General features: G+C 41.5%; 8 protein-coding genes and 3 long non-coding RNA genes across 15 annotated transcripts; 5 read left to right on the top strand and 6 right to left on the bottom strand.

The window, feature by feature from the left end:
- The first annotated feature begins 4,805 nt into the window (after window positions 1–4,805).
- On the top strand, window positions 4,806–10,242 carry LOC124132082 (oncoprotein-induced transcript 3 protein-like). Its single transcript, XM_046495715.2, has 5 exons — window positions 4,806–4,939; window positions 6,108–6,314; window positions 6,803–6,967; window positions 8,528–8,725; window positions 9,671–10,242. The coding sequence occupies exons 1-5, from the start codon at window positions 4,861–4,863 to the stop codon at window positions 9,739–9,741; spliced, it is 720 nt and encodes a 239-aa protein (XP_046351671.2). The 5' UTR covers window positions 4,806–4,860; the 3' UTR covers window positions 9,742–10,242.
- A 5,047-nt stretch (window positions 10,243–15,289) lies between these two features.
- On the bottom strand, window positions 15,290–25,781 carry LOC124131954. The gene is made up of 6 exons (XR_007221067.1): window positions 25,625–25,781; window positions 20,812–21,012; window positions 20,294–20,457; window positions 19,777–19,908; window positions 19,426–19,518; window positions 15,290–16,638 (listed from the first exon to the last, which is right to left on the bottom strand). It is a non-coding gene; the product is annotated as an uncharacterized LOC124131954 (long non-coding RNA).
- Window positions 25,782–29,044: 3,263 nt separating this feature from the next.
- LOC125379989 lies at window positions 29,045–33,107 on the top strand. The gene is made up of 3 exons (XR_007220981.1): window positions 29,045–29,148; window positions 31,023–31,031; window positions 32,862–33,107. It is a non-coding gene; the product is annotated as an uncharacterized LOC125379989 (long non-coding RNA).
- A 5,052-nt stretch (window positions 33,108–38,159) lies between these two features.
- Window positions 38,160–100,881, top strand: LOC124131955 (serine-rich adhesin for platelets-like). Its single transcript, XM_048396440.1, has 18 exons — window positions 38,160–38,539; window positions 40,741–40,749; window positions 42,142–45,990; window positions 60,640–60,896; window positions 61,314–61,400; window positions 63,394–63,732; window positions 69,429–69,520; window positions 75,799–75,862; window positions 76,311–76,499; window positions 77,798–78,039; window positions 89,571–89,847; window positions 90,902–91,039; window positions 92,335–92,527; window positions 94,533–94,723; window positions 96,548–96,802; window positions 98,597–98,705; window positions 99,299–99,410; window positions 100,037–100,881. The coding sequence occupies exons 1-18, from the start codon at window positions 38,512–38,514 to the stop codon at window positions 100,077–100,079; spliced, it is 6,474 nt and encodes a 2,157-aa protein (XP_048252397.1). The 5' UTR covers window positions 38,160–38,511; the 3' UTR covers window positions 100,080–100,881.
- A 5,550-nt stretch (window positions 100,882–106,431) lies between these two features.
- Window positions 106,432–143,100, bottom strand: LOC124131920 (neurogenic locus notch homolog protein 2-like). 2 transcript variants are annotated; one of them, XM_046495452.2, is made up of 18 exons: window positions 142,913–143,099; window positions 137,992–138,063; window positions 137,015–137,090; window positions 136,487–136,551; window positions 134,118–134,601; window positions 132,328–132,362; window positions 130,524–130,637; window positions 129,921–130,034; window positions 129,410–129,523; window positions 126,860–126,973; window positions 126,231–126,344; window positions 123,991–124,104; window positions 122,152–122,265; window positions 120,243–120,356; window positions 109,757–109,870; window positions 109,112–109,225; window positions 108,119–108,232; window positions 106,432–107,095 (listed from the first exon to the last, which is right to left on the bottom strand). In XM_046495452.2, the coding sequence occupies exons 1-18, from the start codon at window positions 142,962–142,964 to the stop codon at window positions 106,521–106,523; spliced, it is 2,613 nt and encodes an 870-aa protein (XP_046351408.2). In that variant the 5' UTR covers window positions 142,965–143,099; the 3' UTR covers window positions 106,432–106,520. The 2 variants fall into 2 exon arrangements, with proteins under 2 accessions (XP_046351408.2, XP_048251895.1); XM_048395938.1 differs by lacking the exon at window positions 120,243–120,356 and having other exon boundaries at window positions 142,913–143,100.
- Window positions 143,101–155,933: 12,833 nt separating this feature from the next.
- On the bottom strand, window positions 155,934–165,470 carry LOC124132083. The gene is made up of 7 exons (XM_046495717.2): window positions 165,337–165,470; window positions 165,050–165,112; window positions 162,448–162,574; window positions 160,866–160,990; window positions 159,387–159,524; window positions 156,737–156,780; window positions 155,934–156,018 (listed from the first exon to the last, which is right to left on the bottom strand). The coding sequence occupies exons 2-7, from the start codon at window positions 165,096–165,098 to the stop codon at window positions 155,995–155,997; spliced, it is 507 nt and encodes a 168-aa protein (XP_046351673.2). The 5' UTR covers window positions 165,099–165,112; window positions 165,337–165,470; the 3' UTR covers window positions 155,934–155,994.
- Window positions 165,471–173,468: 7,998 nt separating this feature from the next.
- LOC124131921 lies at window positions 173,469–213,556 on the top strand. The gene is made up of 22 exons (XM_048395877.1): window positions 173,469–173,592; window positions 174,151–174,207; window positions 174,762–174,914; window positions 175,590–175,649; window positions 177,087–177,296; window positions 189,671–190,507; window positions 191,077–191,103; window positions 192,860–193,104; window positions 194,004–194,090; window positions 195,257–195,583; window positions 199,175–199,260; window positions 200,024–200,087; window positions 200,922–201,110; window positions 201,568–201,809; window positions 202,511–202,790; window positions 203,604–203,735; window positions 204,267–204,450; window positions 205,171–205,361; window positions 207,082–207,333; window positions 208,076–208,187; window positions 209,833–209,959; window positions 213,137–213,556. The coding sequence occupies exons 1-22, from the start codon at window positions 173,547–173,549 to the stop codon at window positions 213,237–213,239; spliced, it is 4,011 nt and encodes a 1,336-aa protein (XP_048251834.1). The 5' UTR covers window positions 173,469–173,546; the 3' UTR covers window positions 213,240–213,556.
- Window positions 213,557–218,886: 5,330 nt separating this feature from the next.
- LOC124132084 lies at window positions 218,887–225,383 on the bottom strand. The gene is made up of 5 exons (XM_046495718.2): window positions 224,816–225,383; window positions 224,392–224,518; window positions 223,533–223,667; window positions 220,866–220,988; window positions 218,887–220,059 (listed from the first exon to the last, which is right to left on the bottom strand). The coding sequence occupies exons 1-5, from the start codon at window positions 224,916–224,918 to the stop codon at window positions 219,909–219,911; spliced, it is 639 nt and encodes a 212-aa protein (XP_046351674.1). The 5' UTR covers window positions 224,919–225,383; the 3' UTR covers window positions 218,887–219,908.
- A 2,452-nt stretch (window positions 225,384–227,835) lies between these two features.
- Window positions 227,836–243,388, bottom strand: LOC124131956 (immune-associated nucleotide-binding protein 9-like). Of its 4 annotated transcripts, none has more exons than XM_046495499.2 (3): window positions 243,259–243,388; window positions 232,408–232,497; window positions 227,836–229,212 (listed from the first exon to the last, which is right to left on the bottom strand). In XM_046495499.2, the coding sequence occupies exons 2-3, from the start codon at window positions 232,489–232,491 to the stop codon at window positions 228,337–228,339; spliced, it is 960 nt and encodes a 319-aa protein (XP_046351455.2). In that variant the 5' UTR covers window positions 232,492–232,497; window positions 243,259–243,388; the 3' UTR covers window positions 227,836–228,336. The 4 variants fall into 4 exon arrangements, with proteins under 4 accessions (XP_046351455.2, XP_046351454.2, XP_046351453.2 ...); XM_046495498.2 differs by having other exon boundaries at window positions 243,171–243,365; XM_046495497.2 differs by having other exon boundaries at window positions 243,017–243,365.
- Window positions 243,389–247,908: 4,520 nt separating this feature from the next.
- LOC125380117 (prothoracicostatic peptide-like) lies at window positions 247,909–258,479 on the top strand. The gene is made up of 2 exons (XM_048396442.1): window positions 247,909–248,979; window positions 255,990–258,479. The coding sequence occupies exons 1-2, from the start codon at window positions 248,529–248,531 to the stop codon at window positions 256,154–256,156; spliced, it is 618 nt and encodes a 205-aa protein (XP_048252399.1). The 5' UTR covers window positions 247,909–248,528; the 3' UTR covers window positions 256,157–258,479.
- Window positions 258,480–267,061: 8,582 nt separating this feature from the next.
- LOC124131958 lies at window positions 267,062–269,203 on the bottom strand. The gene is made up of 2 exons (XR_006860746.2): window positions 268,429–269,203; window positions 267,062–267,243 (listed from the first exon to the last, which is right to left on the bottom strand). It is a non-coding gene; the product is annotated as an uncharacterized LOC124131958 (long non-coding RNA).
- Window positions 269,204–288,358: the final 19,155 nt, after the last annotated feature.

The following is a 288,358-nucleotide window of genomic DNA, read 5'->3' on the forward strand; positions in this document are numbered from 1 at the left end:
ATTCGCTATTTAGGTGATCCTCTCTTAGAGTTTATGTCACAGATAGACATATCTGTATCCCTATAGATACCGACTACACACAATGAGTGCACACACTGCGCTGGTTTGGATGATACCAATCTAACCTTGTTTCTGTGTAAAGTAATCATTATGTATGCTGAACACATCAGTTCATCGTCACTACAACAAAGTTAACCTCACACCCTCCATATCAAAATAGACTCGTCCAGTATGAAAGGCGACGGACCCATCTCTTTTTTATATCTTTGTTAACAGGTTATTAACAACCATTTAAAACAATGGACAACATCGGACAATACTTACACGTATACGTTAACACCAAAGGTTATGATCTAAGCTAAGTTCTTAATGAAATTGTAAGTGAGTGAGTGAGTTGGGTTAAACGCCGCTTTTAACAGTATTCCAGTCATATCAAGGCGTGTCAGCTTAATGTGGGAGGAAAGCCCGAAGTGATGCAGGTCTCAGACATTTACCACTTCGGTGAAACCCACGAGTACGGGTATGGTGCTGACACCTAGAAACATAATCGGGGCGAACCGGGATTCGAACCCACAATCATAGGTTTCTAGCGTGTCCAAGGGACGCAACTCTGCACAGCGAATCGCGGCGCCTTAGACGACAGGGACACCCGTGCCCCCTAATGAAATTGTAAGTGTTGCAACAAATAGTAATTCATACATACATACAACTGTTTACAAGTTTATAGCAGATTTTCAAACTTCATCCAAGTGTAAACTATCGGTTAAACCCTCAGTTTTCTGATATTTGTTTACAAGCTTTACTTCAGAATCGACAAATGTGTTTTCATGCGAAATAATTGCCTTATTATTATTTACCCTTGATGTAACACTATGATTGATGACATTGTATGATAACCTACCACAGCAAAATTCAGTCTCCAAGGTATAGCAATCCTCAGGACATCCCGCGAGGCATTCACACCAGGATGGAGTGGCAATTGTTGGTCCAGAGATAATGTAGCGTCCAGGAATTCGGGGGACAAGCTCCTGTCGTCAGGATAGTCCACAAGAGATTCTCCAGACATCTTGACAACAAGTTACAATACAGTATTTGTAATCAGATTGACCCCTAACAGTTTTCCGTATATGACAAGATATATATAACTTCCATCCTGTTGTCATGGATACCAAAATGTATTTCACACCATCAACATTAAATTTTTTCAACCATGAATGGTATTAATCCTTTGCCGTCGCTTGGAGTTGATAAGGCAATGCATCACCCAGTTTGCGAATCTTACAAGACGTCTGTAATTATTGTATCCGTGTATTGTATAACTCATTAAGTTATTATCACCCCACCAATGTGTACTTATCCTGTTGAATTGGCTTCCTGTCGTATTGGCTTCTTCATCATCTGTTCTCTGTCCATCATGTTGCTACAGTATAATCCTTCTGTTGTCATCACTTAACCTACTCATGTTAATCTCCCTCCACCTACTATATATATTCTGTACCATGTTCATTATTCAGCCGGGGGCACGGGTGGCCCAGTCGTCTAAGGCGCCGAGATTCGCTGTGCAGAGTTGCGTCCCTTCGGCACGCCAGAAACCGATGATTGTGGGTTCGAATCCCGGTTCGCCCCGATTATGTTTCTAGGTTTGTCAGCACCATACCCGTGCTCTTGGGTTTCACCGAAGTGGTAAACGTCTGAGACCTGCATCACTTCGGGCTTTCCTCCCACATTAAGCTGACACGCCGCGATATGACTGGAATACTGTTAAAAGCGGCGTTAAACCCAACTCACTCACTCACTCATTATTCAGCCATGCTTGACAACGGATAAGAATCTATACCGAAACATCGTCATTACAGTAATAAAAAAAAATTGTTATTCATAAATTGTGTCAACTTCAAAGTAATGCCCATCAAACAATTAATATGGGACATGTGGATGTTGTTTTGCAACAATAGAATTTTGATACCTTCTGGCCTTCTTTAAGACAGGCCTTGGATTTCCTAGTTGGTAAGGTCTCAGCTTCTCTGAAATTAACAGTGCCATTTTGGCCTTATTAAAATTATGAAGACAGCAGAATTGACAAATCAATAGCGTGGACAGCACCCCGCAGTCACAAGATTTATGAGAGAAATTTTCACTTTGAGGCCTTCCTTACGTCGGATTAATGTAACGTGGGACGTGACTTTCTCAGAGGTGTTAATGAATATGTATCCTTCTTTTAATGAAGCTAGTAACTTTGTTGCTACTTCTTTCAGGACTGAATTCAGGTGAGGTGAGGTGAAATGGGGTTTAACGTCGCGTCCAAGATTATTGCACTTATATAGCGACGTGCATGCACGTGTATGTGTGTGGCTGCTTGTACTAGTCCGGACTGATGCCGATTTATGGTGCTAGCACACTGAGATACCATGCCGCAGTTAAACATGAATGCCCCACTCAGACAAAGTATACTGACTCCGAGCCGAGCTTGTTTTAGCCCCTTAATGACGAGCGCCATCTTTTAACGTCTTTTGGTATGACGCGGCTGGGGATCGAACCCCGAACCTTCCGCTCTCCGGGCGGACGCTCTACCACTAGACCACGGAGGCGGTCCGACTGAATTCAGTCAATCCATTTAACTGACAGTAGAAATATTGACATTTCTAATACACGGGTCAAGATTTGGGGATTTTAAAAAATATCTTAGTGCCGGATATCAACAGGAAGAACGTTTCAGAGGTATCCAGACAAAGTGAGTGAGTGATTTGTGTTTAACGCCCTTTGTAACATTATTCCAGTTATATCGCGTCGTGTCAGCTTAATGTGGGAGTAAAGCGCTAAGCGATGCAGGCCTAAGGCGTTTACCACCTCGGTGAAACCCACGAGCACGGGCATGGTGCTGACAAACCTAGAAACATTATCGGGTCGAACCGGGATTCGAACCCATAATCATAGGTTTCTGGCGTGCCGAAGGGACGCAAGTCTGCACAGCGAATTGCGGCGCCTTAGACGACTGGGCCAAACATGCCCCTATAATGTCATGTACATACACTGACAAGTAAAAAGATCATTGAACCAAAACTGGTAAAAAATGTTCACACTGATACCTTTTGTTCTGCTTGAATCGTCCGACTTTGTCTGATTTTTGTTCCACGAAGGAAAGGACTGGAGAAGCTGCGTTTGAGTTTGTCCATGGTTCCCGGTTCGTATTAAGACGAGGTTGTCTGTGATTCAATGTGAACGCGTGTCCACTAAGGGGAAGAGATGCAAATCTGATTTAATATTTTGACGAGTGATCAATCAATGGGTATCTTACGTTACCAGGAAGCGGGGAAAGCGCGACATCTGGTTGCTAATCAACACAAGTCAAAGTAGAGTATTTTCGAACCTGGCACTTCCTGGTTGAGAGACAACGTGTGACTGACGTATCAAATGTGTGGATTTCAAAGTAGAATAGGCACACACATCCTGTATATTCAACTGCGCTTAATTGAATTTAGAACCGAATGCGCAGCATGAGGTTTCAAATGTTAAATTTAGTTTACATTAAAAAAGCTCTCCATCTTTATCAAAGTCTTGAGCAACACTTAAAATGGATAATTCGAATGCGCCTAAAAATGTTTTTTTTTATGTAAAAGAAATTAAATACAGTTCATACCAATACCATACCAGCCAATTAAATTATGATTAGAACAGAATGAGCATTATTGGAGATAAGAGTTACTGTGGTGGCCATGAGAAAACTTGTTTTAATGTCAACAGTATGATCTGTTAACAGACGAGGTGAACTGGGGTTTCACGTCACGTTCAACATTAGTGCACTTATATAGTGTACTAGTGCGGACTAATGCCGATTTAATAGTCCTAGCCCGCTGAGATGCCGCAGTTTAACATAAATACATCACTCAAACACAGTATACTGACTCCGAGCCGACCAGTCCTTGTTTTAGCCCCTAATGCCGAGCGTCAGACAGGGTAACAACAAGTACCATCTTTCAACGTCTTTTGGTATGACGCGGCCGGGGATCGAACCCCGGACCTTCCGCTCTCCGGGCGGATGCTCTACCACTAGACCACGGAGGCAGGCGCGTTGTTGACGAGTTTGTGAAACATAGTTGTGGACAAGCCTCCGTTGGATATTAAATTAGTTTTGTATGGCATGACTAAAACTCGAATGCTGGTCAATTGATTTCTATCCAACACAAATAGACCATACTTTGTAATTATATACGTCTAACAATATATATTCTATTCTGCTTCTCTACCTCTGCCTATTCGCAATACTGTAATGGGATGATGTAAATATTAAGGAGATGGTGTTCTAAGTTTTACTATTGTGAATAGTATATGTTTAAAATAAAAAAAATACTTTCACCAATGTTCCTGTGGTGAATCTGTATCGCCATCCACTCCGGCTACACCCCGTTTAGCGTCGTGTTGGTAACCGAGAATGTTTGTTTGTTTGTTGTTTAACGCCGTACTCAGCAATATTACAGCTATATTACGGCGGTCCGTAAATAAACAGAGAATGTTCAACAGATATATAATGGTTATATCTTCAAGCTGTTACGAAGGAACTGTTAATAATGCTGAATTCTATTACAAAACAACAAACTTGATAAAGCAATTTTCCTGACGACTTCAGCCGTATGTCTAGGTACGATGTTGATACGTGTTCCCTTTTCTGCACCCAACCATGTCATAATGTATGCCTCGTGTAATAGGTTGGTTACGAATTGGCTGTTTGAGTAATTTGATACATGTCTTCTCTGGCAGTTTACCAAACACCTTTGTTGAGAGTCACCAGCATGACAGGGCGTCGTGATCTGATGCTGTGCGACGTGAAGGGAGTTGTTGTGTTTGCGTCATACAGATCCCCCCATGATGGGGTGGTACGCTTTTGCAATCAACATGGCAACGAAACTCATTGTCACTCTTGTCATGATGACGCCACTCACAGGTGAGTAAACTCGGTTGTTAGCATCCATTTTCTATTTTTCATTTTTCGCTTTGATAGTAAAAGTTACAGGTGAGCGACGTTTGTTTGTTCATTCTATACACCTTCCCTTCTCCAGAGGGCACGGGTGGCCCAGTCGTCTAATGCGCCGCTAATCGCTGTGCAGAGTTGCGTCCCTTGGGCACGCCAGAAACCTATGATTGTGGGTTCGAATCCCGGTTCGCCCCGATTAGGTTTCTAGGTTTGTTAGCAAAATACCCGTGCTCGTGGGTTTCATCGAAGTGGTAAACGTCTGAGACCTGCATCACTTCGGATTCTCCCACATTAAGCTGACACGCCGTGATGTAACTGGAATACTGTTAAAAGCGGCGTTAAACCCAACTCACTCACTTACTCCCATCTCCAGCCTCACTCTCGCATGAATGACGATCAAATCATGGCTAATTTGTATAAGGTGCTTAATCCGACCAATGGGATCGTTTGGTCAGACTCGCTGACTTGCTTGATGCATGTCATCGTATCCCAACTTCGTAGATCGATGCTCATGATGGTCAATCACTGGATTGTCTGTTCCAGATTATTTACAGACCTCCGCCATATACGTGGAATATTGCTGAGAGCGGCTAAACAGCAAACCAAACATGACTTGTCATCTACATCTTGAAATGGATTCGTTGTGTAATAACGTCATTAATATCCAACTATAATGTCACCAAAACCTGCCAAACATGTCACCAAAACCTGCCAAACATGTCACCAATACCTGCCAAACATGTCACCAATACCTGCCAAACATGTCACCAATACCTGCCAAACATGTCACCAAAACCTGCCAAACATGTCACCAAAACCTGCCAAACTTGTCACCAATACCTGCCAAACATGTCATCAATACCTGCCAAACATGTCACCAATACCTGCCAAACATGTCACCAAAACCTGCCAAACATATCACCAAAACCTGCCAAACATCATAAATACCTGCCAAACATGTCACAAATACACCATAATAGGAAACGGTAATCGACTTTTGGCAATGCAACCAAACCAATGAAGGTGGTTTGGGCTTAAATCCGACAGATATAAAGAAACGTTAACCACAACCCTACCCTAGCCATGCATGCCATGCCCATGTAACAGATCGATATTGAGATGTATTCATTTCCATCAGCTGCAACTCCCGACCCCTGCACCGACCACAAGTACATCTACGACAAGGGAGGTCGCAGTCCCAAATGTCCCTATCAGCCAGTGGAGTGTGACCGCTACATCACCGAGAACTGGTACAAGGTGGTCAACTATCATGGAGCTCTGGAGATGCCAACATCGCACGTGGACATCAACAGCTGCGGCGCCAACTACCCCGGCTGGCTGAATGGTATGTTGTGTGATTTATGAAACATGATTCTTCAGCACTGAGGTCTACAAAGCCTTTTTGATTTTTGGTTTGGTTTGTTGTTTAACGCCGCACTCAGCAATATTCCAGCTATATGACGGCGGTCTGTAAATAATCGAGCCTGGACCAGACAATCCAGTGATTGACATAAATGAACTACCGCGATAATATAGCGTGCTATCCGATTGAGCAGGCAGAATAGATCACAAGTAGCCTATACTTGTCGTGGGATTCACGCATGTAGATGAGATCAGGTTATGTGACTTTCCTGGTTGTATGTTATCCGTCTCGCCTCTGGGAAGTTCTTATCAACCACTGGCTTGTCTGTCCCGGACCCGATATTGATACACTGATGCGATACTGCTTGTACATTGCTGACTCGACGTAAAACAAGAAACGACAAGGTAAAATTAGGTTGTGTTATTCATAACACAATAAGCTTCCGCCATGTATCACGTCATCTGTTACAGGGACACACCCATCCGTCCGTGACGGCGTTGTGCATAGATCCGTGTGCGTCAGCGGCTACAACGACTCTTGCATGAAGCGTGTGATAATCCAGGTGAAGAACTGTGGACACTTCTATGTGTACTACCTTGTGAAGATGGACGGTTGTTCGGAGAGATACTGCTTTGGTAAGTTGCAATACTCACAGTGTTAGGATCCCATGCAGTTTTGTAAACTCCCAAATACCTAAAAGAGCTATTCTTGCACGTTGGCATGACCTTTGTTGGTCGACAGCCTTGTTATGGAAATTAAGAACTCTACCAACATCTCCAGGAAAGTAGGGGCGGTCGGGTAGCCTAGTGGTTAAAGCGTTCGCTCTTCACGCCGAAGACCCGGGTTCGATTCCCCATATGGGTACAATGTGTGAAACCCATTTCTGGCGTCCCCCGCCGTGATATTGCTTGAATATTGCTAAAAGCGGCGTAAAACCGAATTCACTCACTCACCAGGAAAGTGTGATAAGTTCGATAACACAATCACGTATCAATCACGATGTACTTCTTAACCCAGAATAAAACCTAGAAATGGCGAAGTGAAATTTGCAAAAATGTTAGGTGGTATAAACCTTATTAAAAAGAATTTTCCTATTATCTGTATGAAAAGGTACTACGTTCCTGGAACATATCATATATGATCTATTTAAAGTTTATCTGTCATCAAGGACACGCAAATTCGCATGTATATGGTACTAGTCAAAATAAGGAATTGCATCAGACGTCATTTTTGTCACTGATGCGTCCACTTTGGAAATGTCCTCCACATGTCTACCATAAAATACTTTGAAAGCTTTCCCTGATGCAATGAATGTCACAACCTTAATCAACAACTTTAAGGCATTAAACGTATGAAATCTATGTAATCTTCAGCATGTAGTTTAAGTAATTAAATTAGTGGAAGAGAATTGGCTATTTGACCGTTATTGAAGGATATCAGCTTAACTTTAACTACTAGTGTTTGAACAAATTCCCTTGTTTTGACTTTGCTATTCTCAGCGGATATTTCGATTCATATATCAAAAGAAACAGATTACCCAGGAGAGCACAACCGATGCCTTTGACCGCTTTTCCTAATGCACTGAATGTTGTAACCTGGATCAAACAACTTCGTAGCCAGAGTTGTATGATGCTGTTTGAAATCTTCGTAGAAAGAGCATACTCGATTTGACCTTGAAATGTAGACAACAAGGGCTGGAGCTGCTGGAGTATTGCTCGACATATTGGGAAAGTTGACTATTGGAAAGTCTTATAATTTAGTCTTGTGGATGTACATATGTTGTCTGAACATGCTTGCCTTGGGGATAAAGACAATACATTCATCATGAATGTGAGTGAGTGAGTGAGTTTTTTTAACAGTATTCCAGTTATATCGCGGCGTGTCAGCTTAATGTGGGAGGAAAGCCCGAAGTGATGCAGGTCTCAGACGTTTACCACTTCGGTGAAACCCCCGAGCACGGGTATGGTGCTGACAAACCTAGAAACATAATTGGGGCGAACCGGGATTCGAACCCACAATCATAGGTTTCTGGCGTGCCCAAGGGACGCAACTCTGCACAGCGAATCTCGGCGCCTTAGACGACTGGGCCACCCGTGCCCCCACATTCATCATAAACAGTTTGATTAAGATTATGCAGTAGTTATGAGGGAGGCGTTCTGTCAGAACCATTTCCAACAAAAACACTCTGCTCACAGGTATAGATGGCATCTGTCCCCGGACTGAAGCAGAAAGAGAGCAAGGGGAGACAACCTGTCTACATAACGAGCAAGGGGAGACTACCTGGCTAGATAAAGAGCTAGGAGGGACACCTTTGCCAGATACAAAGAAGAGGAAGGCAAATGTGGACGTGGATGTTGATGGACCTATTCCTTCAAGCGCAAACTTTGAAAAAGGTACACATATTAAACACACAGAGGTATGTATGAAGACACAAATACAAATACATCCCGAACAACGAACACACCAACAAGCGCACCACCACAACCCGCCCTCCCCTCGCAGTAGCATATTTCGTATGTTCAAGATACTGGGAATGTTGCTTAAGTAAACACTTAAATCAATAGGACCGCCCCCGTGGTCTAGTGGTAGAGCGTCCGCCCGGAGAGCGGAAGGTCCGGGGTTTGATCCCCGGCCGCGTCATACAAAAAGACGTTGAAAGATGGTACTTGTTGTTACCCTGTCTGGCGCTCGGCATTAAGGGGCTAAACAAGGACTGGTCGGCTCGGAGTCAGTATACTGTGTCTGAGTGGGGTATTTATCTTTAACTGCGGCATGGTATCTCAGTGTGCTAGTACAAGCAGCCACACACACACGTGCAAGCACGTCGCTGTATAAGTGCAGTAATCTTGGACGCGACGTTAAACCCAATTTAACCTCACCTCACCTCACCTCACCTTAGATCAATAGTGCATTTGGATAAAGTATTGCTGTGTCATGCCAAATACCTAGGTTAGATTACGCAAATGGTACAATGTGTGAAGCATGCCCCATCACCATGACATGGCTGGAATATTGCTGAAAGTGGCGTAAAACCATACTCACTCCGTGGTGCGGGTTATTATTGATCTTCAGCAACCCATGCGACTGACTGGATCGGGTGGTCAGGTTCGCTTACCTGGTTGATGCATGTCATCGTATCCCGTTGCGCGAATCAATGCTCATGTTATCAATCACTCGATTATTTACAGACCGCCGTCATATAGCTGGAATATTGCTGAGTGCTGAGTATAAAAAACAAAACAAACAAACACTCACAACCTGTAAATGTGTAGTATGTTGAAAAATGTATTTTCTATGAAACAAATTTAATCATAGTGTAATTTGCTTAATTTTCACAGGTGATACATGGACTGTTGCGGTTTTGATGTCGTGCCTAAGAGTACTGATCTCATCGTTGGAAACATTCTAACATTGTCTGTTTGTTGTTTAACGCTGCAGTCAGCAATATTCCAGCTACATGATGGCGGCCTGTAATTAATCGAGTCTGGATCAGACAATCCAGTGACATCTAACATTGTCCTTTACATGCATCAATATGTAACTGCTGACTGCATTTTTCTCTTTGATAACTAAATAGATGTCAAGACACTGTTGTCTTCCTGTAAATAACTTAAGTCGCTCGAGACACAAATGTTGCGTGGCGAGATGATATCCGGTGTATTGTTTATATACTAAAATATATAACTGCGTCAGATGGAAACACAATCTGAAAGTGATATACTATTTTAAATCCTTTTCACTTTTTAAACAACAATGCAAAAACAAACTCACTAAATGCAAGATACATTATTCTTTAGATAGGGTGTCAGCGTGGCCAATACGGTAACTTGTCAAAGCGAAAGCCATACAGACTGCTAGAATATATAAATATTTGTCAGCAATGTTTGTTACACGAGTTTATTCAGTAAAAGAAAAAAGAAAATGTCTCCTACTCTAAACGGTGCATGTATGTAGAAACATTAACTCTAAAATGTTTTGTGTGTTACGGTCATTAATATTGTGATAAGGTCTTTTTGGTTGTGGCAGTGGATAACATGCACTTTTTTGTTTTGATATTACAAAAGTTCTTTTTTTGTATTTTGGGTTTATTTCAAACCATAATGTTTGTAATTTACACCTGTTGAACGAACACTTGGGGTATAATAAAAATGGTCCAACTTTAACAGCAGCTCTCCGATTCATTGAGCAAGGAAGACCAGTAGGCTCATGCATGTATGAGTGAGTGAGTGAGTATGGGTTTACGCCGCTTTTAGCAATATTCCAGCAATATCGCGGCGGGGGACACCAGAAATGGGCTTCACACATTGTACCCATGTCGGGATTCGAACCCGGGTTTTCGGTGTGACGAGCGAACGCTTTAACCACTAGGCTACCCGACCGCCCCTCATGCATGTATGAGCTAGAAGATAGTTTTTCCTTGAGCCAGAGCACGGTTTCAGGATTTCCTGTGTTTGTTTGCTTGTTGTTTAACGCCGCACTCAGCAATATACCAACTATATTGCTACGGTATGTAGATAATTGAGTCTGGACCAGACAATCCAGTGTTGGACATCATGAGCATCGATCCACGCAATGGGGATATGATGACATGCATCAACCAAGTCAGCGAGCCTGACCACCCGATCCCGTTTGTCGCCTCTTACGACATGCATAGTCACCTTTTACGGCAAGCATTGGTTGCTGAAGACCTATTCTACCCCGGATCTTCACGGGTGATTTTCTGTATGTATTGGTGGATTGTCTGACGTTGCCTAATAAATTCTCTCGAACATTCATTCCTTTGCTTAATTTCTTCCATAAAACGAGCTTATTCCCCGGAGACCACGCGCAGTGCCAGTTGTACATTGCGGCACGCTTTGTTTGGTTGTTGTTTAACGCCACACTCAGCAATATGCCAGCTATATGACTGCGATCTGTAAAAATTCGAGTCTGGCCCAGACAACTAAGTGGTTGACATCTTGAGCAATTATGATACAATGACGTGCATCAACCAAACCAGCGAGCCCGACCACCCGATCCCGTCAGTCATCTTTTATAAAAAGCATGGGTGACTGAAGACCAATTCTAACCCGGATCTCCACGGGGGAGAAGCGTGGTGTGACTGAAGACCAATTCTAACCCGGATCTTCACGGGGGACAAGCGTGGTGTGACTGAAAACCAATTCTAACCCGGATCTCCACGAGGGACAAGCGTGGTGTGACTGAAAACCAATTCTAACCCGGATCTCCACGAGGAACAAGCGTGGTGTGACTGAAAACCAATTCTAACCCGGATCTCCACGAGGGACAAGCGTTGTGTGACTGAAGACCAATTCTAACCCGGATCTCCACGGGGGACAAACATTGGGTGATTAAGACCAATTCTAACCCGGATCTCCACTGGGGACAAGCGTGGTGTGACCGAAGACCAATTCTCACCCGGATCTCCACGGGGGACAAGCATGGATTGATGAAGACCAATTCTTACCCGGATCTTCACGGGGGACAAGCATGGGTTGATGAAGACCAGTTCTAGCCCGGATCTCCACGGGGGACAAGCGTGGTGTGACCGAAGACCAATTCTCACCCGGATCTCCACGAGGGACAAGCGTGGTGTGACTGAAGACCAATTCTCACCCGGATCTCCATGGGGGAAAAGCTTGGTGTGACTGGAAACCAATTCTAACCCGGATCTCCACTGGGGACAAGCGTCGGGTGATGAAGACCAATTCTAACCCGGATCTTCACGGGGGACAAGCGCGGGGTCATGAAGACCAATTGTAACCCGGATCTCCACAGGGGACAAGCGTTGGCTGATGAAGACAAATTCTAACCCGGATCTCCACGAGGGGACAAACATGGATTGATGAAGACCAATTCTAACCCGGATCTCCACGGGGGACAAGCATGGATTGATGAAGACCAATTCTAACCCGGATCTCCATGGGGGACAAACATGGATTGATGAAGGCCAATTCTAACCCGGATCTCCACAGGGGACAAACATGGATTGATGGAGACCAATTCTAACCCGGATCTCCACGGTGGACAAGCGTGGGGTGATGAAGACAAATTCTAACCCGGATCTTTACAGGGGACAAACATGGATTGATGAAGACAAATTCTAACCCGGATCTCCACAGGGGACAAGCATGGATTGATGAAGACAAATTCTAACCCGGATCTCCACGGTGGACAAGCGTGGGGTGATGAAGACAAATTCTAACCCGGATTTCCACGGGGGACAAGCATAGATTGATGAAGACCAATTCTAACCCGGATCTCCACGGGGGACAAACATGGATTGATGAAGACCAATTCTAACCCGGATCTCCACAGGGGACAAACATGGATTGATGGAGACCAATTCTAACCCGGATCTCCACGGTGGACAAGCGTGGGGTGATGAAGACAAATTCTAACCCGGATCTTTACAGGGGACAAACATGGATTGATGAAGACAAATTCTAACCCGGATCTCCACAGGGGACAAGCATGGATTGATGAAGACAAATTCTAACCCGGATCTCCACGGTGGACAAGCGTGGGGTGATGAAGACCAATTCAAAACCGGATCTCCACGGGGGACAGGCATGGGTTGATGAAGACCAATTCTAACCCGGATCTCCACGGGGGACAAGCGTGGGGTGATGAAGACAAATTCTAACCCGGATTTCCACGGGGGACAAGCATAGATTGATGAAGACCAATTCTAACCCGGATCTCCACGGGGGACAAACATGGATTGATGAAGACCAATTCTAACCCGGATCTCCACAGGGGACAAACATGGATTGATAAAGACCAATTCTAACCCGGATCTCCACGGTGGACAAGCGTGGGGTGATGAACACCAATTCAAACCCGGATCTCCACGGGGGACAAGCATTGGTTGATGAAGACCAATTCTAACCCGGATCTCCACGGGGGACAAGCGTGGGGTGATGAAGACCAATTCTAACCCGGATCTCCACGGGGGACAAGCATGGGTTGATGAAGACCAATTCTAACCCGGATCTCCACGGGGGACAAGCGTGGGGTGATGAAGACCAATTCAAACCCGGATCTCCACGGGGGACAAGCGTGGGGTGATGAAGACCAATTCAAACCCGGATGTCCATGGGGGACAAGCATAGATTGATGAAGACCAATTCTAACCCGGATCTCCACGGGGGACAAGCGTGGGGTGATGAAGACCAATTCTAACCCAGATCTCCACGGGGATGTGACAGTTCATGACAAAACTGAGAGCAGCTGTCATATTAAGTTTACCGAGAAAAATAATATATACTCAACCGCAAAAGAAACGCAAGTTGTACATAAAATGCGGATACCGTTATGACAATAAAAGACATGTAGATAATAAAAAGAAACCTTACTGGCCGCACATCGCCGAGGAATCCCGTTCCATGCCAACACGAAAATGGCTTCCAGTTCCTGAAGTGGATGTGGCTGCCCTTACAGCCTGAAGAGCAATCTCCCAATCTCGTCTAAGACATGCTCAAATGGCGCCATTGCCGGTGATAAAGGGCATCACGGGAATGTTTTTCACTCTGAGGAAGTCCATAGAGACCCGTGCTGTATGGGGACGAGCGTTGTCCTGCTGAAAGACCTTGAGTTGAGGTTGACCCAGAAAGAGAAGTCTGATGTGATTACGAAGAACATATTCCCTGTACACAACAGCAGTTTCACGCTGACGGAACACGGGGCCCTGTGATGATAACTGAAGCTGTCGGTCACGCAGATATGTTACCCCGGATGTAACGGTCATGCGCTGGAGTAAACCCTCAGCCTTCCAGAACGAGGCCGGTCTTGCACACTGCCTGTCTGTTGATACCTTGCGACCAATCTGGTGATGGTAGACACATGACAACCAGAGTGCCTCTCCACTGCTGTTGACATTAATCCGGCCTGTAGTATCCCCATGGCAACGCCTCTCTGGAGTTCAGTTAATCGAACCATGTTTCCTGTCCTTTTGCAAAGTCGAGTGTGAGATGCTTAGTGTTTTTTTATATAGTGGACAAGGGGAAAATGCACGCATATTTGAATGTGATTTGCGCAAAAACGTGCAAAAAGCGTCAAACGAGACGATGCGACCGCTCAAAATGTTGTAAAATAGTGAACAGGGTTTCTTCAACGCTTCTCTTAACGTTTGTATACTTTTCCTTTTCACAAATTAATATTTTGTGCATTTCACGACAAAAAAAATGACTTGAGTTTCTTTTCGGTTGAGAAAATGTGGACAGTCGGGTTTGCTCACTGACACAGACATTTGGGAATAAGACAAGAAGTAAGCATTCCCATAGGCACCAGTGGTGCTCTCCTAGCTGATCTGTTTTTTTATATTAGAATACATATGAATCGAAATATCTGATTAGAATGGCAAAGTCAAAACAAGGGAATTCGATCCAATAACTTAAGCTTCAGATGTATCGATGAGCTGATGTCCTTCAATAACGGTTAAATAGCCAGTTCTCTTTCTTTGATTTACCTACTTGAACTACATGCTGAAGATTTCAAAGATATCATGCAATTCATGCTTAAAAGTTGTTGATCAAGATTACAACATTCAAGGCCCCAGCAAAGCTTTCAGACAGGTTTATGTTAAACATGTTGAGGACATATCCAAACTTAACCTTCAGTGACTTATACCATATGTTCACGTATTTTGTTCAGGTAAACAATTGACCTGCCTGTGTATGTGTTTGTGATGGGTGGCACCGGAGGGGCAAATGTCTACCCATACATTCGTTGAGGCTACTTAGAAAATCAAAAGCTTTTAATTACGTTTCAGAATAATAATTTGCCTCAATGTTATGTGTATTAAATAATTACTACATAAAGAATTTGCATTTCCAGAAACATTTTATGGTGTTGTAATTTGTGAAATTTGATATTGTTACATTTCAGTGCCGATTTACCCAATGTAATTGCTTTATCTACTAACGGAAGTCAGGTGAAATAAAGAAACTGCAAAGTCAGAGTTTGAATTATATGTATTAAACTGTTTATCAATTACAGTCACAATATCACAATAGTAACCAGACACAGGTGAAAATACAATAACGAAAACGACATTCCAACATATACATACAAGGGGAGATAAATCATGTCAGGATACAAGCACATGGAACATGATAATACATATGTCATATGAATAAGTTGCAAAACGACACAAATCTAACCTTGTCACTTTATAATGTGACGCTTACACGATATACGGCTTTCCATTGGACGATAATCGGTCACCTGGCGCGAAGCTGACGTCCATAAGTGTATCTACAACACATTTTGACGTTCATTCGTATTTTACGAGACTGTATTCTCGAAATGACGTGTTCACTGGCGGACTGCCTCCACATTCCTGAGGAAACCATTGGGAATTCCCTTGCATGAATGCATGAATAAATGCAACAGCGTTCTTTCTAATTTAGACTCTATAATTTTGAACATAGCATTTTACCATACATGGCGATATTTCAGAGAGTTTAATTGTATGCCCATTCAAGAATATCCGCGCCACGATCCATCCTAGTGAACAAAACGAAGAATATCACATCAAAACTATGGACTCGATTGCTGTCCAGACTGACAAGTAACCGCAAACAGCATACTTTAAATTTACCTCAGTACTAGTATCTATTTGACACATCTTTATACATGTAGTCTCCTTTCACTGATCGGCCTGTTGATCAATGAAGACTAATATTTTGTAATCGCCACAGGTTCATGAACAACTTCGGAAATCTCTCCCGTTACGTTTATCGTGTCGGCCATTTTGACTTTCTGTATATGATGTAAATGTCTTACGACGCGCCGCCACCATGACTGACTTATTGAGATTGTTCTTTAGAGACATTTTCATCATAAATAATAATATTTTTTGAATTTATTTGTTGTAACCAAACCACAATAGATGTTCAAGAAGAATCCATCCCCCGACTTATACAATAGTGATATAAAAAATTATATTTACTTTCATTTTGTGTGAGTTTATTGGTGTATGAACCTTCATAGAGTGAGGGCCGGGCATTGCATAAACGTCATCGCAAGCTCCGACGTTCATACAGTGTGGCCCTCATCTTATGAAGGTTCATGCCTTGAACTCTAAGTGAAAGTCAATTCTTAAATAGTCAAAGAATACATATGTTTATCTTTAACCGTCTCGATATTTACACAATAAAGTTCTCTATCATGTCTTACACATGTATGAACAGAGATTTCTACAATGAAACGACCAACTAAGTACGCATATTTTAGGGGGGCAATGCTGTTTTTTCAGCCGGCTTCGTAAGATCGAGGACCGAGACCCGAGGACGCGTCGAATCTAGACCAAAAGAAATCAGGTTATTATAACAATTTTACCACATTTATATATTCTTGTAAAAAGTAGGAGATCATGAAATATAAATGTTAATACCAATTATTATAAAGAAGACAAGTGTTGATGATAGTGAGTATGGATTTACGCCGCTTTTAGCAATATTCCAGCAATATCACGGCGGGGAACACTAGAAATGGGCTTCACACATTGTACCCATGTCGGGAATCGAACCCGGGTCTTCGGCATGACGAGCGGACGCTTTAACCACTAGGCTACCCGACTGCCCCTGTTGATGATAAACATCCCGTGAAAGAACGTTCATGTCTGAAACACTTAACAACAAAACACTTCCTATCGTGTGCACGTTCCGCAAGCAGTAGAACTACACTAGTGCGTAGGGTGTCTTTCTGGATTTTGACACCTTCAAAGAAGGTCGATGTGTCTCTGTGGACCATTATTTCTCTCAATTGTACTGATTCTGCGTATCATACAGTTGTGATTCACTTGAGTTAATTTCTGTTTTAGTGAATGAACGAGCGATGCGGCGTCTGCAACGCGCGGATCGTCTACTTGCGATTGACATGCCTAATTCTGACAGATGTCAAGGTGCAGTGACCAATACGTTCAATGTTTCACAGTGTGTGATTAGCGGACTATGGAACAGGTACTAACAAACCAGAAATGTTGATGATCGACCCCGTTCAGGGCGTCCCAGGTCAACGACAAGAGTACATGATTGATTGATCCGAAACTAGGATCTACAAATTCGAGCTCAAACGGCGAATCAAATTGTGGAAAACTTTTATCAGGATACTATAGTAAGTACGGGTCAGACGATTAGAATCGCCTATCGCGATGCTCGACGGCCACATGTTGTGTGACCCCTCACAAATCGTCATATTGTGAATAGATCGCAATGGCGTACGCAACGTCGAGACTGGAGTAATCGTCGCTGGTCGCTTTCAGATGAGTCCCCATTCAATTTGCACTTTCATGATAGGCGTGGTCGTGTCTGGCAACGTCGAAATGAACGTCAAGCCAATGTTAACGTGACACCTCGGGGGATCGGATATGGTGTGAGGTTGCAGCACTGTAATTGAGCGAACCCCACAGGCACTGGACAGTACTATGCCGGCGCATACCGCCACCGTTGTTGTCCCGTTTGCAAGGTGTACTGGTCGACGTTTTGTCTTTCTGTATAACAACGCCTGTGCTGACCGTGTACGAATCGTCAATTCTCGGGAGACGTATGCGTCAACGTCATAGATTGCAAACCACGTTGTCTGAACTTGGCCAGGCGGTGAAAGAGGGGTAGGACAGACTTCCTCAAACTATCAGAGCGAGTGTCATACGCTGTATGCCTCGTCAAGTGAAAGAATGTTTTACGCACTACTAATAAAAAACGTCAACATTGAAATTTCCCATCGTACCCCTAGCGTCCTTCAAGATCGTTGGCTGTCATGACATCTACTACTTCATTACTGGTTGTAATGTATTTAATGCGTTCATGCATTGATAGCAACTAATATCTCTTACAAGATTGGAAATTTTACGTTAGTTCCGAATACACCCTACTTTCGTATAAGTTATGAAAGAAGTGGATTTTTGTTCATATGCCAACAACAGTTTAATATTATGTTTTGAATTGATAAAGTTTATAGACTGATCAAATAATAGAACCACATACAATCTGTTGCTTCCAAATGACGTTTATTAAACGGAATCAAATACAGCCTAGTACGCATGCAACTATATTTATCATATAATGGAGAGTGTCTGCGATCCGATATACCTTGTTATACAATCGATAAGTAAGAAAATGTTATTATCAAGCCAGACCTCCTTTTATTAATCTCACTAAACCGACGTGACGAGTACTGGGATTCAAAACGTTGAGGTAGTTTCTTGATGTGTGAGTGCTCATGTTAACAAATATGTCTGCAGATCAGTTGGCGCTATATCATATATTGGTCGGTTGACCAAGGAGTTACTTTTCCTTTGGTGAATGAGTGAGTGAGTGAGTTGGGTTTAACGCCGCTTTTAACCGTATTCCAGTTATATCACAGCGTGTCATCTTAATGTGGGAGGAAAGCCCGAAGTGATGCAGGTCTCAGACGTTTACCACTTCGGTGAAACCCTCGAGCACGGGTATGGAGATGAACAAACCAAGAAACATAATCGGGGCGAACCGGTTTCTGGCGTGCCCAAGGGACGCAACTCTGCACAGCGAATCGCGGCGCCTTAGACGACTGGACCACCCTTGCTCCCTTTGGTGAATGAAAACACGTCTTTAACTTTGATTGTTTTCAGAATGGCACTACATGAAAATTTGTGTTTTCGAATAAAAACATAATCATAATACCATTCCCCTTATAAGCTATTTATGATACTGGAACACACTATTAAGCTCCAAATATTATTCGTATTTCGCGAAAGTAATTACATTCACTTACAACGATTTGAGAGATTCTTTGACAGTCTGTATTAATTGTTCTTGTTTGTTTTAAATGTCAGAAAAGTACATAGACACGTTTATCAGCCGGCGTGGACATTTTTTTGTGAAGACATTTTATATATGAATACTGGCTATTTAATTCAATACCAATGTTGACCTTTTTTCGGATCTGTAAAATATATATACTCCAAACACATGCTTAATATCTGAACGTGCTGCTTCCAACAGATTGCTGCTTGAATTCAACATAATCAGTTACCTTTGTATGCGTGTCATTATTTAAAGACAGACGTAAAATTACCAATGTCTCAATTGCTTGATCTAAGAATACTCACTGTAATATAGCTTTAATAGGAAACACAACACCGCTGCTGCCCCCAATGTTGCCAGACAGATCGTCAATGTGCGGTAGATCTCCGAGGTGCACTCTTAAAGAAAAATATGTCAAATTCAACATAGGAGAAATTCTTACGTTGAATAACGAGGCTTTTGTTATCAGTTTAGAAACGTGTTCAGATAAAAGGTATGATACTCCTTTCATCCTTTTACAAAGGTAAAGATGGAACGAAACTGATGAAATAATATGCTACACAACTGATATTATACATAAAGTATCAATATTTATTTATGACAGAACAATATTATTTAAGCAATTATATTTATAATTTTCATGCATTAGTAATTACCACAATAATTATTGACAGTTCTAGGGGTAAGTGTGGGTTGGGCAGTAGTTGGTGCTGCTGTAGTAGGTGCTGCTGTAGTTGGTGCTGCTGTAGTTGGTGCTACTGTGGTAGTTGGACAATCGCCATCTGTACCTGCAACACATGATGTCATTCATTGGAAATAATGAATACAATACCTGAAGATATATATGTTGTATTAGTTCATGTCATGTATCTGACTTTGAAAAGTCGATTATGTTAAAGTTTTGATTCATAATCGTCAACTTAAAAGTAGAATTAATCAAACAACAATACGATCATTGTCGTACCGAGTATTAATATCGACAGTTAGATGTACATGGAACCCGTTCTCATGTTCAGACCAGGTGTGGTTATAATGAGTGAATAAGCGATATGTTGGTGAACGTTGAGACGTGTTACTTTGTTGAAACTTTGTTAAGCACGGGTATTCCCAAACGTTCTAAAAGTTGTATCTTTCAACTAACCAGCTCCTTGCCGGTGTATGATTTCAACTTACCAAAGCAGTATCTCTCAGAACAGCCGTCCATCTTCTTTAGGTAGTATACATAGAAATGACTACAGTTTTCCACCTGGATTGTAATTTGCTTTTTGCAGGGTTCATTGTAGAAACTGACACAAACTGCATGTTCCTAATACAGTCAGCGTCGGACGGAAGGGTTCCTGAGTATAAAGTGTAAAAAACAATCAATGTCACATATTAATATTTCTATTATATGCTTCATTTGTCTTTCTTAATTAAAATGTGTATAAAGGTACTCTACCTAAAAACCAACCAATCAGACTTCGTTTATACCATTTTTTCATTTTACAATGGTGATGAGGATTTACAATAAGCCAAAGGATAATCCATTCTTGAATGGTGATATTCAGACAGTTGACTGGACAAAGTAAAGCACAAGAGAGAATGGAGACAATGGGGCTCGGTTATGACAAGGCATCGCCTCCAACCTTCATCAAAAAGGCTTTGTAGACTTCAGTGCTGAAGAATCATGTTTCATAAATCACACAACATACCATTCAGCCAGCCTGGGTAGTTGGCGCCGCAGCTGTTGATGTCCACGTGCGATTTTGGCATCTCCAGAGCTCCATAGTAATTGACCACCTTGTACCAGTTCTCGGTGATGTAGCGGTCACACTCCTCTGGCTGATAGGGACATTTCGGACTGCTACCTCCCTTGTCGTAGATGTACTTGTGGTCGGTGCAGGGGTCGGGTGCTGAGTGGAGTGGAAATCAGGGCCTTGATTTATTTGCAGGTTTACTGGCCATTGCTTTATTTATCAGTGGCATCTGTAAATTCCTGTTAGGATCATGTTTTATTTCAGTGAAAATATAAAACATTAACTCCAGAGGACAACCAGTCTCGATAATCCGACGAAACAGATTCCAGTTAGTATTAAAGGCAAAACATGTGAAGGGATCAGTGATGACACCATTAATGCCTCGTCTATTGACCTTTTTCACACTTCGCTACTTCCGGTTTGAAAGCGAGGCTTGGAGAGCAGAAGGTGAAGGCTGGATAGCACATGAAACACATGGAGATGTCAACAAGGCACGCAATCGGGACAAACTGTGACAATTTAACCATCCCGGTACATTTATCGTAAGTATTGAACATTATTCTTATTGACAAACTATTCTACTGTTATTTGGTCTCCTTACCAATATAAATTTGAGTCTGGCCGTTCTGTTGTGATTTCAATTTAAAATATCCATGACCACCTGGTAACTCCTAGTGCCGTTTATGGTAGCTGAACAGACTTAATACAAATGCTACTGAAATCTTGTAAAGAATAATTCATTGTTTACACACCATTAAGCCAAACTATTTATTGTGAGTTTAAAGAACTTTGCGGGTTGTATTTGAAGTCGAAAAATTGACCTTTTGACCATATCTAGATATATGTCAGAAACTAACTAAATTGATATGTTGATATAGGCTAATGTATCAAATTGTAACCTACTGAGAATTTACAATCGTAACAAATCAGAAGTTTGCATCAGTTGTGTATTTGATGTAAATTGTAATGGACTCAAACGTATTCCAATAAAATATTAGACCTCTAGATCTACTTGTGCTGTTGTGATTGTGAACAGTTGTTATTTTGATTGTCAATGTTGACAGATTAGATAGCATGAGGTGTAATATTTCAACTGAATTATTACATAAAGGGTGTGTAAATATTTAAAGTAAAGTACAGTTTGATCTGAAACTTTGGTAACAATTAATATTTCTACCAAAATGATATTTACTTTACTGTACCAATTTAATCATGTCATGAAATGAACAAAAACCCACCTAATTAATGTCCAGTAAATGTTCAATCTACATGTGATCTTTATATAATTTACAGAAACAGATAACTCTTTAACAGTTTGTATTCAAATATTTCAAATGCATAAATTGATATTGACATTACTAAAAACTTAAAGTATAAAAAGAATTATTTTTAATTCCCATGCGTATTGCAATCATAACTCATTTATTCCCTTTGTTTAATTGTGAAACCCATCTGGTTTTATGTCCACAGATATGTTTTGAAACTTTTAAAACAAAAAGATTTCTTTTGTGCAAGCAATTGCCATGTATTATTGATTATTAATCATATCAATTTATATATAAAAATATAGTTGTGCCTACTGTGTCATTTTTCAATAATTATATTGTTATGATGTAATATTTTACTATTGTTAACAATCTTAAGAACTTTAGTTTTTTTCAATCAAGTCAAGTGGTGTGATCATTTTGATATTTTTTTATAATTCAATCAAAACGAGAAAAATAAAAAAATATAAATACATAGAAGAAATATGTTTTCCTTGTCAAATAACGATGATAGCATGAATTTATCTCATGCTCCTTGTATAGCATGCTCCTTGTGAAAATTCATTCCATTCACGTCGAATGTACCTTATATGATGATTTTAGGGAGACAATACTGACAGCTATCGATAATCTTGGAGGACAAAAAACTCTACATAGTATTCTTTTTGGTGATCCAAACTTAGATGTTTTCCTGAATACAAAAATATTCTTGTCTGTACACAAATTTATAGAAACAACTAACAGATTCAGTAGCTAGCATATTATTGTTTCCAAACTGTTAATCATTAATAATGTTAAATCTATATTCAACACTAAAATGTATAATATTAGGATATGTATGAGATGCACACTGTCTTCACTTTCCAGCACATTGTACATATCCTTCATATGAGCACTGTATATATATTGCACACTATGTTTCCACAATGTGAAGCTTCAACTGTAAATTGTTCATTTTCATAATGTAATATTATGTATAACTGTATATAGGGAGAAGGCGGTAATAAGTGCTGCCCTTTGTCTTTTTGGACAATAAAATATATTTAATAATATTTCATCTTGTGATCTGACAAAGTTAATATTTTCAAGTCAAGATATCAACTTTAGTAAACCACATGAAGAGATAAACATCGCATTTGACAAAATAAATTCAAGTCTTATATTTTCTTTGTGATCTTCATGACCTTACTCAGAAAACCATAGTGTCAATGAGGCAGACTGACTGTAGGTGTGACAAAACGTGATAGTTCACCTGATTTTAATAAAAATCTTATTTATTTCACTCTAGCGATAGTATGTTTTCAGCATGGTCAGTCTAAATAAAGTATTTCATGATTAAAAACATACCGGTAATACAAATATCAAAACGTGTTTCATTAAAACAAGAGTGAATTTCTGTGTGACATTGATATACAGAGCTGTAGTACACTGTCATTAAATTGATGCATCTGTTGAGTTTACTGTTTACACAGAATATACTGTTTGAGTTTTCAACATATCAGATGAATTGATGCCTTCAAGATTGGTCTAAAGTAGCATGTAATGTTACACACTGTGATTAATTTTCCTTAAACTTCTCTATTTCAGAAGAATTTTGTTTTCTAAATAAGCAATATTATGAGAGAAGGTGAATATGCATTGTTTATGAAAAATGTTATTGAAGTAGGAATATTATTACAATGTTATTGAATTATTCATTTCAGGCCAGCGAGTCAACACAATGAAGTACTAGTATCCGGGTGATGTCTGGAGGAGCTTTCTGCTGACAGTAACACAATGGTTACAATGTGCGTCCTGTCAAAGGACGAGGAAGTGAAAAGCCATATTCATTCAATCAACAAATGTGCTTCCTGTCACACTTAAATAGGACGAGGAAGTGAAAAGCCTTATTCACTCACAAATCAACATGGCCAATATTTATCGGACACTGAAAAAGCACATTGTACCATTTGTTTACAAGCAAGAAAATTATTTTCTCCTGGTATTTAATTAGGTGCTTTTGACTGACAAAGACACCCAGTCCATGTTAAGTTTTGAAAACTTATATTGTGAGAAATAAAGATATGAAAATTTCGGTTTGTTTTTCTTTGTTAAATATGAGAAATCCAGATTGTTCCATCAACATATTTTGTACCGATACATATATTTTATCTTGGCTTGATTACCAATTGAAGTTGATTCCTTTTGTTATTTTATCTGTACTCGTATCTGATCAAGACATTTTCAAACTATTCAGGATAAATGTATTAGTAGCTTCCTTTTGATATACAATTACCTATCATCATACAGGATTAGGTGAGGGTGTTCAAGAAGTTCATGCATTATTTATGTTTATCAATTTTTAGTTTCCTTTTAACTTATTTTAAACAGTTCACACATTATTACTTTTGTCGTGCACGGTGCAATCTCAATCGGCAATAATCAGTTAAGTAAGTGATGTTTGAAGAACAAGTAAAGTATCATCTGTCATTGTACACACTGAATAGAGTTATGGCCCCTTCTGAATATTTATTTTGACACGAATTATTTTCATAATTAACATTGTAATATGTTAAAATGAAAATCATAGCAGAAAAAGTGTCTTTTGTCAACTGGACTCATGGCAAAACGATAGTGCGTTGTGCAGCAAACACCACTATGAAACGTGAAATAAACATGATCTCAATCTTGATCTAGGGTTCGCCAAGCCACGCATTGACTGAGCAATTTTGCAAAAGTACACTGACGTGTTTCATGTCATGCGGTTTATTTACGATACAAAACTTCTGTCATTGAATGTACTGTCACACTGTACCTATATGCCGATGAGGTTATGATAAAACAATCTATTTCTGAAATACGTATCTCGAAATGCACCTTTCGATTCACTTCCGGGATCCTGACAGCAAAATGCTTATTCCAGTGTATTACAGGCATATTTTAGTTGGACCTTATGATTTAATGTATTAGATACAGAGGATACCATTTTTTGTTTGTTTGAAATGTCCATCAGTGAAATGCACAACATGCTTTCTGTTCCCTATGAGCTGATGCGACTCTCACTGCGTGGAGCTATGCTCTCCAAGCCTCGTTTTCGATCCAAGATGGCGAAAGTGTGAAAAAGGTCAATAGGAAGAAGGCTCGTGCAGAATTATTAAATAGACTCCATGCAAGTATAATTGCCTTTATGTACACTGTGTAAAAGAGCTTAGCAATACCAATGGCATCGATCAGCTCACACGTGTGTATAGTTAACCTGTTCCGGATAATCGAGTCTGGTAATACTCTTTGTGTTGACGTTACAAATTTAGGTTGCTAATGTTTATGTATGCTAATATACTTTTCAAGGTAACATTATACGCCATATCATGAATGTTCATAACATCACTCACTTACATTTTAATTACCAGTCTGAATTCTTAACACATGGATGAATCTAATAATGGAATGTATTTTTCTTGAACAATCGTTTTCACACTTTTATCTTGAGATAACTACTTTATACACGCCGTGGTAACACTCACCTACAGCATCAGCCAGTAACAGGAGGCTGAAACCCAGGAGCCACATGCTCACAGCAGTTGGGCAGAAAATGTCCGTCCAAACAACTGAAACAGATAACAAAGGGCTCAGTTGCACCTGCAACCTGCCGTGGTGTGCTGCTTAACACTGTTGTCTCTTATCCACCAATGCGAGACATGGCGAACAATACAATTGCAGTCTGCATGCAAGGGACATATTGATTACCTGTCGCAGGCAGCAATAGCTTTACGTGGGGCAACGTGCATAGTCGGTATTTCATATCACTGCTTCACTAGTTAAAAGACCAATGTTTTGGAACAGCCATCGTATGGCTAATCTGGCTGGAATCTATCTTATTTCCTTACACAGGGCTTTGTGTGCATACATCTGTAATGAGAGGTATATTTTACCTCGAGACAGGAAAAGAATTGCATAACAGATGACCCGTGGAGCTATATTTAAATGGTCAGACATGTTGAGGGAGAATAACATTGTCTGGATGTGCAACTCAATCCCAACTCTAATTTTCAACACATATTGATTCCATGCCAACAACAACACAATATTGATAACCTGTCACCCAGTGCCTAAATGTTCATAAGACAGCAATAGATTCATGTGGAACACAATAACCAGTCGTTATGTCTTCAATGACTGATGCGTTCTTGATTTTATATCGAATTGTTTACATTGGGCTCTGCGCGTACATATTTGTGATGCCTGTGAAATGTATATCTCGCGGGGAGACATATGTGTAGTATTGAATTACAGATTACTCACCCATAAAAATCTAAAGGGTCAGACATGTTGTTGGATATAAACATTACCTGGATGTGCATAAAGAGAAGACGATCAATCAAATACAACTGAAAGGTGCATCAATCATTGATTCCATGTAGGAGATATGTGAGAAGATATGTGGGATCTCTATTGGATGTTTGAAATACAAACCCCCACTGAGGTTAAGGCAAACCTTTTCTTCACTAAAATAGTTTACCTACAGTGCTTTATTGTTTCCATATTTTTAATGTCTATACAAGCTGGTATTAATCACACTGATCCCGTGACAATCCCTTTTGAAAACCATCGTAGTTAAAAAACACATAGAAAACATCATTAGTGGTCACATATATCCTATATCAGAGAAGTGCGCAAAGAATATACATTGCATGTTTTGTTCCTTCATGAGGTGTTTTGTTCGTCCCTACATTTGTATACCACAGCGAGTTATATGTATACGTGTAGCAAGGAGGGCCTGATGAGAATGATTCCAGTATATGGACAATTTTCTTGACCTGTCTAAATTCTAAACCTGTCAGTTCAGAAGTCCTTGGGTTTTAGCCCTTTTGACCTTGTCTTTGCCAATACTGTTCATGGAACTTTAAAGCACTTAAAGGACCATTGGCTTAATGATAGGTCTGAAGTGAGTTTGTTTGCCGATGTCTCATCATTTCGGACTGGGCATTCTAAAGGTTGTGAAGTTGCTAGCGATAACTTGAAGGATTCCCAGGGAAAAATGATGGTACATTGTGCCAAAAAAATCTCAAGAGAGAAATTTTAGTCCTACCAATCCCTGGTCAACCATTACATGCTAGGTACCACAATCCTCATGTTATTGACAGAACAAGTCAAGGATACAAAGTTTGTTGTACAATCACCAGGCCATCGTAAAACGACATCTTTGTCATGTCAACATGATTAGAAAGTATCACGAGAGAAATGACAATGTACCTACTCAGTTTCTCCTGTAGATATTGTATCAGATTGTGATACTGATAAGTCCTAAGCTAAACAAATCTGAAGTTTAAGCTTTAACTCACTTGGATGCTAAGTTAGGTCATTTGTTATCTGAGCAAAAAGGCTCAAATGACAGAGTTAATTCAAGAGTTTGACAACGTGTTAACGGATGTACCTGTCCCTACAGACTTAGTGTGTCATGATGATATAAGGGTAACGCTATTTATCAGGGCATAACATTTGCAGAAGCTCGAGGTCTTCCATTAACTGCCCGACGGAGGACCGAGGGCTTCTGCAAATGATAATGCCCTGAAAAATAGCGTTACCGTTATTAAACCTAAAATGGATGGAATTTGTTATCAAATAAAAAGAAACAACCATATCAGTTTTGAAATAGCTACTGCAATCAACACGAATATAATGTCACTGATCCACTTTTACAAAAATGGAAGACTCATAGAACAAACCGGATGACGTCACTATTGAACGTGGCGTCACCTATTCCTATCCTATGACGACACCTAACAACGGGCGTGATAATGGCCGGTCGTCAAGCAATATGAGGGCATTATCAAGTTACAGTGGCCCGCTCATATTTGATAACATGCGGGCGGTTTAATGATAATTCTATCCATTTTAGCTATAGTGTAGATGTTGGTGATGCTGACCCTGTGAAACAAATCCCTACCGCATGGATCCAATCAAGCTTGAAGCTCTGAAGAAGGTAATTTAATGGACAATGACATTATTGAACCATGTCAAAATGTCTGGAGTTCACATATCATTCTTGTGCCGAATCCTGATGGTAGTTACAGATGTTGTACTGACATGTAACGTGTGAACGCTGTTTCTAAAACTGAATCTTACCCAAGACCAAGAATCGGTGACTCCATTGACAGAATTGGTCAAGCCAAATAGGTAAATAAGTTTGACCTGTTGAAGGGGAATTGGCAAGCTGGTATCAACTTTGGTTCCTCTAGATGGACTTTTTCACTACAAAGTAATGTCTCATCAATGACATTTCAGCCAATCCTGTGGGTTTCGAAGCCTGCGTTGATGATATATCATCAACAATTCAATGGAGTATGACGAACACCTGAAGAGGATCCGTGCATTTTTCGAGGGACTCACTGAAGCCACGGAGACCATTGATTAGTGAAAAGTGTATTTGCACAGGCACATGCAAATTTTGAAGGTCATCGAACAGGCACAGCCTGTATAAGCAAAGGTGGAAAAGGAACTTATGAAGTTATTATTATCACTGATTTTGGCTATCACCACTGTTTTTGTATTTGATGCTGACCACTGCTATTATAACACATATTATATTGTGCCATTGGAAATTGTACTTTGACTTGTAAACCTAGTTAATTTTGTAATATAATTGGATACCATTTGTTGTTCGTTTGTTGGTTTCACAGGTAGTACTAGATGTGAATGACTGAGTCTGATTATGGAAACATCATCATACATTGACTGGAAACAATGGGTATCTTTCTCCATAGCACCTGATTACAACGAGACGTAACTCTGACATATCATTTACATTACGAATCATTGGTACACTAACACACGCACCACCTCATAACAATCTTTGTTGTGATGATTTCACTGCTGGCGAATAGAATGCACTATGTTCAGGTAGACACGTGTGTAAATGTGATCTGGCAGTTGAAAAGCACTGCTGTCACGCACAGTTTTATAGTTGACAGACTTTAATCAGACATGTCGACTGGACGTTATCTCGTTCTTTTACTGCTTCTCAGCTGTAACATCATACCCTGTGACAGTAAGTAATTAAAATATCTACAGTTGTATTTGTTTCACGGATATACACGTAATTATCTGTCCCTCAGTTTGTTTTAAACCTCAGAGCTTATTTCGGGGTCAGGAATATATCATTCTAGCAGGTAGGGAAAAGAAAGTAGATTCAAACTATTGTTTCATGGTCTTGGTGATATACTTTATTTCCTCGATCACAAGCTGTATCTCGAACAGAATAACTGGAAATACTGTATTGTATTTTGACTATTATACACATTGTAACACATTGTCCCTACTAAACAGAATCATTTCATGCAACGTTTAGAGAACTTTGAGAGAACTTTTATATGTTCTATAATTGGCTGTAGTGAGTTATCCAGTGAGTGGTTATCATTTTACACCGCGTCTAGTAATAGTCCAACAATATCGCGGAGGGAGACAGAAAAGGGCTCAACACATTGTACCCTAGTGGGGAATAGAACCCAGGTGTACGGCGTGACGCACGAACTCTTCTCTTAAGTCTGGCATGAGATTCAAAACAATAATAGATAAAGCACGAGGTCCTCATACACCTTGTTGAGTACTAACAGCAATATACATTGTTATGGTAGCATTTAGAGCCAAGTTATCTAAATAAACAAAATAGAAATATCAATCCGGCCATCTGATATTCTAGAGGGTGTGAATGGTGACAATTATGTTTGCAGGAGAGCCTTATAAAAATAGATTTGGCATTAGGTCTTGAGCGTCATCCACCATTCTTTGTTAGGGCAATTTTAACAGAATCCCATATCACACAAACTGAAAGTCAGAACAATTTAAACTAATTTGGATAGTGTTTGCTTCTACTCAAATTAGACATTACAGTAAACTACGGTTATAACGAACTCAATGGGACTACTAATTTTATTTCGTGATAACCGTAGTTCGTTATAAGCATAGATACAGCATAACTGCAGCAAATAGTCGGGACCAAAAAAGTAAGTTCGTTATATCCGTCAGTTCGTTATAAGCGTGTTCGTTATAACCGTAGTTTACTGTATGTATGGGAAATAATGTATGCACATGGGAAGGCAATATCCTGGACACAACGTGCCTCCATATTTCTGTGACGATGTAAAGAGTATGAAATTAAAAGATCATAAAGCAGTGGAAGGTTTCAGTTCATGTGGTTGATTGCTGTACAGTGGTGTTTTGCTGGACATGTTGCTAACGTCAAACTATAACTTTTTTTGATGTAGGTAAGCCTTTCTATCTAATAAGTCACATGGATTAAAGATTTTCAATCTGTCCTTATCTATTTTAACAAAATGCCACTGTACCATTTGGTTGATATTTATGCAAAGTTTCATGAAGGAATGAATGTGCACGTTTCAAATACAAACTGAGTTTACAACACACAGCTAACCTCTCAGTTAGAGTTTTTCCATGATAAAATGTCATTAATAAAGTCTCCCCATGCGACCGTGTAGGGGAAACATACCTATGACCATATTTCTGTTTCCGTCGGAGCAGAAAATTACAGTACCTTCTAAATGTACTTATCTAATCTCTTCCTAATTACAAATAGTAAGAAATGCTCACTTGTTCATATTTTACATTTGCATTCTCGTTACATTAATTTAACATTGATCAAGATCAAAAGAAATATATTTTCAAGAAAGGTATCATATATCGTATTTAATGCAAATACTGTTCAAGCTCTTACTGTTCAGTATTAACTTATTGTGATTTCTGTTGTATGAACAGAAATGAAATGTTGTTTGATTCCATAACATTATCAGTGTACGTATGCTGCTTCTTTATCCTGCAAAAAGCTAAAATGTACAACACTTTGCAGGGATTCTGTAATGTCCTTATGTTATTGCTGTCATTTCCCGTTTCTACTTTCTTTTTCAGCTTTTAGTGGTAAGAAATATTTTACTTATCATGCTTGATCGTTATCTACAGTTGCATTCCAATCAAATTCCATTAACATTTGTGAGTAAAATGAAGATAAAAATAAATTATCTTCAAGAAAGAAATCTTTTATTACATTTAATTCAATGCAGGTTTGTGTGCTACCTAGTAATATCCCAGTGCATTGATCTACGCAAATGGGATACGATGACATCCATTGACTAAGTCAACAAACCTGACCACCCGACCCCGATAGTCACCTCTTGCGTCACCTCGAACTTTCTCCCAATGTATGGTAAAACGCTAAGTTCAGGATTAAAGGGCCTAAATGATGAGAAACGATGCTCCTGTTTTTATTCGTGCTCGGGAATTCCCAGGGGTTTCCCCACGAATGTGCGAGTAAAGTGTCAGTGTGTAAGTCATTTCAAGAATACAGTCTCGTGAAAAACGTATATACGACAGAGTGTGTCGTTCGTACATGTATAAACTTCAGTTTCGCGGTCATGTGATCGACCTCTCGTCCAATGGAAAAGCCGTATTTCGTGTAAACTTTACATTTAAAACTTATAATTTAAGACAACCTTTATCACATTTAATGCCAATACAATTCAATTCAAGTTCGTGTATTGCCTCAGTGATATTATCAACGACCCCTTCTTGTAATCATGGCGTTACCTTTCTGTGATGTCATAATGACGCGGATCTACTCTACGAATATAAATGAAATTCAGGAAACGATAGAAAGCTTGCGGTTTGAACATTATTTCTGTATCAGTTATCGGTATCACATATGATCCATGGTCTTTAGCCCATTTCCAGACTTAGTCAAGGCCTTATAGTGACATATGTCAAACTGAAAGTCATTGTAAACTGTGTAACCATTAACGGCTTGATTGACACACTTGAAAGAGGCGAATTTGCAGGCACACAACGTATGCTTTACATAACTTGCTTCAATTGTTTATTGTTTCTTTTGATGGACTGAACTGGATGCATGGGTGGTCGGATTTTCTCTTGCTTGTCCTAAAAGTGACGTATGTCCAATATTTTGCAATTACTAACTCATTCAAGATAATAACGATATTATGCGGAAACGGTTAAAGCTTCTAATTGTTATCCTTTTGTCTCTCACATTTCACATGTTTGTTTAATGAATTTGGGTCAGGAGCATGAGTTAGGGCTCCTGTTGTGCAAATTGATCATGCGTATTATTTTTTTAAACCACTATTCGTACAGTTCACTCTGAGTGAGTGAGTGAGTTGTGTTTAATGTTTTTGACATTATTCCAGTCATATCACGGCGTGTCAGCTAAATGTGGGAGGAAAGCCCGAAGTGATGTCAACCACTTCGGTGAAACCCACGAGCACGGGTTTGGTGCTGACAAACCTAGAAACATAATCGGGACGAACCGGGATGCGAACCCACAATCATAGGTTTTTGGCGTGCCTAAGGGACGCAACTCTTCAAAGTGAATTGCGGCGCCTAAGACGACTGGGCCACCCGTGCCCTCATTACACTCTGATAATTTGCATGACAACCATAGTGCATCGAACGCAACTGACCTGGAAAGATGTTTCATAAGACTCGAACAACTATCAGCTTGAATTACCATTAGTTGGAACATTTTCAAATCAATAAGTTGTGCGTTGCTGCTGTAATGCATGTCACAGTAGCTGTAACACCAAAATGACCACTCTTACGAGAATGAATGGAGTAATCAAAATGAATTATACTCCAAATAATATACTAGTGTCATGAGATAATGTAACAAATGCACACTTAAGAAATTGAATCCTTACTTTGGGATTAAAAATCCGACTAATATTTTGTTATCGGCAGTAGCGTTGACCACAGGAACAGGATCAAAAACTGGCACAAGCACAGGCTCGAACACTGGCACAAGCACGGGCTCCAGCACTGGCACAAGCACAGGCTCGAACACTGGCACAAGCACAGGCTCGAACACTGGCACAAGCACAGGCTGGAACACTGGCACAAGCACGGGCTCCAGCACTGGCACAAGCACAGGCTCGAACACTGGCACAAGCACAGGCTGGAACACTGGCACAAGCACAGGCTCGAACACTGGCACAAGCACAGGCTCCAGCACTGGCACAAGCACAGGCTCGAACACTGGCACAAGCACAGGCTGGAACACTGGCACAAGCACAGGCTCGAACACTGGCACAAGCACAGGATCAAACACTGGCACAAGCACAGGCTCGGACACTGGCACAAGCACAGGCTCGAACACTGGCACAAGCACAGGCTGGAACACTGGCACAAGCACGGGCTCCAGCACTGGCACAAGCACAGGCTCGAACACTGGCACAAGCACAGGCTGGAACACTGGCACAAGCACAGGCTCGAACACTGGCACAAGCACAGGCTCCAGCACTGGCACAAGCACAGGCTCGAACACTGGCACAAGCACAGGCTGGAACACTGGCACAAGCACAGGCTCGAACACTGGCACAAGCACAGGATCAAACACTGGCACAAGCACAGGCTCGGACACTGGCACAAGCACAGGCTTGAACACTGGCACAAGCACAGGCTGGAACACTGGCACAAGCACAGGATCAAACACTGGCACAAGCACAGGATCAAACACTGGCACAAGCACAGGCTTGAACACTGGCACAAGCACAGGCTCGACCACTGGCTCAAGCACAGGCTGGAACACTGGCACAAGCACACGCTCGAACACTGGCACAAGCACAGGCTCGAACACTGGCACAAGCACAGGCTTGAACACTGGCACAAGCACAGGATCAAACACTGGCACAAGCACAGGCTCGAACACTGGCACAAGCACAGGCTGGACCACTGGCTCAAGCACAGGCTCGAACACTGGCACAAGCACAGGCTCGAACACTGGCACAGGAACTGGCTGGAGCACTGGCACAGGCATTGAAACATCGATGAGCCCAACTTTGACCACAACTTCAGGTACATATGCATTATTATTCATTGTAAGGCCCACGTTTACGAATAATGGATTGTGTGACTGTTTTCCGTTATTGCTAGAGCTGTGCACATGGGATGAACAGTTACTTATTATAAACACTGAGATACTAGCACTTGTCTGGCCAGGATTTTCATAAAGTGAACACAATCTGCTGGAGCAGCAATGTTTTATCGATTTACACATCTCATATTGTCTGTGCATCGCCTTTTGATAGTGCTGCACTTATGACAAAGGAGTACAGCCTAATAATTGTAGTATAATTGAAACAAACACTCAAGTATGCACATCTGTTTTTATGCCTAATACTTCTGGATACAGAACTGCCTTCGCTCATAGTGAATGTGCGAAACATACGTAGGTGCTTGTGAAACTCTATTTATTGTAATTCTTCAATGTGCGTAGCTGCAAAGCAATGCTTCATACAAACCTCTTGAAAACTTGTATCTCAATATAATACGATAAAACTCTGTTAATTATCATAGTAAATACGACTAAACATTTCCATAATCATAAGAAATATCTACTGAATGAAGAGTCCTTTGTACAACTCTGATTATATCATAAGAATATGCCTATGAATCACTAATCAAATAGTGATTATACCATGTGTTCGCGAGAATGTGAGGGTATCCTGCACCACAAATGGCACCCGTCAGAAACACATGAATAGATAAGTCAATCGTTCACCTGGAAAACACAGTAACATATGGTACAAGTCAGAATAGGGAATAGCATCAGACATAACTTTAGTCACCCATGCGTCAACGTTGGACATGTCCTCCAGATGTCTATCATAAAACTTCATGTCGCATGGGGGCGGTCGGGTAGCCTAGTGGTTAAATCGTTCGCTCGTCACGCCGTGATATTGTCGGAGTATTGCTCAAAGCGGCGTAAAGCCATACTCACTCACTCACTCATGTCGCATGACGCTATTTGAAATATTCGTAGAAAGATCATGCTCGAATATACCTCAAAATCTCTCAAATGGAGATACTCAATGCTGTAGCTGCTCTAATATTGCTCGACATTGGAAAGTTGACTATTTGAATGTTGAAGTCATCCCTTTTCTCATTCAGATTTGTAGAGAGTTGTTTTGTCTATCTGAATCTTTATGCATTGATCGGAACATGAAACAGATGAGGCGGACTCTTTTATGTCTGGTTCAGATGGGTTAATCAGTGGAGGGGACTTGGCTATTTGACCGTTATTGAGTCAATCAGAGCATATACTTAATATACAAAAGAAAAGTTATTTGTTTGTGAAATGCACAAAATAATAAATTGTGAAAAGAAATGTAAACATAGGTTACGGGAATCATTACAAAAACATTGCTCACTGTTTACATCATTCAGTTTGAGCACAATGCAGACGTATCGATTCGTTTAACGTTTCTCATGCAAAAATGCGTGCATTTCCCCCTCGTCCATCATATATAAGACAGTCATATGCATGCGCTAATCACATGCAAAAATGCGTGCATTTCCCCCTTGTCCATCATATATAAGACAGTCATATGCATGCGCCAAACACATGGAAAAAAAGCGTGCATTTCCCCCTTGTCCATCATATATAAGCCAGTCATATGCATGCGCCAAACACATGCAAAACTGCGTGCATTTCCCCCTTGTCTATCATATATAAGCCAGTCATATGCATGCGCCAATCACATGCAAAAATGCGTGCTTTTCCCCCTTGTCCATCATATATAAGCCAGTCACATGCATGCACCAATCATGTGCAATAATGCGTGCATTTCCCCCTTGTCCATTAACATTTGTGAGTAAAATGAAGATAAAAAGAATGTATCTTCAAGAAAGAAATCCTTTATTACATTTAATTCAATGCAGGTTCATGTGCTACCTAGAAATAATCTAGTAGTATGACGGCGGTCTGTAAATAATCGAGTCTGGACTAGACAATCCAGTGCATTTATCTACGCAAGTGGGATACGACGACATGCATTGACTAAGTCAACGAACCTGACCACCCGACCCCGATAGTCACCTCTTGCGCCAAGCATAGCACCTCTTACGATAAGTTCCCGAAGACCAAACTTTACGAGGATCTTCATGGGATCTTACCTAGGTGATAATCTAAATGCAGCCGCATTGTAATTACCTAATTTTGATGTCACAATGCGTATGAATAGAAATGGAATTCGGGAAAATATTATAGGCTTGTTTCAATTTGAATGTACTTGAATAACATCAATATCAGTGTACAAATGCTGCCTCTCCGTGCAAAAAAGATCAATTGTATAACATTATACAGTGATTATGTGGGAGATGAGGACCCCTTATATTATATATATCATATAACATTGTTGTTTTTCTATTTTAGATCGTTTGGGTAAACATCTTACTTTTTCATCCTTGTTCATATTTTACATTTGCATTTCTAACAACTTCCATTAACACTATTGAGCGTGAGCTGAATATTAAAATAATCTATCTTCAGGGAAGAAAGTTTTTATCAAATTTAATGCCAATACAATCCAATGCAAGTTCGTGTCTTCCTTCGGTGATATTATAAACGACCCCTTCTTGTAATCATGGCGTTACCTTTCTGTGATGTCATAATGACGCGGATCTTCTCTACGAATATAAATGAAATTCAGGAAACGATAGAAAGCTTGTGGTTTGAACATTATTTCTGTATCAGTTATCGGTATCACATATGATCCATGGTCTTTAGCCCATTTCCAGACTTAGTCAAGGCCTTATAGTGACATATGTCAAACTGAAAGTCATTGTAAACTGTGTAACCATTAACGGCTTGATTGACACACTTGAAAGAGGCGAATTTTCAGGCACACAACGTATGCTTTGAATAACTTGCTTCAATTGTTTATTGTTTCTTTTGATGGACTGAACTGGATGCATGGGTGGTCGGATTTTCTCTTGCTTGTCCTAAAAGTGACGTATGTCCAATATTTTGCAATTACTAACTCATTCAAGATAATAACGATATTATGCGGAAACGGTTAAAGCTTCTAATTGTTATCCTTTTGTCTCTCACATTTCACGTGTTTGTTTAATGAATTTGGGTCAGGAGCATGAGTTAGGGCTCCTGTTGTGCAAATTCATCAGGCATAATATTGTTTTAAACCACTATTCGTACATTTCACTCTGAGTGAGTGAGTGAGTGAGTTGTGTTTAACGCCGTTTTTGACATTATTCCAGTTATATCACGGCGTGTCAGCTAAATGTGGGAGGAAAGCCCGAAGTGATGCAGGTCTCTGATGTTAACCACTTCGGTGAAACCCACGAGCACGGGTTTGGTGCTGACAAACCTAGAAACATAATCGGGACGAACCGGGATGCGAACCCACAATCATAGGTTTTTGGCGTGCCTAAGGGACGCAACTCTTCAAAGTGAATTGCGGCGCCTAAGACGACTGGGCCACCCGTGCCCTCATTACACTCTGATAATTTGCATGACAACCATAGTGCATCGAACGCAACTGACCTAGAAAGATGTTTCATAAGACTCGAACAACTATCAGCTTGAATTACCATTAGTTGGAACATTTTCAAATCAATAAGTTGTGCGTTGCTGCTGTAATGCATGTCACAGTAGCTGTAACACCAAAATGACCACTCTTACGAGAATGAATGGAGTAATCAAAATGAATTATACTCCAAATAATATACTAGTGTCATGAGATAATGTAACAAATGCACACTTGAGAAATTGAATCCTTACTTTGGGATTAAAAATCCGACTAATATTTTGTTATCGGCAGTAGCGTTGACCACAGGAACAGGATCAAAAACTGGCACAAGCACAGGCTCGAACACTGGCACAAGCACGGGCTCCAGCACTGGCACAAGCACAGGCTCGAACACTGGCACAAGCACAGGCTCGAACACTGGCACAAGCACAGGCTGGAACACTGGCACAAGCACGGGCTCCAGCACTGGCACAAGCACAGGCTCGAACACTGGCACAAGCACAGGCTGGAACACTGGCACAAGCACAGGCTCGAACACTGGCACAAGCACGGGCTCCAGCACTGGCACAAGCACAGGCTCGAACACTGGCACAAGCACAGGCTCGAACACTGGCACAAGCACAGGATCAAACACTGGCACAAGCACAGGCTCGGACACTGGCACAAGCACAGGCTTGAACACTGGCACAAGCACAGGCTGGAACACTGGCACAAGCACAGGATCAAACACTGGCACAAGCACAGGCTCGGACACTGGCACAAGCACAGGCTCGAACACTGGCACAAGCACAGGCTCGACCACTGGCTCAAGCACAGGCTGGAACACTGGCACAAGCACACGCTCGAACACTGGCACAAGCACAGGCTGGAACACTGGCACAAGCACAGGCTTGAACACTGGCACAAGCACGGGATCAAACACTGGCACAAGCACAGGCTCGAACACTGGCACAAGCACAGGCTGGACCACTGGCTCAAGCACAGGCTCGAACACTGGCACAAGCACAGGCTCGAACACTGGCACAGGAACTGGCTGGAGCACTGGCACAGGCATTGAAACATCGATGAGCCCAACTTTGACCACAACTTCAGGTACATATGCATTATTATTCATTGTAAGGCCCACGTTTACGAATAATGGATTGTGTGACTGTTTTCCGTTATTGCTAGAGCTGTGCACATGGGATGAACAGTTACTTATTATAAACACTGAGATACTAGCACTTGTCTGGCCAGGATTTTCATAAAGTGAACACAATCTGCTGGAGCAGCAATGTTTTATCGATTTACACATCTCATATTGTCTGTGCATCGCCTTTTGATAGTGCTGCACTTATGACAAAGGAGTACAGCCTAATAATTGTAGTATAATTGAAACAAACACTCAAGTATGCACATCTGTTTTTATGCCTAATACGTCTGGATACAGAACTGCCTTCGCTCATTGTGAATGTGCGAAACATACGTAGGTGCTTGTGAAACTCTATTTATTGTAATTCTTCAATGTGCGTAGCTGCAAAGCAATGCTTCATACAAACCTCTTGAAAACTTGTATCTCAATATAATACGATAAAACTCTGTTAATTATCATAGTAAATACGACTAAACATTTCCATAATCATAAGAAATATCTACTGAATGAAGAGTCCTTTGTACAACTCTGATTATATCATAAGAATATGCCTATGAATCACTAATCAAATAGTGATTATACCATGTGTTCGCGAGAATGTGAGGGTATCCTGCACCACAAATGGCACCCGTCAGAAACACATGAATAGATAAGTCAATCGTTCACCTGGAAAACACAGTAACATATGGTACAAGTCAGAATAGGGAATAGCATCAGACATAACTTTAGTCACCCATGCGTCAACGTTGGACATGTCCTCCAGATGTCTATCATAAAACTTCATGTCGCATGGGGGCGGTCGGGTAGCCTAGTGGTTAAATCGTTCGCTCGTCACGCCGTGATATTGTCGGAGTATTGCTCAAAGCGGCGTAAAGCCATACTCACTCACTCACTCATGTCGCATGACGCTATTTGAAATATTCGTAGAAAGATCATGCTCGAATATACCTCAAAATCTCTCAAATGGAGATACTCAATGCTGTAGCTGCTCTAATATTGCTCGACATTGGAAAGTTGACTATTTGAATGTTGAAGTCATCCCTTTTCTCATTCAGATTTGTAGAGAGTTGTTTTGTCTATCTGAATCTTTATGCATTGATCGGAACATGAAACAGATGAGGCGGACTCTTTTATGTCTGGTTCAGGTGGGTTAATCAGTGGAGGGGACTTGGCTATTTGACCAATGCAGACGTATCGATTCGTTTAACGTTTCTCATGCAAAAATGCGTGCATTTCCCCCTCGTCCATCATATATAAGACAGTCATATGCATGCGCTAATCACATGCAAAAATGCGTGCATTTCCCCCTTGTCCATCATATATAAGACAGTCATATGCATGCGCCAAACACATGGAAAAAAAGCGTGCATTTCCCCCTTGTCCATCATATATAAGCCAGTCATATGCATGCGCCAAACACATGCAAAACTGCGTGCATTTCCCCCTTGTCTATCATATATAAGCCAGTCATATGCATGCGCCAATCACATGCAAAAATGCGTGCTTTTCCCCCTTGTCCATCATATATAAGCCAGTCACATGCATGCACCAATCATGTGCAATAATGCGTGCATTTCCCCCTTGTCCATTAACATTTGTGAGTAAAATGAAGATAAAAAGAATGTATCTTCAAGAAAGAAATCCTTTATTACATTTAATTCAATGCATGTTCATGTGCTACCTAGAAATAATCTAGTAGTATGACGGCGGTCTGTAAATAATCGAGTCTGGACTAGACAATCCAGTGCATTTATCTACGCAAGTGGGATACGACGACATGCATTGACTAAGTCAACGAACCTGACCACCCGACCCCGATAGTCACCTCTTGTGCCAAGCATAGCACCTCTTACGATAAGTTCCCGAAGACCAAACTTTACGAGGATCTTCATGGGATCTTACCTAGGTGATAATCTAAATGCAGCCGCATTGTAATTACCTAATTTTGATATCACAATGCGTATGAATAGAAATGGAATTCGGGAAAATATTATAGGCTTGTTTCAATTTGAATGTACTTGAATAACATCAATATCAGTGTACAAATGCTGCCTCTCCGTGCAAAAAAGATCAATTGTATAACATTATACAGTGATTATGTGGGAGATGAGGACCCCTTATATTATATATATCATATAACATTGTTGTTTTTCTATTTTAGATCGTTTGGGTAAACATCTTACTTTTTCATCCTTGTTCATATTTTAAATTTGCATTTCTAACAACTTCCATTAACACTATTGAGCGTGAGCTGAATATTAAAATAATCTATCTTCAGGGAAGAAAGTTTTTATCAAATTTAATGCCAATACAATCCAATGCAAGTTCGTGTCTTCCTTCGGTGATATTATAAACGACCCCTTCTTGTAATCATGGCGTTACCTTTCTGTGATGTCATAATGACGCGGATCTTCTCTACGAATATAAATGAAATTCAGGAAACGATAGAAAGCTTGCGGTTTGAACATTATTTCTGTATCAGTTATCGGTATCACATATGATCCATGGTCTTTAGCCCATTTCCAGACTTAGTCAAGGCCTTATAGTGACATATGTCAAACTGAAAGTCATTGTAAACTGTGTAACCATTAACGGCTTGATTGACACACTTGAAAGAGGCGAATTTGCAGGCACACAACGTATGCTTTGAATAACTTGCTTCAATTGTTTATTGTTTCTTTTGATGGACTGAACTGGATGCATGGGTGGTCGGATTTTCTCTTGCTTGTCCTAAAAGTGACGTATGTCCAATATTTTGCAATTACTAACTCATTCAAGATAATAACGATATTATGCGGAAACGGTTAAAGCTTCTAATTGTTATCCTTTTGTCTCTCAAATTTCACGTGTTTGTTTAATGAATTTGGGTCAGGAGCATGAGTTAGGGCTCCTGTTGTGCAAATTCATCAGGCATAATATTGTTTTAAACCACTATTCGTACATTTCACTCTGAGTGAGTGAGTGAGTTGTGTTTAACGCCGTTTTTGACATTATTCCAGTTATATCACGGCGTGTCAGCTAAATGTGGGAGGAAAGCCCGAAGTGATGCAGGTCTCTGATGTTAACCACTTCGGTGAAACCCACGAGCACGGGTTTGGTGCTGACAAACCTAGAAACATAATCGGGACGAACCGGGATGCGAACCCACAATCATAGGTTTCTGGCGTGCCTAAGGGACGCAACTCTTCAAAGTGAATTGCGGCGCCTAAGACGACTGGGCCACCCGTGCCCTCATTACACTCTGATAATTTGCATGACAACCATAGTGCATCGAACGCAACTGACCTGGAAAGATGTTTCATAAGACTCGAACAACTATCAGCTTGAATTACCATTAGTTGGAACATTTTCAAATCAATAAGTTGTGCGTTGCTGCTGTAATGCATGTCACAGTAGCTGTAACACCAAAATGACCACTCTTACGAGAATGAATGGAGTAATCAAAATGAATTATACTCCAAATAATATACTAGTGTCATGAGATAATGTAACAAATGCACACTTAAGAAATTGAATCCTTACTTTGGGATTAAAAATCCGACTAATATTTTGTTATCAGCAGTAGCGTTGACCACAGGAACAGGATCAAAAACTGGCACAAGCACAGGCTCGAACACTGGCACAAGCACGGGCTCCAGCACTGGCACAAGCACAGGCTCGAACACTGGCACAAGCACAGGCTCAAACACTGGCACAAGCACAGGCTTGAACACTGGCACAAGCACAGGATCAAACACTGGCACAAGCACAGGCTCGACCACTGGCACAAGCACAGGCTCGACCACTGGCTCAACCACAGGCTGGAACACTGGCACAGGCACAGGCTCGACCACTGGCTCAAGCATAGGCTCGACCACTGGCTCAAGCACAGGCTCGAACACTGGCACAAGCACAGGCTCGACCACTGGCTCAACCACAGGCTGGAACACTGACACAAGCACAGGCTTGAACACTAGCACAAGCACAGGCTCGACCACTGGCTCAAGCACAGGCTTGAACACTGGCACAAGCACAGGCTCGAACACTGGCACAAGCACAGGCTCGAACACTGGCTCAAGCACAGGCTCGAACACTGGCACAAGCATAGGCTCGACCACTGGCTCAAGCACAGGCTCGAACACTGGCACAAGCACAGTCTCGAACACTGGCAAAAGCACGGGCTGGAGCACTGGTACAAGCACAGGCTCGAACACTGGCACAAGCAGAGGATCAAACAATGGCACAAGCACAGGCTGGAACACTGGCACAAGCACAGGCTTGAACACTGGCACAAGCACGGGATCAAACACTAGCACAAGCACAGGCTTGAACACTGGCACAAGTACAAGCTCAACCACTGGCTCAAGCACAGGCTGGAACACTGGCACAAGCACAGGCTGGAACACTGGCACAAGCACAGGCTCGACCACTGCCTCAAGCACAGGCTGGAACACTGACACAAGCACAGGCTCGAACACTGGCACAAGCACAGGCTCAACCACTGGCTCAGGCACAGGCTGGAACACTGGCACAAGCACAGGCTCCATCACTGGCACAAGCACAGGCTCGAACACTGGCACAAGCACAGGCTCAACCACTGGCTCCAGCAAAGGCTCGAACACTAGCACAAGCACAGGCTGGAACACTGGCACAAGCACAGGCTCGAACACTGGCACAAGCACAGGCTCGTCCACTGGCTCAAGCACAGGATCAAACACTGGCTCAAGCACAGGATCAAACACTGGCACAAGCACAGGCTCGGACACTAGCACAAGCACAGGCTCGACCACTGGCTCCAGCACAGGCTGGAACACTGGCACAAGCACAGGCTCAAAGACTGGCACAAGCACAGGCTCGAACACTGGCTCAAGCACAGGCTCGAACACTGGCACAAGCACAGGCTCGACCACTGGCTCAAGCATAGGCTGGAACACTGGCACAAGCACAGGCTCGAACACTGGCACAAGCACGGGCTCCAGCACTGGTACAAGCACAGACTCGAACACTGGCACAAGCAGAGGATCAAACAATGGCACAAGCACAGGCTCGAACACTGGCACAAGCACGGGATCAAACACTGGCACAAGCACAGGCTTGAACACTGGCACAAGCACAAGCTCAACCACTGGCTCAAGCACAGGCTGGGACACTGGCACAAGCACAGGCTCGAACACTGGCACAAGCACAGGCTCGATCACTGGCACAAGCACAGGCTCGAACACTAGCACAAGCACAGACTCAACCACTGGCACAAGCACAGGCTCGACCACTGGCACAAGCACAGGATCAAACACTGGCACAAGCAGAGGCTTGAACACTGGCATAAGCACAGGCTTGAACACTGGCACAAGCACAGGTTCGAACACTGGAACAAGAACAGGCTCGACCACTGGCTCAAGCACAGGATCAAACACTGGCACAAGCACAGGCTCGAACACTAGCACAAGCACAGGCTCGACCACTGGCTCAAGCCCAGGGTGGAACACTGGCACAAGCACAGGCTCGAACACTGGCACAAGCACAGGCTCGACCACTGGCACAAGCACAGGCTCGATCACTGGCACAAGCACAGGCTCGAACAGTGGCACAAGCACAGGATCAAACACTGGCACAAGCAGAGGCTCGACCACTGGCTCAAGCACAGGCTTGAACACTGGCACAAGCACAGGCTCGAACACTAGGACAAGCACAGGCTCGACCACTGGCTCCAGCACAGGCTCGAACACTGGTACAAGCACAGGCTCAAAGACTGGCACAAGCACAGGCTCGAACACTGGCACAAGCACAGGCAAGAGCACTGGCTCAAGCACAGGTTCGAACACTGGAACAAGAACAGGCTCGACCACTGGCTCAAGCACAGGATCAAACACTGGCACAAGCAGAGGCTCGACCACTGGCTCAAGCACAGGCTGGAACACTGGCACAAGCACAGGCTCGAACACTAGGACAAGCACAGGCTCGACCACTGGCTCCAGCACAGGCTGGAACACTGGCACAAGCACAGGCTGGAACACTGGCACAAGCACAGGCTCGAACACTGGCACAAGCACAGGCTCGACCACTGGCTCAAGCACAGGCTGGAACACTGGCACAAGCACAGGCTCGAACACTGGCACAAGCACGGGCTGGAGCACTGGTACAAGCGCAGGCCCGAACACTGGCACAAGCAGAGGATCAAACAATGGCACAAGCACAGGCTCGAACACTGGCACAAGCACAGGCTTGAACACTGGCACAAGCACGGGATCAAACACTGGCACAAGCACAGGCTTGAACACTGGCAGAAGCACAATCTCAACCCCTGGCTCAAGCACAGGCTGGAACACTGGCACAAGCAGAGGCTGGAACACTGGCACAAGGGGAGGCTCGATCACTGGCACAAGCACAGGCTCGAACACTAGCACAAGCACAGGCTGGAACACTGGCACAAGCACAGGCTCGAACACTGGAACAAGACCAGGCTCGATCACTGGCTCAAGCACAGGATCAAACACTGGCACAAGCACAGGCTCTACCACTGGCACAAGCACAGGCTTGAACACTGGCACAAGCACAGGCTCGACCACTGGCTCAAGCACAGGCTGGAACACTGGCACAAGCACAGGCTGGAACACTGGCACAAGCACGGGCTGGAGCACTGGTACAAGCACAGGCTCGAACGCGGGCACAAGCAGAGGATCAAACATTGGCACAAGCACAGGCTCTACCACGGGCACAAGCACAGGCTTGAACACTGGCACAAGCACAAGCTCAACCACTGGCTCAAGCACAGGCTGGAACACTGGCACAAGCACAGGCTCAAACAATGGCACAAGCACAGGCTCGATCACTGGCACAAGCACAGGCTCGAACACAAGCACAAGCACAGGCTGGAACACTGGCACAAGCACAGGCTCGAACACAAGCACAAGCACAGGCTCGACCACTGGCTCAAGCCCAGTCTGGAACACTGGCACAAGCACAGGCTCGACCACTGGCTCAAGCCCAGGCTGGAACACTGGCACAAGCACAGGCTCGAACACTGACACAAGCAGAGGATCAAACATTGGCACAAGCACAGGCTCGAACACTGACACAAGCAGAGGATCAAACATTGGCACAAGCACAGGCTCGAACACTGGCACAAGCACAGGCTTGAACACTGGCACAAGCACGGGATCAAACACTGGCACAAGCACAGGATCAAACACTGGCACAAGCACAGGCTCGAACACTGGCACAAGCACAGGCTCGACCACTGGCACAAGCACAGGCTTGAACACTGGCACAAGCACGGGATCCAACACTGGCACAAGCACAGGCTCGACCACTGGCTCAAGCACAGGCTCGATCACTGGCACAAGCACAGGCTCGAACACTGGCACAGGAACAAGCTGGAGCACTGGCACAGGCATTGAAACATCGATGAGCCCAACTTTGACCACAACTTCAGGTACATATGCATTATTATTCATAGTAAGGCCCACGTTTACGAATAATGGATTGTGTGACTGTTTTCCGTTATTGCTAGAGCTGTGCACATGGGATGAACAGTTACTTATTATAAACACTGACATACTAGCACTTGTCTGGTTAAAGCGTTCGCTCGTCACGCCGTGATATTGCCGGAATATTGCTAAAAGCGGCGTAAAGCCATACTCGCTCACTCCCTCACTTACTCATGTCGCATGACGCTATTTGAAATATTCGTAGAAAGGTCATGCTCGAATATACCTCAACATTTCTGAAATGGAGATACTAAACGCTGTAGCTGCTCTAATATTGCTCGACATTGGAAAGTTGACTATTTGAAGGTTGAAGTCATCCCTCTTCTCATTCAGATTTGTAGAGAGTTGTTTTGTCTATCTAAATCTTTATGCATTGATTGGAACATGAAACAGATGAGGCGGACTCTTTTATGTCTGGTTCAGGTGGGTTAATCAGTGGAGGGGACTTGGCCATTTGGCCGTTATTGAATGAATCAGAGCATATACTTAATAAAGGAAAGAAAAGTTATCTGTTTGTGAAATGCACAAAATAATAAATTGTGAAAAGAAATGTAAACATAGGTTAAGGAAAGCATTACAAAAACACTGCTCACTGTTTACATCATTCAGTTTGAGCACAACGCAGACGTATCGATTCGTTTAACGTTTCTCATGCAAAACTGTGTGTATTACCCCCTTGTCCATCATATATACTGAGTCAATTTAAAAACTTCACATTTTAAAAAGTAATCCCATATATGATATACAACGGACAAATGTATCAGAGAAGGTAATTTTTAATCATTCATGTCCAAAGAAGGATCTTAAGTCCCAAGCACGAGAATCTGATTGCACACAAGTTCAAGAGCATGTATGGCCACTATGTGCGTTGACAACTGCCACACAACGCCTCCGCATGGACCTTGTGATGCTTGTGAACACATGATTGGGAAGACGACGCCATTGTTGCTGCAAAATGGTGCCAAGATCTTGCAAATTCTGTGGTTAGTTCTGGAGAGTGCGCAGACTTCTGCCAAGATAATCCCAGACGTGTTGGATGGGATTGAGGTCGGGAGACCTTTACGGCCAGTCCATGACGTTGACTCCCGCATTCTGAAGGAAATTCCTTGTCAAAATTCCTGTGTGGGGTCTGGCATTGTCGTGTTTGAAGATCAAACCGGGTCCATGTGCTGCCAAAAAAGGCAGAAGTTCTGGTGCCAGTACCTGGTCGCGGTAAGCAGCAGCGTTGAGGTTGCCACGGCTGACTAGAAGTCTGGAACGTGCATTGCCACAGAAAGCACCCGACACCATGACACTTCCGCCTCGAAATCTGTCAACTTCCTCTACACAACACTGGGCGTAACGTTCATGACGGCGCTTCCACACTCTCGCTCTACCATCAGCAAATCGAAGATTAAATCGGGATTCAACACTGAAGACGACTTGATTCCAATTCCTCCGAGTCCATCGTAAGTGTCGCTGTGCCCACAATTGACATTGATGTCTGTGTAATTGAGTCAGAATCGGCCCGCAGTATGGCCGTCGTGCTTGAAGGTGAGTAGTTCTCAGACCGTTTAGAACAGTTTGCGCACTCAGTCTACCCCTAAACAGTTCATTTCTGGTTGATATATCCGTCATAAATCGGTTACGGAGGTGACGTAAGACAATCTGACGATCCTCTGCATGTGACGTCATACGTGGTCGACCTGGCCGCGGGCGATCAGCGGTGGTACCCGTTTGCTGTAGACGCGTCTGTAAATCATCAACAGTCCGTCGACTACAACCCATCGTCCTTGGGACTTAAGCTACGGACGTTCCCGTCTGCAACATGCCGATGATACGTTCACGTTGCACATTTGAAAGGCGTGGCATGACAAATGGCCGTAAAGATTTTTGTTTTCTTGTGTTTTTTGCTGTTGTTTTTTTAATGACTGCTAACAAGTATGGCTGAAAACACGTGCGGTATTATGGCCACGTGACCAGTTGCACGTGAAAAACCACTTTTGCCACTTTAGTGCTGTGCACATGATTTTGATTGATTCACCTGCACAAAAACGGGTGTAATCTGAAGACAATACATGGCCATTACTGTTTAAATACACAATAATGCGCTAATCACATGCAAAGATGCGTGCATTTCCCCCTTGTCCATCATATATACTCAACAACAAAAGATCCTCTGACACCAATATTTTAGTGTATTTTTCAAACAAGTAAAGTTTGGTTTTCAATATTGTAGTACATGTATGGAATCAAGTCACAAAATCGCAGCTGCTACAGAAAAGCATGCATTCCATGCAAAAGTTGACATTTCACAACCCAAGAATGGTTATAAAAACGTGTGCGTTAACGGGATTCCATATGCATTGTTTAGCATCGTGCTGACAACAACCACTCAGAAAAACAACAAAATTACGCAATTATTCAACATTACGAAATGCCACGCCTGTCCGAAAATTAGCGTCTGCGAGCCATTGGTATGCTTGAAGCATGATCGAGTCAACGTGATGTTGCAAGACAACTTAACATCCACAGAAGCACCATTTGGTGTTTATGGCAACGTTGGCAACAGACGAATGCAGTCAGGGATCATACTCGGAGTGACAGGTCACGCGTAACCAATAATCCACAAGACAACTGGATTCGAACAACACACCTACAAAATCGATTCAAGCCAGCAACAGTGACTGCAAGGAGCATCCCTAGCCTTCGACGAATATCTTCACAAACCGTATGTCGTCGCAGGGTTTGTCGCCAGAAGACCCGCCAGACGTCCCATTTTGACAGGAAACCACCGCCAAACACGTCTACAGTGGTGCAGACAGCGTCAACGCTGGACGGCCATGCAGTGGTGACAAGATCTATTCACTGACGAGTCTTGCTTTCACCTCAGCCACAGCGATGGACGGATTCGAGTGTACCGACGTCGAGGTGAACGTTATGTCAATCATTGTGTCATGGAAGAAGATCGGTTTGGGGGCATCAGCATTATGGTAAGGGTTGGGAATGAAATGTTTATGAAACTGTTAGGGACATGTTCTATGGTGACCAGAATCGGAACAATTTAAGCTATTTCATCATTAAAACAACCGACGATGAAAGTAAAATATATCATTACAAAAATCATACACGACCCACTACTTCCGGGCCACAACTGTCTCATTGCTATCACACAATGGCTTTGAATCCGAGAAATCTTGAAATTGACAGGACAAACCATGCAGATCCTTGATGGGAGTAACTGTGATGGAGTTCTGCCACATCCACGTTCGGGGTGGAGAGGCGTTTATTTTGATGTTATTATTTACTGGGGGTAATTGCTAACTAACAAATAAGACTTACAAATGCAAATAAATAGTAGAATGTTAATTCATAAAGTTTGTTGTAGCAATATATTCGTTGAGCATTTTTAAAACTATTTCTATATAAGTCATCCCTTTAATGGAAATGGCATGTTCGATTTCCAAGAAATTACTTCTCTCACGGATTTCCAAGAAATGACTGAAGTGAGTCTAAACAGTGCACACAAGGTTGCGATGAAATTAAAACATCTATCTTTTGACTAAGTTTGTGGGGTATTTTGTCAACTTCTTTTTGAGAAACTATATGTTTTGAACACTTATTTTGAACTACTCAGGACTATGGGATTTTTAATCTTGAAAATTTAGTAATATTTGTTGCATATATAGCTAGCTACCTGTGACCACTTTTCGGAATGTTCTAGGATTGTGGACCTTTGTACCCTGTGTTGTTACGCGTTGCAAGAAAACCCGTAAGCTAAAGCGCTCAGTTCCAAATTAAAATAAGAGGAGTCTACTCTACAGTGGGACTACATCAAATTTCAAAACACAGTAGGTTTATCTCCTAAATATACAGCATAGTCCTTCATACATGGATAAAACCATGACTGTATCGAGCACACGAGCAACGTTCTGCGCCATCGCGTAAGAGGGCATGAAATCAGCTCAGTCGATTATTGTCCGTGGGTTGTCTTTAACATTCCAAAGTTGTAAACATAGTTATCTACTGCAAAACTGTTGGCTTTCTTCTCACATTTGCTACCCTCTAGTGTAAACATGTTCTCGTTAAGCAGTAAAGATCGTTTAGTGACAGTTAACGTTGTAATTCAAAACTATTTTGAGTACGAGTAACCTGACATCAACAATTGATGTAATTCGTACGTCCTGTTTTGATTCTTTAGAAATGAGCTTCTACGTTTGTGCAACCAGTTGACAGATTTAAACATGTTGCCTTCTTTATGCTCAAGGGACTAATGGCGGCTTTTGTGCAAAAAATACTATTGTTGGGGCTCTTTATAGCTTCTACAATGACAGGTTTTACCCACATGGAGTATCAAATATGCATTTGGAGACGAAACAGATTTTCTAGGTATGCTTCATGGGTAAAGTTGTATGACGTGATATGTTACTTACAGTTTGCTAAGGATCACAACTTTAAACGCAAGTTGGGTGCATCTGTTGAAATAGCCAAATACAATATTGCACGAAGACGTTCAAATGAATTAAATTCCGATGTCACATTCCACACTATGCCAACAATCGACATTTGAGCAATAATCAGTAAGATCGTCCGTCAAAATCTGACCATCACTGAAACGTCAAAATATCACGAAAACAAATTCATTGTACAACAAAAATCAAATCCCAGTAGCGCGTATGTGATCGGGGTGATGCGACCACAGCCTGGCACAGTCGTCTCATGCTCCCAATAAGAGTCTGGATGGCTTCGAAGGGAAAATGGTCCATTCTTTGTAAGAGCTTTGCCAAGTTACTGTAGATACGCCGGGAGGACAGGGCGTCGTGAGAGGGCGATCTGCAGCTCGTTCCTCATGTTTTCGATAGGATTGAGGTCTGGTCTCCTGCTCTAACTAGTCATCAACGACCCTGACACGGTGAGATCGTGCGTTATCTTCAATCAGGAGGAAGTCGGGTCCAATTCCACCAGCATGCTGTCTCATGCAGAATGCAAGTACACACCTGTCTTCGTGTCCCGCTGAAGGACGTGGAGATCAGTTCTTCAAGTTCTACTGATCCAACTCTAAGTTGGAATCCTGAAGTCTTTCTCCTTGCCTACTGCACATTCGACCACGCTGATCTGTTAAGTCCAGACAGTATCTCGATTCATCAGTGAAAGGTTCTGGATTCCAGTAGTGGCCCAATTCAAACGTGCGTGACTCGCGGACACGATTACGTACTGTCCAAGTAGAAACGTTAACCCTTTTTAACGTTAACGTTAACGTTTTTCTGAGTGTGGTGGCAGTGATGACTTCCTGCAGCAATCAGAAGAATACAGTTTTTTAAGCAACTCGTGCACATCGTGCCCACGACTGCATGCCTTTGTGCGGTTATCATGAAATTGAGGTCCAAAACTGGTTACCAACTTATTTTGTTCCGGGATAGTTCAATCTTTGTTTGTTGGATGATTTATTGAAATCACGAAAACGTGATTATTAGCATTAATTAGTATAGTATTGCATGTGTAGAAATACCCACACAATAGAACACAGAATCAGTTTATTGTAATGACACTAAAACTCATATCTGGGGGCATGACCCAACCAATGTTGTTTTTTGTTTTTCTAATTTGAACATGTAGCACAGATGATAATGCCCAAATACAGTTTTCTTTACAAATCTGCCCATATCCTTTTTTAAAGTCTGAATCTGATATAATTTGAGATGTGAATTTAACATAAAACTTTATACATTGCATATGGCTGTGGTGGGCAATTATTTACAGATATTGTTGCAGAATTTCATATGGCAGTAAAAGCATCTTACACCATTTCCATTCCATCTGGCAGAGTATATTCTATCAGATGATAAAATCTAAAACTCATGTAAATATTCAAATTGTACCAATACAATGTTGCCTGGTGTGTTTTGTTGAGACATTTGGACTGGTTAGGGAGAGGTTGAATGTAATACAATTATAGCCTATTTAAGTTTTTTAAAAGATGTTCAGAAACATTTATCTAGTCAGGTGTTATAATTCTGTAAATTGTGTTTTCCTTTCAGATGGAGTAGGATCACATCCATGTAACTGTTGAATGTTCATTAGATTTGCAAATTATAAATTGAAATATTTGTATACTGTGCACCTGGTCATGGGTTTCACCAAAGTGAAACACACCTGAGACTTCAGGCTTACCTGTCACTCTAGGCTGAGGGGACGAGGCACATGTATAACTGAAAATGGGTAATGCACAATGCGCCAGTCTGGACTGATATCTGGTCAAAGTTCGTTCAAAAAACATTTAAGTCTTTGAGTCATGCTCCGAACCGAATCCAACTGTCATGTGTACGTACATCCTATATATGTTGTCATGGGAACCGGAAATCATATATGTTACAAGATTACTGAAAGACAAAAGGCACCAGTCCATGGCTTTAATGATATATCTTCAAAGTTTGGTCAACGAAATAATGAACAGTCTTCGAATTGTGCTCCGTAAAGAACATTTGACGCACGGAAGGACAAGGCTCTTTCCAGTGTCCACAGACAACTTTTAGTTCGATGGTATTCACTGCAGTGACACCTGAATCATTAGCTCTATTTTGTTGTCTGTAAAAGGTTTAACGTCACCTTTGACATAATTCTGTTCCAATACTGAAGTAACAGCCTCTCCAAACGAGCATGGTTTATAATGTCTCACCTGCAACTCCATCTTGTGTTGGAAATCTGATTCTAACCTTCATACCTCATGTTTGAACACGTTTTCCAGCTTTCTACTTCAGTATTCGTCATGATGATGATGATGATGATGACATTGTATTTTCAACTCGTCTATCCAACAAGTTTCTCTTCATAAGCAGTGTAGCCATCCCACCAATTTAATCCCATCATATGGTTTAGGCGTACCTTTGATCGTTTGCACAAAACTTTCTCCTTCCCAGATCTAATTGCACTGTGCAATCAACAACTTTTCACTGGTGCCACCACTACATTCTTATGGAGTTTATCACGAAGCAATTTAGAAAATATATACATAGTACATATATTGCAACTGTCCTTTTGCAAACGACTCTTTCATCAGTACATCCTTAATGACATCGAAATCAAATGAATACAATATTCATTGCTAAGGATGTAGTTGTCAATGCTAGAAATGATGACTAAACTTACTTACAGACATCATGTCTATGTCAGTTGCGGACAGCAAAACCTGAATGACCACACTGTATAGCTACTTTACCATTATGAGTGAGTGAGTGAGTAAAGTTTTACGCCACTTTTGGCAATATTCCAGCCACATCATAGCGGTGGACACCGGAAATGGGCTTCACACATTGTACCCTTGTGGTGAATAGAACCTGGGTCTTTGGCGTGACGAGAGAACGCTTTAACCAATAGGCTACCCCATCGCCCCAACCATTATGAACAAAGTACCGAGTGAACTACATGTACATCATCTAACACGGCCAGTGTTTTGAGGACGGCAAAGCCCGACAGTGCAGGCTGGTACAGCATACATCACAGTTATGTGTTGCTACTCGCATCTACCTAGGTGGGTTATCGAGTTATGATACATTGTACAGTTATTACTCTTTCTTACTCTGTTTCAAACCTTTCTATGCCATTATTTCAAAATTAACATAGCGTTCAGTATGGTACTCTCAGGTGACTGGATTTTCTGGTCCATCGATCACTTGATTGCCAGGTTTGTTTACAGGGTGACGTCACGTGGCAGGAGTACTGCTATGCTGCGTCAGGCAATTAATACTTACTTTTTTATGCAAAATGTATGAATGGCAGGTGCTGCCGGTAGGACAGGACATGCCTACTCTTTCGCAAACACCTGCTGTCATCACTGTTTTTGAGTAGGCCATTCATACAACTTTCTCAGCTATTTGACCTTTGCGCCAAGTGGAATTCGTTTCGGCAAAAAATCTAGTCTGGTCTTGCATACAGTCCAGGCAAAATAAGGTTTCACTTGGAACAAATTGCAACAGAACTTATTTTACCACAATGCATTTCTACCAGGTCCCAAGAACAACATATACTGAACAACAAAAGTTCCTGTGACATTTGAATAAGATTTAATGCAAAGTTATGTTTCTTACCAAATCTGAAACAATTTCGGTTTGCAACAGAAAAAAGATTCCTGTAAGTGTTCAAATGGTTTAATTTGCCATAATGACTTCAGAAAATGCCTGATGTCATAAAAAAAACATGAACATGCCAAAATGTCAATTTACAAATCAATAGCGTGTGTGTTCACCTCTGGTTGCGATGCAAGCAACACATCTTCGTTTCAAGGAATGGAGCAGGCGTCGCAAAAAGTCCTGTGGGATACTTGTCCATATCTGCTGGAGCATATTTCGAAGTTCCTGGAGTGTCTGTGGAACACGTGGTTGACGTCGAAGGCGCCGATCCATCTCATCACACATGTGCTCGATTTGTGAGAGATCAGGGGAGCGAGCCGGCCAGGGGATGAAATTCACCTTGTTTTGTTGAAGAGAATCCTGAACAAGTCAAGCAATTGAGGCCGGGCGTTGTCATGTTAAAAGGTAATGCCTGGGCCATGACGACGCAAAAACGGTAGAACAACAGGGCCGATGATCTCGTCGCGGTAGCGCTGTCCATTGAGATTTCCCTCTATCACTATCAAACGGGTCCTTTGTCTTGCTGTAATCCCACCCCATACACAACGCTGCCGCCCCCGAACCGATCTTCTTTCATGACACAATGATTGACGTAACGTTCACCTCGACGTCGGTACACTCGAATCCGTCCATCGCTGTGGCTGAGATGAAAACGAGACTCGTCAGTGAATAGAACTTGTCGCCACTGCATGGCCGTCCAGCGTTGACGCTGTCTGCACCACTGTAAACGTGCTTGACAGTGATTTTCTGTCAAAATCTGAGGCGGCGACGTATGGTTTGTGAATATATTCGTCGAAGGCCAGGGATGCTTCTTGCAGTCACTGTTGCTGGCTGGAATCGATTTCGTAGGTGTGTTTTTCGAAACCAGTTGTCTTGTCGATTATTGGTTACGCGTGGCCTGCCACTCCGAATGGTCTCTGACTGCATTCGTCTGTTGCCAACTTTGCCATAAACACCAAATGGTGTTTCTGTGGACGTGAAATTGTCTTGCAACATCACGTTGACTCGATCCTGCTTCAAGCATACCAATGGCTTGCAGACGCTAATTTTCGGACAGGCGTGGCATTTCGTAATGTTGAATAATTGCGTAATTTTGTTGTTTTTCTGAGTGGTTGTTGTCAGCACGATGCTAAACAATGCATATGGAATCCCGTTAACGCACATGTTTTAATACCTATTCTTAGGTAGTGAAATGCATGGAACTTGGATAAAAGTCAACTTTTGCATGGAATGCATGCTTTTCTGTAGCAGTTGCGTTTTTGTGACTTGATTCCATACATGTACCACAATATTGAAAACCAAACTTTAGTTGTTTGAAAACTACACTAAAATATTGGTGTCACAGGAACTTTTGTTGTTGAGTATTCTTAAAGTCCCAGGCAATCGTAGTGTGGCAAATATGTCTAATTTGCATAATCCATAATGACCCCCAATTATCAAACAATCTTCCATTTTTCAAAAGAGCTTCGATCTATTGATGAAAAAGCCTGTGTTTCATTGCAAATTAGCCAAGAGATTGATGGATAGTCATGAAATATCAATACACTGTTGGTCTCTGATGACATATTTGAATGATTTTAACTTCTACACTGGGGTAAACAGGGCCATAAGATGCATGCAGAATATTTAATGATTTGCACAAATCCAATATAACCACCCAATACAAATATTTGAATATAAATTTGAAAAAAGATTAATCCAATACTCATCTAATTAGAAGATTGTCTGATTCATACATGAAGAATAGTGGCAAAGTTGTCTCGGTGAATGCTGTAGCTGAAGTTGCAGGGTCACAACATCTGAAAAGTCTCAACAGGGTTGTCATCCTCCTCTGTGAAATCTGTTAGCTCTGCATTGGTACAGCTTGTACCATGGCATTCCCCCCACACAGCACTGCAAGTGAGGCCATATTTTCGGCAAGTGCATCTACGCGTGTTACAGTCTTTTTCGCAATTACAGCAGATTATGTCGAGGAGTGCTGAAGGTGCTGCAGGCTGATCTGTTTGTATTGTTAAGCACGGTCCATCTACCATTTGCCATCCCCAATCTAATGGGTCCATATTGATCCCTTTCCATTCCTTAATCTGGTGGTAGACACGGAGGCTGTGGTATCTTGCAGCTGCAGAGGTTGGTGGAAGAGTTTGTGGCTCTACATGTGATAGGTTCTTCGTCATCTTCTCACAAAACCGCTTGTACCGTAGACTATCCAGTCCTTCCTCCTTAGATCCGCCATATAGAGACACAAGTGCATGTTCACCTGCTTCAGTGATGATTTTTTTCCCTCTATTTCTTCTGTCTGGCTGAAAATTTTATTTAGCCTGATGGCAGAACAAGGCATCGCTCATGATTTTCTTCAAAGCAAGGCCCTTCCCCAATCCAAACAGGCGAGAAGTGGTGTCACAGCCTAGAATTGCATGTAGGAAGAGTGCATGTTCACATACATCACTGCCTAGTAGCTGCTTTGATTGCTTCAAGCACCAAATCCTTTTCTTTCTTGAAGCTTGTTTGGGTTCTGGTGCCAGGAACAAGTGATATGCTTCCATTTCCGCATAATGAAGAAGGAGGATGAGCAAATCTGTGTCATCTCCCACCAGGACAGTGTCTGCTTTCCTTGCAGATGTGATAGCTGTTTGAACAATTAGTACATCAGCGTCACGTTTTGCATGGACTGTGCTGCACCCAGCTTTCTCCAGTTTGTCACCAATATAAGCAATAAAGCGCTGTTTGTTTTTCGCGTTGTTCAAGAATACTTCCTTCCTCGATTGAATGACCATTTCCCCCGTGAAATAAACTGTCACACCAGAACAGGCCCCTGTTCTTCTCATGTGTGTGGCATCTTTCGTTGATAGGTGATCATTGTAGCCATCAAAGACAATGGTATAGAGTTCACACACATAATCAAATGTAGAACCTCTTGGCCAGGGTAGACGGTGAAGTAGAGCACCACCATCAAGGATGTACTGGACATTTCCACTTCCAGTTCTCGTTGCTTCACTTGGATAGATTTCGAGATAGCATCACCAAGGGTTGCCTTGTTGGTCTGCAGTGGAAGGGAGGATGATTCAAACAATGCAGGAGGGTGACCACAGAGTTCATACTTGAACAATTTCTTGAAGATTTTCCCAACATTTCCCAACAGCTATCAGCCTCTGGAATATTAGCTGTGGATCCACCTTCACGCATTCCCATTTGATCTTGACAGTTGATCTTGTACCGAGTGTGATTGCTTGATCAGATTTCCGGAAGTCAAAATCTTCTACAGAGTTCCCATCTATGGCCTTACAACATTGACTCCTTCCTGAGCTGTCATGCCATTTGCGATGTTAAACAGTTTACTGTTATTGACGAATGGGTCTCTCTGTCCAAGATATATGATAAGGTCAAGGGTGTCGCTGACATCTCAAGATTGTCTTGTTGGTGATATGTCTTTGTGTTGGTCACTGGTTTAATATGAGACACCACTGAGCGTCTGCATGGCATCGTTAATGTTTTCAGATGCTGGCATGGACAGGACCCACTAAAATTTCTGGCTGACATTGGGGTACGTTTCTGGCAGATTAAACATTTTTTTAAGATAGACATAAGCAGACTTTGCATATAATGTGTGTCCAGATGCTGCAAAGAATGGCAACATTTCATGTACTGATTGAAGGTGCATTTTTCAATTGCCTGTCCGTTCAGCTTTGAGAAAACTTTAAGAGTTAGTGAGTGAGTGAGTGAGTTACATTTAACGCCGCTTTTAACAGTATTCCAGTTACATCACGGCGTGTCAGCTTAATGTGGGAGGAAAGCTCGAAGTGATGCAGGTCTCCGACGTTAACCACTTCGGTGAAACCCACGAGCACGGGTATGGTGCTGACAAACCTAGAAACATAATCGGGGCGAACCGGGATTCGAACCCACAATCATAAGTTTCTGGCGTGCCTATGGGACGCAACTCTGCACAGCGAATCGCGGCGCCTTAGACGACTTGGCCACCCGTGCTCCCTGAAATCTTTTAGAATGTCTACCATATCCATATATTGCATCCGTTTTGCAGTCCGTTGCATAATCAAACCATCCTTTTTCCCATTCAGTTTACTTTGGATTCTTGTCAATACATCTGCCAAACATACTTCTTCAACAGATAATGTAGAAGAGGCTGCTTTGTCATACAGTTCTGTTTTCAAGTCGGTTGTGTCAGAATTCGTGTTGATGCCATCGCTTGATAGCAGACTATGGAACATGTACCAACAAACCCCAAATGTTGACTTTTGACCCCGTTCACGGCGTCCCATGTCAACGGCAAAAGTACAGGGTCGATTGATCCGAAACCAAGCACTACGAGATCAAGCTCAAACGGTGAATCAAATTGCTGTAAACTTTCAGGCTACTAGAGTACGAGCGACGGGTCAGACGATTTGAAATCGAAGTGCCTCCCCTTACAAATTGTCATATTAAGAACAGACGTCCACGGTCTACCCACCTTCGAAACTGGGGTAATAGTCGAAACGTGTCATGTTTTCAGTTGAGTCCTGATTCACTTTGCACTTCCTTGTTTTGCCTGGTCGAATCTGACCAATGTCAACCTTTGATGAAAGCACATTGGGCGTTCTGCCCCAGGGACGTTTTGCACCCATTGACCCCAAGCACGGAGGCATGACAATCTAAATGACGTCACGCTATAAGTAGCTTGATAGTACATTCAAACCGGTGGCATCATTATTCTTGATTGTACCCTCTTCATATTTGGCAAGGAAAGGTCACTAGACTGTACCCATCGAGACAACATACTGATACCCTTTGTTCCATTGGCAAGTTGAGTGGGTCGACGTTTTGTCTTTCATGACCACAATGATGTCTAAAGGTGACATTCTTCAGGGCAATAATATTTGATACAATATCTGTATTGTATATCCGTAAGATATAACAGCACAGGGAACTTTCAAGAAACAGACGATGAAAGCAATGAAATTCTGATAAGAGGTGAAGAGGATAATTGTGATCTCGTGAATTTATATTGCTATAGGAGAGGAAGTATAAACCGCAGTTCTGTACAATATTCCCGGAATATAACGGCCAGGGACACCAGGCCAGATGGATGGATGGATGTATGCATGCATATATGTAACTAATAACATGCATGTGAGGTGAGGTGAAATGGGGTTTAACGTCGCGTCCAAGATTATTGGAGACGTGAATGGATGTATTTTTGTGTGTGTATGTGTGTGTGTGTGTGTGTGTGTGTGTGTGGCTGCTTGTACTAGTCCAGACTGATGCCGATTTATAGTGCTAGCCCACTGAGATACCATGCCGCAGTTAACCATGAATACCCCACTCAGACACAGTATACTGACTCCGAGCCGACCAGTCCTTGTTTTAGCCCCTTAATGCCGGGCGCCAGACAGGGTAACAACAAGTACCATCTTTTAACGTCTTTTTGTATGACGGGGCTGGGGATCGAACTCCGGACCCTCCGCTCTCTAGGCGGACGCTCTAACATTAGACCACGGAGGCGGTCATAACATGCATGTATGTATGTAACTAATAACATATTTTGCTTGATTTTACTACAGCAATAATCTTGGCATAAGGAGAGTTCAGAACCAAAAACATTCATTAATTATGATACATTACTTTTAACCTTTAACTGCCTGCCTTGCACCATGGGCGAGACATGACAAATCTCTTTCTGGGTTTTCTTGGCATACCATAACCTGAACTGAGTTTATTGTTGTAAAGCTAATTTCCCCTTGAATGAAAAGAAATTACATGGAAATTATCTCGTGTATCCAACATTCTACCATGACATAGATAAGTACTTGATTCTGAATGGTTAGAAAAAGGTTTCCTTTTTGCTACGGAAACCTCTTTCAAATATATTAAGTCTTTTCACAATTAACGTGCGTATGAATACATAGATAAGCTACATAACGATTCATAAAAAATGGCTACCGATCTACCACCCCCATATGGACTGTAAAACGTATTCCTCATTGAAACAACCGACAATGAAAGTAAAATATAACATTAAAAAAAAAAATTCTGCCTGTTGTGCAGTGTCTGTGCTTTCTAATTGATGTAATAGTACACTGCAATCCAACACATCACATAGTTTTCTGTAGGTTTTACATCCCGCAACCGCTGTAACACGGTTTTGGTCACCTGACTTATAATGCTATTGGGGCGGTCGGATAGCGTAGTTGTTAAAGCGTTTGCTCGTCCCGCCGAAGACCCGGGTTCGATTCCCCACATTGGTACAATGTGTGAAGCTCATTTCTGGTGTCCCTCGCCGTGATATGGCCGTGAGACACCAAATTTCATAGATGCTGCTCTGGCTACAGCCAACATCGGTTCTTCTGCTTCCAGTCGTTTCGCTGCATTGTTCGGTTGTGTTTGACTTTGCAGACAATTTGTCCTACCCTTCCCCTTTGTAGGACAACATGTTGCGCATGCAAAAGCCTGAAATACTTATCAGATAATGATTACAAGGCATTGATTGTTTTACAGGACCATCAACTCACACCATTGACAACTGTAGTGTGGAGATACAGACAGGGGAGACTTCATATAGCGGTTTTGTATTTTTCCTCTGCAACTTTGACAGGCTGGGCATCAGTACTTTACAGTATCAAACATACTGGTTTGTCAACGGCATTTCAGTTTCCATCAAAAGCATTGCCCCGTGGACTGACAACTTTGTGAACAGTTCCCGGTTGACTGAAGATGATCTTAAAGGTTCAGGGTTCACCAAGTTTGGTTTTGATGTAAGTTGATGACTCTAAACGTGTAAAAAATACAATACCTCATGGCTCATGCTTTCAAGCTTTAACTCTATTGCTCAAAAGAGTAACCAGAATATTAAAATAACTATAACCACTGTCATTCCAAATAGATTATTGACAGACAGTTTTAATACTAATTTAAATACGAGTAAATAACATACCATTGTCATCACTACCTACTTCTAAGTAGGAAGGAAAAAGCGAAATATGTTTTGTTTTACTATCCGTCCATGTTTGAATTCTTTTTTACGCTTTATCACTCAAGAATGAATTGACATCTGAATCTAAATTTGAAAAAGACTTAGTAGATTAGCCATTTTAATTCTGTGTCTAATTCTATGTTTAATTTTGATTTGTGCAGAAGATCATTGAGTAGTCATCCTATATTTGTTTTGGTAGGTGCGGTGTAGTGTCAGAGTACGGGACACAGCTGATGGCTTCCCGGGACCGACACGAACGAGTTCGCCTCAATTTGCAGGAATAAAGGTACAGTGAGGTTCATGTGTGTTATCACTGAGTTTATCTCGAACTGTCATTAAAGTTATGCATATAGTCAATACCTAAAACGTTAGTATCAAAAAACGTTTGAATGCCCTGTATAATGAAGTTACAAACTCATCGTTTCTGAACCCTTGAGTAAATCGCTGGGTTGTTCATAATATATTTCACATATATGTTTAGGGGATTCACCACATTTTTGGTCCTTTGCCTTCTCCTTGTTTCTTCTATTGTCCAATAACAACTGCTTAAGGAGCATGAAACAAATTATTGTTGTGTAAGCAGTCCCTCAAAAAGCAGAAAGGCATACAATTTTCATTCAGGGCGAGTGACCAGTATTTCAGAAATACAGTATTTCAGTTAGTATTTGAAGTTTGTAACTGTTTGTTTGTTTTCTTGTTTATTCTGTAACGCCGCATTCAAGAACATTTCAGCTATATGACGGTGTAATAGGACACTAATGGATATAAGAACACCTGTTATAAATTAATATCTGCCTGTTTCAATAAATAGATCACGTGAGCTACAACGAAATCAAGAAAGAGCTGTTCTTAACTCATGTAAATTTACACCTAATAGATAAGGCTCTTGTATAATAGTAGTCTTAAATGTAGTGTAGTAATTTGCTTATCAAGAAATGGACAGGAAACCATGCGATTTTTGGATGTACATAATGTTAATAATCAATCAACCCTACTTCTTGAGGGAACTCTATGAATGAAATACAGTTACGTTTGTCATAGGTACATATCTAAGTGTCTGTATCAGGTTTCAAAGGTATTTAGACATCCTGAATAATTTCCGGTGCCAGTCAACACACAGTAGCAATTAACTGAGTGGGTGAGTGAGTATGATTTTACGCCGCTTTTAGCAATATTCCAGCAATATCATGGCGGGGGACACCAGAAATGGGCTTCACACATTGTACCCATGTCGGGAATCGAACCCGGGTCTTCGGCGTGACGAGCGAACTCTTTAACCACAAGGCTACTCGACTGCCCAGTAGCAATTAAGCTCATTTCTTAAATATAAGTGACAATGTGTTTATCGATCGGTATCAAATACATGTAGTGAAGATATCAGGTGTTCGAGAAAAGGGGAGCGTATACTGCCACAGCGGTGGCACCAAAACAAACACATGCAAAGTCAAGTCATTTGTTTACCTGAAAACCCTGAAACATAAAGTACAAGTCAAGATAGGGAATTGCATCGGACATCATATGTGTCACCAATGCGTCATATTTCGAAAGTATTTCAAGTATTTTTAAAAGTTTTACTAAGGCCTTCAACGTTGAATGTTGTAACCTTGACTCAATAACTTGTGAGCTACAATCGAGTATGTACTTTCTACGAAGATTTTGAAGAGCATCATACGACTCTTGCTCGTGCCGCGTTTGAAAAAGATACGCTCACATATTGGCGAACACCTGGTGTCTACACTATTTGGTATACATAGGTGTTTCATATACGTTCTTAGGATATAGTCGGAATCGTATTCAGCGTTCAGCAGAAGTTTCTAATGATTATGGAAAAGGTTTTGACGCTTTATTTTTGAAACACGTGACAAAAAGCTTGGTCACCCAAAACGTTTTCATATTTTATCACTGCAGTAAGCCACCTTTCAGCTATATCACACATCTTGTATAAAATATACAAAAACCAAGACTGGTTAAAAACCTGTGCAATCTGCGACATGTTCGGGGCCTGATGACATACATATTCAATCAGACCAAGCGATCCAACTGTATCGCCTTTGTAAAATAAGCCACCCGTGTAGTCTCTACAAAGTTTCACCTCGGTATATTTGCCTGTTTCTGTACAACACTTATTTCAAAGATTAAGGTTGATGTGATGTCTTAAACATTAATGACACGTGTTTCAATTTAGTAGTACCATGACACTGTTGATTAATATATCAGTATTATTTTTGTCATATTTCATGAATGTTGTATTTATGTCAATAATTTGCCTTCAATTTCAGATAGTGAATCCGACCATATCTGTAAAACAAGGTCAAACAAAATCTCTGTCTGTAACTTCAACAGTTCCAATCAAATGTGGCACATTGTTTAACGACTGTAGAGTCAGGTTGGAAGTAACAGCTCAAAACTCCGAAGACAACACAGAATGTAAGCCAGAAGCATTTGTACAGACAGACTGCAATGTGCCCCTGCAATATGCCAACGTGGAATATAATATTACTGTCCTTGGAGAAATAATTGTGGATAATGGCGAATTTAATGGCTTAACAAAATTAACTCTGACAACTATATCCAACGAGATGCCGTTCTTTTCGGATTATGAAGTTGGGATAGCTTCGGTGAGTAATTGTCATTGTAGATTGTAAGATTCAGCGTCAAACTAAGAATATGATGATATTAAATAATATCGCGTGAACATTGTCGATATTTGCATCTTAATGATTTTGAATAAGCAAGAGCAATACTGTTATCTGAATCCAAAGCTAATAATTCTACATAAACAGTTTTGTATGAAAAGAAAAACTTTAAATGCAGTTGACCGTGATATCTTACCATATCTCTCATAACAATATGGCAGAAAATATTCCATAATAAGTAAACAAATAACATTTCATTCACTTTTACAGATTATATATAAAAACTGTAAATGTTTGATGCAATCAATTACAGTAAACTACGGTTATAACGAACACAAAGGGTCCACTGATCATAGTTCGTTACAACCGAAGTTCGTTATAAGCATATATACAGCTTATATACAGTAAATGGCCGGGACTAAAAATAAGTTCGTTATATTCGTCAGTTCCTTATAAGCATGTTCGTCATAAACGTAGTTGACTGTAGTTTTGTATGCCTGGTGTGCTTATGTCGAGTACTTGCAGGCATATATCATCAATCAATGAATTCATGACTGCCATGAAAGAGAGTATGTGCATGTGTGTTTGTATATGTACATGTATCTGCGCGCGTCTGTGTGTATTGCCCATGATAGATATTGCTAGCTTGTCGCGATCGATCACTTGATTGTATGGTTTGTTCACAGGCCGCCGTTGCATGGCAACAGTACTGCTGTACGGCCTCAGGCAATAAATATTAACTTTTTTACGAACATTGTGTGAATGGCGGGTGCTACGACAGGACATGCTTACCCTTTTCGCGAACAGCTGTTATCATCACTTATTTCCGTTCATAAATGTTCACAGCTATTTTGCCCTGAACACCAAATGGAATCTGTTTCGGTGGATAATCTAGACTAGTTATTCGCTTGCATTGGTAATGTACATTTATGAGCAACAGGGTGCGTACCAAGTCACCGATCCTGAGCAACCGAGCCATTAATTGCATCTCACGACAGGCACAGCTTACTGTGGTCCATTTCTATCTCAATTCATCTTCAAGAGTTCGTGTAATCGTGTAATATTGTTTTATTCCCTTCTTGATTCTTCTCCATCTTGCTTTCAATGGTCATATTTGTTCAACGTGAGTTCATTCAATGGCTTGTCACCACAATACCTATACTGGTGAGGTTTCACAAAAGTTGCAAAAGTGCATCACTTCGGTCTTTCCTTACACATTAAGCTGATATTCCATTTTTATCTGAAAGTTGAGATCTGATTGTTTCGCGTGATCTTGATAAAATACTACGTATTCGGACTGGGAAGGAAATACATTTGCAAGCGGAAGAATAGAATTCGAAGAGATACGAAATTCAGATGGAGTTTGCCCTCGTCTTATAGCAATCGCCTGAGGATAGTGTTATACAACCTGTCGAATGGATAACCCTAGTGATACCACTAAAACGAATACTCAACAACAAACATCAATATTTTTGTGTATTTTTCAAACAAGTAAAGTTTGGTTTTCAATATTGTAGTACATGTATGGAATCAAGTCACAAAAACGCAACTGCTGCAGAAAAGCATGCATTCCATGTAAAAGTTGACTTTTATGGAAGCCCCATGCATTTCACTACCTAAGAACAGGTATAAAAACATGTGCGTAAACGGGATTTCATATGCATTGTTTAGCATCGTGCTGACAACAACCACTCAGGAAAACAACAAAATTACGCAATTATTCAACATTACGAAATGCCACGCCTGTCCGAAAATGAGCGTCTGTGAGCCATTGGTATGCTTGAAGCAGGATCGAGTCAACGTGATGTTGCAAGACAATTTAACGTCCACAGAAACACCATTTGGTGTTAATGGCAAAGTTGGCAACAGACGAATGCAGTCAGAGACCATCCTCGGAGTGGCAGGCCACGCGTAACCAATAATCAGCAAGACAACTGGATTCGAACAACACACCTACGAAATCGATTCCAGCCAGCAACAGTGACTGCAAGAAGCATCCCTGGCCTTCGACGAATATCTTCACAAACCTCAGATATGCAGGGATTGTCGCCAGAAGACCCGCCAGACGTCCCATTTTGACAGGAAACCACCGTCAAGCACGTCTACAGTGGTGCAGACAGCGTCTACGCTGGATGGCCATGCAGTAGGGACCTGTTCTATTCACTGACGAGTCTCGTTTTCACCTCAGCCATGGATCAGCGATGGACGGATTCGAGTGTACCGACGTCGGGGTGAACGTTACGTCAATCATTGTGTCATGGAAGAAGATCGGTTCGTGGGCGGCAGCGTTATGGTATGGGGTGGGATTACAGCAAGAGTACTGAGGACCCGTTTGATAGTGGTAGAGGGAAATCTCAATGGACAGTGCTACCGCGACGAGATCATCGGCCCTGTTGTTGTACCGTGTTTGCATCGTCATGGCCCAGGCATTACCTTTCAACATGACAACACCCGGCCTCATATTGCTCGGATTCTCTTCAACAAAACAATGTGAATGTCATCCCCTGGCCGGCTCGCTCCCCTGATCTCTCACAAATCGAGCACATGTGTGATGAGATGGATCGGCGCCTTCGACGTCAACCACGTGTTCCACAGACACTCCAGGAACTTCGAAACATGCTCCAGCAGATATGGACAGATATCCCACAGGACTTTGTGCGACATCTGGTCCATTCCATGAGACGAAGATGTGTTGCTTGCATCGCAACCAGAGGTGGACACACACGCTATTGACTTTACATTTTAGCATGTTCATGGTTTTTTTATGAAATCACGCATTTTCTGAAGTCTGTAGGGCAAATTAAACCAGTTGAACACTTACATGAGTCTTTTATCTGTTGCAAACCGAAATTGTTTCAGATTTGGTAAAAAACATAACTTTGCTTTCAATCTTATTCAATGTCACAGGAACTTTTGTTGTTCAGTATATAATGTTACCATACAAATGCAACTTACCTCTGCTCGACCGGATCGGGGACGCCAAGCTCGTGTCTGTGAACCTGTATGTGTTCCTGTATGTGGCATATATCGCCTCAGCACAGTTTGGAAATCTTCCGCTAAACCCTGAAGTCTTGAAAATTAGCACCTTCCGGACATTTTCAAAACTTGAAAAAGGCTAATCTTTGAATTACTCCAAACACTTCAGGTACAATAAAGCAAGAAAGGGAAAAGGTCGTGTCAATATAAAACAACTCCGATGATGCAAAACAATGAATACAAGGGTTTGAACCGTTGAAAATGATAGTGTGCGCGACAACGTGATTTACATGTGTCAAGTTCAGATAGCTTCGTGAAAAAAGAAAGCGTTTTACAATCATATTACAGACTCTAAATAACTGTCTCTATTATTCTCATGTACTATTGTTGTACCAAATTACAAGGTCATCGACCTATGATATGAAGTATTGCTTCAAGTAAGGGATTCAATAATATTCAAGGCCATTCAGGTTTGTTTGTTTGTTTGTTGTTTAACGCCGCACTTAGCAATATTCCAGCTATATGGCGGCGGTCTGTAAATAATCGAGTCTGGACCAGACATTCCAGTGCTTGACATCATGAGTATCGATCCACGCAATTGGGATCGATGACGTGCATCAACAAAGTCAGCGAGCCTGACCACCCGATCCCGTTAGTCACCTCTTACGACAAGCATGGTCGCCTTTTACGGCAAGCATGGGTTGCTGAAGACCTATTCTACCCCGGATCTTCACGGAATTAGCGCAAAAAAACTTGGATTAGCTTGATAATGTATGATTGACAAGTGAGTACTATACGTGATGATCGCAATGGATGGGTCACTTTTGGGTGACCTCCATATAAGGTCAAGGTCAATATATATTGTTACGTGTCGATTCCCAAATTCAAACAATACGTTGACCCAGAAATTTGTACGTCAAGGAATTTAGTGTGAAACCAACAAAACAATCAACAAATATTCGAAACTTAAATTTCCACACAGTGCCATCACAACATAGAATATTCAATAACGCTCTATCTCAGTCCACGGTATTCCGGAAGTTAACACATCACACTAGCATTAAACTGTAGTAACTACTTCACCACTGCTTACATTAAATAGTACTACATTCACAACAACTAATCATCCAAATACAATGGAATGAGCTTCTATCGAATCGAAAGAAACAATGTAATACAGTTACAATCATTGTTCAACAATAAAATACTCTGACACATAACAATATCAATTATAAAACATTACTACATGTAGGAAATACCTGATTTATCATTAAAGACAGAGCATTTCCGAAAACAACAAACTATTAACGACTCAATTCATGCCATGTCATGATTGTGTCAAATATCAAAACATTGACACTGAATGCCTCCATTTTAAAAGTATTTTCTTGATTATATAGGAACTGCGCATTTGATACATGTTTGAAACAAGTAATGCTCTTGAATGTGCTTGGATGACAATCATGAATAAATCTATTAACATTTTGAGCATTTATAGTTGGAATTTGATGAAACTTAAATATGATTTCTAGAATGTGGGACCCTTGTCCATCCGGGGTAGAATTGGTCTTCCAGAATCCATGCTTGCCGTAAAGGGTGACGATGTTTGTCGGAAGATTAGGTATACATCAGCACTTTCGTCAATACTGGACCCGTGCCAAGGTCAAGACCATTTACACCTTGTAACACATGGACATAGTAAATAAACACTGAATTCACTTTGAATTTTTATCGCCTGAGAGTGAAGGTCAATGTCAACAGGCCATATGTGCTTTTAACTTTCACATAAGGGAAGTAAAGGTCCAAGGACTTTCTGTTTCAAAGTTGTACACTTTTGATTATAGGTTTACTTAAAGGTTAAGTGATGTTTATTAATCAGGAATTTCTTAAAACATAGTGAGCCATGTAGCTAGAGGTTTGGGACGTTCTGTTTGATGTTGAACTGCATCAGAAAACATTTGGGATAAATTTGGTTCATGAGACATTGTTCTTGTCAAAAAGGTTTGGCCAATCGAGAAAACGTTGAGTTTGGCTCTGATTCTGTTGTTGCATAAATTTCAATCACCTCTCGTGCAATATTCTCCCGAGGCAAGGTATTCTAATAGGGTTTGAGCTTGCAGGAGGCATGGTTTCCCTAAATCAATGGACCCGTGAAGATCCAGGATAGAATACGTCTTCAGACACCCATGCTTGCCGTAAAAGGCGACTATGCTTGTCGTAGGAGGCGGCTAACGGGATCGGGTGGTCAGGCTCGCTGACTTTGTTGATGTATGTCATCGATCCTAATCGCGTGGATCGATGCTCATGATATTAATCACTGGATTGTCTGGTGCAACTCGATTAGTTACATATAGCTGGAATAGTGCGGCGTTAAACAACAGACCAACAAACCTGAATGGCCTTGAATATTATTGAATCCCTTAATGAAATGAAAGCCACGTGACAGCTCAATCGAACAGCTGTTTTCTATAATTTTAAAGTTCTTTCTCTCTGTGTGTTCATTTCACATTTGTCAATGGCAGTTTGAAGCATGTCGGCAAGATAAATTCATTGTAGCAGCATCACTCCAGGAGCTTGTGGTTTTGTGCGTCCCTCGTTAAGTTGTAACCACAGGGACGCACAGGCTCGTCGCATAAAACCAATGAAAATAAAACCACATATACTTCTTGTGATACTGCCACAAGTTATAATATCTTTACCAGGTGGAGGTGACAAAGGACAGCTCTTCAAATATCAACGTTGGGAAGGCATGCCATGCTGTGTGTGATCCTCACATGCTGACTTTCGATGGCAGGTAAAGGAAATCACAATTTACATATTTGTTGTGCCAACACTTTAAAAACAGTAGGGAATGATAAAATATATATATTTTAAAATCACGCATTGGCACAAAGATGAGCAAGAACATTTATGTTTGTAGAACTAAACACCAATACACATCTTTCACACGTGCGTGTGACGTCTTTTCTGATGTCGATACTTTCAAGGTCGATTAATCTCTGTCAATCTTATTGACTCTGCTTATCATACAGTTTTCATTTACTTGATTAGATTCATTGTATCTGAATGAGTTAGCAATGTGGCGTCTACAACACACAGAACGTCTACAGGCTACTCTGATACTGGAAACTGACAGAGGTCAGCGTGCAGTGACCAATATGTTCAATGTTTCACATTCTGTGATAAACAGACTGTGGAACAGGTACCAACAATCCTAAAATGGTCACATTTGCTGCCAACTTATAACAGGTTCCTGGAAATCATCTACATGCAACTCAAAGCCCTGCTCCTCCTACAAATCGTCATATTGCCCACATATGTCAATGGTTGTACACAAAGCCAAAACTTGTGTAGTCGTTGCTGGTCATGAATCAGGTTTTTAGAGTCGCCATTCACGTTGCACTTCCTTTATATGCATGGTCGTGTAGGCGACGCCGAAATGAACGTCAAACCAAGGTCAACCTGAGACCTTTTGGGAGATCGGCATTGGATCAATTATGGTGTCACTGTGCCTGACCGAATTCCACTCCATATTGTGCAAGGAAAGGTCACTGGAAAGTACTATCAGGACAATACACTGACATCCTTTGTTGTCCCGTTTGCAAGGCGTGTGTGCCGACGATTTGTATTTCAGGACCACAACTGCCGCGCTTATCATGCACGAATCGAAGGAATGCCATGGCCAGCTATAAGGGAAGACCATTTCCCCACCGAACACGTCTGGGACATATAGAGAGACTTGTGGGTCAACGTGAAAGGCCGGCGATCATGCTAGCTGAACTTGGGCAGGTGCTGCAAGATGAGTCGGACACAAATCGCCAACAAATTTCCTTTAAAAGCTCAAATATTTCCCTCCTTCCCCTGTTGTACTTCAGGAGGATCGTACAGGCTCCAATGCAATTATAAGGCCTGGTGCTAAATTGCGCTCAGTTTTTCTGATGACAACGAGTCCTTATATTTTCTGATTGCATGTCAGTGCATTAAAACGGGATACATATAAAACATGAGCAAAGATGATCATGATGAGGCAACACTTTAACCACAAGGCTACCGTAATGAACCTCTTGACCAGTAAATGACTAAAATGTGCGTGCGTGCGTGCGTGCGTCTGTAGCTTATTTTACTAGTCCGGACTGATGCAAATTTTGTGGTGTTAGCCCACAGAGATACCATGCCGCAGTTTAACATGAATACCCCACTTAGACACAGTATTCTGACTCCGAGCCGACCAGTCCTTGTCTTAGGCCAGGTTCACACAGTGCCGATTGTAGCTTCCGTTTGGGATCAGACAGCGCTACGACACGAAAAGTTAAAAAGTCGGATTACTATCTTAAATGATCTTGAATGCCCTATCATTGTCTGAACGCAGTCATATATGTTCGTAACCGAGTCCTATGGATCGGGGAGGTCCAGAGAGGTCGGCCAAGCAATACTGTTGCTATGGTGCGTCCCATAAAACCCTAGTCACACTAGAGGCGTAACGATCCAAATGCCGTCGGAATGAAACTTCTTTGTTTATTCCTGGATATTCGAAGTGCATTCTAAAACTTCTGACTGCATTCTGAGTACGTTCTAAATATTCGGGCTCGTTCTTGTGGCCAGCCTAACTGCACTCTGACTGCATTCTAAATATTCATATGGCATTCCAACGGCATTCGAAACATTCTGATCGCATTCAAGGGAGAATCAAAATGCAAAGCCACTTCAAATTCTGCCAGAATGTCCCGAATGCACCTTGAATGCATCTCGATTGCTGCCGGAATCTATTTCGATAATAAAGGAGTTCAGCTGGGATGCACTTCGAATGTCATTAGAATGCGGCTTGAATGCAGTCAGAACGTCCCGATTGGCCTTCTGTTGAGTCCGGGCGTAATGACATAAGAATTGTTGGAACGTCAGTCTGCATTGAATTGAATTGAATTGAAACTGTAATATGTTTGTAGAAATACAGTTAGAATAACTTATGAAATTTTAATGACGCTGGAACTTTTTGATAAAAAGATACATGTACATTGAGATCAAATGTTACATTTATTATAGGTCTCTCCCCTTTAAAGCTGAATATGTTATAATAATAACACACTAATATTATTGTGTCAAAATTAGATAAGAAAAAAAGCAATTATTACTTTTATTAATGATAACAATTTATTGGCACAACAAGAAGTTCAGTGTACATATGTCATATGTCATCATCAGATCAGTCTCTTATCCATCAATCATCCTGATCTGCTATGGCACGGCTCCTACTGGGTTGTTGAAGTAATGCTTGAGGATCTCCCGCTGCCTCTTTCCAGCCTAGGTGTCTCTGTTTCCTCCTGCAACACGCTGCACATCTTCAAGTTGAGCAAGTTGTCTCCAGGCTCCTGGCACCACGTTGTACCTGACATCTTCCTCATCCACCATACCATTGTGGAGAGAAGGATAACGGATTCTCATCAAGTTGTGCTGGCAGACACAACATTCATCGATGTCCTGCACAATGGAAGGCATTGGCTGCATGGTTGTGAGGAGGACTTGCCATCTCTGGGTCAGGATTCCAAATGCATTCTCCACCACACGTCGGCCCCTGGAGATTCTGTAGTTGCAGAATCTCTCGTCTCTCCGGAGATACATGTGACCATATTTCTTCATAAATAAGGCCCTTATTCCCAAGGCATCATCTCCAACGATAAAGTATGGTATAGGCCCGTCATCTTGGGGTATGGGGAATGTCTCAGGAAATCCGATGCTCCCTTCTTCAAGGCAATCCTTGAGCTCATTGGAGATTTGAGCATCAGACATACTTCCATATGCACTGATACCCACAGGAACTTGTAGTCCATCCACAAGGGCCATGAGGACCACGGAGAAGAAGCCCTTGTAGGTGTGATACAAGGAGCCGCTCTTGCCAGGTTTCCTGATGACCACATGCTTGCCATCGAGAGCTCCCACAGCATGAGGAACATTCCACCTGTTTCTGAAGACCTCCCCAATAGGTGTCCATTCGTCTGGAGTGGTAGGCCATGTGATGACCTCATCCTTGTATTCCTCCACAATGGCTTGGCAGACTTCAGGGATAATAAGACTGATGGTGTTCCTTGCCACACGGAAGCTGTACATGAGGTTGGGGTACTTGTCATCTGAAGCCAGGAACCTCACAGTGATGGCAAGCTTTAAGCCTGGAGGTAGCGCCTTCTTCAGCTTGGTATCCTGCTTCTCTATCCTTGGCCCCAAACTCTGCACCAAATATTCAAACATGGCAGGAACCATCCTGAGGTTGTTGAAGGAGGACTGTGAGTCTTCTACTCTGAGCTCCTCCATCAGTCTGGCGTAATGTCCATACAGCCTCCTCCTCTCCTCTGCCAGCCATGGTCGGGGCTGATATCTTCTGGGTCTTTTCCTCCTGTATCTTCTCTTGGCCTTCTTCACATCGCTTTCAAGCAGGTCTTGCTGGAGGACAAAACAACACGGCGCAGGGGGTCCATACTCTATGATGGTTGGGCTGAGACTGATGAAAATGCTCTATTCGGCAGCATTTTATACACTATCGGAGACCATTCTGGCAGCATTCTTGATACAGCTGGGACATTCGTGTTACATTCTAAGTTCATTCGAAGTACCATCTAAGTATTCTAGCTGCATTCTGTTTGAATTCTTGGACGTTCGAACAATATTCGGCGGACATTCCAGGAGCCTTCTGACAGCATTCAAGGTGAATTCATACAGCACTCGAGGCACCTTCCAACTGACCAGGGCAGTATTCAGGCAGCAATCGAACTACATTCGTATGGCATTCGAAGTGCATTCTAAATATTCTGACTGCATTCTAACAGCATTCTAAATATTCCTACTGTGTTCCAACTACATTCGAGCTGCATTCGATAGCTAATACACCAAGAATATGCAAAAATCATTTGAGGCAGGTTCGAACTGCATTCTAGGTATTCAAACAGCATTCTTACGAAGCTTGGTCTATTTGAAATTCTCTCCCGAATGTGGCACGAATTTTGAAAATTCTTCATTTCGGCTAGTTCTGCTTTATTCCTTCTGATTCCGAATTAGTGTGATGGGGGGATTAATATTCGGGAAAATCAGCCGATTTTGCCTAGTCAGAGTACAATCGTGACTATGTCGGGATAGATTCTGCTGTATCGGATAAAAATCATAACAATGTCCTGTGTTTTCTGGATGGTTTCCTGTGGATCAGGATGCTGTCGTGATGAACAGGCATGAATTATTCATTGCCGTTTCTAGTCGATTGCGTCCAGAATGCGTCCAGATCTTGCCGAATGTGACCCGTCTTTGTTGGTTCACTGTCCAGTCACTGTCAGATCTCTGTCGGATCACATTCGGGAGAATCGGGACGCTGTTCGGACAGATTCGGTCGTGGAAACTGGAATTATTATGTAGTCAGTAAACTCCGTTGACTCAGGAAGATGGGAATGCCTATCTACATGCCCTAGGCAATCCCTCATGAATCATGCTTCTCTGCTTCATAGCGAATGGTCGTCTATTCGAGTTCAAAGAGCTACCATTTGGGATATCGATAGTTCACGTGGATGACAAGGTCAATCTTTACTTGTCAGTGATCCATTCATATCATGTCCGCACCATTTTGCTTTTTATACCCAATCGAATCGGTTTTGATGGATGATCGAGAATAGGTTGTTGTCTGAGGTCGACGTTTTATATTTATCCAGTGATTCCACAGATACCTCAACAATTTCCTCTCATCAATTTCGGCTCGCCTGAATTATCAACAGATGGTACAAAAATGCTTAGAAGGTCAGCATTCCATCTGCGATTAAATGAGTCCATAACCAGTTTCAGGATTTCTTTGACACACGTTTTCTGGCAATGAGTAAAGGTGTGTCTTTGCTCTTTATTGCTGATGATATAATGTTCCTACAACTGAGAAACGAAAAGCAGGCACAACACATGGTGGGAGCCATGACCATACACTACATCAGCTCTTACTTGTCTTTGAAACGGAAGATCTGAAGATGTTTTCAGATCACAGATCTGTCTGTAGGTTTATCTTGTCTTCTGAAATCTTTGTTTGAAATGTTGTAACAAAGGTGACACATCTGACTTGAAAGACATCGATTCTCTTTGTGCTGGCAATATATTTGAGATCAATAATCTGGACTATGTGATGGCACGTGGGTCGTCAATATCCTTGTCTATGTTATTGGATCTCGTTGTCAAGGGTCCACGTCCAATGGACCGTCTGCTGGAGTGTTGATGACATATAATTCCAGCTCTAGCTCAGGCCATATGTCCTGATGTTGTGTCCGTGGGGGTTGGACGCTATGTTGGCCCCACGATATTCCTCCGAACAGGAGACGTTGTTTGTTTGTTTTTGGACAGAAGACTGTGGCTTAACGTATCAAGGTCCATTCTAACAGATTGCGCAAACAATTTTCCTTGATATCTTGGAATGTCTCACCTCATCAAATAAGACAATCTTCTCATCCTTTTATGTAGGTACTTACATGCAGGGACTGTGCCTGCGCGTACATGTGTGTGTGGAGGCACCTATCCTTGTGGCTCCAGACATGACCTGCAAGCATGTTTGGATATGTTACTGTACGAGAAATATATTTTGAACAAGGCCCGGCTCTGACTTATAAGGTGACGTCTGAATAACCGGAAGTAATTGCACAATAATTGAAGTAGGAATAACCGGAAGTGTTTTCTCGAATAAACAGAAGTTACGTCAGGGATTCCGTTAGTGGCTTCATTTAATGTCCGATGCAGCATGACATCGTTTGTTCTGAATTCATTTGTTATTTGGCAACTACAAACATGATGGAAATTGGATTTCCCCATTTAAAGACTACTAACTGTAACTGTGTGTTCGAATCATTCTGTCTTCATTCCGGATGCACTCCCTCGTAACAATGCAAATATACTATAACAGTAATCTTACACAACAAATTGTACATTGGCCTCTATGAGGGATACACACATATTCCAATTTAAAGGAAACATATGTTAACTATTTACGCATATGCGCCTATACATAAACTACACACATACCTGTAGCATAGGCCTATTGTTCCTGATAACAATTGTTTTATATTTCAGATACTACGAACACCAGTTTACAGGTCACTTTGTTTTGTACAAGAACTACGAGCATAACACCGAGGTACAAATTCAGGATCATGTAAACATGTAAACACACTGGATGTCGAATTATTTTTATAATTATACATTTATTATTTATAAGTTCTGAAAAGTGAACGTTGTGCGAAAATTGTTGTTCCGGTTTGTGGGTTTTCTTAGTCTTAGATTCCGTGATCACTCATGTGCTATTTCTATTGTTAAATTCTTCGAGTAAATAACCGACATAAGATCAAAACATACACGCATAACGCCGTACTAAATATGCTTTGCCTAGAATGAATACGGATGTTGTCACAACACAGCACTGCAAAGAGTTTGCAACTGGTTGATGTAATTTTAGTTGCAAAGCGGGCGTTGTAAATTCACATTTGACTTTTGTCACATTTACGGGTATTAACCCTCATCAGCTCACATGGTTGATGACTTGATTATACAGTTCAACTATGCTCCCTTGTTTTTTTATATTGCAGGTACAAATGTCAACCACTCCCTGTTATTATAGACCAAGGTGTCCATGTGCCATAGCTGTAAGGTCGGGACGAACTGTCTTCCGCCTTGACCGGTGTGCTGGTGAAATAGCACCCTGGGAAATCGGGTTTGCTTCATGTGGAGATCACCTTGGGGACATGATCGTGAAAAAAAGGGGATCTTTGTATGAGGTAAACATTGGTTCATCTGAGCGATCTAACATTCATTTAGATTTTGTGACAGGTTAAACCATCAGTTTCCTTAATAACGTTGTTTATGAATATTTTAAAAAAATCTTAAAAAATGTAAACAAAAGTATCAAAAAATAAATAAGGGTCACGAAAATTCTTTGTCATACATTTCGACATGATTATATACAAGATCAACTTTAACAAAAATATTCTTGAAAACTAGGAGACAGTGGAAGTGAAAGAATGCTGGTCAAGTAACAAAAATGGTGCTTTTCGAAGCGAATTGTCTCGATTGACGAATTAAATGAAGTTAACAGTAAATAACAAAACATTTTCGAGAGAATAACAAACGGCAAGAAGTGATACTTACTCCTTAAATGACCATCTGTCAATATGTAGCCTTGTCAATGTGGAACTAACGTAAAAAGGACTTAACAGTTTGTGCACGTGCTTGACCCTTTTTCATAAAGGGAGGCGCTTTAAAGGGAGGTAACTCTTGTATGACAATACTTCCGTCAATTTTAAAGGGAGGTAACTCTTGTATGACAATACTTCCGTCAACTTGTTAGGTTCACTGGCGTCGTACGTTATCCGTCGTTTGGGCCACTGAGGCAGCCGTGATTAAGCTGGAATGTTGCTGATAACGAAGGAAAATAAAACAATCAAACACATTATAACCAAAGAGCATCTCGGAGTCGAATCAACAATAAAGCAAGTTTTTGAACATCAGAATCAAGAATGGTGACACCTTAGTGAGTGAGAGGTCGGTTTAACGCCGCTGTGAACAGTATTCCAATAACATCATTCCAGTTATATATTGGTGTGTCAGCTTAAGGTGGGAGGAGAGCACTAAGTGATGCCGATGTTCAGTCGTTTACGACTTTGGTGAAACCCATGCTTTGGTGCTGACGATATCTCGAAACATAATCGGTGCGCCCTCGGATTCGTACCCACAATCATAAATTTGTGGCGTGTCTAAGGTACGCATTTCTCCAAGAATAAGTTAACGGTATCAATGTCGAACTTTAGATGAAATCATTTGTGTTATTCAGCGAGCAGGGCAGTTGTTTCCAGAAACAACTGTCTACAGATATTCGCGGCGCATGGGACAAATATGTCAGCTCAACTTAATAGAAGATGTATAATTACGTATACTAGTTGTATGGTACAAAGCAAAATAGTACACTTCAGATATAGCTTGAAACAGCAGAAAGTATGACAATGGTTAAATAAGATTGATAACAACTGATTCAAGTTATAGACCTTTAAACATCTTTAGCTTTTTTATTCAATTTTAGGTATTTTTGCCTACCGGAACAACTATCAAGGTTTACTTACAAAGACTGTATCTGAATGTGTACATCTATCCATCCGTCGATGATATAAACCATACATCCGGGCTGTGTGGAACACTGACTGGAGACTGCTCAGATGACTTTAAACTGAAGAATGGGGCTTATTCGACCGCACCAAATGCAGGAGCTCAGTGTTCCGGTGCTGGATTCTGGGAAACCTTTCAAGACTTTTCAAGTTCATGGAGGTATGCATGATCTGAATTACAACAAACCCTCCCCTCAGCTCATATATTGTTTTCTCCTGTGTCCATTTGAGTGTGTGTGTATGTTGTTTATGACAAGTCAGCAGATTGGTATCTCAGCAATATCATGACAATCAGCTGACTATGGTGGCTGAGAGGGGACATCACTTTCTCGCTTTATCGCTTTCTCGCTCTATCGCTTTCTCGCTTTATCGCTTTATCGCTCTATCGCTTTCTCGCTTTCTCGCTCTATCGCTTTCTCGCTTTATCGCTCTATCGCTCTATCGCTTTCTCGCGGTACAGCGATATTCCCTTTTGGCCACGATATGGGTCGCATGCGTCATGTGTTTCTATACGATAAAAAGTATATACGTAAAACAACATTAATGAATTGTCCTCAGTGTATGTGTGTGTGGGGTGTGTGTGTGTTGGGGGGGGGGGGGGGGGGGGGGGGGCTGATGTGTGTGTGTGTGTGGCTGAGATTTTTCCAAGTCGCATTTCCAATTATACTTATGGACGGAGAATGTTGAAATTTTCTCACTTTCTACTTAAAAATTATTTAACAGTACAGACATAGGTGCTTTTATAACAATCCACGTAATTCTGCGTACAGAAGGATTTGATTGATTTATGCCCCTATTTAGCTATTGGATCCCCCGCCCCCAGGCCAAGGTATCGAAACAAATAGCAAATAACACCGCTCAACAGCGCTGAGTAGTACGTACTTCCTAAAAGGCAATAGTGTTTTCCTAAAAACAACGCTTATATCAATGCTTATTCTGTTTGCGGAGTAGATGTCATCAAAGTGGAAGTCCTCACCCAAGCAATGGTAATACTACCGGATATTCATTATGTAATTTCTAGTTTTGGGATGACATATTGTTCTCAGTAACCGTAATGTGGAAATAGATAGTTGATTGGTTTTATATTCAAGTTGGTATTTCCGCTATTCAAAGTGTTCAGTGAGGCCGTCTTATCAACAGTCATTTCTGAGACATAAATGCTAAGTTTAATTGCCGCATTCGACGTAATAAGCGCCCCGCTCTAATAAACGCCTACGGCGTTATTTGCTAATATATTGGCTAGTGAACAATCCCAGCCCCTCTCCCGATTGATTAATGTACACAAGACTTATTTATTCGCGTATAATAAGCACTCGTTATATGCACACTTAATTATGGGCAATTAAATTCGGGAAAAATATATCTGTCGTACATAAACATTTCAGGCTGTCAGCATAAACCCAGAAATTCATCTTTCAACTCAACTTTTACACCAAAATAATATTCTAATTTTGAGAGCGCCCTGTGCGCTTATTACGTCGAATGCGGTAATTAAGTCTACGCTAATTTGTTTGCATTTATTATTAACTCTAACGTTAATTTCAAGATTTACAGTACATACTATTCAAAAGAAGTTAAAGAACACCCGATTCCTTCATATGACTAGTCATTAGAGGAAGCGATAGAGCGATAGAGCGATAAAGCGATAGAGCGATAGAGCGATAAAGCGATAGAGCGATAAAGCGATAGAGCGATAGAGCGAGAAAGTGATAGAGCGATAGAGCGATAAAGCGATAGAGCGATAGAGCGAGAAAGCGAGAAAGCAATAGAGCGAGAAAGCGATAGAGCGAGAAAGCGATAGAGCGAGAAAGCGATATTTCCCATAATGCCGTTCATTAAAACGGTTTTGCTGACATTTAGTGATCCATTCCTGTAATTCTCACCGCTATTTTGCCTCTTATGATTAGATTTTTTAAACATCTTGTAGTAGATAGATATGTTACAAAATACACACGTAATTTTTTCTCGTTTAGCTTGTATATTTTCTTGTAGTGTAATAAATAAGCAAGATTCACAGAATACAGATAGTCACTGTTCATATTTTCATTTTTTTCATAGTATCCTCCCCTCATTCCTCCATCAATCTTAAAACTGATAATATATTGACAAATAATTGTCAGTTTTATTAGCCAGTTTGAATTGTTTTACAACGTCCAAAGAATTATTTTTTTCGGTCATTAGATTTGGAATTGAAGCCGAATACATGCTCGTCCGATTTCGGGATCACAATTATGTTCATGCAGTTAAGTTGCATGCACATTATGCAAACAAAAGATGTACATGTACACAGTTATGTTTCCCTTACAAAATACAGATGAATTAGATATATGTCTCTATCTTAAGTCATATATACGACTTTCGAGAGCGTCATTAACCCGTAACCCCATTCCTTGGACAACAGAAATGAAATGCGTCGTAGATATTTTTTAAAAACAACTCGTTTCTTATAATGACTTTCGATCAAACTGTCTTCGGGAATTAAATTTAATGCTAAAGTGCTTGTAAAATATAGTTTAACTTTCCCGCCAGGAGAGACTAGATATCCAATTATAGTATAGGCTCAGACAGGAATATACATATTTAAGTAGCAATTCTCTATCCATTTTAACTGTATGGTTAACAATTGTGCGTTCTGATGTGAGTTCTGTAGTTATCTACTACCGGACACACACACAAACACATACACACATACATAATTTTGACAAAACTATACTTAAGATATACATAGCATATTATAATGATAGCTGATTTAATATATGTTATAGATAATTATAGTAATGCATTTCGTATTGTTATCAACCTTAACTATGTGGCCACACTAATTATGTCTCTCCATATGTGTAGTTAACACAAGTACACATATCAACTGTGGTAACGCCACAGCGATGGGGGCAGTGGGGTAGCCAAGTGGTTAAAGCGTTCGATCGTCAACCCGAAGACCCAGTTCGATTCCCCACATGTGTACAATGTGTGAAGCCCATTTCTGGTGTTCCCCGTGATATTACTGGATTATTGTTAAAAGCGACATGAAACCATTCCCACTCACTTACTCACAGCGGTGTTTATCAAATTACTATATGCAAGTACATATATTTGTAGATTTGCACAAGACAAGAAACACAATTCAAGTTAAATGTCAAAAAGAACATTTACGGACAACCAAATTATGACACACTGTAACATCATATACTACCGAAAACTAGTTATAGAACATCCAAAATTATAAGATTGTATTTTTGCAAAACAATCAGCCATGACTAATTAACCAAAGTCTTCTTAACTTTTATATATAGTATATATTTCGATTTTAACCTGATTTATTTAGAACGTATTGCCATGATCTGCCACGCGCTTACGGCGAGATGGTCACATACAACTGAAAAGGGCTATAAATAAATCAATTATATTATACGCAAAATTCGGTGGATTGTTTTAAAATCACCGACGTCTCTACAGTTAAATTATGTTTTAAGTAAATAGTGAGAAAAGTTCAACATTACCTCCCAATTGCAGAAGATATCACATGCGGCCCCTATAGTGGTCAAGAGGGGATATTGCTTAACCGCGAGAAAGCGATAGAGCGAGAAAGCGATAAAGCGATAGAGCGATAGAGCGAGAAAGCGATAAAGCGAGAAAGCGATAGAGCGAGAAAGCGAGAAAGCGATGTCCCCTCTCGGCCACCATAGCTGACACCTTGACAAGCATGACAAAAGCTTGGGCATACTTCTATGGGCATCGTTATTATGTTATGATGATGGGGTTTGCTTGAAACTACTGGGAACCTATTCATCTCCAGAATCTACCCATTAGTCGTAGCAATGAGGCATGCTGTCCTGGTCAGTGTTATCTTTCTAGTCAGTGAGATTGAGCTTGACATTTGTCCCACATACGAGTGATGAATCATCTAGTTGTGGCATGTACAGAATGAATAATCTTGATAACACTTGGCAGAACTCGTCTGTAATATGTCATCTAGATATCCCACAGGTGAATAGATCACCTATAGATCACGTATACGGAATAAATTATCTACGTGGCACATGTGGGCAAGAAATAATTTTGATAGAACGAAAATAGTACTTGTGTTTAGTGAATGATCTAGATATCTAGATATATTACGTGTAAAGAAGAATGTAGATTTAATGTGTGTGTACTGAATCTACTCTATGTCACGTGTATGTAATTATATACTGAACCGCAAAAGAAACGTCACCCCAAGTAACATTGCATGAAAAGTTGTCATTTAAATAACTGGGTTATTTTTGTCAGTTTCTAAAATTTAACATTACCTTGTCCCAAAAAATGAAATTTGATGATAAAAAAAACAAAGCAGATGACAATAAAACGGATCATGGCCGTTGCCATGATGAAACGCATCACGGCTAAGACCATGGTAACCCGATGCACGTGTTACGTGCAAATTGAAATGCACATGTGTTCCCCCATTTCTTGCCCTATACAAATCCACCCAGATTGGATAACATGCATTCGTTATTGAATTTCTACCACATGCCAAGATTGACAAGAAACCAGCGACACCAAGCCCTTGGACGATTGCAAGCTGGACAAAACACCCGGCAAACTTCTCAAGTCTTGAGACCACACGCTATACCTCATTTTGCACGTCGCCGCAACCACAAGTTTCAGCATGATAACGACCATGCCCACACTGCGAGACTAACAAGAGACTTCCTCCAGCAGAATGGCATTAGAATCATGCAGTGGCCTGCCTTCAGTCCCGATTTAAATCCCATTGAGCACCTGTGGGACGAGATTCAAAGAGGGACGAATGAACTGCGTCAGGCGCTCATCAGGCCTGCGGCAGGCGCTGTGGCCTTCATCAACCCCCGCATCCATTCCATGTATCGACGTTGCACGGCAGTCATCAATGCACATGGTGGACAAACGAGATACTGACTTGTGATGCCATTTTCTCAGATACTTGTGTTGTGTTTCACTTTAAGAACATTTGTCCCTTTAATTTCAACCTTGATGATCAGTTTTGCCAAATTTCATCTCTTTAATATGTCTCAAAGTAAGTTTACAGTGTTTGGACAAAAAAGGCTTCTCACATAATCTATCCATGGTGACGTTTCTTTTGCGGTTCAGTATACATAATTAAAAACTATATGTGTGTCATGAACGTGTTAAATCACCTAGATATTACAAGTGTGTCATGAATCTAAAGATTATGTCTGCCCAGAAATGGGATGGTTCTACTTTTGTTAAGTTTGCAAGGGAGAAGGAAACTCTGTTTGATAGGTGGTGTACTTCAAAAGAGGTCAATGGTGATTTCATAGTTTGAGGAAATTTGTTTTGCTTAAGTATTTTAAGCAGTATCTGTCAATGGATATTTGACCATTTCTTGATGAGCAGAAAGTTGATCAGGTACCCAAGGCTGCTAATTTGGCTGATGATTATTAGCTAGGGTTAGGGTTAGTTTTAAGCAGTCAGGGTTTACAGCCAAAATTCGTAAGGTTACAAATCAGGAAAGGATAGTTCATCCCCTCCTAGATCTAGGAGTCTCATTCTGAGTTTGTTGACAAAAAGTCAAGTTCTTTTCCAGTTGGTACCAATGATACTTCTGGATTTTCGTTAGAGCATACTTGTAGATATTGTTGCAAGCCAGGGCATAGTGTAGAAAGCTCGCTTAATGCTTTTGTGAATGTCAAATCACAGCCTTTTTGTGGTTCGCCTAATAAGGAGTTAAAAGCTATTGCAGACCAAGTCATCAAATGCTGTTGTTGTGAAAGAGGTGTTCTTACCTTTTGTTAGTAAAGAATTTGTGTCAGCTAAAGATGACAGTTCCAACTCTGACTTTGGATGTTATTTTGCCACTTTCTGACGAGTCATCAGCAAAGTAGGACGTTTGGCCAGAGGGTTTACCTCTCCATTGTGTGAATTTGAAGACAGATTTGGTGTCTGGGTTCCACCAAGTGGGGGTTGTTGAACTTTACCTGTTACAAATGTAGACTTATTCATTGGAATGGGGACTTGGAACATGTTTAGCTGTTACTGTTGTTTGTCTTGAACCTAGCACTTCGGAAAGTACTGACAATCTGAAATTTCAGTTTCTGTTCCTTCTGAGAATGAGTCCAGTAATGTTTTTGCTTGCACGTTTATGGATCATTCGTCCGATCTGGTTTAGTTTTCGAGGGAGAGCACTCATAATTCTGACAGTTTGACTCTTTTGAGGAACCAGTTAGTAATGCTACATGGGTAAAACCCAGAACTCTAAGTTCTTGCCAACAGGGCACTCCCTCACAAAAAAGCTAGCCAGGTTCCAGTTTACAATATTTCAAGGATAATGTCTTGATGAGGAAATGGAGGCCGTCAGACGTACCTGCTGATAATGAATGGAAGGTGTTCAATCAATTCATATCAAGAGCATGTTATGAGTTTGGCACATGAAACTCCAGCAGGTCATTTTGGTGTAAACAAAACGTGTGACAAGATTCTGTCCCATATCTGTTGGGCTAGTTGGCGGCATGATGTGGCTGAAAACATGCCATGTGTGCCAAATGTATGGCCAGCCGTTTAAAAAAAACATCCCAGCCCTTTCTCGCTTTTGAAGAACCTATTAGCAGGGTCATCGTCGCTTGTGTTAGTCCTCTGTCTGAAATTAAGTCAGGAAATCAATACATCATCATGTGTTCTTCCACAAGGTTCACAGAAGCTTTTCCTTTATGGAAAATAACAGCTCTTGTTATTAACAAGGCTTTGATAAATTTCGTCACCATGGTTGGTTTGCCTAAGACTATACAGTCAGATTAGGACTCTGATTTCATTTCAGGTGTTCTGCAACGGGCTATGCACCAGTTAGGCATAACTCAGATTAAGTACAGTGCATATCATCCTGAACATCAAGGAGCTTTAGAGAGGTTTCATCACTCTTAAAATATGATAAGAATCTAATGTTTTGAGACTGAGAAGGATGAAGACATATATTGCGTCATTTCGGGCTCGGCCTAAAAAGCTTGTGAAGTTGCTCAGGAAAACCTGACAGAATCCCAGGAGAAAGTGAAAGTACATTATGACCAAAAGTCTCAAGAGAGATATTTCAGTCCTGGCGATAAAGTCTCATATCTAAAGAATTCCTGATCAACCATTACATGTTCCATGACACGGTCCATATGTTTTTGACAGAAATTAAGCGATACTGACCTATGTAGTAAAAACACAACTCTGTCACGTCAATATGATTAGAAATTAACATGAAAGAAATGAAAGTGTACCAACTCAGTGAGGTGCCACTGTTTCCCCTTTTGATACTTTATCAGATTATGCTACTTTGTAGTGGCATTGCTGATTATGCGAGCAATAAGCTAAACAACTCTGAAATTTTAGCTAACTTGGATGCTAAGTTATGTCATTTGACATATGAGCAAAAGGCTTAGGTTTCAGAGTTAATTTAACACTTTCTTCACTTGTTCAAGGATGTATCTCGCTGTACAGATTTAGTGTGTCATTATGTAGATGTAAGGGATGCTGTGCCTGTTAAACAAAATCCCAAACGGGTGAATCCAACCAACCAATTGACAATGACAATATTGAAACAAGTCATAGTGACTAGAGTTCACCTTGCATTCTTGTGCTCTCGCCAGATTGTACATGTTGCACTGACATGAAACCTGTGAACGCTGTTTCTAAAACTGACTCTTATCCAATACCAAGAACCGATGACTACATCGACATAATCGGCAAAGGCAAGTACGTAAGCAAGTTTGACCTTTTAAAGGGATATGAGTTATCTCTGTATGGATTGTTACTACTATAAGTTCCGCCAAAATTCTTCACATGTGGCCTCCCTCTCAACAATATGTGCTGGGAAAAACGTTGAAATTTGTTTGGGACAGCAATTGTCAGGCTGCTTTTGAGAAAATTAAAGCCATTCTCATGAATTCGCCTTTTCTCTAGGCACAAAACTTGTCCTGTTGCAGGAAGATGCACCTGGCAGTGATCATCCTGTTTGTTATTATTCACGGATGTTATTATTGACAAATATCAAAGAAAAAGAAACTCTTGCTCTATTGTTTCGGAAGTGTACTTGGTTACTACTTTGTTTCTTATTCAAGTGTACACTGATCACAATCCACTGACTTTTCTTTATGAAATGAAGAACAAAAACCAAGGCCTAATGCACTGGAACGTATCTTGGCAAGACTTTGATTTAGATATCAAGAATATCAAGACAACATTATTGCTGATGCATTATCGCGAGTTCGTTGAGTGTGATTAGTTCTGACTGAAATATAATGTGCATTGTTGTAAAAGATTATCATGATTATCATGTATAATGGTGAGTATTATTGATAGCTTTTGCACTTTTAACTATGTTCAGGCTTTCTTTCTTTTTGTAATAAGGTGGTGTATATTATTGATTGTAAGTGTATAACATTGTTTCTGTTCAGACTCGGTAGGTAATTGCATTGTTTCTGTTGAGATTCGGTAGGTCATTGCATTGTTTCTGTTGAGATTCGGTAGGTCATTGCATTGTTTCTGTTCAGATTCGGTAGGTCATTGCATTGTTTCTGTTGAGATTCGGTAGGTCATTGCTTTGTTTCTGTTGAGATTCGGTAGGTCATTGCATTGTTTCTGTTGAGATTCAGTAGGTCATTGCATTGTTTCTGTTGAGAATCGGTAGGTCATTGCATTGTTTCTGTTGAGAATCGGTAGGTCATTGCATTGTTTCTGTTGAGATTCGGTAGGTCATTGCATTGTTTCTGTTGAGATTCGGTAGGTCATTGCTTTGTTTCTGTTGAGATTCGTAGGTCATTGCATTGTTTCTGTTGAGATTCAGTAGGTTATTGCATTGTTTCTGTTGAGATTCAGTAGGTCATTGCATTGTTTCCGTTGAGATTCGGTAGGTCATTGCATTGTTTCTGTTGAGATTCGGTAGGTCATTGCATTATTTCTGTTGAGATTCGGTAGGTCATTGCATTGTTTCTGTTCAGATTCAGTAGGTCATTGCATTGTTTCTGTTAAGATTCGGTAGGTCATTGCATTGTTTCTGTTGAGATTCGGTAGGTCATTGCATTGTTTCTGTTCAGATTCGGTAGGTCATTGCATTGTTTCTGTTGAGATTCGGTAGGTCATCGCATTGTTTCTGTTGAGATTCAGTAGGTCATTGCATTGTTTCTGTTGAGATTCAGTAGGTCATTGCATTGTTTCTGTTGAAATTCGGTAGGTATTGCATTGTTTCTGTTGAGATTCGGTAGGTCATTGCATTGTTTCTGTTGAGATTCAGTAGGTCATTGCATTGTTTCTATTGAGATTCGGTAGGTATTGCATTGTTTCTGTTAAGATTCGGTAGGTATTGCATTGTTTCTGTTGAGATTCGGTAGGTCATTGCATTGTTTCTGTTGAGATTCAGTAGGTCATTGCATTGTTTCTGTTGAGATTCGGTAGGTCATTGCATTGTTTCTGTTGAGATTCGGTAGGTCATTGCATTGTTTCTGTTGAGATTCGGTAGGTCATTGCATTGTTTCTGTTGAGATTCGGTAGGTCATTGCAATGTTTCTGTTGAGATTCGGTAGGTCATTGCATTGTTTCTGTTGAGATTCGGTAGGTATTGCATTGTTTCTGTTGAGATTCAGTAGGTCATTGCATTGTTTCTGTTGAGATTCGGTAGGTCATTGCATTGTTTCTGTTGAGATTCGGTAGGTCATTGCATTGTTTCTGTTGAGATTCGGTAGGTATTGCATTAACGAATTTTCTGGAAGGTGTTTGGGCTATATAAGAGGACGAAGAAGTGACTAGAACATCTCTCACACATCGTCATTTGAGAATACATCAATACCTCCTTTCGTGTGAAGATCACTTTTCACCCTGGATTCCTTGCCTTAGCTCATACTGGAAGTGTGACCACTGTGAATATACTACTATCACTGACTTTTGCTTTCACCAGTGTATTTTTGTATTTGATACTGACCACTGCCATCATATTTTGTACTGCCATTGAATATTGTACTACCACTCTATTGTATACTGCCATTGAATATTGTTCTCCCACTCTATTGTATACTGTCATTGAATATTGTTCTCCCACTCTATTGTATACTGCCATTGAATATTGTTCTCCCACTCTATTGTATACTGCCATTGAATATTGTTCCCCCACTCTATTGTATACTGTCATTGAATATTGTTCCCCCACTCTATTGTATACTGCCATTGAATATTGTTCCCCCACTCTATTGTATACTGCCATTGAATATTGTTCTCCCACTCTATTGTATACTGCCATTGAATATTGTTCTCCCACTCTATTGTATACTGCCATTGAATATTGTTCCCCCACTCTATTGTATACTGTCATTGAATATTGTTCCCCCACTCTATTGTATACTGCCATTGAATATTGTTCCCCCACTCTATTGTATACTGCCATTGAATATTGTTCTCCCACTCTATTGTATACTGCCATTGAATATTGTTCTCCCACTCTATTGTATACTGCCATTGAATATTGTTCTCCCACTCTATTGTATACTGCCATTGAATATTGTTCCCCCACTCTATTGTATACTGCCATTGAATATTGTTCCCCCACTCTATTGTATACTGCCATTGAATATTGTTCCCCCACTCTATTGTATACTGCCATTGAATATTGTTCTCCCACTCTATTGAATACTGCCATTGAATATTGTTCCCCCACTCTATTGTATACTGCCATTGAATATTGTTCCCCCACTCTATTGTATACTGCCATTGAATATTGTTCTCCCACTCTATTGTATACTGCCATTGAATATTGTTCCCCCACTCTATTGTATACTGCCATTGAATATTGTTCTCCCACTCTATTGTATACTGCCATTGAATATTGTTCTCCCACTCTATTGTATACTGCCATTGAATATTGTTCCCCCACTCTATTGTATACTGCCATTGAATATTGTTCCCCCACTCTATTGTATACTGCCATTGAATATTGTTCTCCCACTCTATTGTATACTGCCATTGAATATTGTTCTCCCACTCTATTGTATACTGCCATTGAATATTGTTCTCCCACTCTATCGTATACTGCCATTGAATATTGTTCTCCCACTCTATTGTATACTGCCATTGAATATTGTTCTCCCACTCTATTGTATACTGCCATTGAATATTGTTCTCCCACTCTATTGTATACTGTCATTGTATATTGTTCTCCCACTCTATTGTATACTGCCATTGAATATTGTACTCCCACTCTATTGTATACTGCCATTGTAATTGCTATGCAGTAATTTGTATTGATTTATAAACCTCGTGAATTTTGACATACATTTGTTGATTGTATACCATTTGTTGGTTGGTTTTTTTTTTATTCACACTTAATTCTTTTACGTACATATTTCCTGGTTAACATATTGTTTCAATTTGGGAATCGACATGTATACGTAATAGTTGCAATTTCAACGTTTCTCATTGCACTATTGGCATATTGTCTGACTGGTGTCTACAGTGAATGGCTCTGCAGTGAGGAGGCCGTCTAAACGTACACATATGTGTATAAGTATCGAATCTGTAAATATCACATGGCTTTTGAATCCTCTAGATACTATCATATGATATGTTATGAATCATCTACTTGAGAAAAATATAATTGATCGTATTTTCACATATTGCATATGTGTGCGAAATCCTCTAGATATTGCATATATGTTAAGATATCCTATGAATATTGCGTATTTGTTCCAGTCTGGATAGGAACAAGTCCCTGTTTGACGACGATGTTGTAAACGGCTTGGACGCCAACACGAATGTTTCTTTCTCCTATTGTGGGTGTAAGCCTAACGAAGATCCCTCTTCAACTTCTGGGCAGAACAGCATTGTATGTTCTGCGAACAAAGCAAAGCAGTGCATATACCCACCAAATTTCACAGGGGTAACTCAAACGAATCGATGTTCAATCAGTAAAAAAAAGAAGAAGAGATCAGCTGACTTAGAACCAGTTCCTGTTATACGGAAGCGAAGGGTAATGTATATACAATGACTTCAATCCGTTTGTTCAGTGTGAGTGTGTAAAAGAGTTTTTCTTTCATAGTGGACTGTGAATAATCGACGAAGACAGTAAAGGTCCAGTTATGCAATGATAAAAAAGATTACAAAATACAAAGATCTGAATTTATGTTTATATTAGAATCATTTAAGGCGTAAAATTATTGTCCCCCTAAGAGGGTATGTAAGTCCCAAATCATTCGAAGTATTTTTCTGCACACTAGGCTTTTAAACGTAGTATCTTCGTTATTTTAATCTAAGGTTTAACTGGTACACTGTCGCCAGTGACTGAAGGGATGATATAAATCCTGCCGGGGTCCATGCAGGAAGCAAAAGTACTGTAAGTCCCCATGGTCCCCAGTATGGTGATCTCCCTTCAGTTGCTGACGATTTCTAGCCCATTTTTAAATTGTGATGTTCATTAATGCTTACTGCCTTTTAATATTCTCAACTAGTTTTAAATCAAGTCTGTGATATTCTAGTTATTCTACTGTCCTTCGTTGACAGCTTTTTATTCAGTTTAAATATATGTATCATAAATGTATCATAAATGTACTTTCTCGTCACGATATGGCTGAAATATTGCCCATGTGACGTTAAATAATAACTCACTCACTAGAATCATTTAAGATAGGACCTTTATGTCTTCAATGTATGGTCGTTGTTAGTCGTTCACTTCATCATTACAACAATCTGTCTGGTTGAACTCATTGCATCTGAACATGGATAGAATTTCGTAGCAAAGGGTATGAAAGTCGCAGCTAGGAAACGTTGTACTGTTTCGGGAAACAATTTAGCCATATACAGGAAACTGTTGACATATTTTGTTCTGGAACAATTATGCATAACCGTTTCCTTGTATTAGCCTTTGATGGACCTGTGGCTCAGTGTATACAATATCAAGTGAGTAATAATGCAAATGCGCTGCTTTCAATTTATTACACGTATTCGTGTACGACGTGTTTTGGGTTAGTCCAGATAGAAGCAATTTTAAATTATTATTGATTACATAGAATTATTATATCGTCCAGTCAACAGGATGGACAGAGCAGACAGCACGTGCCTACTGTGAAGGCCTCTTTAATGTTTCTACTGCCATCACCACGTGTCAAAACATAGATGAAACAAGCATAGAGCAGAGTAAAGAGGACTGCGTTTTGGATATACAGGTAAAAGAAATGTCCATGATATATCTCTTTGACAAGCTAGTGTACACTGATATTTTATTTACTTGTGAGTGAGTGAGTGAGTTGGGTTTAACACTGCTTTTAACATTGTTCCAGTTAAATCACGGCGTGTCAGCTTAATGTGGGTGGAATTTTTTTGAATTTATCTGCCTCATAACTCTTCAAATACTAAGCAGGATGTTTACACGTCGAAAGCTGATTTTAAACACATACAGAGAGATGTCTTAAAGACCAGATATATGCTATTGCTGTCTGACGACCGAAACATGCCGATATTCTTGTTCCCAGTATAAGTTGATAGGCTGGTTGGTCTGAATCGTTCTGTTTAGTGGGTAAATAAAATTGTTTTGCACCTCGGTTCAAAGAACACAATTGAAAAATGCTATTCCCTTTCTCCCCCACCCCATTCAAGAATATTGAATTTCAGGCAGTCTCTAAGATCACCTTTATCTCCAGACATATTTTTTCATGCCAAGAGTGTGCTTTTCAAGAAAAGAGTATTTGGTGCAAACATCTGGTGCAATGTTTGCATTAAAAAAAGTACTGAAAGACATTCCCATGGAAACTAATTGTGACCCCCTCCTTGCCATCCGATAAATGTTTTGTAAATTTAAAAAGCTGATCACCACTTGAAAATTCTTTGAATAGGTTCTTGGTCTCTTAGGTGTAACCAACATTGTAAATCCATTCGTCTTCCTAAGTAAGCATGGTCCCAATTCAAAATGAACATCTGACAGGTATTTTTGTGATACTTTGCTATCATATATTATTTCTTGACTGTTAAATGTCAGTAGAGGTTAAATGTCAGTAGAGGAAATATCAAATCGTCGTTCACCATTACCGCTCATTAAGTGCCATTGTCAAAAATTTTTTTGTCAACAACAGAGTAATCGCACCCATGCTCTGTCAAGTTTCATTTATACATTGTTACACATCGATTCCCCAGTTGAAACGCAAATGTTAGCCCATAAATCGGTACCTAAAGAGTTAATGAAATTATGAAATAACCACACAAGATAAAAGGGCATTTGATAAATGATATTGAATAACAGGGGCTCACTTTAACTTTAGTGATCTTTCATCACTATTTTGCCTTTTACACCCAACGGAAAATGTTTCAGCAGATGTTCGATTCTGATCTTATTAATAATGTTTCATTTTTCTACATATTAGATTCCTGCGACATTCATTTACTTATTCAGGATATGTTCTTTGGTTCTTAATGAAAGTAGTACCGCTATATAAACATGTTCTGCAGCTACTATACTTTGCCATAGCTGACGGGCGATACATACTTCTCCGACATGGCCGTGGAGACAGCAAAGGAACAATGTGGCAGAAAGGTCATGATGAACGCCACAGTCGCTGCTAGAGCTGCTGCAGCGAATGAAAGCAACGAAAGACCGTGGGAGCAGTTTCAGCGGGTCTCCTGCACCAACGAATGTAGTCACAGAGGAACGTGTGTAGAAGGTAAGGCCTTTCTGGTTGAGGCTATGTTGGCATTCATTACTATTTTGTATGGCAGCATATAATACTCTTGCGTCCGAACATATAGTTTTTAAAAAAAGAAACGCATAACCCGTATTTGCTGAGAAAATGTTGTATATTCAAACATAAATGAACTTGAGTACATGAAATTTTACATCCGTTTAGGAGAGATCAATGTCTATACAATGATGTCCATAACTTGAGGTAAAGCATTCACAATATTCCTCAAACGTGAATGGAGTATCAATATCTGTTGTGCCCACCACGTGCATGAATAACAGTTCTCACATGCCTCGTCATGGACTGGATGAGACGCTGAATAACGGCCTGGGGAATCCTCCGCCACTCCTCCTTCAGAAATACAGCTAGTGCCTGGAGAGTTTGGGGTTGATGTTGACGCTGACGGAGACGGCGATCAAGTTCATCCCACAGGTGCTCTATTGGGTTAAGATCCGGGGAACGGGACGGCCAGGGGAGCACGTTGACATTGTTAGCAGCGAGAAAGGTCATTATGACACGTGCCGTGTGGGGCCGGTCGTTGTCCTGCTGGAAAATCTCACGTTGGACGTCAATGGCAGGCAGGAGGTGTGGTAGCAGGATTGTGTCTCTGTAGCGTACAGCCGTCAGGTTTCCCTGGACGTGGACAAGATCGGTACGATCAGTGTAGGATATAGCCGCCCACATCATCACACTCCCTCCACCAAATATGTCCACTTGACGCAGGCATTTAGGGGCATAACGTTCATGAACACGTCTGTAGACCCGGTTCCTACCATCACGTCTATGCAACAGGAATCTGGACTCATCGCTAAACTAAATGCGTCGCCAGTTGCGAAGGTTCCAGGCAGTCACGTTGTTACACCAACGAAGACGATGAGCACGATGGTGACGGCGTAGCACGTTCCCGACGTAGGGTCTCCTGGCTCTCAGTCCATGTTCTCTCAGCCTGTTCTGTACAGTCTGGCCTTATATCCTCCTAAGTCCTGGCACCCTGGCTGCAGTGCTCTCACCCGTAGCAGTACGGTCACGCAAATGGAGGACCCGGATGTAGCGATCCTGGGCTGGTGTGGTGACTCTAAGTCTTCCTGTACGGGGACGGTCATTTGTTGTGCCTGTTTGGTTGTAGCGAGCTACAAGCCGTGATATTGTGCTTTGGCTAACATTCAGACGTCGGGCAACAGAAGAATGGGACTCTCCAGCCTGCAGTCTTCCAATGGCGATGTTCCTTGCGGCAGCATCAAGACGTGGCATGCTCATTTGGCTTGGAAACGCCTTCTGAACGAATACCTATTTCCGAAAGCAAGCTTGCTTTTTATTGCCAAACACTGCATGCTTTTCCTGCCCAATTTCAACGTGCAAGATGCCACTTGTTGCGTTGTGGCGATGCATTTCTTACTCATTCTAGAAAGTCACATCTAAGTCAACATTTTCAAGCAAAATCGATTTGTTGCAAACGGAAGTGTGTCAATTGATGCTCTTACCAATATTGATACATATTTTGACGATAATATGAATACAACAGGTATTATTTCCGTTTTTACATATCAGTAACACCTATGCGTTTCTTTTTTTGGATAGTATATGTCAATGGTTTAACTGGACGAGGAGAACATGTCCAAAGCATTACCTTGCACTGATGGCATTTTCCCGTATGATGTGGAATGTTGGCGATCAAGTCGTGTCAGGAGCCAAACATTTGCTGTGCATAGGTACCCTCCTTGTGGTGCCAGAATCAGATGATACATGGTTATATAATAGCTTGAGATCTTGAATTGTCATCATTGTATCTATGTTCGTCGCAAAAGACAAAACAAATGACTTCATTGTATTTTCTTGGCTTCGTAAATAAAATGTGAATTACAGATACATTAACGTTTAAGGTAAATAGTCCTTTATTCAGTGGGAGCAGTAAGCCCATAAAGAAGTGAGTCGGTTCAGTGTCATCTCTTTATTCACTGTTAGTGAAATATGTATGTCTCTCCACAAGGCGAATGTCAGTGTAAGACTGGCTATGGAGCCTTAGACTGCTCTGTAGACATCTCTGAACCGCCAAAAACATTTGGCCTGAGGGAGGACGGTGTCTGCGATGTTGCCTCTCACCCCTGCAACGCCAGCCACGTGCTTACAGAGTATATCGTGGAGAACAGTTACAGTAATTGTCGCACTAGATTCTTCGAGGTATGTTTTATTCATTATGTTAATGTTGAAACAAAAGATAAATATTATTATTTTCAGTTCATCCAGCCTGAAATGTTTAAGTCATTGCAAGTCGTTTTTCGGCGTCCCTAAACCTTTGACATATTCACACCTTTTTCTCCAAAATTCAATGCATCAAAACTGTAATTTCAATATATTGGGAGATAACATTCTTTCTTAAAGACAAAGACGCGCAGGATGCTCACCAGGTGAAGGACTCAGCTTGTTCAAGGCAGAAGTTTGGCCATAATGGAGAAAAAAAACATTATCTAAGTCATCTGACGTAAACTTCTCCTTTATGAAACTGAAATACAATTGCCTGTTCCTACCAAGGATGCCATCTGAATTTGTTAAAAGAGGTCGAAATCCGATTTTCAATATTTTAAATTGTTACCTCGACTTGCACATTTCGTCCTTCACATTGCAGAAAGCTGAAACCTAACATGCCAATAATCAGCCAAAATGTAACGATGTTTAGTACATGTTTAATTCGTAGTGGGGCTCAAGACATGTGTTCCGTTTTTCGCTATATTGGTAAGTTTGACTTCGGACAGTTTGGACCATGCTCATACATTCTGTCGGGGATGTCGGGTAGCCTAGTGGTTAAAGCGTTCGCTCGTCACGCCGAAGACCCGGGTTCGATTCCCGACATGGGTACAATGTGTGAAGCCCATTTCTGGTGTCCCCCGCCGTGATGTTGCTGGAATATTGCTAAAAACGGCGTAAGGTCATACTCACCCACTCATACATTCTGTCACAATGCATTACCTCACACTGCAAACATCATCTCTTAAGAAATTACTTGACCAATGTTCCCACCAAAGATGACATCTGAATTTTTTCAAGAGGTTCAAATCTGATTTCCAATGTGGGCCCCGCAGTAGTTATTATGGCCTCCACACAGCCATTTCTGTTCAGAATGTACTGTAATGATCTACAATTACGAGTGAGTGAGTGAGTGAGGTTTTAAGTCGCTTTTAGCAATATTCCAGCAATATCACGGCGGGGAACACCACAAATGGGCTTCACACACTGTACCCATGTCGGGAATCGAACCTGGGTCTTCGGCGAGACGAGCGAACGCTTTAACCACAAGGCTACCCCACCGCCCCTCTACAATGATGAGAATGAGGAAAACGAACATTGGTTCTTCTTATGATGATATCCAATTTTGTCCCAATCATCAGGATTCTGCTGTGTATATTGTGTGCCCTATGATATTAGAAATATTTTTGTCCTTTGAAGGTATACAGGGCTCAGAGTTGGAACTAAGGACCCGTGAAGATCCGGGATAGAATAGGTCTTCAGCAACCGAGGCTTGTCGTAAAAGGCGACTATGCTTATCGTAAGGGGCGACTAACGGGATCGGGTGGTCAGGCTTGGTTGATGATCATGATGTCAATCACTGGATTGTCTGGCCCAGACTCGATTATTTACACACCGCTGTCATAAAGCTGGAATATTGCTGAGTGCGACGTTGAACAACAAACAAACAAACAAGTTTGAATCAAGAGTAAATTTAAGTGCTGTGTATTGCAAGAATTATATAAAATGGTACATTCATTCTTGCAGATTCAGATATACGCTCGTACATTTAGTTGCTAGTGGATACTGATGCACATGTAGACGTTATTCATTAGTATTCATGCAAAACATACTTAAATAACAATTCTGATAGCATGATCAGAAACTGTTGACTGTCAGCTGTATTTCGTTTACATTGAGCACTGTCATGTGCAAATTAAGAAACCCTCTTTAATGAAATCACACATTAAATGAGTTAACTGTGTAGACATTGATTTACAGATAGACAACAACAATACCATAACCTATGGTGAAGTTTTAACTCGGACACTCGAAGTGGAAAGCTTTGCTGAAGGCGTCTGTTCTCTGCCTGCTGCCCGTCTTGAAGTTAGCGTCTCCATCACCGTTGCCCGTGGTTACCTGGTGTCAGTCTCCAATAATGGTCAAACATTCAGTGATGAAAGTCCAGTCGTCATCTTCAACTCAACATGTCAGGAGTGTGATGTCAATAACAACGTCGTCACTTGCAGCTTTGTGGTAAATCCCTTTCCATACATATAAGAAATATTCATTGCACGATTCTGACAATATCATGAGCATATCTAACAGACAATACCAAGTGTTTGCGGAAAGGTGAGCAAATCCTGTCCCATCGTAACACTTGTTCTGTGATCAAACAATTGATGTATTGATGTTAACATATAATGTATATGTGAGTTGAGGCCTTCTCAGTAGGAACAACTACAACCTCGGATAGAATGGTTTCATTCAAATTCCGTTTGCTCTTTTTCATTTTGTGCATTCTACCATTGACGTCACCTACTGAAAGACATTCCGACAGATTCCTCTTCTCCATTTGCCCTTTTTTGCCAGTGACAAATGTCTCGGATCAAAATGATCGCAACAAGGACATGCAAACCATAAGTCGGGAAACACGTACGGTTCGGAAGAACGCATCCAATGCACTAACAAAAGGGCTATGGATATGCACGCACTGCACGTGCAGCAGCACTATGAACAGTATTAAAGTGCAGAGTTTATGAGTGCCTGGCATCTGCGCCAATCGAACAGTGACAGTTCAACAACATGCAAAGATTAACAGAAGTGCAAAGAAACAAAGTCAGAGTCCGCTGCAGGCAGGGGAATCCCGATCAGCTGTAGCCAGGGTTTTCAATGTGGCGCCCAGCACCATCACAAGGCTATGGGATCAGTTTCAACAGCATGGGTCAACACGTGATTGGCCAAGGTCAGGACGACCAAGAGAAACAAGCCCCGCCCAAGATCGCTACATCCGACTGTGCCACCTACGTGAAAGGACGACCACAGCCACCTCAACTGCCGGACTGCGGAGAAACCGTTTAAGAGCAGCAGGTCTACGAGCAAGAAGTCCTGTTCGACGTGTCATATCGAGTAAACAACATCGGCAACAACGACTGCATTGATGTCGTCAACACAGGGTATGGCCTCAACCGCAAACAAGAGATGTTGATGTTCTCCGCTGGCCCTCCAGATCTCCGGATTTTAACCTGACAGAGCACCTGTTGGATAAATTGGATAGACGGCTACGCCGACGTCAACAACAACCCAAGACGTTGCAGCAGTTGGCTTTTGCGTTGCAGGCCGAGTGGGCTACCATTCCATATGATGTGATTTGCATACTCGCCTTTCCATGGGCAGGAGATGTTAGGCCACTATCGATTCCAACGTGGAATAATGATGGTTGCTGACCTTCGCCTTGGATTTTTTCCATGTACTGATAACTGAGATGACTACAATCTCCAAGAGTTCTCAAATGTATTTTCCAACCTCACACAAATCTGGCTTTGCGTTTCTTTTTTGAAGAGGCAAAGCTTCGAAGATAGGCCCAGGCTCAATATCCAGGGTGAAAATTGATCTTACATCTCCTCATGTCTTCTTGAATACCACATTTCAGTACCGGAAATTTCGTGTTCCTTCCATGTGACGTTTTGGCATATGTACTAACATCTGAACAAATTGCACTGAAACATAAGGACATAGAAAGTAATTAGTTTGTATTATGATTTGCTTTATGAGTGGTATTGTCCTTGTGCTTTTACTGTGCATCGAATGAATATTTTGTTCTCATCACTGTGCGGGGGGCGGTCGGGTAGCCCAGAGGTTCAAGCGTTCGCTCGTCACGCCGAAGACCCTGGTTCGATTCCCGACATGGGTACAATGTGTGAAGCCCATTTCTGGTGTCCCCCGCCGTGATATTGCTGGAATATTTCTAAAAGCGGCGTAAAACCATACTCACTCACTCACTCACATCACTGTACGGTTGTTGCAGACATGACTAAATATCTGATTCAGAGCCAGGCCTGTAAGAATGGTGACATCTGTGTTCCCGCCGGTTCCCCTCACCCACTCGATAACTGTCACGTGTGCTCAGATGGCCAATGGGTATCGAGTACAGCGTTTGGTAAGTACCGAAATGTATTCGCATGGTCGTTGGTTAACATTTGGTTGGTGTCATATGTCCGACTAGAGCAACTGCCCCGAAAACGTACCAATCACAAAGGAGACCTCTCAACAAAATACCCAAGGAAGTGTATCTGATTAAGGGTTGTATTTAGCATGTCTCTTTAGAATTAAGTACAACCCTCTATCCACACCATAAGAAAATCCAGCTTATGCTATCTGCTCATCAGAACTGACGCCTCAAGCGTCCGTTGTGCATTGGCTGTCGTCTACCCGTCCTACTCACCACCTACATGCCCACCCCACCTAAGAAACCACACGGTATTAGAATATGAAATATAGATGCAATACATGTATTTAGCAGCACATATGACATTCGTACTTGCTGGTTTAATTTCTTTTTAAAATCGTAACGATTTGTTTTTCAGAGGTCCCAAGGACTGTTCCTCACTAATTATCTGTCGGGAGAGTTCCAATAAATATAAGAACGATTTAGATATACTACACTGACTAATCACAGATGTGGTAAAATACTAAACTGTATATAAGTACATATCAAGTAAGGCTTCATTTGTATTTCTATGCATATTCCAGATAAGAGGTGTAATCCGGACAATAATGTGTGGATAATTGTTGGTGCTCTTGCTGGGGCACTAGTTCTTGGCCTGTTGATTGCGTTGGCCATGTGGATCTTCTTACATTTCAGGTAAGAATAGTTCTTGTCTAATTAGGTTGGGACTCTTGTGTGGTGATCACTGTGGATCTTAACTGACGTATACGTATTCACTTATTCTTCGCTGATTCCGATTTCGTTTGTTTGTTTGTTTGTTTGTTATTTAATGCCGCACTCGGCAATATTCCAACTATAAGACTGCGGTCTGTAAATAACCGAGTCTGGACGAGACAATCCAGTAATTGACATCATGAGCATCGATCTACGCAGTTGGGATACGATGACATGCATCAACCAAGTTAGCGAGCCTGACCACCCTTTCCCGTTAGTCGCCTTTTACGACAAGCATAGTCATCGTTTACGGCAAGCATGGGTTGCTGAAGACCTACGCATTTGGGATACGATGACATGCATCAACCAAGTTAGCGAGCTGAAGGTTTATGCTCACTGCAATGAACATATCACTTTCCTCTGCTTCAGAAAACTTTCACACTGCAGTATATAATAAAAGGAATTTCTTTTATTGTTGTCAATGATCAGTATTATGGCATTGTAGACTGCGTTTAAAATGCTGTCATGGTATGAAGCCAAACACTGCATTTTCGTATAGACTAAATGCAAGTAACATATTCCTAATAGAAGTGTTTCTTTTGTTTCAGATCGCCGCCAACATCAAATTCATCTGCAGCAAGAAAGAACTGACGGAACATAACTGGGAAACCGTTAAATATTTTATTACGAAACTATGTACATGTATCAAGCACATGCTGAACTTGTGGCTTTTTTTTGTTTTGTATTTCCGAAAAACAATTTTGTGTTTGGATTTAAACTCAATACTCGTAGCATTCGTTTCCGGAACATAACTCGGAAACCATTTGATATTTTATTGTGAAACATTGCATAAGTTTCAAACACATGCTGAACTGGTGCCTTTTGCTGTTTCCTTGGCAACACGTTGGACTTAACAGGTTTCTTACATAACCAAAGAGTAACTTAGCAATCAGGTGGATTGTGTATTTCTGAATCATGTATCCATTATTGTTTTCATATATTATCCATGAAACGTTATACCTATATTAACACAGTACTGAAACTGTTATGCTATTTTTGATTTTGAAGTGGATTTAGGGTTGTCTGAGAACCGTTACCAAAATTACCTAATTGACATGTTTGTGTGAATGGTGAAACAAAACCACTACAGTGTATATACAAGTGGCACCCATACAAGCCTACTTTCTCCTGATGGATTTAACAATTTACTTCGTGCTTGCAATCAGGCCATTCACAAAACATCTCTGCACTGATGGCTTAATGGTTTTTTTTGTTCTGGAGTTACCCTCCGTGTACATTCACTACAGAATGAACAAACAAAATACGAATGCACCCGATGGCGGGGAATATTGATAACGCTGTTTTCTTGTTCTATTAATCAATGACATGTCAAAATTAAATTGTAACCCGGGCCACGAGGCCTCCAATACTGAATAAACTATATCTGTCATAATTGTTTCTAGACATCTTCTGTTCTACAGATTTATTATGCAATCTCGGAACATTTCCAGGTTTTGAACAAAAGGGAGCACACACTTCTCCTCTCACATTTTATCGCTCTATCCATACTACTTGCATCAGTCCAAAAACTGTCGTATGTTGCACCCACAAGGACTTCTAAACAGAATATATTGTTGTACAGTTGATGATTTCCTTTGTTGTTGAGGGCACGGGTGGCCGAGTCGTCTAAGGCGCCACGATTCGCTGTGCAGAGTTGCGTCCCTTGGGCACGCATAGAAACCTATGATGGTGGGTTCGAATCCCGGTTCACCCCGATTATGTGTCTAGGTTTGTCAGCACTATACCCGTGCTCGTGGGTTTCACCGAAGTAGTAAACGTCTGAGACCTGCATCATTTCGGGGTTTCCTCCTACATTAAGCTGAAAGGCCGCAATATAACTGGAATACTGTTAAAAGCGGCGTTGAATCCAACTCACACACTCCTTTGTTGTTCGTATAGCTTGTACAGACACGAGCATGGGTAATTTCAGGGTAAAGGGTTTCCGCGATTGTACCCACAACTGGGGTTGTTTTCACTATTTGCTAAAAGGGCAACCGACCCAGAACGATCTTTTTTATGGGTCTCAAAACTTCAAACACATAAAGCAATCCTTTCAGACACATATACAGTTTCAAATTGGGCAAACGTTGGTGGTAGCTGACATAAACAATAAACACTCCAGTTGAACTTATTCCCTATTGGTCTCCAATTCGAAACAATTAAATAGGAAGTAGAATATATCTGATGCTTTGATTAGAAAATTATATTCTCTAGAATCAACTGTCATTACTGTCGTTTTCAAAGTATGCATGCAGTATGTTGGTTGGTTGGTTTGTTTGTTGTTTAAAGCTGCACTCAGCAATATTCCAGCTATATGACGAGTGTACAATAGTAATAATCGAGTCTTGACCAGACAATCCAGTGATTCATATCATGATCATCGATCCACGCAATTGGGATCGATGACATGCATCGCCCGTTAGTCGCCTTTTACGACAAGCATAGTCACCTTTTACGGCAAGCATGGGTTGCAAGACCTATTCTACCCCGGAATCTTCACGGGTCATAGTTGCACTTAATCAGAAAGTTATATTCCTTCATTTATCGCCATACGACAGTAGAATGAATCACTTTTATTACGCATATGGGTGACTTCCGGTTTGAGAACACATATCAAATACAGTACAATTTCATACCTTAAAGACACACACACTTCCGGCCAAATGAACTATCTGAAATCCCACACATTTCATTTTGAATAGGTTCTGTTACAAATACAAAGTTTATTGGCATGCACGAAAACAGGCAGATTCCTTCCATCCGACACGTCCGTAATGTTCACTATTTCCTTGTGTATACCCTTCACACAAGTACTGATCCTGATGCCTTCTCATGAATCTCCTCTTTATATGCTCCCAAGGTAACAAGTAATGCATGTTTTAATGAAGTGTCAACGCGCATGTTGACGGGGAATTAGCTCTTCGGGGAAAGAAGGACAAAATCGACATAACTGTCCAGGAACGCTTTATGCACAACATGTAAACAATAAACAACAAATGCACAATGAGCGGAATACCTGCTCTGACAACACAAACAAAGCAATACGCGGACCTTCCAGCTCAGGCGTACAAGAGGTGAGCGGAGCTCCAGCTCACCTCAGGACGTTTCCTACGAGCGGTACATCCTGCTCGAGGTCGGCCCTATGCCAGCACTCGGAATACCAAGCCTGACTAACACCCAAGTAACAGTGTAATGGTAGCACATATATAGTAATGAACAACAATGGACATACAAAGAGACAATGACATTGCTTTGGACATTGGCCATATGGGCGTGATTAACCAACACAGTTCATGGGATGATCAATTAGGGCAATAAATGCCATACTATAAAAAGCAGTAGTTAAAGGGAAGTGATATGGTAGTCCAGGCTGACTGACAGTCAATATACAATGAAATGTTGGTGAGGATTAACAACGGGGATTAGCGCCTAAAACGTAATGACAATTAAGTTATGGAGACATGGCTACAGGGTAATTCGCCTTTGGAGTCAAATGTACTGCAGACAATGGTAGTCATAAATCAGTCGCTATAACAGAAGTAACAAAGCGTAACATTGATCACAGACACAGTGACATAATTGGCTGACAGTCATTGTACACAACAATGGGGATCAATAGTTGCGATAACCATCAAATAAGTAATGGTCGATAGGGAATTGCATCAGAACTCATTTGTGTCACCGACGCGTCAACCATGAAACTTTTTGAAAGCTTCACTAAGACCTTGAATCAAACACCTTCTGGCCAAAATTCGTATGACGCTCTTTCAAATCTTGGTAGAAAGAGCATGCGCGATTGTTTCTCGAAAGTTGTGAAATGTAAACACCCAAGGCTGAAGCTGTTGGCACATTGCTCGACATGAATAGAAAGTTGACTTTTAGAAAGTTGATGTCACACCTCTTGTCATACATACAGTATTGTTTTCTCAGTAAACTTCAGATGGCATTTGCTTTCATTTTTCACAAATTGTCCTGAACCTTTGAATACAGATACGTAACTGTATGTGTGGTCACCAAGTTTTGTAACACAGGCACCATGGTCAAGGAATGAAGTTTTTCCTTAAATTTTGCATGTGGGATAGTGGTGTACAAAGTCTAATAAAAAGTTTTGACAGAATGAAACAGTTCTTTTGAGTTTTTGAGAATCCTTATGGTACCAATTCCACTTGTCTCAAATACTTTCTTTCTGTAAACTGAAAGAAAGTCCTTCCTTGAAGTTGCTGGATTCGATTAATTTCTTTCAGTGACACAGAGTATAGTCATGATCTTGCTTTGTGCAGTCCCAATTGTTACTGGAGGAGATGCAACAGATCTTCCAAATAAATGGTATCTTTTGCCTTCGTCCTTTCTTGTCACCATGGCTGAGTCGACGTCTTTAGGATGACTCAATACATTGTTTAAAGTTCGTTGGTTCGAAAGACTGCCAACGTCTGTTATTCGCCATTACATCCATATGGCATTGCTGTTCACAACAGCCTAACCCAATGGTTTCTCTGGATACACTATACGGTAGACTTCATTTAAGGCTATTAGAGGGATGGACATGGAACGGCATGTCATGGCTCCGGGGTAATAGACCTTTGAAAATAATACGTATTCACACAGAAATTGTTCCAAATCGGTCGCTATGACAGAAGCTAGGGTTTGCTTATGGAGTAGGCCCATAAACATTGCAATACCCTTTAGGAAACATAGCCCATACTTCAACTCAGGCATTGTCTAAACTTAAGTTTTTCCAAGATGAAAATATCATAAATTATTTCAAAAATATAAAAAGAATAAGTCAACTTTGTGTATTCTTACAACATGACTTTCTGCACTTCCTGATTGATAACATAAGTTTTTATATGTAAAATTTGGTGATAATGTCATGTATTGTTGATCTGATAATGGTCAAATAGTCAATTCCTTCCACTGATTTACCACATAAACTAGAACTAAAACAGACCAGGGAAACAATCACATCTGTTTCACATTTAGATCTATGTATAAAATAAAGGCGTGACAAAACAACCCACTGTGACAAGAGAGATGACTTCAACTTTCCAAATGTCAACGTTGCCTTTTTGAAGACTTAGTTTCCAGCAGCTCCAGTCTTTGGTGTCTCCATTTTATAACTTGTGATGTACAATCAAGTATGCACTTTCAAATGACTCTAGTTCGGAGGCTGCATGATCAGGCTTACATCATTCAAAGCGTTATTAACCCTTTCAAAACATTTGATGGTGGACATGTGGTTTTTTTCAGCTGAACATATGCCGTGCCGTTACTTGGCGTTGACGTGTTATTTTTGCATGTGTTTGTGATGGGTGTCACCCGTGGGGAAGACCATGCTTACCTTTTTGTGAGCACCTGTTATTAGTATTATTTTTTAGTGATTTATATACACGTGTTCATGGCATAGTCGGAAGCATAAACCAGACTCAGCCTTTGGGTGAGGTGAGTCGAAATTTGGTTTAACGTTGCGTCAAAGATTATTGCACTTATATACGGAGGCAGTTCTCAGCTTTCAGTAGAGATTTCCCATAATTATTACTATTTATTTTACCTACTCTATCCAGTCATCCTTCTAGATTAATATAATTCCATATAGGTTCAAGTGCTATCACTCACTTGGATTCCATTGGGCGTAAAGGGCACAATAGTGGCTTAAATTATACAATAGTTTGTTTGTTTTTATTTGACGCCGCACTCAAGAATATTACAACTATATGACGGCGGTCTGTTAATAATCGAATTTGGTCCGGACTATCAAGTGATTACCATCATGACCATGCTATTGGGATACAAGTATACATCAACCAATTCAGTGAGTCTGACCATCTGATCCCGTTAGTCGCCTTTTGAAACAAGCATGGGTTCCTGAAGACCTAACCTGGATCTTCGATCAGGGGATCTAAAATAAAATGAACGGACCACAGAACTCAAATGATGACACCAGGCGATTGCAACAAGCATGACCTGCTCCTCCGGCAGCACCTGCCACTCACACAATTTGCATAAAAGAGAAATGTGTGATGTTACAGACGCAGAGTGCTGTTCAAAATAGTCATGTTGACTACTTTTAGATTCCGAGATAGAATAGGTCTTCAGCAACCCATACTTGCCGTAAAAGGCGACTATGCTTGTCGTAAAAGGCGACTAACGGGATCGGGTGGTCAGACTCGCTGACTTGGTTGATGATGTCATCGATTCCAATTGCGTGGATCGATGCTCATGATGTCAATCACTGGATTTTCTGGTCTAGACTCGATTATTTTACAGACCGCCGTCATATAGCTGGAATATTGGTGATTGCGGCGTTAAACAACAAACAAACAAACAAACAAACTTTTAGAACCTTTACACATACATGTACACGACGCCAGCTATTTCACACAGATGGTGGTTGCACCCAGTCCTGTATAATCAAATCACTCACTGTATGACCTATCCGCTCAGTGTTTCTCACACCCATGTATCACCAAACCATCCGTCTATACCAAAAGGATAAAGTTATTGTGACTCGGTTCTTTTATACAAACTTCTGGGATTTGAACGAGGGAACATGTTTATGAAAGAGATCGAAACGCAACCAACTAATTGTTGCTAATATTACATCGGGAGGAATTGCTTCAGATGTTCTCTTTAAAGAAACAGATACGCAATCTCATATCATTGCTACTCAGTGCGATTTTCTGAAGTGCACCACAAAAGGTTTATATTTATTTGATGAGATTTCACTATGCCACACCTAACTGAAAATGACAGATGGCGAGCCATGGGAAGGCACGAAGATGGCGTAGTCTCATATGACGCTTGTGGGGACGTCATCAACATCAAACACATCAGAGATCGTCACAATATCTTTTTGCCTTAATCCACCCACCCCTGCATCATTCTCCCTGCATTAGCCAGTCCATTTTCTCACCCACCGTATTTTTAATAAACCACAAAACCGATGTAAACACATGTGCACTTTTTAATTACTGATTGTCGGTATGCCCCAAACATTTTGTCACAGTATGACCAGCTACTAGAGTGGAGCACCCGCTATGGACTTCTGCATGTGCTGGTTACAATCCGCTTCTTTAACAAGTCTGTGAGATTCGCATCATCAATATGGAATATGTTGGCCCTTGCAGGTGGGGAAACAACGCTCCTGACAGTAACCATGTCGGCATTGTCGGATATTAACACCATCATGACTTTGGCTTTGGCTTGTAAATCTTTGACAACAGGACCGATGTCCATCGACCCGCTACGCCTTCCATCAGTGAAAAGTATGGCAACGTTCTTAGCATCAGGTCGGTCACCATTGGTTTCATTGAAGACTTCGTGTACAGCCATTTCGAAAGCCAGGGCCAAGTACGTTTTGCCACCTCTCCATGTTTGCTGGTTAATCGTCATTAACATTCCTGTTCTGTTGTATTTGTAATCGTTCAGATGAAAGTCCACCTTTACACGACCCGAGAACACTGACAGAGCAACGTTGGTGCCGTCTGGTCTCACATCAAGCACATTCAGTAAACTATTCATGAAAGCAATCATTTTTTCATAGTAATCGTCCACGATGGTACCTGACACGTCTTTCATAAAGAGTAGATCCACTTTGTCGGGCGTGCAAACTACAACATAGAAAAGGTTAGTACTAATCTGACCCGCACATGTATCGTGCTTAACGAGGGAACGATGTTTAACAATGCAGTCAGCAACACCCAAATCATTCCGGTCTTTACATAATGGAATAGCGGCAAGATAAACCGGGGATGTTATGAACAACGTCCTGACTTCAATTATGTCGCCTTTGAAGACCAGTAATAGAGTGCTGCAGACCGATTCGAAACTGTTCTAATCAGGCCACCATGCAACAAAATAGTTTTTTAAATGACTTGTTTGTCATGTATTTGATTATCAGCTTCACAAGTAAGCGTTGCTTTCATTGCTTAATCATGGAAAGGCTTTTCGTTTCTTTTATTTTCGAATTCGATGTTTTCTTTCTAATTTCCATTAATTTATGTCTACTTCACAGCTCGGAAAATTAACCATTTGAAATGAAATATTTTTCATTTCATTTGTGTTGTTTATATTTCTCCTAGTCGACAAAAAGGGATACGATTTGACAATAAGGGATCACAAGACTATGCTTTATGAATATAAGTTCATTGTTATTTCTATTTCGACCAGGGGGGCAAGGGTGGCCCAGTCGTCTAAGGCGCCGCGATTGGCTGTGCAGAATGCGTCCCTTGGGCACGCCAGAAACCTATGATTGTCGGTTCGATTCCCGGTTCGCCCCGATTATGTTTCTAGGTTTGTCAGCACCATACCCGTGCTCGTGGGTTTCACCGAACTGGTAAATGTCTGAGACCTGCATCACTTCGGGCTTTCCTCCCACATTAAGCTGACACGCCGTGATATAACTGGAATAATGTTAAAAGCGGCGTTAAACCCAAACTCACTCACTCTATTTTGACCATCGAATTTATAGTTCGGAAATAGATTATTTAGCCAAATGTTTAGAAATGAGAGGCCTACGTTTCATGACAAGAAGTACAGTTTTCATACAGTCAGTAATCAAAATCTATCTGAGGATTCAGGACCATTTCTTTCGGTATTATGGACATGTAGATAGTACAAGTATACACTCCTACCTGATTCGCAGTACACTCCTGAAAAGCCCTCCTCACAAGTGCAGGTGAAATCGCCAAGTCCGTCTGTACAAGTGGCCCCGTTGAAACATGGTTGCTTGTCACAATGACGCACATCTACAACATATAGGCTTTCGAGGTAAACGAATTATTTCATAGACTCTGTTTCATCGGATAATCGATACTGGTTCTCAGGTATTGCTTTATATTCAAAGGCTTACGTGTGTGTTGCATTTCCATAAGATATCTGTCGTCTATATATTCAACTTCAAAACACAAGTCTTCAGCAACCCATGCTTGCCGTAAAAGGCGACTATGCTTGCCGTAAAAGGCGACTATGCTTGCCGTAAAAGGCGACTATGCTTGTCGTAAAAGGCGATTAACAGGATCGGGTGGCCAGGCTCGCTGACTAAGTTGATGCATGTCATCGATCTCAATTGCGTGGATCGATGCTCATGATGTCAATCACTGGATTGTCTGGTCCAGACTCGATTATTTTACAGACCGCCGCCATATAGCTGGAATATCGCTGAGTGCGGCGTAAAACAACAAACAAACGAACAAACAAACAAAACAGCTGCGCCTTCATCCTCTGTGCACCAATTGGATAGCTCAACGACCAATACGACAACATAATGCATAATGCGTGAGTGCACTATCATCAATTCTTGGACCATTTTATTGACTTGTGGATTGTAAATCCAAACAGTGTTTTTGAAAATAATTTATTAATGATTCTTTGGTCCTGTGTTGTCATTTTCTGATTTCACAATCAAAATCTGTATTTACCGACTTCTTAGTTCACCGTTGGGTTTCATTTTGGAAAATACCTCATGACACACCAATTAATTGAGACTTGTGCACAGATTGGCTCTTGGGATATTTTGCAAAAGAAAAAAGTATTTTGGCGACAAACATCATAGACCGAACTTTGCACTGGGTTCTAGCTTTGAAGTAAGAAATTTGGTTGACAGGGAAGGACAAGTGGTAACCAACCTGCTTCACACGTAGGTCCTGTGAAGCCTGTAGGGCAGATACAAGTATGGGTGTTATTTCCATCAACACACGTGCCACCGTGGAGGCAGGGCTTGCTGTCACAGTGACGTATATCTAGGGGAAAATATTCTTCATTAAAATCTACCAGTTTTCACTGTAAAGAATATCACAAAAAATTCATATCTTTTATAAAACAGAAGTTTCTTAAGAGTTAAATTTCACCTTTGGGAAAGAATGCCACTCGGTCAGAACAACTAATACGGGTTGAGGTGAACTGAAGATTATAGTAAGTAAATTGCCGCCATGGTCTATTGGGTAGAAGGTCTGTCAAGACAGAGGAAGGTAGGTGGTTCGATCCCTGGCAGCGTCATACCAAAGTACGAGTCAGGATGCTGTGTCTGAGTGGGCTATCCATGTACTTCAACCACCTATCAACTGTGACAAGGTATCTCAGTAGGCTAGCACTATAAAACCGGCATTTCTCTGGACAGTTACACACACACACACACACACACACACACACACACACACACACACACACACACACACACACACACATGCACGTAACTGTATAAGTTTAGTTATTTCGACCACTTGATGGTCTTTCTAGAGGGATGTCCCGAACACCACTGACTCTTGCCTTACCTTTGATACACCTTAGTCCAGTGAATCCTTGTTTACATATACACTTGTATGTGCCAACTAGGTCCACACAAGTACCTTCATGTTGACAGGGGTCGCTTTCACACTCGTTGATGTCTGGATTAAAAAAAATGAGAGTGAATGTTGTTTTACAGCCCAAGACAACTATATTCCAGCTATCTCTAGGCTTGCTGTAAAACATAACCGGTGGTTGATATCATGATCACGAGAAACGCCCCACGGCATTGGGCCTGGGTGACACGAAATCAACCAAGCCAGACCACCAAATCTGTTTTAGCCTGTAAGGGGTTAAAAATGTGAATCATGTGTGACCAAACTGTCCAGTATGTAGTCATATTAAAGGTACCTTTTAACATAAGTAAAACCATTGCTATTCTCAGTGGAACTTTATCTTTAAATGAACGACATTTTAGGGTAAGATTCCAGGTGGCAGGCGACCATCATCACCTCAACTAGCTTCCTTCACCTGGTTGTATCACCTTCCTCTACATGGTTGTATCACCTTCCTCTACATGGTTGTATCACCTTCCTCTACATGGTTGTATCACCTTCTTCTACATGGTTGTATCACCTTCCTCTACCTGCTTGTATCACCTTCCTCTACATGGTTGTATCACCTTCCTCTACATGGTTGTATCACCTTCCTCTACATGGTTGTATCACCTTCTTCTACATATTTGTATCACCTTCCTCTACCTGCTTGTATCACCTTCCTCTACATGGATGTATCACCTTCCTCTACATGGTTGTATAACCTTCCTCTCCCTTGTTGTATCACCCTCCTCTCCATGGTTGTATCACCCTCCTCTACATGGTCGTATCACCTTCCTCTACATGGGTGTATCACCTTCCTCTCCCTTGTTGTATCACCCTCCTCTACCTGCTTGTATCACCTTCCTCTACATGGTTGTATCACCTTCCTCTACCTGCTTGTATCACCTTCCTCTACATGGTTGTATCACCTTCCTCTACATGGTTGTATCACCTTCCTCTACATGGTTGTATCACCTTCTTCTACATGGTTGTATCACCTTCCTCTACCTGCTTGTATCACCTTCCTCTACATGGATGTATCACCTTCCTCTACATGGTTGTATAACCTTCCTCTACATGGTTCTATCACCTTCATCTGCCTGCTTGTATCACCTTCCTCTACATGGTTGTATCACCTTTCTCTACCTGCTTGTATCAACTTCCTCTACATGTTTGTATCACCTTCCTCTACATGGTTGTATCACCTTCCTCTACCTGCTTGTATCACCTTCCTCTACCTGGTTGTATCACCTTCCTCAACCTGGTTGTATCACCCTCCTCTACCTGCTTGTATCACCTTCCTCTACATGATTGTATCACCTTCCTCTACATGGTTGTATCACCTTCCTCTACATGCTTGTATCACTTTCCTCTACATGGTTGTATCACCTTCCTCTACATGGTTGTATCACCTTAATCTACATGGTTGTATCACCTTCCTCTACCTGCTTGTATCACGTTCCTCTACATGGTTGCATCACCTTCCTCTACCTGCGTGTATCACCTTCCTCTACATGGTTGTATCACCTTACTCTACATGGTTGTATAACCTTAATCTGCATGGTTGTATCACCTTCCTCTACATGGTTGTATCACCTTCGTCTACCTGGTTGTATCACCTTCCTCTACATGGTTGTATCACCTTAATCTACATGGTTGTATCACCTTCCTCTACCTACTTGAATCACATTCTTCTACATGGTTGTATCACCTTCCTCTACCTGCGTGTATCACCTTCCTCTACATGGTTGTATCACCTTCCTCTACATGGTTGTATAACCTTAATCTGCATGGTTGTATCACCTGCCACTACATGGTTGTATCACCTTCCTCTACATGGTTGTATCACCTTCCTCTACATGGTTGTATCACCTTCCTCTACATGGTTGTATAACCTTAATCTGCATGGTTGTATCACCTGCCACTACATGGTTGTATCACCTTCCTCTACATGGTTGTATCACCTTCCTCTACCTGCTTGTATCACCTTCCTCTACATGGTTGTATCACCTTCCTCTACATGGTTGTATCACCTTCCTCTACATGGATGTATCACCTTCCTCTACCTGCTTGTATCACCTCCTTCCCCGTGGTTGTATCACTCTAATCTACATGGTTGTATCCCCTTCCTCTACCTGCTTGTATCACCTTCCTCTACATGGTTGTATCACCTTCCTCTACATGGTTGTATCACCTTCCTCTACATGGTTGTATCACCTTCTTCTACATGGTTGTATCACCTTCCTCTACCTGCTTGTATCACCTTCCTCTACATCGATGTATCACCTTCCTCTACATGGTTGTATAACCTTCCTCTCCCTTGTTGTATCACCCTCCTCTACATGGTTGTATCACCCTCCTCTACATGGTTGTATCACCCTCCTCTACCTGCTTGTATCACCTTCCTCTACATGGTTGTATCACCTTCCTCTACCTCCTTGTATCACCTTCCTCTACATGGTTGTATCACCTTCCTCTACATGGTTGTATCACCTTCCTCTACATGGTTGTATCACCTTCTTCTACATGGTTGTATCACCTTCCTCTACCTGCTTGTATCACCTTCCTCTACATGGATGTATCACCTTCCTCTACCTACTTGAATCACATTCCTCTACATGGTTGTATCACCTTCCTCTACCTGCGTGTATCACCTTCCTCTACATGGTTGTATCACCTTCCTCTACATGGTTGTATAACCTTAATCTGCATGGTTGTATCACCTGCCACTACATGGTTGTATCACCTTCCTCTACATGGTTGTATCACCTTCCTCTACCTGCTTGTATCACCTTCCTCTACCTGCTTGTATCACCTCCTTCCCCGTGGTTGTATCACCTTCCTCTACATGGTTGTATCACCTTCCTCGACATGGTTGTATCACCTTCCTCTACATGGTTGTATCACCTTCCTCTACATGGATGTATAACCTTCCTCTACCTTCTTGTATCACCTCCTTCCCCGTGGTTGTATCACTCTATTCTACATGGTTGTATCCCCTTCCTCTACCTGCTTGTATCACCTTCCTCTACATGGTTCTATCACCTTCCTCTACATGGTTGTATCACCTTCCTCTACATGGTTGTATCACCTTCTTCTACATTGTTGTATCACCTTGCTCTACCTGCTTGTATCACCTTCCTCTACATGGATGTATCACCTTCCTCCACATGGTTGTATAACCTTCCTCTCCCTTGTTGTATCACCCTCCTCTACATGGTTGTATCACCCTCCTCTACCTGGTTGTATCACCCTCCTCTACCTGCTTGTATCACCTTCCTCTACATAGTTGTATCACCTTCCTCTACCTGCTTGTATCACCTTCCTCTACATGGTTGTATCACCTTCCACTACATGGTTGTATCACCTTCCTCTACATGGTTGTATCACCTTCTTCTACATGGTTGTATCACCTTCCTCTACCTGCTTGTATCACCTTCCTCTACATGGATGTATCACCTTCCTCTACATGGTTGTATAACCTTCCTCTACATGGTCCTATCACCTTCATCTGCCTGCTTGTATCACCTTCCTCTACATAGTTGTATCACCTTTCTCTACCTGCTTGTATCACCTTCCTCTACATGGTTGTATCACCTTCCTCTACATGGTTGTATCACCTTTCTCTACCTGCTTGTATCACCTTACTCTACCTGGTTGTATCACCCTCCTCTACCTGCTTGTATCACCTTCCTCTACATGGTTGTATCACCTTCCTCTACATGCTTGTATCACTTTCCTCTACATGGTTGTATCACCTTCCTCTACATGGTTGTATCACCTTAATCTACATGGTTTAATCACCTTCCTCTACCTGCTTGTATCACCTTCCTCTACATGGTTGTATCACCTTCCTCTACATGCTTGTATCACTTTCCTCTACATGGTTGTATCACCTTCCTCTACATGGTTGTATCACCTTAATCTACATGGTTTTATCACCTTCCTCTACCTGCTTGTATCACGTTCCTCTACATGGTTGTATCACCTTCCTCTACCTGCGTGTATCACCTTCCTCTACATGGTTGTATCACCTTACTCTACATGGTTGTATAACCTTAATCTGCATGGTTGTATCACCTTCCTCTACATGGTTGTATCACCTTCCTCTACCTGGTTGTATCACCTTCCTCTACATGGTTGTATCATCTTAATCTACATGGTTGTATCACCTTCCTCTACCTACTTGAATCACATTCCTCTACATGGTTGTATCACCTCCTTCCCCGTGGTTGTATCACTCTATTCTACATGGTTGTATCACCTTCATCAACATGGTTCTATCACCTTCCTCTACCAGGTTGTATCACCTTCTACTACATGGTTGTATCACCTTAATCTGCATGGTTGTATCACCTTCCTCTACATGGTTGCACCACTTTCACTACATGGTTGTATCACCTTCCTCTACATGGTTGTTTCACCTTCCTCTACATGGTTATATCACCTTCCTCTACGTGGTTGTATCACCTTCCTCTACCTGGTTGTATCACCTTCCTCGACATGGTTGTATCACCTTCCTCTACATGGTTGTATAACCTTCCTCTACCTGCTTGTATCACCTTCCTCTACATGGTTGTATCACCTTCCTCTACGTGGTTGTATCACCTTCCTCTACATGGTTGTATCACCTTCCTCTACATGGTTGTATCACCTTCTTCTACATGGTTGTATCACCTTCCTCTACCTGCTTGTATCACCTTCCTCTACATGGATGTATCACCTTCCTCTACATGGTTGTATAACCTTCCTCTACATGGTTCTATCACCTTCATCTGCCTGCTTGTATCACCTTCCTCTACATGGTTGTATCACCTTTCTCTACCTGCTTGTATCAACTTCCTCTACATGTTTGTATCACCTTCCTCTACATGGTTGTATCACCTTCCTCTACCTGCTTGTATCACCTTCCTCTACCTGGTTGTATCACCTTCCTCAACCTGGTTGTATCACCCTCCTCTACCTGCTTGTATCACCTTCCTCTACATGATTGTATCACCTTCCTCTACATGGTTGTATCACCTTCCTCTACATGCTTGTATCACTTTCCTCTACATGGTTGTATCACCTTCCTCTACATGGTTGTATCACCTTAATCTACATGGTTGTATCACCTTCCTCTACCTGCTTGTATCACGTTCCTCTACATGGTTGTATCACCTTCCTCTACCTGCGTGTATCACCTTCCTCTACATGGTTGTATCACCTTACTCTACATGGTTGTATAACCTTAATCTGCATGGTTGTATCACCTTCCTCTACATGGTTGTATCACCTTCGTCTACCTGGTTGTATCACCTTCCTCTACATGGTTGTATCACCTTAATCTACATGGTTGTATCACCTTCCTCTACCTACTTGAATCACATTCTTCTACATGGTTGTATCACCTTCCTCTACCTGCGTGTATCACCTTCCTCTACATGGTTGTATCACCTTCCTCTACATGGTTGTATAACCTTAATCTGCATGGTTGTATCACCTGCCACTACATGGTTGTATCACCTTCCTCTACATGGTTGTATCACCTTCCTCTACATGGTTGTATCACCTTCCTCTACATGGTTGTATAACCTTAATCTGCATGGTTGTATCACCTGCCACTACATGGTTGTATCACCTTCCTCTACATGGTTGTATCACCTTCCTCTACCTGCTTGTATCACCTTCCTCTACATGGTTGTATCACCTTCCTCTACATGGTTGTATCACCTTCCTCTACATGGATGTATCACCTTCCTCTACCTGCTTGTATCACCTCCTTCCCCGTGGTTGTATCACTCTAATCTACATGGTTGTATCCCCTTCCTCTACCTGCTTGTATCACCTTCCTCTACATGGTTGTATCACCTTCCTCTACATGGTTGTATCACCTTCCTCTACATGGTTGTATCACCTTCTTCTACATGGTTGTATCACCTTCCTCTACCTGCTTGTATCACCTTCCTCTACATCGATGTATCACCTTCCTCTACATGGTTGTATAACCTTCCTCTCCCTTGTTGTATCACCCTCCTCTACATGGTTGTATCACCCTCCTCTACATGGTTGTATCACCCTCCTCTACCTGCTTGTATCACCTTCCTCTACATGGTTGTATCACCTTCCTCTACCTCCTTGTATCACCTTCCTCTACATGGTTGTATCACCTTCCTCTACATGGTTGTATCACCTTCCTCTACATGGTTGTATCACCTTCTTCTACATGGTTGTATCACCTTCCTCTACCTGCTTGTATCACCTTCCTCTACATGGATGTATCACCTTCCTCTACCTACTTGAATCACATTCCTCTACATGGTTGTATCACCTTCCTCTACCTGCGTGTATCACCTTCCTCTACATGGTTGTATCACCTTCCTCTACATGGTTGTATAACCTTAATCTGCATGGTTGTATCACCTGCCACTACATGGTTGTATCACCTTCCTCTACATGGTTGTATCACCTTCCTCTACCTGCTTGTATCACCTTCCTCTACCTGCTTGTATCACCTCCTTCCCCGTGGTTGTATCACCTTCCTCTACATGGTTGTATCACCTTCCTCGACATGGTTGTATCACCTTCCTCTACATGGTTGTATCACCTTCCTCTACATGGATGTATAACCTTCCTCTACCTTCTTGTATCACCTCCTTCCCCGTGGTTGTATCACTCTATTCTACATGGTTGTATCCCCTTCCTCTACCTGCTTGTATCACCTTCCTCTACATGGTTCTATCACCTTCCTCTACATGGTTGTATCACCTTCCTCTACATGGTTGTATCACCTTCTTCTACATTGTTGTATCACCTTGCTCTACCTGCTTGTATCACCTTCCTCTACATGGATGTATCACCTTCCTCCACATGGTTGTATAACCTTCCTCTCCCTTGTTGTATCACCCTCCTCTACATGGTTGTATCACCCTCCTCTACCTGGTTGTATCACCCTCCTCTACCTGCTTGTATCACCTTCCTCTACATAGTTGTATCACCTTCCTCTACCTGCTTGTATCACCTTCCTCTACATGGTTGTATCACCTTCCACTACATGGTTGTATCACCTTCCTCTACATGGTTGTATCACCTTCTTCTACATGGTTGTATCACCTTCCTCTACCTGCTTGTATCACCTTCCTCTACATGGATGTATCACCTTCCTCTACATGGTTGTATAACCTTCCTCTACATGGTCCTATCACCTTCATCTGCCTGCTTGTATCACCTTCCTCTACATAGTTGTATCACCTTTCTCTACCTGCTTGTATCACCTTCCTCTACATGGTTGTATCACCTTCCTCTACATGGTTGTATCACCTTTCTCTACCTGCTTGTATCACCTTACTCTACCTGGTTGTATCACCCTCCTCTACCTGCTTGTATCACCTTCCTCTACATGGTTGTATCACCTTCCTCTACATGCTTGTATCACTTTCCTCTACATGGTTGTATCACCTTCCTCTACATGGTTGTATCACCTTAATCTACATGGTTTAATCACCTTCCTCTACCTGCTTGTATCACCTTCCTCTACATGGTTGTATCACCTTCCTCTACATGCTTGTATCACTTTCCTCTACATGGTTGTATCACCTTCCTCTACATGGTTGTATCACCTTAATCTACATGGTTTTATCACCTTCCTCTACCTGCTTGTATCACGTTCCTCTACATGGTTGTATCACCTTCCTCTACCTGCGTGTATCACCTTCCTCTACATGGTTGTATCACCTTACTCTACATGGTTGTATAACCTTAATCTGCATGGTTGTATCACCTTCCTCTACATGGTTGTATCACCTTCCTCTACCTGGTTGTATCACCTTCCTCTACATGGTTGTATCATCTTAATCTACATGGTTGTATCACCTTCCTCTACCTACTTGAATCACATTCCTCTACATGGTTGTATCACCTCCTTCCCCGTGGTTGTATCACTCTATTCTACATGGTTGTATCACCTTCATCAACATGGTTCTATCACCTTCCTCTACCAGGTTGTATCACCTTCTACTACATGGTTGTATCACCTTAATCTGCATGGTTGTATCACCTTCCTCTACATGGTTGCACCACTTTCACTACATGGTTGTATCACCTTCCTCTACATGGTTGTTTCACCTTCCTCTACATGGTTATATCACCTTCCTCTACGTGGTTGTATCACCTTCCTCTACCTGGTTGTATCACCTTCCTCGACATGGTTGTATCACCTTCCTCTACATGGTTGTATAACCTTCCTCTACCTGCTTGTATCACCTTCCTCTACATGGTTGTATCACCTTCCTCTACATGGTTCTATCACCTTCCTCTACATGGTTCTATCACCTTCCTCTACATGGTTCTATCACCTTCCTCTACATAGTTGTATCACCTTCCTCTACATGGTTCTATCACCTTCCTCTACATGGTTCTATCACCTTCCTCTACATGGTTCTATCACCTTCCTCTACCTGCTTGTATCACCTCCTTCCCCATGGTTGTATCACCTTCCCCTACATGGTTGTATTACCTTCCTCTACCTCCTTGTATCACCTTCCTCTACATGGTTGTATCACCTTCCTCTACATGGTTGTAATACCTACCTCTGCCTCCTTGTATCACATTCACCACGTTCTTGTATCACCTACCTCTACCTCCTTGTATCACATTCCCCGCGTTCTTGTATCACCTACCTCTACCTCCTTGTATCACATTCCCCGCGTTCTTGTATCACCTACCTCTGCCTCCTTGTATCACATTCACCACGTTCTTGTATCACCTACCTCTACCTCCTTGTATCACATTCCCCGCGTTCTTGTATCACCTACCTCTACCTCCTTGTATCACATTCACCACGTTCTTGTATCACCTACCTCTACCTCCTTGTATCACATTCCCCGCGTTCTTGTATCACCTACCTCTACCTCCTTGTATCACATTCCCCGCGTTCTTGTATCACCTACATGTACCTCCTTGTATCACATTCCCTGCGTTCTTGTATAAGACCTACCTCTACCTCCTTGTATCACATTCCCTGCGTTCTTGTATCACCTACCTGTACCTCCTTGTATCACATTCCCCGCGTTCCTGTATCACCTTCCTCTACCTCCTTGTATCACATTCCCCTGCGTTCTTGTATCACCTACCTCTACCTCCTTGTATCACATTCCCGCGTTCTTGTATCACCTACCTCTACCTCCTTGTATCACATTCCCCGCGTTCTTGTATCACCTACCTCTATCTCCTTGTATCAAATTCCCGCGTTCTTGTATCACCTACCTCTATCTCCTTGTATCAAATTCCCGCGTTCTTGTATCACCTACCTCTACCTCCTTGTATCACATTCCCCGCGTTCTTGTATAAGACCTACCTCTACCTCCTTGTATCACATTCCCCGCGTTCTTGTATCACCTACCTCTACCTCCTTGTATCACATTCCCCGCGTTCTTGTATAAGACCTACCTCTACCTCCTTGTATCAGATTCCCTGCGTTCTTGTATCACCTTCCTCTACCTCCTTGTATCACATTCCCCCGCGTCCTTGTATCACCTACCTCTACCTCCTTGTATATTCTCTTCTACTTACTTGTATTACGTTCTTCTACGTCTTCGTTCTGTCACCTTCTTTCACATCAATGTATCACTGTCCCCTACTTCTATGTATCACCTTCCTACTTTCTATTTTCCACCTTCCCAATATTCCTGTACCACTTTCGTTGTGCAGCCTTCCTCTACTACCTTGTACATCCTTCCTTTATCCTATTGTTCCGTCTTTGCTTTGTACCACCATCCCCAACCACCAGCTTCTTCCTGTTTGTACTTGGCGTGTGTTACGCACATATTCTACCGTGTACAGAAATATGTTAAAGGGCCCATTTCTAACTGACGGACTTGAAAATTGAAAATTGCATTTTCTATTCGTCCACAGGCACGGTCTTAAATATTGTAATTATCAACTGCTCCCCCCCCCCCCCCCCCCCCCCCCCCCCCCCCCCCCCACAGACGCCCACCGCAGGAAGCGACAAATTCAACCATATAGTCTTGTTAGAGATCAGCTGTACAATGTATTCACCTTAGGCTATGATCTGCACTGACTAAAGACACTATGGGCCACAAGGAAGGGCGACCGATTTTGCTCCTGTCTCACATGTTGTTCCTGTAAAGCTAGTTCTGCAGATACAAGAAAGCTGTCATGTTTGTGCCTACCATAGGCGCCCTTGTGGCAGGGTTGGTTCTTGTACCAACGCCTCTACGTACTTCAACCACCTATCTCTGCCTAATTGAACTCACAAATGAAAAGAATTCCTGGATCGTGGTGTATTGGGTGCACTAAGATACATATTGTGGAGAGCTTATTAAGAATTTCCAGCTATATAGTCATGTTTTTAACACCGTACACGTAATTATCATTGTCTGCACTGAATAATATAACGACAAAGTTTTACTACAGAAGGACAAGAGTTTTGTCCCACCTGTTTCACATGTTGCTCCCGTAAAGCCTGTTCTGCAGGTACAAGAATAGCTGCCTTTTTCCTGCACACACGTGGCGTTGTTGAGGCAGGGTTGGTTCTCACAGGTTCGTATATCTTGGAAAAACAGACGTTTTTATATACTTTTATGTTTAAATATCACCTTTTACAGGAACCTAGCTATGAAAAGAAACAGAAATTTCCTGAAATGTCAGGTCCTGTTGGTCGGTTCAAAAGTTGTTATCAGATGATAAACAACTCATCCATTCCCACTCGTATCATTCACTCATTCGCACTGAAATATGTGAACTAAGGTCGTCGTAACTTCCCCGTAATCCGTCAGTCTGTTGTAAACATCGACATCTCTGAGGCCACAAGGCTTATGATGCTGAAAGGCATTGATGGTACCATCCCCGATTATCCAGGATAATATATTATTCTCTTATGGTAACGTCCCTGGACCCATAGCTTCATTTCGGAAGTGACGCCATAATCAAATACCTCCTGGCTCTAACCTAGCACAGAATAAACCTCTATCATGCAAATAAAAAGCGACAAAATCCTTTATAATTCCGACTATATCATGAAAATGTATTTCTGAAACACTATTAAACAGTGATGAGACCAGGTTTTCGCGTAAAGATGAACATATCCTGACCCACCGTCACAAACACAAGTAAAGGCAAGTCAAGTGTTTACCTGAATAACACAAAAGTATGGTACTAGTCAAAATAGGGAATTGTATCATTTTTTGTCAATGATGCGTCAATTGTTAAAATGTTCTCCACATGTCTGCATAAAACGTTTTGAAAGCTTTCCTGAGGCCTTGAATGTTGTAACCCTGATCAAACAACTTTTAAACAAGAGTCGTTCAACACAAATCTAATCGGAATTTAAAGACGGCCGCAATGTCAGTCATATTAAACTCTTTTGTCTAATATTAAACAGTATCTGCATGTGTTTTGTCATGGTTTTACAATTTCATCTACACCTATTATATTATATAGCTTATCTTCAAGGTAAAGCAACATTAACTACATAATCGCCTTGCTCCGTTTGCAATGATATTAATATTAATGGATCATCAAAGTGTCTTACCAATGTGAGTGAGTGTGAGTGAGTTGGGTTTAACAGTATTCCATTTATATCGCGGCGTGACAGCTTAATGTGGGAGGAAAGCCCGAAGTGACGCAGGTCTCAGACGTTTACCACTTCGGTGAAACCCACGAGCACGGGTATGGTGCTGACAAACCTAGAAACATAATCGGGGCGAACCGGGATTCGAACCCACAATCATAGGTTTCTGGGACCCAACTCTGCACAGCGAATCGCGGCGCCTCAGACGACTGGGCCACCCGTGCCCCCTTACCAATGTGAGATTGGAAAGAGTAAGGAAATTGTTAACACAAGTGTTATCAGTTGAATGAAGGTGGCCATGAACTGTCATGACAGTCCGGCGAACGATCGGTGCTACAGGACTTTCACAGTCACCCTTTGTCACCATGGTCAGACAATGCTACCATTTAAGACAGTATCACGATATCCTGTACAATGTATGATATGGAAATGCATCGATGATCTGAGCAAAGGAAGAAACAATATAATGTTGATCAGACACTAAATACGTCATAAACTAGCTCTAACAAAGTAGACACAATTCATGGATAACAGCTTCTTTAATACACTGTAACAGCAACGACGTTTCGGAATAGATCCTCGTACCGTTGTCAAGCAAGGGTCTATACCGACACGGCGCTCTTTCAGTATAATGACGAAGTAGTTCTCCAAAAATTGTGTCTTTTTTGTCACACGTCAGCTTCTAAGAAATGCTTATCAAACAATTTCTCTATTTCCAAAATTGATCAAGACAATGTTACTATTGAATTCCACAAGAGACGAGAGTTCTCCCCACCAGTTTTACATCTGGGTCCCGTAAAGCCAGTCCTGCAGATACAAGCGTATGTGCCATTCCTCGCCACACATATGGTTTCTGGAAGGCAGGGTCGGTCCTCACAGGTACGTATATCTAGGGGGAAACAGAAACTCCTTCAGCCTTATATGATTAATTTGCACTTTTCATAATATACTAAGTTTGAGTATACAACACATTCCTTGGAAAATTCAGCTCTGAAAGTATCAACCTTATTGCGTTCTGATATAAAACGACTCACTCAAACGAGCTTATTAACCTAATGATGAAAGCTTATGTTAAATGCGGGTATTATTTCAGTAGTGGTGTCTTAAAGAAATCACAGAAGATATATATGCTCATTAGTAGTAGTAGTAGTAGTAGTAGTAGTAGTAGTAGTAGAAGTAGTAGTAGAAATAGTAGTAGTAGTATTAGTAGTGGCAGAAGTAAAGTAGTAGTAGTGGTGGTAGTAGAAGTAGTGGTAATGGTGGTAGTAGTAGTAGTAAGAGTAGTAGAAGTTGTAGTAGAAATAGTAGTAGTAGTAGTAGTGGCAGAAGTAAAGTAGTAATAGCGGTGGTAGTAGAAGTAGTGGTAATGTTGGTAGTAGTAGTAGTAGTAGTAGTAGTAGTAGTAGTAGTAGTAGTAAGAGTAGTAGTAGTAGTAGTAGTGGTAGTGGTAGTGGCAGAAGTAAAGCAGTAGTAGTAGTAGTAGTAGTAGTAGCAACAGCAGCAGCAGTATTAGTGGTAGTGGCAGAAGTAAAGTAGTAGGAGTGGTAGTAGTAGAAGTAGTGGTAATGGTGGTAGTAGTAATAGTAATGTTGGTAGTAGCAGTAGTAGTAGCAGCAGCAGTAGTATTAGTTGTAGTGGCAGTAGCAGTAGTAGTAGCAGCAGCGGTAGTAGTAGTGGCAGCGGTAGTGGTAGTGGTAGTGGTAGTATTAACAGTAGTAGTAGTGGAAGTAATCTAGGCCAGACCTCCCGGTATACTTAAGATGCCTTCATTGATCAGTGATAGAGTGATGAGGACCGTATACTAAACTCGTGGAAGGTCCTCATTCCAGCAGGCTACAAAGTGACTCTCTTGATGTCAGGTAGAAGTAAATCACTAAGGTAATCTCTTCATTACAGACACACATATTTCTTCTGTAAGGGTGCATCTTATCCATACGTACAATTAATACTTGCATAGAACTTGTAAATGACTTTTGCTTTCAGGGATAAAAGGTACAAAAGAAAGAGTCAAAGGGAGACTTTGCAATAGTGGATGAAGCAGTCATAAAATATATTTAAGTAATGTTTTATTTAACAAAACAGCAGCTGCGTTCATATTGAACAGAGTTGCTTTGTCTGCAAATATTAACACCATCCCGTTTACATTTATAATGATGAGAAAAATTTGGCAAGTGTATTTTTTCATTAAATATTCCTTTACATCTAAATGATACATGGTTTTAATCCTAAATTTCACCAAGGTTACATTTTGTAGATACGCGGTCCGCTAACTCTACACAGTTACTTGCACAACAGTAGAAAATAGTATCCTAACCTCAGATAACCAATAATAGCCACAATCATTAAACGTTTAAGTAACACGGGTGCAGGAAACGATTACAAGCCATCCTCAAAAAATTAATCCTCCACATTGGCTTAACAATTAAATCCTATACAATGTAACGCCTAATTACCCCAAGTACTGCTTTATTGGAAGCAGCTTTACCAATACACAGTAAACTCTGTAACAGAAAGGGTGATGATTTCATAAATATGATCGGAACCTATCGGGAGGACCCAGGACTTCTTCTTCCAGGAATCTGGACATGTTTATAGTAAAACCATCTACTCCTACCTGATTCGCAGTACACTCCTGAAAAGCCCTCTTTACAGGCACAGGCGAAGTCGCCAAGACCATCTGTACACGTGGCCCCGTTGAAACATGGTTTCTTCCTACAATGACGCATATCTACGACATATAGAAGTCATCTGTTTTTTACCATTTTTGTAAAGTCAAACCCTTAAAAAATATACTCAACAACAAAGGTTCCTGTGACACCAATATTTCAGTGTATTTTTCAAACAAGTAAAGTTTGGTTTTCAATAGTGTAGTACATGTATGGAATCAAGTCACAAAAACGCAACTGCTACAGAAAAGCACGCATTCCATGCAAAAGTCGACTTTTATGCAAGCCCCATGCATTTCACTACACAAGAATGGATATAAAAACACGTGCGTAAACGGGATTCCATATGCATTGTTTAGCATCGTGCCGATAACAACCACTCAGAAAAACAACAAAATTACGCAATTATTCAATATGCCACGCCTGTTCGGAAATGAGCGTCTGCGAGCCATTGGTATGCTTGAAGCAGGATCGAGTCAACGTGATGTCGCAAGACAATTTAACGTCCACAGAAATACCATTTGGTGTTTATGGCAACGTTTCAACAGACGAATGCAGTCAGAGACCATCCTCGGAGTGGCAGGCCACGCGTAACCAATAATCGGCAAGACAACCAGATTCGAACAACACACCTACGAAATCGATTCCAGCCAGCAACAGTGACTGCAAGAAGCATCCCTGGCCTTCGACGAATATCTTCACAAACCGTACGTCGTCGCATCAGATGTGCAGGTATTGTCGCCAGTAGACCCGCCAGACGTCCAATTTTGACAGGAAACCACCGTCAAGCACGTCTACAGTGGTGCAGACAGCCTCTACGCTGGACGGCCATGCAGTGGGGACAAGTTCTAGTCACTGACGAGTCTCGTTTTCACCTCAGCCACAGCGATGGACGGATTCGAGTGTATCGACGTCGAGGTGAACGTTACGCCAATCATTGTGTCATGGAAGAAGATCGGTTCGGGGGCGGCAGCGTTATGGTATGGGGTGGGATTACAGCAAGACAGAGGACCCGTTTGATAGTGCTAGAGGGAAATCTCAATGGACAGCGCTACCGCGACGAGATCATCGGTCCTGTTGTTCAACCGTTTTTGCGTCGTCATGGCCCAGGCATTACCTTTCAACATGACGAGCCCGGCCTCATATTGCTCGACTTTTTCAGGATTCTCTTCAACAAAACAAGGTGAATGTCACCCCTGGCCGGCTCGCTCCCCTGATATCTCACCCCAAAAGAGCACAGATTGGATGAGATGGATCATCGCCTTTGACGTCAACCACGTGTTCCACAGACACGCCAGGAACTTCGAAACATGCTCCAGCAGATATGGACAGATATCCCACAGGACGTCTTGTCCATTCCATAAGACGAAGATGTGTTGCTTACATCGCACCCAGAGGTGGACACACACGCTATTGATTTGTAAATTGACATTTTGGCATATTCGTGTTTGTTTTTTTTATGAAATCACGCATTTTCTGAAGTCAGTATGGCAAATTAAACCATTTGAACACTTAGAGGAGTCTTTTATCTGTTGCAAACCGAAATTGTTTCAGATTTGGTAAAAAACATAACTTTGCATTAAATCTTATTCAATGTCACAGGAACTTTTGTTGTTCAGTATATATAGACGCAAGAAATACCACACAAGAGGTAACCGGAATAAAAACTTTTTAAAAGTTTTAAAGGTATTAACAACATATCTGAAATCAAAAATGCAAATACACAAATATGATTTGATAAAATTGCTGTAATAAGTAACTGCTTTCGCTTATGCAACAATATATATCAGCGAATTTAGACGTCGTTGACCACTTGGATTACTCGAGCCCCAAATTATACCCTTACAGTTGATCAAAGTGTCGATGCGCTGTGGCCACATATTCGCCCTCAATCTTTGTATACTGCTGGCATACCGTAGTAACCACTAACTCAACATAATGGTTCCTGTGAAATATTGACGATTATTGTGCACAATAAAAATCTGTATTTACCGATATCTGAGTTCACCTTTGCGTTTCATTTTGGAAAATACCTCATGACACACGAAATAATACAGACTCGTGCACAGATTGGTTCTCCGGAGGTAAAAGTATTTTAGCGACCAACATCGATGACCCAAACTCTGCCTGGGGTTACAGCTCTGAATGAAGACATTTGGCTGACATGGAAGGACGATTTGAAACCAACCTGCTTCACACGTAGGTCCTGTGAAGCCTGTAGGGCAGATACAAGTATAGGTTTTATTTCCATCAACACACGTGCCACCGTGGAGGCAGGGCTTGCGCTCACAGTGGCGGATATCTAGAGAAAAACAGGCATTTGTTTTAAAATTAAAAGTTCAACATTCAGTTATCACTGTAAACTATTATAAAATTGAAATATCTTTGAGCCTTGGTCTTTAGACAATATACTCCTTTACTTTTTCAGTTAAAAGGTTTAAGTGCCGCGAATGTTTAAGTCAGTTTTCATGGTAACCTGTGTCATGTCGACCTAGAACATGTTATCACAGTCTTCTATGTCCTGAAAGTGTTCAAACAGGCATCTGTGTCACGCCCAGCCTACAAAGTGGCAGCTGCAGGCAATCAGCACTGTGCCTCCGGTCTACAAAGTGTTAGGACAATCAACACTTTGTATAGGGGATGGATCTAGGGCCAGGCTTGAAGTTCAGTTCTACGTTAAAGCTAATTAACAAATACAATTTTAAAACGACACCAAGAACACAGAGGAGCGTGTTATTAGCTAATAACAAGCGTTACCACACAGTTATAATGTTCTGTATTGGGATGATGTCATGCACGGGCTTTCAAACGGCTTACCTTTCTCACAGATCCGCCCGATGAATCCTTGTTTACAAACACAGTTGTACGTTCCAACAAGGTCTACACAAGTAGCTTCATGATAACAAGGGTCGCTCTCACACTCGTTGATGTCTGGTTTATAAATATAAGTGTGTGATTGTATACGAGATATATTTAAGTATCCTTTAAGAAATGGACTCTCGACCAAACAGTTTATTTTATGAGAAACGTCCCAACAAAGTTTGACCACCCGATCTATGGTGTCGTCTCGTACGACAAGCAAGGGCTACTTGGCACAAGACTTCCCAGAATGCCAAAAGGGGTTACAAATGTGAAACGACATTATCAAGTTAACATTATGAGTGAACATTCGTGGATGTACAAATAATCAGAATGTCAACTATTGGGCCTCCATTGTATAGCAGGTCTCATTTAATGTGGAATATAGAAAATGATCAATAGAAATAAGAAAATATAATTTTCATTGGGTAAGATTTGATCGGACTAATATTTCAAACATCCTATGCACCCTTATTGTATCACTGTCCTCTACTTCCCTCTACTACTTCCTCTTAATCTTTGTACCATCTCCCGCTACTTCTTTGTCCCACCTTCCACGACCTACTTGTACGCCTTCCTCTACCTACGTGTACACCTTCCTCTACCTACTTGTACATCTTCCTCTACCTACGTGTACACCTTCCTAAACCTACGTGTACACCTTCCTCTACCTACGTGTACACCTTCCTTCACCTACGTGTATACTTCCTCTACCTACTTGTACATCTTCCTCTACCTACTTGTACACTTTCCTCTACCTACTTGTACATCTTCCTTCACCTACGTGTATACTTCCTTCACCTACGTGTATACTTCCTCGACCTACGTGTACACCTTCCTCTACCTACGTGTACATCTTCCTCTACCTACTTGTACATCTTCCTTCACCTACGTGTATACTTCCTTCACCTAAGTGTATACTTCCTCTACCTACTTGTACACCTTCCTCTACCTACGTGTACACCTTCCTCTACCTACCTGTACATCTTCCTTCACCTACGTGTATACTTCCTCTATCTACTTATACATCTTCCTCTACCTACGTGTACACCTTCCTCTACCTGGGTATTACTTTCCTCCATCTGCATGTACATCTTCCTCTACCTATCTGAACACCTTCCTCTACCTACGTGTACCCCTTCCTCTACCTACTTGTACATCTTCCTCTACCTACTTGTACATCTTCCTTCACCTACGTGTATACTTCCTCTACCTACTTGTACATCTTCCTCTACCTACTTGTACACCTTCCTCTACCTACTTGTACATCTTCCTTCACCTACGTGTATACTTCCTTCACCTACTTGTACATCTTCCTCTACCTACTTGTACACCTTCCTCTACCTACTTGTACATCTTCCTTCACCTACGTGTATACTTCCTCTACCTACTTGTACACCTTCCTCTACCTACTTGTACATCTTCCTTCACCTACGTGTATACTTCCTTCACCTACGTGTATACTTCCTTCACCTACGTGTATACTTCCTCTACCTACGTGTACACCTTCCTCAACCTACTTGTACATCTTCCTCTACCTACTTGTACATCTTCCTTCACCTACGTGTATACTTCCTTCACCTACGTGTATACTTCCTTCACCTACGTGTATACTTCCTCTACCTACGTGTACACCTTCCTCAACCTACTTGTACATCTTCCTCTACCTACTTGTACATCTTCCTTCACCTACGTGTATACTTCCTTCAACTACGTGTATACTTCCTCTACCTACTTGTACATCTTCCTCTACCTACTTGTACACCTTCCTCTACCTACTTGTACATCTTCCTTCACCTACGTGTATACTTCCTCTACCTACTTGTACATCTTCCTCTACCTACGTGTACACCTTCCTCTACCTACTTGTACATCTTCCTTCACCTACGTGTATACTTCCTCTACCTACTTGTACATCTTCCTCTACCTACGTGTACACCTTCCTCTACATAGGTGTAACTTTCCTCCATCTGCATGTACATCTTCCTCTACCTACGTGTACACCTTCCTCTACCTACTTGTACATCTTCCTCTACCTACTTGTACACCCTCCTCTACCTCCTTTTCCCACCACTCTCTATCACCTCTTCTGGTACCACCTTCCTATATCGCATTGTAATACCTTCCTCAACCTCTTCGTTTTGCACAACCTCTACCTGGTTGTTTCGCCTTCCTTTATCTTCTTGTGCCACCTTCCTCTATATACTTGTTGCACAAGCTTTAATTCTTTGTACCGACTTCCCTCCCTATACGTCCTTTGCCTCCTTGAACAAATGCCTCTACGTTCTTGAAAAACTTCTCTCTACCTAATTGTACTCACAAATCAAAACAATCCCTGACAGATCTGGGTAAATGGTATAATGTGTGGAGACGTATTTTGGAGAGTCAATTAATTTTTTTCCGCTATATAGTCATGTATGAGGGTGCTCATAAACCGTAGAGGTCATAATCAGTGTCTGTACTGAATAACGACACAGGTGTACTACAGAAGGACGAGAGGTTTTTTACCTGTCTCACACGTTGATCCTGTAAAGCCTGTTCTACAAGTACAAGTATAGATGTCATTATTCTGTATACACGTGGCGTCGTTGAGGCAGGGTTGGTTCTCACACGTACGTCTATCTGAGAACAAACAGTAGTTTCTTTAAACGCATATGTTTAATATTAAGCTTTATTTTTATTCTGAAACCAGAAAGTTCAGAAGTGATAACCAGACACTTACGGCTCACGCATTTACTCATTCACAGGGTCGTGGCACCTTTTCTTCATCCGTCGGTCTCTCTCCTCCTCTAATGCAGCAATGTTTAAGGTGCATGTCTTGCATTGGCAATTAAATCCTGTACAATGTAACGCCTAGTTACCCCAAGTACTGCTTTAGAAGCAAGTTTACCAATACATAGTAAACTCTGTAATAGAAAGGGTGATGAGTTCATAAATGTGATCGGAACCTATCGGGAGGACCCAGGCCTTCTTCTTCCAGAAATATGGACATGTTTATAGTGAAAACATCTACTCCTACCTGATTCGCAGTACACTCCTGAAAAGCCCTCTTTACAGGCACAGTTGAAGTCGCCAAGACCATCTGTACACGTGGCCCCGTTGAAACATGGTTTCTTCCTACAATGACGCATATCTGCGACATATAGAAGTCATCTGTCTTTTACCATCTTTGTAAAATCAAACCCATATACAAATATTTACGCGCTAGAAATATCACACAAGAGGTTACCAAAATACAAACTTAATAACAAAAGATTTTAAGGTATCAACAAGATATCTGAAATCCAAAATACCAATACCCATATATAAATTGACAAAAGTACAATGATCAATTAGTGCTGTATTTTATGCAACATAACATATATCAGCAAATTTAGGCGTCGTTTAGAATTCGCCCTCAATCTCTGTACACTGATGGCATAGCGCAAGAACCACTAAAACAACAGAATGGTTCATGTGAAACAATAACGATTATTGTGCACAGATTGAACTTTGGCATTTTTTGCACTGTCCCAGAGGTAAAAGTATTTTAGCGACCAACATCGATGACCCAAACTCTGCCTGGGGTTACAGCTCTGAATGAAGACATTTGGCTGACATGGAAGGACGATTTGAAACCAACCTGCTTCACACGTAGGTCCTGTGAAGCCTGTAGGGCAGATACAAGTATAGGTGTTATTTCCATCAACACAAGTGCCACCGTGGAGGCAGGGCTTGCTGTCACAGTGACGGATATCTAGGGAAAAACATTTCTTTTCATGATATAAGTTTCACGGTAAGTCTTCGCTGTAAACTATCATAAAATTTAAATATCTTTAAGCCTTCAGCTTTAGACAGTATACTTCTTTTAAACACGTAGTTACAAACCTAGCTCTGTGTAATCCTAGTAGATGCTATGGCGATATCCTGACCAGTGTATGATGTTGACATGGATGATCCGATCAATATCGGAAGCTGTATATTTTTTTGTTTATTTGTTTGTTTCTTGTTTAACGCCTCACTCAGCAATATTCCAGCTACATAATGGCGGTTTGTAAATCATCGAGTCCGGACCAGCAATCCAGTGATTGACATCATGAGCAACGATGTACGTAGTTGGGATACGATGGCATGCATCAACCAAGTCAGCGAGACTGACCTCCCTATCCCGTTGGTCACCTCGTAAGACAGATATGGGTTGCTGAACACCAGTACTATCCCGGATCTCCACGACGAGAAGCTGCGTGTAAGGTTGTCAATACACCATAAATGTCATAATCTGTATCTGCTTTGACATTATACATAGCGTTGGTATTGACGTCGACAAGTTCAGACGAGAGAATTCCTACAATTTGTACACCTTTGTTCGGTAAAACCAATACTGCAGATACAAGTATAAGTGTCAGTGTTCTGCACACAAGTGGCGCCATTGAAACAGGGTTGGCTCTCACAGTTCTGTATATCTGGGAGATAACAGGCAGCTAGTGTAAACTGATACAATTATCATTGTTCATTAAACTAAGTGAGTTAGTGACTCACTCACTCATGTCAGTGTATATCGTGGCGCCATTTCCTTCGTCCGTCCTGTAACGCAAACTTCAACATATCCTCTTTTCATCTACCTATCCAATACGTATCATCTACGTATCATCTACATGTACGTATCCTATACGTGTCAGTATGACTTGGATCTTGTTTTTACCGTTTCACTGTTACTTCTCCAAACTAATGTAGCTTATATTAAGTTCAAGAAGAATCAGCCGAGCCACATATACTACCGGCTCCAATCGTCATCTTGTCAATATTAAAGCATCATAATGACATTTTTGGCAACAGTAATAGGAAGGCGGCCATGAAATGTAATGGTGTCATCAATGATTTTCAGTGATCTATTCATATGATTTTTACCTCTATTTTGTCTTTGCCAGTGCAATCTGTTTGGCGTTCATATCTAGTCACCCAGGGCCGGAAAGTGTTACCTTGGCAGGTGGTATCACGATATTCCGGACCAGTTGAGTCATATGGTCATGTTGTGTAAATCGTCACGTTAATTAACTTATAAGATTGGGATCGTCACGCCAAAAAACAGGATAACCTGATCTTTGTGTATGTTTGTTGTTTAACGCAGCACATATTCCAACTGTATGGCGGCGGTCTGTAAATAATCGAATCTGGACCAGACAATCCAGGCACTGAGCTAGACCACCTGATCTATTTAGTCTCCTGTTACAAGTACTGAGTTTTATGGACATATTTTTACGCAAAATATCTACGGGTGCTAGGGATTAATGACTTGAAAGACTGAGCCTGGCAGGTTATACCACTTTTCAGTACCTGGTCAAACATCAAAATATGATACACATTGAGACAAAATGTGTAATAGTCTAATTTGACATGATTTCTTTTTAATGAAGACATCTGTTAAGCTGAAAGAAAATTCTACTTGCCATTTTTCTCTCTGCCATCAAGATCCGTATTATTCCTGAAAATACAAGAAGCAACAAATATTAGTTTTTTTAAGATTTACCATCTTAAAAAATATGCAGAGGTATAGCTGACAAGCAGCTATTCTTATTTCACTTTTTATTCAGTCCATTCCATTTATGTCTCTAGAATGTCGAGGGGCGATCGGGGAGCTTATTGGTTAAAGCGTTCGCTCGTCACGCCGAAGACCCGGGTTCGATTCCCACATGGGTACCATGTGTGAAGACCATTTCCGGTGTCCCCCGCCGTGATATTGCTGGAATATTGCTAAAAGCGGCGTAAAACCGGGCCCATACTCACTCACTCTAGAATGTCGAACTACTATTATGATAAACACTGTAAGTATATAATACGAGTTCATAGCCCAATAGCCAGTAACGTTTCATGTCCTCGTCTGAATTACAATTATAATGATGCAGCGAATCCTTCTATCTACATGTAAAACATTGAATTACCTACATCTACTGCCTAAATCTAGCTCCATGTACCGTCATAATCTACCTACATGTGCTTCATTAGCTGCTTGATCAAAGACCTTGGTATAAGTGGCATATCAAATAATGCCACATATAAGGCCAGTTTGTTAACTGAGAAAGAAATCTGCCAAAACAAAACAACTTTTAACTTGACTCAAATACCTGAAGACATTTTCGTTCAAAGATTGACCTTAGTCCTCATATAAGCAAGGAAGGACTTTTTTCATATTCACACAAATTAATTGACACGTGGAAATAATACCATATGGATTTTCAAAACTCAAAGGATTTGTTTGATCTTTTGCAATCTCAGAAAAGAACTAACTTTAATTCTGTCAAAACGTATATCTTTAGTACTCCACTTTCCCACGCGACAAAACCTCATCCCTTCTTCCATGGGGCATTTGTCACTGTCTTCAAAGATTCTGGAGATTTTGTAGTAAAATAATAGAGAACGGCATCTTAAGTTTACTGAGAAAACAATATGTGAAATGTTGGACGTCCTCCCAGTTAATATGTATGTGAAATTAGATGTAAATATCACATTTAGGTAAGACGTAGGTGTCCCTATGGGCATCAATCGTGCTCTTGTCCTTGATAATCATATTCTTTATGCTTATTAAAAGGAATTTCTGATCACATTGTCAAAATCAAAGCACTTGAATTTGGTCAAGAAGTTAAACTTAAACTTAAATATATCAATGATCTGATATCGTTCAATGATTGTCAAAAAGCCAGGTCCCTTTCACGAATTTACCCCTCCGAAAAAGACAAAAAAATCACAGTTTGATAAATGCATAAGATTCAGAGTGACCATTAAGTATCCAAAGTGTGTGAAGAGGGACTCACCATACAGTTTATCTCAGGCAATTTAACAGCTTCTTGGGTACAATCGAACTTTCTCCTTCAACTAATATTTCGTCATACGACTTTTGCCCAAACGTTTGACCATGGTTGAATCATTGAAGGCATTATCAAAGCGTTCAAAAGGATGACATGTAAGGGACACAATGATGTCCGAATCAACTAGTCAATATTCAACAAGTCCTTATTTTGACTTTTTTTCATATTTTCCTTGTCTCTTCCAGTGAACACTAACTTGCCTTTGGGACGGGTGCTACCGGTGTAGAGCAACTTTTATAATCACCATTTGATAGTGATTTGTAAACACATGCTTTAGACATAGTTTAAATCGTACATAAAAACTCTAGAACATTTTCACGAGAATGGAATTGTCTTATCGCTCATGTCCACACTACCTTTAATGCAGAACTTACAATTTCGGCAGAGTGGTGACTTCACTTGCAGACTGTGTTTGTTGTGGGTCGTTTGGGTCAGCCAGAGTGGTGACTTCATTTGCAGACTGTGTTGTTTCTTGTGGGTCTTTTCCGTCAGCCAGAGTGGTGACTTCACTTCCGTACAGAGGTGTGCTCTCACCTGAAGCCTGTGACGTCTGTTGTGGTTTGTTTTCGTTAAATCGTGTTGTAGTTTCACTTCCATACACTTTCGGTGTCTGTTCTTGGGTTTGTCCGTTTGACAGAGTCGCGACTATGTTTATAGCATCGGTAGTTGTCTTTTGTGCTTCTCCTCCAGAAAGGTCATTGGCGCTTTCACTAACAGTCTGTTGTCCACTTGATCGAGAGATGTTGTCATTATTCTCATTAGGCTTAGATTCCCGTGGGCCTCCTGGTGTGTCGGGCCGGGCATTAGGTGCCCTTGTCGTAGGGTCATCAGACGGGGAATCTTGCGTTTTGTTGTCATCTGTGAGGGAACCACAATAGTGAATGAGTGAGTGAGCGAGTGAGTTGGGTTTAACGCCGCCTTTAACAGTATTTCAGTTATATCGCTGCGTGTCAGCTTAATGTGGGAGAAAAGCCCGAAGTGATGCAAGTCTCAGACGTTAACCACTTCGGTGAAACCCACGGGCATGGTGCTGACAAAGAATTAAACCTAGAAACATAATTAGGGCGAACCGGGATTCGAACCCACAATCATAGGTTTCTGGCGTACCCAAGGGACGCAACTCTGCACAGCGAATCGCGGCGACTTAGACGACTGGGCCACCCGTGCCCCCGGAACCAAAATAGAGCTTGATACTGCCTACCTACTTTTGGGTGAGAGATAGAACTGTTTTACGCCGCTTATGTATCCTAGTAATATTACGGCGGGGGCACCAGGACGGGCAGCACACTCTGTTCCCATGTGAGGAATCGAAACCGGGGCTTTAGCTTGACAAACGAAGCCCTTAACCACTTGCCATTTTCATTTGAATCACCAATTACAATATTATCACTATAAAGCACAACAGATTTACAATAAATCAAATCGTTCCTTCATAGTGTTGTACACAAAGGCTCAACGTAATGATCAGTCACCATCAGTGAATCGAAAATGTCAAAACTAAAATGGAAATGTCAAAAACCAAAACGAAAATGTCAAAAACTAAAATGAAATCACAGAAAACTTCAACTAAATAGTTTTCACCGCGGTGGAAATAGTTTTTTTTAGTTTTAGTTTTTGACATTTTCGTTTTTGTATTTGACAGTTTCATTTGAGTTTTTGACATTTTCGTTTCACTTTTCAGCGATTCAATATCTTCTTTACACATGATTTATCACATATTTGTAAGACAAATCGTGTTAATTTGCAAAGGTCCAGACTCCATGTCCCTTATGGGCCACCGTATTAAACCCAACTCATCCAGCTGTTTTAGTAATAGCCTCGCCTTGCTTTAACTATGTAACTATTATATATTCTTTTGCATTCATACTTTCTATTGGTCTGTGACATTGGACTGTTGTTGAACCATACCATGTATTCACCTTTCGATGTTAGACAATGTGTTTGGCAATGTATGTATCCATGTTGAATATATGGTATTGGTTGTTCGTATATGCTAATAGGTGGCCCGGATGGTCGTCGAAGGCGCGGCATCACGGTCTGAAGAGATGTGTTCCTTGGGAGTGTCAGAAACCAAACTCACTCACTCTATGTGTGTATTCATTCATGGATTTTGTGAAACAAATTATTTCCTTAAGAAAAGATCCCAGACAATCAAATGGTCGATCCATCTGTGATGATTCAATAGGAGGGATCTAAGCTGTGGACCCTGTTCGTATGACATTGTGTGTATATTGTTTAACGCTGCACTCAACATTATTCCAGCTATATGACGGCGGTCTGTACGTAATCTAGTCTGGACCACACAATCCATTTATTGATATCATGAGCATCGATCTACGCTATTGAGTAACAAGATGACATGCATCAACCAAGTCAGCGAGCCTGATCATATGCGTCCGATCGCGTCAGTCGCCTACGACAAGCATTGGTTGTTGATCATGAAGACCAATTCTAACCCGGGACGTCACGGTGAGACAAGCTAGAGCTGTTGAAGACCAAGTCTAACTCGGATCTTCACGGGTAAACAAACAAGGGTTGCTCAAGCATGGGTTGCTCAAGACCTATTCTAACCCGGATCTTCACCAGGTGAGACAAGCCAGGTTACTGAAATAAAATTCTAACCCGGATCTTCGCAGAGTGACATTAGCATTGGCTGCTTAATTAAGACCAATTCTATACCAGAACTTCACTGGGGCAAATGACATTTTGGTCCCAAAACGTTACGGAATAATCGCCCCTTTACCTTCAACTGTACCGTCAATGTAATCCTTCAGTATGTCATAAACAACTTTGGAGACGTTGGTGAGTCTGAAATATATGAATTAGATCATGTATTAAACAATGGATTAGTTAGTTTTAAGAAGGCGGTAATAAAGTCCCAGCCAATGGCTACACACGTGAGTTTTCACAAGGCGGGTCAATGGGACAGAGCACATATTAACAAAACATGTAAGTAGGTGTTTATAAAGTGGATGATATGCACAACAGAACACACACAATGATAACAAGTGTCAACAACAAAGAGGCCGAATCATTTACGGATGACGAATGAACGTAGTGTATACACACCTGTGACAGATTGTCGATGTGTTTGCATGTACATTTGTTATGGACGTGGTTGAGCTGAACTTACTTGTGTAAGTATAGTTTAGCTTAGGGTAGCATAAATTGATGTTATACTTTACGCGTACATGTATTGGATGAAGTGGATAGAGGGCTATCAAGGATAAAATGTTACATCAAGACATTGTTACACAATAGCAATACATACACTATATCCTGTATAGCTTCGGGGCGGGCTCTGTTTTGACTGGGGCCATTGCCCTGCTCTGAAGAGTTGTCATCAGCTTCAGAAAAGAGAGGTAACATGATGTTAAAATACATTTTCACTTAAGACATGTATTCGTATTGTCAATGAGCTCGAACTGTGTTCAATTACGGTTGTTCTCTTAATAATAATATACTGTTATATGAAACTATAACAAAAACAACCTTGTGGAAAATGTGATGTCAGTTTGGCGGATTTAATCATAGACAATGGTATAATGACAACACATTTTTGTATCTGTTTGTTGTTTAACGCCATACTCAACAACATTCCAATTATATGACAACGGCTCCTTTTTAATCGGGTCTGAACCAGAGAATCGAGTGACTGATATTATGAGCAACGATGTACGCTGGGGTACGATGACATGCAATCATCTAAGTCATCGAGCGTGACCATCCGATCAGCTACATGTAATAATGGTTTAATTATTATGAACCAACAGTTACTCTTGCAGGCGAGTGGTGATGACTTATTTAAGTGTTGCTTGTTTTTAAGCAAAAAGCAACAACATACATTTATCATCCAAAACTGGCTCCCACGGGAGATATCGCTTGGGTGAGATCAAGCGATATCTACGTTGTAGATAACGCTGCAATAAAATTGCATCACAATGCTTTGCAGACCATTGTTACGTCATTGGTTACCATGACGTCACAATCAAATGACATCACTAATTGCTCTGCTACTGAAGCTGTTAGCAGTACTTTTTACACGTAAGACACTGCTTATAACTGCCTACTAAAACAGTTGGAAGAATGATGTTGGATGATAAATACAATCTCACACTCTGGTCTTTTGATATAAAATATATCAACACACGTTGATAAAAGTGGAATAACTTCCAGGTTTGATATATTTGATATCAAAAGACACTCGGGTGAGATTGTCTATGTATTGGCTGAACACCCGGTGTTTACCTCCCAATGGAACATCATAATAGTCTGCGTTTTTTCGTTCCATTCCTTCAGGGAAGTGAGTTGTTGGAACCTCTGAAATGATGACAGGATCGTTAAGACCACATCCCGCAGACTCCACTTAGAAGTAAATATAAGGTTAGATATAGTAAACTGATGGCTTGTCATGAGAGAAGTATAATCTGTGTGACCGTGCACCCCGAGCAAACGTTTTGATGACCCTAAACGGCCACACAGATGGTACATCCAACCATTACGCCATCTTTAGCAATCACCAAGATTTGAAAACGGAAACACCTCTTTATCAGGAAACCCAGTTTTCCGGACTTTTACTGTGATTAACGTCACGACCGAAAATGTGACATAACACACTGACAATGTTAATCTGGAATTTCATTTATTCGAGCGGTTTTAAGTATAAGAGATACAATTCTTTCAGTTCCAGCCGAAAATGACGTTGGAATTTGTTACGTTTAAGTTACTTGCGTTGTATATGAAATATATCACACAAAAACAGATTATATTCTTAAAACGTCAAGTAACAGACATTTTTACAACTAGTGTTTTGGAATAGGCCTAATTTGAAACACCAAAAGTTACGCCAATATTTGACCTTGACAACATATTGGATATATCACGTGTATCAAGATCACAATGCACATAACCAACAGACAAAAATGTTACAAAAAGGTACCGAGATGTTTTGACTTACATAAGGCCTATCTAGATATTGTACTCTTGATAAACTAAAAATAAAATACACATATTCCAATGTAATTCTAATTACCGATTTCCTTTTCTTTCACATACTTTGCACAAACAAAACTGAGTTTGTAGTCAATCACAAATGATCATAAGATCCACGTGTGTCCCATGTATTTTTTGTTCGGTGGATTTTGAAAGAATTCGCGCTATATCGCATCACTTGCCGTTTTGTCCATACCAACTCTTCATATGTTCGTGCGTTATAATAAACATCCGTTTCTTGAAGTCCAAGTGTCTACGATCTCTCCAAGCGCTTCGTCTATTCAGCTCAGTCCAGGAGTTTTCGTGTCGCTGTTTCCTAATCGACGAATTTCTTTGACACTGATCCTCTAACACCAAGAATCGGTATTGAATTTGAAAACATTTCCGTTGCACTTGCAAGAGAACGAGAGGCACCAACCTTTTTGAATCGAGTTGACAGCCGGAATGATGTCATCTTGTATCGGAATTTTATCCATGTGTTCATAAGTCATCAAAGGCATTATCGAAAGGACCAAAAGCTCCTGTACAACTCTTCCGTCCAAGTGAGGGTCACACGAAAATGTTTGTTGCTCATATTGAAAACAAGGGAAAATACTTGACAGTTGTAAGCCGTAATCCACTTTTTCTATTTTGCTTATTCATTTGTGCATGTTTAGCATATATGTTATCGTGTACAATGTCAGGATGAGTGTGGGACTGAGATTCAGTCGGACAAAATGCATGAAACATATTACATAAGTAAATATTGATTCTTGACATATAGACAAGGCCACATATTGTTCGTGGCATAAATATATGCGTATATATACGTACCAAGCGACTTTTTTTAATTAAAGTAATTCAATAGTTCATTGGTCATTTTTTTTCACACTTTGCAGTACAACAGTTCCTTCTGGCAATGAATTGCTCCATTTAAGCAAGATCTTCAATCATTCTTACGAATACATCCAAGTTGAGTTTATTGATTTTTGATACTAGATATAGCTGAATCTGTTTGCATATAAGATAATATTATTCAAGAAACTGTATCCAGTGTCAATTCCCATTAATATTGCAAAGTCAGTGAAGATAACATTTATATCAATGTGTCTTTTTTATAAACAATCTCATTCCAGACATTATTTACATGATCACAGAAAACAAATATGAGTTTACAGTTCGATGGCTTATTCTCACAGAAGGTACACGCGGTTCTTCTTTCATTACTTTCAATTATGTATCTGTTTTACATTTCAACTTCTTCCTTATTTATAAACAATAAACTCACCACCACTCCACTCCCCTCTATAGTAAATGTATTATTAGCTGCATAATAATGAAGACTTCGAGATGCAAATAGGCAGCAAAATCCTCGAAGAAAACGGCCATCTGATTCTTCGGACACAGTGAAACAGCGAAATGAAAACAATGCTATCATCGTCTTTTACTGTTTCTGGAACTGTCCGTTTTTCTGTCACATTGACGATACATTGTCAGTCGAGTATCTCTGGACTTTAGGCATTCGTCACTTCAGTGTATGGTCGCAGTTGCAGTTGTGACATTGTGATTTGGCCAAAGAATCTTGTGACGATGCCGTGTATTACCTTGTTGACATCAATTGACCAGAAAGAAGAATGTCGTGGCTTTGATAGTATGACAGGCACTCGTCTTGGATGGAGAAAAAATTCAGCTGAGAGTGACATTGTTGCTGTGAGTTGCGAGACCAACAGGTGTGTTCATGCCGTAGTAGTTTCCCAAGGGGATGATCCGTGTTGCCCGCGACATGAAATGAATGGTACTGTCAATGAGCTTGTCTATGTCGCGTTCATGTGAAGTCTTTCAATCACGTCTGAAATCGATTATCTGCCCCTTGTTAAACTTCGCCCACGTTATCTTGTTCCGCTTAAGCTCTTTTATGAAAAACATACAGTCGTGGTCTGTTGGTTGTCCAATGTTACACTTCGTCTATGGACAGTCCTGTGTCAATAGCGTCCCGTGTTCTGTCTTGGATAGTGTGGCATATTTAATGTGTAACATACAGTAATGGTCTATCGATTGTCCAATGTTAAACGTCAACTGTGGACAGCCCTGTCTCAATTGCTTCGCATGTTCTGTCATGGATAGTGTGAAATATTTAATGTATAACATACAGTAATGGTCTATCGATTGTCCAATGGTGAACTTCGTCTTTGGACAGTCCTGTCTCAATTGCGTTCAGTGTTCTGTCTTCAATAGTGTGGTATATTTGATGTATAACATACAGTCGTGGTCTATCGATTGTCCGTTGTTAAACTTTGTCTGTGGACAGTCCTGTGTCAATTGCGTCCCGTGTTCTGTCTTGTGTAGTGTGGCATATTTAATGGAGAACTTAAGTCGTGGTCTATCGATTGATAGATCTGGTCTCCCTCGACGTGATATTGCTGGAATATTAGTGTTGCCAACAGCTGCGCAAAAACATTAAATAAATCACCCTGCTTATCATGAATGAACCTTTGAATTGCAATAAGAGTCAAGAAGGATAAATAATAGTCATGCATAAGCTCACGTATATCTGAAGTATGCTGTGTTCTACAAGCCTTTTTCAACGATCGATCTTTGGATGGAATAGAACGGTCTATGTAATATCCCTGACATGCGTAGTCTGTACCATATCAAGTTTACCTTGTCCCAGGTGCATCCGTACACACCTGATGTCGCGTGTGCAGTCCAGACTAGTCAATGCTTTATATGAAGCGGGATCGTAATATTATTCACAGTGTCCAATGGTTGAAACAATGCACAGGTGACGTGAACACCCACTCACTGCATCAAATGTCATCTGGTTTATCTGATCTCCAATATGTCGTTTGGTCAATGTTTGTTTCTCTTTGCAGTTAGGTCTGAACAGTCAGGTCTATGAATTGTCCCTTTTGGTGCATTTTGTGTGTTGTTTGTGTACAATCTGGTCGATATGTTGTTTGTGTGCAATCTGGTGTGTATGTTATTTCCGTGTATGATAAGGTCGAATTGTTGTCTGTGTACAGTCTGGTCGATGTGTTGTGTCTGTGCAGTCTGGTAGATGTGCTGTTTGTGTACAATCTGGCCGATGTGTTGTTTTTTGTGCAGTCTGGTCTGTATGTTGTTCTGTGTACAATCTGGTCGATGTGTTGTTTGTGTACAATCTGGTGTGTATGTTGTTCTGTATACAATCTGGTCGGTGTGTTATTCTGTGTACAATCTGGTCGATGTGTTGTTTGTATACAATCTGGTGTGTATGTTGTTCTGTATACAATCTGGTCTATGTGTTATTCTGTGTACAATCTGGTCTATGTGTTGTTTGTGTGCAGTCTGGTCTATGTGTTATTATGCGTAGAATCTGCTCTATGTGTTGTTTGTGTACAATCTGGTGTGTATGTTGTTCTGTATACAATCTGGTCGGTGTGTTATTCTGTGTACAATCTGGTCGATGTGTTGTTTGTATACAATCTGGTGTGTATGTTGTTCTGTATACAATCTGGTCTATGTGTTATTTGTGTACAATCTGGTCTATGTGTTATTTGTGTACAATCTGGTCTATGTGTTATTATGCGTAGAATCTGCTCTATGTGTTGTTTGTGTACAATCTGGTGTGTATGTTGTTCTGTATACAATCTGGTCGGTGTGTTATTCTGTGTACAATCTGGTCGATGTGTTGTTTGTGTACAATCTGGTCGATGTGTTGTTTGTGTACAATCTGGTCTGTGTGTTGTTTGTGTACAATCTGGTGTGTATGTTCTGTATACAATCTGGTCGATGTGTTGTTTGTGTAGAATCTGGTCTGTCTGTTTATCTGTGTATGATAAAGTCGATGTGTTGTTTGTGTACAATCTGGTCTGAGATTCTGTGTATGATATAAATTGTTCAATATTTAGGCTTCCAAAAAATCTAGTTTTGCATCTGTAGCTGAAAAAAAAATCTAGTCCACACACAACGACCCCCACCAAATCATCGGTCCCTTGCGATTGTCTGGTTTTTTTCGCCTCGGTGAGAGGCAAGAATAGGACGGCATCGGATCATCGTGACGCAGTAAGCGTGGCACCAGGAACGTGATACGCAGAAGCACCAAACGGAAAACTTTCTTGAAGCTACATAATACAATACACATCTCATTCATTGTTCTTTGTAGTTCCTTGCCAACATATATTGCCATTATGTCATATCGTTTGATGTCTACACTTACCTTGACTAAGCACCATGCCAGCTGTCGCCAACAGGATGAACGATCTCAGCATGATGGTCGTCAATATAAATAAACAAATCGCAGCTTCAATAGAAGTGTTTTCGAAAAGTCACAAATATTGACTAAACATAATATCAAGCACAGGAAATATAATTCCTTTAAAAACCAATGTGATCATGTGTTTGTCATAACCACATGTCATTACATACTAATACTATTACATTTCATTAGCATTTATGATCTCATTAGTGAAAACGTTCAACCTTGTGCTAACAAAATTATGATAAATTGAAAGAAATTACATTTATGAACCAAAAGGGCTTTCGTTTCAAATAAACGTGTTCGGAAAAATAAGTTTTAAAGGAAGTTGACAATTTGTTAAATTTGTAACTAATTCTACTCAGACAGATTCAGTTGCCCAAATATACTGAACCGCAAAAGAAACGTCACCACAAGTAACATTGCATGAAAAGTTGTCATCAAAATATCTAGGTAATTTTTTGTCAATTTAACATCACCTAGTCCGGCAAAAATGACATTTGATGATAAAAAACAAAGCACCCAGTATAAAAATCCACCCAGACCGGATGACATTCATTCGTTATTGAATTGGTTCCACATGTCAAAATTGACAAGAAATCAGGTACACCAAGCCCTCAGACGATTGCAAGCTGGACAAACCGCTGGACAAAACACCGAGGACCCATTCTGACACCACGTCATCGCCGGGACCGTCTTCAGTGGGCAACACAGCACCAGCATTGGCGCCACCATCAGTGGAGACGAGTTCTCTTCTCAGACGAGAGCCGTGACTATATCTCAACAGCAGGTGGCAGAGAGAGAGTCTGGCGACGCCGTGGGGAACGTTATTCAAATGCTTGTGTTGTTGAGAGAGACTCGTGGGCTGGTCCGAGCATCATGGTGTGAGGTGGAATTGGTCTTGCACAGAGGGTCGGCCCTGTGATCTTCCAGAACATCGGTCCTGGAAGAGGCAATGGTGTCACAGCAGCTCGGTACATTGATTAATTCTAGAGACCACACGCCATACCTCATTTCGCACATCGCCGCAACCACGAGTTTCAGCATGATAACGTCCATGCCCACACTGCGAGAGCAACAAGAGACTTCCTCCAGCAGAATGGCATCAGAAACATGCAGTGGCATGCCCTCGGTCCCGATTTAAATCCCATTGAGCACCTGTGGGACGAGATTCAAAGACGGCTTAATGACGTCCAACCAAGGCCGACAACTGCAGCTGATCCATTCCATGTATCGACGTTGCACGGCAGTCATCAATACAAATAGCGGACACACGAGATACTGACATGTGATACCATTTTCTCAGAGACTAGTGTTGTGTTTCACTTTAAGAACATTTGACATTTTAATTGCAACCTTGATGATCAGTTTTGCCAAGTTACATCTTTTACATCATGTCTCAAAGTATGTTTACAGTGTTTGGACAAATAAGGTTTCTCATATATCTATCCATGGTGACGTTTCGTTTGCGGTTCAGTATATGTAGTTCCTGGATTTCCTGATTGCCAACATCTTTGGATGCAACATTAAGATAAATACTAGCTAGCCACACAGGTACTAAATGTTCAAGGTCCAAGCTGTACCCTTTCTCTTTGCATACGAATATGATATTTTGCTACTTAAGTTAGATCAAGGAAAGAGTAAGTTGCCCAACAGTTCAACCCCAGCTTCAGATATATGAAGACGACCTCATATTCTTCAGGATTTCCAAGATCAAAAAGTATGTTCACATCTAGACACCAGAGTTGTAAATAAAAAAATTAAAAATTAGAATGAAGAATCATATTCAGTGTTCCATCTGCATCTGAGTATAGAAACTCAATAAGGCAGCAGCCTCTGTACCTGGCTATAGGAAGAATGGTTTCAATATTTCAAATTCGTGAATTTTCCGTTCATGTCTTGGAATATTTTCATCATTTATTTAGACGTTTTACGCCATGTGAAATCTGTTTCGGCAGATATTCGGTACGAATTATCTCTGGCATTGATGCTATTACTTACGGTCAAGTTCTCACTTCCTCTGTCAGTACCGCTAGTGGGTCACGTCAATATCAACAGTTCTGTTCCGTTACTCGTCCGTGACAGTGGTAAATATCTGTGCACGAAAGAGGTGGTAACGTGTCACAGTGACGTTACTTTTTGTCAGCAGGTGTTATTACCTATCACATTGCCGTTACTGGTAGTCGACAGGGGTGATTACCTATCACACTGCCATAACTGGTCGTCGAGAGAAGTTGTTACACACACATTGACGTTACTGGCAGTGGACAGATGTTATTACATATCACATTGCCGTTACTGGTAGTCGACGAAGATTATTACCTATCATATTTGGTGGCACGGGTGGCCCAGTCGTCTAAGGTGCCGCGATTCACTGTGCAGAGTTGCGTCCCTTGGGCACGCCAGAATGATTGTGGGTTCGAATCCCGGTCCGCCCCGATTATGTTTCTAGGTTTGTCAGCACAATATCCGTGCTCGTTGATTTTAACGAATGGTAAACGTCTGAGACCTGCATGACTTCGGGCTTTCCTCCCACATTAAGTTGACACGACGTGATATAACTGGATCACTGTTAAAAGCGGCGTTAAACCCGTTAAACTCACTCACTCACTCACCCATCACATTGCTATGACTTGTTGTCGCCAGAAGTTATAACCTGTCACATTGAGGTTACTGGTAGTCGACAACTGTTATTACCTATGGTAATGCCGTTACCGGAGGTCGACAAATATTATTAATATATTATTATCAAAATGCGGTTACTGATAGTCAGCAGAGGTTATTACCTATCGTATTGCCGATACTGGTTGTCAATAGAGGTTATAACCTATTACATTGCCGTTACCAGAGGTCGGAAATTGTTATTACCTATCGTAATGCCGTTACTGGTAGTCGACAGAGGTTATTACCTATCACATTGCTGTTACTGGTAGTCGACGGAGGTTATTACCTATCAAATTGCCGTTATTGGTAGTCGACAAATGTTATTACCTATCGTAATGACGTTACTGATAGTTATCATGATGTTATCACCTATCACATTGCCGTTATTGGTAGTCGACAGAGGTTATCACCTATCACATTGCCGTTACCAAAGGTCGACGAATGTTATTACCTATCGTAATGCCATTACTGATAGTCCACAGAGGTTATAACCTCTTGTACTGCCGTAACTAGTAGTCGACAGAGGTTATTACCTGTCATATTGCTCTTGCTGATAGTCGACAGATGTTATTACCTATCGTAATGACGTTACTGATAATCGACAGATGTTATTACCTATCGTAATGTTGTTACTGGTAGTCGACAGATGTTATTACCTATCACATTGGCATTACTGGATGTCGAGAAAGATTATTACCTATCGTAATGCCGTTACTGATAGTTATCATGATGTTATTACCTATCGTATTGTCGTTACTGGTAGTCGACAGAGGTTATCACCTATCACATTGCCGTTACCAAAGGTCGACGAATGTTATTACCTATCGTAATGCCATTACTGATAGTCCACAGAGGTTATCACCTCTTGTACTGCCGTAACTAGTAGTCGACAGAGGTTATTACCTGTCATATTGCTCTTGCTGATAGTCGACAGATGTTATTACCTATCGTAATGACGTTACTGATAATCGACAGATGTTATTACCTATCGTAATGTTGTTACTGGTAGTCGACAGATGTTATTACCTATCACATTGGCATTACTGGATGTCGAGAAAGATTATTACCTATCGTAATGCCGTTACTGATAGTTATCATGATGTTATTACCTATCGTATTGTCGTTACTGGTAGTCGACAGAGGTTATCACCTATCACATTGCCGTTACCAAAGGTCGACGAATGTTATTACCTATCGTAATGCCATTACTGATAGTCCACAGAGGTTATAACCTCTTGTACTGCCGTAACTAGTAGTCGACAGAGGTTATTACCTGTCATATTGCTCTTGCTGATAGTCGACAGATGTTATTACCTATCGTAATGCCGTGACTGATAGTCGACAGATGTTATTACCTATCGTAATGCCGTGACTGATAGTCGACAGATGTTATTACCTATCGTATTGTTGTTACTGGTAGTCGACAGATGTTATTACCTATTACATTGCCGTTACTTGAAGTCGAGAAAGGTTATTACCTATCGTATTGCCGTTACTGATAGTCGACAGAGGTTATTACTGATAAAACTGCCATTACGGGTAGTCGACAAATATTATTACCTTTCGAAATGCCGTTACTGATAGTCATCAGATGTTATTACCTATCGTATTGCGGTTACTGATAGTCGACAGAGGTTATTACCTATCCCATTGCCATTACTGGTAGTCGACAGAGGTTATTACCTATCACATTGCCGTTATTGGTAGTCGACAGAATGATTACCTATCACATTGTCATCACTGGTAGACTAATTAGGTTGTTACCTATAACGTTGCCGCTACTGGTAGTCGACAGATGTTATTACTCATCGTATTGCGGTTACTGATAGTCGACAGAGGTTATTACCTATCACATTGTCGTTACTGGTGGCCGACAGAGGTTATTACCTATCACATTGCCGTGACTGGTGGCCGACAGAGGTTATTCCCTATCGTACTGTCGTTACTGGTGGCCGACAGAGGTTATTACCTATCACATTGCCGTTAATGGTAGTCGAGAAAGATTATTACTAATCGTATTGCCATTACTGAAAGTCGACAGAGGTTTTAACCTATAAAACTGCCGTTACGGGTAGTCGACAAATGTTATTACTTACGTATTGCGGTTCCTGATAGTCGACAGAGGTTATTACCTATCGTATCGCCATTACTGGTAGTCGACAGAGGTTATTACCTATCGTATCGCCATTACTGGTAGTCGACAGAGGTTATTACCTATCGTATTGCCATTACTGGTAGTCGACAGAGGTTATTACCTATCGTATTGCCATTACTGGTAGTCGACAGAGGTTATTACCTATCGTATTGCCATTACTGGTAGTCGACAGAGGTTATTACCTATCGTATTGCCATTACTGGTAGTCGACAGAGGTTATTACCTATCGTATTGCCATTACTGGTAGTCGACAGAGGTTATTACCTATCGTATTGCCATTACTGGTAGTCGACAGAGGTTATTACCTATTGTATTGCCATTACTGGTAGTCGACATAGGTCATAACCTATCACATTGACGTTACTTGTAGTCGACAATTGTCATTACCTATCTTAATGCCGTTACCGGAGGTCGACAGAGGTTATTACCTATCACATTGCCGTTACTGATAGTCGACAGAATAATTACCTATCACATTGTCATCACTGTTAGACTAATTAGGTTGTTACCTATCACAGTGACGTTACAGGTTTGAAGGCAGATAGCATTACCCATCACAGTGCTTTGTCTGTCAGGCAACAGAAGTTGGAACCAGAACGAGAACCATTACTGGCAGACAACAGAGGCTAATACCAACGGTCCACCTTTCACTTCCTGGGTTAATGAGTACTAGATCTACTGTTACTAGTGGAAAAACCAATGAACAATACGTGTCACTGAAGGATGACAATACTTAAGAACGTGGTTTAGAACTATTATTGTCTTGATTAAAATACTCTAAACATGGCATATATGAAGTGGTTGTGCACTCACCATGCAGACCTGTAATTCCTGACCAGGAGACGTAGCTAATAGCGAACTGATGTAACATTGTACAACGGCTGAAGAGAATATTGACGCAATATATGAATGCGAGACTTTGCTCTATGTTCCAACGCTATTATTACGTGGTGCATTCTCATTGCATATCATCATGTGTCAGTCCCAAGGACAAGTTGCTGAACACCAAATACTGACTGACACACACCTGACTGTGTGTCGATAAGGTTGATAATATTGCTTCTGTAGAGGAGATGCTGCACAAATGTGGTGGCAATTCCTGCAGTAGGTTTACAATGGATATTGAACTTATGTTACTTCTTCTGTGAATAAGTACAATCAGCATACAAGTTAAGCGACTGGCATGGTACTATGATGGTAGTAAACCATTTATGACGAAATAACAGTGATGCGTTTGTGAATGCGTGCATGCAGCACAACAGTTTACCATCTATGAATTGGTGAATGAGTGACTTTTGCACAACACTACAATGTAATCTATGAACAAAACAAAACACAAAATCTGGGTGTGACTATATTTCAAATATTTATTTTAGCAGCAGAAATTACAGGATGTACGCATACGCCAATGGTTTAATAAAAGATTATTTGGATTGTAGAGGTCTTCGAGAAGGGGATTAAATACGCTGTCAAATGTTGGATTAGATTGATAATATTATATATTGGTGACATATTGCAAGGATAATTTGGAGGCTTTGTTCATCAGACTCTTCATACTGACTGGAGCTGTTGATGGTGGATGGAATGAAGGTGTTCTAGAATTGTCTTGAACAACCCATGCTTGTCGTAAGAGGCGACTTATGGGATCGGGTGGTCAGGCTCGCTGACTTGGTTGATGTCAATCGCTGGACGGTGTGGTCCAGATTTGATTTCTGAAACACCGCTGTCATCGCTGGAGTATTGCTGAGAGCAAAAAAACGTTAAACAACAATCAAACAAACAAACATTTAATAAATAAAGGGAGTATGCTAACTGCAGATGTTTCAATGCTAACTAAAGTTTGACACGTTGGCTTCGACAGCTTCCGCTAGATCACAATGCCCCGCGTGGAAACAAGAGCCAAATGACATGGACACTCGAGCAGGTCATATGAATAATATGGTCATGTACGCCACTCGTGCTGTCACTGATAGTGATATTGGTGTATCCCTTCCATAACATACACCTAGATCCATAGAGCTGCACGGGAATGTACTTTATTACAATCCGTGCCATGGAGAAGATGAAGTAGTTAATATTACAGGTGGAATATTGCTGGGTGCGCCGTTAAACTACTAACAAAGTCAATATTGTAGTATGTATAAACGAAACCACCAACACGTTGACTTTCTGCGTTACCGAAGAAGGGAGAAGTGTTTCGCTTCTCTTGGAGAACCCTGGAACTCTCCTCATCTGCGCTTAGAGGTCAGGAGGTACCAAAAGAAGGGCACCGAGAAAACTGAGCTTTGTTCTTTGGATGCAAGCAATTAATTTCCAAAGCGAGTCAACAGATTGGATAAGTACCAAACCTAAGGCACCGAGAACAATCGAGGGTGTGGGGTGGGGGAGGGGGGTAGGAGGGTGGCGAGGAGTAGGGAGGGGGGGGCGGACAACTTAGTACTCTGGATGAAAGAGTAATGTTTCGAAAGCGAGGTCCGCATATTTACCATGTTTTGCACGAATCTTGTAAATCACACTAGTGTCAAAAAGGACAGAGAATTCAATTAAATAAATGATTTCACTGGATTTATAAAAAAGAACATATCATGTCTATTGGCCTGCATACGTCTGAGACTGTATTCGTGCGTATTCCAAAGAATTTTATAATTATCATTTCTGCATGACGCCTTAACCATAAGCATGAGTCAAAACCATAAGCATTGCGAAGACGGTAATAAAAGAATCGAGCCATCATGTAGCTTAAGATTTTGTGCCAAAGCTGGGCACCTACTGACAATCTCATTAAACTCATTGCATATTCAACAAATCACACATTTATGGTTTCGAGTGGGAAGTGACTGATCCTGATCAGTAAACAGAAAGCCTTCTGTTTCACTTTTCAGGCCAGCCACTTCGTCAATGCGAGGGAGTCTGCAGGGCTGCTGTCCTTTTTAACACATAAACAGGAGAGAGATGTGGAACTTCGCGTGATTGACACTTATTTCAGTACCGTGAAGCAGTACAGAACTAAATCAACATTGACATGTCCCACATCCTTGGTTCGTTTTAGAAAACTGTGGAATGTCTTGTTTTCATCATGACAAATAAATGTGTGCAAAAGTGCACAATACTATTCTACCATGAAGGGCCTCCGCGTTAATCAAATCACGCCCTCCCATTATCAATGGTAAACATAATCGGTTGAGGGAAGAGCGAGGGTGGTGTGAGGGTGTCAATACCCTGAATTTCTTGTTTCGTCTAATCAACAAACCCCACAAGAATACGAAAGAATGGGTACAGCATAAATATTATTGGCCTTGGCTTTATTGCGAGCGTTCAGCTCTGAACTGATTTGCTTAACGGAGGCCACCGGTGGGGCAGGATACGCTCACCCTTTCGTGAACACCTGGTATCATTACTATACTGATCAACAAAAGTTCCTGTGACATTGAATAAGATTTAATGCAAAGTTATGTTTTTTACCAAATCTGAAACAATTTCGGTTTGCAACAGATAAAAGACTCAACTGTTCAACTGGTTTAATTTGCCATTCTGACTTCAGAAAATGCGTGATTTCATAAAAAAAAACCATGAACATGCCAAAATGTCAATTTACAAATCAATAGAATGGAATGGACCAGGCGTCGCACAAAGTCCCGTGGGATATCTGTCCATATCTGCTTGAGCATGTTTCGAAGTTCCTGGAGTGTCTGTGGAACACGTGGTGAACGTCGAAGGCGCCGATCCATCTCATTCCACAAGTGCTCGATTGGTGAGAGATCAGGGGAACGAGCCGGCCAAGGGATGACATTCACGTTGTTTTGTTGAAGAGAATCCTGAACAAGTCGAGCAATATGAGGCCGAGCGTTGTCATGTTGAAAGGTAATGCCTGGGCCATGACGACGCAAAAATGGTAGAACAACAGGGCCGATGATCTCGTCGCGGTAGCGCTGTCCATTGAGATTTCCCTCTACCACTATCAAACGGGTCCTCTGTCTTGCTGTAAGCACACCCCATACCATAACGCTGCCGCCCACGAACCGATCTTCTTCCATGACACAATGATTGACGTAACGTTCACCTCACGGTTCACTCGAATCCGTCCATCGTTGTGGCTGAGGTAAAAACGAGACTCGTCAGTGAATAGAACTTGTCGCCACTGCATGGCCGTCCAGCGTAGACGCTGTCTGCACCACTGTAGACGTGCTTGAAGGTGGTTTCCCGTCACAATGTGACGTCTGGCGGGTCTTCTGGCGACAATCCCTGCAAATCTGAGGCGACGACGTACGGTTTGTTAAGGTATTCGTCGAAGGCCAGGGATGCTTCTTGCAGTCACTGTTGCTGGCTGGAATCGAAGGTGTGTTGTTCGAATCCAGCTGTCTTGTCGATTATTGGTTACGCGTGGCCTACCACTCCGAGGATGGTCTCTAATTGCATTCGTCTGTTGCCAACGTTGCCATAAATACCAAATAGTGTTTCTGTGGACGTTAAATTGTCTTGCAACATCACGTTCACTCGATCCTGCTTCAAGCATACCAATGGCTCGCGGACGCAGGCGTGGCATTTCGTAATGTTGAATAATTGCGTAATTTTGTTGTTTTTCTGAGTGGTTGTTGTCAGCACGATGCTAAACAATGCATATGGAATCCTGTTAACGCACATGTTTTTATACCCATTCTCGGGTAGTGAAATGCATGGGGCTTGCAAAAAAGTCATCTTTTGCATGGAATGCATGTTTTCTGTAGCAGTTGCATTTTTGTGACTTGATTCCATACATTACTACAATATTGAAAAATTTACTTGTTTGAAAAAAACACTAAAATATTGGTGTCACAGGATCTTTTGTTGTTGAGTATATTTGACAGTGATTCATAAACACATGCTAATGATATAGTCAGAATCGTACAGTCGACTCTTCTTTATGCAGAGATTTCCATTGGATATGGAAAGGGTTTTGTCGCTTTAGTAAAGTCTACATGTGTTTTATGCTCGAAGTTTTTCCTTCATTTGGGCATTCTGGTGTTAGTCAATCTAGATTATCTCAATATTGTCCAAGAAAACCGAAGCCACTACTTTGCCAAATATGCACTTCTTTGACCGAATGTCTCCACTGTCCTTTCGGACGTCTTGGCTCTTGATCAAAGTCAGGGCCTAAGGTCTCATCCTGTTTTACAATTAAATATTTATCAGGATACTGGTGATATCTGGTCAGAGGCCCCTGTGGTTATCGAGTAGTGTGAGGTGAGGTGAGGTGAGGTGAGGTGAGGTGAGGTGAGGTGAGGGAGTTTAACGTCGCGTTCAGGATTATTGTACTTATATAGCGACGTGCATGTACGTGTGTGTGTGGCTGCTTGTACTAGTCCGGACTGATGCCGATTTATAGTGCTAGCTCACTGATACCATGTCGCAGTTTAGTATGAATACCCCAGTCAGACACAGGATACTGACACCGAGCCGACAAGTCCTTGTTTAAGCCCCTTAATGCCGAGCGCCAGACAGGGTAACAACAAGTACCATCTTTTAACGTCTTTTGGTATGACGCGGCCGGAGATCGAACCCCGGACCTTCCGCTCTCCGGGCGGACGCTCTACCGCTCGACCATGGAGGCGGTCCATATGGGATGGATTGTATTGATCCAAAACTGATCCTAATAGTGTCGACGATATGCTTAATTGTAACACACCAGTCATCCAAAATTATCCGGTTGACAGCTCGTACAAATTTTAAAGATTTTCCATTACGTCACCAAGATTTACATACATGTACTTACGTAACAGTTTTATGAATCCATGTGAACGATTTTGGTGCACAACATGTATGAGGGAATAATTTTTTAAAGTCTGTTTTTTCTTAGGCCTTTGCAGATTTAGCCCGGCATACCACAGCGCATGTGTTCTTGGGGATGCTTTGGGGCGGTCAGGTAGCCTAGTGGTTAAAGCGTTCGCTCGTCACACCGAAGACCCGGGTTCGATTCCCGATATGGGTACAATGTTTGATGCCAATTTCAGTTGTATGTAGCAACAGTGCCTGGTTTTACAGTTGTATGTAGCAGCAGTGCCCAGTTTTACAGTTGTATGTAGCAACAGTGCCCGGTTTTTCAGTTGTATGTAGCAACAGTGCCCGGTTTTTCAGTTTTAAATAACACCAGTTCCCAGTTTCAAAAATAACAATATTACTCTGCTATTCAGTGTCACATAGCTACAGTACCCAGCTTTAGAGTGTTGCATAGCAACCATTCTCAAGTTTACAATAATACATATCACCAATTCCCATTTTACTAATACTATTTTACCCTGTGTAGTGTCACATAGCAACAGTAACCGTCTTGAAAGAATTACGTAGCAACAGTTCCAAGTTTTATAGATAACAACAGTACCCGGGTTTACAGTGTTACGTACCAACAGTTCCCAGTTTTATAGATAACAACAGTAACCGGGTTTACAGTGTTACGTACCAACAGTTCCCAGATTTATAGATAACAACAGTACCCGGTTTTACAGTGTTACGTACCAACAGTTCCCAGTTTTATAGATAACAACAGTACCCGGGTTTACAGTGTTACGTACCAACAGTTCCCAGTTTTATAGATAACAACAGTATCCGGTTTTACAGTGTTACGTACCAACAGTTCCCAGTTTTATAGATAACAACAGTACCCGGTTTTACAGTGTTACGTACCAACAGTTCCCACTTTTATAGATAACAATAGTACCCGGTTTTACAGTGTTACGTACCAACAGTTCCCACTTTTATAGATAACAACAGTACCCGGTTTTACAATGTTACGTACCAACAGTTCCCAGTTTTATAGATAACAACAGTACCCGGTTTTACAGTGTTACGTACCTACAGTTCCCACTTTTATAGATAACAACAGTACCCGGTTTTACAGTGTTACGTAGCAACAGTTCCAAGTTTTACAGATAACAACAGTACTCGGTTTTACAGTGTTACGTACCAACAGTTCCCAGTTTTATAGATAACAACAGTACCCGGTATTACAGTGTTACGTACCAACAGTTCCCACTTTTATAGATAACAATAGTACCCGGTTTTACAGTGTTACGTACCAACAGTTCCCACTTTTATACATAACAACAGTACCCGGTTTTACAGTGTTACGTAGCAAAAGTTCCAAGTTTTATAGATAACAACAGTAACCGGGTTTACAGTGTTACGTACCAACAGTTCCCACTTTTATACATAACAACAGTACCCGGTTTTACAGTGTTACGTACCAACAGTTCCCACTTTTATACATAACAACAGAACCCGGTTTTACAGTGTTACGTACCAACAGTTCCCAGTTTTATAGATAACAACAGTACCCGGGTTTACAGTGTTACGTACCAACAGTTCCCTGTTTTATAGATAACAACAGTAACCGGTTTTACAGTGTTACGTACCAACAGTTCCCACTTTTATAGATAACAACAGTACCCGGTTTTACAGTGTTACGTACCAAAAGTTCCCACTTTTATAGATAACAACAGTACCCGGTTTTACAGTGTTACGTAGCAAAAGTTCCAAGTTTTATAGATAACAACAGTAACCGGTTTTACAGTGTTACGTACTAACAGTTCCCAGTTTTATAGATAACAACAGTAACCGGGTTTACAGTGTTACGTACCAACAGTTCCCACTTTTATACATAACAACAGTACCCGGTTTTACAGTGTTACGTACCAACAGTTCCCACTTTTATACATAACAACAGTACCCGGTTTTACAGTGTTACGTACCAACAGTTCCCACTTTTATAGATAACAACAGTACCCGGTTTTACAGTGTTACATAATGACACTATCCAGCTTTTAACGTTTTATATTTTACAGAAATAACCCCAGTGGGGCGGTCGGGTAGCCTAGTGGTTTAAGCGTTCGCTCGTCACGCCTAAGACCCGGGTTCGATTCCCGACATGGGTACAATGTGTGAAGCCCATTTCTGGTGTCCCCCGCCGTGATATTGCTGGAATATTGCTAAAAGCGGCGTAAAACCATACTCACTCACTCACTCACTCATAACCCCAGTGTCCGCTTTACATTATTATTTGACAACAGTTCCTGTTTCTATCGTGTTCGATTGGAACAGTACAATGATATCCGGTTTCTCACCATAGAGACGTGTGTATTACTTTGTGTTAATGGTAAGAACAACGAGCGTCACAGTAAACAGAGAGCGTGGTTGATATGTCTAAAAATTTATTTCATATATCCTTAAATCCAGGAATGAAAGCTGAGGCTTGTCAGGGTGTTTCCACTTTCTTTCCCTGGAAGAGAAATACATTTACTGTAGCATTTAACATGATATTTACATGGCGTGTCAGGATGAAAGCTCAAAGTCGTTTAGGCTGTAGATGTTATAACTTTCACGAAACATGTTAACCCCCGTGTTCATGACAACACAATGATCATCACCAGATCCTCGTGTTCACGATGCGTGGCATCTGAGACTGATTTTGATCGGGAATCATACGGAGAATGTAATCACTTTAAACGTCATGGCATTCCTGTTCTCTAGGTCATAACTTATATGCACTCCTATGCGATGTACAAGCTCAGTACAATTCAATAACAAGTTCAGGGCCGTGAACTCACTCATACACAGCAGTATAACTCATACCAATAAATACAGACAGACCATGCCTGTAAACATATACTTATTGTATGTCTGTTTGTTTGGAGGCAACCATTTCATTTCCGGTTGAGCTCTTTTTTTTATGCCCAGGGGCTAAATTATTTTTTAACACATAAAAAGGTGCTCAATTGTGTTACTAAATAAATAGAATTAACCAACCGTATTCTTTGAAAACTCGTCTGCAAGAAAAGGTACATTATGTTGTATTTGTGGTAAACCAGGGTGTTGATAATATTTTTAGACACCCATACCACGCCCACCACCCCACCACCACAAGAAAATCAATAACAAATCAAATGGTTGCCCCCTTTGATTGGTATTACAGTACACAGAAATTATGGGATACCCACCGCTGTGTATATGATTATCTCTGGTAAGGTGGCACTGCCGTCTTCTGTAATCAGATGTTTCAAGATTATTCAAGATTATTCAAGATTATTCAAGATTATTCAAGATTATTCAAGTTTATTCAAGATTATTCAAGTTTATTCAAGATTATTTAAGATTATTCAAGATTATTCAAGGTTATTAAGGTATTTGAAGCTTATATTTATATTTATTTATTTATTTATATGCACAATGCACATTCATTTAAGTGATGACACAGATCATTTCGGATCAAAACATTTCACAAACAAATTGTTTTCCAGAGGACATGTACCTATGGCCTGTACATACCGAGCGATTGACAGGTGAGGTGGACGTGACATTCAACATTAACTCTGTGTTTGTAGACACAGGACGAATAACAAAGGAGTAGTGAAATACTGAACTGCATGTAATGAAATACTTAACTACATGTAATCAAATACTAAACTACATGTAATCAAATACTAAACTACATGTAATCAAATACTAAACTACATGTAATCAAATACTAAACTACATGTAATCCAATACTAAACTACATGTAATCAAATACTAAACTACATGTAATCAAATACTAAACTACATGTAATCAAATACTAAACTACATGTAATCCAATACTAAACTACATGTAATCAAATACTAACTACATGTAATCAAATACTAAACTACATGTAATCCAATACTAAACTACATGTAATCCAATACTAAACTACATGTAATCAAATACTAAACTACATGTAATCCAATACTAAACTACATGTAATCCAATACTAAACTACATGTAATTAAATACTAAACTACATGTAATCAAATACTAAACTACATGTAATCAAATACTAAACTACATGTAATTAAATACTAAACTACATGTAATCAAATACTAAACTACATGTAATCAAATACTAAACTACATGTAATCAAATACTAAACTACATGTAATCCAATACTAAACTACATGTAATCAAATACTAACTACATGTAATCAAATACTAAACTACATGTAATCCAATACTAAACTACATGTAATCCAATACTAAACTACATGTAATCAAATACTAAACTACATGTAATCCAATACTAAACTACATGTAATCCAATACTAAACTACATGTAATTAAATACTAAACTACATGTAATCAAATACTAAACTACATGTAATCAAATACTAACTACATGTAATCCAATACTAAACTACATGTAATCCAATACTAAACTACATGTAATCCAATACTAAACTACATGTAATCCAATACTAAACTACATGTAATCCAATACTAAACTACATGTAATCCAATACTAAACTACATGTAATTAAATACTAAACTACATGTAATCAAATACTAAACTACATGTAATCAAATACTAAACTACGTGTAATCAAATACTAAACTACATGTAATGAACGTTAACACTTTTCTCATGTACGTTGTGTCGTTTATACCGATCAACATGTTTCATCTTTAATGTTGTATAAGCGAAGCGGTGCTGTTGTACTGTTGAAGCGATATGGTTACTATTGAATCAACGCCATTGTGTTCTTTTAAAATGATACACTCATGATGTACTCTTGAAGCGATGTACTCATGATGTACTCTTGAAGCGATGTACTCATGATGTACTCTTGAAGCAATGTACTCATGATGTACTCTTGAAACGATTTACTCAAGATGTACACTTAAAGCGATGTACCCAATATGTACTATTAAAGCGATATACGCATGATAAACTGTTTAAGCCATATACTAATGAGGGGATATACTAATGATGTACTTTTGAAGCGTTATACCTATGACATAGCCTTGAAGCGATATACTCATGATGTACTCTTGAAGCGATATACTCAAGATGTACTCTTGAAGCGATATACTCATGATGTAGTGTTGAAGCGATGTGCTCAAGATGTACTCTTAAAGCGATATACTCATGATGTACTCTTGAAGCGATATACTCTTGAAGCGATATACTCTTGAAGTGATGTACTATTGATGTACTCTTGAAGCAATATACTCATGATGTATTCTTGAAGCGATGTACTCGTGATGTACTCTTAAAGCAATATACTCATGATGTACTCTTGAAGCGATATACTCAAGATGTACTCTTGAAGCGATATAATCATGATGTACTGTTGAAGTGATATACTTATGATGTACTCTTGAAGCGATATACTCATGATGTACTCTTAAAGCAATGTTCTCAAGATGTACCCTTGAAGCGACATAATCATGATGTACTGTTGAAGCGATATACTCATGATGTACTCTTGAAGCAATGTACTCAAGATGTACTCTTGAAGCGATATACTCGGGATTTTATCTGGAAGCGATGTACTCGTGATGTACCCTTGAAGCGATGTACTCATGATGTATTGTTGAAGCGATGTACTCAAGATGTACCACTGAAGCAGTTAAACGACAACATGCTGTTGCATAGTAAAAGCAATGTCAAATAACATACACTGAACAAAATATGTTTGGGTTCATCAATAATTTTAGGCTTATTCGAATGAAATTGTGTGCTCAGTCTTCACTACAAGAACTATCCCCCAAAATATTCATGATGCCCTACGTTTTGTCCAGTATATCAATATTAAACATGACATCTATGTCTATAACATGTATATATCTTACTATTCAGATCGAATTTGCCGATGAGCTTGAAAAACTCCACGTCAGTTACCAGGCCGTTCTCGTCTGTGGCCATATTGTCCTTCCAGTTGACGAGGGGGCTTGCTGCTATTTCCTCGGGGGAGAGCCCGTTATTACCGTCTGATGGATGGAAGCAATACGTTTACTTTCGTCACCTACCCGTCGGGATCCCGGGGATGAATCTAGGTCCCCGGCTACCTGTGCTGGTCGTAAGAAGGAACTAAATGGACCGGGTAGGAGGACTCGGTGATTTGGTTGCACACTGACACCAACAGTCTAGCCTCATCAATCACGAGTGAGTGTGCATGGTTTTACGCCGCCTTTAGCAATATTCCAGCAATATCACGGCGGAGGACACCATAATTTGGCTTCACCACATTGAATCCATGTGGGGAGTAGAAAGGTGTGAAGAGTGAACGCTTTAACCACTAGGCTACCCCACCGCCCCTCATCAATCACGAAGGCGATTCGCTGAGCAGAGTTGCGTCCCTTGGGCACGCCAGAAACCTATGATTGTGGGTTCGAATCCCGGTTCGCCCCGATTATGTTTTTTGGTTTGTCAGCACCATACCCGTGCTCGTGGGTTTCACCGAAGCGGTAAACGTCTGAGACCTGCATCATTTCGGGCTTTCTTCCCACATTAAGCTGACACGCCGTGATATAACTGGAATAATGTTAAAAGCGGCGTTAAACCCCACTCACTCACTCACTCACCCACCCACCCACCCACCCACCCACCCACCCACCCACTCACTCACTCACTCACTCACTCACTCACTCACTCACTCACTCACTCACTCACTCACTCATCTGCAAATCCGACAGTCTCGGCAAAGAATTTCAGCAATCCTAAACACACCTTTATCGCTTCTCACAATGCATATCCCAAACATCAGGTGAAGAAAACCAAACCGAAAACCTAAGAACCTAGAAACAAATCCTGTTTCCACGTCCAAATCAGCTGCATAACCTATCCACATCTGCATCCCATACCAAAGCCATACCAGTCACCTGACTCTTCACGAATACAGCCAACATAGACTTGACTTTCACTTCCGACCGGACACTGAAAACATGTCACACGCCAACGGTAAAGGTCCCACCCAGTCCACCCTAAATCCCAAGGGATGTGTGTATGAGGAATCATGCAACTGTGGACACAAATACATTGGAGAGACTAAACGCCACTTAGCCACCAGAATAGAGAACACAAGACCTCTGTTGAAAAATCTGACATGAAATCTGCCCTTTCGGAACATCTCATCAAAAAGCCTATATATAGTAACTCTATGCACTTAATCAGCATTCGCCTGATGAAGGAGCAAGAAGTAGCTCTTAAACGTCGTGACAAAGAATACAAGAAGTTGCTATACAAAAAAGGTTTCATGTATTCATGTTCTTCCAACTTCCAAATGCCTATCAAAGACTTAACCTGAACATAATGAAAGGATATAGACCTACCCTTGTCCACTTCACCGTAAACAGCCAGGCCCTCCGGCAATGCCTCAAATATTCCATCGTGATTCTTATCAAAGAACAAACCGAATACTTTGGCCAACGTCTGGAAAGATTCTGCCGACACATCACTGAAACGATATTCGTATCCTACAGATAGCTCATCTTTACATGACTTGTGCACACCTGGCTCCGTTCTCAATCCTACCCGGGGCGGTCGGGTAGCCTAGTGGTTAAAGCGTTCGCTCGTCACGCCGAAGACCCGGGTTCGATTCCCGACATAGGTACAATGTGTGAAGCCCATTTCTGGTGTCCCCCGCCGTGATATTGCTGGAATATTGCTAAAAGCGGCGTAAAACCATACTCACTCACTCACTCACTCAATCCTACCCAGCAAATATATAAATACCAGTGACAAAACCTTTAATATTCATAAGACATTTATGCTAAGAGGAAAACAGCTTTAGATTCAAAGACGAAAATTAGATTTTTCTTTAGAACCTATATCAGTGGTGGTCTAAATTATCTGTGCCAATTAAGCATCTGCATGGTGGTCAATATAAGCCTACATAGTACACCATAAGAGCACACAAAAATAGATAAAAAACGGATTTATACGTTCTGAATTTCACTTTTTGTTCGTTTATTTGTTCGATTATTTTAACGCTGCACTCTGCATTGTGCCAGCTATATGACGGCGGTCCGTAAATAATTGTGTCCGGACCAGAAAATCCAGTGATTGACATCATGAGCATCTATCTACACGAATGACATGCATCATCCGAGCCAGGAGGCCTGACCATGCAATCCCGTTAGTCGCATCTCACAACAGGTATGGGTTGCTGAAGACCAATTCTAACTCGGATCTTTACGGGTCTATATTTCCAGTACTTGTGGGAAGGTATATCATTTGTCTCAGTGTAATACAGTGGACAGAGCGTCTGTCCGGTGAGGTGGTAGTCTCCAGCATCACATACTGTCATTTGTAAATTAACCGAAGTTATGACATATTTTTATTTACTAAAGTAACTTTTGGAATAGCGTAAGAATACAATGTCTGTGTGGACTGTCTCATTCTTTGCATAGTGCCAAATGACTTGCAACAAAGTCTCTGTTTACATAACCACTCACACATCAGGAATCTACATAAACATTCTAGGAACGTAAGGTCAGTAAGCAAGTTGACCAGATGACCACACTTGAATATTTATCGGATATATATTCCACGTTTCTTGTGTTTGTATATTGCATCGATAAAAATATCTGTAATATGAGTGACTTGGGTTTAACGCCGCAGCAGTATTACAGTTATATCACCGCGTGTCAGCTTAATGTGGGAGGAAAGCCGATGTGATGCAGGTCTAAGACGTTTACCCCTTTACTGAAACCCACGAGCACGGGTATAGTGTTGACAAACCTAGAATTATGATCGCGATGAACAGGGATTCGAACCCACGACCATAAGTTTCTGACGTGCCCATGGGGCGCAACTCTGCACAACGAACTGCGTCGCCTCAGACGACTTGGCCACCTGTGCTCCCTGTATCCTATGATAAATGGACGCAATACTATAACGTAAGTAACTTACTATGACTCATTCTCGTATTTGATGGTCATGGTTCCTGTTGGTACCACCTTAATGGGTTTCACATCTGGCCTACTGCCTTTGGGCTTTTTGTCCTCAAAGATCCCACCGACTGAAGGAGGCTGAAATCCTGAAATACAAAACATCTTTGACCTGTCAGTGTTTCTTTCATGTTTGTTTGTTTGTTCTTTAACGCCGCACTAAGCAATATTCCAGCTATATGATGGCTGTGTGTATAGATAATCGAGTCTGGAGCAGGCAATTCAGTGATTGACATCATGAGCATCCATCCACGCAATTGGGATATGATGACATGCATCCACCAAGTCAGCGAGCCTCATCACCCGATCCCCTTAGTCCCGACAAGCGTAGTCGCTTTTTAAGGCAAGCATGGTAAGTGTAGTGAACGTTTACCAACTGTGTGACTATCTCATTTTCAATGTCAGAAAGTAACCAGTGAAGACTCTCCGCCAACTCAGATTCGAAAGTGACAAAATGGATGTGAACCTTATAAAAATGGACCACTAAACATCAGTGATGACACCCGGTGTTCGCGAAAAGGGTAAGCATGTCCTGCCCAACCGGTAGCACCCGCCATGCACACAACTGCATAAGAAAGTTAGTAAGTATACTCTCTCAAAAATGAAACGCATATAAGAATTTAAACTACAGATATTTTTTTTATTTTGATACACTGTGGACAAGTTAATAGCAAATGGAATTCGAAGACATTTTACACAGGACATGTCAAGGTATCACTGTTTAATAAGACATCGGAAAAAAGTCAGTTTATGAATCGACGTTTGATGGCGCTGTTCACAAGTCAGTACCTCGTATGACCACCATTGGCGTTCAGAACTGCGCGACATCGTCTCTGCATAGAACGAATTAGTCTCTGAATCTGATGTTGCTGCAATGTAGCCCACACTGCCTGTAGTGCATGTGCTAGTTGCTGGAGTGTCTGGGGCTGTGGGTTACGCTGTAGCACCCGTCTGTCCAGGGCATCCCAAAGATGTTCTATCGGGTTTAAGTCTGGTGATCTGGAGGGCCAGGACAGCACATTGATGTTCTCATTCTGGAGAAAGGCCCTCGTGACACGTGCCGTATGAGGTCTGGCGTTATCCTGCTGGGATAGCTCCCTCTGGCGGTTGATAATGGGAAGGAGGTGTGGACGAAGGACTTTATCGCAGTAGCGTTGCGCTGTCAGGTTGCCTTGGATCAACACCAACTCACTTCTTCCAGTGTAGGATATGGCTCCCCACATTATCACGCTGCCCCTGCCGAATCTGTCCACCTGGGGGATACAAGCGTCGGCAAAACGTTCATGACGTCGTCTGTACACCTGCATTCTTCCATCGCGACGTTCCAACAGAAATCTCGATTCATCGCTGAACCAGATTCGACGCCAATTCACCAAATTCCAGGCCTGAACGTTGGTACACCATTGAGCGCGATGACGTCGATGCTGCTGACGCATAACGGGGCCAAAGTAGGGTCTTCTTGCTCTTAAACGTGCCTCTCGTAGTCTGTTCCTGAGAGTCTGTGCAGATATCCTTCTCAATCCGGATATTTGCCTAGCGGTAGTGGTCGCTGTAGCTGTTCGCTGACGCAGGTGATGTACCCGGATGTACCTATCTTGCGCCGCAGTGGTGACTCGAAGACGTCCACTTCTAGGTTCATCTTCCACCGAGTTCTGCTGCCGATATCTCCCCCAGAGACGAGAAATCGTGCTTTGGTGAACATTCATTCGACGGGCAACTGCAAGTTGAGATTGTCCTGCTTCCAGGAGACCTATGCCGATGTGACGATTGGCGCGGCTCAGTCTTGGCATTTAGCAGTCTTCAAAAACTTCCAAATTAAGTGAATGAAAACAGACGGAGATCGATCTTTTATACCCATCCACTACACGATGTGATCCCCGAGTTTCCCGCGCATTGCACGTGCAATACGTGTTCTGTGACATTAAATGCGTCTATCGAAAATCATGCTTTAACATACGGGTTTTTCATGCGGGATGCGTTTGGATATGACGTTTTAAGACAAAAACACCAGAGAAATCATAAACAAAACAAATATTTTTGAAAAACCCACCCTGTACCAATACATTGCTGCATCAAATTACCATTTTCGTTATGCGTTTCTTTTTTGAGAGAGTATATTTATTGCCTGACGCAGTACGCCTGCCAGTTCGACGGCCTGTAAAACACACCACACAATTAAGTGATCAATGAACAAGACAATTCAGCTACACGATAGTGCATTTACTGATTTTGTTAAAACTAATAAAAACAATATGTTAATTTTTTAACTACGTCTGTTGTGTACAGAGATATAATTAAATTGCAATACAATCACAGCATTACTAAACGCGAATATCAACAAAAAAAATGCACCACTCTTTTCTTTACAAAAGCTGTATTCATACTTTTGCACTGCGATGAACACTATTTTTGTCAGCGCTGGTCACATTCTTCGATTTCTACAGAGAGTTTTAAACTGTGGTCCTTTCAACAGGGTTGGTATTTCCACAATGTATAATGACGAAATAATCATAACGATGTGTATACATAAATGAGTCGTTAATAAAAATAATTGAAAACTTTACCTTCAGCAAGGGTCACGGCAGCCACCAGGAGCACAATCGTCCTCAGCATTTTCTTTATATTGGCTAGTAAACAATTGACATTTCTAAATTACGAATATTTTTATGGAATCTGCGAATAAAAGGGAGAAAACAATTCCGTGATCATAAATCAAGAATCTGTTCCACAATTCCGTCAAAAGCATGCGTTTAAAGATGACTGTTGTCAATATATGTTGTGGCACATGTTTCAGAAGAAAAAAATATTCCCGTTAGATGAGACACAATACGAGACAAAGACAAAAGACAACCTGAGTGGGAGAGTCCTACTTGATTTCTCCCCTGTGTGTGTTTAGAACATTAGGTGCAACTACAGTCATTAAATAGTGAAGATTAATGTTGACAACACATGTGCCATTACTGCGTGTCGTGCAGGATGACCACCTGATAGTTCCTGCATGACTGCTGAAGGTCCATCTCGAGCAGGTGTACACAATCTGTTACATCTGAACGTATCACATTGCGCCGACACGGCCAAACTTTGAAACAGTGTCAGACAGGATGTATTAAAAGCTTACTTACCTTTGCTGACACGCTACAATTTGAAATCAATGTATAAATGTGTTAGTTCACCAGTCAGATAATACTAACGCTTTGTGCCAATAGTACTTGTATACATGTGTGGAATAATGTATTTTCAAATTGAATAGACATTAACGAATGTTAGCAAATGATTCAAGAAAACGTGATAGTAAATACGTTACAATGTAACACCTGCTTCAAAAGCGGTTCAAAGTACAACTGGTCTAAAGCGAGACTCTAAGTCTTGTTGAAGCTAGAGTGAGTGAGTATGGTTTTACGCCGCTTTTAGCAATATTCCAGCAATATCACGGCGGGGTCACCAGAAATGGGCTTCACACATTGTGCCCATCGAACCCGGGTCTTCGGCGTGACGAGCGAACGCTTTAACCACTAGGCTACCCGACCGCCCCTGTTGAAGCTAGAACTTGCATGAAGATGAAGCACCATCTGCATTAGCATACATATGGGTATCTGGTATATATCTGCCACATGCCCCATATGCAATAAACCATCTACGCGATGACCAATATATTGTATACGTCACTGGTACCTGGTATCATTGCTATTTTATTGTGGTTCATGACAAAATGTTTGAAGCTCGTGTCTGGTGTCCCCATTGTGATGTTGCTTGAATAGTGATAATAAACGGCGTAAAACTCACCCACTCACTCACTCACTCAACCACTCAACCACTCACTCACGCACGGACCCACCCACTCACGCACGCACGCACGGACCCACCCACTCACGCACGGACCCACCAACTCACCCACTCACTCACTCACTCACTCACCAACCCACGCACGCACGGACTCACCCACTCACTCACGCACCCACGCACCCATACACGGACCCATGCACGCACTCACTCACGTAATTTTCCGTTTCTTCAAGGAGCACGTCCAACGAACAAACTAATTTGGAGGTAAAACCAGAGGATAAATTATTTGTAGTCTTATTTAAAGAATAGACTTTGTCGATCCCTACGCCCAGCGCAGTTGTAAGGTATACACTGTGTTGTTGGTCCACAGAGAGATAGCGAGTGTCTGTTTACCGGTGCCGCAGCGTTAGCACTCCCAGCTGACACAGTTGTGACAAACCTGCAACACTCGATGTACAGTTTTAATCAAGGCACATCAGCCGCTGCTTGTGTTACCTGTATGCTGAAACCAACCTTGATTCCATCAATATTTTCTAGAAACACGATACATTATCAATACGAAGCCGACACATCAGGATAGTGTAAATGACACTGAAAATATGTATCACCACGTATATCATACAAAAACAATTCAAGTTAACTTTTCATGATAATAAAATAATAATAAAAGCCCTCAAACTCTGCTGAAAGCATAGTCGATTGTGGGAGTCCGACTATACTGTCAATCTTAACGCTAAAATTACCGCTAGCGTCAACTAATTGCGCAAAATACGAGTGGCTTTTGTTCGCATTAATGAAACATCGCATTTGTGTCTCCAAAAGGACTATCAACAATAAGCCTGCTTCACTGAACACTTTGGGTAGCGGAAATACCAACTTGAATATAAACTCAAACACGGTTTATCGAGCAGCAATTGTGGTTTTTGGTATGGTTGAGTTTGTTGTTTAACGCCGCACTCAGCAATATTCAAGCTATATGACGGCGGTCTGTAAATAATCGAGTCACGTAATTGGGATCGATGACATGCATCAACCCAGTCAGCGAGCCTGGCCACCCAATCAAGTTAGTCGCCTCTTACGACAAACATAGTATAAAGCAATGTCATTCAAACAATAGGAATTACACAATAGGCATCCGGTGAGGTATTTTGAGCACATGTTTATGAATACTGTCAATAGTGACGATGCAAGGTGTTCGCTAAAAGTTGAGTGCATCCTGCAGCACAGGCGGCACGGAAAATACTACATATGTTGTAGGCAGTGATGGTCAGTGGCAGCAAATGAAGCGCTCGTACAATATCGAGTATTGGGTGGCCGGATTGTTTGTGGTACGCCGCGGCAGGTAGTAATTTAGAGTTAACTCCCTTCGGCTGTTGTTGACAAACACGACAGACATGATAGTTCGACACACTATATCATCCGAGCCGACCAGTCCTTGTATTATTCCCTTAATGCTGAACACCAGGCACGAACATATGTTTGTGTGACGCGGCCAAGGATCGAACCCCCGACGGTCTCCGGGCAGACGCTCTATCGCCAGAACAAAGAGGCAGGCACCTATATTAGAGAGAGACAAGGGCGATTCGTGGCCTATAACGACCTGGCTTGCACCGTATATTCTCGGCGAGTGCGGACAGTATACACTATACCTATCTGAACCCTTCATGACATCTTCCACACCTTGTAAATTCAATTTTTGAGCCCGTGCTTATTTCGTTGATGCATGTCATCGATCCCAATTGCGTGGATCGATGCTCATGATATCAATCACTGGATTGTCTGGTCGTATAGCTGCACTATTGCTGAGTGCGGCGTTAAACAACAAACCAACCAACCAACCGTGCTTATTTCAAGACATTCTTGGAGGATCTGACATTGATTATAGGGTCTGTCACTCACTTTTTGTTTGTTTGTTGCTTGCTTGGTTAACGCCGCACTCGGCAATATTCAGGCTTTTTGACGGCGGTCTGTTAATAATCGAGTCTGGACCAACCAGACAATGTAGTGATTGATATCATGAACATCGATCCATGACAGTTTTCTGTAAATAATCAAGTCTGAAACAGACAAGCCAGTGATTGATATCATGAATATCGATCTACGCAATTGAGATACGATGACATGCATCAACGAAGTCAGCGAGTCTGACCACCCGATCCTGTTAGTCGCCTCTTACGACACGCATAGTTGCCTTTTACGACACGCATATACTCACTGTTGCTTCCACTGATTTGACCCATTGTATCGCCTTTTGTTATTGTAAACCTAAAACTGTGCATTTCATATTGATTTGTTAATTATTCATTGATTGTGTGTTATTTGCTGATTTCACAGTTCTGTGCGAACTGACTTCTGGATTAACCTAAGGGGATACTTTGCGGAATGGAAACGTCTACTGAGGACACTGGGAGGAGTAGGATCAACCCGAGGAAACTATGAGGAGTAGTACCAAACTGATGAAACTATGAGGAGTGGTACCAAACTGAGGAAACTATGAGGAGTAGGACCAAACTGAGGAAACTATGAGGAGTTGTACCAAACTGAGGAGGAAACAAAGAGTAGTACCAATCTGAGGAAACAAAGAGTAGTACCAAACTGAGGAAACTATGAGGAGTTGTACCAAACTGAGGAAACTATGAGGAGTTGTACCAAACTGAGGAAACAATGAGGAGTAGTACCAAACTGAGGAAACTATCAGTAGTACCAAACTGGGGATACTATGAGGAGTAGTACCAAACTGAGGAAACAAAGAGTAGTACCAAACTGAGGAAACTATGAGGAGTAGTACCAAACTGAGGAAACTATGAGGAGTAGTACCAAACTGAGGAAACTATATATATAGCTATGAGGAGTAGTACGAAACTGAGGAAACTATGAAGAGTAGTACCAAACTGAGGATACTATGCGGATACGTACCCCAACTGGAGATTTTTTATGGTGATATTTCATGCTCATTAATACATATTACATCTTTATATTTCAAAGTGTGCAAAGACAATACACAGATCCATACACTTTGTATGTGAATCTACCCTTGATAGGAGGCATAAAGGAGGCAACAAAAACAACTGTTTTGGATAGTAACCAGGTCCCCGTCATCATATCCCAATTGGTAGATCGATGCCCCCGATTCGATTATTTACAAAATGCCGTCATAACTGGGAAATTGCTGAGCGTGGCGTTAAACGAACAAAAAAAAGGGATCCAGTACAAGGCACGAGTTAATTCAGTAGTAGATACTTTAAAATATTCCCAGTAGCATGTATTGCAGTGGGATTTTAAACATATTTTTTCAAACGAACATTTTAGACGTGATGGGACCTGTCATGATAGAACAATTTTATTTTTCTGTATTTATGTTATTTGCCGGTCATAGCTTAAGCAGAGATTGAATTAAAACCTTACATCCTCTCCACAAGAGTGTATGACAAGCGGGATAACTTCAGCTTTCCAATAGTCAGCTTTCCCTTTATGTACAGCAATATTCCTACAGCTCCAGCCCCTGGTGTCTACATTTCACAATGTCTGAGGTACAATTGAGCTTTATGCCGAGATTTCTATTGAATATAGAAAGGGTTTTGTCGCTTTTATTAACAAAAGCACATATATTCTTCTCAATATCAATATCAGAATATATGAATATGGTTTAAGACTTAATGTGTGACCTCCATTCCGATTCTCCACACCCTTGTCCGCTTGACAGACACAGACAATATGATTCATTTCTTAAAATATGATTTTTTTCCTCATATAGGCCAAAGGTGAGGTGAGGTTAAATGGAGTTTACCGTGGCGTTCAAGATAGCGACGTGCATGCACGTGTGTGTGTGTGTGTGTGTGTGTGTGTGTGTGTGTGTGTGTGTGTGTGTGTGTGTGTGTGTGTGTGTGTGTGTGTGTGTGTGTGTGTGTGTGTGGCTGCTTGTACTAGTCCGGACTAATGCCGGTTTTTTCGTGCTACCCCAATCAGATACCATGCCGCAGTTTAACATCAATACCTCATTCAGGCACAGTATACTGACTCTTAGCGGACCAGTCCTTGTTAAGCCCCTTAATGCCGAGCTCAAGGCAGGGTAACTACAAGTACCATCTTTTAACATCTTTTGTATGACGTGGCAGGAGATCAAACTCGGGGATTGAACGGCAGACGCACAAGACCACTAGAAATATGTTTATGTATATGTTTGTATGACAATATCAGAATGTTGAGCCTGTGGATAAATGTGCAATATAAAACGACCTATACACCAGCTGAAATACTAACGGCTATGTCATACTCCCCTACCGCGTCAAGACATTTTTACAAACACATATTATCTTAGATATTCAACTGATGAAGGAGTAAGCATATACTCCGAAACGTTGTGTTCCTCATGATAAAGAAGTTGACATCCATATAATCTCTTCCTTACATATTATCTTGTGGAAATTGTGTGCGTGGCGGGTGCTACCGGTATGGCAGGACTTATTTTACAATGCTTTTCAGTAATCCATTCATATAATTTTCACCGCTATTTTGCCTTTTCCGCCCAATACTAGGCATTATTTCCTTTATTCCAAACACCGCGAGATTGCCTATTAGTCACTAGTTTTATTTCTAATGTATCTAGTCACGATATGGCTGAAATATTGCCGATGTGACGTAAAGCATAAACTCACTCCAATGTATCTAGTATGCATGTATAACTGTATAATGGCGCTGACAAAAACTGCATGTACTGACTGGAAATCTTTGTGAACATTATTCTTTAGCATGGACATGTGCAGAAAAAAAGAATGTCAGTGCCTGAAAGAGTGAGTTAGTAAGCGAGTGAATTCCACTTTGAACAATATTTCAGTTATATGACGGCGAGTCAGATTGAGGTGGAAGGAAAGCCCGAAGTCACGAGTCTCCAGACGTTTACCACCATGGTGAATCCTACAACATGGTGCTGACAAACCTTAAGTTGGCGAATCGGGTCTCGAACCAACCACGAAAGGTTTCTGGCACGACCAAGGGACGTAACTCTAGACAGAGACTTGCGGCGCGTCAGACTACAGGGCCAGCGGTGCCGGTTCGATCCCATTGTGCCTACATCCCATTGTGCCTACATTCAAATTTGCCTACAGATATCAATGTAGGAAACTGAATATAGAGCGACTGAACCACTAATGTTAGTAACTGAAAAAAAACCAGTAGATGCACTAACCCCTTGAAGATTTGGATTACAATATGTCTTCAGCAACCCATGCTTGCCGTAAAAGGCGACTATGCTTGTCGTAAGAGGCGACTAAGACATGCTTAATAAAACATGAAAACATAAAACATCATAAACACATGCTCAAAATAACTCACCTATGCCTATTGTGTAATTCCTATTCTTTGAATGACATTGCTTTATACTATGTATGTCGTAAGAGGCGACTAACATGATCGGGTGGTCAGGCTCGCTGACTTAGTTGAATCATGTCATCGATCCCAATTGCGTGGATTGATGCTCATGACATCAGTCACTGGATTGTCAGGTCCAGACTCGATTATTTACAGACCACCGTCATATAGCTGGAATATTGCTGAGTGCGGCGCAAGACAACAAACCAAACCAACTAAATGAATTAAATACTCCTTATTGTATAAACAACAACAACAACATAATTTAGAACCAATCACATCAATTTTTAATAAAGACCAGTGCAATTTACGTTTTAAATCCATTGATGTTCAAACAAGCCAGTTCTTAAGCTAAGCAGAGATATTTATACATAGGAGGCACGGATGGCCCAGTCGTCACAGGCGCCGCGATTCGCTTTTCGAGAGTTGCGTCCCTTGGGCACGCCAGAAACCAATGACTATGGGTTCGAATCCCGGTTCGCCCCGATTATGTTTCTAGGTTTGTCAGCACCATACCCGTGCTCGTGGGTTTCACCGAAGTGGTAAACGTCTAAGACCTGCATCACCTCGGGCTTATCTCCCACATTAAGCTGACACGCCGCGATATAACTGTAATACTGTGAAAAGTGGCGTTAAACCAAACTCACTCACTATTAATACATTTGGCTGTAAACTCTATTTTCGTTCAGAGATCAGTGCGGTTAACATTAGACTGACTAAAATGTGTCAATGTATATCACTTCCTTTATTTAAATCCCATCACATTGGAAAGTATTAAACAAGATCACATCATGTCTTTGAAAGGCATCTAGAAGTGATACACATAAGGACGAGAATATATAGATGTCAACTTCTTTATTATGAGGAACACAACGTTTCGGAGTTTATGCTCACTCCTTCATCAGGTGGAGTAAACATATACTCCGAAACGTTGTGTTCCTCATAATAAAGAAGTTGACATCCATATATTATCTTCCTTAGATCACATCATTGCAAGTATTCAGCGAGCAGAGTATCTTACATCTCAGACAGGCGGCCAGCAGGTGTTCCGTGGAGGTTACCGTTACCGTCTCACCGTGAGACGTACATTAAGGGTGCAACATACTGTAAGTGTGTGCATTCAGGGTGCAGAGATCGGTGCACCACTGTTGGAGATTTCAATATTTTTTTATGATTTACCTGTGGTTAATTGATTCCCTGTTAAAGAATTACTCAAACTATTGTTATATTTTTCTTCTGTGGTTTATTATACATATGATAAAGCAGTGACTTTCATTATGTTATGGTTTTATTTCACATGTTTTTTCCCATTGTGTTTCGTTGTTTCGGTATGGACAAGTTTATCTCCTATCACAGGTGAAACAGGTCACAGTCATTTTCACTCATGCATCACTTCCTGAGCTACAGACCGTTTCAAAAAGGAACAAAAGAGGCAAATACACATAAAAATAGACGTTGACCCTATCCGACACAAACAGCCCCTACCACTTTCATTCTCAGACACGCCAGCGGTAGAATAATTGAGCCATATCCTATAGCTATGCATTGAAAATACCGTAAGAAGTAATCAGGTCACTGCTTTTACAAACAACACTTGATGCCAGGTCAAACAGCATGTTCACAACACCTAACGACGTGCACTTGGCAACCCTAAGTTTCAATTTGATATGCGGCATCACGTATGCTAATCCTGAGATCAGAACATTGGTATGACATATTCCTGTTTGAGAGTCCTAACGAAAGCAAGCAAAGCCTATTGTGGCATGCGGCCCTTGCCGTGTTGATGCAAATGGCAGGTCGCACACCTGACAATAACGCGGTGATCATGTACGACGTTTGTGTTTATTGTCAAGCTAAAAGTACGTAAGGGAACTTGGTAGAGTGTTTCTCAGTTGTCAAGACGAGAACAAAATGTACCTGCTGCAGTTTCTTGTGCTCAGTTGGGCGAATGCAGAACGTATGTAGTTTCGTCAAACGTATCTGTGTCTCTTATTTCAGGAAAGAAATAGACAATATTATTGATCAGCAGTTAAATGAGTGAGTGAGTATGGCTTTAATATTCCAGCAATATCATGGAAGGAGACATCAGCATTGTTTCAGAGTGGGAACACCGGGCCTTCGGCGTGAGAACAAACGCTTTAACCATAAGCTACCTCATCGATTATCCGATTATCTATTAATTATATTATTTAAATAATTTAATGTTTTCAACTCGATAAACGATGGGTTATTGATTGAGTGAGTGAGTTTAGTTTGTGCCGCTTTGCTAATATTTCCATTGTATTAATGCGAAAGAGAGTACAAATAGATTTCAAAGTATATCCAATTTTATTAAATAGAACCGGCTTTTAGGTGTGACGAGGAAACGCTTTAAACAAACTTATTATGCTACATACTATTTGAGCGAATCTATACTTTACGCCAATTCGGCAACATAAATCCACATTATGATGAGTTATCTCATATTGAGTGTCATATGCCATTTATATATCTAATTTACATTTAAATCTTCCAGCAAGACTTGGAATTGATTTTCATCAAGGCGATGAAGAGGATCAGAACAAGACCAAGAGTGAGTTGTATGTACTGGTATGTTAGGTGAACCGACGCTCATGGACCCATCACACATCATAGATCCATGACTCGAGATGCAGCATTTGTCTCGTGCAGGATTAGTGTCTAAAGTTTGGAAATCCCGTGCAGCATGTCGTGATAAGAATAAAGACGCTGTGGTAACACGTGCACTTGACTGATTGTAAGTTTTGTCATTAAGTAGTACACATTGGAACATCTCTTCTAAACGTAAATACATCTCTATATGTTTCTCGTCTTCAGCAACCCATGCTTGCTCTAAAAGGCGACTATGCTTGTCGTAAAAGGCGACTAACGGGATGGGGTGGTCAGACTCGCTGACATGGTTGAAGCATGTCATCGAGTCCCTATCGAGTGGATCGATCACTGGATTGTCTGGTCCAGACTCGATTATTTACAGACCGCCGTCATATAGCTGGAATACTGCTGAGTGCGACGATAAACAACAAACAACAACAACTATATGTTTCTATGGTTCGCGTTTCTTTTGACGGTGAGTATATTTAAGAAACATCATATACAACGTTCTTGTAGCACCGTGTACAACCAACGTGCCGTTAAGGGAGGAGGGATGTGAGGAGAGGGTATGTGCAGATGGTTTTCTGACCGGTATGCTGGTAGAGAGAGTGTCATTCGACTGCTGCCAACAGGTTGATTACTCCGTGGATTGTTATGAGGAATTTCCAGGTAGGTGCCAGACAACGGATTGAGCATACCGTATTCGACGTAATAAGCGCCCCGCTCTAATAAGCGCCCACGGCGATATTTGTGGATATATTGGCTAGTGAACAATTCCAATTCCTTCCGATTGATCAATGTACACAAGACTTATTTATTCGTGTATAATACGCACTCGTGTGTTATATGCACCCTTTGTTATGGACAATTTAATTCTGGAAAAATATATCTGTCGTGTATAATACACACAGACTTTTTTTCTATCATTTCAGGCTGTCAGCATAAACCACGAAATTTACGATCTTTCAACTCTGATTTTATTCACCAACATTTTATTCTAATAAGACGACCCTATTTCTTATTTTGAGAGCGCCCTGGGCGCTTATTATATCGAATACGGTACTTCCTTTTTTATTTATGTGTTAGATATTACTGTTGTACATGTATTAACGTGGTTATACAGGACAGCGTGTCTGGGTGTGAGTACAATTGTTGAAGTATCAAATGTTAAATTGAGTCCCACGTCGACCAAGAAAAAAGGACTCTGTAACATCTCCTGAAGCACGTGATCCAGTTACCAAGGTGGTAGTGTGGCCATATCAGTTTGCGAGTTTGTTATTTTCCATGAACATCCACAAATATCACCCTCCATCTCTTCTCGGTGTCTTCCTATTCTATTTAAAGAGTTGTTCCCGGATTACCTTGACGACGAGGACAAGAAGAAGGAGGATGACAAGGTGGGAGGTAAGATCCTACATACAGCAATGTAGAAGTACTACACTATGGAGCACAGGTACTTTTTCCGTTTGTATAGGAGGTAAGAGCCTAAATTCTATAACGTTGTTTTTTTTTTGTTTAACGCCGGACTCAGCAATATCCCAACTATTTGACGGCGGTCTGTAAATAATGGAGTCTGGACCAGATTTTCGATATTTCTCTTGAAATGTTGAGGAGTTTTAGATCTTGATCAGCGTAGTGGTCTGTGTACCTCCAAAAGATTCAGACGAGTAAGACTGCGCGTCCGAGCGGAAACACTTGTAAGCTAGACTTAGGGTTATGAAGGTTTTTTGAGGATATTTGTAACCACTGACGCTTCATGAGGACTGGTGTGACACGATCCAATTTTGTGCTTCTTGTGACTATTTTTGCAACAGTGTTCTGGATCTGACATTGCAGCGATGTTCTGGATCATTCCAGCTGACATTTAGAAAGGTTGACGCACATTTACAATATTGGTAACCTGGTTGATCATACCCTATGTTCATCTAATATCACTTCAGGGTTTGTGGCTTCTGGTGTTTGGTTGATTTCTCAGCTTCCAATAAAGGAGGACTGCGTTTGCAGACTTACTTATTAATTCTAGTTTGCTCCTCGCGCCGATGGTTAAGAACTCTGTTTGGGACTCGTTTAGTTTCAGAAAATTGTGAGTCATCCATTTCTTAATCTATTTATAGCAGCTCTGTAAGATGGACCAGTCAGCTGAGATGATCTTAGCATCCAGTCCATGACTCTCAAAACCACGTGTAGTGAAAATTGGACTTAAGACAATCAATGGGAAGTTAATGTAATTGTACATTACACTGAATGACTGACGAAGAATTTCTGATTTCTTTAAGTGACATATTATAAACGATATCAAAAAGAGTTTACTTGTGGATTTGAACGTCTATTTTCTTTCTTTTATTCGACCCACTTGTTGGTCACCTGCTTGATAAAGATATTAGTTAGCGCCTGTATTGAAAAGTCTGTTTGTCTGAACTTGATAGTTGTTGCAGTTGTAATAATCGATCCTTATAACTGAATGGATAAATTTGCTAGAGATTTTGTAGTATTTTATTCGCTAACCATGCAATAACAATTAGGCCACGCCCACCAACTGACTACTGTTTCCTGATAGGCTAAAAATAGAATGGGCGTGGCCTTTGTTGAATTATTGCACTGAACGATGTCATTGACATTCGTGTTGCTGTCTACAGTTTGTTGTTTGTTAATAAGCAGTTGTTTTTATAAAATATTTTTTGTTTGATTTCAATATTATTTAACAAAATGTCCCGAACGTAAACACCGGCGTCCACACTGTGTAAATCCGCGCTAGTGTTTTCGTTTATATCTCCACAAACACAAAACTTTTGAAGATCTTTTTTAAGCGGCAGAAGCATCTCATCAGTATATTACTCTCAGGTGTCCCCCAGGAGTGCAGTTCCTACACCCCCTTCCCCGATGGCATCAGGAGACGCTGGGACTACCCGCTAGACCAGGGGGAAGCTGTCGTACCGGACTACTTCCTCAGCAACGCCGACAACGTCTGGTACGGTGCAGTCGGCGTGGCGCTGTGGACGCAGCCCCCAGGCTTGGGCTTCTGCGGCGGCGTGTTTCCAGTCTGGATGAGAGGTGAGGCAACCAAACACCAAGGAAATGTTAAGCACCGCTTATAATATTTTTCAGTACTTCCATATAGTCATCTTTCTAAAATAGTACTAAGTTTCGGATAAGAAAAACATGTGTTCACAATGTGGCATATGCATTATGAAAAACAGAACCGAGATCGGTAATCTAACGACATGTTTGGTAACTGTTCCATGGCAGTAGTTATTGGACTGACCCGTGAAGATCCTGGGTAGAATAGGTCTTCACCAACCCATGCGACTATGCTTGTCGTAAAAGGCGACTAACGGGATCGAGTGGTCAGGCTCGCTGGTTTGGTTGATGCACGTCATCGTATCCCAATTGCGTGGATCGATGTTCATGATGTCAATCACTGGACTGTCTGATCCAGACTCGATTATTTACTGATCGCCTTCATATAGCTGAGAATATATATATATGGAATATTGCTGAGTGCGGCGTTAAACAAACAAATAAACAAACAAAAGTTATTGGACTACCCTCTTCTTCCTGCTTACATTATTATGAAGAGAGCCAGTACTTACAGTGTTCCTTTACCAAATGTTCATCATGTATCGATGGCATTTTGGCAAAATCGAAAGAAAGGCATTTAGCCAAGAAGTTTAACTTAAGCTTCAGGAAAACCGATGATCTGATATCGTTCAATTATGGACAAATACCCATTTCCCGTCCACTGATTTACACCCCTGAACTGGGAATGAAAGACACCAGTCTCACCGCTGCATCTGTTTCATATTTAGATCTACGCGTAAATATTCAGAGTGACAAAAAAACTCACCACAAAACTTTTTGACAAGAGGTATGACTTTAACTTTCCAATAGCAACTTTCCCTTTGTGTTGAGCAATATTCCAGCACTTTGAAAGGCATTTAGAAGTGATACACATAAGGAAGAGAATATATGGATGTCAACTTACTTATTACGAGGAACACAACGTTTCAGAGTATATACTTACTCCTTCATCATTCACCCGATAAAGGAGTAAGCATATACTCTGAAACGTTGTATTCCGCATAATAAAGAAGTTGACATCAATATATTCTCTTCCTTAATATTCCAGCAGCTCCAGCTTTTGGTATCTTCATGTGTGTAGGTCACATCACGCGTTCTCTTTCTACGAAGATTTCAAAGAACGTCATACGACTCTTGCTGAAAAAGTTGTTTGATCAAGGTTACAACATTCATTGCCTCAGCAAAGCTTACAAAACGTTTACAGTAGACATGTGGAGGACAGCGAGTGTTCTGAGCAATGACCACTCGGTGTACATTGCACAAACATCAGTGTTTATCTCTTGACATCGGGTGCATCATGTGCATTAGCCATGTGATATCTGCGCTGGATATCTTGAGGGTCGTAGTGTATACAAACCCGTGAATCGTTGTCCATGCGAGTAAACAATTTCAACAGAGTAACTTCAACTTATTTTCTAATTTGTTTAACTGGTAAACATCTGGGTTAAACCATTTAATGGTATCATTCTTTGAATTTCTACCCGATATTTTAAAATCATCACATGTTACCAGTGTACTCGTACTGAGTCTTGCTCGTACTGAGTCTTGCTCGTGTTTCGATGAGTGAGTGAGAATGATGTGACTTCATCTTCATAAAAGCTTCCAATCATATTACGACGGGTGACGCGTTTTTTACTTATTGTACCCAGGAGGGTAATCGGCCTGGGTCAATACACTCCGCTACCTGACAACCTTTAAAACACGGTACAGAAGAAAACATTTAGAGAATTACGGAATATCTTTCCCGTGTGAATGAATCGTGTAAATCCCGAAAAAGTGTCGAAGAGCATACTATGGAATACTGTAAGGGACATTCTCGCGATCTCGCATTCTCGCGATCTCGACCTTTGGAAACGAGGTAAATATGCCCAAAACACGAGAATGCGAGATCGCGAGAACGCGAGATTTGGCCAAAATCTCGCGTTCTCGCGATCTCGCATTCTCGTGTTTTTGGTACATAGCACTTTTTGTCAAAAGTCGACAACGCGAGAATGCGACATTTGGACATGATGCAAAATCTCGCAATCTCGCAATCTCGACTTGTCAAATTAGGCCACAAAATAACGAAATCGCGAGAACGCGAGAATGCGACATTTCATTTTCTCGCGATCTCGCGTTCTCGTGTTCTCGCGTTTTAGACGCTGTCCGTGCGCATGCGTAATATCACAAGGTCAAGGCCCATGCGCACGTTAGTAGTCCTTCGGTCATGCTTCTTTCATGTTCTTCATTCTCCAAGTAGCATTTAGCAAACTTATGACTTGAGCTTGAAAATGCTATGTAATTTACATACACAAAGTCTGAGTCATCTCCCGTTGTTACAGTTTCCTATGTTCTTTATGATAAAACCCTCAACATGCTCAATATACTTTAACAAAAGAAATTGTGTACATGAATGTCCAATGATGGTGAAAACATAAATGTGTCCGAAAGCTGGAAACAAAACTATTACCGTCAGTGAGTGAGTGAGTAATATTGCTTAAAGCCGCACCAGCAGTACTACAGTTACAGAAATAATCACAGGCCAGTGAGTTTCTCCATGAGGCAATGTTATACACGGCTAGCATATTCATGAAAGGCAAAATTCTCATAGACCAGTTTGAAATACAAAATTAATTATCATATTTTCATCCGCTCCAACCTGACTACAAAACATCCCGCTTTACATTATTTTATAGTTAAAATGGATAAAACTATCATTAAACCGCCCGCATGTTATCATAAATGAGCGGGCCACTGTTAAAGAAATAAACGACGAGTGGGAGTACAATAAAACACTGCAGGGAGAATAAACCATGAGGGGCTAGTGTTTTATTGTACAATAAACAACAACCACGAGTCGTTTAATGATTTTATTACTTGCCCGTGAAGAGATCACCCGTTTAATAAACATACAGCTGTATTACACATTGTGTAATACCAAAACGCGTGCTTATGTACTCTCGGAACACGTTTCACGAACAAATATTGAAAGCTCTCAACATCCCTTGGCTTATTCAACGACATTGCTTGTGGAGATGATAGATCACTGAGAGGAGCTTATGCACACTGGATGACCCCAGCAACCTTGTTGCTAGGTTGACGTCACGTGGCATTGTTTCGCCGAAGGATCTTGCGACAAAATTCCACAAATTACGTCATCGGGTATTGTGACGTGATTGTAAACTTTGAGGTACAAGGCCCCGTACAAGGCGATCGTACGGTAGCGCGACGACAGTCGTTGGTCAAAGTTAAAGTATATGAGTTGCGATAACCTTAACGCTACGATAATTTTGTGGAACGGACGCCTGAATTCTAAAGGTGGACCGTTGGATGGTATTAAATTCATACGTTTCAACTTTTGACGTATTTGAAGTATTACTGAAGTATTACTGTGTTAAACTCAGTTGGATTATGCCGTGGATCGTGTAGGTGTCAGCCTATTCACATTCAACAGTATAATTCTAAAAACGTTATAAATGGCCAGTAATAAATAAAATACTAAACTCGCTCCCGTGTAAAACCAATTTTATGAAACTCGTGAATAGTTATGGTATCTGACTCGCTTTCGCTCGTCAGATACCAGAACTATTCACTCGTTTCATAAAATTGGTATTACACGGGAGCTCGTTTAGTATTCTATATATATGAGATATCAACATTATGTACAGCCTCTTTAAGGATGTTGATAAAATGTACAAGGTTTAAAAATATTTACCCCTATTTAAGGCGGGTATTTCCCGCATATGCTCACACAATCCTCAGGTCGATTACACGTACCTTTTCTCCCAAAACCGATTGTCATATTGTAACCGGGGATTGTGAAGGAAAATACAATTTCAAACATAGGCTACGGGTGTGAGTGTTTATTGCCAGAGTAGATAATGACATCCTTTAATGTACAAAACAATAACATTATAAAAAACAATACTGCATAGGTTTCATACACATACATATTCATACAATCATTCAGTTCATATAAACATACGTCTATATTCTGTACATGAACATGAACTTAATAATCAATGATATACAAAATCATTATCTTAACCCTATAATAAACAAACAATTCATCAAGGGCGATAACTCGATCCCGACATCACTCATAAGATACAATATAAACCTGGTCCATGTTGTAAAATACACTTAACATTATAAATACAATTACCACTTTCTTGAAACTGCTGTATGTATTCAGTAACTCACCATATATTTGGCACGATACACTATTTACAATTCATATTTCGAGACACGACAAACATGTAAATTACCCGTACCCTGTGGGTGACACTGGGATGTTTATCGTCTTCATGCAGCCGCCATTACGATAAAAGTGCCACAACATCCATGGAGAGTAAACTGACGGTCACTTCCCTCTCACAATTAACGTCGTCACTCACTGCGTTATAATGTTACAAGATCACAATCGAATCATCAGAAATGAGGTCATGATTAATCGTATAATACATCCCGCTTCGTTCTTCGATGTTCTTAGCGATTAAACGCGTAGTCATCTATAGAGTAAGTGCGAGAGTTGGGTCTAACACTGCTTTTATCAGTATTCCAGTTATATCACAGCGTGTCAGCTTAATATGAGAGGAAAGCCCGAAGTGATGCAGGTCTCAGACGTTTACCTCTTCGATGAAGCCCACGAGAACGGGTATGGTGAAACAAGAAACATAATCAGGGCGAACCGGGATTCGAACCCACAATCATAGGTTTCGGGCGTGCCCAACTGACGCAGCTCTGCACAGAGAATCGCGGCGCCTTAGACGACTGGGCCACCCAAATGAGTGTTTATATATTTGATGTCAGACCGCCGTCATATAGCTGGAATATTGCTGAGTGCGGCGTTAACAACAAACAAACAAACAAACTCTTTCTGAAAAATACCATTTGGCATCCATGTTGGTTATTTGACTGTTAGTTGTCAGACAATATTTGTCAAATTCAGTCAGTTCACAGGCAAGAAAGGGAGCGTGTTCTTGACTTTATTATGTTACCAGTCTACATATATATTTCTGTATAATCAAAAGACTTGGAAAATGTGCATTCTGACATTGTCGAAAGTCACGTGATTTTGAGCAGCCATTTTGAAATAAACTGCATTAATTTGCAAAGCAGAAATTTCTATGAACCTTGTGGTTTATTTCGTCGTTTTGATGTCAAAAGACACGAGCGTGAGATTTTATTCATCATCCAACATCATTCTTCCAACTTTTTGAGTTTGTAGACAGTAATAAGCAGTGTCTTAAAGATGTTAGATACAATGGTTTGTGCGCACCTCAGTTCACGCCGTTGCACGCGAGTTTACCGTGACGAATTACCTTACAAAATAGTTACATACAACTGTATAGGCAATGAGCACAAAAACACGAGAACGCGAGATCGCGAGAATTGACCAATCTCGCAATCTCGCGTTCTCGCGTTCTCGTGTTTTTGAAAATAGTTACATACAACTGTATAGGCTATTAGCACAAAAACACGAGAACGCGAGATCGCGAGATCGCGACACTTGACCAATCTCGCGTTCTCGCGTTCTCGCGTTCTCGCGTTCTCGCGTTCTCGTGTTTTTGAAAATAGTTACATACAACTGTATAGGCTATAAGCACAAAAACACGAGAACGCGAGATCGCGACACTTGTCCAATGTCGCAATCTCGCGTTCTCGCGTTCTCGTGTATTTGAAAATAGTTACATATAACTGTATAGGCAATTAGCACAAAAACGCGAGAACGCGAGAACGCGAGATTGCGACATTGGTCAAGTGTCGCGATCTCGCGTTCTCGCGTTCTCGTGTTTTTGAAAATGGTTACATATAACTGAATAGGCAATTAGCACAAAAACACGAGAACGCGAGATCGCGAGAATTGACTAATCTCGCAATCTCGCGTTCTCGCGTTCCTGCGTTCTCGTGTTTTTGAAAATAGTTACATACAACTGTGTAGGCTATTAGCACAAAAACACGAGAACGCGAGATCGCGAGATCGCGACACTTGACCAATCTCGCGTTCTCGCGTTCTCGCGTTCTCGTGTTTTTGAAAATAGTTACATATAACTCTATAGGCAATTAGCACAAAAACACGAGAACGCGAGATCGCGAGATCGCGACACTTGACCAATGTCGCAATCTCGCGTTCTCGTGTTTTTGAAAATAGTTACATATAACTGTATAGGCATTAAGCACAAAAACACGAGAACGCGAGATCGCGACACTTGACCAATGTCGCAATCTCGCGTTCTCGCGTTCTCGTGTTTTTGAAAATAGTAACATATAACTGTATAGGCAATTAGCACAAAAACGCGAGAACGCGAGAACGCGAGATTGCGACATTGGTCAAGTGTCGCGATCTCGCGTTCTCGTGTTTTTGAAAATAGTTACATATAACTGAATAGGCTATTAGCACAAAAACACGAGAACGCGAGATCGCGAGATCGCGAGACTTGACCAATCTCGCGTTCTCGCGTTCTCGCGTTCTCGCGTTCTCGTGTTTTTGAAAATAGTTACATACAACTGTATAGGCTATAAGCACAAAAACACGAGAACGCGAGATCGCGACACTTGTCTAATGTCGCAATCTCGCGTTCTCGCGTTCTCGTGTATTTGAAAATAGTTACATATAACTGTATAGGCAATTAGCACAAAAACGCGAGAACGCGAGATTGCGACATTGGTCAAGTGTCGCGATCTCGCGTTCTCGCGTTCTCGTGTTTTTGAAAATGGTTACATATAACTGAATAGGCAATTAGCACAAAAACACGAGAACGCGAGATCGCGAGAATTGACTAATCTCGCAATCTCGCGTTCTCGCGTTCTCGCGTTCTCGTGTTTTTGAAAATAGTTACATACAACTGTGTAGGCTATTAGCACAAAAACACGAGAACGCGAGATCGCGAGATCGCGACACTTGACCAATCTCGCGTTCTCGCGTTCTCGCGTTCTCGCGTTCTCGCGTTCTCGTGTTTTTGAAAATAGTTACATATAACTGTATAGGCATTTAGCACAAAAACACGAGAACGCGAGATCGCGACACTTGACCAATGTCGCAATCTCGCGTTCTCGTGTTTTTGAAAATAGTAACATATAACTGTATAGGCAATTAGCACAAAAACGCGAGAACGCGAGATTGCGACATTGGTCAAGTGTCGCGATCTCGCGTTCCCGTGTTTTTGAAAATAGTTACATATAACTGAATAGGCAATTAGCACAAAAACACGAGATCGCGAGAACGCGACACTTGACCAATGTCGCGTTCTCGCGTTCTCGCGTTCTCGCGCTAATTGCCTATACAGTTATATGTAACTATTTTCAAAAACACGAGAACGCGAGAACGCGAGAACGCGAGATTGCGACATTGGACAAGTGTCGCGATCTCGCGTTCTCGTGTTTTTGTGCTGATTTCCTATACAGTCATCGTGGGGCTCAGTCGTCTGAGTTGTCGCAATTCGTTGTGTAGAGTTGCGTCCCTTGGATGTGCCAGAAACCAACAATGGAAGGTTTCCTCTCATTTTAAAAGGACACTGATCTACAGAAATGCCCCGAGACTGGTTGTTGCCTAAGTTATTGTCCCCCCTCCCCGCCCCCACCCAACCTCCCCCGTGAGTATCCGGATGATATAGCAGATATCAAGACTAGTTCGCGACCTGTGCTGCGCCATTCGTAAGCGCATGTATCGCTTTTATTGATAGTATTTCATTGTGGGTATATTGTTTAGCCAAAATGTATAAAGTTTCACGAAGGCAATTTTTGCAACGCCTAAATATTCAGTTATTTTACAAATTGACTGAAAATCGGTCAATTTCATCACCCAGTGACTGAAAATGATAGGATTAAAAGAAAACAAAATTCAAAGTACGTTTCTATAGTTTTGGCTTCTAATACTAGCGGGGCGGTCGGGTAGCCTAGTGGTTATTGCTGAAATAGTGCTAAAAGGAGGGTAAAAACAAACACACTCACTCACTCTAATACTAGGATAAATAGTCTATTTTTAAGCCCTTTTGAACCTCTTAAAAATTGTTAGTCAATCTGGACTTGGATTCAGTCAATTTTTTATATTACTGAAATATTTAGACATTTTATAAATTGCCTGAGTGAATCACTTTTTACACATTGAGTGTAATATACATGTATACACGCCTACAGGTACAAGAGAAACAAAACTGATTCTATCCAATGCAACAGCAAATGAATGAAAACAAAATGCAAATATCATAATTACGACCCACCGCAGTTTTATGTATACATTTGGGCAGCTTCCTTGTTCGAGGAATGTATCCGTGAATATTCACATACAGGAACAATATCCCATACGTCTGCAGCTGTACAAATAAACTTATTCGACGTCACATGGCTCTGTTACATTCAAATGTTAAAATATATACATAGAGCGTTTCTGGATATTATAACCCGTGTTCGTTTTGCAACTGATCACTAAGTTTCTTTCAGATGTTTTTACAAAGGTGGCAAGTCTCATCGGTCAGCTAAGATAGCACGTGTGACAATTATGTTCATGATGTCCATGGTGCTTTAAAAATATCCATGGAGTTAGAAAGCAATGAACAATCAATAAACGTATTATCGGCTAATCCTTTGAACCAAGTATGTTGTTTTTACATCGGCACTTCACGCCATGATATGAGTGTATTCTGTCTGCTTTAGTAAACCTACACATGTAAACACTTACAAATCCACTGTGCAAGATAACAGTGATTAATCAATGAACGTATTTTCTGTGGAACTTTTGATGGCTAGGAATGATCCGTGTACAAAAAAGTAAATGAACTGATCACTCCTCTTGCTGGGCTGCCACGTGAATATTACATAACATACATTTCACCTCAATTCAAACCTGGATTCAGATGAAATAATTGCCCCAGACACAAGACATGCCAAATGGGAACCGTTGTCAGGTAATCTGAGTAGTGCTACTACTAACTATACCTGTAATAGGTTCATTAACTGAGCTTCTAGTGAATGGCAACAAAGACACAGGTGTAGGGTTATGCCCCAAAACGTGGATGACAACAAGAGATAGCAATCGTATTATCCGCGCAATCCAAAATCCGAAAATACTTTCACTGCTCGGATACTATAAAAATAAACTGACGGCCAAAAGAAACGTTACCAACGATATTTCTAGGATAAAATATGACCAAAACAAATTGAAGCAGCAATAACAATTGTATTGTAGAAATATATAATTCAGAACAGTAAAATGCGAATTTACTAATTCAACAACAAAGTCCTTGAACTCCAACAGGGATATTTCTTGACAAGGGGTCATTCGTCCAGTATTCGATCAACAACATTGGTTACAACTTTAATGTGACGACGGCCCAGACCGTTCAATACGGGATATGACCTTAATGAGCGGCAATGCATCTTCGAATGCGGCGGCGCACTGAGTAGACAAGCGTCCTCACATCGACTGCAGGTTTACGATGCCATTCCTCACGGAGGGCAACGATCAACGCTTGTCTCGTGAAGGGAGGATGTTGACGTTTCCGAAGACGACGCCCCAGCTGGTCCCAGAGATGTTCTGTGGGTGACAGATCTGGTGTTCGAGCTGGCCACGGCAGGACAGTCACGTTTGTTGGCGTTGAGGAAGTCTCTAGTAATACGGGCTTTATGGGGTGTGGCGTTATCTTGTTGGAACACCGTCCGTTGTTGACGCTGGGTGAAAGGAAGAACCACTGGCCGTAAGATATTGTCAATGTAGCGTTGTGCTGTCAGATTGCCTTCGATGATGACAAGTTCCGTCTTCTCGTCTCCGCAAATGTCGCCCCAGACCATCACACTTCCGCCCCCTAAAGGTTCCACCTCCTGGACACAACAAGGAGCCGTACGTTCACCACGTCGTCGATACACTCGCGTCCGCCCATCAGGTTTGAAGAGTTGGAACCTGCTCTCGTCACTAAACAGCACTCGCCGCCATTCCCTTTGCTGCCATCGCTGAGTTGTCTGCACCACGTCAATCTGGCACGTCGATGTTGACGGGTCAAGGTCATGCCTTTGAAAGGGCGATAAGCCCGGAGACCATAATGTCGTAGTCGTCTGGTCACTGTTTGTCTGCTGGCCGGATGTCCTTAGCTGTTGGCATCTGATGACGTCACAGTAAGAAATCTGTTCCTCAGATGACGTACCCGTAAAAAGCGGTCATCCTGCGGGGTCGTGACCTTTGGTCTGCCACTCCGTGGTCTGTCTGCGGTTCTGCCAGTCTGTCGGAGACGTGAGACCAGTCTGGTAATGGTCATCTTGGAGCAGTTCATGTTAATGGCAACCGCTCTCTGTGTCGCTCCCATCTGCAGCATACCTATGGCTCTCTCCTTCTGGACAGCGGTCAGTCTTGGCATGTTCGTTGGTGTTAATCATCGCAACCATTGATAGGGAACAGATCCCTGCGTAATTTATACCCGGAAATTGCACGATAATTTGGGGAAGATTGTTTTAAAAAATTGCTGAAAAACACCAATAATTCCCAAAATCCGCAAAGCACGTGCAAAGAACGACAGAGAACATGAAGGCTGTATTCGTGAAATGTGTTCTTTACTGTTTTTGAACAGGTTGGCATCTTTGTTTCAAAGTGGCAAATCAGTTAATGTTGGTAACGTTTCTTTTGGCCCTCAGTTTATAACCATCTGGGGTATTTCCAAATAACGACAGCCGATGAGCTTCCATCGTTCTTTTTGTCCGTTTGTTTAGGCTAAAGAAATTAATTAACATGCGCCCTTTGTCTGAGATTCAGAGATTACAGGTAACCAATCAGTGTTCTTGAACAAGGTAGTCCAGTCTCTTGTCACGCTCAGTTGCGTCAGTGAGCAAATCGGCAGATGGTGAGCCCCAGCTGGCAGTGTTAGACAGCCGAGAAGAAGATTAGTGCCCCTTTAAACCGACAAGCCGGGATATAACTAAAATATACACACTGTTCAAAGCAGTGTTAAGCCAAACTCACTCACTTATTCAGAGTCATGCTGGTCCCCCAGGCTGGATATTGGGGGTACTTTTCCAGTATAAGCATGCCTGTCATTTGAATGTTAAGGCCGCAATAAATTAATAGTTACAGTTTGATTGATTTTTTAAAAACATGGGAGACAGGAGGCATTTTATTTTTAACGTTTTTAATTTGTTCTTATCGACCTACTTTAGGCATATGTGTACAATTGCTGTCGGCGGATGCGATTCGCATGCATCATGTGTGCTCAGTAGGGCTACGTGTACGGAGTATTTTATCAGGTAAAGAAAGTAGGAACACTCATATTAACGATACTTCTATTTCTAGGAATTTGAGGGCATTAGAATAATGTAAGGCAGGATGTTTTGTTGTCAGGCGGGAGCGGATGAAAATCTATTAATTAAAGTAGCGAATATGGTATCGTATAAAAAACAAACAAAAAAACAACATCGGACAATATCATTTTATCCGAATGCTACAAATTGGTCTGTGAGAATTTTATTTTAATGAATATTCTAGCCGTGTATAAAATTGCCTCATTGAGAAACTCACTGGCTTGTGATTATTTCTGTAACTGACAGTGTAGCCGCGAATAACTGCAATACTGCTGATGCGGCTTTAAGCAATATTACTCACTCACTCACTGACGGTAATAGTTTTGTTTCCAGCTTTCGGACACATTTATGTTTTCACCATCATTGGACATTCATAGACACAATTTTTTTTATTAAATTACATTGAGCATGTTTAGGGTTTTATTAAAAAGTACATAGGAAACTGTAACAACGGGAGATGACTCAGACTTTGTGTATGTAAATTACATAGCATTTTCAAGCTCAAGTCATAAGTTTGCTAAATACTACTTGGAGAATGAAGAGCATGAAAGAAGCATGGCCAAAGGACTACTAACGTGCGCATGCGCTTGACCTTATGATATTACGCATGCGCACGGACAGCGTCTAAAACGCGAGAACACGAGAACGCGAGATCGCGAGAAAATGAAATGTCGCATTCTCGCGTTCTCGCGATTTCGTTATTTTGTGGCCTAATTTGACAAGTCGAGATTGCGAGATTGCGAGATTTTGCATCATGTCCAAATGTCGCATTCTCGCGTTGTCGACATTTGACAAAAAGTGCTATGTACCAAAAACACGAGAATGCGAGATCGCGAGAACGCGAAATTTTGGCCAAATCTCGCGTTCTCGCGATCTCGCATTCTCGTGTTTTGGGCATATTTACCTCGTTTCCAAAGGTCGAGATCGCGAGAATGCGAGATCGCGAGAATGTCCCTTACAGTATTCCATAGCATACAGCCTAATCCGTAATTCTAGGTTTCAAATAGGCTATGTAAGGTGAGCTAAATATCTTGTATGTACTCAGTTTCGCTTAGTTTAACCTGGTATATTGATTAATTTTAAAGGAATTCCTCCTAAGAAAGGGGAAAGTGGGAGTGTTGAGGTGTGTGTCCAGACAAGGGACTCAGACTGTTCCCAGACCTGGATTGTCAAGGCTACCAACTGTGTCACCTACATCATCTATAAACTGGTCAAGGCTCCCGTCCAAGACGCAGTGTACTGTACAGGTAAACCAAACTGTGTCACGTACACCATCTATAAACTGGTCAAGGCTCCCGTCCAAGACGCAGTGTACTGTACAGGTAAACCCAACTGTGTCACGTACACCATCTATAGACTGGTCAAAGCTCCCGTCCAAGACGCAGTGTACTGTACAGGTAAACCTAACTGTGTCACGTACACCATCTATAGACTGGTCAAAGCTCCCGTCCAAGACGCAGTGTACTGTACAGGTAAACCCAACTGTGTCACGTACACCATCTATAGACTGGTCAAAGCTCCCGTCCAAGACGCAGTGTACTGTACAGGTAAACCTAACTGTGTCACGTACACCATCAATAGACTGGTCAAAGCTCCCGTCCAAGACGCAGTGTACTGTACAGGTAAACCAAACTGTGTCACGTACACCAACTATAGATTGGTCAAGGCTCCCGTCCAAGACGCAGTGTACTGTACAGGTAAACCAAACTGTGTCACGTACACCATCTATAAACTGGTCAAAGCTCCCGTCCAAGACGCAGTGTACTGTACAGGTAAACCAAACTGTGTCACGTACACCATCTATAAACTGGTCAAAGCTCCCGTCCAAGACGCAGTGTACTGTACAGGTAAACCAAACTGTGTCACGTACACCATCTATAGACTGGTCAAAGCTCCCGTCCAAGACGCAGTGTACTGTACAGGTAAACCAAACTGTGTCACGTACATCATCTATAAACTGGTCAAAGCTCCCGTCCAAGACGCAGTGTACTGTAAGGTTAAATCAACTGTTACTATGTCGCGTATACCATCTACAGACTGTTGAATACTCCCTGTTAAATACTCCATAGATTCAATTCCTCACATACAATTCGTAACAGAAACATCATCTTGAATGAGGAAATTTATATGTTGTGTAGGGTGAACGGGTGGTCCAGTCGTCTAAGGCGCCGTGATTCGCTGGGCAGAGTTGCGTCGCTCGGGCATGCCAGAAACCTATGATTGTGGGTTCGAATCCCGGTTCGCCCCAATTATGTTTCTAGGTTTGTCAGTACCATACCGGTGCTCGTGGGTTTCACTGAAATGGTAAACGTCTGAGACCTTCATCACTTCGGGCTTTCCTCACACATTAAGATGAAACGCCGCGATATAATTGTAATACTGTTAAAAGCGACCTTAAACCCAACTCACTCACTCATATGTTGTGTGAATGGAGTTAAAGGGGTTTCACCATCATGGTCCGATATCTGTGTGATGTCTGTCTCTGTTTTAGGCCCTGATGATCCAGGAGTCCGCAGCTGTAAGTATCAGCACTGGAATGGTTGCTAACGTTTACCTTACACACATGGTTAACCACACTTTATCAGTTATATCACTGCGTGTTTACAGAATAAGAACTGAAGTTAGTGACTGAAAACAGAGCACCAGGGCCGAAGGGCACGTGTCAGTAGGTGCCTGTTGGAATGTTAATAACCTTTGCTGACAAAATGATTTCGTCCAGAAAATATTGAAAAGGTACTTTGGCCTCATGGTTTAACACCTATTGTCATCACAACTTTCAGTGATTCATATATATAATTTTTACCAGTATATTGCCTTTTATGCCCAATGTTTCGGTAGATAATCGGGTATACTGTAGCGTTGACGTTTAATGTATATAATTCAAAGCCATTGTTAGATGCCATGGTTTCGGTCCGAAACAATTTCTTTGTCCATCCTTTCAAGTAAATGAGACCGCCTCCGTGGTCTAGTGGTAGAGCGTCCGCCCAGAGAGCGGAAGGTACGGGGTTCGACCCCCTACCGCGTTATACCAAAAGACGTTAAAAGATGGTACTTGTTGTTACCATGTCTGGCGCTCGGCATTAAGGGGCTAAAACAAGGACTGGTCGGCTCGGAGTCAGTATACTGTGTCTGAGTGGGGTATTCATGTTAAACTGCGACATGGTATCTCAGTGAGCTAGCACTATAAATCGGCATCAGTCCGGACTAGTACAAGCAGCAACACACACACACACACACACACACACACACACACACACACACACACACACACATGCACGTCGCTGTATAAGTGCTATAATCTTGGACGCGACGTTAAACCCCTTTTCACCTCACCTCAAGTAAATGATAAAAAAAATTATTGTAGATCTGACAGAAATACTGTTCTGTCTCTCGTACAATAACCCAGCTGCCTCGCATTTGAGAAATAAGTCGACTCTGTGTTAAATCCCCATGTTACTCCATGCTTGTCCTTAGAGTCGACAAAATGGTTCGAGTGGTCAGTCCGTGACATTTTATTGCGTGTCTTGTTGCCCCGATTGTTGTCAGTCGTTGTTCTCAAACCTGATATTTAGACCAGTACGACATCTCTCTGTGTTAGGACCTGAGGATATCTCTGTAGAAGGTCGTGTCAGGTGAACTCTGAACTCCGTGGGTTCTTGAGCCAATAAGGTGTCAGCTTTCCATGACGATTCGGGATAATTTTGTTTTACCTCAATTTGGAAATTTCAATTGCACAAATGAAAACCCACACAGAACACAAATAACCCTTTGATGGTACTCGGGGCGGTCGGGTAGCATTGTGGTAAAATTGTTCGCTCGTCACGCCGAAGACCGGGGTTCGATTCCCGACATGGGTAAAATGTGTGAAGCCCATTTCTGGTGTCCCCCGCTGTGATATTGCTGGAATATTGCTGAAAGCGGCGTAAAACCATACTCATTCACTCACTCACTCTATGGTACTCCCTTTTTGGTTGAAGGCTCCCAAGAACGACTTGACGTATGAACTATCCACAATTGCAACATAGCTATGCACGTTCGAATCTACTCGTTTTAGTTCGTTTCTGAGATACAGAAGTGAGATAAGTTGGTTTGAATGCTTCCCTCACACTTACCGATATGTGAGCCTTCGTGATTATTGGCTGAATATAACGTTCACTCGACGTGATCTCCTGTGAAATGTGTATCGCATTACAGTATACTCTCTGATTGTTATGAAAAAGTCGCTGTTCGGGTTTCTGTGGCGTTAAACAACATTCACTCGCTCACTGTTTCAGCTGTAACTTTACAGCAACCGATTATCACTATCGACGTGGTCCGACTCCAGCAGACCAGCCACTTCATATTCTACTGCGACATCGACAACATCGACCCCTTCTACTTCTACCAGACGTTGTGGTACGGGAACAACAGCCGCCTCCACACATTTGATACGCTGCAGCCTATGTCTGACTTCAGACAGGTCACCGCCCTCACGGAGGACATGCTGGTGAAGAAAGGAATCACACACATTGGATTTACTGTATGTTGTTACTGAGAATTGTCCTGAATTCACCATGCTTGTTTCACTTTACACACAGTCAGGGTTTCCGGGTTAGGGTTGATTATTTTCAAGGATTCTGTGTATTAGTTGATTATTGTCAAGGATTCTGTGTTAGGGTTGATTTTTTTCCCGGCTTCTGTGTTAGGGTTGATTATTTTCCCGGCTTCTGTGTTAGGGTTGATTATTTTCCCGGCTTCTGTGTTAGAGCTGATTATTTTCCCGGCTTCTGTGTTAGGGTTGATTATTTTCCCACGTTATCTGTTAGGGTTGAATATTTTCCCGGATTCAGTGTTAGGGTTGATAATTTTCCCAGATTCCGTGTTAGGGTTGAATATTTTCCCGGCTTATGTGTTAGGGTTGATTATTTTTCATGATTCCGTGTTAGGGTTGATTATTTTCCCGGCTTCAGGGTTAGGGTTGATAATTTTCCCGGCTTCTGAGTTAGGGTTGATGATTTTCCCGGCTTCTGAGTTAGGGTTGATGATTTTCCCGGCTTCCGGGTAAGGGTTGATTATTTTCCTGGCTTCTGTGTTAGGGTTGATTATTTTCCTGGCTTCTGAGTTAGAGTTGATTATTTTCCCAGCAAGTGGGCCTGTCGTAAGAGGCTACTTAATGGATCAGTGTGCCACGCTCGTTGGATTTGTAATCTGACCCCTACGGTGTAGATTGTTTTTTTTAAATCTCGATACATTAATCGTCTTGTTCCAACAGCAAGAGGATGGTGCGAGCTGTGTCTAAGCTGTAAACTCGAGTCTGTAGACACACAATTGCCATGTAGATATATAGTTTGATAAAGGCTTTTCGAAGTGTGTATCTTGGACACACTGAACAATAAGTATCCTTGACTTCACAATTTGTAACTGCGTTTTGCTTCACAGGTGAAGTGTGACATCAGGGTAAGGAAGACGAAGCAGGGACCTGCTATTACTACCATAGGGAGTGAATGGAAACTTGCAGGAGTAAAGGTCAGTCGTCAACTTGTATCACTGCTTGCGTATTATTTGACATAGGCATGAAACGTTTCACCTTGGCTTTGCATGGCTGCTGGAAGTCTAAACATCAACAACGTCCGCTGTATACTCCCCAGGGAGCTGAGAATGAAAATCGAGTGCACACTGATCCATTGACCAGGGTAAAAATGTTAGCGCTTGAAGCAGGCACCGAGTGTGTGGAGCCTAGCGTAATTTAAGAACCCACAAGTACACACGTGATTAGAACAGCAAAATGAATTGCTGAAAGATTCCCGTCAAACTACAATAGGCATCTAGAAGACTGAAGAGTGAGTGAGTACGGTTTTACGCCGCTTTTAGCAATATTCCAGCAATATCACGGCGGGGGACACATGAAATGGGCTTCACACATTTTACCCATGTCGGGAATCGAACCCGGGTCTTCGGCGTGACGAGCGAACTCTTTAACCACTAGGCTACCCGACCGACCCAGAAGGCTGAAGAACGTGAAACGGATTAGATATAGGCAGACACGTCGTTACAAACAGTACAGACGTGTTAGGCATTCTCTACCAAACCCGAGGTGGGTGATGCTTTTTTATCTGACTTATAAACCGAAAGACAAATCTGAAACATCATTTATCAACAATTTTATGTTTCCAACACACTTTCAACGAACCTTAGGGAAAGGGCGTAATATATATCTTGATACGGAGACCCTCATAAACATTCAGCGCCTCTGTATCCTGGTGGTTGACATACGAGGCTATAATTACAAAGGTTGCAAGTTCAATCCACTGAAATGTAAGTCACGTTTTTATATGATTTTGACAACACTGCAATGTGTGTCATGTAGATTGTGTCATAGCAAAATATATCTTAAACTAGGGACATTGAAAACATGACAATCCAGAGATTGACATCATAAGCATCGATCTACTCAATTGAGATGCGATGACATGCATCAACCAAGTCAGCGAGCTTCACAAAGTCCTCTTTTACGACAAGCATAGTCGCCTTTTACAGCAAGGGTTGCTGAAGACTTATTCTACCCCGGATCTTCACGGAACTGAAAACATGTTAAACCCCGTCTGGAAGACCAGAGGACTTTCTGTGACGTTTCAGGACTTCCTCTTTCCACTCCATCCGCCTTCACCTCATTTATTGTTGTCTTCCTCCAGCCAGCAACATGGAACTTAACCCTGTCGGAGGCAGAGACGAAGGTTCTTCATCTGGACGTCACCGCACCTGTAGATTGTGGGGCTTCAAGTCAGTGTGGACTGCATGTCCTGGTGGAGACTAAAGCGACACCTACTTGCGGACCTCCGGCATTGGTGGAGAAGGGCTGTGACGTTTGGCTGACAGCTGGAGAGGGTGGGGATCTCAGCATCAGGGGAGGTGAACTGCACGGAGCTGGTATCAGTCAAGGGCTTACCAGGTTAACCCTGAGAACCGCGGCCAATCATCACATGGCATTCTGGAGATCCGTGGTTGTAGGTGAAATAGTGGTATGTATGCTGTCAACTAAACCACCATATAGGTATTCAAAGTATATTTGCTAAGTGCAACCACATTACTTGTTGTATCAATATTTCTTTTATCTTCCAAGTTGTTGATAGACTAACTGTTCACTAGCTTTTTTTTGAAAAATATATGGTGCAACACTGTATATAACACAGCCACAATAACGTGTCTTTATTTGGTCTTGAATGATACAATCGTCTCGAAGGTAACAAAGACAATGCTATTTAGAAAGTGGTCAAATGTAACATTGTCTGTTCATAATCGCCTTGAAGTTAGAGACTAGTGTAACGGCCATAAAATTTCCGAGTCCCGTGATGGGATTCGAACCACGGACCTTCTGATCACAGGTCGGACGCCTTGTCCACATGACCAAAGAGGTTAACCCCGTCAGCAAGCTGACAAGGTAAGGATGTCATCTGTGGGATGACTCCACGCCCTTCTACATACTCCCCCGTCAACAGAAGGCACGTCCCGGGCCGCATAGTAGGGTACTGAGGCTTATTTTGCTCAAATTTAATATGAACGTGCTCAGCCCCACGTTGGGCGCCAATGTAACGGCCATAAAATTTCCGAGTCCCGTGATGGGATTCGAACCACGGACCTTCTGATCACAGCTCGGACGCCTTGTCCACATGACCAAAGAGGTTAACCCCGTCAGCAAGCTGACAAGGTAAGGATGTCATCTGTGGGATGACTCCACGCCCTTCTACATACTCCCCCGTCAACAGAAGGCACGTCCCGGGCCGCATAGTAGGGTACTGAGGCTTATTTTGCTCAAATTTAATATGAACGTGCTCAGCCCCACGTTGGGCGCCAATGTAACGGCCATAAAATTTCAGAGTCCCGTGATGGGATTCGAACCACGGACCATCTGATCACAGGTCGGACGCCTTGTCCACATGACCAAAGAGGTTAACCCCGTCAGCAAGCTGACAAGGTAAGGATGTCATCTGTGGGATGACTCCACGCCCTGCTACACTAGGAACAGGCTATTATTCATAAGTAAGAATTTAGGAGAGGTAAACTGTGGTTGCAACATTATCTGGTGCAACATTATGTCACTTACGTGGAGACATTCATGTGTGTGTGGCTGCTTGTACTCGCCTAGACGAGTGCCAGTTATATAGTGCTAGCCCAATGAGATACCATGTCGCAGTTCAACATGGATGCCCCATTCAGACATTCAGACTGACTTGAAGTCACCCAATCTAAGCTTTGTCTCCTTAATGCCGAGCGCCATGCAGGGTAACAACAATGCCATCTCTTGAACGTCCTTAGGTATGACCCGGCCAGGATATAGAACCATCGACCTTCTGCTCTCCGGGCAGACGCTCTATCTTTACCACGGATGTGATCTTAATTAAGAGAGTGATCATACATGTATGCAATGGCAAGAAATGTACATTTGCTTGGAACATGGATTAGAAATGCAGAATGTAATGTCCCACAGGTCACACAGCAAGATACACGACGTCGCTCTCTGTATGTCCTCTGTTGCAGGTATTCTGTATGTCCTCTGTTGTAGGTATTCTGTATGTCCTCTGTTGTAGGTAGTCTGGATGTCCTCTGTTGTAGGTATTCTATATGTCCTCTGTTGTAGGTAGTCTGGATGTTTTCAGTTGTAGGTATTCTGTATGTCCTCTGTTGTAGGTATTCTGTATGTCCTCTGTTGTAGGTAGTCTGTATGTCCTCTGTTGCATGTAGTCTGGATGTCCTCTGTTGTAGATATTCTGTATATCCTCTGTTGTAGGTATTCTGTATGTCCTCTGTTGTAGGTAGTCTGGATGTCCTCTGTTGTAGGTATTCTGGATGTCCTCTGTTGTAGGTATTCTGGATGTCATCTGTTGTAGATAGTCTGGATGTCCTCTGTTGTAGGTATTATGGATGTCCTCTGTTGTAGGTAGTCTGGATGTCTTCAGTTGTAGGTATTCTGTATGTCCTCTGTTGTAGGTATTCTGTATGTCCTCTGTTGTAGGTATTCTGTATGTCCTCTGTTGTAGGTATTCTTGATGTCTTCTGTTGTAGATAGTCTGGATGTCCTCTGTTGTAGGTATTCTGGATGTCCTCTGTTGTAGGTATTCTGGATGTCCTCTGTTGTAGGTAGTCTGTATGTCCCCTGTTGTAGGTATTCTGTATGTCCTTTGTTGTAGGTAGTTTGGATGTCCTCAGTTGTAGGAATTCTGGATGTCCTCTGTTGTAGGTATTCTGTATGTCCTCTGTTGTAGGTATTCTGTATGTCCTCTGTTGTAGGTATTCTGTATGTCCTCTGTTGTAGGTATTCTTGATGTCTTCTGTTGTAGATAGTCTGGATGTCCTCTGTTGTAGGTATTCTGGATGTCCTCTGTTGTAGGTATTCTGGATGTCCTCTGTTGTAGGTAGTCTGTATGTCCCCTGTTGTAGGTATTCTGTATGTCCTTTGTTGTAGGTAGTTTGGATGTCCTCTGTTGTAGGAATTCTGGATGTCCTCTGTTGTAGATATTCTGTATGTCCTCAGTTGTAGGAATTCTGGATGTCCTCTGTTGTAGGTATTCTATATGTCCTCTGTTGTAGATAGTCTGGATGTCCTCAGTTGTAGGTAATCTGGATGTCCTCTGTTGTAGGTATTCTGTATGTCTTCTGTTGTAGGTATTCTGTATGTCCTCTGTTGTAGGTAGTCTGGATGTCCTCAGTTGTAGGTAGTCTGGATGTCCTCTTTTGTAGGTAGTCTGTATGTTCTCTGTTGTAGGTATTCTGGATGTCCTCTGTTGAAGGTATCCTGTATGTCTTATGTTGTACGTATTCTGAATGTCCTCTGTTGTAGGTATTCTGAATGTCCTCTGTTGAAAGTATTCTGTATGTCCTCTGTTGAAGGTATTCTGTATGTCCTTTGTTGTAGGTAGTTTGGATGTCCTCAGTTGTAGGAATTCTGGATGTCCTCTGTTGTAGGTATTCTGTATGTCCTCTGTTGTAGGTATTCTGTATGTCCTCTGTTGTAGGTATTCTGTATGTCCTCTGTTGTAGGTATTCTTGATGTCTTCTGTTGTAGATAGTCTGGATGTCCTCTGTTGTAGGTATTCTGGATGTCCTCTGTTGTAGGTATTCTGGATGTCCTCTGTTGTAGGTAGTTTGGATGTCCTCAGTTGTAGGAATTCTGGATGTCCTCTGTTGTAGATATTCTGTATGTCCTCAGTTGTAGGAATTCTGGATGTCCTCTGTTGTAGGTATTCTATATGTCCTCTGTTGTAGATAGTCTGGATGTCCTCAGTTGTAGGTAATCTGGATGTCCTCTGTTGTAGGTATTCTGTATGTCTTCTGTTGTAGGTATTCTGTATGTCCTCTGTTGTAGGTAGTCTGGATGTCCTCAGTTGTAGGTAGTCTGGATGTCCTCTTTTGTAGGTAGTCTGTATGTTCTCTGTTGTAGGTATTCTGGATGTCCTCTGTTGAAGGTATCCTGTATGTCTTATGTTGTACGTATTCTGAATGTCCTCTGTTTTAGGTATTCTGAATGTCCTCTGTTGAAAGTATTCTGTATGTCCTCTGTTGAAGGTATTCTGTATGTCTTCTGTTGTAGGTATTTTGTATGTCCTCTGTTGTAGGTAACGGTTGCAAAGAATCAGACAGTCACAGACAAGAAGGTGTGCATGGTCACTGCCCACTCGCACATGGTCACATTCGATGGAAGGTATACTAGTAGTGGGATCCAGTGGCAATGTATCGTAACATATAGAGAATAGTTCATCTTGTCAAACAACGAGTTAATGTCACCGAATGACAAGGTTGATATTTGCATGAACGGAGAAATCAGGAGTTAATGTCAAGGTTATCAGGATTACGCGTGTGCAATTTTGACAGTATTCCAGGTATAAGACGGCATGTCAGTTTAATACGGGAGGAAAGTGATGCAGGTCTCAGACGTTTATCTCTTTGGTGAAACCAACGAACAGGGATATGGTGATCAGACCTAGAAACATAATAAGAGAGTGAGTTGGGTTTTACGCCGCTTTTAACAGTATTCCAGTTATATCACGGCGTGTCAGCTTAATGTGGGAGGAAAGCCCGAAGTGATGCAGGTCTCAGACGTTTACCACTTCGGTGAAACCCACGAGCACGGGTATGGTGCTGACAAACCTAGAAACATAATCGGGGCGAACCGGAATTCGAACACACAATCGTAGGTTTCTGGCGTGCCCAAGGGACGCAACTCTGCACAGCGAATCGCGGCGCCTTAGACGACTGGGCCACCCGTTCCCCCTAGAAATATAATTTAGGCGAACCGGGATTCATAGGTTTCTAGCGTGCCCAAGCGAGAAACCCGTCCGACCAACCGATATTGTAGTATTGTAGTATTCCTTCTGTAGACACCCGATATGTAGAGTATTGCACATGTTTGTTGAGTTGCACAGTTGTGCATAACGCTACTTTAAGGATACCCTTGGCATTTCCAGACACTACGAGCATCATTCTGAAGGAGTATTCACATTGTATGGCAACCGGCTAGTCCACACCGAGGTAAGATCGTGTATAGTTCAGGGACCGGTTGCACAAAGCGGCAGTAGCGCTGAGACTGTCGTGAGTCAATATTGAAGTATGAAAGTCAGGATCATCCTAGCGCTAAGATCGCTTTTGGAACCGGCCCCTGGGTGCCGTTGTGCAAGGCGATCTTAGCGCTAAGGTGATCGTTACACCCATACCTTAACATAGACTTACGACTGTCGTAGGTCTGAGGTTGTTTTGGTACCTTGATTTGTATTTTATTCTTAAATATAAGATGGTTTCGCGAACACCTGATTTTTGGTGAATTATTCATATAATCTCCCCAATCTGTTTCGAATGGTACTATTCTGGACTGGTTATTGTCAGTTGTTGACTTTGCATATTTTATCAATATGGAAGAACCATAATTTTGTAAGTGTCAGATTGTACGAAAGCCTATTTCGGGTCAAAATTGAAATATAGAAAAGACACGAATAGTAATTCGTTATTACAAAAACAAGATTCGTTTTTACGAAAACAATATTCGTTATAACGAAATTATTTCCGTAATAACGAATCTTTTTTCCATTATACCGAAATAATTTGCGTAATAAGGAATCTTTATTTCCGTTATAACGAATTTCTTTTCGTGTCTTTTCCATATCTCAATATTGACCCCAATAGGCTATCGTAAGATTGTTGTGTTGTTGTGGTTGTGATGTTATTCAAAATGTTATACTTTCCCATAAATCAACCCGTTAATTAAGGTATTTTAGTGAACATTTATGGACTTATATTATTATTCTTTCTATATATCAAAGTAGATGGTCCTGACATGTCTGTTGTAAAGACATCTTGGATATTTGAAAGGTACAAGTGCAGTTCACCAAGTGCAGAGACACCGACGCAGCCTTCTGCCCATGCGCACTTGCCATTCGTGCTGGACAAACTGTGTTCCGTCTTGATGGCTGCCGTGGAGGTCCCTGGAGGATCCAACACGCATTCCGTGACTCACATGGGGATTTAGTCGAAGTGAAGAGGAAGGGTAGCATGTATATAGTACGTTGTGGAAAATCAACATGGAGATAATTTTATATGTCCGATATCTTGATATAAATGTAAAAATAAAGTAAATGTAAGCATTGTACCTGCCTAACTTACATCCCAAACTTGTCGAGTCCATGCAAAGTATTTTCATTCTCAAACGGCGGTGAGGTATCCTTGTCGTTAAAGTGAGTGAGTATGGTTTTATGCCGCTGTTAGCAATATTCCAGCAATACCACGGCGGGGGACACCAGAAATGGGCTTCAAACAGTGTACCCATGTGGGGAATCGAACCCGGGTCTTCAGCATGACGAGCGAACGCTTTTAACACTTGGCTACTCCACCGCCCCTAGTCGTTAAAGCGTTCGTTCGTCATGCCGTAGGTTCTAGTTCGATGTGGCTATTGCATCTAGCTTCACAACAACAGCAAATAGCAGTCTTGATTTACACAGTATGAGTATTCGCACGACAGGTCCGTCTTCCAACTGACACCTACCTGCACGTGAGCATACACCACCACCTGCTGTCGGTGTGGATGTTCCCGGTACAGAGCGACATCCGCAACAGCGGTGGGTTGTGTGGGGTGCTGTCGGGTGATTGTGCGGACGACTTCAAACACAGGGACGGAAGCTATAACCCATCATCAGATGCGAGGGTACCCTGCCAAGGGAGCAACAGAAGAAATACTTTTCCGGCGTTCACAGATTCGTGGAGGTGTGATTCACACAAAGTTAATTCTCTCTCATAATCTGTAACTCGAATCCAAAAATCCAAGCATTCAGATCACCTTGAAGATATAAAATTCAATTCTCTCTCGCTCTCTCTCTCTCTCTCTCTCTCTCTCTCTCTCTCTCTCTCTCTCTCTCTCTCTCTCTCAAACCACAAAAGCATAAACACATTCAGATCATCTTGAAGATATAAAATTCTCTCTTTCTTTCTCTCTCTCTCTCTCTCTCTCTCTCTCTCTCTCTCTCTCTCTCTCTCTCAAACCACAAAAGCGTAAACACATTCAGATCATCTTGAAGATATAAAATTATCTGTCTATCTGTGTGTAACGACGGGTATTGACGCAGTCATAGAGAATATCTCAAACAACACACACCATCCTCTAAATGGTCCCCTCTAAATACCAGGTTGGTCCCACATACAATACATATCCGAATTAAAGTTTTAATTTGGTGTGCCCGTTGATTTGTAGGTTTGGATTAGTTACAGAAGCACTCAGGTACCCATGCTATTGCTTGTGGTGATAAATGAATCACCTTACATTTAAGTATGTACTCTCTTTCGTCTAAAGAGCCTAATATCTCAGTAAACGTTCCGATGGAGTTTAATATAAAAAGCGTGTATACTATTATGTCATAGTAATGCGTAGAACTGCAGTATACAAACGGAAATGCATTGTTGTTTCCCAGGGTTTCTGAAAACGAAAATCTCTTTCTGGAAACAAGCCTGGAACATTTACAACCGTGGGGAAACACTAGCAGCCTACATTGCCACTGTACAAGCGCAACCCCTCAACACGCCCCCGCATGCACTGCCTCCACCTCCAGTTTCTGTGAACATGGTCGACGATGGATGGACCAGTTTACTGCTGTGCTGGAGCCTGTGCAGTGTCCGGGGTTGGAGAGGGAGCACCATACCAGGGTGGCATACACCGGCGAAGGGCAACAGATAGCCAGTGGTCAAGCACAGGTACAGTGAGTGAGTTGGGTTTAACGCCGCTTTTAACACTATTCAAGTTATATCACGGCGTGTCAGCTTAATGTTGCAGGAAAGCCCGAAGTGACGCAGGTCTTAGACGTTTACCACTTCGTTGAAACCCACGAGCACGGGTATGGTGCTGACAAACCTAGAAACATAATCGGGGCGACCCGGGATTCGAACAATCATAGGTTTCTGGTATGCTCAAGGGACGCAACTCTGCACAGCGAATCTCGTCGCCTTATACGACTGGGCCACCCGTGTCCCCAGCACATGTATAGACCATGATGTAGATACTAGGAAGTGCTACCTGGGAACAGTAAGAGCTGACTAGCTGTAAGATGCAACCCAGATTTTGTTTGTTGTTCAACGCCGCACTCAGCAATATTCCACCTATATAACGGCGATCTGTAAATAATTGAATCTTGACCTGACAATCCAGTGATTGACATCATGAGCATCGATCTGCAATGTAGTTCACAGTAAGTTGTACCCAGTAGTAAACGTGAGCGCTGACTGGTAAGTGAGTGCTACTCAGCTGTATGGTTTAGTACTACCCAGCAGTCAGAGCTGGTGCTACAATATGATAATATGTTAGGGGCAGAGTTAACCAGCAGTATCACCGAGGAAATTCTAACAGTTGGAAAGAATGTCTTCCAGTATGGAAGTAATGCATTGGGGAAATACACAAACTACAACCACTCTCCCAGTATAAATATTTACAGGAAATGCAAGAACCTAGTTTGGAATTTTATTTCCACTGTAATCGGCTCCACAATAATATGTCATTCTTTGTTGTTTCAGACAATAACACGGAATGAAGGTGAGGCTATGGCGTTGTGTGAGACCCTCTTCCACAGATTGCTGAAGGCGTGCATTGTTTTACCTGGCTCAGGGATCCAGGACAGCCTGGACAACTGTGTATTTGATCTCCAGGTAAGATTCAAAGGTGACCAAGACAACCGAATCGTTGATGTACAGGTAAGCTTTCGGACCAGCAAAGACAACTGTAATGCTGTTGTGTTATTTGACGCTTCTTCTCGCAAACTTCTCCCTAACCTAAATATATCTATATTTCGAGTAAGGATAAGAATTTATGGATGAACAACTTCTGTATTACAATTGAGAGCGACGAAGTTATATTTCGAGTGTTATTTTGAAACAGAAGAGTAAGTTCAAAGAATATGTGCCTTTAAGTAAAATGTGTGCCTTTTACTCTTTTGCTGAAATTTGTGAAATGTCTACAGTTATCGTTTGAACTCATGCGGGAGCCATAATTGGATAAAAATTGTGTTTCATTGTGTAATGTCCTTTCCTCGTTGTTAGAACATAGAAACACAATTTGGCAATCTTAAATTCGAATCAACGATCATCGGTGCGCCTAACGGACGCAACTCTGCTAATTCGCAGCACCTCAGCCACCCGTGCCCCCAGAACATGGTGATATGACATTGCTCTCATTCACAGCAAACGAACACCAGTGATATTGTCAAACAGTCAATGGAGGCAGCGAAGATCAGTTGCGTATACGCCCTTGTTATGAACACTGTATTGGACGAGCAGCGATCTGACGAAGAAAGGAGAGTGTATGAAAAGGTCATGGCAGTTACGTGTCCTTTTGACTGCAACGGGCGAGGTGAATGTAAGAATGGTACGTGTCTTCACGAGAACATTGTTCTCGCAGTTCATTAAATACAATATACTCTCTTAAAAAAAAGAAACGCATAGGTAGTATGTAGTTCATTGAACCTGAAAAAATGGAAAATGTTGGTGGCCTGATATTCGACAAACGGTGCGCCATTGTCGATTTGCAATGTCTTAAACGGTATTACACACTTGTTCAAAAATATCATGGAGGAAAACCTCCTAACCTTACAGCCTTGGAATTGGAGAAACTGGAGATGAGTGTGGTTTAGCGATGAATCAGGATTTCATCTTCACCGGCGTGATGGAAGAGAACGTGTTTATCGTCGTCGAAACGAGAGTTTTGCCCCTCATTGTATACGTGAATTCAACAATTTCGGTGGCGGTAGTACTAAAAATCTACCTTTGCGTTTCATTTTTTGAAGAGTGTACATTATATGCTTGTGGGTCTGGATGTTTGCTTGCCATGGACTTTATGAATATGGAAGAAACAACAATCCCAAATACTTCTGATGTGTAACATCCTTTAAGGCAGTATTACCGTTTGTCAGTGTCCTATGATAAGTGAGAATGCCCCCATTTATGAAGACCACAACATTTGTTTTATCCAGATGTATTTCTAAACCAATTTACAAAACGATCGTAAAACATTTAGTAAGATTAATGTGTTTCATTGACAACCCACATGCACGACCAAGGGAGGTCTGACGTGTTCTTCATCTCCCAGGTTCCTGTGCATGTAACAGCGACTATGGTGGCAACGATTGTTCTGTACTGAGGTCATCTGCTCCAAGGACATTTGGCTTTAGAAACAATGGTTTGTGTGACGTCAAAAAGTGCACATGTTCTGAGACGTCAGTATTGGCTGAGAACGTCATCGAATCGGACGACACGGTGTGCCGGATACAGCACTTTACGGTCAGTGAATCCCATGAATGATATTTGTTTGTTTGTCTGTTGTTGAACGCCGCTCTCAGGAATTGTCCAGCTGTATGACGTTGGCCAATACGCTATCGAGTTTGGAACCAGATGCTCTCGTGATTCATATTATAAGTCCTTATCAACGCCGTCGGGGTACTGAGATATGCAATCAACCAACTGGAAGTCACATAGCCTGACCACGGCTGGTTAGGCTACCGCCTTATTGTTATAGCGTTGGCTCGTCAAGCCGAAAGCCAGGTTCGATATTCCACATGACTACAATATGTGAAGCCCATTTCTGGTATCCCCCGCCGTGGGAATGATGGACTATTGCTGAAGGCACCGTAAAACCATACGCGATCCACTATATTAGTTCTGTGCACATACGATATGTTTGCGCTACACTTACTGGAACATCAAGTTTTAATTCAATAGTTGAATATGCCGTGCAAAATTCATATCGAGAGTAGGGGAGCTCTTGGCATGTTCGCTGCGAACCATAACTGACATTGAACGACGTATTAACGGCACCAGTGAGACAATCCATAGCTTATATAGGCACAGACTGAAGGCAACAATAACCCCGAATGAACCGCGATGACAGGCCAAGATACAAACCAGTTTCGTATGATTATACCACAACCAGCCTGTGTCCTATCTAGACAGTGCAATGTCACCTTCCACACGGTTCAAAGCCGACTACTGGATCACAATATCAGAGGTCGCCGTCCTGTAAATAATTGCGACAAACAATTTCCACATTCATAAGAAATCTCTACTAAAAGCAGAATGCGTTGTACGATTCGACTATATCATAAACAAATAGTGATGAAACCAGGCGTTCGCGAATAGGTGAGGGTATCCTGCCCACAGGTGGCACACGTCACAAACACATGCAAAGGCAAGTGAACCGTTCATCTGACAAAAAATTGGGAACATATTGTACAAGTAAAAATGGGGAATTGCATCGGACATAATTGTTGTGACCGATGCGTCATAATTGGAAATGTTCTCCACATGTCTCGATTGAACCTCAAATATTGTGAAACGTATACACCAAAGGCTTGAGCTGCTTTAATACTGTTCAACATATCTGTTGGAAAGATGAAGTCATCCTTCTTGTCATACAGCTTTTTATCACTCTGAATCTTTATCTATAGATCTAAATATGAAACAGACGAGGCTGTCTTACTGGTTGCCTTTATTCTAGTTCAGGTGGGTTCATCAGTGGAAGAGAATTGGCTATTTGATGGTTATTGATCGATATCAGATCATCGATATACCTGAAGCTTAAATTAAAATTCTTGGCCAAATACCCATATGTTGACTTTGCCAATCCGAGCTAATAGCCCTCATCAAGGAGGGGAGCACAGTTGGTGCCCATGGATATGCCTATCTCTTGCCTTAATGCCTTCCCACAACATTTACATAGTCCAGCATTGCAGATGACATATTTGTTTTTATTTTTGCAAATTGTCCTGATCCTCTGAAGATGGATATGTAACTATCAGCAACATCATGCTCACGTTCAATTCCTCCTATATGTAACACTCTATAATAGAACCATTCCTGCATCATACTTACGCTCAAAAATTCTGATTTGTCTATTTTATTCCATAAACATATCAATGCCAGTTCAACGCATACATATGCGAAATGAGTTTAGGAAGCCTTACATTTTGGCTGGACGAATAGTGGTGATCTTCTCTCTGTTCAGGTCGACCTGCAGGGGCTGGAGACCAGGGTCAGTACCACCGTGGCGAGAGCCCGAGTTGCTAGTGTCAGTGAAGTAGTGTGTAGCCTGCCCACCCAGCGTCGAACTCAGTCCATCGCAGATGTTGTGAACGGGTACCGTGTTGCCATATCCAACGACGGGATAACTTTTAGTGAGCACAGCACCTTGATCGTCTATAACTCCGAGTGCCAGGCGTGCAGCGTTGATTCGGACAGCGTCACATGCAACTTTACGGTAGGTACAAAAAGCGAATATTTTGGCCACACTTCGTGTTACATTACAGAGGTGGCAGAGGCGGACGAGGTGGCAGTTAGCATATACGCATTGACGTTGTATCAAGAATTTTCATAATGAGGTTAGATTGTATATTGGTGTAAAATTATATCAATTCTCACCATGATTGGAGTGATTAGTATGTGAGTAATTCGTTGTATCAAGTGTCTCCATAATGATGTCAGACAGTATATTGGTATTGCGTTGTATCAAGTGTCTCCATTATGATGTCAGACAGTATATTGGTATTGCGTTGTATCAAGTGTCTCCATAATGATGTCAGACAGTATATTGGTATTACGTTGTATCAAGTGTCTCCATAATGATGTCAGAATATATTGGTATTACGTTGTATCAAGTGTCTCCATAATGATGTCAGATAGTTTATTGGTATTACGTTGTATCAAGTGTCTCCATAATGATGTCAGACAGTATATTGGTATTACGTTGTATCAAGTGTCTCCATAATGATGACAGAATATATTGGTATTACGTTGTATCAAGTGTCTCCATAATAATGTCAGATAGTACATTGATATTACGTTGTAGCAAGTGTCTCTTTTATGAGATTTCATGGTTTATTGGTATTGCGTTGTATCAAGTGTCTCTGTAATCCAGTTCGAGACACCCTCCTGTACAGCTGGGGTGTATCTTGCTGTTTTAGGCGGCTCATGTGTAGCTAAAGGGATTATCTTGCTTTCAGACACCTTCTTGTGTAGCTGACGGGGTTTGTGTGTCACGAGGTCAGCTCCATCCGGGAGACAACTGCCATATTTGTGACGTCACACATCCGGGATCCTGGACACGGCTTAGTAGTAAGTTCCTTTTTAAAGCAAATGAAAAATGTATTATTAATCCACAGTTTGCGAAATAATGTATGCGGGATATATACCAGCGGAAAAAAGTAACTGTGCTACATATTAAGTGATGTAAATGTTATGTTACAACAAACACATTGACAAAACCCATCAAGGTAACAGGAGACAGAGGGACACGCCCTAAAAGAGGGGTGGTGTAAGAGATCCATTAACAATGTCAATATCACGTCTGACCACCATTGGCGTTGATAGAACACATGCGATTTTGTAAAACAAATTCAACCAAAGGCATGTCCCAACTGAGCAAGCATCCTGAGCTGATCCTGTCGTAGACGTCAATGTCATCTCATCCCGAAAGTTTTCTATGGAGGAGAGGTCTAGACAAACATGGCAGTACAGCAATTTAATACTGCCTCAAAACATCTGTTACTACACGTGTAACATGTTTGCTGGCATTATTTTTACGTACCTGTTTTGCACCAGGGCATAACCTGATCACTAACAATCCCGACCCGTGAAGATCCGGGGTAGAATAGGTCTTCAGCAACCTATGATTGCCGTAAAAGGTGACTATGCTTGTCCTTAGAAGAGACTAACGAGATCGGAGGGTCAGGCTCGCTGACTCGGTTAATGCATGTCGTCATGACGTCAATCACTGGATTGTTTGGTCCAGACTCGATTATTTACAGTCCGCCGTCATAGCTGGGATATTGCCGAGTGCGGCGTTAAACAACAAACACACAAACAATCTAGATTGGTTATTCTCTGGTGATGGCGTTTTCTATTCCGTACATGTCCCTCGTCCAATCGCCTATGTCAAACAGGAAATTAATCAGGAAATTGATAAAAAAGCAATCAGGCCTCAAATCGAAATTAAGAAAAATGAATTTGCGAGATGGGCAAATATACCCCAGTGTGTATGTCTGACGTGGATGTATTGTATTGTATAATGCATTGACGCGTTCAGAAAATGTCAAAAACCGATTTGACAACAACGATCGTCAACTATACAGCTGTTTAATACAAAGTTTAATTCACTATAAAACCTGTTTTTATAGGTCAATATATGCATATTAAAATGTAGGATGTACAAATTGTTCAACAAAATTTATGTTCAAGCAGCTGTGAATATGTAGCTGTTCTGTGCAACCAACGTTCAGTCTAAGGGAGGTTACTCTATTTATGGTGCAAGTCATTAGACCGGACATACTCACCCACAGGTGAATTCCACATTATTTCAAAACTTTCTTGTCACACCGTATAACATGCGAAAATGTATACTTGTAGGTCTCCAGTAATATGAGTTGTAAAGGAATTCTATTTTGTGTTTTGCTCGTCAAATATTGTCTAAAAAAGGTGACCCCATAGGAAGCTGGGGTTTGAGTATGGCATAGTTGCATACCTTAGGTGTTCCAGAGCCCTGAATGACTGGTTCGTATCCCGGTTTGCCCTGATGATATAACTAGGTTTGTCACGTGTGGGTTTCATCACATTCGTAAATTTGTCAGACGTGCATCACTTGGAGTTTTCATGCCACATCAAGTCCACACGCCGTGTTGATGTAACTGAAGTAGTGCTCAGAGCGGCGCTCATCCAAACTTACTCACTCACTCACTCAGTGGAAGCTTTTGAAATACTTCAGATGGCACGTGCGGTGGATCTGGCGAGGACATTTCGGCTGAATGGATCACAGCAGGATCTATTACCATGGTGACGGTAGTATTTGCTGCGACTTGCATTGCGCTGTGCTTAACATTAGGGAAGAAAAGGTAAATTTGCCACTTGCCATATATAAACCTGTACGAGCATCACTGAACACAAATTGAAATGTATATGACCTTTACTCGTTGCATTAGCGAACCGGAACAAGATTCAGTGACCAAACGTGAGATATACAGGTTAAAATAGGTCTTCAGCAAACTCATGCTTGCCGCAAAAGGCGACTAACGGGATCGGGTGGTCAGGCACGCTGACTTGGTTGATGCATGTCATTGTATCTCAATTGCGTTGATGGATGCTGATGATGTCAATCACTGAACTGTGTGGTCGATACTCGGTTATTTACAGACCGCCTTCAAACAACAAACAAACAGCATCACTGGCCCATCTTGGACTAAATTTGACCAGCACAAGTACTAGTATCACTGGACGGACTTTATAATATGCACATCATACGTCTGTGGAGCACTAAACCTACTTGGCTCACGCATCACCCAAGTATCGCTGGCCCTACATAACAACATGTGGCCTGTACACCTACAAGTGGCCTTACATAACAACATGTGGCATGTACCCTACAAGTGGTCCTACATAACAACATGTGGCATATACACCTACAAGTGGCCTTACATAACAACATGTGGCATATACACCTACAAGTGGCCCTACATAACAACATGTGGCCTGTACACCTACAAGTGGCCCTACATAACAACATGTGGCCTGTACACCTACAAGTGGCCCTACATAACAACATGTGGCCGGTACACCTACAAGTGGCCCTACATAACAACATGTGGCCGGTACACCTACAAGTGGCCCTACATAACAACATGTGGCCGGTACACCTACAAGTGGCCTTACATAACAACATGTGGCCTGTACACCTACAAGTGGCCTTACATAACAACATGTGGCATGTACCCTACAAGTGGCCCTACATAACAACATGTGGCCGGTACACCTACAAGTGGCCCTACATAACAACATGTGGCCTGTACACCTACAAGTGGCCCTACATAACAACATGTGGCCGGTACACCTACAAGTGGCCTTACATAACAACATGTGGCATGTAAACCTACAAGTGGCCCTACATAACAACATGTGGCATGTAACCTACAAGTGGCCCTACATAACAACATGTGGCCGGTACACCTACAAGTGGCCCTACATAACAACATGTGGCCGGTACACCTACAAGTGGCCTTACATAACAACATGTGGCATGTACACCTACAAGTGGCCTTACATAACAACATGTGGCCGGTACACCTACAAGTGGCCCTACATAACAACATGTGGCATGTAAACCTACAAGTGGCCCTACATAACAACATGTGGCCGGTACACCTACAAGTGGCCTTACATAACAACATGTGGCCGGTACACCTACAAGTGGCCTTACATAACAACATGTGGCCGGTACACCTACAAGTGGCCTTACATAACAACATGTGGCCGGTACACCTACAAGTGGCCCTACATAACAACATGTGGCCTGTACACCTACAAGTGGCCCTACATAACAACATGTGGCATGTAAACCTACAAGTGGCCCTACATAACAACATGTGGCCGGTACACCTACAAGTGGCCTTACATAACAACATGTGGCATGTAAACCTACAAGTGGCCCTACATAACAACATGTGGCATGTAAACCTACAAGTGGCCCTACATAACAACATGTGGCCGGTACACCTACAAGTGGCCCTACATAACAACATGTGGCATGTACACCTACAAGTGGCCTTACATAACAACATGTGGCATGTACCCTACAAGTGGCCCTACATAACAACATGTGGCATGTACACTTACAAGTGGCCCTACATAACAATATGTGGCCGGTACACCTACAAGTGGCCCTACATAACAACGTGTGGCATGTACACTTACAAGTGGCCCTACATAACAACATGTGGCATGTACCCTACAAGTGGCCCTACATAACTATATGTGGCATGTACCCTACAAGTGGCCCTACATAACAACGTGTGGCCTGTACCCTACAAGTGCCGTCACGACAATAATTGGTCTTACTTAGAAACACCTGGCCGGCACTACAATGAGTGGCCCTATTTAGAAACACCTGGCCGTCACGACAATAAGTAGCCCTACTAAGAAACACCTGGTCGGCACGACAATAAGTGGCCCCGCTTAGAAACACATGGCCGGCACAACAATAAGTGGCCATACCTAGAGCTCATGATATTATTAAGCATGTCTTTTTGTATTGTACATTGAATATGAATGACAGAAATGAACTATTTGAAATCATTTGTGATGTGATAGATGTCTCTACATTTGCAAGACTATGTAGTGAGGACGATGATATAATCCTGTCTGTACTACTTGGCGGTATGCCTGAGTGTGTTAGCTCTTTATCTCAAAGTCTATGGGGTGACCTTATGGTTATTGTGTCAAGACATTGTAGGAAATGGCTGTATATGTTACAAAACAGTTATAAGAATGCTTGATTGTCATGCATTTTGTAGTTATCATTTCTAATAATATTGTTCAATTGTACTACTGTACACCTCTGTAATTATACATATAATCATATATGATATGTATCTACAATATCTGGAGGAAATAAAGAATATCTATCTATTTATGGGCGCCACGACAATACGTGGCCCTAATAAGAAACACATGGCCGTCACGACAATAATTGGTCTTACTTAGAAACACCTGGCCGGCACGACAATAAGTGGCACTGCATAGAAACACATGGCCGGCACCACAATAAGTGGCCCTACTAAGAAACCCCTGGTCGGCACGACAATAAGTGGCACTACTTAGAAACACATGGCCGGCACAACAATAAGTGGCCATACCTAGAAACACATGGGCGGCACGACAATAAGTAGCCCTAATAAGAAACCCATGGCCGTCACGACAATAATTGGTCTTACTTAGAAACACCTGGCCGGCACGACAATGGGTGGCCCTACTTAGAAACACCTGGCCGACACGACAATAAGTGGCACTACTTAGAAACACATGGCCGGCACGACTATAAGTGCTCTTACTCGGAAACGTACGGACTGGCCCAGCATTGGCATACATGACAATACACGTGTCATCGATCCTACACCCTACAACACACCTGTGGGCCTGTACACGTGGCAGTAACAACAAGCCACGTTTAGTGTCTGCCTGTGTTGTTGTTGTGAACTAACTATACATCCATGGTAAGCATTTGTTGTTTTCTTTATCAGGGTCGGGAAATCTGTCCCACCTAGTGTCCCTTACAACCTGGGATGGAACGGACCTTCACGGATAGAGATCATACCCTTGGAACGTACACAACCAGGGGTTTGATGAAACAGAAGCTTTCGGCACCTGTACGTTATTTCCACCATGACGTCATTGTGTGTGACGACACTTGTCATTACTGGACAAACTTTGTCATGGTGTCAATCTATAATGAATTTCTGTGAACAACAAAACCATCAGTGCTGCTGAATATTGCATTATGAAAGTATAGGTTGTAACTGAGCGTGTAGAACCATATGCTTACTGCACATTATCTTCATGTAGTTATCTCCACCTTCACAATATGTTGGGTGTACAGTATAGTTCCCAACCACATTGGATGAAGATGAATTAAACGAACTCGAAATAAAAGCGACAAAACCTTTTCCATATTCATAAGAAATATTTGCCGAAAGCAAAGTCGATTGTACGATTCCGTTGGTTTGGCTGGTTTGACCACCCGATCCCGTTAGTCGCCTTTTACGACAAGCATAGTCCCCTCCACGGCAAGTATGGGTTGCTGAAGGCCTATTCTACCCCGGAATCTTGTACGATTCCGACTTTATCATGATCATGTGTTTATGAAGCACTATCGAACAGTAATGATACCAGGTGTTCCCTAAAGGTGAGAGTGCGAGTATCCTTTTAAAGTTTAAAGGAGATTTACAGTAAACTATAAATGTGGGATTAAATCATTTGTAAAACATATCACAAGTGTCTTGAAGGAAAAAATACTGAAGGCAATATTTGTGACAACAAACGTTAAAAAATACTCGTATTCCGGAAACTATGGAGAGTCAACTAGCAGGGTTGTCATCACGTGACGTCATAGTTGAGTGTTGATTTGCAGACGATCACCTTCGTTGGTATCGTTGCTTTCAGAGAAGTAGTAGCTCACGTGTATGTGACTCTTCTGAACGATGTTGCAACTTCTTCGAGTGAGTGAGTGAGTTGGGTTTAACGCCGCTTTTAACACTATTCCAGTTATATCGCGGCGTGTCAGCTTAATATTGGAAGAAAGCCCGAAGTGATGCAGGTCTCAGACGTTTACCACTTCGGTGAAACCCACGAGTACGGGTATCGTGCTGACAAACCTAGAAACATAATCGGGGCGAACCGGGATTCGAACCCACAATCATAGGTGTCTGGCGTGCCCAAGGGACGCAACTCTGCACAGCGAATCGCGGCGCCTTAGACGACTGGGCCACCCGTGACCCCTTCGCAACTTCTTAGATGTCACAGGGACATGTGTCCATACCTCACCACCCTCACTTTGATGTTGAATAAAACTCCAAATACACCACTCACACACATACACTTCACACTTTTGAAGTTTGTTGGTAATTATCTGTTCTGTGCGACCATCCATTGTCCCCGTTATTGTAGACAAAGCAAAACTACTCAACGAGGGCCGATGAAAATTAGGTTCATCGTAAATATCGCTATTTGTGACATTTTACAAAATCACCATTAACGGGGTTATTTCGAATTCCTTTATGTTATGAAATAGAAATATCGGATATTTACTCTGGGAAAACAATTACCAAAACAGCCCATTAGCGATCACGTGCATTTGTGATTTGACCAATCACTTATGATCATACTAAAACGTCGCTTAATAACTATAGAATCGTTCAGCATGTTTTACAAAATATGTAAACACTAACTCCGAAGAGAACTTTCCGCCATATTGGATAATGTCTTCAAAATCCCGTTTCGTGCATGCCAGTTGTGAGACGTCACATATTACATCACACGTGCACATACTCATCTACGATACATATAGCCCTGAATTCCTCGTACCGTATACGACGTAATAAGCGCCCCGCTCTAATAAGCGCCCACGGTCATATTTGCTAAAATATTGGCTAGTGAACAATCCCAATTGGCACCCCTTCCGATTGATCAATGTACACAAGACTTATTTTTCGCGTATGATACGCAATCCTGTGTTGTATGCACCCTTAATTATGGGCAATTAAATTCTGGAAAAATATATCTGTCGTACATAAACATTTCAGGCCGTCAGCATAAACCACGAAATTTATCGTTCAACTGGTTTTTTTCACCAAAATGATATTCTAATAAGAGACCCCTATTTCTAATTTTGAGAGCGCCCTAGGTCGAATACGGTATATGTTAACGACAAATGATAACACCGATTTGTCACTAGTATAAATTAATGGTTTAGATGAAATCAAGCAAATTAAATCAGGTGTCAAAAATTAATGCTGTGCTCGGAAAACAAAGCAAAATTCAGATTTTGCACTGCATACCATATTTATCCTGCAAACAAGAGAGATTCATTCGTCAATTCGTAATATACACTGGCTCACAATTTTGTGTGAATATGCATGGGAAAATATCATATCAAAGATTGGAATTACACAGAGATATGTTACGATGATTTGGTAAATTCATCAACAGTTACGTTACGGGTGAGGCCATGACTTTGACGAAACATCCACAACGACGACGATATTTTTCTGCATTTCTGACTAATTCTCTTTGTTACAATAGAAAACAATAAAAGAATGTCGATTTTCAGATTACTGATTACTTACGTCACACGTTTATGTATATACGATCCCGAGCAAACTTTGAATACCAGCACTTCACCGATTGTCTCCCTTTCTCAAAGTACACACGATCATTTAATCTTGCTGTTTACAGTCTCAATCATAATGAAGGTTTGCGTATATTTTACATATGTTTACACCTATACATTACACTATTGATTCATATTGATATCGAATACCTTATGATACGTAGATCTAGGGCACCGTAATATATGAATTTTTAATAACCTCCTTTTTGTTGAACATAATGGAAATTTTGACAAAAAATTGAAAGTGATTGATAAACACATGATATAGTTGTAATCTACAATCGACTCGTATTTCAACCGATTTCTTATGATTATGGAAGGGTTTTGTCGCTTTTAATTATTTTTAATCACATAAGAACATGGCATATAAATCGAGCTGCAAAATGTACGAATATCAATTTGAGTGTAATAATCAATAAGTATTATTTCATATACACATGTAAGCATGTTAATGAGTATAGCCATTTCATGTTGCCTTATAGCTAAAACATAGAATGTTACTTGAACAAAATAAATGGATAATAATTGATTAAATATATATGCACACATTTGTGGAAGGATTTAAAACAAATTCCGATCGTATGCTTGACAGAACATTGTTGACGAACATTAACCAAGTGTACGTTTCGTCACGAATGATTTACGAATTACTCTTCTCGTTTTGTATACTATTATATATAGTAAGTGTATATGTAAGTGTATAAATATATAATCAATAATCCTGATAACCCCATTCCATACCAAAGGGGCTTTGGCTTTCGCATCTTCTGGTGCATAATTCTGTGACAAAATGAAGAGACACATATGGAAGCGTATTAGTGCCACAGTCTGGTGCTACTCACATCGAAGTAGAAGATACTTTCATCAACGTAGATGTATTATAATCTTCTAAGAAGAAAGTATCATCCACTATCGAATTAACTACTTTCTTTAACAATATTTTCTCGAGCAATCGACAATAGATACAGGTCAGTTATATGTAATCCCTGGCTTGTAATCCCTGGTTTATGATTTATTGGTCGATCTAAATTTTGACATGTCTTTATGGAGGTAGCATCTAAATTTAAATAAAGTAAATCTTTATTTCAATGTGTCGAAGTTTCTGAAGAATAACACACACTGCATTCTCTTACAACCGCAATAGCGACAGGAGAGTACAAAATGTTCTCCAAACTACAAACAAACAAACTACACTAAACTACGGTTATAACGAACTCAAAGGGACTACTAATTTTAGTTCGTTATAACCGTAATTCGTTATAAGCATATATACAGTATAGCTACAGCAAATAGCCGGGACTAAAAAGTTAGTTCGTTATATCCGTTAGTTCGTTATAAGCGTGTTCGTTATAACCGTAGTTCACTGTATATGTCATGTATCAAAATTTTAGCGAAATTATATATCAACCATAACATGATTGAAGTCGAAGAAATCACTCGCATATGTTGAGTGTCATGAATTCTCCATTACGGAAATTAGGCTTTAGAGGTAAAACGTGAATATGAAGGGTTGGGAATCACTCAAACTATTAAAAGCTATATCAAATCAATACTCGCCATTATCTTATGAAGCACTAAAGGTTCAAATCTGCAGTTTGTGTTCATATTTAAGCGCTGATAGTTTGAGAGTTTGCAATGATTTCACTATGTTGTAAAAATACGGAAAAGGCAAAAAAGATATACGACCAAACATTTAATTTAATTAACAGTAATTAGTAATCACCTTTATATAAAATATAAATGTTTGTACAAACTTGTATCCAACTAGGGTCGCAACTTCACAAGACAATATCACTGTCTGAGTTACGATACGATTATAATATCACATACGTAGATGAAAGTATCACCGACTTAGATGATAGTACCCGTTCATCTTTCGGTTCAAGTAAGTGTCCAAGACAGGATCAGTGTCTACTCTACACCTGTGTACATAGCTATTGGCTTTAAAATGTAGCAACCCGTGACGATCCGGGCTTTGAATTGGTCTTCAGCAACCCAATACAGATAGGACCATTGGGTTCGGGTGGTCAGCTCGCTGATTTGGGTGATGCATATCATCGAATCCCAAATGCGTAGATCGATGCTCGTGTTGCCATTCACTGGAGTATCTTGCTTAGACTCGATTATTTAAGGAACGCCGTCAAATAGCTGGAATATTGCTTAATGCGGCGTTATACTAAAATGAAACACAAGAAGGTAGTGTTAACTGCAAGCGTTTACGGTCAAAGGGAGTTAACTCTATATACCGAAAGTGATAACGAATGTAAACACTGTCAGTGTAGGGAAATTCTAATATTGCTAAGTGAGTGAGTGAGTACGGTTTTACGCCCCTTTTAGGAATATTCCAGCAATATGACGGCGGGGGACACTAGAAATGGGTTTCACACACTGTACCCATGTCGGGAATAGAACCCGAACCACTAGGCTACCCGACCGCCCAATATTGTTAAGTAATGGGGAAGTAATTGTAAGTGATCGAATGTTTGGTATATGTTGCTTGGTTATCTAATTAGGTTGTGATGATTGTAGAAACGGGAGTTTGTGTCTGGACCTTGAATAAACCAGTCGTGACGTGAAGAGCTGTGTTACGATCTCTAACTGGTGGCAGCTGTTACAGAACAAAAGGAGTGAATGAGTGAGTATGGTTTTACGCCGTTTGTAGCAATATTCCAGCAATATCACGGCGGGGGACACCAGAAACGGTCTTCACACATTGTACCATATCGGGAATCGAACCCGGGTCTTCGGCGTGACGAGCGAACGCTTTAACCACAAGGCTACCCCACCGCCCCAAAACAAAATGAAATAATGGTGGGTTGAACAGACTGTGTTGCCGATGTTGACATTGATGATTTTAACTATGATGCAGTTGCTCATGGGGGACAGCAGCGCATACGATCATAAGATAATCCCACAGTCTGACTGCAGCTTGTCAACGAGATTATGAACTTTAACTGGATTTGCTTAAAACAGGATTGTACAACAGTATAAATAGTGTTACAATCACTTGTTGTTAATATATACATTGTTCTTAACTATCTTGTACTTAGGTATCATTTAAACCTTATATGGTAAGTGTATTAATATGACAGAAAACGAAAGAAATACATGATAAACCATTTATTCATACTGAAGACAGAAATGGTGTGTACAACGTGGCATCTATTGGCAGAAATTGCTACATATTGTTCGTTGAGAGACAATTGAGATCACAGATGGTTCCTTGAGAGAGACATGGGTCACAGTGGGGTCACTCGCATTGATCACAGATTGTTCATTTAGAGATCTAGCGTTAGTCACAGATGGTTCAGGGAGAGACACCTCGGTCACAGATGGTTCTGAGAAAGCACTTACCACCATAGAAATACACATAGCCTTCTAGCTGAAGACGATGACCTTTTTGCCCACATATGCATATGGTCATATGGCAGTGTAATGTATTGTTAAACAATGATTGTAACTGTATTAAATTGTTTCTGTTGAGATTCAGTAGAAGTCCGTTGCATTGTATTTGAACAATGATTAGTTGTCAGGAATGTAGTACTATTAAATGTAAGTAGTGGCGAGGACGTTATTATATTTAGATGTTCGAATTATCTGTAAATTTCCGGTTGTCAAGCGTTTGAGAAACATGTGGAATATTCTGAGATGTTCTGGTGACACTGGACTGGTCACGCACTGTGTGGAAAGTGCTGGATGCCAGTTAAACTAATTACCCATTGGGCCACCGAGGCAGGTGATGAAGTAACGGTTCACTGAACACATGGTTTGAGACTACGCGCGTCGCCCACCTGTTGGCGCACGTGCAGTACATATTTTAATGAGAGTTAGACGAGCCCATTGTAAACAGGGGGTATAGGCATCAAATAAAAACGAGATATGTGTTAAATGACGTAGACATCTGAAGAGATGAGGGTCTATAAGTCGGTTCACGACCTCGATCTCGGTCTTGGTGGGTTGAGGGTCGATGGGGGTAGGCAGAAAAGTACCACATTGGGCCTATCCGACTGGTACTACTTTTGACCTATCGCTGCTCAGATCTTCCTATTCCAATCGTCCCTCGGTCAAGACCGAATTCATGGTTGTGAACGTTTAGATAATCTAAAATGAAGCCGTGTCTGGTGATGTCACTCAACCTGGAAACAGGTCATCCTGGCGGCGATGTGGGTGTTGGGGCTGGGGTTGGTGGTGACGACAACGAGGCTGAACCTCTCCGTGGCATAGTAGGCCGAGTTGTGGTACTCCTTCTCGTCCTCGGGCTGGACAAGCGTCAGGTATCTGGGAACACACAGCGGTATGTCATCAAGTCTCGTACTTGGTTTGTATTTTTTGTTGTTTCTTTGTTGCTTACGCCGCACTCAGCAATATTCCAGCTATATTACGGCGTCTGTAAATAATCGAGACTGGACAAGACAATCCTGTGATTGACATCAAGAGCATCGGTCCGCTCAAAATTGGGATACGATGACAGGCATCAATCAAGTCAGCAAGCCGATTCCGTTAGTCGCTTCTTGCGACAAGCATCGTCGCCTTTTACGGCAAGAATGGGTAGCTGAAGACCTGTTCTACTCCGGATGCTCGAATTTGTAGAAAAACCAGTCTCGTTTTTCCGCCTAAAAAGATGCCACTGAGCGTGAAAGGTTGGTTGGTTGGTTTGTTGTTTAACGCCGCACTCGGCAATATTCCAGCTATATGACGGCGGTCTGTAAATAATCGAGTCTGGATCAGACAGTCCAGTGATTAATATCATGAGCATCGATCCACGCAATTCGGATCGATGACATGCATCAACCAAGTCAGCGAGCCTGACCACCCGATCCCGTTAATCGCCTTTTACGACAAGCATAGTCACCTTTTACGGCAATCATGGGTTGCTGAAGACCTGTTCTACCCCGGAATCTTCACGGGTCGAGCGTGAGAGGCAAAATAGCAGTACATGTTCCATCAATGGATCACTGAAAGGCAGGGATGACACATGGTGTTCGCGAAAAGGGTAAGCGGATCCTGCTCAAACGGCAGCACCGCAACTCACACAATCAGCATTAAACGGTGAGCGATTGAGAGTGGTGATAAGTAGTTTCTACCTTTCATCCTCCAGCAGTGTCTTGTTCAGAAGGGAATCAAGCAAGTTCTTCTCAACGTCATTCAACCTCTCCACCTCTCCCATGTCACGTGAACCCATGTCCAGCACTAGTGGTTTGCCGAACCTGTACACAGATGACGAGGCGTTTACCGAGGTCACTACTGACTCAAATACAATTGAAATGTGTTATGTATACTCACTCAGGCACCGGCTGTAATATCACAGTCAACACTATTCCAGCTGTATGACGTCGGCCTGTAACATTTCGTGTCTGGACGAGACAAAGCAGTGATCAATATTATGAGTAACGTCCAACGCCGTCTGGTAATGATGACGCGCAATCGAACAAGTCACCGACTCTGACCACCCAGTGCTTCAGGAGACAAGCTTTCGTTACGAGACCTTCCGTTCTCCGGGTGGACGCTCTACCACTAGACCACAGAGGCGGACGGAAAAGTAACACATTGGTGTAACCGAGTCTGACTACCAGGTACCTCGCGAGACAAGCTTTGTTTGCTGAAGATTCATTCTAACACCACGTGGGAGCATGGACTGAACAAAGTCTACTTTAATAATAGAGTCTAGTTTTTCAGCCAAGCACGAACTGCCCCAATCCTACTTTATTGGCTGATCTGCGTCCATATACCTGCAATTATGTGTCTTATCTTACCTACCATTCAAATACTCGATTCATTTTGGTTACTGCACGAGCAGTTTAACCTTTTACCACTGACAGATAAGGTACAAATTTCACATAGAAAGCTGGTAAATGCCGAACTGCGTCCCAAAGCGAATACAATTATATGATTATACTATTTCAGAGCAGAACACCTATAAGATGCAGTTTAGCGAATAAGGGCGCATTACCCGGGTTACAATCTTTTATGTCGTCTACCAGATGACAAGATGTCCGTGAAACGGGTTGCGAGAAATACTGATGTTGACACAATATTTATAGAAAAACACGCCTTGGGGTTTTGGTTGCAATTGTATTTTGTATCTTTGTTGAAAATGTATTTTCAACCAAAACCGAGGAGGCGTGTTTCTACCGACTTATAATCCATCGAAACAACATTTATTAATATTATGTGTACAAGTGCGTTACGACAGTCTACAGTAACGTTAGTAAAATATATCTGGCCAGGAAATATTGGCTAAGCGTGGCGGCGTCAATTGAGCCACTGTCTTCAATAGGTTCTGTCGTCGAATGGTTGCACATCTTCCCGAGGCAAGAGAGTTAACTGACTATACATGTCCAGTTTGCACCCTTGCCGAACTAGGTTGGAATTCGAGAGTTACATGGACTAACGAGTCTATGCATTGTCCAATCAAAACCACGCAACGAAATCGAAATCCGGTTCGGAAACTGTGGTGCAGATTTCGGTCGCTTGCAGAGTTTGCAATGAATATGAACTGCCAACTCGCTGTCAACAGATATTTTCCAGATCTTTTCATGTTTTTAATCACGGTACTCGCGTGATTTGATGCACTTCGCGATGTAAGACCGTTTTATCGCAATATAGATCTTGATTATCGATCAGATCGTCTTGACTGGGCGGCGCCATTTTGTTTGAAACAAATGCAAGCGATACGAGAGGTCGAATCTGATTGGTCCATAGGAGAGGCTTAGAAGGGACATAACTGGTAATAACCGCTGGTGGCGCTACGATCGAGCCCAGGAATTCTAGCCTAGTTCGGCAAGGGTGGAAACTGGACTTTTAAAGTCAGTTAACTCTCTTGCCTCGGGAAGATGATGGTTACAGTGTCTGACTACTGATCAGAATGTTGTGAATTCGGCTCCCCTCGTCCACGATGAAACATGTTCAAGTCGCCGATTTTAGAACATTGGACGTTTGAAACACCAAGTCCAAACTTCATCTGCTTCCCAACTCATGCCGAACCAGGAAAATATAAAACCCCATGTCCGAATTTAACTAGAAAAAGTGAAACCCCTTAAAAGGTTAACTTAAGAACACGTAATGGTAAATATCCGTGATAGGGTTATTACAAACAGGCGGAAATTATACATGTAGGATAGAACCGCTGTCCACCGGTTCCGGGCTATTTTGATTCACAAACGGGACTTCATCCCCTCCAGACCAGTAGGCAAATGATCAGGTCACAACTTGTTATTCTATCTGTTTGCAGGTCGGGTATTCCCTTTCTATGCTAGACCGCCTCCGTGGTCTAGTGGTAGAGCGTCCGCCCGGAAAGCGGAAGGCGCAGGGTTCGATCCCAACCGCGTCATACCAAAAGACGTTAAAAGATGGTACTTGTTGTTACCCTGTCTGACGCTCGGCATTAAGGGGCTAAAGCAAGGACTGGTCGGCTCGGAGACAGTATACTGTGTCTGAGTGGGGTATTCATGTTAAACTGCGGCATGGTATCTCAGTGAGCTAGCACTATAAATCGGCATCAGTCCGGACTAGTACAAGCAGCCACACACACACACACACACACACACACACGTGCATGCACGTCGCTATATAAGTGCAATAATCTTGGACGCGACGTTAAACCCCATTTCACCTCACCTTTCTATACTAATTTACCCCAATAACATTCACGAACTTGGTGATGGCTAGATCACCTATGAGTGAGTGAGTTGGTGTTTTCGCCGCTCTAAACAGTATTTAGTTCTCCTAGCACACGTTTCTATATGACTTACCTCAGCGCACCTATCAGTGCTACCCTGAGTTTATCAACACTCAGGTCACCTGGAAGCTCAGCCTGCAGGACGTTAGCATCGCGGTATTTGAAGAAGGTGGTCACGTTTCCCTGGAGGTCAATTATGAGGGGCCATCTGAAACACGCCAGTAAAACATTAAATTAACAAGAGTGTGAAATTAATGCGAACAATGCGAGGGTCCCTTGGTCGTATTAATTAAGTGTCAATATTTAACGCATGAGTGAGTGAGTATGGTTTTACGCTGCTTTTAGCAATATTCCAGCAATATCACGGCGGGGGACACCAGAAATGGGCTTCACACATTGTACCCATGTCGGGAATCGAACCTGGGTCTACGGCGTGACGAGCGAACGCTTTAACCACTAGGCTACCCGACCGCCCCTTTAACGCATGAAGTCACGTCATGTTCATTGCACATACTTGAAACTGTTATATAACCCACATTTCAAGGCTAACAAACAGTGCAGTTTAGTGCCAGGCCAAGTGTTTCTCATTGGTTTGTTTGCTTGTTATTTTAGAAATTCAGCAATATTCCAGCTATGTGATTGAGGTCTGTAAACAATCGAGTTTGGGCCAGACAATCTAATGATTGAAATCATGAGCATCGATTCACGCAATTGAGATACAAATGAGATGCCTCAACCAAGTCAGCGAGCCTGACCACCCGATCCCGTTAGTCGCCTCTTCCGACAAGCATTGTCGCCTCTTACGACAGGCATACGTTGCTGAAGACCTATTCTACCCCGGGTCTTCACAGTTTTTTTCTCACTGGTACTGTGTCAAGTGTGGCCAAACTTTGTATTCACAAGAACACTGCGTTTCAATTGGTGCATCTTACTTGTTGGGATCCTTGCGGTTGGCTTCTTCTGCCAGCGTACTGAGTCCCTTCAGACTGATTGTCGTCACCGGCGGCATGGGTGGAGGGGCGGCTGATGCTGATGCGGATGCTGATGCTGATGCCTCACCTGGAGGAAGAATGGAAAAATCGTCTTAAGAACAAACAAGAAATAGTTCCACCTGGAGAACCACAATTATAACCACCCACAGTCCGAGGACAAAAGCAAACTGCTCAGCCTTGGGAAATTGTGTTAGTTTGTTTAACGCCTTTGCAGCAATAGTTCAGCTGTACGACGTCGGCCTGCTAATAGCTGTCAGCGAATAGTGGAGCCTGTGGGATAGTGTACAAGCACAAGAAAATAGGAAATCAGCAATCTCGTTTCTTCTTAACTCTGAAACGCTAATCTAGGATACTCTAATCTAACCTTTTTGGATCCCTGCTTTCTTTTCCGGGGTTTTGGTGGTGGTACCTTTGGAGGTGACAGGTTTAGACGGCGTTTTCGAAGTGGAGACTTTTTTGGGCGGCATGTTTGCGTTGTGACAAGACTAGCTACTGTCAAATGTCTCAAGCCAAATGTCCAGCATGGTGGTCGTAACCATAGCTGCGCACAAACAGTTGTATTGGATTTAACACACTTCAATGCACTCCAGTGAACACCGAGGTCAATCACGGGGCTTAGCTATTGCCCGTGAAAGGGTGTACCGATACATTACCAGCAAAAAGCGTATTACATGTCAATGCACGTTATACTTAAGACAATCAATCGTTCCTGGTGTAATATTGCTCTTGTCATCTGGATTAATTCATTTTGAGGACGAACACTTCTCAACATCCAATTGTGTGTATACTTATTTGATACAAGGGCATAACTATACAAAATTATCAATGGTTATTGTTACGGAGCATTATTGTTTTTCCTTCTTGGTAATGGGTTTGCTCGTTCCAATTCTATCATTAAGAGCCTCCATGTTAATCGAATTGACATATTTTGGAATATTTTGTAGCAGCGTGAAATGTTTCATTATTGTTGTTGACGGACAGTTATCTTTATCTGCAGACTTACACATTTTCAATCAGTTTAAAGCCTACGTACAAACTACAGTCAACTACGGTTATAACGAACACGCTTATAACAAACTGACGGATATAACAAACTCACTTTTTGGTCCCGACTATTTGCTGTAGTTATGCTGTATATATGCCTATAGCGAACTACGGTTATAACGAACTAAAAATAGTAGTCCCTTTGAGTTCGTTATAACCGTACTTTACTGTAAGTACATCATTCAGAAGAGATGTGATGGAGGTACTTATAAACAAATCGTTTAGTTAAACATGCAAAGCAAGTTTTGTTCGTTTGTTGTTTAACACCGCACTCTGCAATATTCCAGCTATCTGTCGGCGGTCTGTAAATAATCATGTCTGGACCAGACATTCCAGTGATTGATATCATGAGCATCGCTCCACATTATTGGGATCGATGACATGCATCAATCAAGTCGGCGAGCCTGACCACCCGATCCCTATAGTCGCCTTTTACGACAAGCATAGTCGCCTTTTACGGCAAGTACTACCCCGGATCTTCACGGGTCTCCACATTATTGGGATCGATGACATGCATCAACCAAGTCAGCGAGCCTGACCACCCAATCCCGTTAGTCGCCTCTAACGATAAGCATAGTCGCCTTTTACAGCCAGAATGGGTAACTAAAGTTCTACCCAGGATCTTCACGGGTGCGTAAATCAGTAAAGTCCTCCACTGGCATGTAAACATGCTGTAGCTCCACCCAGAACTATGAGAGTCAGACGTCTGGTAAGGGTTGTCGTAATCTGAATCAGCGACTGAGGATGGCCTTGTCTTTTTGAGTGGAGGGACTGGTCGTTCTGAAAGTCACACAGATGCTCTTGTTGGCGTACAGTAAGTAGTAATCCTTGCCGCTGTCTTGATGGAACATAGTGTCAGCGTTCTGCTGCAGAAAAGGACAAAGGGAAAGCACCAATTCGATATAGCGTCAGGCTGGCGTCACAAAAGATCAGATTTGTTGTGACGTGTTCTGACCATGCCCCAACAGCTCGAACTCTTCAGGTTTACAGTATTCAAGCTCTTAGTTACGCTATAAAAAATGTGTTTGTTTGTTTGCACTATTCAAGCTATATGACGGCGGTCTGTAAATAATTGAGTCTGGACCAGACAATCCAGTGATTAATATCATGAGCATCGATCCACGCAATTGGGATCAATGACATGCATCAACCAAGTCGGCGAGCCTGACCACCCGATCCCGTTAGTCGCCTTTTACGACAAGTATGGTCACCTTTTACGGCAAGCATGGGTTGCTGAAGACCTATTCTACCCCGGAATTTTCACGGGTCGCTTCATACATGTATTAAGTGATGTAAATGTTATGTTACAACAAACACACTGTCAAAACCCATCAAGTTAACAGGAGACAGAGGGACACGCCCCAATAGGGTGGTGGTGTTAGAGATCCATGAACAATGTCAATATCAGGTCTGGCCACCATGAAACCATGAGCATCGATCCACGCAATTGGGATCGATGACATGCATCAACCAAGTCAGCGCGCCTGACCACCCGATCCAGTTAGTCGCCTTTTACGACAAGCATGGGTTGCTGAAGATCTTTTCAGACACTCCAGTGATTATCATCATGAGCATTGATCCACACCTTTGGGATGCGATGACATGCATCAACCAATTCAACAAGTCGGCGATCCTGACCACCCGATCCCGTTAGTCGCCTCTTACGACAAGCATAGTCGCCCTTTACGGCAAGCATGGGGCACCGTTGCTGAAGAATACATTTTGCCCAAACTGCTGTCACATCTCATGTGAACATAAACATGTACAAATATTCTTATGGGTAAGAGACTCAAATAACAAATAACCAAAAGAACGTCGTGGTGAATGTATCTTAATGAAGCAAACAAAAATAACAAACATAACTACAAGAGAAGAGAGCAGCTGAATAAACTAGAGTCTAACATATAATTTTCTAGATATTATATGCCTGTAAAAGAACAGTTGTTTCAGATTTATTGGTTTATCTAAAATATAATACAATATTAGTTCAATGCATATATGTCTTACACTAAGGCATATAATATGCGAACATCATCTATTTCCTGTCGTCATAGATACTGGATTTAAAATTAATATGCAATATAGTCCACGCCCCTGACGCACTCTGTGGGTGTAATTACATGAAGATTGCATTTTTAAGCAAAACCAGGGAGAATTAATTTATTTTTTTTGTTCTTTAACGCCGCATTCAGCAATATTCCAGCTATATGACGGCGGTTTTGTAAATTATCGAATCTAGACCAGACATTCCAGTGATGAATATCATGAGCATCGATCCACGCAATTGGGATCGATGACATGCATCAACCAAGGCAGCGAGCCTGACCACCCGATCCCGTTAGTCGCCTTTTACGACAAGCATAGTCGCCTTTTACGGCAAGCATGGGTTGCTGAAGACCTAATCTACCCCGGATCTTCACGGGTCTCCACACAATTGGGATGCGATGACATGCATCAACAAGTCAGAGAGCCCGACCATCCGTTCCCGTAAGTCACCTTTAACTGCAAGTATGGGTTTCATCTGGAGCTTCACGGGTCTGTTACAATGACTAAATTCTACGGTTGATTCGTTATTATCAACATCGTCCCTAGCACAATGATAGTATTAACCGATCCTCTATATGTCAGTCAGTAAATGGCCACATAATGAATATTCATTTGTTTGTCAGGTATTCTGTCATTCCTCATTTCTAAAGATTTTGGCATAATTGTAATAATGTTTAAATCAATAGCTTTGTAGAGAAGGTAACACCACAGTGCAGAAGCAAAAGCCGTTAAAAAATATGCGGTACACATCTTAAGCACTAGCCTGAATACGATATGAACCCCAGAAAACAGACATCATGCTAAAAAATATAAAAAAGCAGAGCTGATATAGGCTCCAACTGCATCTAGCAATGACCAAGCTTTTTGTGCAATTACTGTTACAACTGTGTTCATTATTCTCCTTGCTATATACTTGACAATATCATCAACATTAAATTGCTTCAAGTGAACACTGATGGGCTCATCTTTGCTTGGTACCCTAGCCTTATCTGTGGTCTGTTCCCTTAACTTTTTCCTAGCAGTTTCAAAGAACTCATTGTTGTAGGGTTCGTTTTCGTTTTCTTGAAGACAAGCATCAATCATCTTAATTAATCTAACTTGGACATGTCTGATACCAAAGGGACAAAAAGCTTTATTATTTACAATCATATAACGGTGTCTATTATGTGTTAATATCCTTTCCAAGAATGTATCTTGATACACCATTTGTCTGAAATCGTCCTCACTGCCTCTATAAGAATCTCCATGGGTAAAAATAACAATTGAATATCTGAAAAAGACATTGTCATCATCAAGTGCAGATGCAAATGACAGAATAGCTTTCTTCTCCTCTTCTGATATACGTGCAACTACACTGAAGACAAGGACGAAAGCATGGTAACCATCAGGGCTTAACGCAATATAAGAGCCTAAATCACGGAATTCCTCTTCATTTGTTTTAGTTATTGTTTTTAAAGAAGTTGTATCAACCACGCTGATGTATCTGTCTCCAATGCGAGAGGTTGCCATTGTCGCCTCTCTGGTTACTGGGCTCATAGAAGATCGAGATTCAAACACATCATAGCCAAGAATCAGGTTTCCGAGGGAACTTTTTCCATTGCCTGATTTCCCAAGAAGAAGAATTCTTAACGGAGGCCCATCAGGAGGCGTTGACAAGATGCCCAAGGCTTCCTGCAAACGAAAACCGAATTGTGCAAGGCTACATCGTGAGATAGACGTTTCGAGATATAGGGACTACTTGGTGCTACTTAATCACAATAATAATTGACAGCTGCATAAAGGCAGAATCCATAGTTCTTAAAACCTTTTTCAAAATTCACATTGAGAATAATATGACGAGGTACACTTAGATTGTATTTACGATGACACGACGGACGTACTGTGTATAGAATTTTAATAGAGTAATGCAAGCAATTGTCAGTCTTTCAGTGGGTGATGGGGGTTTAACGCCGTCTTGAGTAGGATCACAGCCATATTTCGCGCGTCCGTTTTATATGCGTAGAAAGTCCAAAGTGGCACAGGGGTTAGTATGACTTTGATGTAATGCGACGTCTGATATAAAGCTAATAACACAGGTAGAAACTTGGACTAAGCGGGACCTCTCACAGCTGAGGGACGCACTCTACACCAAAATAGCGGACACTTAGACAATGGGGTTATCCGTGCCCCTTTCTCGATTATCCAGTGTGTAATATCCCCATTGTGTTATGATAATAAAGTAAATATCGTGGACCCATTCACAGCAATAACTTCGATTTGAATTCATTGTCAATGACACAACACTACAAGTAGTCATCTAATTAAATTATACAGTTCCTTCACGATTTGTACAAACAGCACCTTGTTACGTTAATGTCAGCATCAGTACGTCCCTCAGTAACATGGGCCTGAGTTGCCTCCATATCAAACATTCCCATTGCCCTTTCTCTCTGTTCCAATGTTAATCGAGGCATGACCACTTTTGGCTACTGGATGTGCCGATGCCAAAAGAACATATTCGTACCCGTTGTATACCAGATTTCCAAACGGGTATTTATTCAATGGTTGTACCTTTTTCCGAGCACTAGGCACATTTTCACACCAAGCAAGTGCATTTTGGGCATGTCAGTTACAGAAATTAATAAGCTGCGTTTAGGCGATACATTTTATTCTATATTAAAGGTCTTTTGGACACTAGTTGAAAATATATTTTAAAATATATTTGAGGTGACTTTTCTTATGTCCGTGAGTTTATACCAATATGTAAATTAGATGATGGGATGAAATGAATGGCTGGGGAAACTAGAATCCAATCTGACCAGTTCTTTACACCACGATTTATTTTCAATTAACAAATATATTTGTTCTCTTTATATTTAACTTCGACCAAACATGAGACTTGTCTTTCTGAGCGACGAAAGACTGATTTCGAGTTATATGGTATGAACATATAAAATGAAAATGCAATCATGAATTATCCTTTTATTATTATCCCCTGAAAAAAACTCCACTCGAGACACAAATGTAATATAAACTAAGCGGCAAAAGAAAGTATAGGTTGGCAATTTGTAATTTTCCTAAAAACAGCGATAACTAGTGGAAAGTGGGTATTGGGAATATGACTGCCCAGGAACAGATACCAAAAACACCTCACCAGAACGCGCCACCTTTGACGGCTAGTGCGGTGGCAAAAAATGGTGAAACAGGTTTCCCGCCTATGGCATAAACTGCATGTGCATGTAAGCTGTATAAATGCGTTCGTCTGCAGGGTATAACCACACGTGATGAAAGCACACAAAAGAAATGCTACCACTGTCACAGGAGCAGAGAGAGAGCACCTTGTTACGTTAATGTCAGCATCAGTACGTCCCTCAGTAACATGGGCCTGAGTTGCCTCCATATCAAACATTCCCATTGCCCTTTCTCTCTGTTCCAATGTTAATCGAGGCATGACCACTTTTGGCTACTGGATGTGCCGATGCCAAAAGAACATATTCGTACCCGTTGTATACCAGATTTCCAAACAGGTATTTATTCAATGGTTGTACCTTTTTCCGAGCACTAGGCACATTTTCACACCAAGCAAGTGCATTTTGGGCATGTCAGTTACAGAAATTAATCAGCTGCGTTTAGGCGATACATTTTATTCTATATTAAAGGTCTTTTGGACACTAGTTGAAAATATAGTGGAAAGTGCGTATTGGGAATATGACTGCCCAGGAACAGGTACCAAAAACACCTCACCAGAACGCGCCACCTTTGACGGCGCTAGTGCGGTGGCAAAAAAATGGTGAAACAGGTTTCCCGCCTATGGCATAAACTCATTAAACTGCATGTGCATGTAAGCTGTATAAATGCGTTCGTCTGCAGGGTATAACCACACGTGATGAAAGCACACAAAAGAAATGCTACCACTGTCACAGGAGCAGAGAGAGAGAGAGCCATCAGTAGGGCTGAAATAGGGGCAACACATGTCCAAATTGCCAGAAGGTTTAGTTGTACACCATTGACAGTAGCCAGGCTGATTCAACGGTACAGACAGACAGGGAGGACGCAGGACTGGCCTAGAACCGGACGACCTTGAGTGACACCACTGGAAGACGGTCAGATACGGCTCATTCACCTGTGAAACAGATTCGTAACGGCGACGGCGACGGCAGCAACAGCCCATTAGCCAACGTACAGTACTACGACGACTTCGTGCTGCTGGAATCCGAACGTATCTTCATTTTATAGGAATGGAACTGACTGCTCAACATCAACGCCTGAGACTGTGATGGGCGAGGCAGGTTCGACGCTGGCAAGTGAAAAAATGGCGTCGAGTGCTGTTTACTGATTGAAGTCAGGCCCCATACTGCAAGACTGACTCGGAACTTTCTAAACCAGCAGAACGTTGACGTATTGCCCTGGCCTGTCCACTCACCCGATATGAATCCTATATAACATCTGTAGGACCATCTTGACAGACAGATTAGAGCACGCCATCAGCCTTCCGTCAACAGACAAGAACTGCAGCAGGCCCTCAGAGACGAGTGGCAACGGATTCATTTCCACGTCATCGATGAGGCGGCATTTCACAGCATGCATTGAGGCAGCTGGAGGTCATACACGCTATTGAAGGCAACTGTGTCGACAATGAACTTGTAGTGTGTCTGACAATTTTTTGGTGACATTTCAGACAACTTTTGAAAATGAAATTTCTTACCCCACCAGTGTTTACCTTGAGCTTACATTACCTGTGATTGCACAATTTCATTCAACCTGTGGTTGATCAATCATTTGTTACCCCTCCCTATATAATATTATAATTCACAACAAAACCTCTATTTTTTTATCGATCCTGGAACTCGACCAAAACTTTCTTTTGTTTACAATGATACAACTTACCAGAGTCGACTCTTTTGCCAAAAGGTGATACACTACGGAAATAACCACAGCCATCACAACCGTCATTACTGCAGAGGACAACATCTTGCTCTGAAAAGTACAGAAAACTGTGGACAGTAGGGCTGTTTCGCTGCACTGAATGTCGGAAGATATCTTGAGGTGGCGTTTCAGAAGTGGTAGTATTAATAAAGCTAACCTGCTTGACATGGATTTATTGATCCAGGTTGTTTAGTTGCATCGTCACAGCAAAAAAAATGCAGTTTCCGGTATCCGGATACCTGCCGGATACCACCGGACACTTACCCAAAACGCGTCCGGGTATCCGGTGTCAGATACCTTGCCGGATACCAGATCCGTGGTATCCGGCATGGACACCTCACCTGAAAGTATGCCACCTGGAATCCGGGTATCCGGCACCGGATACCTCACCGGATACCTCAATCTGGGTGTCCAAGGATCCGCACCGGATACCAAGAATCCGGCACCGGATACCTCATTCTGAGTTTCCAAAAACATGTCACAAGTTGGGGGTGCATTTTGTTCAATTAAGTGTGAAACACCTAAATATATATTGGAAACTAACCATGAAAATTGAACATTGCTGAAGGTATCCGGCAGGTATCCGGCAGGTATCCGGATGCAATTTTTCGAGATGTCTTATTTCTGGTAAATAATGTTAGCCTGGGCATATCAGATAGCTGTAGTAATATTCTGTGTCATTTTAGTTGTAAATATCCCCTTAAAGTTGAGATCTATGGGCATGTACTTTTGGAGAAGACAATATTTTTCAATTTCATCTATAATTCGTTTTAGATGTTAAGCTGTTAATGCACAAACATCAGTTCTAATACATGTATGATGATATCCTTAAATTTCATGTTCAGACTTCCAGATTATTCTGAGTGAAAGTATAAACTCATCGACTGTGTGCTCACTTGGGCCTTTGGTCCTAGTGAGATGATAATATGATTATTTGTAAAGGTACAAGTACTTGTTATGAGCATACCAGCTTCATTTAAGTTTGAAACACAATATGCCTCACTCTGAGGGTGACATGTACCAGATTTCATCACACTACAGAGAGCTGTTCCTCAGTTACTGTGAACATTTTTACTGAAAGACATTGAAAGCTAATTTGACCTTCAATATCAGTTGCGACTATTTCAAAAACAATTGTAAAGTGCTTCATTCAGTGTAATATTGACAAACATATGACAATGATATACAACTATGTGTATAAGAGTTATTTAGACTTCTGCGGGAAAAGGCACATTAGAGAACAAGAGTCATCAGAAAGATGACATATCCCCCCGGCAGCTGTCTGTAAAGTAACCACTAGTGCATTTCTGTATGTAATGAGTCAACAGTTGAATGTTCTTTAAGAAGCATACATTGTTTACCCACAAAAGATCCACCATGGTCGCATCCATATGAATGCCAAGTTTCGACCAAATACATTGAATGTTTTTCGAATTCTGCCCCAGAAATGAACCTCATCCCCAATTGAGTCTATGTCCAACTTGATTCCATTAAAAAAAAAAAATTAAAAAAAATGAGAAAAATCCCAAAATTTGAAAGGCACCACTTCAGTATGTGCATGATAGCTTTGCCAAGTTTCGATCAAATACACTGAATGGTTTTCGAATTCTGCCCCGGAAACAAACCCCATCCCCAATTGAGTCTATGTCCAACTTCATTCCATAAAAATTTAAAAAAATAAAAATTAGAAAAATCCCAAAATATCAAAAGGCACCACTTCAGTATGTGCCTGATAAGAGTTGCCAAGTTTCGATCAAATACACTGAATGGTTTGGGAATCCTGCCCCGGAAAAGGAAATGATTACGGACGGACAGACGGACAGACAGGCTGATCACTATATCCCCCGTATTATATGCCGGGGGATAAAAAGTAAGTGTATGACCTGTTGCCAACTTCTATCCCTGCCCTAAGGAAGAGTTTGGCCATTAACAATTTTTTTGTCTGGCTGTGACATTGACCTTTGACATAGGAGATCAATGTGTTATTCCAAAGATGTCCAAGCAATGCATGGTTTTATACGATAACTGTGGCTATCAAACTGAGGCAAAATATTGGAAAATCCCCATTTACACAGCTGGCTAAAGAAACAAACAACAAACAAATTATCAATTTCTTTTATTTATATGCATATATCACACATTGAACAGTGTTCATATAATGGTTCCTGATGCAGTATGCACTTTCCTCCTATTCTTCAATACTCATAACAGCGCGGGATAACTGTTCGCTTGAAAGCATCAGCAGACCATGCTCACCAGTTCAGAGTTACTTGCCCTCAAACATCCTTTTCCTTCTATATTGCCATGGAAAAACAGGAACCAGGATGAGGGGAGGCCAGATGGGCTCTATCCCTGTTGCATTGTGTTAGTAGAATTGTGAACATTCTATTTGGTGTTTGGGTCCACATTTATAGACAAGTAGTCGCAAACATCATTCCTTTCAAGTGATTACCACATGGCCAAAGACAATAATTTCTTCAACGTCCTTGAAGGATCCCACTCCGACTTGGCATTGGTTGGTCTTCTCACATTTGCCTGACCACCCTTTGTGAGTGTGTCCCAGTGTCAATTGGCATATAACTTCTCGGTAGGCTCCCATTGAAATAACAGGACTCTCCTCATCGCTGTCTGCCAATCACTTCGGATATCTGGAAGGGTCCTTCCAGACTGTCAACCTGTCATCCGGGTATCTCAAGCTGGACTTCAGTTTCTGCAAAATTATGTATAAAGATTGTAGCAAAAGAAAAGAATTGTTGCAACATGTACTTACAGATAAAAGGCAGCAAATTCACTTAATTTATCATCTTTCAGTTTTGTTATATACCAAACATTTGAGATATATATTGTTCCATGCTGATGAGTTGAAACAATCATTAACTGACATCTCTTAAAAATGTTCCTAGCAACCTATGCTTGCCATACAAGCCAAAGTAATAGATGAGGTAGCAAGTGGGCTCATTGATCGCTCGTAATCGTACCCAATAACATGGGATGTTGTCCTTAACAGTCATCATCGGTGCTTCTGGATCGAGCTCATAACATTAATCTCTGGTTTGTCTAGTTGAGATTTGAGATTTGATTAATTTATAATCCTTGTCATTTAGCCGAACTATTGCTGGATGTGGTGTTAAATGAGTGAAATGGGTTTAACGCCTCTTTGAACAGTATTCCAGTTATATCACGGCATGTAAGCTTGATGTGGGAAGAAAGCCCGAAGTGATGCAGGTCTTACATGTTTACCACTTTGATGAAACCCACAAGCAAGTGTATGATGCTACCCTCGATTCAAACCCACGACCATCGGTTTCTGTCAAGCCCAAGAGATGCAATTATGCACAGCAAGTTGTACTGCCTTTGATAATTAGGCCATCCATGCCAACAGGTGATAAAGAACAAGCAAACTGAAGAAATATTTGCAGAATAGCTACATGGACCAAACAGAATAATTTCAAATATTTACCACTCACTGCTACTCTTCTCTTGTTCCTCATTACTTCCCTTTTTCCATTGATGCTGTGCAGATGACTGACTCATTCATTCATCCAGACATTCTGCAAACATAAGTAGCATTCACATTAGAGAAATGTCCAAACTGTACATGCTGTACATTGAATTCAATTGAAAAGGCCCCAGTTGAGTTTCCAACTTAGAACTGTCCTTATTAAAATATTTCATCCCAAACATTCAGAGATAAAACATAACCCCATATTTAACAACTGTCAAACAATTATTTGACAACAAAGCCAGGGTCATTCAACATACACTTTACATAAGGAATCACTTGTTACAAAAAAGATCATCGCCAAGGTCAGAGTCATTCCATGAAATATTGAATGATTAAGTTATGAAGCTTATACAAAACAAGGACATAACAGTGTAATTATAACAATATCCTAAGCGTAAAAAAAATAAAGTCTTTGGTGGCCAATATTGTAAATTATAATCTGTATTAGCATCCCACGAAAGTTAAGAGTTAATAATCGTTCCTAGATCTTGGTACTTTTCTTCATTATCTATAAAAAAGCGGATCTAATTTGGATCATCTTGTTTTGACCACAAATCCATTACACCTCTTATGCTAACAAACAGTTGACCATAATACTTAAAAAAGGACCCTTGGCGTTTACGGTAAAGTATGTAGAGCAGGAAAATATCTACATCAACCCGTTCCATAAGATCTCTGCACAGAAATCATAAGGCCTCGAAGCCCTGCTACGTACCTGGCAATGCCAATCGCCTTTCCAAATACTGTTGACTTCCGCGTTGTGGATGGCTGAGAGGAACTTCGGCCGGCATTTCCGTGGTGGAGGTGAATGAGAACAATGTATCGATACACGAGGTAAGCTTATCGTAATCAAGAATCACAGTGTATATCGATACACGAGGTTTGTTTACATCCATGTTCTAAAATGGCGCCCTGGACCGTAGGGGAATATGGGTAAAATGGCTTGTTCCGGGTTAACACTAAGCTGGGCCCCGTCTCTAATATCACATTATTGTTTGACGCAAGTTGGCGACGCGCATAGGGAGCCGGGAACCAGGTTAACACGACATAAGCTGGTCCCCGGCTCTCTATGCGCGTCGTCAACTTGCGCCAAGTTATATTAGAGACGAGGCCCAGCTTATACACTGAACACGATCGGTCATTTCGTCAAAACTGGCCAAATATTGAGATTGCAGCTGAGGTCATGCTGGCAGCTGAAGTGACACATTAAGGTAAGGAATATGTGAATATTACAATGATCACGTATTAAAGTAATTTACCACATGTAAGCCTGTCACATGTGACACATTAACTTTTATAGCCAACATGTAAGTAAATGTATGATTATATTTTTATATGACAAGTAGCCTGTCTATCATATGTTAGTATATGCTTATGTATATAATGTAGAAATATGTTTACTTTAACTGGATAATTTGTATGCTAATGTGACTCACTGTCTTATTTCATATACTCCCTGTACTCTGTGAGAGTGATTAATAGCCTCAACATATTTTTCCAGATGTGAAGAATCAAGAACAGCTTTAATGACAGGGAAGTTTTGCATCAGAGATCATCGTGAAGTGGAAGAAAAGACATTTTAAGGGTATGAACATTTTCACTTGAACTAGTTGAACAATAACCATGATGACAACTTTATCATGGGGGAATTTTTGGTGGTGGGGTAGCCTAGCGGTTGAAGCGTTCACTCTTCGTGCTGAAGACCCAGGTTTGATTCCTGCCACATAGCTGCGATATTGCTGAGTGTGGTGTTAAACATCAAACAAAGCTAACAGCCGCATACTTACTCACGTGGGGATTCCAGGTTGAAGTAAGTCCCCATCAACATGATCAACCTATGCTAGTTGTGAGAGATAACTTAATGGATCGGGTGATCAGCCTCCCTGACTTGGTTGATCCATGTCATCGTATCCCAATTGTGTGGTTCGATGCTCATGATGTCAATCACTGGATAGACTGGTCCAGACTTGATTATTTACAGACCGCCGTCATATAGCTGGAATATGGCTGAGTGCAGAGTTAAACAACAAACACCAACATGATTCTACAACATGCTCTTGTGGATACCATTTTGAAGATCCTACACATAACTTCTTTTCGGGTCTTAACTATTGCAATATGTTCTACTACATGTGTTTTAAACATTTTTTTTTTTTAAAGTGAACTGGATTTGCAAACAAGCCGATGGCTTATCTAAATGATGCTGAAATACAAAATAAGTATTAATAAAATACTAATTCTATACTATTGCAAACTATCAGTTGAGCAATAATGTAATCATCTGATTATAAGTAGATAATGAAGGAGAAGTCCATATTGATTAAATGTACCAGATTCTGAGATAAATGCACGTATTGATTGATTTATTTCAATGTTTTCCTGTACATAATTTTCAACAATTCCATATAAAGCTTTCTTATATCATATCCATGCTGTATCATAATACCTATTATTTCTAATAATAGCATAATTTGGACACACAAATAAGTAATGAATGGTATTTTTATAACAGGTCCCACACATGCGGGATAGGTCATTTGACATGAATCAGTTTTATGTGAATTTAAATCACTACAAGCTGATCTGAGTCATGAAAGGATATGCCTTCGATTCTGTGAAAATGGAAATGCTAAAACATCTCCCAATATTAACCATGCTAATACAGAATCTGTTCACTTGTTTTTGTATGTAAAATATTTTTGAAGGATTACATCCATTTAATGATTGTTTGTATGTGTGATATGCCAGTAGAGGTATATGTGTACAAGCATGTGCATACACATAAAAAACAATTATGTTTGTTTGGCTAGGTACCAGTATATGAATAGGTTGTTTAGTGCGACTTGTATATTAGCATCATCATAGTTTCAACAGACAGTTTATGTATATCAAATGTTAAATGTCTTTGTAGGGAGAATTGCATATCAAAACTGTCATTATTTTATTACTTATGAGTAGAACTTTTTAAGTATCTGGCATGATACATTTCCTTGGTCCACAGACACATGTTACCAGTAAACTGACTTGATAAGTAGCATAACAGTCAGTGTGGTTGGAAACTAATTAAGCCGTCACTACTCAATTAAGTAATTAACAGACAAATGCAAGTGATAATACCCACCTGACACTAATTGCCCTGTTAATCCCTAATCCACCATGAGTTGACATTGCGCTCATCTTGCTAATGAGCTGTTGTGAGCGTAACGAGATGATAAACATCAAAGGTGGGGCAGGCTTTGATCAAGTGTTCTGTAGAAGAGATTATGTCACTTGTTTAATGTTTATTTAGGATTAGCTACATCCCTTGATGCGACCAAGACCATACTTGAGGTTATCAGACAGTTTGTCTGGATACAGCCTGATGTCTCAACTGTACTTATTGGATTCTGCCTTGTAGCAAACTATATGTGTGACAAGGACTTTGACCACTCTGTGCAGATGCATAACAATGCATAATGAACTTGGGGTATGATTCAATTATGTCACACAAGTCAAAGATAGGTTCCACTGTATTTAGAAACAGACGATAGATGCAATACTGTGTAACTTTATAACAATCAAATGATTTACAATTACCCTTGAAAAGTTCCCAAACCAAATAGAACTACTTAAATTATGATTACACTTGACCAATATATTTGGCAGTTTTTGCCGTTATTGTTAATCTGAATTAAAGATAGGATAAATGATAAAAATATCATAATGCATATCACACACAAGTGTGTATTATACGCAAATAAATAAGTCTTGTATACATTGATTAATTGGAAAGGGTCCTAATTGGGATTGTTCACTAGCCAATATATTAGCAAATATTCCCATGGGCACTTATTACAGCGAGGCGCTTATTACGTCAAATACTTTAGTTCTGTTTTTATGTATAAGAACCTATTTTATGCAATTTGCATTGCCTTGTTTACCTTTCCTTATGTTTTGATGTAATGCAAACATTTGAGAAAAATTCAGGTGAGCCTGCCTTATGGCACTACAGGAATTGTTTTCAGAAGATCAATTACAATTTTGTATTTTCTGTACAATTTACTGTTTGCTATGGCTTTTAAACATTGGTTAACATGGTTTGGTTAACAGTTGCTTGATAAATTGTCATTACCTTACTCATTGAGAAACCAAATTTTTACCCTTTGTCAATATATGTGTGTTTCTTATATTTTTAATAACAAGCTTTTAAAGATGTTATAAATTGTTTCAGGCACCTGGATTTCACAATGACACCAGATCAGACAAGTCATACAAAGGACTCTCCGGATGATGAATAATCCTCCCCAGAACAACTAACAGGTTCACCTCAGAAAGTGATGATTCTGAATGAATAATGCCACATCAGTGTGATTCTGTAGGTTGTTTTATTACGACATTAATCAAGTCTAAAGGAATCAATACCACAGCAGTGAGACTGTTTATGTGGTGTACACTGACGCTGACTATACAAATCTGAATGACTTTTGTGGTTTACTGCACAAACATAATTGACTTTAGATATTCTTCTACCTTGAAATTCTTCTGAGATTTGACTAATTTGTTTATTTAGAAAATGGCATTGAAGCATCTGTTTCTGTTTTTGAATGTTCTTGCAAACACCTCTGGTTACTGAACCAATGAAATGTCATAAAATCAATAAATATGATTTTTTATCTTAACAATTTTTTTGTTTTGCTTCTTTAAAGAAATATGATATTGATCATTCGTAACATAGGTGCTAACATATATCAAATATACTAATGCCCTGAATGTTTTCCTACAAATTAATACAGCTCACTGAACGAAGTTTTTAGTTCCATGTCAGTAGAAAAGTTACATTGATATTTTTATGTACCAGTACTTTATTAGATGTTTTCTGTGGATGCCATTAGTCTTATGCACCCATTTGGGTTAATGATATTCTGTTTCAAACTTCAATGAAACTCGTCTGTCAAGATGTAACAAGTATTGATACAGTTCCAAAATAAACTTTTAATCTCACCAGGAACAAAGGCCCAAGTGAGCACATAGCCAATGACTTTCATTTTTTTGTCAGAGTGAGTATGGTGTTATGCCACTTTATGAGCAAAATTCAAACAATATTATGATGGGTGACACCAAGCAATGTACCGATGTGGTGAATCGAATGCTTCAACCACTAGGCTAAAACAAACTGGCAATATGAAGATGATATGTAAGGATACCATCATACCAGGACTGAATGCTTTTCATTTAATACGCTGAACATCTAAATTGAAATATATATGAACTTGAAAAATGTTTTCACCAAAAGTACATGCCCATAGATCTCAACTTCAAGGGGATATTTACAACTAAAATAGCACAGAATATTACTACAGCTATCTGCTATGCCCAGGCTAACATTATTTACTAGGAGAAAGACATCTCGAAAAATTGCCTCCGGATACCTGCCGGATACCTTCAGCAATGTTCAATTTTCATGGTTAGTTTCCAATATATTTTTAGGTGTTTCACACTTAATTGAACAAAATGCACCCCCCAAATTGTGACATGTTTTTGGAAACTCAGAATGAGGTATCCGGTGCCGGATCCCTGGACACCCAGATTGAGGTATCCGGTGAGGTATCCGGTGCCGGATACCCGGATTCCAGGTGGCATACTTTCCGGTGAGGTGTCCATGCCGGATACCACAGATCTGGTATCCGGCAAGGTATCTGCCACCGGATACCCGGACGCGTTTTGGGTAAGTGTCCGGTGGTATCCGGCAGGTATCCGGATACCGGAAACTGCATTTTTTTTGCTGTGCGTGTATTTACAGTTGAATAAAGAAGCCTTCATACACTATTAATAAAAGCATATCCTATCCTACCGGTAGCAACCACCACGATAAGCAGAAAAACGTAGGTGTTTGTTTCTTGTCTGACGTCTGTTGTAAGACCTTGACCACTGAAAAGACTGGTGAATGTGTCAAAATAATCCAGGGCCACAAAGGAGATACGCGATGTCAATGGACTGCCTAATTACCAATTTTGTAACCCGTGAAGACCCGGGTAGAATAGGTCTTCAGCAACCCATGCTTGCCGTGAAGGCGAGTTTGCTTGTCGTAAGCTTAAGAGGCGACTAACGGGATCGGGTGGTCAGGCTCGCTGACTTGGTTGATGCATGTCATCGTATCCCAATTGCGTGGATCGACGTTTATTATTTCAGTCACTGGATTTTCTTGTCCAGACTCGATTATTTACAGACCGCCGTCATATAGCTGGAATATTGCGGAGTGCGGCGTTAAACAACAAATAAACAAACAAACTAATTTTGTTGTGAAACATGATAACATACTGCGTTACGGACAAAATCTGAACGGCGATTCCTTGTAGCTCAGCCTATCTCAAATACCAGCTAAATCTGACATATCCATTGTGCAGCAATTATACTCATTTGGCACACCTGTTTTACCTTTGCGAATTAATCCAATCAATTCAAGTGTGTGGGTGACTTGGGTTTAACGCTGCTTTGAATACTATCCCGTTATACCACGGCGTTCTATTTAAATGATTTACGGGCATTCGACCAGGAAACATCTGTCTGGTGTAGTTACCGATAACGATTAGAATATGGAGGTTATAAGGTGGATGAATGAATGAAAATCAATCTGTCTGCATGCGCAGTAATTACTGTTATGATTAGAATATAGAGGAAAACACAGGCGTTTGTAACGCAAAAAATAGCAGCTACAAGATATATGGTCACACCCATCGTTAGTATACTGTGTAAAAAGAAAGAGAAATAACGAGGCCAAGTCATTAAGTTCGTTCGAGGACGAATTCAACAATGTCAACTGTCAATACCCTATCAAACTATACACTCATTGCATGCCAATACATTAAGCTACACATTGAGACGTAGATCATGAAAATCGAAGCCATGCTTTTGGAGATCAAAATATCATGATTTTTCGGATCGGAGCCAAAATCCCTGCTCGGAATTTGTACCGATAGTTTAACAAAAAAATTGGTTCATTTGTTCGGTACACGAAGACCACGAGACAACGCGGCCATCGTCATTTGTTCCGCGACACATACCTGATGGTATAATGCGTTTACGTACATTAATTCGTCTCAATAAATCCTTTGTCGTGCCCCGTCGGCCATATACAACCTTGGTCTTGACACACCCTGCACTTAGTGAGTCGGCCTCGTAGCTGCAGTTGTTTGTGCGTTACAAGCCCCTGTGGAGGCGAAAAGTTGTATGTCACACTCACCTGGCCCGGCGAGGGAAATCTGTCTAGTGTAGCTGATAACGATGATGGGATTAGAATATGGAGGTGAGAAGGCGTATATAACACTCACCTGGCACACAGGACAACCGCCGTGTGTATACCCAAACAGGAGCAAAGCGAAAGTAGCGGTGAAAGCCGGAGAAACAGAAGCAGTTCTATGAACTATCTAATTTGGAATTGTATGTGTTATAAATTACAATTGTAATGGCTTTAGATAGGAGAAACCCATGACATGAAGCTACACGTTTGAAGGAAAACGTGACTGAATGACACTTCCCCATAAAGAATGAAATATAGTATGTATCGATTCAGTAAAGCCCATTACTCATGTACCCACCGTAATATTGCTGGAATATTGCTATGCTTGTGTCAGCATGTTTTTGAAAACATAATCTACTATTAATGACAATCAGGACAAGACGTAGTCTGAAGCAGCCTCCGTCTTAATATATCCTGACAAATAAATAATAAATATTTAATTTGTCAAACAACCTTAAACTTATAATAGCACAATATGCAACAAAGAAAACTGTTCCCAAACAGTTATTGAACAGTTTTTATGACGTGTCTGTGGAGGTGTTGCAGGTTGAATCGTGCATTATACTGCAATACAAATACTGCTTATTGGTAACGTTTAATTGGTTAAAATCCATTTACATGTAACTATCAAACCACATGCTTTTCATCTGAGTGTATGAAACTATTTTTTTCATATTGTTCCTTTATTTCAACTTAATCGTATAGCACATGTTTACTCTGTTCTTTAAACGTTCCATGTATTTAAACCAAAGATTCCAAACACAGATTCAACGTTGCATTGCGCTTTTCAGAGCAAGTACTTACGATAACAGATTGCATGTGTTGTATGTAATTACTAATTTTGTTGATAGTAGGACAAGATAACATACCTTGCGTTACGGTAAAAATACATGTACGAACGTCTATATATACTCACCGCCAAAAGAACGCGAACATGTAGGAACGTATGTTCCTTAAGAAGAGATGTTTCCAACGTGTACCAATTAATGATGAACCTAACAATCAGTCAAGTGTTACAACAGAGTGTCTCATCACGATACGCTTCACGTGATTTCAAACTTTAGCAGCTTATCCTGCACCGGACAAATAGTGCATTTCGAGTCAGGGATCTATGACGTCATATGTGATGCGTTCATGAGCATCCGTTCACTCATCATACCAGTATGTTCGTTTGTGCATCTGATTGATCTAATATCTCTTGAATATGATTAATTCTCATATATTAATTAACATGTATAGTATTCGGAGGGTATATATTGTGTACTATCGACAGGGATGGATCAGCATTGAGGAGACCCAAATCAAAAGACCAAAAAAACCAACTGATACCAATACTGATATTTATAATGCCATTAAACTTCAATCATATTTGTCTTATAATTAGTGATGGGTGTGGTTGGCTAGCCTTGTGGTTTAAGCATTCGACCGTCACGCCGAAGACCTGGGTTCGATTCCCCATATTGGTGTCCCCCGACTTGATATTGCTGGAATATTGCTAAAAGTGGTGTAAAACCATACTCACTCACTCACTTTTATTAGTGATATAGGAACGTAGAACATTGGTAGGTGGCACTGTTCTGTTGCGACAAGCACGGTCGGAAAACGCTCTTAGATTGTATGCTTATATGCTTATTTTATGTGCTGTCACAGCAGAGTTATTTACAATGGGGAAAAGGACAACTATCACTCTGATTTTGATGAACGTGTCATTTGTGTTGTTTTCTCAACATTTCCTTGTTGTCAGTGCAAACAGAGATGGCAGTTCAAACATGCAACATGGCGGTTTAGTTGAAACACCAATGTCAGTGACTTGCATAAAGAATGACCCTCGGAATGCTCACGGGACGAAAGGACAGACTTGATCCAGAAAGAAGGTAAGAGAGGAGCACTGAGGCGAAGAATAAGATCACTTAAAACCAGACCTCCATCACCAACTATTAATGTGGCAGATGTGCGTTCTTTGAGGCGCCAAGTTAACGAACAAGAAGCCTCTGAGAAGTTCATGTATGAATTCTGAGGAACCTGCCTTCTTTGTTTCACTGAACATCGGATTACAATTCAGTATATTTAGCCCCTTCATACAAGTAAAAGTTAAAACCTGACAAACCAACATTAAAATCAGCGAAATCGTGGATAGCACATTCTCTTTATCAATTGAAAGGGTGTTTTGATTGTACCGCTTGGGACGTGTTCGAGAAATGATGACGTCTTTCAATTCAACAATGATTAAATGTATAGAATCTTCTCGTGAAAACACTTTGTGACTGTAAATGGTATCCAATCATCTGTGGCCTTTACATCTACGGGTGTTCCCCAAGGTTGTGTGCTCTCTCCTGTATTATGTATTGGTATTAGTAATTTTAACAACCGTTTAATCGTTTAGTTTGCAGATGACGCAATGCTTTGTTTGATAGGCATTACTTGGAAGTTGACGGATGACAAAGTAGACACAATTTATGGATAACAACTTCTTTAATACTGTAAAGTGCGACGTTTCGGTATAGATGCTTATACCGTTGGCAAGCAAGATTTGGTGTTGTAGTGTTTTAAATGTTTATCTGTTTGATGACTTTCAAAAGGTCGCTGTACACAAATCTTAAGCTGGCATTATCCCTTTTATTTAAGTTTACTATTGCTGTGATACAAATGCATATACTTTAAAATACCATTCATTCATCTTCCACTCGTTGGCAATTAAATGCACAGTACACTAGTAGATAAAAGGGACAATACCTTTTTCGTTGTCATACGAAATATCTGCGAAAACCAGTGTCGATTGTACGATTCCGACCATTCTCATCTTCCCGAGGCAAGAGCGTTAACTGAGTGAGTGAGTGAGTGACTATGACTTTACGCCGCTTTTAGCAATATTCCAGCAATATCATGGCGGGGAACACCAGAAATGGGCTTCACACATTGTACCCATTTCGGGAATCGAACCCCGGTCTTCGGCGTGACGAGCGAACGCTTTAACCACTAGGCTACCCGACCGCCCCCGATGCAAGAGAGTTTACTGACTTTAAAAGTCCAGTTCACTCTCTTGCCTCGGGAAGATGGACCCTATTAAGAGCATCTGTTTATGATAATACCAGGTGTTCGCGAATTTGGGTACCTTGATATTAATATTTAATCGCGCTCCGTACTAAGCGGGGCGAGATACAAAAATACAGGTCTGTCTCATTTATCTTGTCAATCACTATCGTGATTACAACTTCAAAACGCAAATACCTGTCCTCTCAGCTTCATTTGTGCTGATTTCCATCCGCCTACGAACAGTGGAACCAGTTTACCCTTTGCCTGAGACATCAGACATTGTGTTGAAATTAATCACAGAGTTAAGAACCAACACATTTATTGAACCTGTAGATGCACTATCGCCAGGAGTATTTATAGACCTGGACTAACCCAACAGGCGTATTTTCACTCTTCATTTCGCTCGGCAAAATTCAGAAGATTTTATCGAGCTACAATGCCCTTTTCTGCGTCTCAGAGAAGTGGTGGTCAAGGTTGGTGTGTTCGTTTAATCCTTTCACTTCATACCATGTTATCATCCATAGAGGGTTCGTCAGAGTCCATGCAGACTGATACATAACGGTTCATTCCTCTGAAGTAGAACGAGCGAGGGATGTTCAAAGTGGAAATGTAATGGACCAAATTGACTCAAACAATAGGCGGTCAGTGTGATTACAGGCAATAGGGTTAATCAATAAACGAGGACGAATAAAAATCGAATTAGTATATACTTCAACATTTGGTTGTACGTCAATACGACAGTATATCAGACTGTACATAATCACCAATGTACTTCTATATCATTGTATATGACATTAAATACACTCGAGGGAAGGACTATATATGGACATCCCGACGTAAAAGGTTAACAGGGTCAATTATTTGATTTTAACGACATTAAATAGCAGTACAAGCCACAGGAGCGGTGGGCGTAACAACAGTCACTAGTTTGATTACCTCCCTTTCAAATAACGGATTACCTCCCTTACACCATCAACTGCATTGCTCTTGATCGCGGTCTCATGTGGCGTTCGGATTGTTTGTTGTTTAACGCTGCACTAAACTATATTTAAGCTGTATGTCTTCGGTGTGAATGATTGCATCTAGATTAGACAATATATTATGAACGAATCACCGGGTGTGACCGACAGATCAATTATGTCACCTCGTACAGCAAGCAGACGTTGCTGGAAGCATATTCTAACTCGAATCCCCAAAGCTGTTTGTTAATTTTTCGTATGAGCTTTTCATAAGAGCAACTGACTACAATGCATTCCAATGTGAAAATAAAAGAAATCCTGGGGATGTTTTGGGACCGCTATATCTCACTCACTCACACACTCACACAAAAATCGGCCTAGGATAACCCAAGTATTCTATTCTAATCCAACTATTCTATTATTGCCTATGCATTGCAAGTGTGCCAGATCTGGATTGCAATATTGAAATCACAAATCAGGTGGAGGTGGCAACATCGGTCATGGAGAGTCCTTGAATGGGTGACTGCGTTTCGGTAGCTTGGTTCCTGGACTTCGGTCCTGCCCCACACTGAAGACATGCGGTGTCTCCTTGGGTACAAGACTTTGTTCCAAATGTGCCTCTGTTCACCTAATAGTGAGTGGGTATGACAAAGTTCAGAAAACTCTGGACCAACGACCCTGGGAAACTACATATTAGGGCAGAACATGCTCCACTCACAACAAGCAACAGGCGGATTAATAAGAAATGCAGCAAGTTCAGCATCTAACAGAGTGGGTGAGCGGCAGATACTGGTTGTCGAAGCGGCAGGAGTTGATATTCCATCAGGACCAGACTTTGATGAAGATGACCCATTAATGGAGGCCGTCTCGGTAGAACCCGGAGGATACCATGCTATAATTATAGTCATCAGTACCGTTGTTAACATCACTGAAGAAGATAAGGCAGCACTTCTGTACCTTCCTTCACTTTTTGGTGAACGATTTCTCAAATATGCAATTTTTGTGTTCACGCATTGCGATATATATGCAAGGAGAAATTCCCTTATGGAATCAAGCTCTGGCCAGGCTGTTTCAGCACACTTTTTACCAACGCTTGATCCGGAAATGAAGCACATTTTTAAAATGTCAGAAAACAGATACTTTTTTGTGGACAACATGGACAGGAATATGTTTAACCAGCGACTTTTACTATTCGGTCTTATTGAAACTGTTGACACACTTGTGGACAGGAATAAGGGCAGTAATTATACGAATGATGATTTTAAAGCTGCCCGGCAAGTGATTTATCGTCTACAAAAACAGTTGGCTGATGAAGCTGAACGGGCCAGGCAAAAACAGTTGGCAGAAGAAGCTGAATGGGCCAGGCAAAAACAGTTGGCAGAAGAAGCGGAACGGACCAGGCAAAAACAGTTGGCAGAAGAAGCTGAACGGGCCAGGCAAAAACAGTTGGCAGAAGAAGCGAAACGGGCCAGGCAAAAACAGTTGGCAGAAGAAGCGGAACGGGCCAGGCAAAAACAGTTGGCAGAAGAAGCTGAACGGGCCAGGCAAAAACAGTTGGCAGAAGAAGCTGAACGGGCCAGGCAAAAACAGTTGGCAGAAGAAGCTGAACGGGCCAGGCAAAAACAGTTGGCAGAAGAAGCGGAACGGGCCAGGCAAAAACAGTTGGCAGAAGAAGCGGAACGGACCAGGCAAAAACAGTTGGCAGAAGAAGCTGAACGGGCCAGGCAAAAACAGTTGGCAGAAGAAGCGAAACGGGCCAGGCCAAGAATGTTTGCAAAAGAAGCTGAATGGGCCAGGCCAAGAACGTTTGCAAAAGAAGCTGAATGGGCAAAACCATTCCGGTTGGCTATATTTCTTACGTTGGTCGTTGGTGTGGTCATAACGATAATAGCCGTATGCTGTCTGTAACAGTTGTAGTTACATAATATCTACATCAGACCACTGTCAAATTAAATATACCCTTACTAGAAAATCCATTTTGTCATGTACGTTCAGCCCTTCTACTGTTGTTGGAGACAACATGACATCATTGTCTGTAGGATGCTGAGCTTCCGGATGGTTGAGGAGTGGGGCTGGCATTTTATCAAACAAAATATATTTTACAAGACAATTCTTGAAAAACTAATCATGCTTTATCACGAGCCGTAAGTTACATTGTTTCATGGCGTTAGGCTCACAACTTTTAATAAAAACATTTTGGGTTTCGTAGCTGCGCTGTTTAACTTGTTCTTTTTATGACATTAATAATTATGATTATCATTATTCGGAACTGAGTCTCACCACCAAACCAAACTCCTGAATTTAAAGAACCTTCAGTGAAATATTTATTGAATCCGTGCAAAGTGGTAAATTCTTTGTAGTGAAATTGCACAATACATAGATCAAGACTTAGTGGTTATTTTTCAAACGGGCACTAAATAAAACTGGCTAGATGATTACTTTCATACCGTCATTGTATAGGTATATGTGTTGCACAAGGATTTCAACAATATCATGAACTCATCTAACTGATCATGTACACATTTGCACTGTTGTTTCCTTTAAGTGTGGGGCGGTCGGGTAGCCTAGTGGCTAAAAAGTTCGCTCGTCACGCCGAAGACCCGGGTTCGATTCCCGACATGGGTACAATGTGTGAAGCCTATTTCTGGTGTCCCCCGCCGTGATATTGCTGGAATATTGCTAAATGCGGCGTAAAACCATACTCACTCACTCACTCCTTTTAGTGTAAAAGTATCAATTTGGACTCGTGTTAGCTTGGGAGGGGAGGTGTCAAAGCGACTGATTTGGGACAACCATTGTCTCAAGAACATTTGATTCCAAAGGTTAATTTCCCTGTAGGCATGACATGTATATGTCTCCATAACTTAATTGCCATTATGTATAAGACGCTAATCCCCGTTGTTAATCCTCACCAACATTTCATTATATATTGGCCGTCGGCCAACCTGGGCTACCATATCACTTCCCGTTAAGTACTGTTATTTATAGTATGATATTTATTGCCTTAATTGATCATCCCCTGAACTGAGTCGGTTCATCACGCCCATATGTCCAATGTCCAGAGCAACGTCATTGTCTCTTTGTCTGCCCATTGTTGTTCGTTTCTATATATATGTTATCATTACACTGTTAGTCAGCTTGGTATTCCGAGTGCTGGTGTAGGATGTGGTGTGAAAGGATGTGCCGCTCATAGGAAACGTCATGAGGTTGAGCTGGAGATCCGCTCACCTCATGTATGCCTGAGCTGGAAGATCCGCTCATCGCTGTGTTTGTGTTGACAGAGCAGGTATTACACAGCTCGTGTCACGGTAGACTACCTTCATAATGCCAACATCAACGTCCTGCCCCTGCCGTCAAGATCTCCAGGTCTCAACCCAATCGAACACGTCTTGGATGAACTCGATCGACGTGTACGTCAACGTCAGAAGACGCCGCAGACACTTCCACAACTTGCCAACGCGTTACAAGCAGAATGGCGAAGAATTCCGCAGGACAGAATTCGTACACTTGTCCAGTCAGTGCCGAGGAGATGCAGAGCCATGATTGCTGCCCGGGGCGGTCACACGAGATACTGACTTCAGCGCAACCTTGTGGCCTTATGTGACATGACTATGAACAGTTTTCAATGCCTGTGTACAACATGTGACTATCGAGCTCAAAAATTTCATATTTGTATTAGGTACAATAAATTTACTGAAAATCTACCTGTGCGTTTCTCCTGATATTTAGATAATTTCGAATATAGAATGCTGATATTTAAAACATCATTTTCAAACTGAACTTTCAAGCATGTTTTACTTATTACTCAATGGATATTGCAATACCCAGTTATATTGGGATATATCACTTGTATGCAATATGTGACACTCGTATAAATTATCACCTTTGGAGAAGTTTGTTTGTTTGTTTGTTTGTTGTTTAACGCCACACTCAGCAATATTCCAGCTATATGGCGGCGGCCTGTAAAACTCGAGTCTGCACCTGACAATCCAGTAACTGGAACAGTGAGCATCGATCCACGCACTAGGGATACAATGTAGTGATACTGATAATTGAGACTTTGGAAAAGAGAACATTAAATTTCAAGATAGCATGTCAGATGTGCATCTAAAGATACCTTTGTTGACCTACATCCTCTGACGTCTAACAGTACAAATATGGCCTTATCGTATGGTAACGCTATCCCAGGAGTCTATTTATAGACATGGGAAAGCCCGAGCAGGCGGATTTTCACTTTTGATTTCTCTCCGCGGTACCTAGAATATTCTACCAAGCTGCAATGCGTTTTTCCACGTCTCAGAGAAATGCTGGTCAAGGTTGGTGCCCTACGTGTCATCTTATCACGCCATACAATGTCATGTCCCATAGAGGGTTTTTCAGATCTTCACGCAGGGCAACATGTAATGGTTAATTCCCTGAAGTGGAATGCAGAGCGAGGGCTGTACACACTGGCCGACATGTAGGGAAAGTGTCCTGGTCCTAACTGACTCGATAACAGTCAATAGGGTGAATTAGAAAGTCACAAGCCTAAAATATGAAATAGTATATACTTCAAAATGCGGTTGCACTTTGATGTGGGTACATTATCACAAAGGTACATTGGTATGGTACTTCTATATGGTTGGGATATGGTATTAAATACAAGCGATTGAAGGGCTTTAAATGGACATCCCGACGAAAAGGGTCCACAGATTGAAATGATGTGATTTTAATATAAGTGCATTTGCAGAACAAACGACATTTGGGGTTAGCGTGACGAGAGTCAATTGTTTGATTAACTCCCTTTGGATAAGCGGAGTACCTCCCTTGCATCACCCGCTGCATTGTGCGTGTCCAAGTGCCCGATCGGGAATATGATTTTCAATAAGGCAGTGATATAGGTTTCATAAAGTATTATGTGGTTTACCAACCTTCACGGTCCTTTGCTGTATTCGCTCAATAAACTCAATGATGATCCTTGTGGGGAAATATCGTACAACCAGCAGCTGACTGATGCGGATTTTGAATTCTACTTCCATTTGTGCTAGTTGATCAGGTAACTTAAATCTAAAATATAGGTATCAAAAAGAATTGGTTCTACTCTTTTGATGCATGCTGACTTTGTTCCAGGTGAAATCTTCTTGGCCTCTTTCGTCCGCCAGCTGGTAACCTGTCTCCTGGCTGCCGCACCCATATATTTCACACTGCTGGTTCGTATCTGATTGTGTTGGGTTTTGTTCGTGCCTTATTTGTCCAGTGTCCATTGTGTGTGTTTCTCCTGATACCCCTGGACCAACGAAAGTGAAACGCATCAGTCATGTTCCCACCATTGGTGACAATTTGTTCACTAGGTTCAAATCCAACTTTCAATATGGCCGCCAGGGTGCCGTGGCTCTTTTTGTATGAAACCACATTTGTGATCACTCGTGGTTGTCTTTGAAAAACGAACATTGTATTCACGGGGTTTTGTCTCGGTGAAAACGAGTAAAGCGAAAAAAAGCATCACCTTGTGGAACTGCTCTGAACATAGCTGTTTTTTATCAAGTTTATGTATTTATTCGTAGCACGGCAGCCATATTGACAAAGCTATACATGGCCATGAGTCAGCAATTTTGTTTCACAATGTAATGAAATTTGGTATGTGTGTAGTCAGTATGACGCATGCATTCTGTTTTTCATGATATTTCAATTTTGTCGTTTATTCGATGTGTGCATTTCCTCACACTGTCAACTATATTTTCTCAGAAATCACTTGACCACTTAAGCTGAAGCTTCACATGCATCTTCCCGCTTATGATGCCACCTGAATGTACTCAAGACTTTCCGATCCAATTTTTCAATATGGCTGCCATGTTCAGTTTATTTTAAATATTGACATTAAAATTAATATTTAAAACTTTGACCTTGATTTGACATTTGTACTTCGACTATACTGAAGCTAAACATGTTTTATGACCATTCCTTCGCAATTTTGTTTCAAAATGTAATGAATTTTCTATTTGTGGCGTTTGTTGTAGTCTCCAACATGAACCTTCTATTCTTAGCCACGTTAAAATTCTACGTATTTATTCTATCCAAATGAATATTTGGCTCCGTAAACATGTTCTTTGAAATTTCAAGAATGTGAGAGGTGAACGTTGACATACATGTTTCTCCTTATGAATTGTTCAAATTATTCAATTTAAGTGTGCAGAAAATACTTGAACTTCTGTTTCGTGCTTGTCTTTGGTGACACTTTTACACTGTTGACTTCACATCTAGGTGAGCTACAGTGCCGTGACTATTGTGTTCCATGTATATGTACTTTGTATTATGTACTATCTTTGTCTGTGAATGAAGCATTTCATCACTAAATATACAATATAGGTATATATGAACTTCCTTTCAGTATGCGAGTGGCGTCCTACAAACATATAACCATGACAACTTCAGGGAACATTGCGACTGGGTGAGATAGCTACGTGTAATATTAACATTAAAGACACGATTGATTATATGTGATTATATTTGTACTGTGGTCACAGAATATTGAAGTAAAGAGGAATCCTAAAGTTACAACTGGAGTCATTATTTGATACTTACAGTTGCCGGTCTATATACATAAATGCAAACTCATAACACTGAATATGTCGAATGCATTTGCGGGTAGAGTCGACAGGTCAAAAAACAACTGACTCATTTCACCGTAAACTTATTACACACATTCATACTGTTATGCCAAATGCGTTTTTACCTTCTGAATAGCAAGTAATGAATTCATTGAATGTCAGCGCTCATTTAAAAGGGGGGTGGTCGGGTGGCCTAGTGGTTAAAGCGTTAGCTCGTCACGCCGAAGACCTGGGTTCGATTCCCAATATGGGTACAATATGTGAAGCCCATTTGTGGTGTCCCCCGCCGTGATATTACTGGAATATTGCTTAAAGCGGCGTAAAACCATATTCACTCACTCATTTAAAGGGTACTTGCGGGCCCAAACAGTTTTGAGATAGGCTGGAGATTTATGGGTCGCTTCCAGATAGGGGACGTTTGTGTTCGGATCAACGCGAAGTGCAGTTCGAAATGATAGTCTGGGTCTGTACATTACTCATTGTGTGGCAGACTTACTGATTTATGTCGTGGCTCTAGAAAGAAGCTTGTAGTAATGGTGTCAGCCGTGTACTCCAGTAAACTCTTGCATCAAAACTGCCACACGTTGTCTCCCTCTTACAATATGAGTGATTCAGCGTTCCATCTCTGACGTCGTCAGTCAGTAGGGGTGGAACTGTGGGGGGAAATGTTTTTGTCCTGTAATGTGGGAAACCTGATTCCGACGGACTTAGTTTGTTGGCTAAGGTACCTTGCTGGTTGTAACTTATTGTCGAAGTTATATCCTCCGAGAGTAATATGACATACAACATTTGTTTGTTTGGTTGTTTGTTGTTTAACGCCACACTCAGCAATATTCCAGCTTTTTGACAGCAGTCTGTACATAATCGAGTCTGGACAAGACAATCCAGTGATTGACATCATGAGCATCGATCCACGCAATTGGGAAACGATTGCCTGCATCAACAGCCTGACCACCCGTTAGTCGCCTCTTACGACAAGCAAATTCGCCTTTTACGGCGAGCATGGGTTGCTGAATACCATGATGTCATGTGGAATATTAATTGTCGACAAAAATGAAACAACCTTGATAGTCTCAAAGTGAGATGAAAATAACATGGTGCTTATTCCCCTTAGCCTGTTGTAAAAGTGATCGAAGAACTGGCAGGTCACCATGTCGACTGGTTCTGGTAAATGTACTACATGTATAAGGGCTAGGTCGTTTACAAATTTCAGCAATAAAAAGACTGAAAAGTTGTTTTCAAGTGAATACATTGTCAGGTAAAATAGTGATTCAAATTTAACTGTCGCCATTGTCCTTTTAACTACAAACCAGTGCCTTTGTCAGGAAAATGTTTCATAATTTGTCTGTAAAACAACCAGTTTATGAAACTCTGTTATTTGTATCGGGAATATGCGGGAGCTACAGTACTGTATTATAATAGTAACAGGAGTCATCATGATTTCAGGGATGCCGAGAACACCTGCCTGAACTTCCTGAAGGCTGTCAGCTGAACTTACTACTCGTAGGGAAACGCGGGCACGGTAAAAGTGCCCTGGGAAACTACATATTGGGGCAGGACATACTCCACTCACAACAAGCAACAGGCGGATTGATAAGAAATGCAGTTAGTTCAGCATCTAACAGAGTGGGTGAGCGGCAGGTACTGGTTGTCGAAGCGGCAGGAGTTGATATACCATCAGGACCAGACTTTGATGAAGATGACCCATTACTGAAGGCCGTCTCGGTAGGACCCGGTGGATACCATGCTATAATTATAGTCATCAGTACCGTTGTTAAGATCACTGAAGAAGATAAGGCAGCACTTCTGTGCCTTCCTTCACTTTTTGGTAAACGTTTTTTCAAATATGCAATTTTCATGTTCACACATTGCGATAAATACGCAAGGAGAAATTCCCTTATGGAATCAAGCTCTGGCCAGGCTGTTTCAGAACACTTTTTACCAACGCTTGATCCGGAAATTAAGCACATTTTAAAAATGTCAGAAAACAGATACTTTTTTGCGGACAACATGGACAGGAATATGTTTAACCAGCGACTTTTACTATTCGGTCTTATTGAAACTGTTGACACACTTGTGGACAGGAATAAGGGCAGTAATTATACGAATGAAGATTTTAAAGCTGCCCGGGAAGAGATTTATCGTCTACAAAAACAGTTGGCTGATGAAGCTGAATGGGCCAGGCAAAAACAGTTGGCAGAAGAAGCTGAATGGGCCAGGCAGAAACAGTTGGCAGAAGAAGCGGAATGGGCCAGGCAAAAACAGTTGGCAGAAGAAGCTGAATTGGCCAGGCAAGAACGGTCGGCAGGAGATGCTAAATTGCGCATATTTCTGGTGGTCGCTTGTGTGATCATAATAATGATAATAACCGTATGCTGCTGCTGCTGTCGTTAACAGTTGTAGTGACATAATATCTATATCAGACCACTGTCAAATTAAATATACCCTTACTAGAAATCCATTTTGTCATGTACGTTCAGCCCTTCTACTGTTGTTGGAGACAACACGACATCATTGTCTGTAGGATGCTGAGCTTCCGGATGGTTGAGGAGTGGGGCTGGCATTTTATCAAACAAACTATATTTTACAATTCTTGAAAAACTAATCATGCTTTATCACGAGCCGTAAGTTACATTGTTTCATGGCGTTAGGCTCACAACTTTTAATAAAAACATTTTGGGTTTCGTAGCTGCAGCTTAAAAAAGTTCCATTATCTTGGAACAAATTTCTAGGTCCCGATTGATTCTACTTGCCTTAATTGATCATCCCCTGAACTGAGTCGGTTCATCACGCCCATATGTCCAATGTCCAGAGCAACGTCACTGTCTCTTTGTCTGCCCATTGTTGTTCGTTTCTATATAATGTTATCATTACACTGTTAGTCAGCTTGGTATTCCGAGTGCTGGTGTAGGGACGACCTCGAGCAGGATGTGCCGCTCATAGGAAACTTCATGAGGTTGAGCTGGAGCTCCGCTCACCTCATGTATGCCTGAGCTGGAAGATCCGCTCATCGCTGTGTTTGTGTTGTCAGAGCAGGTATTACGCTCATTGTGTATTCGTTGTACATGTTGTGCATAAAACGTTCCGGGGCAGTGATGTCGATTTTGTCCTTGATTCCCCCAAGAGCCAATTCCCCGTCAACATGCGCGTTGAATCTGGTGTTAGAATCCGGCTGGAGTAACTCTTGAGTTTACTCCCGAATCAGTGACCTCTCTATATGCCTACCATCCTGAAGAACAATCATCAACTCAAGCCAAAGATTGAAGAAAACAACAAGAATCTCTCCGATGCCAATTTTCCTGATGAAATTTCCCCTTCAAGATGTTTTTCATACACAGGACCCATATATATATATATATATATATATATATATATATACTCTTCACAAAAAGAACCTGAACCTGAACCTGACTACACAAAATATTCCAGTATATAAATTGGACATATGTTATTGGAAGTGGCCTGATATTCGACAAACGGTGCGTCAAAACGCAGCAATTTTTGTTGCTGATGTTTGACAGCAAATCGCTACATGAATCAAATTCTTCAACCTCACCTCCTTCCAATCATTGACCGCTGTATCAACAGGACAACTCTCCACCGCACACAGCTCGTGTCACGGTAGACTACCTTCATAATGCCAACATCAACGGCCTGCCCCTGCCGTCAAGATCTCCAGGTCTCAACCCAATCGAACACCTCTTGGATGAACTCGATCGACGTGTACGTCAACGTCAGAATACGCAGCAGACACCCCCACAACTGGCCAACGCGTTACAAGCAGAATAGCGAAGAATTTCGCAGGACAGAATTCGAACACTTGTCCAGTCAGTGCCGAGGAGATGCAGAGCCATGATTTCGAATATAGAATGCTGATATTTAAAACATCATTTTCAAACTGAACTTTCAAGCATGTTTTACTTATTACTCAATGGATATTGCAATACACAACTATATTGGGATATATCACTTGTATGCAATATGTGACACTCGTATAAAGTATCACCTTTGGAGAAGTTTGTTTGTTTGTTTGTTGTTTAACGCCACACTCAGCAATATTCCAGCCATATGACGGCGCCCTGTAAAACTCGAGTCTGCACCTGATAATCCAGTAACTGGAACAGTGAGCATCGATCCACGCACTAGGGATACAATGTAGTGATACTGATAATTGAGACTTTGGAAAAGAGAACATTAAATTTCAAGATAGCATGTCAGATGTGCATCTAAAGATACCTTTGTTGACCTACATGCTCTGTCGTCTAACAGTACAAATATGGCCTTATCGTATGGTGACGCTATCCCAGGAGTCTATTTATAGACATGGGCTGGTCGGGCTGTTGAAGCACACCTTTTACCAACGCTTGATCCGGAAATTAAGCACATTTTAAAAATGTCAGAAAACAGATACTTCTTTGTGGACAACATGGACAGGAATATGTTTAACCAGCGTCTTTTATTATTCAGTCTGATTGAAACTGTAGACACACTTGTGGACAGGAATAAGGGCAGTAATTATACGAATGGTGATTTTAAAGCTGCTCGGGAAGAGATTTATCGTAAACAAAAACAGTTGGCAGAAGAAGCTGAACGGGCCAGGCAAAAACAGTTGGCAGAAGAAGCTGAACGGGCCAGGCAAAAACAGTTGGCAGAAGAAGCTGAACGGGCCAGGCCGAGAAAGTTGGCAGAAGAAGTTGAATGGGCAAAACCACCCCTGTTGGGTGTATGTCTCTTTTTGTTGTACATCGTTGTGATCATAGCGATAATAGCCAAATGCTGTCTGTGACAGTTGTAGTGACATAATATCTATATCAGACTGCTGTCAAATTAAATATACCCTTCCTAGAAAATCTGTTTTGTCATGTACGTTCAGCCCTTATTCTGTTCTTGGAGACAACACGACATCATTGTCTGTAGGATGCTGAGCTTCCGGATGGTTGAGGAGTGGGGCTGGCATTTTATCCAACAAAATAAATTGTCCAAGACAATTCTTTAAAAACTAAGTTGACACGTTGTTGCATAGCGTTAGGATTACAGTTTTTAATTAAAACATTTTTTGTTTCGTAGCTGTAGCTGAATAAAGTTACATCATCTCAATACAAATTCTCAGGCCCCCGAGGACAAAATATATTTCCAGCATCCCCCTCCTCATCATAATTGGTCGGTGCCTGAGCTATGTGTCTGCTAGTAAGTGTCTGAAAGCAAAGACGGAATCGTTACCCTTATTCACATTTCGGAGTTGAGGTGAGGTAAAATGGGGATAGTGAAACGTCACGTTCAAGATGGTATGCCTGCTTGTAATAATCAGACATATGCCCGTTTCATTGTGCCGTCACGGTAATACCATGCCGCAGTTCAACATAGAGACCCCATTCAGAAGCAGTATACTGACTCCGAGCCGACTAGTCCTTGTTTTATCCTCTTAATGCTGAATGCAAAACAGGGTAACAAGTACTATATTCTAATGCATTTTAGGTATGGCGCGACCAGAGGATCTAACCTACGACCCCTTCTCTCAGGCAGACTTTCTATCTACACCACGGGGAAGTACTTTGAAAAGTCATTCAGTATATCGATATGAACTTTTTAAATATGTTACCTTAAATAATATTTTACGATAAATAATGGCCTAAACTTTGAGTGTAAAGTATTCCATGAAACCCGTATGTTCTGTTGGAACAGGACACATTACGTTTCACAAAATCGCCCATTAGTTGTGTATTATTCCATTTTGAGTGAGTGAGTGAGTTGGGTTTAACGCCGCTTTTAACAGTATTCCAGTTATAAGTGGAAGGAAAGCCCGAAGTGATACAGTGACAAACCTAGAAACATAATCGGGGCGAATCGGGATTCGAACCAACAATCATAGGTTACTGGTGTACCCAATGGACGCAACTCTGCACAGCGAATCACGGCGCCTAAGACGACTGGGCCACCCGTGCCCCATGTTCCATTTGGAAACTAGGAACGAAATGCCATAATGTCTGTCTGAGTCGGTGTTCATACAGATCTTATTCCCCGTGAAGTTCCGGGGTAGAACTGGTCTTCAGCAACCCATAAGAGGCGATTAACGGGACGGGTGGTCAGACTCGCTGACGTGGTCATTGTATCGCAACTGCGTAGATCAATGCTCATGATGTCAATCAGTGGATTGTCTGGTCCAGACTCATATAGCTGGAATATTGCTGAGTGTGGCGTTAAACAACAAATAAACAAACAAAACGTATGTTATACCTGTGATATTGTCTTACTGTGATCTACCCCTGCCTTAATGCCTCCTAAAGTTTGAAACGAATGGTGTGTCATCGCACGCAGACCCATTATTCTTTCCAAACCCAAAATATGTTACTGACAGGCCCCAAGATATGCCGGGAATATTGCAACTTCAAACAAACTGGTTCACACACACACACACACACACACACACACACACACACACACACACACACACACACACACACACCCGTCATGCCGTCATCATGCGGTCCACGTTACACGTCAAATACTTGCAGTATTTCTTCAGTGTGCGAAATACGCATCAGTCGGAAAGCGCACGTTAAATCTCTAAAGTAAGTAAGTAAGTAAGTATTTCTTTATTACATTAAAATTTAATGAGATGAAGCTGGAGTGCTGTGGTTTCATGTGACAAAATACATAGTTTGTTCAAATTCTCTGTGGAAACTGTCATTACTCATGAATTGATAACAAACATATATATGAAGATCCGGGGTAGAATAGGTCTTCGGTAACCCATGCTTGCCGTAAAAGGCGACTATGCTTGTCGTAAAAGGCGACTTACGGGATCGGGTGGTCAAGCTCGCTGATTTGGTTGAGGCATGTCATCGATCCCAATTGCGTAAATTAATGCTCATGATGTCAATCACTGGATTGTCCGGTCCGGACTCGATTATTTATAGATCGCCGTCATATAGCTGGAATATTGCTGAAAGCGGAGTTAAACAACAAACAAAAGCACATACATACATACATACGTACATACATACATACATACATACATACATACATACATACAAACGACGGTACATATAGGTTATACAGTATTCAGGGGACCTTTTCCGACATTGTTGATGAACAATCATACTAAACTCCCATGAAGTGACTAGAATGAGTTTATTGAGTAAGTGAGTGAGTGAGTGACAAGGAGAATATCGCCACGTTTTGTTCAAAATATTAAACAAAATAACATTACTATTTCCCATCTTACAATAAAAAGAAAGCATCGTTTTCATCCCGACCATTGTCAAAAAAATTAGACGTTGCCTTCTTTGGGTTTGTATCAGAGATATGTTCAGCCGTGAACGGACATTACCGATGATTCACGATTACAATACAAGACAAAAGTCGTTATGTAATGGCAGTCTGAAATTATTCTGGTATACACGTGTTCCCGAATCAATATCTTCATGAATAATAAATTCGGCTCATTATTTGCTGTGTATATATAAGTAAGTGCATTCATTATGCACGACGTTCCAGTAAGCATTCTGGGGATATCGTTGATCTATACGTCATATGTGTCGTTCAGGGTGTGGATTTCACGAAGCGTTGTTTATATAATGAATTATGTATGGAATTATATTACAAGTATTTACCATTAAAAAGTATATTTTTTATCGTTTGCTTCCAGTGTTATTTACATCCACATGTACAAATATAATAATTTCGCTGTTAACATAAATTGAGTTGTCTGGGTATTCTTGAAATCCATTTATTGTTCTTCCAAAAGATCAGTGGTCAAGAGTGAGTGAGTAAGTGGGTGGGTGGGTGGGTGGATAGATGGGTAGGCTGGGTGAGTGAGTGATCAGTTTGGTTTGTTTGTTTGTTTGTTGTTTAACGCCACACTCAGCAATATTCTAGCTATATGACGGCGGTCTGTAAATAATGGAGTCTAGACATGACAATCCAGTGATTGACATCACGAGCATCGATCCACGCAATTAGGATACGACAACATGCATGAACTAAGTCAGCGAACCTGACCGCCCGATCCCGTTAGTCGCCTCTTACGACAAGCTTAGTCGCCTTTTACGGAAAGCATGGGTTGCTGAAGACCTATAATTCCATCCCGGATCTTCACGGGTCTGGTAACGATGTAAGAGTTATGCCCATGTAGTTGCTGTAGTTACCTTCTCTCATAGGTATTATTATATCTTGTTAAAGGCACATTGATAGTACTGAGAGGTAAGTGTGTGGTTGAATAGGTGTTATTACTAAACCTTTCCTCCAAATACTTAGTGATCGTTTGCGGTACCATCAGGTCAATAAAACATTATATTGTCCGAATTTGTGTCAACAACTGTCTTATAACATAATTTGAAAAAAAAATATTACTATTTCAAATTCGCTATTTCTGATTGGTTGCAACTATATCTCTCCTTTGAATCTCTTAGTCACATCACGCAGGGCATGCCACTTTGATCGCTGCTATACAGGGTGGGTCTCAGGGCAATACCATCTATAGTGTTTGTTTGATTGTCGTTTAACAACGCACTCAGCAATACTACAGCTAAATGACGGCGGTCTGTAAATAATCGTGTCTGGATCAGACTATCCAGTGATTGATATCATGAGCATCGATCCACGCAATTGGGATCGATGACATGCTTCAACTAAGTCAGCGAACCTGACCCCCCGAACCCGTGAGTCGCCTCTGAGTGAGTGTTTGGGAGGGGCGCACAGATGGCCCAGTCGTATAAGGCGCCGCATTTCGCTGCGTCCCTTGTGCACGCCAGAAACCTATGATTGTGGGTTCGGATCCCGGTTCGTCCCAATTATGTTGCTAGGTTTGTCAGCACCATGCCCGTGCTCGTGGGTTTCACCGAAGTGGTATGCGTCTAAGACCTGCATCACTTCGGGCTTTCCTCCCACATTAAGCTGCCACGCCGCGATATAACTGGAATACTGTTGAAAGGGGCGTTAAACCCAACTCACTCACTCACTCACTTTGGGTGGGCGGGTTGGTTGAGTGAGTGAGTGAGTGAAATGTTTAGTGAGTGAGTGAGTGCGCCACTCGATCAACTGCCCAACCACCGAGTTGATGTGGGGTTCGAATCCCAGATTCACCCTCATCATGGTTCTCTGTTTGTCAGCAAAATTCCCCTGCCCGGGTACACGTCTTAGACCAGCATCACTTTGAGACTCCCTCCCCCTTAACCAGAATAGCCTGACATTAAACGTAGCACAGGTGGCAATTCAACGTACAGAGTTGCGTCCCTTGGACATGCCAGAAACCTATGATCGTGGGTTCCAAGCCCGTTTAGTACCGATTATGTTTCTAGGTCTGTCAGTACCATACCAGCGCTCGTGGGTTTCTCCGAAGTGGTAAACGTCGGAGACCTGCATCACTTCGGGCTTTTCTCCCACATCAAGCTGACACGCCGTGGTATAACTTGAATAATGTTCAAATGGCGTCAGACCAAACTCACTCACATGTGGGGTATCGATCCCGCATGTAAGGCGTATCAAAAGAATTAGAGCTACCCTTTCACTTCCTGAAAAATATGTTATGCCTTTCACTTCGAACGAAACACTATTTACCAATATGATTCATGGCTATCGAATTGCTGTTTTCAAATGACACCCTACATCCAAGGTTGACATCACACTTACTTTGAAATCGAACATGAACAAAAACAAATTATATACTAGAATTATAATTATGAATCCCTTTACTCTACGGCTCTAGTCTATTACGCAGCGAGGTTCGAACTTTAGACCCTGCCGTGAGACAGTCTTCGTCACCGCTCCAGTGCTTCGTGATATATTGATTGACATGATTACCTGTGTTTGTGTGTCAGCATGTAGATGTCATCAGCAGCATATATAGCAGTGTTGATGGCGGACGTGTGATGCAATGTACATGGCATGGATTACGCAACTGTCGCGGAGCAGACACTATCTGAAAAAGGTCTTCAGCAACCCATGCTTGCTGTAAAAGGCGACTATGCTTGTCTTAGAGGCGGGATCGGGTGGTCAGGCTCGCTGACTTTGTTGATGCATGCCATCGATCCCAATTGCGTGGATCGATGCTCATTATGTAAATCGCTAGATTGTCTGGTCCAGACTCGATTATTTACAGACCGCCGTCATATAGGTGGAATATTGCTGAGTGCGGCGTTAAACAACAACAAACAAACATAGGTAAGACCGCCTCCGTGGTCTAGTGGCCGAGCGTCCGCCCGGAGAGCGGAAGGTCCGGGGTTCGATCCCTGGCGGCCTCACACCAAAAGACGTTAAAAGGTGGTACTTGTTGTTACCCTGTCTGGCGTTCGGCATTAAGGGGCTAACAAGGTCGGCTCGGAGTCAGTATACTGTGTCTGAGTGGGGTATTCATGATAAACTGCGGCATGGTATCTCAGTGTGATATCACCATAAAATCGGCATCAGTCCGGACCAGTACAAGCAGCCACACACACACGTACATGCACGTCGCTATATAAGTATAATAACCTTGGACGCGACGTTAAACCCTATTTCACCTCACCTCACCTGTATTAGGTAATAACCTGTGACGTTTGAGAACGCGGCCATGTTGCAGTGATTATTCTAGTATTCTTTCATTCGTGACTTCTTCAATACGAACCGGTGTTAATTTGAACTGTGGTAGTTCAGTAGTAAGTGCGTTCGTATCAGGGTTCGATTCCTCACATAAGTACCTTTTGTCCCTGTTTAATTAGAATCTACAAAGAATCACTGCGTTCGTAAACTGTAGATAATAATTTTAATCGCGACTGTAGTAGTATGTTAAGGTTTTTTTTATGAAATAAGAAATTTGAAAACAATTTAAGTTTATATTGTTTTCATATATTTTTTTTTTTTATAATCACTCTCGGCACTTCAAACCGTTCACCGCTTCAGGGCTGAAGGGGTGGCCTAGTGGTTAAAGCGTTCGCCCGTAACGCCGAAAGCCCGTGTTCGATTTCCGATACGCGTACAATGCATGAAGCCTCATCCGATGTCAATATTGACACCCCAGGCACCTAATCCCTCCACAATGTCTTAAGAGGCGACTTTGCTCGTCGAAAGAGGCGACAAACGGGATCAGGTGGTCAGGCTTGCTGATTTGGTTGATGCATGTCTCCGTATCCCAATTGCGTAGGTCGATGCTCATGATGTCAATCACTGGATTGTCAAACGCTGTATGTTCGTAGCCACATATTCTACCACTACTCGCTTCGTTTTGATTTGTTAGGAGCTTTGGTCATGGGTTGGCCAGTCGTCTAAGGCGCCGCGATTCGCTGTGCAGAGTTCCGTCCCTTGGGCACGCCAGAAACCTATGATTGTGGGTTCGAATCCCGGTTCGCCCCGATTATGTTTCTAGGTTTGTCAGAACCATACGCGTGCTCGTGGGTTTCACCAAAGTGGTATACATCTGTGACCTGAATCACTTCCTCCCACATTAAGCTGACACGCCGCGATATAACTGGAATACTGTTAAAAGCGGCGTTAAATCCAGCTCACTCACTATAAGAGGTTGAGTGAAACGAATTGGTGCAAAGTGACATTTAAGGGAGGTTACTCTGCACGAGTTTGTAGACTGGTGAGCACAGCGCTTTGAGCATATTAATATTCATGCAATATCGCTGTATAAAGTACCCAAAGCGAAATCGAATCCGGGTCTTCAGTGTGATGACCGACTAATCCACTTAGTTAACCCACCATCCTTAGGTCACAGTGACCCATATACAAGTGTGAGACGTGACCTGAGTCAACGTGACATTATAACCTTGTGACAATATATCCTAGTAAGAGGGCCACAGTGTAATAGTTTGGGCGTTGTGATAGAGGCACGATATTTTATTGGTTTCAAAAATGCATTTTTCTTCTGTGAAAAGAGGGGCCAAACAATTGTTCTCAGGACATCCAATTCAGCTGGTTGGTCCTCAAGTCACTGGTTAATGTTTCCAAAAAGATTTGCTTTTAAAAGAACATAAACACTACCTATAAAAGCAACAGATTTGATTTTTCTTATTAGCTATGTGACTTAGCTAATGGAGGGTGGGGCAGGGCAGGACATGCCTACCCTTTTCGCGAACACCTGGTGATCACGGATTCTCACCATCTCTCCATTTTTTGTGCCCTTTACGCCAAATGGAATCTGTTTCGGCGGATAAACCAGACTATAGCGATTCTACACCCGAATGGTATACAAGTGTGAGCAACACAATAGAAATACAGGGATCGACGCGTCTTTTGACAACCGTTGTCAGGAGCCCAGTCTCGCAGAGCAAAACATACAGTACAACCTGTCTTTTCACAGTCCTTGTTATTAAAACTATCATTGCACAGTCGATAACTTTTGGACACATAACAAAAAATGCGTTTCATAATACATTTAATGTTTAATCGTGTGATGACAAAATATCTGAATGAATGATAGCACAATATGAAGACTACAGCCACGATTTTTCATGATATCAAAAGGCGATATCACGCTTTGATGAGACAGAACAATCATATTACAAAGATGAAGATGCAGTTTAAAACACCTAATACCCGTATTGTCCACAAGTACACCTGACTGGACGGAACAATTAACTGACCTCATGAAAGGACTGGACATGAAACTGGTCACTTATTTGTAAAGCACTTTTCATAAAATATAATTTACATATACAAGTATATAAATCTATTAAAAACGTTCTCTAAATTATGACATATTTTTGGTCATCTATGAAAATACTTTCCTTCCAAAACTGTTAAGGGATGACATTGTTTTAAATATGACACAGCGAGAATTTCTCTCGCTCTCTCTCTCTCTCTTTCTCTCTTTCTCTCTCTCTCTCTCTCTCTCTCTCTCTCTCTATCACATACACACACACACACACACACATTCTATATTTGTACTGTGTAACATAACAACATAACGAATAGATCACAGAAATCAGACATGCTTTTTCGATTACATAGTTAAGCTTTAGGCGCACGTTCAGTAATTAAAAAATCGTAATTCAAACGGTTATCTGCAGGCATGGACAACGTGCAAATAAATAGACAACATGAAAGAAGGAAAATCAAGGACTTAATATTGTCACAAATAAATACCTAAAATAAGGTATGATATATAAGCATCAGCTCGGCCATGTTTTCACATATTTGAAGCGTTGTTCTTGTTTAAGTTTTCCTTGTGCACAGTCCGGGTCCTAAGCTTCTGGTGCCTGGGTTTAGGATGCTCGTCTCGCTCAAGATTCCCGGCGGAGAATACGACGAGCGTTTAGAGAGTGCACAGTTTTTGTTTGTTCTTTCAACCGGGTCCGATGGAATAATTTCTCTCATTTGTTGATTTGACAGCGTGGAAGCGTTACTCCATACACAGCAGCAAGCTTTTGGAGTTGAGACATATTATCTCCTCGAGTTGAGATCTGGAACCAAACTGTATGCCTGGGTTGAGACGAATTTCCTTCATCTAGATGTGATCTGTAAGGGACGTAGACACGAATCATGAGTAACGTACACTTGAGAGAGAGAGAGAGAGAGAGAGAGAGAGAGAGAGAGAGAGAGAGAGAGAGAGAGAGAGAGAGAGAGAGAGAGAGGTCCGGATAAAGAAGGTTGACATAATCGTGTGTTAAATAAGGACATACACATCGGATCAAATGAGAAATGTACACAAAGCCTTTTGGCCGATGAAAAAATCATAACAATATTTCCAGCTATTACAAATAAGACTCGAATTTGTCATGATTGACAACTGTGGAAGCAAGTAGACGTGAAATGTATTTTGTAGCGGTAAAATTGATAATAATCACGTGAACGAACTAAGCCACTGTCAGTAATTATAAGAATGTTCCTGTCGTCACGAGATCATGTCTGTATCACAAATCAAACACGGAAAATCCGGCATCTATCATGATTCATAAATCTTTATCACTTACGCCACACAATATGACGTGTCCATGTAGTGTCAAATTGAAAAGTATGAAATGTTTTAGTTCGATTTGAAACAAAAAAAGAACGCAAGAAAAAACCCATAGTCTAAGATGTATTATTTGGTGTTTTTTTAATATTTCCTTGTGACTAGCTACTTAATTACATGAATAAAGTTGGGTTTCACGCCACTTTTGGAAACAGTGCAGCCACTTCATAACAGGGATACCTAAATAAGCTCCAGACAGAATGCTCGTGTGGGGAATCAAACTCGGACCTTCGATGTGACGAGCGAACGCTTTAACCACAGGGCTAACCTACTGTCCCTTCATTTACATGAGGTGAGGTGAGGTGAACTTGGGTTTAACGTCGCGTCCAAGATTATTGCACTTATATAGCGATGTACGTGTGTGTGTGTGGCTGCTTGTACTAGTCCGGACTCATGCCGATGTATAGTGCTAGCCCACTGAGATACCATGCCGCAGTTTAACATGAATACCCCACTCAGACACAGTATACTGACTCCGAGCCGACCAGTCCTTATTTTAGCCCCTTAATGCCGAGCGCCAGACAGGGTAACAACAAGTTCCATCTTTTAACGTCTTTTGTATGACGCGGCCGGGGATCAAACCCCGGACCTTCCGCTCTCCGGGCGGACGCTCTACCACTAGACCACGGAGGCGGTTTATTTACATGAATTAACATGGTATTAACATGTATGGTTATAGACTTACTTACCAGAGACGCGTTCACCTGAACACAGGTATCCTAGCTATCAGTTGAAACACTTGATTCCTCCACCCAATGTGATTCAACACGTGTTCTACTATCCTCTCGATCAACTGATCCACAGGCAGGTATCGGACGTACAGTTCATCCCCAATGTGGCGAAGTTTAACTCCCATATCCCGCGTCTCTTCGTCGCCAACGGCGGACGCCCCAACAAAACCTGCTAGTCCATTCCAGTCAACAGCCATACTATAATTATTCACACTCGAACGCTCAGTCTGAAGAAGAATCGCCAATTCAACTCAGATGTTAATAAATTTCACAGTTAGCGACAGATTATTCACGGCATGTGTCGTCTGCTCGGCGCGTGCAGTCCGTTTGTCGTCTGCTCACACAGTGAAACGGTAAAAATCAATTCTCAAGTTTTATTGGCTGATTTGAGAGACAGCGCCCCTTTTTAGTCATCGATGTTGGAATTTCTGAAACGGACTGGCTAAATATAGACAAAATAGGTCAGCGTTCAAAGGATTTTGCATTTAACCCAGATACCAAAGGGTATGATGTAAGCCACGGCATATAAATCTAATAATGTATCGTTACCTGTTCGCCCGATTTCAAACAGCAGTATTATATAAGTCCCAGTTGTGGGTCAATCCATACAGTCAACATGTACGGCAGAACGAACGAAGCGGAAAAACCAGATATTTTAGCGAAGGTGTATATATAGGTCAACTGTGTTTACTATTATGTCACGCGCAGATTTGAACTCACGTCTTCCTCGAGCGGAAAGCGTAAACAATGACGAGTCGGCTCGCGTTGAGGTTAGAGTGGTGTCAGGCTTGTGGGCTGATTGACGTGCGGCTGATCGAGCTGATATAGACATGCGTGTGTTTGACTGACGTGTCGGTATTTACAACGGCGAAACATATTTCTCTTTCATCACTGATTGTGTTCTCACGAGTAATTTACGCAAATAATTACAATATTTTACGCGTGAATATTTTTGTTAGTGTTGATCATGTGATTTGAAAATAGAAACACAATTGTTAGTTCGATGCAAATGTAATCTCTTGGTGAAAGGCAAATGAACGCTGAGACCAAACAAGGCCATGGAACAGGGAGGTGCTTCGCGGGGAAAATCAAGGGGAAACAGTAGCGCCAGACCAAGTGAGGGCTTTGGGCTGCGAACGCCAAATCTGAATTCAGGTTTTATATTCCAGCAATATTACGGCGGGGGACACCAGAAATGGGTTCCACACATTGTACCCATGTGGGGATTTGATCCCGGGTCTTCGGCTACCTCACCGCCCCATTGGTTTTGTAGGGGGCACAGTAGTCTGTCTTACAGACCCTGATACAAATATATATCAAATACAGCCCATGCAAGTCTATAATGTTTGGCAAGTCTAGATCACTGCAGTATCAGGAATCTGAAAATGAAGAGAGTCACTGGGCTCCTTTTTATTATATTTTTATTAAGATAACTGAACAACTGGTTTTTTTATGTACGATATGTTCATTTCAGAGACTAGATTTTAGTCTAGGGGCACAGGTGGCCCAGTCGTCTAAGGCGCCGCGATTCGCTGTGCAAATTTGCGTCCCATACGCACGCCAGAAACCTATCATTGTGGGTTCGGATCCCGGTTCGTCCCGATTATGTTTCTAGGTTTGTCAGCACCATACCCGTGCTCATGGGTTTCACCGAAGTGGTAAACGTCTGAGGCCTGCATCACTTCGGGATTTCTTCCCACATTAAGCTGACATGCCGTGATGTGACTGGAATACTGTTAAAAGCGGCGTTAAACCCAACTCACTCACTCACTCAAAGTCAAAAGGTCTCTCGTGAGACGTGAGCCTAGTGGTTTAAGCGTTTACTTGTCACGCCGAAAGCCAAGGTTCGATTCTCCACATGACTACAATGTGTGAAGCCCTTTTGTAGTGTTCCCTGCCGTGAAATTGCTGGAATATTGCTAATAGCGGCGTAAAATAATTCTCACTCACTCACATTTTCACATGTACTAATTTGTTAAGAAAATACCAAAACCCGTTCACAATGATCAAGACAAATGAAATATTCAACTCCTGTAGTAAAAAGTGTGTTCACTGTACCCACTGTATACTAAGAAAAACATACAACTTTATGGATAACTCCTTCTGGTTTATAGCATATAGCGACGTTTCGATGTAGATTCGTACACCGTAACACCCCAGCTTGATAACGTTGTAGGGATCCACATCGAAACGTCGCTATATGCAATTAACCAGAAGTTGTTCTCTATAAATGTGTACGTGTTTCATACTTACTTGCCAACTCCGAGAATGACAACCAAACAGTCACTGTATGCTAACAAGATTTTACATGGACGGTTGCTATGGCACCGTCCAGTCTGAGAGGTGTTATAGCAACTGGAAAGCATCAACATCTAAAACAGAGTTCTTTATAGAAATACCAACATTGTCAGATACATGACACCCGCAGACTTCTTTGTCATAATACTGAACCATTTAACAACATGAAAAATCCCTTTATGTTGTAACAAGATCCATTTTAATCAGGAAAAGCAACTCGTGTTCCAATGTAAATTGAAAGCTTTATGTGATGTTCTCAAACATATCGCTACGCGTCTTCTAATTTCACATTGTTTCTATTTATGTCAACATTCGATGTACATAAACACAACAATGAAATGCCAATTTGATGATATCTTTTATTATCACATGATAAGACATTATGGTGATAGTGGCTACTAAAGAGGTGTGAGTACTATATTTGCTTTGTGTATGTTGATATAGACTTAAAATTGATATGGGTACGTGACTGTGATAGTGTTTTATGACATTTATATACATTTAGATGACATTCAAGAATTACAGAAAAAAACAAGAGAAAAAGTGACCAGGGCTCACTAATACCCCCGACTTCGACTCCAGCTTATTTCTAAGTTTAAAACATGAAATAGCAATATTTTCTCAGAAAATCCACCTATCGAAATCAAACTTTGCACTGCACCTCTTCTGTGAGTATGGCAACTGTTCTCTACATTTAAAAAGAATCCATTCTGTAGTTTTATCGTAATAGGTCGCACAAAGGTTGAATTAAAAAATTAAAGTTCAAAACATGAAAAATATCTTCTTTTCTCAGAAGATCCACCTATCGAAATCAAACTTTGCACTGCGCCTCTTCTGTGAGTTTGGCAACTGTTCTCTACATTTAAAAAGAATCCATTCTGTTGCTTTATCGTAATAGGTCGCACAAAAGTTGAATTAAAAAATTAAAGTTCAAAACATGAAAAAAATCTTCTTTTCTCAGAAAATCCACCTATCGAAATCAAACTTTGCACTGCACCTCTTCTGTGAGTATGGCAATTGTTCCCTAAATTTGAAAAGAATCCATTCAGTAGTTTTCTCATAATAGATCTCACAAATGTTCAAGAAAAAAAGTGCGAAATAAAAAAGATGGAAATGCTGTATTTCTTCCGAAAATCCAAATAGTGAAATCAACTTCGTACTGCACCTCTCTTATATGTATAAAACGTGTTCACTAAGCATGAAAAGAATCTATGTAATAGCTTTCAAGTTAAAGGTCACATAAAAAAAATGTGCTCGGAAGAACGGACGGAATTCCCTTTAGGTCAGGGGTATAATAATGTGTACCTAAGGGTAAGAAAGTGTACTTAATATTTCTTCAGGATCCACTCAGTGAAATCAAAATCTCATCCGACTACAATTTGATTCGTATTCTTTAATTCTATATCACTTAAATATTTAACATTTAGATTCAATGTTTCAGTTCAACATCTACTAAACGGTCTATATGGTAAATGTAAAACAACATAGATGAATACATTCCTTCAAACAATTGCAGCACATCTAACACAGTTAGTTTAGGATGTAATTATATATTTTGTATATCGGCGAATAATGACGGTGTCTTCGGGAGAATATAATCTTCATGTTTAATGTCATCTGTCGACAAATACACATACATGTATACAATGCTGGGCAAAAGAAAGCATACACTTGAAAATTAGATTTAAAATTACGAACGTTATCAAAACGTTACCAGTTTTGCAATAGGCTGAAAAAAGTCGCCGAAACACTGGACACTTCCGGTCCAAAACTCAACTTCTTGTTTGATTCATTTTAGCCACCATCAAACATTGGTGGATATTTTCTTGTCACCTGCAGTTTATGACGTAAACAGAATTTACTGATAAATTAGTAATATTACAAAATCTTACTTCAGGCAAGTAAAATATTCAAAAATATACACGTAATATTTTTTTGAATTCTGATAAATGCGCACCAAAAACAAAATCGCCATAAACGAATCCGTTGAAAGCAATGATGTCAGGATCTTAATTCTGAAAACTATTTTTTTTTTCATTTTCCATGTATCATCCCTAAAAAAATATCATTTATGCAAGAGTATTTAAAAAAAACAGCAGGGCCACGAAGAGAGGCGGTAAATCCTGTTCCCTTTGGTCAGCATTCCTACATCAATATTTGACCTCCTGGGTTTATTTGGCTGCAGAGCATGGATTTGTGAAGGCTTCAGCTTAGCGATCTTTGATGTTTGTGACACACCCGCAAAATGGAGGGATTGTGTACCGTTATCGATTCGATTTCGACTGCAATTTAATAGCAAAGAATGACCTGAAAATGATAAACGTCTCATTAACAGCATTATGTAATCTGTGTCCTGTTGTAACAACGAAAAGTTCATTCATTCTCTTTAAAAATGAATTCTTGTCAAATTATATGTTTTGTTTATATCTTATTTTTTTGTTCTTATTCAAGTATTTAATAATTTGTTGCTTTAAATAATTTACAAGAAAGTATTTGACAATATGTAAATATCATTTGAAGAGTATCTATGAGTGTATTCACAGAATATATTTTTAAAATATACATGTTCTAATTGGTCTTTAGGAAAATATTACTATGATGTTATCAACTGTCGATGCGGACACAAGTGTGGGTGAGTGAGTGAGTTGGTTTACGCCGCTTTGAACAGTATTTCAGTTATATCACGGAGTGTAAACTTGATGTCGAAGGAAAGCCCGAAGTGATGCATGTATTAAGTTATAATGTACCGGCAAATCCGGACAAAACAATGATAGTTCTATTATTTGTCGATATTTGTGGATTGTGGAAAGCGCAGGTCCAGTTTGGTAGATTCTTTCAATAAGTAGTGTCTTATATTAAAGGTGAGGTGAGGTGAAATTGGGTTTAACGTCGCGTCCAAGATTATTGCACTTATATAGCGACGTGCATGCACGTGTGTATGTGGCTGCTTGTACTAGTCCGGACTGATGCCGATTTATAGTGCTAGCTCACTGAGATACCATGCCACAGTCTAACATGAATACCCCACTCAGACACAGTATACTGACTCCGAGCCGACCAGTCCTTGTTTGAGCCCCTTAATGTCGAGCGCCAGACAGGGTAACAACAAGTACCATCTTTTAACGTCTTTTGGTATGACGCGGCCGGGGATCGAACCCCGGACCTTCCGCTCTCCGGGCGTACGCTCTACCACTAGACCACGTAGGCAGCTTATATTAAAGTAAAATGGACATTCTGTGAGCATAGAAAGAGCCCACCCGTGAAGGTCCGGGGTAGAAAAGGTCTTCAGCCACCCAGGCTGGCCGTAAAAGGCGACTATGCTTGTCGTAAGAGGCGACTAACTGGATCGGGTGGTCAGGCTCGCTGACTTGGTTGATGCATGCCATCGTATTCCAATTGTGTATATCGATGCTCATGATAACAATTACTGGATTATCTGATCCAGGCTCTGTTATGTACAGACCGCCGTCATATAGCTGGAATTACAACAACAACAACATATCTGGTGCCTCCATCAGCAAATCAAATAGTTGCTTCTTTACAAATCCTTGCATTAAGACGAATTGGTTTCTATCAACTCTGTGAAGTCCTTGGACATATAAACATGAAGTGTGGGATTTGTAATTTAATTCTTAGACAAGCTGGGGTGTCGGGTCATGAAAATTAAAAAAAACGCGTGGCCTAAAATACGGTACTCACACGCCTGGTCATTTTCCCACCATCGATATCTTTACGAACCATGCGATCGAAACGCATGGCCCGTGACCAGTAGAGGCGTCTCGAACAGTAGTTGTTCCGTTTGTTCAACCCCTTCACAACTCAACTCAACATCTCGCTTTGCAGGTTTAACATGACATTTAAAGTATCTCGACCTCATTCCACACCTGTGGTTCCGCGTTGTAAATTGGCTGGGTCGATGTTCCGTAATTGTGGATAGTTTGGCCGAGCGATATTTTATAGGTGTGAAACCAGATTGCCGAGAAATGTCAATAAGTACCAGTGTCCGCGCGCCGGTGCCATTTTTAACATGTTCGGTTAATCTTTCTGTACCCTGATTACTTTACATACGTGAATGAGTAGGATTTTACGCCGATTTGAGCTATATTCCAGCCAAATCACAGCAGGGGATATCAGAAATTGGCTCCACACGGTACCGGTAAGGCGGGACCACTAACCATGGTTTTAAGAATATGTGTAGTGTAGCAGCAGCAGTAGTAGTAGTAGTAACAGCAGTAGTAGCAGTAGTAGCAGTAGCAGTAGCAGTAGTAGCAGTAGTAGCAGTAGTAGCAGTAGCAGCAATAGCAGTAGTAGTATTAGTGGTAGAAGAAGTGGCAGCAGTAGTAGTGGCAGCAGCAGTAGCAGCAGTAGTAGCAGTAGTAGTATAGCAGTAGTAGTAGCAGAAGCAGCAGTAGCAGTAGAAGTAGTAGAAGTAGCAGTAGCAGCCGTAGAAGTAGTAGCAGCAGCGGCAGTTGTAGTAGTAGTAGCAGCAGTAGTAGTAGTAGTAGCAGCAGTAGAAGTAGTAGCAGTAGCAGTGGCAGTAGTAGTAGCAGTAGCAGTAGTAGCAGCAGTAGCAGCGGTAGTAGTAGTAGTAGTAACAGCAGCAATAGTAGTTGTAGTAGTAGTAGCAACAGTAGCAGCCGCAGAAGTAGTAGCGGCAGTAGTAGTAGTAGCAGAAGTAGCAGTAGTTGTAGTGGTAGCAGTAGTAGTAGTTGCAGCAGCATTAGCATCAGTAGTAGTAGCAGCAGCAGCAGTAGCAGCGGCAGTAGCAGCGGCAGTAGTAGTAGCAGTAGTTGCAGTAGTAGGAGTAGTTTTAAGTGAAGTCAGATATTTTTGTTTCGTAGACGATAAGGTTCCTGGGCAACAAAATGTCAAACATAATTCCCACTATTATTCATGAGCCAATTGTACTAATTGACCTTTGTGGAAGTAAGACTAACTCGCAAACTCGAACACCATGACACCGAATATGAGTCGACGTACATCTATTTCGAGACAAGTCTACTGCCTATATCACGATCAGCTAGATATGCAGGGTCTTCGACTCAAATGGTCTATCGCGGTAAAAATGACAGCACTCACATATGGCGTTGTGCATGTTCGTGTGCGTGCGTGCGTACGTGGGTGCATGCGTGCGTGTTTTGTGTGTGTGTGTCTGTGTCGGTGTGCGTGTGTCTGTGCGTGTGGTGTGTGTGCGTGCGTGCGTGTTGTGTGTGTATCTCTGTGTGTGCGTGCGTGCGTGTATGTGTGTGTTGTGTGCGTGCGTGCGTGCGTGCGTGCGTGTGTGTGTGTGTGTTCTGAGCCGACTAGTCTTTGTTTTGTACTCTTAATGCCGAGCACCAGGCAGGGTAACAAGTACCATCTTTTGACGTAGTTTGGTGTGGTGCGGCCAGGGGATCGAACCAACAACCTCCGACTCTCAGGGCTGACGCGCGCCCAATCGACTAGACTACACGGGGGCGGTTTCGAGCTCAGCAAATTCAACTCTTAGGTTGTTGCTCATAATTTACTCCGATGTGTCCGTTTATGTAACACTTCAGTGCACTGAACCGCGATCAATACAGCAATATCAAAGTCCAACAAGGTATATATAACTATTACATACTTAATTATTTATCAATATCTCTGGAGATGCACAACAATAGTTACTAGGAATCGAAATCAATAAACACCAAGTAAAACAATCTGATCTTGTGTTTTCAGAATGGCAGTGTGTTTTTGTGTCAAATAATAATCAATAATATTCCATGAGGCGTGACTGCTGAAACTGAATATGCACACGAAAGACGACCTGTCCTCACACTAAGGGACCTCATGAGGTCACCACTAAGGCGTCACAATTTATGCTCACTGGCGGGTCTGTTGTTATGGGATAAAAGGTAGACTGGCGCAGTCTCCATTGTATTATTATTATGTACACATCGTTCAAAAATATTAAAAAGTAAACAAACATTGAAACATTGCTCCAAAAATGTTATAAAATAGAGACTTTTGAGAGAGTTTTATTAAATCGGAACACACCAGGGACATATCCCGTGACATATCTCGGATTTTTTATTCTATTTTGTTAAATTCGTAATGGAAAAAGTGAAGATCCGGTCTAGGATAGGTCTTCAGCAACCCATGCTTGTTGTAAAAGGCGACTAAAGGGATCGGGTGGTCAGGCTCGCTGATGCATGTCATCGTATCCCAATTGCGTATCCCAATCCCGATGCTCATGATGTCAATCACTGAATTGTCTGATCCAGACTCGATTATTTACAGACCGCCGTCAACAAAACAAAAAAAGGCCTACCCTCGACAGGTGTGAGTGGGCGTCTGAAACGGCCGGGTTCGATTTCTAGTGACAATGTACCACTGCGTAACTTAGCTAACGTACTGCGCTTGTTTCGGCATAAGATGCGGTAAACATATGGTTCGCCATATTTGAAAAGCCTGCGCTGTCCACATGAACCGCGTCATTCAGACACAGACACCTGCCGATAAACGCAAGTACCACAGCGAAATTAATGTTATTCTGGATGCTGATGGTCCACTTCACGCAAGCAGGCACTAATTATAAACGCATTGGATCCTCGTGTTTGCGTCATACCTGGAGTATCACGCGTCCTATTGTCACGGGACGAATACAGTGGGGAATCCCCTCCCTTCCCGATGTCACTGTCATACCACTTTCATATTCGTGCACAGTGATCAAATGATGTCATTATGAAAAGGGAAGTACCGCAATTACGTACACTCGACGAACTTGCTGATATCCCTCGTCTGTTTTATTTCAGACACGAGGATATTTGTATGCAATGTCTACTACGCATTGTCTATTGTCTATTCTTAGTCGTCTATTCTTAGTTGGCTATCGTATACACCGAACGAATCAATTTCTTGTGTCCTATCAAGCGCGGCCGTGTTCTGCAGAATGGCTCCTCGGAGATTCTAGGAGTTGGGTCCCGCCCCACATTAAAACACATTTTACACGTTATGTTACATAGAGCGCTCCATAAAGCAGCATTGTTCTATACTCCCCAGGGAGCTGAGAATGACATTTGAATGCACACTGATACATTCACCGTGATAATAATGATGTTAGCGCTTTGAGCACGCTTCATTGGATATACTGCACACATTATAGACGCAGATCAATATATTACTCTTACATAAACTGCCGGACAAAAATAAGTTCCCATGGTAGCTGAACATGAAACAAACAAGAAATGGTTATTCGATGGTGATGTATTGGATGCTGGTATCATAGTTGTTTTGGTCCCTAAATTTGCGATGTGTTGGTAACTAGTTCTGCCTTTAACGTTTTGACAACGTTTGTGATTTGGGGGGTCAAATTCAATTATTCAGTGTGTACTTTCTTTTGCCCTGCAGCATATAAATTTACTTCATCTAGTTCTAGCGCAGTTCCACCAGCAAACTGAACAAAGAGAGATTTGAGAAACGAAACTTAATTATTCCGCCCGATTGTTTTGTCGCACGGGATGTTAAAACCATCACACTTAATCCTAATGTTTGCTTTTGTTTGGTTACTGATAAAGAATACACAGAACCCAACATATGTCCAGAAATATATTTTTCTCTTACTTTAGAAGTTAATATTTAACGCTATTTACACCTGTCCGCCACACCTGTAATTAGCTATTAATACCACATGACTATAGCACGCAGGCCTATTGTACGACCGTTTACCTTGCTACACCCAACAAGGTACATATTTGTTCTTTGACCGCTCGGACAAATATCTTTTCCTAAATAGGGACATTCTCAAAAGTAAACAAGCAAATTTTTAGAATATCGGTTTAAACATCTGAATCAGCATCAACATCTGAAAGCTTTTCGTTTACGTTTGAAGTAAATGACAAATAAGTACTACCACTAGTAATTCATCATATAGAATCGATATTCAAACTTAATTTAAATTAATTTATAATACAACCTTCATATATTTTGATACGACCCCTTACTCCGCTAGAGCACATGGCGTTAACTACGTGACACAATCACACACTTAACCGATATATTACAGTAACCTTACTTAGTTTTATGTGCTTTCTGTTGGTGCCCCCTGCAACGAAAGTAATGTTAACCAGTCATTAAGTAAACTGTACTGATTGGCGGACAACAATTAACATCAGTGTTACACATGACCTAGTTAATGCGTTTATCAGAACATGCTTAGCGACTGTACTGGGTTACGGGGACATCCACTGACCTTACAGGGGGCCGATCATTTGATAGTCAGGGGTGGTTGGGATTTATAGGGATGTGTGTGTGTGTGTGGGGGGGGGGGGGGGGGGGGGAGGAGGGGGGGGGGGTTGCGAAATGCTGGGATCTTTCAACAACAAAAACTTATCTGGCTGACTGACTGAGTTGGGTTTAACGCCGCTTTTAACAGTATTCCAGTTAAATCACGGCGTGTCAGCTTAATGTGGGAGGAAAGCCCGAAGTCATGCAGGTCTAAGACGTTTTTACAACTTCGGTGAAACCCACGAGCACGGGTATGGTGCTGACAAACCTAGAAACATAATTGGGGCGAACCGGGATTCGAACCCACAATCATAGGTTTCTGGCGTACCCAAGGGACGCAACTCTGCACAGCAAATCGCGGCGCCTTAAACGTCTGGGCCACCCGTGCCCCCAAAAACTTATCTGGAAAATTGTTTGGGTGGGGATGTCCTCAGGCTATAAAAAAAACAGTCACTTGGGATGTTGTGCATGCTCGATGTTCTGAAAAAAGCGTGTTGCGGGTCAAAATAAGATCCTCAATTACCCATTTAGTTGTTTAGTTTAAATATTTTACCATAAGGCATGGAAACAAATTTCAAATGCAGAAAGATGCAGAACTAGCAACCAAGTTTTGCCAAATGACGTCGGAATTACATTTAACCAAAAGAGTCTACCAAAAGTCTGACCCATGAGCATCCCTGTTACCATGGATACATCGTAATAAGTCCTTGGACATTGGTGTACATTTCACGTGACTCATGTTTAAGTTAGTTACGGTAACCCCCTTCCCCGTAGTCTATTGCAGTTATATAACACTTCCGCCTTGACTACACTGTTATTGATGACTCACCGACTTATCAACACACATCGTTTCTAAGTTGTCAGGTCTCTTGATTCATTACTCGATACACGGACTGTTTGCATCAATATATCTAAATAATTAAAAATAATTAAAAATAATTAAAAATAATTAAAACTTCAAAACTCTTGCATTTTTAAATAATTTGTTATAAAATGTGGAAAAAAGGAGAATTAGCTTGCCTTGTTCCGTTCCGATCAGTTCAATAATGGTCAAAAAGCCAATTTTCTTCCATTGATTTACCTACCCGAACCGACCGCCTCCGTGGTCTAGTGGTAGAGCGTCCGCCCGGAGAGCGGAAGGTCCGGGGTTCGATCCCCGGCCGCGTCATACCAAAATACGTTAAAAGATGGTATTTGTTGTTACCCTGTCTGGCGCTCGGCATTAAAGGGCTAAAACAAGGACTGGTCGGCTCGGAGTCAGTATACTGTGTCTGAGTGGGGTATTCATGTTAAACTGCGGCATGGTATCTCAGTGAGCTAGCACTATAAATCGGCATCAGTCCGGACTAGTACAAGCAGCCACACACACACATACACGTGCATGCACGTCGCTATATAAGTGCAATAATCTTGGACGCGACGTTAAACCCCATTTCACCTCACCTCACCTACCTGAACCAGAAAAAGACCAATGAAACCGAATCTGATTCATATTTAGCTCCATGCATAAAGTTTGAGAGTGATAAAAAAAAGTTCTTCACAAGACTGTAGTTGGTTAGTATGCACTCAGTATTATTCCAGCTATATGGCGGCGGTCTGTAAATAATCGAGTCTGGACCAGACAATCCAGTGATTGACATCGTGAGTATCAATCTACGCGATTGGGATACGATGATATACATCATCCAGGTGAGCGGGCCTGACCACCTTGTCCCGTTAGTCGCAGCGCCTCTTACGACAAGCCTGGGCTGCTGAAGAGAAATTCTAACCCGGATCTGCACGGGTATCACAAGACTGTGTGACAGGAGGGATGACTTCAACTTTCAAACATTTAACTTTCCCGTTATGTCGAGCAATGGTCCATCAACCTCAACCTTAGGTGTCTATGTTTCACAATTCGTGAGATAATAACGATCATGGTTTTTTTCTCTGACAATTTCAAAGTGCGTCATACGAATTTTGGCCAATAGTTGTTTGATCCTTGATACAACATGCAAGGATTTTAGTAAAGCTTTCAAAGGGTTTTATGGTAGACATGTGGATGGCATTTCCAAATTTGAGGCATCAGATACTAAAGGTATGCCCGATGCATTTCCCTCAGTTAACTTGTACCATATGATCGCTATTTTTAGGTTAACAATTGACTTGCCTTTGCGTGTGTTTGTGACGGGTTCCACCGGTGGGGCAGGATACGCTCACATGTTCGCGAACACCTGGTGTCATTACTTTTTGTGATTCATAAACACATGGCTATGATGTACAATGGACAGAAATTTCGGACGATTGTGGAAATGGTTTTGTCAATTTTATTACCTTTCTGTTTTTTTAACGAGAACAAACACATGTTAAATTGACTGGTCCATCAACTAACTAATGAACAGAACGCATTAACTTGATCAGACAGACAAGAATTCTCCTGTCCAGCGTGCAATATGGGTTAATCGGTATTGGCGTACCGCCCACGTCTGTGTAAAGATATTACCGTAATGTGTAATGTGGCGAAATACCTCACTAGGAATGCATTGACTTGTCCACTCGAACCATGTGGCGACTTGGTCCTGTCTACACACGCATAGACTGGTATTGTAGGGACAGTACGAGTACGTGAATGCATGTATAGATGTGTGGGTACGGGGAATGCTTGTTCTATGACCTTGTCTCCAGTATTGTACTGTGACGAATTTTAGATTAAACCATGGCTAGTTTGTCTTGGTTCTAAACTGAATTGTTGGTTAAACCCCATTTGGCAATGACGGATCCACGTTTTTTTCACCTTGAGGAAAAACAGCCGTGTGATACGCAGATTCAACTTTAAAAACGAATTTGTTTGTTCAACATTAAAAACAAATTTGTTTTCGGTGTTTTTCACTAATTTAACTTCAAATCGGACCCTTTTATAACCGTGTTGTATAGGCTTTCGTTGCCTTTGTAGACTGAATTCCGACATGTGCTTTAGAGAATAAGTTATATTCAGGATTTAGGGGTAAGCAAATGACACTCAGTGTGAAAATTAGGATGGTATTAGGGATTCAGTGAGGAGGGGGTTCGCACCCTGAATAATGAATGTAGTCTTCCACCACGACATGGTGAGTGAGTTTTATTTTACGCCGCTTTTAGCAATATTAGGGCGGTGGAAACCAGAATTAGGCTTCACACATTGTACCCATGTCGGGTATCGAACTCGGGTCTTCGGCGTGACGAGCGAACGCTTTAACCACTAAGCTACTCGAACGTCACAACCACCACCACGACATGGAAAACATGCACTGGAATTACTAATTAAATAGGAAATAACCGAGACCAACAGTCAACTCGTTTATCCACGAGGATATATGAACGTACGTGTGATTTTGGTAGCTTTTCTTGAAAGAAACGAAAAGGTGGAACAAAAGTACGCTTGTCTTCGTTTGGGTTTTGTTGCTCAAAATAGACCCATCAACATGGGCAAGTGATACTTAGGTGATAAATGTGCTCGAGTTGGTCCTATATAAACTGCTAACTTGCCCCGGAATATGCATTTTATAACCCATGTCGCCAACGCACGAGATGCACGTGCCAGAGGCACAGGTAACATTTTTCACGTGCTTCACGCAAGGGCGACTCACACGGTTGAGCATACGAGTTCTTGAATATGTCTTTGGTTGGTTGGTTTGTTGATGTTATCAAAGCAATGTCGTTTAAAAAATTCAGTTGCTAAGGTACTTGGAATGTTTGCAGTGATTTAAATAGGTTTCAATCACCCCATCGTATAACTGAATTGAACATCTACACGTTCATATTGGCTAATTTACATTTAATGTAATTTACTCTCAATAACGTTCTACAACATATGGGTATCATGTCAATAGCTGTTCCATATACCGCTCACAACGACAAGGAAATTAATCTTCTTTTATCGGTAATCAGTAACTGATTTTAATGCTGTGCAGTCGACACAATGCTGTAGCTAGACACAGCTGAGTGACAATGACTGACGTGACTGTGATCGACGCACTGAAGCCTAATCTATCCTTGATATGTCTAGTAATAACTGCGAGATACACATATGTAATAAAGTGACAGGAGGCGGCTAGTCAATGGATGAATGGAAGTATGGTCGTGAAATCAGTTCTTCGTCAACTTGTGGCGTGGTGCTCTACGATCTCTGTTTTCAATATGGTAGAGACAGCATTGCTTGAAATGTCGAGATATTCACAATGGTCGTGTACGTACCATCTGCACGTGCAATAATCACCAGGACGCACTGGCGGATCTATATCACGTGTGTTTGTGCACTTGGATTTCACCGGTTTTTAGTGAATAACATTTACATTTCACAGCCGTTCACACACATATCTGGTATCAAGACATGTTTGCCGTAAAGGGCGACTGCGCTTGTCGAAAGAGGCGACTAACGGGATCGGGTGGTCAGACTCGGTTGATGCATGGCATTGTGTCCCAATTGTGTGGATCGATGCTTATGATGTCAATTACTGGATTGTCTGGTCCAGATTCGATTATTTACAGACCGCCGTCATATAGCTGGAATATTGCCGAGTCTGGCGACAAGCAACAACATATCTGGTGCCTCCATCTGCAAATCAAATAGTTTCTCCTGTACAAATCCTTGCATTATGAATAATTCGTTTCTATCAATTCTGTGAAGTCAGAGAACCAGGTTCGATTCAGCACATGGGTACAATTTGTGGAGTTCCCGTAGTTGATTGGTTTTGGTATCGGTCAGTGCAGGGTAAACTTTACCTCACTCAAAGACTCACTAGTGACTCACTTCGTGAGTAATGAAAGCCGAAGTGATACAGGTCTCAGACGTATACCACTTCGGTGAAACCCACAAGCACGGGTATGGTGCTTACAAACCTAGAAACATAATCGGGGCGAACCGGGATTCGAACCCACAATCATAGGTTTCTGGCGTGCCCAAGGGACGCAACTTTGCACAGCGAATCGTGGCGCCTCAGACGACTGGGCCACCCGTGCCCCCCAGACACTCACTAACTCGATCTAATGCCAAATATCTGTAACCATTCCAGATGTGTCAATTCCGAAACGTAAAGAGGACGACCATTTAATTTAAGGGTTGGGGATTTTGCTTCAGGTCAAATGTGAATATCCAGCGCTACCTAACGTACATTGTTTTATACTGTAGATCCGTGAACCTCCGGCTTAGAATAAGTGTTCAGCTTGTCGTAAAAGGCGACTAATAGATGCACGTGTATACCACCCAAATGGTACGTTTGTATCACCGTAGGGAACATTTGCACCACTATAAGAGCACAATTGTACCACGGTAGAGGAAAACGTGTACTACTTCATGGGTACATTTTCTACCGCCTTAGGAGTACACTTGTACCACTCCAGGGCACATGTGTACCATCCTGGGCACACTCTCACCCCCGCGGGAGTACACTTGTACCACTCCAGGGCACATGTGTACCATTATAAGGGTAGATCCACAGATGGGGCACGCATTGTACCAAGTCCCCTCACCCACTTAATGTTCTGCTGAATGCAGTAAACCACTGTCATGTCCTTATATGGCATAAATGCATAAATCAGCATTTGTTTCTAAATCGGTTAATTGAAGAGGCGTTGTTTGTAACAGATTTCAAACTGTGAAACATATCGCTTTTAAAGTGAGACGTTCTTCAAATAGTATAACAAAGCCACTGACCGAACAAGTTTTCGCAAAATTAATATATACGCGCCATTTGTTTTCAGACGTTGCTGAAATTATTCAACCTTATATATGTAAATACATACTTTATGCCATGTAGATTAATAGCGCATAGGACCTGTGAACATCTGGGGTAGAATAGGCCTTCAGCAACCCACGCTTGCCGTAAAAAGCGACTATGCTTGCAGTAAGAGGCGACAAACGGTATCGGGTGGTCAGGCTCGCTGACTTGGTTGATGCATGTTATCGTGTCCCAATTGCATGGATCGATGTTCATGATGTCAATTACTGGATTGTCTGGTCCAGACTCGATTATTTACAGACCGCCGTCATATAGCTGAAATATTGCTGAGTCTGGCGTTAAACAACAAATAACAACATATCTGGTGCCTCCATCCGCAAATCAAATGGTTGCTCCTTTACAAATCCTTGCATTTCGAAGAATTGGTTTCTATCAAATCTCTGAAGTCAGAGAACCAGGTTCGATTCACGACATGGGTTCAATATTTGGAGTCCATTTGTGGAGTTCCCGTAGTTTATTGGTTTTGTTATCGGTCAGTGCAGTGTAAACCTAACCTCACTCACACACTCACTAGTGACTGTGTGAGCGAGTTGGATTTAACGACGCTTTTAACAGTATTCCAATTATATCGCGGCGTGTCAGCTTCATGTTGGAGGAAAGCCCGAAGTGATACAGGCCTCAGACGTTTTCCACTTTGGTGAAACCCACGAGCACGGGCATGGTGCTGGCAACTCTAGAAACATAATCGGGGCGAACCGGGATTCGAACCCACAATCATAGGTTTCTGGCGTGCCCAAGTGACGCAACTTTGCACAGCGAATCGCGGCGACTCAGACGACTGGGCCACCCGTGCTCCCCCGACACTCACGAACTCGATCTAATGCCAGATATCTTTAACCATTCCAGATGTGTCAATTCCGAAACGTGCAACGTAAAGAGGATGACCATTTAATTTAGTGGTTGGGGATTTTGAATGTGAATATCCAGCGCTACTAAACGTACCTATTTTTACACAATAGATGCGACCCGTGAACCTCCGGGGTAGAATAGGTCTTCAGCTTGTGGTAAAAAGCGACTAACGGGATCGGGTGGTCAGGCTCGTTGACCTGGTTGATGATGCATTTCATCGTATCCGAATTGCGTGGATCGATGCTCATGATGTCAATCACTGGATTGTGTGGTCCAGACTCGATTATTTACAAACCGCCGTCACATTGCTTGAATATTGCTGAGTGCTGTGTTAAACGACAATCTGACGAATACTGTAGATGCACGTGTATACCACACAAGTGGTACGTTTGTATCACCGTAAGGAACATTTGTACCACTATAAGAGCACAATTTTACGACGGTAGAGGAAAACGTGTACTACTTTATGGGTACATTTTCTACCGCCTTAGGAGTACACTTGTACCACTCCAGGGCACATGTGTACCATCCTGGGCACACTCGCACCACCGCAGGAGTACACTTGTATCACTCCGGGGCACATGTGTACCACTCCAGGGCACATGTGTACCACTCCGGGGCACATGTGTACCACTCCGGGGCACGTGTGTACCATTCCAGGGCACATGTGTACCACTCCGGGGCACATGTGTACCACTCCAGGGCACATGTGTACCATTCCAGGGCACATTTGTACCACCCTTGGCACACTCGCACCCCCGCAGGAGTACACTTGTGCCCTGGAGTGGTACGCATATATATCACTCCAGGGCACATGTGTACCACTCCAGGGCACAAGTCTACCATTATAAGGGTAGATCCACAGATGGGGTACATATTGTACCAAATCCCCTCACCCACTTAATGTTCTGCTGAATGCAGTAAATCACTGTCATGTCCTTATATGGCATAAATGCACGCATCAGCATTTGTTTCTAAATCGGTTAATTGAACAGGCGTTGTTTGTAACAGATTTCAAACTGTGAAACATATCGCGTTTAAAGTGAGATGTTCTTCAAATAGTAGAGCAAAGCCACTGACCGAACAAGTTTTCTCAAAATTAATATATACGCGCCATTTGTTTTCAGATGGACCCGTGAAGATTCCGGGGTAGAATAGGTCTTCAGCAACCCATGCTTGCCGTAAAAGGTGACTATGCTTGTCGTAAAAGGCGACTAATGGGATCGGGTGGTCAGGCTCGCTGACTTGGTTGATGCATGTCATCGATCCCAAATGCGTGGATCGATGCTCATGATATTAATCACTGGATTGTCTGGTCCAGACTCGATTATTTACAGACCGCCGTCATATAGCTGGAATATTGCTGAGTGCGGCGTTAAACAACAAACCAACAGACAATGTTGCTGAAATTATTCAACCTTATATATGTAAATACATACTTTATGTCATGTAGCTTAATAGCGCATAGGACCTGTGAACATCTGGGGTAGAATAGGCCTTTAGCAACCCATGCTTGCCGTAAAAGGCGACTATGCTTGTAGTAAGAGGCGACAAACGGGGTCGGGTGGTCAGACTCGCTGACTTGCTTGATGTATGTCATCGTGTCCGTATTACGTGGATGGGTGCTCATGATATCAATCACTGGATTGTCCGGTCCAAATTCGATTATTTACAGACAGTCGTCATATAGGTGGAATATTGCTGAGTGCGACGTTAAACAACAAACAAAAAACTAAAAGCGCATAGCCTTCACAAACCATTGTCATTGCGGTTTGTACATCAGAATATAATGTTTGACTAACGCACTTCTGGATGTTATGGGGGCGGTCGGGTAGCCTTGTGGTTAAAGCGTTCGCTCGTCACGCCAAAGACCCGGGTTCGATTCCCGACATGGGTCCTCCGCCGTGATATTGCTGGAATATTGCCAAAAGCGGCATAAAACCATATTCACTCACTCACTCACTCACTCTGGATGTTATGAATGAATTATTGCATTATGATTGATATGTTTGGTCTTCTGGTGCGAACTCGGGGTGGTGGGTAGCCCAGTGTTTAAAGCGTTCGCTCTTCCCGAAACGGGTACAATGTGTGAAGCCCATTTCTAGTGTCTGATATTGTTGGAATATTGCTAAAGGCTGCGTAAAAGTCATACTCCCTCACTCACTCTGATGACAACTGGAAATTCGGTTAATAGCACAAACTATACGGCGATGTTAGTCGCACCTTTATACCATGTGTGGAATGGTATTTAAGGGTGCGAAAGTATGCAAAACATTCCGCAATGTCAATAACCGACTCGCTTCAACCATCAATTGCTCAGTAAGTGCGTCAGCATGGGATGTTGTAAGAAATATCAGTGAGGTGCAGATCGTGCTTGAGGCCACCAAATAGTTAATGCCCTGTATTATTTGTTTATGTTCTACGTATAGGCTAGGGATGTTAAAACGATGCAGTTTTCTATACCAAAGTTTCAACCTAAGAAACTTGTGTTATATAATAGTGAGGTGAGGTGAAATGGGGTTTAACGTCGCGTCCAAGGTTATTGCACTTATATAGCGACGTGCAGGTACGTGTGTTTGTGTGGCTGCTTGTACTAGTCCGGACTGATGCCGATTTATAGTGCTAGCTCACTGAGATACCATGCCACAGTTTAACATGAATACCCCACTCAGACACAGTATACTGACTCCGAGCCGACCAGTCCTTGTTTTAGCCCCTTCATGCCGTGCGCCAGACAG

The sequence above is a fragment of the Haliotis rufescens genome, unplaced genomic scaffold, assembly GCF_023055435.1.
Source record: "Haliotis rufescens isolate VD_foot unplaced genomic scaffold, xgHalRufe1.0.p SCAF_15, whole genome shotgun sequence".
Taxonomy (NCBI): Eukaryota; Metazoa; Mollusca; class Gastropoda; order Lepetellida; family Haliotidae; genus Haliotis; species Haliotis rufescens.

Bases quoted from the DNA above. Each gene is read 5' to 3' on its own strand.
- LOC124132082 (XM_046495715.2), top strand. From the start codon at position 4,861: ATGATGGGGTGGTACGCTTTTGCAATCAACATGGCAACGAAACTCATT. The intron at 4,940-6,107 runs GTGAGTAAACTC...CATTTCCATCAG, and splicing joins CATGATGACGCCACTCACAG to CTGCAACTCCCGACCCCTGC. The intron at 6,968-8,527 runs GTAAGTTGCAAT...CTCTGCTCACAG, and splicing joins TTCGGAGAGATACTGCTTTG to GTATAGATGGCATCTGTCCC.
- LOC124131955 (XM_048396440.1), top strand. From the start codon at position 38,512: ATGAGCCCAACTTTGACCACAACTTCAG. The intron at 76,500-77,797 runs GTAAACATTGGT...ATTCAATTTTAG, and splicing joins AAAGGGGATCTTTGTATGAG to GTATTTTTGCCTACCGGAAC. The intron at 91,040-92,334 runs GTAAAAGAAATG...ACTTTGCCATAG, and splicing joins ACTGCGTTTTGGATATACAG to CTGACGGGCGATACATACTT.
- LOC124131920 (XM_046495452.2), bottom strand. From the start codon at position 142,964: ATGCTGAGATCGTTCATCCTGTTGGCGACAGCTGGCATGGTGCTTAGT. The intron at 137,091-137,991 runs GTAAACACCGGG...TCTTTTCTGAAG, and splicing joins TTATGATGTTCCATTGGGAG to CTGATGACAACTCTTCAGAG. The intron at 109,226-109,756 runs GTAAGGCAAGAG...ATTTTCCCCTAG, and splicing joins TGGACTAAGGTGTATCAAAG to ATATACGTCACTGTGACAGC.
- LOC124132083 (XM_046495717.2), bottom strand. From the start codon at position 165,098: ATGCTGAGGACGATTGTGCTCCTGGTGGCTGCCGTGACCCTTGCTGAA. The intron at 160,991-162,447 runs GTAAGTTACTTA...ATATCGTTTCAG, and splicing joins AAATACGAGAATGAGTCATA to TGATGTGTCGGCAGAATCTT. The intron at 156,019-156,736 runs GTGGGTATCCCA...TTTCTCTTCCAG, and splicing joins AGATAATCATATACACAGCG to GGAAAGAAAGTGGAAACACC.
- LOC124131921 (XM_048395877.1), top strand. From the start codon at position 173,547: ATGTACCTGCTGCAGTTTCTTGTGCTCAGTTGGGCGAATGCAGAAC. The intron at 174,915-175,589 runs GTAGGTGCCAGA...TTCTATTTAAAG, and splicing joins TTGTTATGAGGAATTTCCAG to AGTTGTTCCCGGATTACCTT. The intron at 204,451-205,170 runs GTACGTGTCTTC...TTCATCTCCCAG, and splicing joins GCGAGGTGAATGTAAGAATG to GTTCCTGTGCATGTAACAGC.
- LOC124132084 (XM_046495718.2), bottom strand. From the start codon at position 224,918: ATGCCGCCCAAAAAAGTCTCCACTTCGAAAACGCCGTCTAAACCTGTC. The intron at 224,519-224,815 runs GTTAGATTAGAG...TTCTTCCTCCAG, and splicing joins GAAAGCAGGGATCCAAAAAG to GTGAGGCATCAGCATCAGCA. The intron at 223,668-224,391 runs GTAAGATGCACC...GGCGTGTTTCAG, and splicing joins AACCGCAAGGATCCCAACAA to ATGGCCCCTCATAATTGACC.
- LOC124131956 (XM_048396441.1), bottom strand. From the start codon at position 232,614: ATGTCAAGCAGGTTAGCTTTATTAATACTACCACTTCTGAAACGCCAC. The intron at 229,213-232,407 runs GTAAGTTGTATC...TTTCGTTTGCAG, and splicing joins TGGCAAAAGAGTCGACTCTG to GAAGCCTTGGGCATCTTGTC.
- LOC125380117 (XM_048396442.1), top strand. From the start codon at position 248,529: ATGAAGCTGAACGGGCCAGGCAAAAACAGTTGGCAGAAGAAGCTGAAT. The intron at 248,980-255,989 runs GCCAAGAATGTT...TGAATGGGCCAG, and splicing joins GAAGAAGCGAAACGGGCCAG to GCAAAAACAGTTGGCAGAAG.